The sequence below is a fragment of the Mastigoproctus giganteus genome, chromosome 14, assembly GCF_048544385.1.
Source record: "Mastigoproctus giganteus isolate SK-2022 chromosome 14, ASM4854438v1, whole genome shotgun sequence".
NCBI lineage: Eukaryota > Metazoa > Arthropoda > Arachnida > Uropygi > Thelyphonidae > Mastigoproctus > Mastigoproctus giganteus.
Window position 1 is genome coordinate 57,627,071 of NC_143588.1, and position 288,358 is coordinate 57,915,428.

The 288,358-nt window shown below is 37.7% G+C and overlaps 1 protein-coding gene across 4 annotated transcripts; it reads left to right on the forward strand.

The window, feature by feature from the left end:
• Positions 1-24,883: 24,883 nt before the first annotated feature.
• Positions 24,884-235,225, forward strand: LOC150075148 (uncharacterized). Of its 4 annotated transcripts, none has more exons than XM_090389120.1 (10): positions 24,884-25,274; positions 75,894-76,019; positions 125,369-125,542; positions 221,426-223,221; positions 223,345-223,412; positions 228,687-228,847; positions 230,096-230,226; positions 233,543-233,719; positions 233,927-233,945; positions 234,898-235,017. In XM_090389120.1, the coding sequence occupies exons 1-9, from the start codon at positions 25,139-25,141 to the stop codon at positions 233,933-233,935; spliced, it is 2,778 nt and encodes a 925-aa protein (XP_090245246.1). In that variant the 5' UTR covers positions 24,884-25,138; the 3' UTR covers positions 233,936-233,945; positions 234,898-235,017. The 4 variants fall into 4 exon arrangements, with proteins under 4 accessions (XP_090245246.1, XP_090245247.1, XP_090245245.1 ...); XM_090389121.1 differs by having other exon boundaries at positions 233,930-233,945; XM_090389119.1 differs by lacking the exon at positions 233,927-233,945 and having other exon boundaries at positions 234,898-235,225.
• The last annotated feature ends 53,133 nt before the right edge of the window (positions 235,226-288,358 follow it).

Consider the following 288,358-nt stretch of genomic DNA (forward strand, 5'->3'; position numbering starts at 1 on the left):
CGACGTTGGAGCTGAATACCTGCCGCCCCTTTGGCATTGTAAGATTCTGCCCTCTTCTCAATCTGCAGCTATCACCACGATAATCTCTTGATTTTGGAAGAAATAGGTTGTCTTTAGTTGTATTTCTCCATATGCATTACAAGATTGTTACTCCAGAAATTTTATATTTTCGTTTATGTATTCCTAAGCAATCCTGCCTCACCCCGACCAACTGATTTAATTTGCAACATTCTTACTTTGAACCAAAATACTTCCAGTGTTTTACGTACATGAGGATAATTTGTATATCTCAGATACCATAAATATAGGTTCGCTTGAATAAGTATTTTTTTTCTGCTTAATGAATATATTAATAAGCTAATTACCTTTGTTTACCTCCTAGTAAACAGAGGCGGTCCTTACAATTCAACCTTTTTATATATTTTATTTATTTATTTCTCAATTTTAATAGAAAAGAGCTGAATGAGAGAATATGCTATTTATTTGAAGTAGTTTAATATAAAGGCATCTCAGTACACAGGCTAAGTCAGTTTAGGAAGGTCTGGGTTTAAATCGCGCTATTCATTGGAGGAATATCTGATTGCCCATTCACTCGGATTTTAACTACTCATTTTTAAAATGGAGGAATGAGGGTTCTCGCTGTGAATTCCAATATTTCTTCTTCTTCTCCTCAAACTGACTTGGAATGATTCCTTGCGCAATGTCGAGTCACGGAAGTGAAGTAAAAAAGGAAGAAACAGATTTTTTTTTTTAAATGAAAACTCCAAGCACGAGAGGTATTAGAACTTATATACTTAGTACCGTGCAAGGATTGAAGGTTGAGAAGATACTTGTTGACATTAGAGTTGAATTTCTGTAGATTGCAATTTTCAGGAAATACGTATGAAATTCCTGAAAATTAATGAAGGGAGGTTGCTCCAGAAAACCGAAATTGGAGGAATAAATGAGGAAGAAGAAAAGCTGGTTCTGTGAGTTTGAAGTTGGACAGTAAAAGAATGCTGAATGGTTGCGGCACGTGTTAGAACTGATTTGGAAAGGAGAGCCGAAATTACAGAAGTCGATTCAGAAGAGCAGTGCCCATGGAAGTCTGTAGAAAACACATGCAGCAAATTACTTTTGTCTGCAATTATTTCTGCCCTTGAAAATAATTGCAAAGAAATCATTCCAAAGAAAAGACAGAATATTATTGTCGGAGTTGGGAAGGCGAGATTTTATTGATCACCATGAAAGCAATGTAATTTGCCGTTTACCATTCCACAGTACTTATGAAAGATCATCTACTACAGGAATTGTAGTAGACGAATGGTTCAATGGGTTCCTGACATACATTCGGTTTTAGCTACTTTTGCCAGAAGAGTAAAAGCGAGTATGAACATTATTCATTAGTTCGATACCGTTTATTGAAATTCTGGCCCAAGTGTTCAAATACAAACTGGAAATACTCTTAAAGATTGTTCCATCGTTTACGGGATCATATTTCAAAGTAGTGCAGTCTCCTGTGACAAACGAGGAGACAGAACCAGTCGCCAAAGAAAAGACTTAGAGAGCTGTTCAGATTGATGGCTGAAGTGATAATAAGAAATGTTATATGCTAGAGCTTAAAGGCTAACGGTTCACGAGGCTTTACCAGAACATCAATGAAACCAAAAAATCAAAAGGAGGAAATTCTTTCTTTCGACCAATGGTTTTTATATAAAAATAAAGGGGAGAACTTTTAGTTCATCGAAAAGTAATGTTCCACCATGAGAGCAGAAATTGGTGACTTTTTGCCGTATCTGCACAGTAAGTAGACTTCGAAAAGACGAGGTCACCTACAGTAGCAAAACGAAGGTATCATTTATAGAGGGAATTTTACAAACAAGATTTTCTGCAGAAAGTATCTATCACAACACGTGGCCCCAAACACAACGAGAGAAAAGGTTAAGGTGAACACATTTTCACATATCAGGTGAGAAATCAAACGAACGCGACTAGAACTCATAAATAAAACAACTGAAAGTGTAATTCTTCAAACAGGCCTCTGAGGTTGGGTATATTCATACTGTAGTTTTTAGTGTTTTGCACCAACCTTGCGTAGAAATAAAAATAAAAACACCAAGGAAACTGAACTTTTGATAACTGTGTTTATAATAAATTACAATAACCTGTATTTACAATAAATTTATTGTAAATTTATTGTAAATACAGGTTATTGTAATTTATTATAAACACAGTTATCAAAAGTTCAGTTTCCTTGGTGTTTTTATTTTTATTTCTACGCAAGGTTGGTGCAAAACACTAAAAACTACAGTATGTACAACTGAAAGTGTATTTCGCTGTTTTGTTAGATATAACTTTATTACATGATTTTGGAAGCTGTTTAAGTAGTTTTAGATTCTTATTGTAAGTAATTTACAATTTATGATTTTAACAGGTTATAAATCGTGATATACAAACGCAACCAGTACGCTAATTGTCCAATGGTTTTAGTAATTCGTTTTTTAGCATATAGAAAAGAAGAAAAAAACGAAGATCACAATTTATGAGTGAGTCATACACTGCCGAGTATATGACCCACTCAGCAGGGTGGTGAAAGGTGAGGTGAAGAAATTCTCAGCCCGCTGGCACTCAAATTTATTGTGAAAATATTTTAATTAATAACAAATACAGAGTAAGGTTAGTCACCGGGTCCCGTATGGATGAAATAAAAACCAAATTTACATGCATATGGATCCTCGAACGTCTTAACAAATATACATTATCTCGATCCGCCACCTTGTTTTAAAATGGCGAATAATTAAATTATAAGCACCACTTGTTGAGAATTTGTATTTACAGTCCAATACAAGCAAAGAGTACATGCCAGAGGGGTTTGAAGATATACGAGGGCTGCTCAATAAACAATGGTCATATTTCTTTTCACAACATACTTTTATTTTGATGGGCCTTTTTATAGCCCCAATTTGATGAAATGTTCTTACTACAACATTTCTACCATTCTTCAAAAACATGGCATTCTATGACAGTATGAGCAATGTGAGGTCTCACATTGTCGTGATGCAGCATCTCCGACACTTTCGTGCAGTTGTGGTCGTTTTGGACGAATTGATCCAGCAAAGTGTGCAGTACAGTTCTGTAGTAAGGTCCCGTAACGGTTGTATGACGTGGCACAACATGCTGGTAAACCATTCCTTGAATGTCAAAAAAAAAAAAAAAAAAAAAAAAAGAGATGACCATAATCTTTCCTGCAGAAGATACAATTTTTTTCTTTTTTCGGCGTTGGCGATGACGTAGGCTTCTAAACAGAGTTTAGTTTTGTTGCTTACTCTCTGGATCGAAATGATAAAACCGTCTCATCCGCCGTTACCATCTTTGTGCAGAACCTTACCATCTTTGTGCAGAACCTTACCATCTTCAGTAACCATCCGTTGCGGCTCCTAAAAATCTCCATGCGAACTTGGTGTTGCTCAGGTATGAGCAGTCTTGGAACCCAGCGTGCACAAACACGTGTCATATGAAAATGGTCATGGAGAATACCGTGCGTGCTTTCTATTGATATTCTCAACATCTGTGCTAGTTGTCTTTTATGAAAATCTTCTCTCACGATTACAGAAGCAGTGTTTATGGTTTCTGTGGTGTAAGCAGTAGTTGGAGCTCCAGGACCGCGGAATTTTGTGATTGAATCACGTCCATCTTTAAACATTCTAAACCACCTGCGAGCTGGGCTACATGAAGTAATATTTGACATAAAGATCGTACGAGTAATCTTTGACATTGGAAAGCAAATTTTAATTAAATGATTGGCCCAGTTTTCATTAAATAATAATCATTCTTTATTAAACAGCCCTCGTAGTATTAAGTCTGGATCCTTTTATTTCGATCGAACATCCTGAAGCAAGACTGAAATGGGCTCCATTCTTCAACGCGTTGAAAAATGGAGCCCATTTCAGTGTAATAGTTTCAGAAGTAATAGACAATACGTTTCTTTAGTTGAACTTGTTTATATGTTAAATTGCTTCTGTTCCAGAGATAGTTATTAATTTATTCAACGTAGGGAAAGGTCCTAATATTATTAGTCATCATTCTGTTTTTCTTATTTGAAGCCTCGGAACAAGAGACTTATTTAAACGGCGAATTTCTGTTTTATCGATTAATTAACAAGGGCTGCTTTGTAGTAATAATTATGACAAAGTTTTGTTCTTTCCAGTCAAGAACAAAACTGCTATTAATATCCTTTGTTTTGGATTTTTAAGGAACAGGACCGACCTTTAATGACGGGTCTATTCTTTCTGAATCTCTGCTGGCTACATGACTCAGTGATAATGTTGCTGCAACAAAATTAGGTATCGCTTTATTCACTAAGACAAAACTGTAGTTTCATTTGTAGAGTAAAGAAGGTAGAGTTATCTTCGACAGCTCTACCTTCTTTAATCTATCCCGTTGGCATCTACAATCTGAAAGGCGAACTTTTGTAAAACGGCACTAATTCGGCATAGATATGCTTCAAGACGCAAATAGAAAGTGATTCACCGTTTCTTTTTGTATTCTGCTGATAAGTTATTAGCGAACTCAAACCATTTTGCAGATTCTTTGGCATGCATATTCTTACCATCAAGCCTTCAAAGCCGCTTTAAGAACTGGATAGGGTTTGCCACCTCATTCAAGAAGCCGATACCCAAGTAACCATTCTTTATTGAATCTACAAATACTCCAAAATATCTCTTACAGTGATCTGCCTAGTCAACCTATATTGCACCAGTCTAATTTAGGTTCTAATAAACAAATCTAGGAAACACGGCCATTTTAGTTTGAATCAGATTTAATACTTTCAAAATGGCCGTGATTCGTTTATTAGAATTAGGGTCCTTTCTTCTATCAGAAGAACACGACACTTGACTTAACATGGAGTTGGAGTACCGGAATCTAATAATTTGAAGCAATTTAGAAAGTTTTCTTGATCGTTTTTGGAGTAAGTTATGAGACAATCACAGGTTAACTGTTATTTTTGAAACTAAGCGATGTTCACCAAGCTCCAGAATGGAAGGCAATCATCATGTTCTGTTTCCCTGGTTTTAATGGATTTTATGTAATTACATGCTTTCAAAATCTTTAAAGGATATTTATGTAAACCTCATGGTTTAAGATTCTTGAAAACCGTGTCTTCAAAATATTAAAGATCGTACGCTTACTCTTTGACATAAAGGTTGTACGAGTAATCTTTGATATTTAATGGAAAGCAAATTTTAATTAGAGATTGACCTCTTTTTCATTAAATAAAATTTTAATTCAGTTTTAAAATTTTAATCGACTTGAAGCTCCGAAGAAGTATTTTTTTTATAGGTGACTATTTTTATGTAACCAAAAGCCCAAATTATCTTTACATGACTTGAAAATCCAAACTTGAAACTCAGTTTGCCGACGGGAAAAAAACCATTAAGGGGTAACTACAAAGATGGTACTTTGTAATTTTTATAATTTTTATTTCTTAAGTATCGAAAAATCGATAAGCGAAAAAGAAAGTCTAATCATGGTGTTAAAAAGAAGTTCGCACTTGATGTACACACTTTTAATGACATATTATTAAAGTCATCTAGACCGTGATGTGTTCATACTAGACATGGTTGAGAAAAGCACTTCAAACAAGGAACAATATTTCAATAAGAAAGATAGAATTAATAAGTCGGGTCTAATACCACGAATCAACATCATGGAAGCTATGAATATTAGTCTTCCTTATTAATGATCTGATCGAAAAGGGCGTATTCCTTGACTCTCATAGCGTATTTATTAAGAGGTCGACGGAAGCTCTCTATGGAACAAACATATAAAGTTTTCAAGTTAATAAAGAATAACCCAGGGCATTTTTAAGCTTGTGAAATCACGAAAGACTTCATGCATACATCCTGACCTCTCAGAGAGTTCACATTTCCTATGATCGATCGGAGAAGTAACTGAAAAGTTAACAAAAAATATTAATTAGCCCACTGGAGGAAAAAATCTAGATAAAAAGGGGTAAGTCGATTTAAAAACTAAAAAAAGAAAAAGAACATTTGAAAGTTCTTTGAAATCCCAAGAATTTAGTTTAGGTGAAACATATTCAATTGTATTTGAATCGATCCGTTCTTTCAAAGAACATTTGTAAGAAGGGCGGTTTCATTAAGAAAACTACACTACGAAAGGGAGGAAGGGAGGGAGGATTACTTTCGAAGGTTCTAAAGACTTTTAAGCGTTTGGTAATAGCTGTCCTTCAACGCTTTAATAAAGATGAGAGCTTGGGGGCTAGTTCAGCAAAAATAACTGCGGCCGTTATTACCGTATTTTGGAGAACGATACCAGAAGATTAGGAGGAGCCGCGCCGACAGGTAAGAAAATATCATCCGTGCGGAACATTTTCCCCCTTTCCCCACTCTTCGGAATGAAATGAAAAGAGGCATTAGAAGTGATGGTCGGTGTCTGATGGATAAAGAAGAACACAAACGGCGTTGGTATGGAGAGAAGCGATTCGACTTAAATTATGTCTTCAAGACGTCATTCGCCAGAGAATAAGAAGTCATCTTGAGCTCCTTCCCAGAGTCTTATTTTGAGAAATTCCTTCGTCTTCACAGAATCCATGAAAGGAGAAGAAATTACCTCTTTAGTAGCAATATCAGCAAAATAGCTGCTGAATGTCATGATGGTACGAAGTTTAATTCATTTCTCACAACGACCGACGGAATTTGTTCTCGCTTACGGAATATTTTCATGGAAATATCTGAAGAACTCTTCCTTTGTCTTCATCCCCACCTTCGGAGGCAGCTCTGGAAATCCAAAATAATCTAATAGGCTTTCGCAATGTTGTTTTCCCTTGTAAGAAATTTATCTCAGCTGGCTTTTTAATAAAGTCGTCCTTATTGTAACAGTGAGAATGACTAAAAAAAGTCCAGCAAATAAAATTCTTTCCAGTATGGCAAGCCTACTGTCAAATTTGAGAACGATAAAATCGTTTTTGGTTTGTAGCATGAAAAGGAGCCAACGGGCAACACATTTTCAAGTTGCTATGCAACCTTGAAGCATGACATTCTCTATACTCCTAGTGTACAAATTACCCTTAATTTCCTATCATTCAGTATACTTTCTTAACATGCCCGTTTTAAGTTAGACACGTTTCGTATGCGCAACAGAAAAGATGACAAAAGATGACAAAAAAGACAAAAAAGACCTCAGCTCGAGTTCCATCGATGACGTGATCAATTTTTATGGGCCCTTTTCACAACGTGGCTGAGTTAGTTGGTCTCAGGGCAAGAGTAGCATGTTTTTTCTCCTGGAAACTCAGGATTTTCATCCAGCAAACAGAAAAGATGACACCACAAATATCTGATTCACGTGTACGGATGATGTCACTAGCGATTCTAATTTAAGAACTTGTGTTTCGATGTTCATAATTTAATAATAAAAGTGGCATTAATGCGTCGTTGATGAAACAATTAAATTCAAATAATATCGCCAGCGGCGAAATTACGACAAGGGCGAACCTATTAGCCAGCGTTATTGTGTGTGGGTCCGCGCGGAGAAACTTTGGCGTATACTTAATAGTTGCACTTAATTACGGTGGCAGAGAAAAGCAATGGCGTTATCGATCAGAAGCCAATAAACGCAGAGTGAAATCAGTTTTTAGAACTATTCAAAGGGAAGATAAAAGAAATGAGAGAGAGACAAGTATTCTTATATCTAGCTTATAGAAGTGAATAGCGTACCAGGTGGGCTCTATAGGGATGAAAATTAACCAATAAGGGCACTGACTGAAGATATCTCATCATTCCAAGTCACGTGGGATTAAAACGGTACAGGAACACGCCGTTTCCAACCTGGAAAAATGTATCATTTAACTTCACAACAATTCTCTCTTTCCAACTGTTATTATACTGTACTTTTATGTTCGTGGATTTATTGGTACACAAGTAACAGCGCTTGGCAGCATGCCAAAAACTCGGGGCATTAGGTCAGGCCATTTTAAAAAAAATATATACAGGACTCACAGCTGATGGCAACGTTTTTTTTTATTAGAAAATTATGTTAATTGTCTAAGTCCATATGGGCATCATATCAGCAGGATAATAATATTTTCATCACTAGTGAATATGCATCACATTAGTGATAACAGTTGGTAGAATCGCCGTCTACCCCACACCTGGTGGAAAAGAAAAGACCTCAGCTCGAGTTCCATCGATGACGTGATCAATTTTTATGGGCCCTTTTCACAACGTGGCTGAGTTAGTTGGTCTCAGGGCAAGAGTAGCATGTTTTTTCTCCTGGAAACTCAGGATTTTCATCCAGCAAACAGAAAATCAACCATAGAACACACGGAATTTACAGACAGTATATATGTAGCAATACGGCCTTACTCGCTGATGCCCCTAAAACCCTACAAAAACTATAATTGGTGATAATACTGTATTCATTAATCGTACATAAGATACATAAGATAATGACTAATTTAAAGCTGTCAAGGAGCAGCAGTGCGTAGCACACGCTTCTTGATTATATTGGGGTTCGAGCCCGTCACCACCAAATACGGAGGACACGGAAAGGTGAAGGGAATGACCACCATATATTCTCGGAGCAATATGGCCTTAGTTGCTAATGTTCCTAAAAACCAAATAACAAACAACAATATTTCAGAATAAGTAACAAGACAGCTACGGACATGAGGTGTGGTAGACAGTGGAGTCATATAAACTAGACTAACTGCTAGGAGTTTAATTTAAAGTAATTATTTCGTGAGCAGTCAGAAGACAAGAATTATAATGAACTTGTTAAGTAAATATTTCTGTTTTATGTCATAAATTCAATATACAATATGTTATCAAAATATACAATATGCTACTCATATACAATATGTTATCAAAAGCATCAGGACAGCAAGCCCTAGTGGGTAGCACAGTTGGTAGGATCGCAGTCCACCCCACAACGGGTGGAAAAGATCTGGGTTCGAGTCGCATCGATGACGAGAGGAATTTTATGGACATTTTACGCAATTTACATTACATAGAGCAACATGGCCTTAGTTAACGATGCTCCTAAAACCCAATAATAACAAAAATAAGGTCGATTTTCTGTTTTGCTGGACGAATAACCTGCGTTAAAGCCATGCTGTCCTCGCCTGAGACCGAGTAATGCAGCCACGTTGTGTAAAAGGTCCATAAAAATTCCTCTTCATCGAGTACCATCGATGATGAGACTGGTCTTTTCACCCGGTGTGAGGAGGACGGCGATTCTACAAACTGGGTTACCCACGAGGACTATGGTAGTGAGCACTGTCCGTTTATAACATTGTATGGCTCTTCACTGCAAAGTTCCTTCAGAGTAGAAAGTGCAGTATTGGATTACTGTAGGACAATCCACTCACCGAACTGTTTACAAAATCCAGTCAACGCCACATCATTTTCATTTATTTTTTTCAGTTTAAATATATATACATGTCCTACGACAGCAACATGCTAGATCAAACCAGTTTCAAACATTTAATGTTAACAAAAGTTCCGCTTTAAAAATAAATACAAAATCAAATCTAAGGGTATTAAAGGAATTAGAAATGTAGACAATTGCAAAGGTACAAGTGAATACAAGCAAATGCATCTTCAACTATCTGTTTCCTGTATTTCATTTGCGTTCAAAATATGAGTGGATCGATTCGCAGACTATTAAATATGTCTATAGTGTTATATGGATCATCGAGTTAATGTTTTGCAATTTGCTTTGATATTCGATCCTTCTGAAATTAAGTCTTTTACTTGGATTGAAGAAGGCCGAAAGGACATCGATTCTATATAAAAGAAACTTATTTATCATTAATATAATGATGGGGTTCCAAAGTTTGACTTGTAAAGCAGCATGAAAAACAGATCTGGATATTGTAGAGGGGTTATAAGCTTTCCAGGTAATCCACCTCATGAGGCAGTATTCACATCCGAAGATCCGTTTCTTGTACGAAGGAAAAGAGGAGACTAGATAACCGATGCATAAAACATCAATGGCTTAATGTATCTAGCAGCATAAACAAGGATGTTCTGATCTGAAATTCCGATGAGTTGTTGCTTCATGTTTCATATTAAAGAGAAGTATTTAACCCTAAGATCATGAAAGCCCATTCCCACACCACCTCATTTCGAACACTACTGTACTTCCAGTTGGTACGTGTAGTCAATGCAGGAGGGTTCTTCTCGAAATCGCCACAAACAGCCAAGCGTAAGAATTACTCTAATGGTCTCTCTTATATGCATGAGAGTCTCCAGAGCGATTTTTTACAGATATAATGGCAATTTAGTTTGGTAAAATATATGACCGTTCTGAGGTTCCCTTCTCTCAAAATACGCAGCTGGTCGATTCAACCTTCGTATGCCCTTTCGAGTTCCACTTCGTATGATATTCCATTAAGTTAACCGTGAGAACTTCAATCTCAGAAATCCATATAAGTCCTACAATACGGAGAAACTCGGGTTTTTCATCCAGAAAATCGACCAGAGAACATATGCAATTTACAGACATATATATATATATATATTTTTTTTTTTTATGTAAACCCCAAACACGAGAGGTATTAGAACCTATAGTACTCAGTAACGTGCTTGGGTTGGAGGTTGAGAAGACAAAAGAAGATATTTGTTGACATTGGACTTGAACTTCTGTAGACCGGAATTTTCAGGAAATACGTGTGAAGGAAAGTTGTTCCAGAAAAGCAGTTGAATGAATAAACGAGGAAGATGAAAAGTTGGTTCTATGAGTTTGAAGTTGGACAGTAAATGGAAGTTGGTTGGTGGCGGCACGCGTTCGGACTGTTTTGAAAGAGAAAGCGGGAATTATAGAAGCCGATTCAGAAGAATGTAGATGCCCATGGTATCTGTATAAAGGCATGCAGAAGAAACAGTACGTCTATGAAACTGTTATTTGGTTTTTAGGAGCATTAGCAACTAAAGCCATATTGCTTCGGGATATGCGGTGGTCATTCCCTGACCTTTCCGCTTCCTCCGTATTTGGTGGCGACGGGCTCGAACCCCGGTCTAATCAAGAAGCGTGTGCTACGCACTGCTGCTCCTTCCTACCTAGCTACGGAGGCGCCGTCTATGAAACAGCGAGTAGAAGGACTCTGTTAGAGATGAATCATTAATTAACCTAACTGCCCTCTTCTGAACGGAATCAAGAAGCCTGAGAGAGGTTTTGCGGGCATCACCCCAAATGTGGGAACAATATTCCATTGTAGGGCGGATTTGCGATTTGTACAGAGTGAGCAGCTGTTTGGAAGAAAAGTAACGCCGAGAGCGAAAGAGAAAACCAAGTTTTTTAGATGCAGAGGAAGCAATATTTGTAATGTGCTTGTGCCGAGAGAGATTAGAAGTCAGGGTAATGACTAAAGGAGATATACAACTTGTCTAGAAATAGGAGTGTCATCAAATATAAGCATAGGAGCAGAAGAATCCTTTTTGCGAGATATAAGACAAGACTGAGTTTTAGAAGGATTGAAATCAACTAAGTTGTCTTTGCCCCACTGGAGAATTGCCTGGAGATTGGCATTTAAGGAATTGGTAGCAGATATTCGAGAAGTTGAAGCTGATTGAGCAGGGAAAGTTTCGCAAAACGGAAAGTGGAATGTAATGTTCTATCATCGGCAAAACTATGGATTGGATTTCCAGTCAATGGAAGAAGGTCAATATACAAGAGGAAAAGACTGAGGGAAAGAACTGAATCTTGGGGGACACCGGCAGTAGTGAAGAAGTTAGAAGACAGAGAGCTATCTATCATCGCCCTTAGTGAGCGATCAGAGAGAAAACTGGATAACCAATTACAAAAACCAGTTGGCAAACCATAAGATGGAAGCTTTATATCCCAAAGAATTAGAGAAAAATCTTAATCAGTTATACAGAGTTAGTAAGGATTTTGGACTAAAGATGAATATGGCTAAAACAAAGGTAATCATGAACAAGAATGCCACAGAAAGGGATATAATGATTGAAGGAGCAGTAATTGAAAAGGTGGAGTCATATACTTATCTGGGAAAGTCATTAGCTGTAATAATGATAAATGGATGGAAGTCAAGAGAAGAATAAATTTTGGATGGATAGCATTCAGGAAATATAGTCACATACTGAGGAGCAATATCCCAATTTGTCTGAAACGTAAGGAAGCTTGTTTAGAAGACCTTTATGCCAAACATGATCGAAAGCATTTGAGATGTCAAGAGCAACTGCTTGTGTTTCACCGAACCTTTCCATTGAATTAGTCCATAAATGGGTAACATAAGCCAGGATATCACCAGTGGATCGACACTGACGGAATCCATACTGGTGATCGTTGATCAGACGGAAGGTTTCTATGTAGTTTAAGAGTTGGCGGTTAATTGATTTCTCCATTACTTTAGAAAGAGTAAAAGTAATTGCAATGGGACGATAATTGGATGGGAGGGATTTGTCACCCTTTTTAGGAATTGGCTGGATATGAGCAAATTTCCAAGCAGAAGAAAAAACACATTTGGAGTAAGAAAGTGAAAAAAGGCGGCAACGAACAAGAGTAAGTTGAGGAGCACAGGTTTTGAGAACAAGTGGAGAAATACCATCAGGACCTGGAGCACCTTAGCATTTCTTAGCATCAAGATTCTTCAAAATCCTTCTGACATCCTTTTGACGGATAACCACAGGAGGCACTGAATGGAGCGTGTTGGAAATGGTGAGAGGTATTTTAACAAGATCATTAATACATGAGTTGGAAGAAAAATGGGATGCTAGCAGGTCAGCTTTATCCGTGGCTGAAGTGACAACCGAACCATCTGGTTTGGATAGAGGTGGGAGCAGAGGTGGGAGCAGAGATGGGCAAAAATTGCGGCCAATAGCTTTGACAAGAGACCAAAATGCTCGGCTACCATTAGGGCAAGAAGCAAGTTTTCTATTCTTAGTCTGTTCAAACTCTAGTTTGGACTGATTAATAACTGCTTTAAAATTGTTGCGAGCTTTGGAGTAGGCAGAAAATGAAACTGAAGAATTAGAAACAAGCCAATTACGATATGCAACGTTCTTCTCTTGAACAGCCTCAGCACATTTATTGGAAAACAAAGGTTTAGATAAAGGACGAGATTTTAAAGTGGAGTGTGAGATAAAGAATTCCATTCCTGCAAGAATAATTTCACTGAGCAAACGTTGACATCAGAAGTTAACAGTAATCCGACCAAGGAAAAGAAGAAAAGAAATCTCGCAGGTCATCCCATTTTGCATTCTTCTTTCTGAGGTGCCTAAAGGACCTCTCACTTCAACCGTGTACTTAGAAGGGTTGTTTGTGAGAAAAAGATCAAGCGTTTTGGCTGTACGGTTAGGATTGTCCGGTATTCTTGTAGGTAAATGAACAATCTGTGCAAGGTCATTAGTAATTGAAACCCTCAGCATCTCGACCAGCTGGGTCGGAGTGACTAGAAAACGGAAGCCAGCTGGAGTTGTGAACATTAAAATCACCAAGGAAAATTACCTCACTGTTAGGAAAGTTGGGAAAAGTCAAGTTGCAAAGGTAGAAAGTCAAAGAGCTCCAAGTGATTAGTGGAGTTGGGAGAACGATAGAGACAACAGATGAATTTGATACAATGAGGTAGAGAGATTTTAAGCCAGAGGAGATCGAAAAGAGGAGATTCCAAATTACCAAGTCTCTGACAGGGAATATCGGAACGCACATATGCGCAAGTACCACCTTTGAGACGAAAGGAGCGGCATTCCTCCATGTGGTGTGGGCGCCACACCTCGACCCCTGCTTACGTTGATTCACAGCTGGGTGGTCACCCACCGTGTGCTTGTGCATGGAGGGTATACCCAGGATTACTAACAATCCCACCATCGTGAAGGTGCAAGCAGAAGATTTGGCCGTCACAGACCGTCCGGACCTCGCCGAAATTGGGTCCACTTGACTTGAGTGTCACCTGAATATCAGTTCCATCAGCGTTTTAGACTCCCAGGTAGCAAGTACAGCCTGACTGGTATATCTGAGCAATATTGCCTAAGTTGCTGATTCACCTAAAACCATACAACAAAAGACACGTATTCTGTACTATAACGCCCTTTACATCATCATTAGCCTAGTCTATATTTTACACATCATATAATTATCCTATGTTGTCCCAGTACTTTTGATAATATAGTGTAATACTCTATGTTTTCTTTCGCAACAACGGACCTTGGACTATTACACAGCAACAAGCAGCGCATTACCATTAAATTAGAGGTGCTAATGAAACGCATTTTCTGGAGAAACGTGCTAGACAGCATCTTGCTTTTATAACGTGCTTAGAGAAAATTGAAAACGACATCATAATGTTCTACCTGAAATTTTGACTCCTTCCATAAAAGGATTGTAACGTCGTAATGCAAACTGGAACAGGCACAAAGATTTTAATCCTTTATTACGACCCTATAAAAGCCAATGGACAATAAACTCTTACGTAGCACTAGCTTCCAGAAACTAGGAGTGTCATTTATGCGAATTCAGATGTGCTGTAATGATGTTGTATTGTAACAAGGAGGAAACATTAGGACTAATACAATTTCAGAACTGAAAACTAAACCGAAAACTAATTTAAGATGATAAACTCTCTCTCTCTCTCTCTCTCTCTCTCTCTCTCTCTCTCTCTCTCTCTCTCTCTCTCTCTCTCTCTCTCTTTGGAATTGCGGCATCCAATTATCAGAACTCATTCGAAAGTTGCTAACATTTTCCCCGTCAAGGTTCTACAAACATTTTAAGAACGCACATAACGAATTATGCAAATTCACTGAGCTAGCTCTTTGCTTCATGGCACTCTAAGCAGAACATTTCTTTAAAAAACAAAACAGATTTACATCCTTACTGCAAACTGGATGGTTACCACAGACGTGTATTCTCATCAGATATATTTTCGGAAGGCTGCACAAACAAATATCCCTAACATCCACAATATTAAAATGTGTACAGTTTAAGACAATATTTCTGCACCTACATACGCATAATAAATGAAAACAGCGATTTGCTTACCTTTAATTTAGGACTATTCCAACAGTTCTGTCATGTAGCTACAGAATCGAATCCAGCAGGGTTTGATCCAAGTATTGACCGACACATAGGTACAGACCATCTCTCTAAGAAAACATTATCATTACTCACAGTTGATGAATCTGAAATCATGAGACACCCTGAAACTAATTTCTCTCGAGCAAACTGTTCTCTCAAATGAGTTTCGCCTATAATATCAAACGGAGCAAATTAACTTGCTCATTAATACTGTGAGAATTCCCGTATAACAAACACTGCATAATGATATAAATTTAAGAACGCATCAAGCTTAATATCATTTAATTTTTTTCGGCTTTCCAAAAATGTAAGATCTCGATACACGGTTCCTGACAGCCTTTTTTAAAGAAAGCTTGCCAGATTGTCATTGAATGAGTGATCCAATGGAAATGTAAGGTTTCAGATTCGCGCTATCGTAAATCCACTACCCGACTCTCAACATCCGGATACTGCATATCAACAAATAACGTGGCACACTCTCTACCAGCTTTCTGCAAATGCCCTTCGATATTTGTCACCATTCGGACTTAAAAGTAGAGACAAGTTCGGCCTTTTTTTTTTTTTTTTGGGAAGTCTCTCCTCACAAGCACTCGACGATCCACGTCATCCCAGAGTTCTCTATAAGATTGAGGTCAGGGCTCTGAACTGCCCAGCGTAACTCTTCAACGCTCATGTCCTCAAACCGGTCTGGCACAAGCATAACATGGTGTGGTCCTGTTGATTGAGGTATGGTTTTTCCCGACGTGCTGCCACAATGTACGTAACACATTATTGTCCAGGACATTATATATGTATATTATGATATTTGGTCCCCCGTAAATGATTACATCTACCCATATATTTATTTGTCTGTAAATTGCGTGTGTTCTCTGGTCAATTTACCTGTTTGCTGGACGAAAAAATCCCAATTTCTGGAGAAAAAACCTTGCTATCTACGCCTGAGACCGACTAACTCAGCCACGGAGTGATAAAAGCCTACTAAAGTTCCTCTCGTCATTGACGGGATTCGAACCGGGCCTTTTCCAGCCGATGGGGGAAGGACGTTGACGATACCACTGTGCTACCAGCGCAGTATTGTCCAGGACAGTTAGACATGTGTGTATGTTAAGGGCGGCTCCTAGAACGTCAGTTCAACTCCGCCTCGTATCTCTGTGAAGAATAGTACCACACTATAAAGGACCAGAAATGTGAATGACGTAGGTGCGTGTATTATATGTGTGTTCTGTTGTTCTGTTCTTGCCGCTTGGCTACTCAGAAGCATCAGTCACCTGGACAGATGATTCTCGGTACTCGTCCACACCACGGGAAGGTGGGCCAGTCCATGTAAATCACGTACTGTCTCAAAAGAGACCCTGGCCCACCTGGTGTTGCCAGAAGGTAGGACAGGATCCTCTGGGGGCCATTCCAAGCTAGAGTTCATATACCTTGCCAGAGACGAAATACAACGACAGCACAGCTAGACAGGATTCATGGTTTTTATCAAATCAACCAACGGACCCAGGTCACACCATGAAAAACAGCCCCAGATCACGCTGCCTCCGCCAAACTTCATTGTCGGGTCAATACTACCAGCATCATCACTATCCTAACACCTACTTGTACCTGCGCTTCCTGAGAAATAAGCATATCCACGCTTTATTCCTCTAGCTTATCAATTTTAATCTTTTGATCCTTGGTCATATCCTCCGTATGATAAATCAAACACTGAGGATATGTTACCGCCCCTGCCCCTAAGCTACTATTCTCACAACAAATTCCATACCTCCAACGAGAATAAAAGGACATGGTCTACAACTCTGTGACTGACCGAACCCTGAATCTGAAAAAGGGCCACACGGACCTATACCACGCAGCTTCGCTGCCATCAAGCCTCGTTGTGGATCAGAATCGAATCAGGTGCTCGAACCTCCCCCCCTTTCCTCTCTGGTGAGGCATGGGCATGCCTCACTGACCAACTGGGACCACCTCCTCTATCGCTGCCATACTTCTATCTTTACCCCACAGTCTTCTGTCTCCCCTCCTACTCTATCTATATACAACGCGAACGTCCCACACACTAAACTTAACAACACTCAAAATAATCTTCGCCCAGTCTCGGCCTATCCATATACGTAATATCAAACCCTCCAGCGGTGTGTACGGGTATACAACGTATGCTGTATGCAGACAAGCGAAATGAGTATATACATGTGTATAAACACATATTATGATTTTTTTTAAGGTCCTAGCCGCCGAAATCTCAGGAAACTAAGCGGAAGGACCTGCCAGAGTGACTAATTCTACTGGGTTCCTGGTTTGCCTCCACGGGGCGAAGGTGGGGCAACGTTGGGCTCCAGCGGCTAAATGATCAGATGAACAACGGTACATGACATTACACATGTACAATACCCACACACTTTTAAACCTCTGGCATTCCCATCAAACTGGTAAACCCACAATGAAAGCAACGCGGAGATGGGAGAAACCCCTGGTGCCGCATGACATCAATATACTTTACACTGCCTGCCCCGAAGAGGCGGATCTCCACTATCTAGAAAAACTTTAAACTTCAAAAGGCAAACCTCTATAAATTGTGATTCTTGTTCCAGGCTAATGAAAAACTCTAAACAATAAAATTCGGAAATATATTTTTGTATTTTGCATTTTATAATTTTTTCAACATTTCCTTTTTATACAACAATAAATTATAAAATTAATAAATTACAATTCCAACTAAATCTCAACTCCATAAAAACACTATTTACATATATACAAATGTTTACAATTGTCTAATCCTGCTTACTTCTCTAGTGAACTCAGCAAAAGCTTCATTCCATTCTCTATTCTTAAACAAGTCACTCCAGGTATATGAGTCGGAGCCAATCTGCCTAATTAACATATTCCTTGGTATATCATATCTTACGCATTGCCGTAAAATATGTTATGAATCCTCAACCATCCCACAAATACGCATTGGATTTTCTTCTACACCAAGCTCTACCCATGTCCAGTTATTAACATCGATTGGAACATTCCTAGACCAGGCCAAGATGAAATTCCTTTCACAGTTTTCACCCCAGGCAGAAAGGCAAAGGTAACACGCAGAACCGCTCCATCTTTCCTACCATACACAGTCTATATCTTGCTGTAACATTTTCTTTTCTACTTTCAAATCGTGTCTTCCATACTCACTTCCCTACAAGGTTTTCACTAGTTCTATTCTCTTATTATTCTTAATCGCATATTCCATTGTCCTTTTAAGTAAAATCAGATTCACTAGTTCCTTTCCTGCAATAACTTGCAGAGCATCATTTGAAACGGTTCTGCAGGAACCGTTTCAAACTATGTCCCTAAGCCCAACATGCATATGTCACAATCTGTAGAAATATACATTTATAGAGGTCTAAGGGCTTGTATTTCACTCCCCATTCTACCCTTGTGACTAATTTTTAAATAAATCATCCTCACCTTATCTCTTAATTTCTGCACGTGAAGCAAAAAGAACATCCTTTCATCCATATAAACTCCTAGGTACTTGACGAAGGGGGCATATGCTATCGACGTACGAAATATTTTTGCAGTCGGCCTTCTTTCACTGAGCAGAACCACGTGAGTTTTATTCATCGATATCTCCATTTTATGGACCTCAGCCCATTTCTCCATTGTCCCATAGCTCTCTTAATTCTTTCCCACCACCATTATTAACAAGTCATCAGCATATGCTACCGATTCACATCCTACCCACTCCTGAACCAGTAGCTCATCCAATACAATATTCTAACTAAAGGGACCTATGATTGAACCTTGTGGAGCACCTCTTGTTACTTCATGAGTAACTTTCCCATATTTCGTTACAATCGTAACTTTCCTATCTTTAAAATAATCTTTTAAAACTCCACAGAACTGCCCAGTACACTTCATTTTTCTCATTCTTGCTAGAAAGCTCGGCCACCACATACGATCAAATGTCTCTTTAAAGTCAATAAATATACCCAGGACATAATTCTCTGAAGTCTCTTGCATATATGACATCATTTTAACCACAGCATCTTCAGCAGATCTGCCCCTCTGAAAGCAAACTGCTCGTTCCACTGCTCTCGTAAAGTCCCTCCAATCTATTCATCAACACTCTTTCAAAAACCTTTGCAATAATCGGCAGTAATGCCAGTGGTCTATATGATCCAGGATCCATCCTCTCTTTTTCTCTATTCTTTAATAATATTTTAATATATGCTTCCTTCCAGCAGGTAGCTTTCTTCGGCCATCTGTCACACCCGAGCATGACCATCAGACTGGTAGTCATGTATCATGACTCGTCACTGCAAAGCACGCTTTCCATCGGTCTGTGGTCCAAGAACGTCGGGCCTCACACCAACCCAGACAGCGTCTGGCATTAGTTAGGATGATTAGTGGCTTGTGGGTGATTACACGACCGTGGAAATCTGTATCATGCAGCGTCCTGCTCACTGTGCTGGCGCTGACATGTGTTCCAATCATCTCACTGAGGGCCTGTGTGTGCCGCAACAAAATCGGCCTGCATTCCGAATGGACGATTCTTTGCAGAACTTTTCTGTCATATTCCGTCAGCTTCGGGGGTTTTCCGGGTCATTTCATGACGGTTTCAGCACTAGTCCGCTTCCATTTGCAGACCACATCACCAATCAATGCGCCCTCGGGATCATCAGTATTGTTGAAATGTCACGTACAGATTGACTGCTTATGTGGAACCCTATTATTATTCCGCGCTGGAAGTCTGTTAACTCCGTCGATTACGGTATTTTGCATTCACAATCGTACTACGGCTTCTCAAGGGATTATGAGCATATTTATAGTTGTGTCTGGTGCTTAGGTTGGACGTGACCAACTATCAAAGGAGCGTCTGGATATTAATGATAAAGCAGTGTATGTTAGCAATTTTAATTCAGTCGAGGCCATGGGATTCACGTTTCTCCTGTTCACTTTAAATACAAAAACCTCTCAAATGTCCCTTATGAAAATCCTAGATGCTCCTCTCAACATGAAAATTATCCCATAAGTGGTCGATTTGATTTTGGTATAAATTCTTAATAGCATCGATAGTTAAAACTATTAAAAGACTAACACTAAGTAAAACTACTACATTATGATACAGGCTTGCTATCACAAGCCCTTAATTAGCGTCTAAATAAATCATACTGAAAAAGGTTTTTGAGATGAAACTTGAAACATAACATTATGAAAACACGTAACATTTATATACTAACTTGGTCCTGATAAAATTGTTTTGCTTAGTGAAAGTTATTTTTATTTAGTAAATAATGCACATTAATTAACTAAAAAATACTCAATCAGAACAGCGAATCGGATCCAACATAATAAGACTGTAATAATTACAGATAACACGGTTTTCATCATTCACATGAAAAACAAACCGAACTATAAAAAATAGCTAACTGCTACACACAATTATATTATCGAAACGGCAACTCTAATTTTTGGTAGTTTAATAATAATTAGTTGTTTGACAATCATAATGGACTTGAGATATAACTAGAAAGATGACAGCAAAATTAATGGCAAATTTCTGTGGCCAGCAGCGTTGTTTAGAAAATTACACGCTTATCTATTATACGCTTGATGTAGTGGACAGTTGGCCACCAACAACCAGAGCAAATGTTCATCATTTCAGCTAGTTCTAGGAAACCATTAGCTAGTTTGTAATTAAATGTGTCATCAGCAAGCAACCTTCACGTAATACAATATCTGAGAGGGACACCAGTTTCGATGAATCACTGAATACTGTAGTTATGGGAATAGAAAACAAAACCAGAATATAACCCAAACACAAACTGATGCGTTTATGCACAGACTGATTAATTATTATCAACTTTTATGAGTGCCATTAATTTTAAAATCCTCTATCAGTCGATCACAAACTTTGATCGACCAATAGCCGAATTTTAGCACTTTGTTTTAAACACGTTAGAAAGATTAGGCGGTTACAAAGAAAGTCAGCTATTATCAATATATTAAAATGATTTTCTATTGATAAATACCCGTTTTTGATGTAGTAATAGGATTTCAGGAGCGTCAGCGACTAAGGCTATATTGCTCCCTGTATATTGTTTGTAAATTGCGTGTTCTATGGTCTATTTTCTGTTTTCTGGATGAAGAACCCGAATTTCCGGGGTGAAAACCATGCTACCTCGCCTGAGACCGACTAACAGGCACGGTGTGAAAAAGAACCATAAAAATTCCTCGCATCATTAAGGATTCGAACTTAGGTCTTTTCCACCTGGTGTAGGGAGGATGGCAACGATACCAAATGTGTTGCTCATGAGGGCGAAGACACCAGATGACGTATTGAACGATCCTGTTGGGTACCGACATTACAGCTGTTGGTAGATGTGGAATAGTGTTATGTGGCATGTTTGTCTAACAACCCTTAGTTACCTCCACCCCTCTCCGGGGGGCACAATAAACGCCAGAGCATATTTGAACATCATTAAGGATCAGGTACACCCGGCAATGTTGCACGTTTACCCTGTAGACTGGAGTAATTTCAAGGTCTCAATACAACTACGCCTCATAAGCAAAAGAATGATTTGAGGAACACAAGGAAGGCTTCATTCATCCTCTCTGGTCAGCCCCATTAGTCGAATCTCAACCCCACTGAGATCTAAGGGATTGGATCGAATCTCAATTCCACTGACTTGATATTACTCTTGTTGAAGTAGTGACTCGAGCCAAAAGCCGTCTCCAACGCACTATTATCATACTGAACGCCAATTATGTTCCTATAATAGGCAGAGGTTTTCTAAAGGAGGGCAACCACCAAGACATCTGTTTCGATAATAATACCATTTCGTCAGCGAGTGGATGGACATCTATCAGTGAACGCCTGGGATGGACTGTTTTAGATTATGTCAAGGCAGTTAATGCCCCGAGGGGTTAGTATATTATATCTTTAACGAGTGTATTCTACGGTAAGCTTTTTTTTTTCTATGAAATGAAAATCCCGAGTTATAGAGAGCCAAAAGGTTAACCCTCGATCGTTGAAGCATCCCATTTCATACTTTTTTCCGCTTAATCCCCAAAAACAGACGTTCACAGCACTGCGCGTGAGCGAGACCGAACACGCGCAGTGCAGTGAACATCTGTTTGCGACAATATTTATTATTAATTTCAGCACATATTGCTAATTGAGATTTCTTTGTGACGTCACACGTTCCTGCTGCCATTTCTCATTGTTAATAACGTTCACGAGCGGCTCTCACTCGTTCATTTAGAAAGGAAATGAGCTAATATGGAAGCATACAGGGGCATAAAACCCAACGATTCTCTTATGGAACAAAGAACTTCGTCCCTATTAACAGCTTTGTAATGGATTAAAGTTGGATGAAATCCGGTCTGGCAGATCGAATGGTCCATAAAGCAGTCACGTGACCGCAGTGTTATTGGTTGTTTGTACATAGCGTCACTGCCAACAGCTGTTTTCGCCGAAGCCATTTTGTATCCATTCTTTAACTGCACGTTTTATATGAGAACACAGTTTTGAATAGAATTTAGATAATGAAGCAAATCCGTACGCATCATAAGCGGACTTGAAGGCTGTCAGCGGTAAGAAAGTGAGTGATTGCGCTTTGGCAGATCGATATGAGCAAAGCATTCGTCGTACTTAGCCAACAAATTACTTTAAAAAGCGAACGAAAGTATTCATAGAATTTCCTGTGTGTAATACGTGCAACAAGGGAAAAAAACAAGAAAAGAAAACATAATTTAATTGTGAGGAATGTTTCCGTATTTTAATTTTATGTACTTTGGGAATGTTCATCGCAAATGACTCAAATTACTGTGTGACCTAATGTACAACTCCCTCACACTTTCCACTTCAGCGAACCAACGCGAGTGTCGGCTAATAAATCCGTAATGACTGTCCGGGTATTCTTGTCAAGGTTGCTATGGAGTTTAACACAACAAACACTTGGCAGCGCGAACCGCTTCTAAACAGTTCCTAAGCAATCCCTATTTTCCAAGAGACACGCGAATAGTATTGTTGGCACATAAACTGCCAACAATACTATTGTGAATTTCCAAAGCATCTCCAACAATTAAACTCTCCACATTAGCCACGTGAATTTATTGTTGCTTTCAGCAATGGTTTAACAATTTGGAGCTACTCATGACGTATTTGCGTACTCTGACGATTAGAAACGTTTTATCGAATTAATGATTCTGTTATTACTGCAAATTTCTAAGGAAAGCACAAAATGACGCTGTGAGAGGCATAAACTACGTAAACAGCATCGACAGCATATTAATAGCCTTCCTATATCTCTTTTCCAGTCCGATAATGTTGCAGCTTCCCTTTATGGAAAGATAGTAAGCTTCACTCCACCAATCAAGTACTTTGCCGAAGGGTCTAATCAATCAATATGTAATATATCAAAGTGCCACGCTGATCCGATGCTTCTCTCAATTTTTTTTCTTCTCAAGAATTATTCCGTGGAATTATTCTTGAGGAATTACTTACCAACGAAACCTCTATAATGAGGCTGTACAGCAAGAATACAACAGTAGATTTCCAAATGAATCTAGACGAATTATGTTAAATATTATTAATAGATTTATAATTAATTAGACGAATAATAATTAACCTGCTTTTTTAAATACTTTAAACTGCGATTTGATATAATTAGAAGTAATGTGTGTACTTTGGATATTACAAAGTAATTTTAAGACCGGATGTAGCCTTAAGAGAATTAAAGTATATTTTGTATTACAAGTTTTAATGAGCTAAACATTGCTTTTGTGCTGGAGGAGAAGCATAGTCCGATGATCCCAAGCAGGGGGATTTCTAATGCTGACACTTTGTCTATCTAATAGTGAAATAGGCTGCACCTTTAGTCCTCAGAACAGCTTGGATTCATCGTAAGCTCAACAAGGTGTCGAAATAATGTCAAATAGATACTGGAATATGTTGATTCAAATACTTTCCACAGTTGTTTAAAACTGGATGGTTGCTCCCTACTCCAAAGAACTGATTCCACCTCAGGTTCCCAAATGGACTCAGATTCGGCTGGTGGCCGAATTCACTCTCATTTTTCTGGAATCACTGGCCTTATGAGATTATCTTGTTGGAAGAACCAATTAGCAATTGCTAGAAGAATCATCTAGCAATTGTTTCCAATTGCTAGATGATCTGTGGCACCTGAATGTTGCTCCACTTGTATCAAAGGCTCAATATGCACAACAAAAACATTCCTAGTACCATTAAATCACCACACCAGCCTGTACTGTGGAGACCTTAAGGTTGGGTCCATGGATACAGGGTTTTCGCAGTAATCTGGTCCTCCAGTCAGCGTAAAACAGCAAGAATCGAGATACGCCAGAGCAGCTGCTATAACCGTACCTTCTTGATTTTTGCTGAGAGGAATGGAATCCAGTTTAGTCGTCCGTTATTTTGACCCGTAGTCAAAAAAAAACATCAACAATTAAAAACAAAGAGATTACCGTATAAATAGACATCGTAAATACTACATGAATACGATGTCCCATTGGCTATATCTTTCTAAAAAAAAAAGAAAAAAGAAAAGATATTACTTTACGAAGTATTTATAACTTAGGGGAGTTGCCGGGAGCGTGTTTTCCCTGCATACACATGCACGTGCGGGAATGTGGGGCAGAACCTTACATGCTGTTGATGGCGAGTACCACCTGTACGGCGCGGGAAGATCCGTATCAACATTACGTCAGGCGGTCACATGACCGCTAAACGGCACAAGCGATCGCCCGACCAATGGCAGCAGGCTAAGTCCCGGCTTACGCAACAATCGATCGAAACGCTCGGTAGCACGTGGTTTACTCCGAATGGTGTAGAGTTGTCGGGGAACGTGGAACGGCCAATTTTCAAGCTGCATGCCGCGGTGCCCGCGTATTTTTCTCTCTCTCCGTGCATGCTGATATTTCTTTTATCGGACAGAGCAATTCTGTATTGCGGAAGGGTGCACGCGCCTTATCTGTTGTTCTAAAGTTTTCCTCTCCGACTGTGTGGTCACATCACTTGTACACTTTAAGCGCATTCAGTCGCATTTTGCAGTCGACGTGGATATTGAGCTCTGCGGCTTGTTGATCATTCGGACACCACGCTGAAATGGCCAGTCGTTTCTTGCGGAGCGGCAGCAGTAGCACTAGATGGCATGCTGGCGCCACTGGAAGTAGTATTGCAAGCGGAATTTATCAGATGTGTGTGCTGGTTTACTTCATCAGAGGATGTCTGACTACAAATGGTATGTTTATCTCTACCTTCTTCTATACACGCTGCAACATTAAAAAATTTGACTTTTTTTTGTTTTTCTTTGTTGAATAATATGTAATTTTAATTAAACCATGTGAAGTTACAACACTGAAAAAAAAATGTCTACTTTCGATCTTTCGGAAGTAGAGATCGTAATCCGCCCATTTTCCTACATTAAAAAAGTTCCCGATATATTTTATAATTCTTACCACCCTCATCACTTGGAGATGAAGGGAGACGAGAAAGCACTGTGTTGTTCAATACCTTCATCTAGTATTAAATCCATATGGACAGTGTTGTTATTCTCGGAAACTCTGGTTTTTCATCCCACATATAAGACCAATAAACCACAACAGACACGCAATTTACAGATACATGATACTGTGGTAACGTAGATAGATCATGATGCTAACGAAGTACAAGCTACAGTGAAGAAAGCATTAAATACGCGCAGAAAAAGGCGTCTCCGTAGCTAGGTGGGCAGGAGCAGCAGTGCGTAGCACACGCTTCTTGATTAGACCGGGGTTCGAGCCCGTGCTAACCAAATATGGAGGATGCGGAAAGGTCAGGGAATGACCAGCGCATATCTCCGGAGCAATATGGCCTTAGTTGCTAATGCTCCTAAAAACCAAATAACAAACAAACAACAAACGCGCAGAAAAATTAATTCTTTGTTTGTTTCTAACAACTTAACGATCGCTGAAAAAAAATCTGTTGTTTCTCAACACTAATTTGAAAGAAATGTTGTTTAAAAGGAGGCACTCACTCATTCTTGTAAAACAAATACATTCAGAGAACTTTGTATGTATTATGTCCGCAAATGTATGTCCATTCCCGCTAGATATCTGCTTCAATGCTTTATCTTATTCAGTGAATCAGCTAATTATTTCTTAGAAATAGCAAAACCTTTCCCAAAATAGGATAAGGGGGCATTCCTGGGCATAAAAACTTCGTTTAGTTTAACAGAGAGGAAGACTCGTAACTACAGAAAATCATTTGATGTATTAGATTAAACAGAACATGAGAATTAGGATTTCCAAGCAACAATTAAGCATATACATAGTGAGTTTTATAAAAATAATTAATATTTAGAGGTTGTAGATAAAAAAAAGTATAAAAAATGTGCTAAACGTGGGCGAATAATATGATGAAAACATTCCGGTCAAAAAGTCTATGATATAAGACTTCCATAAGAACACAGCACACACACATACGTGGAAGATACACAGAGAAGCGCGATTTACAGGGGTAACAAAGCGCTTTTCCGCAAGAAAGTCTGCATGCCTTTTATTTTTTATTAAGTTTTGCACGCCGGGGAAATGAAATCATGGACAGGCACGGGTACACAAACCAGTGATCATTGACTACTGATAAAGATGGCTGTACCGCCTTTTACGACTACAACGGAATATCTTCAGAATCAATGATTTCGAGAGACACCACGAATTCGCGGAAATTCCATTCCAGTCTGTTCAAGGCCCCCCATCCCCGAGAAGCCCTAAACAACAAAAAAAACTTCAGCCTCAAAATAAACCGAACAGTAACAAATTCACTAAGACAAGTCCACTTGCTACAAACGAAGCCTGAATAGTTGAATATCTAGAAGACAAGAACCTTTTCATAGGTCTCTTCTTTGTCACAAGAGATTATTGATCCGCCTTCTTCGGCTGTTTGTGAATATCCCGCAGCACTTCTGCAACGCATTTATAAACATTTCCCTGTAGAATCTTAAGTAAAATAGCTGTCTTCTTCATAAGTTTCTTGTAATTTTGGGACAGATACCCCAGTATTAACAGACCAATTATATAACTAATCAATAACCTCTCAAATCATCCAGAAGAATTTAGAAATGTATGTAAGAAATATTTAGCTTAGTTTTCTAAGCCAACTTTTCTAGGTTATACGATATACCAGTTTCCCTTACCAAGAAGGAAAGGTATCCTCGCTGTTTATCATCAGCAAAACGAAAATGGCACCTTTAAGTAGCAGGTAGCGAGTGCTTAATTTTATTAGAAACAAGAAATTGATTGAAAGAAGATAAAAGCTGAAAATTCTCTTCCGCGAAGTCAAATATCATTTAATTATATACATTAAGTACGCTAAAAGAGATGCTAATCTTTTGAAAGACTCATATGTTTGTTTTAATATTTAAGCCGAGGGAATTAAGACCATGAGGTGTTAGCATATCATGTCGTTAAATTGCGTTTTATTTTGTGTGTACCATGAGGTGAATAATGAAGTTTTCGAATTTTTCTTCATGGACCAGTGTGCAGACTGGAGGGGAAAAAAGGAAACCGTCAAACTGAGACTGACTAACTCAACTCTGAGTGCAAAGGCCGTTAAATGTTTCTCCGGTCACAAATAAAGACAAACAGGCTGTTTAAAATGGATGCCACTACACTGGCAAAGAAGCAATTAAAATTGACAAGAAAACAGTAATATTAGTTATAAAACGTAAAGTTATTTTATGTAGCTGTTGTTTGTTTGGGGATTTATTAGACGCATCGGCATCTGTGGCCATAGTACGCCAATTTTATGCAATGAACAAATGACAGTTATTTTGGTGCTTTAACTAACCTCGATATAAGTTATCTTCTTTATTTCAGGCTACCTTAAATAAAGAATGGGACACGTTCTGACTATAAAACAATGTATTTAGCAATACATACTAATGTAGACGCTAACTGACACGTATATCATTAATCTATTTAGCAACAGCACTGATAAATAGAATGCAGAACTTGTAATTTTCGATTTACAGGAAGATACTGGTTGTTGTAACCATTCACTGCACCCTAATGGGTAAAGCTAAAGCTGAAAACTAACGTGCGTGATTCAGATAGCGTGCCAGTGGAGAATATCTCTTGTTATGAGGAAAGCATTCCATTAACATGTGTGCTACAGAAATAGCCATCATTTAAACTATACGACAGCATGCACCACTAGTTAGGTACCAGTTTTTATAAGTTCTTTGGTCACACAACCTATAGAATGCTTCTGATGGCACACAAATTTAATACAGTTTTATTATAGCCATTATGAAAGATTTAGTTTTTATTATAAATACTGAGAAATATTAAAATAACGAGCATTCTTCAGAATTTTCTGTTTCTTCTGTATTATATTGTTATTTTCAGCATTTATTCCGTATTTCTTTCTGAATTTCTGATTTATTCGCAACTGTCCATTGGATTTTGCTTAATTTTGAATACTGTCGATTTTTTCTGCCGGAAGTTAAGATGGGATTTTTTTTATATTTGAAATCAATAACTGGAAAGAAGGCAAAGAATGTAGTCCATTAAGTTTACTAATGGGAATATGTCGGAGTCAGCAATTCCTTGTCTCTGTGGCATCGAAGATCTTTTTCGATAAAAGATTTTTTTTTAGAAAGAGAAAAAATACATTTTTATCTTCGTAACAGGCTTTCAAAATCAGCAAAATGATAATCAGGGTCGTTTGATGCTCGGAATATTTTCTTATCTGAAATTGGTAATTTAAAATAAGAAAGTATGTCTTGCTATTGGAAATTCGAATTATTTTATTTTATTTTTTTATTCCGCTACTGCATTTCTGAAGATTCTTACGAGCAGTGAAGATCTTCAGGATCATTATAAGGAATATTTCTCACATCGCTGTCCTCTGTATATCAGCGAAAGAGAAGGGTCAGACAAAGGATCCTATTCAGTGTTTACAGAAGTCTTTAACGTCATTCCTGGAATCGAAAAGGCTAATTTTCAAAGGAATATGTGAACCGTGTTGCTGATAAAAACCGTTTCAAATTTTCCAAATCGTTACCCAACAAGATGTCCAACCAAACCAGATCGAAGAAGCTTTTTCAGAGGAAAAAGCTGATGTGATTTATTTACAAAGTACAAAACTTCTTACTAACCTATTCTACTCAAACTGCGGAAGATTCATTGAGGCAGAAGATGAAATCTATTACACACCATACCTAGAAAAATAAATTATAAACTCTCTCTCTCTATCTCTCTCTCTCTCTCTCACAATAAGTATTAGTACAGGTGGGCTACCACCATAGCTATGTAGGGCGTGTGTATAAATGACTCATTTTATAACTTAAATAAAAACCTTAAACAAGATAAACGTGTGTTTTATGCGGGTGCCTGCGTTCTCGTTTTGTTTTATAGCGATTAATTTTCCGCACGTGTCACGTAACCTGGCCGACCAAAGACTTCGGTTCGGAATCGATCATAAGAATTATAAGAATTCGACAACTTTTTTTTCCCCTTTGAATGATCCCAAACTCGTTTTGGGCATTCAGTACGAGCTACTCGAGGTCCGCCACATTACAGGCGTAGTTGTGGCCCACCTCCCTGTATTGTAGACGGACATTGGGCAGGCTTTCCAGGTGACAAAGAGGCCAGAGACAACTAAACAACACAAACATAACAATACACACATTTCTGGTCTGTTACAGTGATCTGTAACTATCACAGTGTACAAAGGCGGAGTTGAACTCAAGTTCAGGTGCCATCCCACATAAGATACTATACATGTTTACAACTAGTTAAGAGAGTCTTACAATTAGCATAATCATATACACTTTAATATGACTCTAAAAAGAAACTAAGGAGTTTCTATAACTTTATACAATCTTTAGAAATAATAATGCGCAGTTATATCACAATAATGTATTATTGCGCATTATTCCGAAAATTGAGAGCAGATTTTATGGTTGGATTTACTCTTTTGTGAGATCAATTATCCGATTTCCGGAGAATCGCGCTACTCATTTCAGAGATCAACTCACTCTGGTTCTTCGAAGGACGAGAGGATTTGAACCCAGGTCTTTTCCAAACATTGATGAGAGAAAAGCGCCACTTCACCAATAACCATACATTAATATGTATTTACGTACAGTCTAGTTTCATATAGTAAAAGCATTTTCAGTTAAGTTAACTTTTACGAGGTATTTATGAACTTTTTTCAGGCGAGTATGTTTTTATGGCATCTATGAGGGCAAAGTCTCCGAATCCCTTATCAGTTTCCCGATCATTTCATGTAGGTTAATACATCATTTCAAGCCACTTTATGAGTTCATTCTCGCTTTTAAAGCAGTGAATGTGACCACATCTTAAAAGTTTTATGGTAAAGAGGAAGGAGGTCGTCCCACAGAAAGGGCTCTAAAATCTCTGGGAACACTAAGGATTCTCTTAAAGCAAGAGAATATTGCTCAGAAGCGCAGTGAATATGTAAATGAAAGTATAGAAGCATAGAAAAAAATTAAGCGTGTGCCGACCGCGCGTGAAGTCGGTTCTTCTGAGACAGAGGACTGTTAATTGCATCACACACGCGTTGTTTTTAACTCTTACGATTTCTGCGTTCATTTTTACAACGGCCGAAGCTTCTTCCCAATTGGTCCTGTTGTTTAATCATTTGAACATCTCGTGTACTCATCCGATTGCTGATTTGTATGCGCTTCCGATCATTTCTTCTTGGCGCTGCGATTCCAATGGCACGGAGTGTATGATACTAATTTTTAAGATGACACAGTTTAAGTAATAAGACGGGTATCAAAAAGTTTGACCCTTACCTAGAAATAATAGCCCTAGAAAGTTTAAACTTCACAGGAACTTCAATGTTTTTCTATATACTCTCCATGTATAGTAACACATTTCTCCCATCTATGGATCAGTTGTTTAATGCCTTGATCATAGAAGTCCGCATGTTTTGCCTGAAACCACAATTCCACTTCATTGATGACTTCCTGAGACGAATTAAAGCGGCGTCCATGCAATGGTTTCTTCACTGTACACCCAGCATTCGTCATTTGTCACCAACCGATCAAAAAAGTTCTCAATATCCGCATTACATAAATGCAATGCGAAAACATTGCATTCGGCATTGCTTCTGCAAAGGCGTCAACAATCTTGGAACCCATCGTGCAGAGACCTTAGACATGTGCAGATGGTCATGTAAAATGCTGTGGGCAGACCCATAACTAATTACCACTGCATTTGCGATTAAATTAATTGTCACACGTCTGTCACTCATCACCAGCTGCTCAACCTTTGCAACCGTCTCACTGTCTGTGGATGTTGATGGCCTTCCTTCTCTTGGCTCGTCAAAGACACTTGTACGACCGCACTGGAAAACCCGTTTCCATTTTTTTGTAGTGTCATAGGATGGAAAATTCTGCCCATACAGAGCTTTCATCTCTTCGTCAATTTCTTGAGCTTTCTTGCCCTGCAAAATGCAGGAACTTGATCACTGCTCGATACTCCACTTTGTCAACCATAGCGCCCTTCCTCAGATTCCTGATTCCACTACTGGAGTACGATCACCTACGGGAATGAAATTTTACATGCCAGTTACTGAATATGTAGACAACTTATATTAAAAACGGCATCTTCTTACTGATATTTTATCTAGGTCAGGGTACGAACTTTTCGATATCCCCTCGTATTACTTAAACTCGATAATTATTATTTTTAACGCAAAGCAGTGGAGCAGATACAATAAACCTTGATGTGTCTGATTTATTAGGGAAAACAAATGCCTTCAATCAAAGAAAAAAAACGTAATTTATAGAATAAACTATAGAGACGTAGAAACTGTTATGCGAATAACCTGGCTGGTGAAATCTATATTTATCCATTCTGAGAGAGAGAGAGACAAACCGCCTGATATCAACATGATTTCCTTTTTTTTTTCCGAATAAGAAACTAAGTTAATTTGTACTGAGGAAATGATCACGTTTTTTATAATAATGAAATAAATTCAGTAAAACCTGTACAGATGAAAGGATAGTAGGAAAACCAGCACCAAAGGAGAAAGGCAGAATACAAGCAGATGCTTCCTCTAAAAATCGCAAAGCACATTGAAGAAGTAATCTAATACAAATTTTGCTATCTGTCATGCGGAAAATCTCTAATGACTTGTTTTATTCATGAGTTTCCGATTCAATGAGTAGTTCCGAATACGCCATGGAAAGTCTTTGTTATAAAGAAAATAGAAAATGTCGAAGTGATAACGCATTTTGTAACCAAAAATAAACAAATACTTTTTAATATACATAGGTGTCAAAGTCTTACGTCACCAGTACGCCCTCTACTGTTCTTTAAACGCATTTTTACTGTTTCATATAAAAGGGTATGAATATTATATAGTACTGTACATTTTATGAATTTTTATATATCTAATATTTAAAATAACCATACGGCAAGAGAAGCATTAGAAAAGTCGTTTTATGGCAGCCACACGCTGAGCCCAGTGAATAACGGCGCCATTTTTTTTGTGACGTCGTATACGTTTGAACAAGCAGCGTGCAAGCTTCGAACACGCGTGTTACCACACATCCGTGGCGTACATCTAGAAGCATTTCCAATCTTTTATTAATACGAAAATGAAAATTCACTACAGATGAACAATAAATGCTTTAGTACCATCAACTTTTGTGGTCAGTCCGATGAAACGAGCTGCTTTACTGCAATAACGGCAGCATCTAGCTCGCGACTTCCTGAGTACGTTGACTGGATGTGTCTTTATGTGTTTCTTCCCCCTCATCCCGTCTTAAATAATGCTTAGTCATCACCAAAATGATAACCTTTCAGAATGAAGTAGGACATTAAGTGCCGTTTCTTTCAAGTACAATGTACAACATAAAGAATGAGTCTCGCGTTGTAAAAAGTGCAGTCTGTTTATCAGGGGACAATAGTATTGCGAAGACTGTCTCTGTATTTATAACTTAGCACTTTACTGAATATTAGTCGGTAGGGAACGTTCATTCCACGTGCTGCACATTAAATTGATTGGAGTAAAATACACAATGATCAGAAGAGTAGTAAAGAGAAAAACCGTTATGACATTGTTAATGAAACAGACTGGGAGAACTAAAAGATGTTTATTAACAAAGCTGCAATTTTATTAAGTACGGCCGTCCATCAGGGAACAAATGAAACATAAAATTACAGTTAACACGTGATGTATTCGAAATGTGGGCTTCATAACGAGGGCATTGTTGCGACTGTATATGGAGAGAGAGAGAGAAGGATAAATAGATAGATAGACAGAGAGGGAATAGAACGAAATAGGATATAAATAGACGGATCGAGAGAGAGAGAGAGAGAGAATAGGGCGGACAGAGAGGGAGAGAATAAGGATAAATAGAAAGATCGAGAGAGAGAGAGAGAGAGAGAAAAACAGACAAAGAGAACAGACATATGAGAGAATGATAAACAGACAGATCGAGAGAAAGAAACAGACAGATGTGTGTGTGAGAGAGAGAGAGAGAGAGAGAGAGAGAGAGAGACAGACAGACAGACAGACAGAGACAGAAAGAGAGAGCGAAAGATAAATAGACAGATTTAGTCTATTATTTAGTCTACAGATTAAACAGAGAGAGGACAAGGATAAATACACAGTTCGAGAGCGAGAAAGGATAAACAGACAGATCGAGAGAAAGGGCAAAGGATAAATAGACAGATGAAGTAAGGATAAAAAGAGAGAGAGTGAGAAAGAGAGAGGGAATAAATAGAGAGAGAGGAGGGGACACTATTAGTCAAATAATGCAGGGAAGCCACAGGCTTTTGATGCATGGGCAAAAAAAAAGAAAAGAAACAAATTATGCACTTCCCTCCTCAAGAAGGTAACTATCCAGTTGACCCTTTACTTTCTTCACTCTGTCAGCCTTAACTACATGCGGAGGCAATTTGTTCCAATAATCAACGACTCGCTTACTAAAGAAAACTTCCTACAATCTAGTCTAAACTTCTTCCTCTTAATATGAATTTATGGCCCCTAGTTCTGGAATTCTTTATAACAGTGAAAATTTCATTCATTCGTGATCTCACGAGCTGCCCGTTTTTGTACCCTTTCAAAAAGTTAAATGTCTTTTGTCAGATGAGGTCTCCATGCCTGAACACAGTATTCCAAATGCGGTCTTACAATTGCCTTATACAGTGGGATTATAACCTCTCTATCTCTATAGAATAACGTTCAATAAACCATCGATAGGACATCATGGGCTTACCTGGTCGCATGTTTACGCTACACGGAAAACTTCATATCTGCTCGCATTGTAACTCCCAGCTCCCTTTGTTCCTTTAATGTTTTTAATTCAACCCCACCAAGTATAGAAATTAATTTGCAGTTGCTATTTCCGAAGTATAAGAATTTGCATTTTCTGTATTAAAACATAACTGCCATTTTTCTGACCATGCTTTTCAAGTCATCCTCAAGGGGATGACTTGAACAGCACTGATTCTTAGCACTGATCATTAACGTCTCTACTAATCTTTACGTCGTCTGCAAATATTGACATCACGCCCTCTATCCCTTCGTCGATATCGTTTATAATAATGGGAAACGACAGTGGTCGAAGAACCGATTCTTACGGGACCCCACTTCTGACGTTACATCAACCTGAACAATATCCATTAATCAAAACCCTCTGCCTTCTACCCTGCAGCCACCCATCTTAGAATCTTTCCAGTAATCCCAAAGTATTCCACCTTATATAGTAACCTCTCATGAGGAACTGAGTCAAATGCTTTGCTAAAATCCAAATAAACTGTGTCGAAATTGTTCCCTACATCCAGCTCAAAAGTAACTTTGTCAAAATAGCTTACTAGGTTAGTTAAACACGATTTTGCCTTAACAAAACTATGTTGTTTGTCCTTCAGAATGCCAGTTCTATTTAACCGTCCCTGGATTGCACTTTTAATCATTGCCTCTAAGATTTTCCCTACCAATGAAGTGATACTATCGGTCTATAGTTACCGACTTCACTCTTAGAACTGCTTTTATGTATTGGCGACATGTTGCCTCTTCTCCAGTCTAAAGGAACCTATCCCTAGTCCAAGTATGCCCTCATAATAATTAACCTCAATGGTTCAATACACTCTCCGACGGCTGACTATCAGTGAGCACTGTCATAGCGAGATAAAAAGGAGTTTTTTTTATTAATGTTTTTATTTATATATTTTGATCTTTTATTTTTATAGAGTGGTTCACTTAATTAATGACATTTTCTGAGCGAGTCACTTAATTAATGACAGACGCTTAATCTAAATTTTCTTAAAAAATTAATCATTAGAATGATACTTAGAATAAGTCCTGCGCTGATGTGGGATGATTCGTATGCGTTATCGAACAGGCGAGGGGATAGCAGGAAAAAAAGGTTCAAGGGGATATGGAATTCACCTTACTTCTTAAAGATTTCTTTAAGAATTACAAAGATGCTCCTTTGGGATTCTGGGAAGTCTTTATTGTACGAGGTCTTTCACTTCTTGTGAAGCATTGTCTGGAGAGGTTCGCGGAAACTCGATGCCACCTGCTCGAATCACAGGCTGTATACTGGGGAGCTTAAAGTGCTGGCTACACTTCGGGGTCACGTGAGAAACCTTGATGGATGGTGAATTTAATGTTATTTCTTTTCGCGCTTCGGAAAACTAACAGAAGTACCAGATATTTGGGGCACTCCGAGAGGATATTTACTTTTAAGTTGAGATCGGGGATGATGCCTACTGGAAGCTTGCAATCAGTTAAGATAAGAGCTAATTAACTGAAGAACTTATTTAATGAAAAAAAAAATATACGAATATAATTTACAAACATAAGAAACATAATTTTATAAAATAAGTAAATTTTAAAATTTTATTATTATGAAATAAATAAAAGGAAAAAATAATTAACATCATGAAAATTGTTTTGTTTGTTTTGTTTTTATTTGGTTTTTAGGAGCATTAGCAACTAAGGCCATATTTCTCCGATGAAAATTATAAAAAATACTTCAAAAACAAAAACTGAGCATATGAAAATACGATGCATTCCCATCTATTGTTTACGAATAATAGTCAAAGTATTTACTTCATATTCTTTCACAATAGTTGTGCATTATTAAGACATCCACGCATCATCTTAATTATCTTCCATGAAAAAGATTTTTTCAAACCTGACATTCCTTACACCTGAGTATTTATGTCATGGCTGGCGTAAGATTTAAAAAATGCGTCCAAGCCGGGAATCCGCTTAATCTCCTGCTGGTAGCTAATAGCACTTTAATCCATATAAAAGAATAGCTTTGATAAATATTTCTTTCCGTCAAGCCTCTGCTTCTTATAAACGCAAATAGCCTTCGACAGCTAATTGAATCTGTTAAAGGTTAATTAAAAAGACTGTGTTAATTACTTGTCGGTGTAATTCATCTCTTTGAAACACTCTAGTCTGTCTCCGTCTTTCTTACTATCCCCAAGTACTCTCGATCATTATTATTAAAGAGAAGAGCCCATCGAAATGGCCATCAGTTTATCAATGCTTACATCCTCACCCAGTTTTATCCCTTTTTAACAGCAACAAGTTTTATTTTTAAATCATAGTATTAAGGTTTTTTAAATGTATTTAGTAAACTGATAACAAAAAACGGGGGCAACACAACGCCTTTTCCGGCCTTGATTCTTATTATTGCCAATACTACTTTTGAATTATAAATAAATTTTTATAGTAATTATCTGCTTTTACTCTGATTTTAGTGTTCCAGTATCAAATATACAATATTTTGGCTCTTGGGCAATCCAACAATATGAATAAGGCATAAACATACTTCCAATTCTCTGTTAAAAAGAAAAAAAAAAAAAAAAAACTACATCACAGTAAAAACGATACATTATTAAGTTTTGAAATTTTAAATGGGTCACGTGCTGCACGAATCACAACAGATGACAAGCAAATAAATTAAGTGTCCGCTCTACTATCCATAATATCAGAGAAAATTAGGAATTTTATAGATAATTGCATAAAAGAATCTAAAATACATCTTTAAATTAAAATTTTAACGTGAAAAGTAGAGTGAAGGAATTCTTCCATTCAACGGTGATCGAAGTACCTTCTAGTACATAAATTATGCAACACCCAATGCATTTTTAAGATGATAAAAACTTTTAAGGAGGTGTCTTGTATATAATTTAAAGAATAATGTAACTTAAGAGAAAGATACTTACTAATTTTCATCATCCCTAAAATTCATCGTTGTCATAACGTATTAGGTGAGCAAACAACTTGAGAACTCTAAATTTAGAATAATTTAACGAACTTGTAAGTTGGAGAACCAACTTCAACACTTCCCTAAGGCTGAGAGCAGATAAAGTAATCAAAACACAAACACTTTCTATAGTTTGACCTCGCGGAAGGCTTAGACATTAAATATATTCCCGGTAGTTTTGATAAATTGGCCTAGTCAATACAGAAATTTTAGAACAGAGTATTATCAAACACGCAGATGAGGGATTCTAAATGCGTCATACGAATTGAATAAATCTTGAAATTAGAAACCATTTTCAATGTCCAAAAACATTTACAATCGATGCAAGAGAATCGAAACCAAATTCTTTGTAATTTTGCGTATTACTTTGGATTTTTAATTTTTTCCCGATTTTTGATTTTTATTGGTCTCCAGGCCGTAGAGATTATAAACGGAAATTCATAAAATATAAGGGGAAAATTTTATTATTCATTTTTTATATATTTAAAAAGTACCAAATTAAATCCATTTTTCATAAAACAGTTACCAGTGACACCTGAAGACACTTGGATAACCTCCACGTCTAAGAAGCTAAACTTTCTTATCTGGCAAACCCCTCTGCTTCCGTCAAAGGATAGAAGGAAGGATGTCTGAAGAAGGTGGAAAGACAAGACATTTATGGTACACCCATTTCCCCGATCCATTTGATTTATGATCATGGCATGTAGCCAAAAGTGGAAGATAGAATCCGCGCATGTATACAATCCTGTTGTCCGCCTCGGTGCGTTTATTTCCGAAATGGACCACTTTTTTTTTTTTTTTTCATTTCGCCAAGAAAAGAGAAAAGTCGAGTTGGAGAGAGATAGTTGAGGGTTCACGACAGATGTCGTTAGTCCGACAATGAAGAGGAGGAAAGTTCTGGAAAAGTTTTGCTATTGACAAGAAATCGATAGATCGAAGAAAATCAGAGGAAACAAGGGGGGGGGGGGATAATGTCACTGTTTTATTTTCCCTTATTGTTTAGTGTATTAGAAAGGCGCATAGGAATGAAGCGGCAAATTAAACATATCTCCAATTTCCTGTTTAAAATTTCCTGTGCACACGCCATAATACGTCACAGTGAAGATAATATGTTGTTGCTTAAAAGTTGCACACGCCATAATACGTCACAGTGAAGATAATATACTATTGCTTAAAGTTGCACACGTCACAGTGAAGATAATATACTATTGCTTAAAGCTGCACACGTCACAGTGAAGATAATATACTATTGCTTAAAGTTGCACACGTCACAGTGAAGATAATATACTATTGCTTAAAGTTGCACACGTCACAGTGAAGATAATATACTATTGCTTAAAGTTGCACACGTCACAGTGAAGATAATATACTATTGCTTAAAGTTGCACACGTCAGTGAAGATAATATACTATTGCTTAAAGTTGCACACGTCACAGTGAAGATAATATACTATTGCTTAAAGTTGCACACGTCACAGTGAAGATAATATACCATTGCTTAAAGTTGCACACGTCACAGTGAAGATAATATACTATTTCTTAAAGTTGCACACGTCACAGTGAAGATAATATACTATTGCTTAAAGTTGCACACGTCACAGTGAAGATAATATACTATTGCTTAAAGTTGCACACGTCACAGTGAAGATAATATGTTGTTGCTTAAAAAGTTGTACACGTCATATACGTACAGTGAAAATAATATGGTCATCAGTTATATACATCAATATGTTAGTGAAGATAATGTTGTTGCACGCGTCATAATAAATCACAGTGGAGCCAACGTTGCACACGTCACAATACGTCACAGTGTAGAAAATACTGTTGTTGCCCTGCGGAAGTGGTCCTCACGCGGCACGAGAATGGAAGCAGCTAATAAATTGAAAGGTCGATAATGGAAAATTTTATAAGATGGACATTAAACTATAACAAAGGTGAGATTTTAACAGTCAAATTCGCTGCATCCTTTGGGTTTTTTATTTTTTTTTGTTGTTGTTGTTGATTAATATAATAGAACAGGTAAAGTTCTGTTTATACACATGGAAATTAAATTAAAAGAATTTTTGCCATTAAGTTCTCTCTTCCTAACGTGAATTCTTTGTACATGTTTCTCTTTATTGAGAAGGACGAGACGATTTTAATGAAAGAAACGCAAGGGACCACTGTGTTGTTACGTTTTATTTTTAAACTTGTGATGTTTTTAAACGTCCGCACTTTTAACTGCTCTTAAAGTTATGCTTTTCTTTTACTTTTGTGCGGGTACCTTATGAAGGACTGCAATGCGAAACATTCTTTGTAATTAACTTTTTTCCGAGCTGATTTAGCGAATATCCCACTTAGAAATGAATGTAAACTAAGAGATGTTAAAATTCTGGGATCTGCATACAAATTGATATTTAGCCCTGCAGCAGTTCAATACTCTTAATCAGAAGACAGGAGTTTCATTCAACGTACGAGCTTTATTCAGTGCACGAATTATAATTACTGACGCGTTTTAAAAATTTTATGTTTATTTTAGCGCACGTTTCGCACTACACTAATTGGAAACCACTAAAATTAAAATTGGAATGAATGGTTTTCAATACACAAACCAAAAAAAGTTCTTGTGCAATCTTAAGGATAACAATGATTTCTTAAGAATCAAGGGGTACACGGGAAAAAAACTAAGCGGTTACTTGTAGGCTGTAGCAATGAATGAGCGCCAGGCAATGAAGGACACGAGGCGTTTAGTGTAGTTTTTCGTACAGCTCTGAAACAAAGTCTAAACTAGAGGCCTAGGTGCAAGAATGTACTTAGTAGTATTAGGATAAATACGGCCATTTTCTTTTAACATTTCAGATCTCTGCCAAGAGAAGAAGGCGTCTCCGTAGCCAGGTGGGAAGGAGCAGCAGTGCGTACCACACGCTTCTTGATTAGACCGGGGTTCGAGCCCGTCACCACCAAATATGGAGGATGCGGAAAGGTCAGGGAATGACCACCGCATATTCCGGAGCAATATGGCCTTAGTTGCTAATGCTCCTAAAAACCAAACAACAACAACCAAGAGAAGAAAAAAATATAAAAGTCATGCCTAATGATCTCATTCGCTCCCATTGAAGTTTAGCCTTATTTTAGTAATGAAAAGCATGAAATAAACCGCACATCAGGAAAAATAAATAGCTATTGTTTAATAAAAAGGAAGGTGTCCTCGCTCTGGCGGCTGTTTCAACGGTATTGCTGTTTTGTTGGGCAAATAGATAACGTTTAGTCAAAAATTGATTAAATAGTTAAAATGTACTCTTTCATTCCGAATTCGGTTTTTCCATATGGAGTGGAAAAGCCAGAAGCGATGTTTATAAATTGCATGAGAGAGAGAGAGAGAGAGAGAGAGAGAGAAGAATAAAAAAATTATAGCGCCAATATATACAACGAGAAACTAAAAACACAAACAGGAAGATAAAATTCTTACTCGGAAGATAGCGATATTGGTGTTCTTTTCGTCTAGAATTCAACAGAACCCATCCTGTTGATCTTTGGTTGCTTGCAATATTGATTATCTTTCCTGCTTGATTCACGTTTGTGTACAGAGTTTAAGTCGAGTAGATTGTCTCTGAGGATCGCTGGCATAGATAACAAAGCCCATAGGGATGTCAGGGATCTGTTACTATTGTTTAAATTTGAATGAGGACGCAATCTACTTACCTTACCTCAATTAAAATTTTATTTCAAGCGGAAAAGAAACCTTATTTTGGCTTAAGGAACTGGATACCTTTAATGTGCATATTAGAATTGTCCAGGGATCGTCCCTCTTGCAAAGTATCTTTTTCAGAAAATGATATTAGCTGGGAAGACGCTTGGTTGCATGGAGTAGCTTTTTAAAGGTTTAATTCGTCGCTGGTTCAGCGGAAGGTCTTTTGAATAAAATTTTTAAACTTGAAATGAAAAAATATGTAACCGACACTTGGAGTAAAAAAATGAACGCGATCTTAGCAACAAATCCAGTGGTGGGAAAATACCTTCAGGGTTAATTAGTGGGAAAAGCTGGAAGAAATCGCACGTTCATCCATGATGCACTATGTTTGAGTAGATACGAAAATTTTCTAAAGCATTTTAAAATAGAAGAGAGTAAACCTCTAAATAAAATTTATCCTAGGAAAAAATTAGCATATCCCCTGTATTAGAAAAAAAAAAATAAACAAAAATAAAATAAAACTTCCATTTTTTTTTTTTTTTTTTTAAAGAAAAATTCTGATGCGCATAACTCCGGAAGGTGAGCTATCAAGTGACTGTAACAATAAACGGATATTGATTTTAGTGTCCCCTACTCCACCCTAACAAATGCCTTTCCATTAAAAACGCATTGAAAGAATGGTTGCTAGGAGACGAACGCAAATATTCGAATATTTGAAATCACCCAAACAATTAACGAATTTTGTTTAAGAAACCGTACTGAGTGGTATCTAATTTGCTTTAGACTACTTCTTTTCCATATAAATTATTCAGTTCGCAGAGACTGAAGTCATTATCGTAAGCAAAAGGTAATTAGAAGCAGCTCGCGAAAGAAACAAAAACAATTAAACTTTTATTTTCCTCTTTAGTACCTGTACTAGTTTCGTTTGTGGATAACAATTCTTCGAAATAAAAGAAACGTTTCGTTTATGCAAGTTTCTGACACAGAAAAAAACTCCTTTCATAATCCATTGTTTCGTAGCTAAGGGACCAAAAGATACCAAAAGATAAAAGCGACCTCCATGGAAAATGTAATTACTGTACCTAGCTAAAGATCCTTGCCAATGTTTGCTTGGTGTAACTAATTTTAACTTCCCTAGATGCCGCTCATGTAGTCCTTTTGCTTTAATAAGTCCGGCTTCCTCACAGAAAATCATACAGCCCAAGGGGATAACGCGAACAGCATCACCAAATATGTAGCTCATACTCTCCTGTTGACTGCATCGCTGAAGAGCTGTTTTTATTTTTCGCACATCTCCTGATTCATCACTAAGGAAAGCAAGAAGGAGATGTTCATGAAATAAATATCTCGGAAGGTTAATATTAATAAACCATCCTCGTTCTTGGAAATTAATATGAAGCCATTTTAAAAAATAATTATTATCAGCTAATTTGGCTAATAGAATCATTTTTATGTAATAGAATTGTTTTTAATTATTAAGCAATTACTTTTACAGCGCAGTCTCGATTATCCGAACTTGAAAAATCTTATTAGTTCGGATAATCGAGGTCGCACTAGTTTAATAACAAAATTAACTTGTATATTTTTGATTGCATATTGGCATTTTCCTTTACTGGTCTCAAATCTAGTATCAAAATCCTCAAAAGCTGAAAGAAATAAACACAGAAAATAAGTTTACACACAAAGGAACACACGCGTACCACGAGAAATAAACCAGAATGAAAAAATAATAGAAATCGTACGACTTTCAGCCGTCTCTTAACATCCATAGGGCATAACTCACAAAAACAATGAGCAGCATATATTTCTGGACCCCTTCCATATACCGTACCTTGGGGGCATGAAAACTATACTTCAAAACGAAAAAGCGAACTTCTAAAGTCTGGGGGCAAGCATTCAATCAAAAGTTGAAAAGTTAAGAGAATAAAAAGAAACCTAAAAAAAAGGGGGGTAATAAGAAGTCGAGTGCCATCGGAAGTTTTAATAATACGGTGATTTTAAATATTAAATTTGTGTTTAAAACGGCATTTGAATCTAAAAGAACACCAATACAGGAAGTATTTCGAAAATTTATCCTGGGCTGGTGTGTATATCTCTTTCTGATGCTGAAAAGGACTTCGGTGTTTTCTTGTTTCTTAAATAAATGTACCGCGAACTATGGTCGACTCTGCAGCCCAAGAGACAACTAATATAGACAAGGAAAAGTGGAATAACTGTTTTTGTTGACAGCACGTTTTACTTTTATTTCCCAGAGAGCTTACAATACCTTGGAACACTCCCAAACCATCCAGAGATGTGATGGAAGTTCCAGTGGTTGGTCCCGAAAGATTCGAAACAAGTACGTGTACAGATTCTTATTTTCATACTTCGCACATATCTTTGAAAAAAGTTATTCAAAAGCGTTAAAAATGACGGTTGTTTTAATACAGCAGAAAATTTAGATGTCAAAAAATAATTCCTTATAATATATTAGAAAAATATCTATACATTATACGGATAAATGGAAAGTTGAACACCTTTAAAACCGTATTTATTTTTAAATTTTCTATTCACGGCAAAACTCAGTATAGCTCCTTCTACCTGGATACTTTATCTTTACCATTCGGCACGTTTGTTGAGGCCTGTCACTAGTGGCGTTCATCTAGTAAATGTTAAAATGGCAACTTTCAAAGATGTGGAAATAGCTGTGTGTGTATTTTGGTTTAAAAAGAAATCAAATGAACGATATCAGAGGGATCTAAATTTAGGAAAAATTCAATATTGTTGTATCGGTTTTACAGGTTTTCTGGTTGAAAAACTAGAATTTTCAGAAGAAGAAGAAAACAGTCCAATCGCCTGAGATCGAATAACTCCGGCACGGTGGAAAACATACAAACGTTCTTCTCACTTTAATGAGAATCCTCCCATTTCCAGAGGGTGTAAAAGTTATTTTCTTTTGTTTTCTCCTTTTTGTAAAATCGCTGTTACGAGTACTGTGTACCTCGAGATGTCTGAGATCTTTCTGCTTCACCAAACTCACGAGGAATAAGTAGAGAAGATTTATACATTCCAACAAGATGAAGCGCTGGTAATTTCTAGTAAAATGTGGAGATTGTTCGAAGGCTTTCCGGATCCGCAACAATTTACCAACTCATCAACTGGTCGGTGGCCTGTATTAGCGAATGTATATCGAAATGAATAATGAATTTTGTCTAAGTGAAAAACCACGCGATGTACAGACACGGAAGTAAAACTTCTATTTAAACACATGACAAGTGTCGGTAACCCCAGAAATAAGCGCAGAATATGCCATCTTTCACCTAGAAATGTTATTTGTGTCTTAAGTCCTAGATGAGTAAGCAAAATGTCACTATGATCGAAAATCGAACGCAGTAATGCGCGTCAAATTTATCTTGTTTGTTGTACTGCAAAGATATATCCTCTTGCCATCCTATAGTACTCCACTATACAGCAGCGTTTTCCAACCTTTTGAAGATACGGACCATTTTTATACTTCAGGTGGGAACCACTTTTATATTTGAAGCAAAGTCCACGAACCATAAAAATATTAAACTATAGTAGTAGTAGTAGTAGTAGTAGTAATGGAGGCATGTGATGCAAGAAAGCAAGTGTATGAGCTTATGTAGCGTCAGCCAAAAAAACAGTTCCACACATCCATTCCCTCTAAACGTTTGTCCAGTTCCTCCTTGAATTCATTTAAGCTATCAACTTCCACAACGGCAGATGAAAGTTTGTTCCAGCAATTAACCACCGCTGGCTTAAGGGAAATTTCCGCACATCGATTCTACAACTGTCTTTCCTCAATTTGAATTTATGCCTCCTCAGGTTTGTAATCTGAGCAAGAGGAAGAATCCCGTCAGAATTCAGCGTGCTCAACCCAATCAAAGACTAATACACCTCAATCAGATCACCTCGTAGGTTCTCTGCATTATTGTGAAGTCCTGAGCACCACAGGTTGGGTAACACTGTTCTCCAAACTGTAATCCTCCGACAGCAACCTTTCATCCTAAAGAAAGGAAGCTGTAGAAGGAGAATAACTTTCGTTCGCATCCCAGCGAAAGCCAACATATCCATTCCCCATAATTCTGCTCACAACCAAAGTTAAATTAAAATTTTTATTTTAGAGACACTGGAGCTTATCGCTTATATCCATACTGTGTATCTATCTGTAGTGTGTTTAGAGGTCGATTTGCATGTTGTGCGGGCTGAAAAACCAGGAGTAATTCACAGGGAAAACCATATTCTTTCTGCCCTGAGATCAGCTAACTACGACCCCGATTGAAGAGGCCTACAAAAATTCATCCAGTCATCAATGAAATCAGGCCTTTTGAAACTAGGCCTGGATCCTAATGTCTTCACTCCTCGGGTACACATTATCACGAGGCGCATTATTCAAGCATACCTTCCCAAAATTTGCAGAACCTAAAGCACCCTCATTCCCACACCGCCTAGATGGAAAATCGCAAAGAGACATTAGCGACAGACCTTTTGCAATTGCCTCTATAGTCCAAAAAATTATTGAAAAAGCTCTACTTTCGCACCTAAAAAGTTTGATTAATAACAGTGGTTTCATCAACTTTAATATTGGTCCATCAGATATGTCCACTACTACCAATCCAGCTGACAGACTTATTTAATTACAAATCACCATTCCAAGAAAAATTCGTTCGATATTCTCTATCTGGATATTAAATTTGCTTTGACCCTTAACACACACCACCATCTTCTGCTTCTTTCATACTGAAAGAAGAGGAAGATGGTGGTATGTGTTAAACGCCAAAATAACTAATGCTTTTGGGAGTCAGTATATTGTGTCTGTATTCTTCAGCAGGTTTACATGCTAACCACGAGAACCATGAAAGGAGAGAAATACTTAATCACTTCCAGATAAACATAACAATAGCCTTCTCTCTTTTGTATAGCTAAACCAATCTCCCCGTAATATCAACTAACTCCAAAGGATACAAAATCTACGATGTTCCACAGATACTATGTCCTCAGATACTCTTATCTCAAGCAGTACTTTCTACGGTCATCTATGACTATAACTATTACTTCAAATCGCACCCAACATAGTCTCATAAGCAGATCTAAAATTATTCAGTGGTGATATTTAATTGGAATGCCAATGACGTAGTGGCAACCCTTGTACAGCACCTCCAAATCCTCGGGCTGACTGTCAGTTCAAGAAACTGGCGTAAATCATCTAAGGTCTCCAGAAAGATGCCAATCCAGTTGATTGCATTCAAGGCAATCCAGTGGTATTTTTTGGTAGTGGAATGTCTTTAATACCAAAAGGTATTCCAGTACTAAAATTAGACACTACAAAGAGCTTGGCTTAATCTTCAATAAAACCTCTTCTTTACTGTCACTATGCAATGCAATTTGCATAATTCAAAAATCCAAATTGATAATCAACCAAAAAAACAGTTAATATACGAGGACACAATCCAGCTGTCATTACTAAAACAAATACAACGATGAATCCACACGGAAACTTTCTCACTCTAATTGATTGCAGAATTTATACATACTTATATTCATTATCTTCGGTAGTCCGAAGGCTGCATCTTCGTAATAAACGATATTTATTTATGTTGAAGCCAGTGCTGATGAAAGCAGTCCACACAGACATGACAGGCAACACCATGTGGGCGTCAACTAAAAACCCAACTATTTCTGTGTATCACGCTGTGAAATCGGCATAGTGCCAATCAATTTCACAACGCGATACACAGAAATAGTTGGATATTTCGCAGCTAAAACTAAAAAGAGTTTACAGGTCATATTTTGACAGTGTTGGATTTCGCTAGATATGCAATGCAGTTCGCAGACTTCATGAAACACTTCAATTCCGCCAACATCAGAACCGTATTTAATTAGGCAGGCATAACGGCTTCCATGGACAAACTACGAACGCAGAGTTTCTCGACATAAAATCTCAGACTTAGATCAGAGGTTCCCAACGCTTCCCCAGTGGGGAAGACTGTTGTTACCTATTCTTGGAAACTCCAGACACCATCATCCTCTTTAATCATAAGTAACGCTTCACCAAAGGAGAAGACTGGTATCCGCTGAGAATAAGTAACAATAGTCTTCTCCTTTGGTGAAACGTTACTTATTCGAAGTAGTGTAATATCATGGCAACTCGTTGTGAAGGCATTTACAATATGCAAAAATTTGCTAATTCAGAGTTTAGCTGTGTACTAATACGATGCATTTGCACTAACTTGTACGTAGTCTAATTCTCTAGCAGCCTGAGGCTTAAGCCCTTAATGAATCTTAGTCTATATACTTATATAATACTTTTATTCTTTATATAGAGGTAGTAAATAAACACCAATTATAGATCACTACAAAATTAAAAAGATACGGTACAATGGATACTGTACACCTTTTTATAATTAAATAAATATATAAATAAAAAAAATCTTAAGTAACGTAAACCCAAATTACATGGCACCCCCTGGAATGTTGTTGCAGTACCCTAGTGTGCCGCGGCACTCCGATTGAAAACCACTGGACTAGAGCGATGTTCCACACAGAGCGAGCTTACGTTAAGATGCTTCTTAGCCGTAATACGCTAAGTGTTGCTCTGTGGCATGCCACCAAGTGACACTCAATTATGAATAACTTCTCTACCCTCGTTAATTTCACTTATAGCTCTATACTACCGCAATCTTCTCTGCAATATTTGCATAAAATATATCTATTCTTTAGTTCCCCTGTAGTTTTGGTAACGTAGTGTACACCAGAATACGATTTCTGTATTTTGCCTTCGGCTGGCATATTTTAACACATATAGGCTTTATGAAATCCTATTGTGTGCTGATTTATGCCTTTCATAACTGATTATACACACGGAAGTGCGAGCCATGCCACTCAACTTCCCGTCTCAGCAGTGGCACCTTCCAAATATGATAATGACGCCCTTATTGATTCAAATGCAATTCAAGATCGTCAATTCCTCTACTTAAACGCTAGTCCTACGATAGTTTCGAATGGAGCCATTAGTTCAACACTTTACAGCTTCTCGATAATAACATTGCGAGATGCCCTTTAATAGATTGCAAATCGATTGAAATCGATTAAAGGGAAAATCGATTTCGCGCCATTAAAATATCTCTAACATGCTAATTTGGTGGAATATCGACCACACTGGAATGAAAGTGAAATTATGAGAGTTCTCGTCAAATCATTTGGCACCTTAAGACACGATTGTGTAATTTTAATCCCATCTTTTCATAGATAACCAGCCACAGATGTCTCTGAGAAAAGAAAGATTCCAAATGCTCGAGCTACTTCTCCGAAGAGTGAATACGTTGGAATTGACAGTTGTGATAGATCATGGTGCCAGTTCTAAAAGAAAGTCGATGTGGTTAAGGGTGATTCATTGTAGAACAGGGGAAGGAGTCGGAAGAGCTTCTGTCAATGGCGTTCGGTGACATGATATGTGGAGCCACTTCCGTAATGTAGAACAGCCTACTCGTGGTTCCAAAGCAGGAGAGAAGCGCTTTTCTTTGAGAAATAAACAAGAGAGGCAGCGAATGAATTTGATGGCGAATTCTGCACAGTCCAGAAAGAAGGACACTGAGCAAAGGTAACACACGCGCAGAGGCTGCAGTATATCGTGCATGTAAATCGTGTATTTTAATGCAACTTTTCCTGTTATCGGGATGGAAAATCCCACTTATACAGAGTTTGTTATTGGGTTTTAGGAGCATCGGCAGCTCAAAAAACCAGTTTCTGGGAGAAAAAACCATGATACCCTCGCCTGAGACCAACTAACTCGGCCACGTTGTGAAAAAGACACATAAAAATTCCTCCCGCCATCAATGGCATTCGAACTCAGGTCTTCTCCACCCGGTGTAGGGAGGGCGGCGATCCTACCTATGAGGGCTTATACAGAGGCAGGGGCTTCAGAAGTGGAAGAGTATTACCCTCCCACTTCAAAAGAAAGGTATTTGACCACGAAAAGTCTTCAATACACCTCAACTGTTTTCTTAAAGGAAAATAAGCGCATGTGACGATATATATTAGATTCCATGTAGATCAATAAATGGTAAAGAACAAAATCATCTGTACCACGATGCAAGCGAGAAACAGATAGCAGCAACAGACACACAGCACGATGGAAAGACAAGTACAGAAAGCGTCAGAAGTATAGACATTAATATGCATGTATATAATGAGGAATTATATACGTCACGCGCATTTCGAAACGACACAGTTGTTTATATTAGCGGCGTCAACTCTCCACGACATTCCCTGGAAGGGTATGGAACGCGAGATGTCAGAATGTATAGTAGCCATTGGCGTGTGAAATTGAAGCAGTGACAAGTGGGCTTCGCAGAGCACCGCTCTACCCTATTCACGCACCGTGGCTTTCTCAGATAGTGACATATGTTCTGGTGTTCACTTGCATAGCATATTTATGTGCCTTGTTTTGAAACTTGTCTGCAAGGGCTGACTGAACAGCAAATGCTACGCCAGGTGATACTAGAATAAGAAAAAATCGATTTTATGGACTTTGCAGGCACAGTGGGTGGTAATAACGTTGAAAATAGTCACTCTGATTGCTAAGATGTATGTGTGTTTCTTTTATGGAATAAATTGAAATTATATTGAAAATATTACAAAGATAATTGAACATCCTCCAATAAAAAGAAAATGTTTCCCTTCGCCAGAGCGTTTTTTTATTGAAAATAAACAAAAACAAATGTAAAACCAATAAATGTGTATGATAACATAAATATATAAGGCGGTATAATAAAGAATAAAAATTAATATGGGATAAAAAGATATATATGAAGCAGTAAAGATGGCTCAGTATTGTTTAGTGCGGGGGTGGGCAACCTCCGGCCCGCGGGCCAACTCTGGCCCACGAATGTGCTTCCAAATAATGACAGAATATTCAGCCCACGAATGAGCATATAATCCGGCCAGCAGTCGTTTTCAAAATATATATCATAAACGGCCAGCCGAAGAAAATTAAATTTTTGAATTATCTGAACACGAATTTCATAAAAATTTGAATCGAGAAGAATTTCCACAGGTGATAGAGAGTGCAAAGAAAATTCTGTCATTATTTGGAAGCACATACAAATTTGAACTTTTTTTTTTTTTTTTTCAAAAATTACATTTATAAAATCCAAGTACAGCTCCTGAATTTCTGATGTAAATTTAGAAAATACTCCGCTATTTGTCACATTGCTACTATAAATATCGATCCACTAATAAAATAAACAGTATCAAATCGCTCATTAAATATTATAAAAATAAAATATTACAATTTTTATTACCTGAATTATATTTGTATTTTTATCTTGAATTTGTATTTCGTTTTTCTTATTAATAAAATTAATTATATGTACGAGTACGTATAAATATTAAAATAAATAACATAAAACTGTTCATGACAATTTTTCAATTATACAATCATTTTAAGAATCTTAAAAATAATCCTAAAAATCGTGGAAAGCTAGAAAAAAAATTTGGCCCGCATGTACCTCACAGACATTTTATTTGGTCAGCCATTCAAAAAGGTTGCCCTCCCCTGGTTTAGGGTAAATGCTTTCTAGAAAAAAATAAATTAATTAAAATAAAAATTAAAAAAGAAAAAAAGATTATTACAGATACGAGTCTTTTATCTTTGAGTCGAAGAGAGCGCAGGGGTATAAAATAGTAAGCTGTAAAAAAATAGTGTTTAACAAATAAATTAAAAGCCCTTCAGGAAAGTACAGTGGCTACAACTGCTGGTTTCCAAAATTGTGTGAAAAAGGCGCCTAGGTGGATTTTCATTAGAAAGGGAGGAAACAGGTTTTTTCCTATTTTTTTTTTTTTTTTCACTCGGTAGCTAAGTTACTGTTTCGTCCGCATTATTCACTTTTTTTTTTTTTTACCCAAAAATACATTGCCTCGTGAGATGACATGCGTGTCCACAGTAGTATCTACTGATCACTCATCTTTCTGATAATTATTATTCGGATTTTTCATTGTTAAAATTATAGAAAAACATGATGTAACAGTATATAGCCAACAGTTCACGTGCAACTATTTTTCATTGTTAATATTATAGAAAAACACGTAACGGTATATAGCCAACAGTTCACGTGCAACTATTTTTAATTGTTAAATTTATAGTGTTATTGTTAAAGTTCCCATTGTTAAAGTGACAATAGGAAATTGTGGGAGCAAAGTTGAAAAATATGTAATTAATGATATTGAAATTTCGCAAGCTTATTTAATAAAAAAAAAAAACACTTTCGAGCCTACAGGCCAGTAAGGCTCCTGGAGTTGATGGAATATATCCTATAATCTTAATGGAGGCGGCAAGTCAGTGCATTGAACCATTCAGGCTAATTATGCAGCATCACTAGACTCTGGGGAGATTCCGTTGGATTGGAAAAGTGCCAATGTATCTCCCATACATAAGGGTGACTCTAAGAGTGAAGTGGGAAATTATCGACCTGTCAGTCTGACTTCAGTGGTAGGGAAAATTCCTGGAGGCAATGATCAAGGGTGGAATTCAGGATCATTTGGATAGAATTGAAATTCTCAAGGATACTCAGCATGGTTTTGTAAAGGGAAAATCATGTTTAACAAATCTAGTTCGCTATTTTGAGAGGATCACTCATGAGCTGGATTTAAGGAATAATTTCGAGTCAATTTTTTTTTCGACTCAGTCCCAAATGAGCGGTTGCTTTATATGCTGGAACAGGTTGGAATCACTGGGAATATCCTTAGATGGATAGCAGGATGGCTTTAGGGCAGGAGGCAGAGGGTTGTGATAAATGGCTATTCCTCAGATTGGGTTGATGTAAGAAATGGGGTTCCCCAAGGATCAGTATTAGGACCACTGTTGTTTTTAATTTTCATAAACGACATCGATGAAGGGATAGAGGGCATGATGTCTAAATTTGCAGATGATGTTAAAATTGGTAAAGTAGTTAATGATCACTGTCAAGCTGAGCTTCTTCAGAGAGACCTAGATAGACTTCAGGAATGGTCCGAAAAATGGCAGCTATGCTTTAATCCAACAAAGTGTAAGGTATTACACCTGGGAAACAGTAATCCCAAAATAACTTATTCACTTGGTGGAATTCAACTAAACCCAGTACTGGAGGAAAGGGACTTGGGTGTTACGATATGGTCAGACATGAAATTCTCTGAGCATTATAAACAGGTTGCAAGGAAGGCCCATGGTGTCCTATCGATGATCTATCGAACTTTTGCAAGTAGAGATAGGGACGTGATAATCCCATGTATAAGGCTTTGTTAGACCACACTTGGAATACTGTGTTCAAGTATGGAGACCCGACCTAAAGAAAGACATCGGGCTTCTTGAAAGGGTGCAAAGACGGGTAACTCGCCTGGTGAGACAGGCAAAAGGGCGTCCTTATGAAGAAAGACTTCGAATATGTGGGTTGCAGAGTTTGGAAACTAGACACCTTAGAGGAGATTTGATTGTGGTGTTTAAGGCTCTGAGAGGCATCAATAAAATGAATGAGGAGAAAATTTCAAGATTATAAATGATGCTAGAACTAGGGCACATAAATTCATGTCGGGGGGGGGAGATGTTTAGATTTGACTGCAGGAAGTTTTATTTTAGCCAGCGAGTTATAAATTACTGGAATAAGTTACCTACATGGGTGGTAGAGGTTGACAGTTTGGGGAAATTCAAAGGTCATCTGGATAGTACCTTCGGGTGAGGGAAACGCATAGGATGATAGGTTTAATTTCCTTTTCTTTTATTATTTCATTGTTTTATTCGGTATTTTTTTTTTTTTTTTTGGCTGGTGCAGCATAAGCCATAGGCTTTCTTGCACTATGCGGCCATTACTAATACTAAAGAAAAACATAATGTAACAGTATATAGCCAACGGTTCACGTTCAACTATTTTTCATTGTTAAAATTATAGAAAAACATGATGTAACCAAATATAGCCAACAGTTCACATTGAACTATTTTCAATGAAACAGCAGATTTTTTCAATCTTACATATCCACAGTCTAATTAGCATATTAAAATGAAAAGCATCTGTTTAAGCTATCAGCAAATGCCGCATCAGCAAAGCGAAAATATGAAATTGGCAACGCAAAGTATGTTCCGACAGATGTTACAAAAAATACCTTGATGGCGCTTAATAATACATTAACATTAATTTCCTGCAGAGAGCAAGCTAAGTTTATACTTCTCATGAGAATTCGGCCCGCAGAGACATATGTGGCCGAGTTCATGTGCATATAAAATGTCGTAATTAACAAATGAAGCTGTATTAAAATTGCAGAGGAGGTTCAGCCATGCGGGCTTCAACAAAATGACGTTACAATGGTGTGGTTGTGAAAATAAGATGGGTTTTAGAATGTTGGGTTTTTTTTTTTTAAAAAGGCCGAAGAGAAATAGAGCCTGATAACAAAACTCTTACGATGATGTGGGGAAAAAAAAAACGAGTTAAAAGAGAAAAGTATTAATCAAGACTTCCGGCTGTTCAGTGGAACACTATCAGCGATGATCGTATCTGGATTAAAGAAAGAACTAAGGGGATCAAGTATCGCAGAAGACAACGCGAGTCGTAATTACCACCTGAGTACAATGGATTATTCCCGGAATCTATTGTAGTGGCAAGTTCTAGCGGGTAGCGTTAGTATTTGCATGAAGAAAGGTAAATTACTCTTGTCAATATTAATTTGTCTTTCATCTCTCACGCTGCTCTGCACATTGTCGTATGCGAGGATAATACCCGTGCTGTTTGCCACGTTTCGCCTTTGTTGTTTTGCAGGCAATTGTTTCCGGAAACGTTCGATTTACATTATCTACTGTTTGTAATCATCGCCTGTTTGTTACACTACCAGAAAGGATAAAAGGTGACTATTTATTCAATAAAAGGGTATTTAATTTCTTTTTTATGAATAATTAAAAAAATAAGAAAACAAAAATTATATTCTTTTAAATTTAGATTCTAATCTAAATTCTTTTCAACTTTTTTTTAAAATTTAACGAAGGTAATTTAATATTAAATACACGGACCAAGAATGCGCACAATTTACAGACACATCATATCGACATCTCACAGTCAGATTCCTCTACACCGATTCCAGACAACCAACTGCACACAATGCCTTTTCTAATTTCTATTGTTTAAAAATTATCTTTCCGTGTTTTCTTCACCGGAAACATAATTATTAAGGCAATCGATTGAGGGGTTTTTTTGATGGAGAACTCTTTTATAACTAGCCCACTCTATGATCGGGTCCATTATACTTATTATTATTATTATTAAATCCGTTTATTATTACAGCAAGTGATTGCTTTCATCCCTTTAACACAGCCGATCGGCTAGAAAGGTGTACAAAAATGCAGGAATGGCAATTTTTACAATACACTATTTACAAAAGTGCGAATCATTTACAGTATTATTTACACAATGTAATTATCGACGACATTAGAAGAGGTAATTATTCACAATATCATATATTGTCCAACAGTTATTTTATATTTTGGTCATTCCATCCTATTTATAAAGTTAAAGTTTCTAGCTTCTTTCTAGTTCAAGCTTCTTTATACTTCTATAGTTCAAGCAAGCTGTAAGCTTTAGAGAGGCTCTTCACTCTGTACTGCTTGCCTTCACAGTATTTCACAGGGTCTATTGCCAATGAATTGAAAAAGGTGACTGCATTGTTCGGAAAGAAGTTCTTCAGACAACACAGGTTGGACAGTGTAGAATGCAACAGTAAGCAGGGATTGTCATTACTGCGTCCAGCACGTGGAGTAGTGATAGCTCCATGAAGATTGAAGGCGTCAATCACACCGGTAAGCATATGATACAGAAGAAGAATATTCCTGGATGCTATGTGAACTCTCCAGGGAGTGATCTTTAGATTGGTATATAAAACAGCTCTGGAGATGGCGAAGGCGTTGCCCGTGATCCTGTTCATCCATTGCATTACCCAGAACTCGATTTCCAGGAATCTGTTTATGTACTAAGTCGGGGCAGAAGACCAGATTGGTGATGCATATAGTGCGATAGGTTGCAGGCACCGCTGGACGTATCATCCGAATACATCGACGTTGAATAATCCCGTCAGCTCTTGTCGAATTGCCCACATCGCCGAGTAAGTCTTCGTTTTCATAGTCGAAAAATGGTTCTGAAAAGTGAGGCCCTCGTCGAGGTCGGCGTGAGACTTCACTTTCCTTATCTGCACTCCTTTGTAAATTAGTGTCCCTTGCGAGGAAAGGTTCAAGGGCCGCGGCGAACAACAAACCGAACAGGACACCTCCCTGCGGTACTCCCCGCGTTATAACACGCTCCTGTTGGAAGGATTTATGGCTGATGATGAGTTGTCTTGACGTAAGGATTAGGTTGATAGTTTTGAACAGGCTTCCTGTAATGCCAAAGTATTTTTCCAGAATGCAGATAAGAGCGGGAATTAAGAGCTTATCATAAGCAGATGAAATATCAAGGAAGATGACGCCCAAATGAGATTTACTGTTGAGAGCAGTTTGAATTTTAAATAGGGTGTCTAGTAGGTTTGTATATGTAGATATTTTGTGGATCACAGTATGAAGATGTTTAGGTCTATGTGAGAAGCATTGGTCGATCAGTGCTGAAAAGATAGATTTTTCAAACACTTCTCATGTGTGGTATGTGTATTGGAAACTGCGCGTGCTTTGCAGTTGGTGTATCTATTTCCCATTCAAACCAGTTTCCAGAGGAAAATAGTCGGTGCATCTCTCGCTTCAACTGAGAAGTCAACCCCAATAAAAAATCCTACCATTCCTGGCAGAAGTATTTTAAATCTATTTGGCGAAAGAAATCGGAACCAAATTTTTATTTTGTTATGGAAAAACACGTCCTAACCATTGCTCTAGCCACCTGGGCTTGTTTTAATATCACTCCGAGAAGAAAATCAGAAATGCGAAACAGCTACCAGAAAAACAGGCTATTTAGGAAAATGAAGCCAACGTATTCAAGATCATCAGCGGGCATTCAACAACTGAAAATTAATTGTACAGCAAGCCATGCACAAAGCAGATTTGGTGAACTTTGTCGGTTCCTACATACTCAACGTTTAATCCATAAATAAACAGTACGTAAACAATGCACGTATTACTGTATCCCTTATACTTCTTCCTCCAACGCGGAACATTTTCATTCAATCTTGAGAATTATCCCTCCATTTTTGGAGGGAGAAATCTAAAGAGTTGAGTCTATTATCTGGACTCAATTCTTTGATACTTGTGCAATACCCAAACCCTAAATCACCATGATATACATTCGTCAGAGTGCGTCATTCCTAATGATTCATGTGTCAAGGGATACATGGATCATTAGGAATGACGTACTCTGGCCAAAGAAATTGATTCTTCAAAACGCCATAGTCGACCAACCTTGGTTTCATTTTGTGTTTGCTTGTTTGTGTAACATACACAAACAAACAAACTAGAACGTCGCTAAATCGCCACTTCTGGCTGTTCAGTGGAACACTATCGTCCAGCAGCTTAAAACATTGTTTCAGTTTTAAGCTGCTGGACGATAAAAGGAATTTGGCTTTCCTCCACTGGATGAAAGCCGAATTCCTCAGTGGTTGAACAAATCCTGTCTTTAACAAATATGATTTGTTAAGGACAGGGTTTGTAAAAAAGAAACAAATTGTGTGTGTGTGTGTGTGTGTGTGTGTGTGTGTGTGTGTGTGTGTGTGTGTGTGTGTGTGTGTGTGTGAGAGAGAGAGAGAGAGAGAGAGAGAGAGAGAGAGAGAGAGAGAGAGAGAGAGAGAGAGAGAGAGAGATCCAATGGTAGATATGATTATAACACACAATGCAAATATGATTCACATTCTTTTATCGTAGTATTAAGCCCCTTATACTGGAATATCGACAAAACTGAAGGAGAAGACAACTTTGAGGCGCTGCCAGAGTAACCGAATGAACTGAAAACTGGGATACGGTAATCGATATATTTGCTTTCAAGTAGTTACAAATGTCCTAAATTCAAAATCATCATTCACATGGACGACGTTACCATAGTAATTCTAGCAAAACAAAGGCTAGCCCAAAGAACATACATCGGCCAAGTATAGCGCTGCCTTTAATGGTAACTAGGAGTAGAAAATAGGTTTTAGCATATTGCAAATCAATAAGCTTCCTGATGTGTGACGTAGAATGGGACAGTCGGACACACCAACAAGGGAGAGGAATGAAGAAAGAGAAGAAACTGATGTTGGAAACTGGTTGAGAATGACATACACAAAAATGGTTTTCGCTATTCTTTCAGTTTAGAAAAATGATATGTTCAGCCACCCCAAATTTTATTGAAAATAAACAATGAAAAGTGAGCTTATTAAAAATTTAGGAACCGTCAGATGGTCACCAAATTTTCAGCGTATGTTTCATTAGTCCCTGGGAAGCTTTTGAACCAATTATGAGTCAATATTTCCCCTCCCAAAAATCTGTATGCATACTACAAATGAAAGTATGTTTCAGGCATTATTCAAGAAGGAAAAGTCTGATCAACACCAAATTTTCCGTACATTTCCTTGGTCCCCCGGAATGGTTTTAGGCCCAATTTCATGCCCCCCGTAGAAATAAGCCGATAAATCTGTAATAGCCACTCTGATCCTTTTCATAATGTCAACAGTTATTTAGAATATTCATCTGGACCTTCGTGCCAAATTTAATGTAGTTTCTCCCCACCAAAAGCCGCTACAGAAATCTCGTCTCTAGGATACTCATTGCTTCTTGAATACAGCATGAGTGGGTTAACACAAAGCCCAAATTACCATCCTGTGTTCCTCTTGGACCTTACTGAATAAACCTTTTAGTTATGTGCGCTTAGCTGTTTATGAATACTAAATCAGTCGTGAAGTTTTTTCAGTTAGTATTCGTTTCCGCAAGTTATCATATGTTATTACAGATGAGTTCTCTTTTAAAATCTTTATACAGATGCCGAATTCTCGTTTCAAATCTTCATCATATATCTATATCGCTGATGATGGGAAAATCATCGTAAAAAAAAAAAAAAGATAAGACTCATATTTTTCTTTTTTATACTTTTCAACAAAAATACAACAGCTGTAAATTATAATCTCAAAAAGAATAAAAAATATGATTCCTAAATGTACATTGCACAAGGATAAGGCTAAATAACAAAGATGAAAAATGCCTCGCATTATTTTCGACTACAGCTCAACCAAGGGGCAGATTAATACACTTCATCAGCTTGTGGGAACTCACATCTGTAAAAGAAAATCCAATTGCTGGCTTATGTTAGCATTTTGCAATATTCTTCCTGTTCACAATGCACTTTTCTGTGGAAAAATTAAATCCAAAATGGATCAAGCGTAAGCTAAATGAAATAAAAATATTTTGAAGGAACTTGGAAAGTCGCTTATTACCCTAAATTCTATCAAAGAAACAAATCACGAAATAAAATACCTGTTCCATTATAAATAAGATACAAGAAAGAACTGTTCATGAATTGAACAGTTCTTTCTTGTATCTTATTTGCCCAAACTGCAAAAATATGATACTGACATAATACGAATACCTTTAAAGTTTGAATTTGATGCAGTTTTGTAGGAATTTGAAGTAGAGAAGCACGTGCTTTTTTCCATTTTATAACTATTATCGACATTTTACTTTATTTTGCAGAAAACTTGTACTGAAAGTAAATAACTGAATTTTTGTTTGTTTATTAGCCGTTGTTTAAATAAAAATTAATATTAGGAAACACAATAAAAGTTGATAAACATTTGTCATGTATCTCGATTTATTATTTAACAACCTACCTTTAAATATTGAGTCATACTGACCTGAACATCAGAAGTATAGCAAATCTGAACAGAAAAGAACAGAGTTAAATAATAATTACGTATATTTACAGTATATACCAGGATCAGTGTTCTTTATTAGAGCGTGGATGCCCATGCTAAAAACCTTTTGTAAAAATTGCATCTTTCCATAATCTTAACTAAAGCTTTTATTTAACTAAATGAAGGATTTCATAAACGTTTGAAAAGGAAGAGTGGACATCCATAATCTCTAACAAAGGATTGATATCTTCAGTTATTTGTTTTTATTTATTCTAGGAGTGTTGAAAATTTATGCGGACTTGAGTACTAGTTCTCATCATCATCATTATAATTTTTCTGTATAAGTAGAGGAGTGAGACAATATCCCTGTCTTACCCCTCTACTTATTGTGGCGCCTCCGTAGCCAGGTGGGAAGGAGCAGCAGTGCGTAGCACACGCTTCTTGATTAGACCGGGGTTCGAGCCCGACACCACCAAATACGGAGGATGCGGAAAGGTGAGGGAATGACCACCGCATATCCCGGAGCAATATGGCCTTAGTTGCCAATGCTCCTAAAAACCAAACAACAACAACCTCTACTTATTTCCATTTCCCTAGTATTACCCACATCGATTCTCAATGTAATCTTCTCATCCCAATACAATTCCTCTTTCAATTTTCCATCTCTCGCCCAATTCCTATATCCTTCGGTATCTCCTTTCTAAACTATTTCTTTCCAGAAAATTCATTCTCATTATTTCTATCGCGCCTCCTCCATTCCTCACCCTCTCCAGAACTCATACTGTACCTTTCCTATTACTTCCTCCATTCTTTCTCTCAATCTTCTGTTCATTATCTCATCTATTGCCTCTAAGAAGATTTAAAATAACGACTCACAGGATATCCGGAGTTAGTCAGATATCCTTCCTCGTAAACGACAGATAAAACCCTAGAATGACTTCCGCCTAAATCAGTTGTGGTCAACTTTTCCTGAAGGTGCCACACATTATGTTGTAAATGTATCGTGTGCCAACTATCGGCGAAATCGGCAGCCATTGTCACTCAGAAAATCGAATTAAAAAATAATAATCACAGACTACACAGCAATTAAGAATTCGTTACCACTTCCTATATAAAAAAACTATAAAAAATAAATATTTTAAGATTGGGCTCTTAATGGGATCAACAGTCCCTTACCCCTAATAATTGCACACATGGCACCCTTAACTTTTTGCTAATACGTAAAGAAGTGTTATACTCAACACTTAAAATAATAAAAGGATAAAAACAATTTTTACGTTTATAAAATAAATTTAATATCAAGTATAAAAATATTCGTAATTAGAGAATTGATGTTAAAAGAAATTTACTGTTTACACTGTGGGACGAAGAGATGTTAGATCAGTTCACAACATATAATACTAGAAACAGCGCCGTATTTAGCAGTCAAGCGAGCTTGAACCACGGTCACTAAGAGCGCGTGTGCCTATGCACCCTTGCGCTCTTCACTCGGCTACAACCGTCTTAAGAAGGCTCACTAGTGCTTCTACCTACTTGAGCCTAACTAACACTAAAAGATAGTAAATATGAAGCCACAGATTGTACGAATCCCAGAACATATCTGGCTATCTTATTATTATAAAACAGACAAATCGGTAAACCGACATCTAGACACTGCTCAGAAGGTGGAAGTCTATTATCAAGAGTAGCATTCTTCCTCTGTCTCTCTCTCTCTCTCTCTACATAAGTTTTCACCCCTCTAGCAAACAAGACCCACCGGTCAACGGTCCGGTCTAGTCTTTCAATGCACCAGACTCCAGACTAGACGACGCTAGGATGCATGGAATGATAAATAGCTAAGGCTGTTTAGATAAACAAGCAAAGAACCGATATTTATCTAAGTATCGTTATGTAATGGGCATTAATAAAGATGTTTGCCAATAAAGTTCTCTTTATTATAGCGAGAGATCTGACATTTTCATACGCACCTGTCTGATTTTCAATCCCCCCCCACTTCAGTTGGGGCATTTCGTTCTCACGCCGCGTGGGCCACACATACACTCTGAATTACTAATTATCAAGTCCAATTTTCGCTGAATTCTCCAGAATTTACTCGGAATGCTCATATATCGTGTCCGACAAAGTAATCTACAAAGTTAATGAGTTTTGCATCTGTTTCTTTTCTGTAAAGTCTTGCTGTTTTAAGCAAAATTGTTCGTTGTATTAATTCTCTGTTATGTATGTTCTGCATGCAGTGTGGTATGCAATAAAAAATTCCAATAGGAATTCTTCATTGCTTTTCATTTACGACATTCCTAAAACACATTTTTCAATAAGGTTCTCGAATTACAAACGAAAGGCAACAATTTTATAGACCAGAGTATTACCAGATGAATGAAAATGAACTCTTTTTTTTTTTTTTTTTTTTTTTTTTTACCACGAGCATACGTGCACAGAAAGAAAATCTTTATGTTACTCCAAAATAGTCTAGTGTAATTTATTGGACAAACCATCCATTTAATGCCTTTTACACCTAGCTATTGCACGTCAAAAGGGCGAAGAGAAGATATATAGGCGCACTCTGATGGGTTTCAATTACTTCGTGTCCAAAAAGTGCTGAATTATTTACAATCCCTTAAAATCGACGTGTCTTCTAACTGAGGGAAGTGCCTGTCACATAACAACAGCCTCACACGCACAGTTATAAACATTTAAGTCTGATGGGTTGGATTTCTGTCTTGTACCATCCAAATCTGATTTCATTCAGAACCTCGAGAGCACAACTGTCTCGTTCTAAAGAACGATCCTCTGCAAAAACTAAGTTGTATGTATCATAACTGAAACCATTTCTGCAATAAAAATACGTAGTTTTTAAAGTCACAGGGTTTTCTCTATTGCTTGACAGAAGATGAACTTGGATACCCAATTCAATTTATAATTATTAGTTAATCATAGTCTACATTTGTATAAATTTAGCCGAATCACTCTTTCTTTCCCCCCGTCTTTTCCTTCTTCTTTCAAACATCTTGACACCACATTCATATCCACAATTAGTAACAAGATTCTGACGTCGATAACTTAATATAAGAAAACATTAAGAAAATAAGAAATAGCACTTAATATAAGCAAATATTAAGAAAATAAGAAATAGAACTTAATATAAGAAAATATTAAGATACATTTCTTATTTTCTTATATTAAGTTATATTTCTTATATTCAGTTATAATTCTTATTTTTAAAATATTTCTTATATTCAGTTAAAATTCTTATTTTTTTTATTTTATTATTTTTTAATGAAAACCCGAAACACGAGAGGTATTGGAACCTATAGTACTTAGTACCGTGCTTGGGTTGGAGGTTGAGAAGACGAAAGAAGACATTTGTTGACATTGGACTTGAAATTCTGTAGACTGTAATTTTCAGGAAATACGTATGAAGGAAGGTTGTTCCAGAGAACAGCACTTGAATGAATAAACGAGGAAGATGAAAAGTTGGTTCTGTGAGTTTGAAGTTGGACAGTAAATGGAAGTTGGCTGGTGGCGGCACGCGTTCGGACTGTTTTGAAAGAGAGAGCGGGAATTATAGAAGCCAATTCAGAAGAACAGTGTCCATGGAAGTATCTGTAGAAGAGGCATGCAGCAGAAACAGTACGTCTATGAAACAGCGAGTGGTGAGACTCTGTTAGAGATGAGTCATTAATTAACCTAACTGCCCTCTTCTGAATGTAATCTAGAAGTCTGAGAGAGGTTTTGGGGCACCGCCCCAGATGTGGGAACAATATTCCATGGTAGGGCGGATTTGCAATTTGTACAGAGTGAACAACTGTTCGGAAGAAAAGTAATGCCGAGAGCGAAAGAGATAACCAAGTTTTTTAGATGCAGAGGAAGCAATATTTGTAATGTGCTTGTGCCAAGGGAGATTAGAAGTCAGGGTAATCCCCAAAAGAGATATATCAAATTGCCTAGAAATCGGAGTGTCACCAAAGATAAGCATAGCAGCAGAAGAATCCTTTTTGCGAGATATAAGACAAGACTGAGTTTTAGAAGGATTGAAATCAACTAAGTTGTCTTTGCCCCACTGGAGAATTACCTGAAGATCGACATTTAAGGAATTGGTAGCAGACTTTCGAGAAGTTGAAGCTGATTGAGCAGGGCAAGGTTTCTCAAAATGGAAAGTGGAATGCAGCGTGCTATCATCGACAAAACTATGGATAGGATTTCCAGTCAACGGAAGAAGGTCATTAATATACAAGAGGAAAAGAGTGGGGGAAAGAACTCAATTTTGGGGGATACCAGCACTAGCGGAGAAGTTAGAAGACAGAGAGCCATCTACCCTCACTGAACGATCAGAGAGAAAACTGATAACCAATTACAAACCATAAGATGGAAGCTTGTTTAGAAGACCTTTATGTCAAACACGATCGAAAGCCTTTGAGATGTCAAGAGCAACTGCTTGTGTTTCACCGAACTTTTTCATTGAATTTGTCCATAAATGGGTAACATTAGCCAGAATATCACCAGTGGATCGACACTGACGGAATCCATACTGGCAATCGTTGATCAGACGGAAGGTTTCTAGGTAGTTTAAGAGTTGGCAGTTAATTGATTTCTCCATTACTTTAGAAAGAGTAGAAGTAATTGCAATGGGACGATAATAGGATGGGAGGGATTTTTCATCCTTTTTAGGAACTGGCTGGATATGAGCAAATTTCCAAGCAGAAGGAAAAACACTTTTTGGAATAAGAAAGTGAAAAAAAGGCGGAAAAGAATAGTAGTAAGTTCAGGAGCACAGGTTTTGAGAAAAAGTGGAGAAATACTATCAGGATCTGGAGCTTTCTTAGCAACAAGATTCGTCAAAATCCTTCTGACATCCTTTTGACGGAAGACCACAGGAGGCATTGGATGGAGCGTGTTGGGAATGGGGGAGGTGTTTTACTAAAATATTACTTATATTCAGTTATTTATTATTTTTGAATATTTTCTTATACTCAGTTATATTTCTTAATTTTTCTTATATATTCTCAGTATTCCTTAGAACTCAAATTCTACCTAAAAAAAGCCTTTCGCGAAATTGTCCATCGCCCAACTCAAAGTCTCTGCTGGTGCAGTATCTATCGAATACGATCGCAGCATATTTCATTGAGCTTCCGACAGAAGATTGCCGTTAATGGACCGACTGTCGTTCTCGATACGCTTGTGCTCCAATAGTACGCATGCGTGAAACTTATGGCTTTATCATTGTATGTTGCCCCAATGTATTATTAATGCTGAAATATTCCTTTAGATATTGTCATCCACATATCGAATCCTGTATAAGGTGTAGTTATTAACTATAAACGAACAGGTGCTCGTTTTATTTTTGTTCACGTTTATTTAAAAGATTTGCCAAGCGCTTTAGTAGACAGATTGCTTCGTGTTAAACTTTTTTTTGTTGTTGTTTATTATTTAAATTTGAATTTTACGCATCACAGAGAACGTAAGCGCATCTACCCCTTTGAATGTAGTTTCACCGCTGGGTTCAGAAGTAAGAATGGAATGGAGAATCGACAGGGAGGGAAAGGATAATGGTTAACGGTTTATGCTTGCTTTTGCGTGCTTATTATATAGTTTAAGGCATGCATATTTCTAAGTACATTTTAAGTTACCAACTCAGCAGTAGTAAAAGTATAAACTAAAACTATTAATGCGTGTGCATCGAGATCAGAAAGGCTAAACAGAATTATGACTTTATTCTAGCTAATGCTTAAATACAGTTTGCTCACGATCACGGTAATGATCCGGTATCATTGTCTGTTATATCCTAATAGATAAAGACAACTCCAGAAAACATAATGTGGTCCTACAGTGTGCGACTCTATTATAAATAGCGTTTTCGCGCAGGCAAATCTTTTGGAAAATTGTTTTTGGAAATCCATTTCTAAGAAACGCTAAGAGACTTTTGAAATACCAATAAAACTATGACTGAAGTTAGAATGCGAAGATAATTTGAAGACTTATTAGGGCTGCTTTTTACCGTTTATTTTCTGCAGCTCTATGCAGATAATTATACTAATCAACTGATAAACCAAATGGAGGAAACGCGAAAAAGGATTTTACATCTTGAAAATCAACAGAAAGAAGAAAGGATTACTCTAGCTTTCTAGACAAATTTATCATACTGCAGTTATTGGCACACTAGTCACAGCATAAGGTAATCGACGTATAAGGTGGATCTGTATGAATCCTGCTTATTGATATTCCATATAATTTCAGAAATTTAGTCCTTCCATTACATTATTTTAAATTATATAAACATTGTAATAAAATAACCTGCAATAATGTAAATTTCTATTTACACTACTCTACCAAAATATTAAAGAACGAGCTGTAGAATGAGCCTAAATTCATTGTTTTTAGAGAATTGCTTTCAGATCGGTCGGCCACATTTGTTTGGTAAAGATACGGGAAGTCACGTGACAGAAATCTAGAACCCTCGTAACGTCAATCGAGAATATGTGGGATCACTCTAAACAGTGATTCATGGATTCATGAGTGCCATCACAGATTCTCGACTGGACTCAGGTTACTGTATTGGCCGAGGCAGATGCTGATTCTCTGCTTTCTGAATTTTTCTTACATGGGGTAGGGGAAGATATTTGTGGTGAGGTCCTCTGGCAGAAGGGCATCTTCTTCCACCAATGGTCGACAGTAACCGCTGATTAAAGGTCCTAGAAGCTGCATCGATACTTTAGCAAACTCTTCTATTGCCCTTAACCTATGATGATGATGACGATACGTAATGTTAAATGCCTTTCCTATGATATCCTTAATGACTCAACCGAGATGCTGCAACTGTTTTTACAGATCTGTTGTGAGAGGCATGCAGATATCGGAGCGCTACATTTTCTAATATATTTGTGGGGGTAGTGTATACGGTTAAATAATATTTATTTCTTATAAAGACTGAGAAACTGCAACAATTTGGAAGGTATTTGAGCTTAGCATTATCTAATTTTGCTACTCACTTAACTGAATTCTCGGGAAGGGATTTTGCAATCACAGCTGTTCATTCAAATAGACTGGCACGATAAGAATGACACAAATTTCATGCTTAGCCAAACGCGTGGCATAAGCTCATCTTTTATCACTAATAATAACCACATTGGTTTCCAGGTTAAGTGGACCAAATATAATCAGAATAACACGCGCATATGCGTTTAGTGAGCCTGAAATACTTATAGATCATGTTTGAAGGTATTTATTGATTTTGAAGCTGGAAAGGCAGCGGACATTACGTTCTATACAACAATTTGATATTTAATCTAAACTTGATGTTTACCAAAGAATCTGAATTTCCCCTAATTGAAAACAGATGCTTGCGGTACCCGAACTCAGCAAATGCGAGTTTGTGTTTGTATGGCGTGATATTCCTAGAAAAGCAGATTTAAATCACACTAGATCTTAAATTCTAATACACTACCTTACGAAAATATTAGATAATGCAAATAATAAAAAGAATAGTTTTTATTTGGTTCCCCATCAAACAAATTATCGTTAATAACTGTCCTTCTATAATTAAACCTATTCGACTCTCATCAACTTATTGTGCGGATTATTTATTGCAGGCATTTACTAAATAGCTGGTTAGAGAGAGAAAATTAAAATCAATGGAAAATGTATATAGCACAGAGAATAACTCCCAACCAAGAAAGATATTAGAACCTATAGTTAGTACCGTGCATGGGTTGAAGGTTGAGAGTTAGAGTATAAACAGAATGGTGTCTGTTTATAAAATAGCTGCATGTTTGAAACTGCTAAATATTTTCTACGATAAGCCGATGTTTATTTTCTGGAATAAATGGAGCGAGCATCCCTTTTGCGCGCTCTGTCTTTTCTACACATATTTGAAAGTATACACCATCAGGACTCAGTATTTATCATGGAAGAAAATAGGTTCTCTCTCGCTTTTCTTCAAAACAAATGGCTCCGATTAAAGCAATAGTTGATGTTGCGTGAAAAAGATCGCGCACGTTGCTACTTAAAGATAGACGCAATCCTTTTCTTACATTATTCTTAAGCCATATCGGTACGCTGTTTCAGGGCATGTTTTATTTACGTGTCTACTCAGTGTATAATAGCCATTTATTTAACTATTTAAGTAGATAATACTAATTAAAAACTTCGTATCCATTTATTTGATTTCTGAATATAAAACATTTTCTATCTTTGTAGCTCTTCAATTAACCGTGCTTTCTTTAACCTTTTTAAGGGGTCATTCTTTCGTTTTCCTGTAGTGCGTACCCCACGCTGTGGGTAGCTTTCGTTACAAATGTAATTACGTCTAAAAGGAAGTGATTTATTTCTTTCATCGCTAGCGGGTCCTTGCTGGCTGTTCTTAATTGATATATCATAGACTTCCAGCTGTCTAATGGGATCAGAACGTCTGTCCTCTTCTGTAAGGTCCATTGGAGGTCGGATAACGCCAAATACTTCTACTTCGTGTGGCACTGGTTGTGTTTCCATCATTTCTAGCTAGCCAAGTACACATAGAAATGATTGGTCCATTACATTTACAGATGGAAAGCCGGGAGTGACATCGTGGATAAAACAGATAAAGAGAGAACAGGAAATGAGATTTCAGGAAGCCATCTTTCGCTTTTTTCCCCTTTCTTTTCGTACTAAGATGAAGAAACACCACGTACACTGGTTTACGACAACATTTAACAAACCTAACCAACAAAACCGTATTGGGATAAAGGGCTTCTCTATTAAGTTCTAATTTAATAAGTTCCCTTGTTCTTGATGGTGGCTCCATCTGCAGTTAGTTTTTTCCTATCTTAAGAACTGGAAGTTGAAAGAAACAGTGGAAGTCTCCATCACACTTATGATAATTAAAAGTGAATCGATTTCTTTTAGAATCTCGTTGTGTTATACACCTATCTTCAACGTGCATGAGTTTCAATTAGCGGCAGTCACTGAATCAGAAAAATAATTACTTTTCCTAAAGAGAAGTTTTACTTAAATGGATTATGTAAGTAAGCTTTCTTGGTGGAATTTGATTATTTTATTGTGGCCGTTCAATGAAGCAGAGACGAGAAGGAAGGGGAGAGGAAGAAACCCGCGACACTAAGTAACCATTTTATGATAATGGGCAGATATTAATGAGTACAAAGATGGAATGTTTAATGATTCCTCAGTCGACAGCAGTATCAAAAAGGCCTTTCAGATAATCCTTCACCGTTTACGGTGTAATAGATACAGTTTTCAGATTGAATTTCATTCTTAGTGATGGTAATTTGGCGTCTTTCTTTACTACTCATTACTGCCCGAAGGTATGAGGATGTATACAAATAAAAAAATACGAGTGTAAAAGCGAGCCATTACACCGAAATAATTCGACACAATCTGGCATCGCTAGATTCCTCGGCCATTATTAAGGAACGCTATATGGCTCTTTTAATTATACCTTTATCTTCATGAATGTCTTAAACAAACTTGCGTATCTTTTCGCCTGCTTGTTTTCAAGATGCCCTAATGAAAGTGCTAAGCGACACCATAACTTAAGTGACAAAGTTGTCTGCGTGTTGAATCTATGATTATATCTCTGGCCATGCAGTTATTTTACATCGTGATAATTACTCTTTAAATTATAATTATACATTCGGAATGGTTCGTTTCTTTGCTTCGTGTTGTCTTTTTCATATTATTTCTTTGTTTGGGTATTTTCTTTTAACAACATTTATCTAATATACATTCAACATTAGGATGTAGAGGGAAATTAAAGAGTAACAATAATTATATATGTGAATCCCTTGTATACTTAAGGTATATTAGTAGTTCACATATATAAGTATGCAGATTATTAGGCATCATCTTTATTGGTGGCGCACCTTTCGTACTAGCCGAACTGTTATCCTATTAAGTTATAATTTAGATTCTATTAAGTAAGATTTTTAAAATGAATTGAAAATTGAAAAGAAAAATCTTATTTTTTATTCTTAGCCCACTGCTCCTGACCTATACTCAAACTTATATATATATATATATTTTTTATTTTATATTATGAGGGCTGTTTGTAAAGTAAGGTAACATGTTTTTGTCAAAATACATCAGAAAAACGATACTAAGACATTTCCTAGTAAATTTCGAAAGTCACCCACCATATTCAGCTACTGTTCCAATCGTAAAATTCATTTTGTGAGTACCTGTCCTGCGGGATGCCCTATTTGAATAAATAGTGCAACATCCCTCATGACAATTCTGTTATATTTGGTTCTTGTGTATTACGTTGGACCTTACGAATTTCGCAATTCATGAATTTCTCAGGGACCATTCCTTTGGCATACAGAGATCGGATAAGCGCATGAGCTTCTTCATTTGTCCACCTTTCAAGCAGGGCAGACATTTTGACATTTTGGTTCAATTATCTAATGTCAACAAGGTGTACAGCGTACTCCCAAGAATAAAAGAATTGACATAATATTATTCATGCGCCTATTTACAATAGGAGACGGCAGAGTCTTCTACCCAAACGTATTTACTACATTACTTTCAAACAGCCTTCGTATTTCGGAGAATTATTGTTTTGTATATTTTATACTTTTTATATTTATATAAATTTTAAAAATTTTTAAAATTTATTAATTCTAATAAATATTTGGAATTAATTGATTAATATTAAAATTTCAATATTAATTTTAAAAAGCGTATTATAAAGTAATACACTTAGTGCTTTTTGATATTATGTAATATTAATCGTTTTAACTATCGAAAACAAGATAAAAAGATTTATCAGTGTTATGGTGAGGAACAATATATGCAATTTGTAAGCTAGAACTTTTTTTGAACGGTTAATTTTTTTTCTATATTTCATCCTTGAAATATGTAGATGATTTCGAGTTAAATGACTGCTAAAATTAGCTTGAAGTTTATCTCCTAGTCAAACGAGATGTATTTGGTAGCATAAAGGCACAAAAATACCGAGAAAATGCGGTATCTCAAAGAATTATCTTGATACAGATATTGTCACTTGGCCCTGCAATAAATACATTTCCATTAGATTTCATCTCTGCGTTTCTCGGAATGCTTGTGACTTATGTACGTTTTCTAATAAGTTTTCCCAGTTACTACAGAAGCTGTAGCAGCTTGTGTAGTAACTGAGACATCAAGGATGCGCATTTTTACAGACAGAAACATACAGAGCTATCTTTTGAAGAATTTCCATCTCAATGTAAATGCAGAAATGAAATTCAATGACGATGTCCCCACTCCCTTAAAGCTTAGCTTGCAGAAAGTAATAATCAATATAATAACTTCGTTCAATAAAATGGATTATTTGTTAATTTAACTTTCATTTCGGAAGATAAACATGCTAATGCCACATTTTGTATGAGATGGGTAGAAGATGGAACGCAAACACGGATTCTTTTACTTGATCAAATAGTTCCATGAATTTTAAGGGGGGCTTTAATGCCTATTTTGCATTTCGAAAGGCACCAGGAGTCTTTACTGTAGAAGCAGAGAGCTCCTTTCAAATTTGTTTCGTGCGTGATATTTAGGATTCTTTACAGCAATGCATAAATAAATGAACAGATGGCGAATTTAAGTCAAAGCGTTCTGACTCTGAACAGTTGTAAATCCTTGTTCAGAAAAAGAGTATTCAAGTCAAATATTGAAAGGATATATTGTAGAAATAAACGTTAATGGTTCATTAACGTACTTATACAATTTTAAAATGCATTAAAATAAATATTGTTTAATAAAAATTTAACAAAATTTTAAATGTTAAGACTTTTTGAAGATTAACTCAGTATTATAAATTTGAGGGTAATTTATGTGAAATTTTATGAAAGATGCTTATATTAATATCTCGTATATCAGAGGGAAACACTTTCGTACAGTTCAAAATTTTTTCTCTAATTAAAAAAAAAACACAATAAAGGTTACCTTTGCGCATTTGAACGCATGTCATAATGAGAAAGGCATATTACTGTTTTTGCATACACTGAATAATGAAATATAAGTTGAGTTACGGGCCTCGTGGGTAGCATAGTTGGTAGAATCAGTATCCTCCCTCCACCGAGAGGAAAAGACTCTAGTTCGAGTCCCATCGATGAAGTGAGGAATTTTTATGGGCCTTTTTCACAACAAGCTGTGTTAGTCGGTCTCAAGCGAAGGTGGAATGGTTTTTCCTCCGGGAAACTCGGGTTTTTCGTCCAGCAAACAAAAAATCAACCACAGAACACATGCAATTTACAACACTATACATGGAGCAATATGGCCTTAGTCGCTGATGTTCCTAAAACCCTACTACAACAACAAGTTGAGTTATTTATAACAAGGCGAAAAATTATTTATATATGTAATTCCTTATATCAGAGGCGAGATCGGTTAACAGTCAACATATTCAGGAACTCCAAATTAAATGTAGTATTTCTCACTTCCCGTTTACTGTCAGGCCAGGCCTGATATAGCCGAGTAGCCAGTAAGGGGGAATAAACACGAATTTGAGTTGAAAGTAGTTCGAACTCAAGTTACTGTTAGACTACTATACAAATTGGAGCAGAATGGTTATTAAGGGTAAGTTGCTACAATGGATAAAAGGGTAGTTAAGTGGGAGAGGACAGAGGGTGCTAATCAATGGACGCTGCTCTTCGTGGACTAATGTTATTAGTGGAGTCCCACAGGGTTCGGTGTTGGGCCCACTGTTGTTTTTTATATTTATCAATGATATTGATGAAGTATATCAGGCTTAGTGTCGAAGTTTAGAGATGATACAAAAGTTGGCAGAGTTGTTAATGACAGTAATGGCAGTGTGCTACTGCAACAGGATCTAGAAAATTTGGGCAGATAGGATGAGAAGTAGCAACTGAAGTTTAACATTGACAAATGCAATGTATTGCATATGGGTAGAAGTAACCCCAGAGGAACGTACCAACTATGTAGTACTACACTTACGGTGGTAGAAAATGAAAAAGACCTGGGAGTAATTGTGCATTCAGATATGAAGTTTTCTGAGCAATGCAGACAGGCTGCAAGAGCAGGTCATGGGGTTTTGTCAATGATTATACAGGAATCTTGATAGCAGGGAAAAGGAGGTGATTATCCCTCTGAATAAGGCAATGATCAGGCCACGCCTTGAGTACAGGTCTGGAGGCCTCATTTTAGGAAGGATGTAGAGTTGCTCGAGCGTGTACAGAGAAGGGCAACAAGATTGGTGAGCGGAATGAAGGGATCCACTTACCAAGAGAGGTTTAAGTTCTGCAAATTGCAGCAGCTGGAGACTAGGCACCTGCGAGGTGATTGATTGAGGTGTATAAGGCCTTGAATGGGTTGAGCACGTTGAATTATGATGGGATTCTTCAACTTGCTCAGATTACGAACCTAAGAGGACATAAATTCAAATTGAGGAAAGACAGTTATAGAATAGATGTGCGGAAATATGCCTTTAGCCAGCGGATGGTTAATTGCTGGAACAACCTTCCATCTGTAGTTGTGGAAGATGATAGCTTAAATAAATTCGAGGAGGAACTGGACAAACTTTTAGAGGAAATGGTTGTGATTTTTATTTTTTTTTTGGTTTGTTTGTTATTTGGTTTTTTAGGAGCATTAGCAACTAATGTCATATTGCTCCTGGGATATGCGGTGGACATTCCCTGACATTTTTGCATCCTCCGTATTTGGTGGTCACGGGCTTGAACCCCGGTCTAATCAAGAAGCGTGTGCTACGCACTGCTGCTCCTGCCCACCTGGCTACGGAGGCGCCATTTTTTTTTTTTTTTTTTTTTTTTGGCTGATGTCACATAAGTTCATACGCTTGCTGTTTTGCATCACATGCCTCTATTACTATTAATGATTAAACTCTTCTCATGACTATTTGATTGATTTTTTATTATTTGTAATGAATATATTCCTCTTTTTCAACGAAAATGGAGCCCCAACCTTTTCAAATGTGTGCCAAGTAACATGCCATTGTATTAACGTTTAGGTGTCCTTGTTTTGCTAACAAACGTTTTCACTTTTAAGACAGAACGAATCTTAATTAAACCACAGGTCATGTGACCTGAAAATATTCTGAAAAGGCAGTATGCAGGCTAGCTAGAATTTACTATCTTGAAATCTGCAGAACGTAGAGCAGATTAAAACCTCGATACCAATGCAGTCTTAGCCAGTGTTTAAGTATATTTTTAATGGAGTTACCACAGTATTCGGCATTGCTGCAGAGTCGATTAGGCAGCGTGGTATTGCCCAGACTAGCAATGCACGTACCATTCTCTCACGGCTCATTTGCATACTACAATAGAAATTTAATTACACCCGGGCAGCACAAGGCTTCAATAGCTCGCGTTTGCCTTTACACAGTGTGACATCATAGTTAACAAGCAAGTGTGGAGCTCTTCACCTAACAGGGGAGGATAGAAAGCAAGAGCGTACTTGGAGGGGTTATCGTATTAGCGTAGCTTCACAGAAGCCTATAGGGGGATGCTAGCATGTAGTCTTAATTAGTTACATACATATGTATTTGGAGAGCCGCTGCATAACTTTTAATAGTGTTTGTAGTCCCAAGAAAGTTTTCAAAAAGGTTTTATGACGTCACCGTGATTTTACTGGCTTACCTGGTTGAAGCAGGGGTTTAAAGAGCTCGACAGTATTCATTATTTTATGAATTTCATTTATTATTCCCGATGCATAAATAAATAATTCATAGAAAACAAAACTAATCTAGTCCCATACGATCTCAGTTCTTTAATTCAAATATTTAGACATTTTTTAATTAGATGTCTTAAGTGAAATAATCATATAAATTATATGTCCACCAGAACGGACATAAGAATTTTAAAGCGCGAATATATATAAAGACAAAATACATCTTGAAGTATTTCTCTATTGAATTGAAATGGTTCATAGCAAAGAATTCAAGTTTCTGTTCATCCCATTAGTTTACTGTATTCGCAGGAGAAGTTGTCCGAAACTTTTCTACCGATTTTTCATCTATATTCCATTATTCATGTTTTTGTCTCTAAATATTTCATTCTGTCTACTGGAAAAACACCAACAAAGATATGATCGGTGATTTTTGTTACAATAAAAATTACGAAATCTTTACGGTTAGAGCTAAACAGTGCTAAAACAAAGCAAAAATTGATTTCTCAAGATTCTTCTGCAGTGTTTCAGAAATAAGGAATCGAAGTTTTACAAAAAACACTTCTCGGAACTACGGGAATGAAAAATAAGTTTTACCATTACAGTTTATTTTATGCATGTATTCTATCTCGTGTTGATTCTTCATATTTCTAACGATTTATACTGTATATCATTTGAAATTTCACTACTATTTCAAGATAAAGTGGGACAGGTCCAAGAACTAAGTAAGAATAATTTAACTTAAATCATCGTTGTGAAGTTCGATGAGCAAACAAGACGGACACAATCCTTATCCTTCGAGAATTCAACAATATTGAACTGAAAACCAAGTAAAAATAATTCCTCCATTGTGATGGAAATGTTTCTGAAAAGTTCAGCATACAGCAGATATAACTTAATTCTTAAGTAAAGGTGAAGATTGCGTCTGAGGCTAGTACTGTACAGAATTATTCAATTAAAATACAAAGCAGTTTGCGATACACACTTAAAACTGTTACACGGTGTTCTGGAAGCTGGACTGCTGTTTGAAGAGTATGGAGTCAATTTCTCCGGGAAACCCATATTACACGCCGTACCAATATATGCTGTAAAACTCCTCAAGTACCACTGCTGTTACAATGAAACTGTCTTCTGCCACCGGTCTAAAATATCTCAATCCATATCCAATACTACCATGTACATTGTTGCCAATTATCTCGGTGCACACCAATAACACCAATAACTCTCGAAGTAATGTAAAATGATATATTTTTTAAATATTTTTGCATATTTTAAAAAGAAATTGTTCGTGTCTTAACCTCGATCAGAACGCCTTAAAAAACTAACTAATATTAGCTCACTGTTAATGCAACGTTTATTACCGAAGGGATTAGCTCTCTACTATAATTGGGACCACAAATTCTGGCTATTGCGATGAACGCGAGTTCGCGACAACACAAAAACCTTAACATGTCGCCCGTCGTATCTTTCAAAAAGAAAAAGAAACACCCCTTTCTAAAGCCATTTACAGATCCCCTTTAACTTCTCTATTCCTGATCCTCCCATACAGGTTTTTGTCGGCATCCATCAAGGTAAGAAGACATCTCATTAGCCAAGGGCTTTATTGAAATTTTCTCAATATTAATAGGAACTGTTGCGCCTTCAGCGGACAACGCATTAGGAGAAGGTGCATCGAGGCTTGATGCGTACTCCCGCACGTGGAAAAAAATCGATACTGTTGAGAGGACGGCGAAATAAGGCAATTTACACTTTAAAGACAAGGACTTGATGGTCTTAAGTTAGTTTGTTCGCCATTCTGGTGAGTGATGTCTGTATAATGAGTTTAAGCAACCGTAATAATGAATTTAAGCAACCGTATAACTCAATACACTAAGTATAATACCATTAGGTCCTCTTAATTGTTCTCTAATAATAATGGAATTTATTATATTACAGTTCTAGCATCTATTCTTCAAACTGAACAGGATGAAGTGTTCATAAAAAATTAAATCCAAAGCTTCATTCAATAGGACTTGAAGCTGCCATAGTTATTGGGTGTTTTTGATCAGTTTGTTTTACATAACTGTGTTGTATACTTATTCCTAACGTGCTTAAAGTTTAATAGAGATAAAACTGATTTAATTCTGTGAACGATGCGTAAAATTTATTGAGAAAAAAATCGTTACACAAAGCACATTTGTGTTCACTTTTCTCAATAGCAAAAATTCCTAGAAACAACTTAATTGCATTATCTGTGTGTTTATACCCTCGTGGACAATTTATCAGGCACGACCTTGTGAAATAAAAAAAAATGAATGACACTTAACTGTACTTTAATAACATAAACATAATCTTATTAGTTTATATTATATAACGTATCAAGAATAGTTATATATTTCCATCATCGGAGAATTGTGCATTGTAAAAAATTGTTTTATTACTAGATCTTCGTTATATTTGATCATGATTATAAATTCAACAGCACAATATATATTAGTAACAAGATGGACTGATATATGACACGTACTTATTAATATTTTACGTTTACAGAAACCGATGGAATCAGAAACCTCACAAGCAATCCAATCACGTCGAATATTAGCGATGATATCACGCAAGAATATTTTGAAAGATTCACCGTCCAAACACCGATGCATATCTCACAGGATTCATCAGGTAATAAACAAATCTGGTTTCATTTAACTAAAGTTTTAACATTTTTTAAAATAATTTTAGACATCCAATTAACACGCTTCTCGTCAGAAACATGTTAATGTGATGTTACTGAACTTAGAAATCATAATATTACGAATGTTGAGGAGGGGTGGATGACAGCTGGAAAAATAATCGGAGAGAGAGTTCAAAATACACTCGTCAAAATAATTAAGTGATCACAACACGGGCAAACGAAGTTTGTCTAAACAATGGCATATACCTTATGATGTGGCTGAGCCTAAATTCAGATCAGTATATCTAAAACGTTCAAAGGAACTAATAGATTGTGCAGTGATCTCTTAATTTATTTTGATGAGTGTTTTCACGTGAGGTGTATTAACCACAGTTTCATAACAGCATACACAGATAATTTTGGCAAAATGCATTAAAGATACACAACATTTATAAATATATGTTTAAACAGAGTAGCCATTTTATGAGGTATACACGCAGTTTTCATGAAATGAGACAATTTCACAATAACAGCACCACATATTTGTACCAGGTGATATAAAGCAAATGGGCATATACTTAGGAATGCAGTATGCGTGAAATAAGAAAGAGATTAAAATTAAATTAAAACAAGATGAAAGATTAAAATTACTTTGAAACGTGACATGGTAGTCGGTGCAAGACGTCCCAGTAACAGCGATCCTGGTGTCGTAAATAGCTCCCTGGTGCGAGTAACAGAATTACAGTCAGTAAAATAACAACTAAATACTAGAGTGGTAACCAAAGAAGCATTTAAGAACGCATAACTCTTGTAACTTGTCACGGATGGGATATCGCAGCCAAAGACCGAACCGGGTTCCACTCCAATCAACAAAAAACAAGAAAGAACGGTTACAGTGGGCTCAGGAACACCAACACTGGGCAGTGGAGGATTGAAAGAACGTTGCCTGATCTAACGAATCCTGGTTCTTGCTGTTTCACGCTGATAGGAGTACCAGAATATCAAAAACGGCATGAATCTATTGACCCATTCTAATTTAGGAGGGCTTTCTTTAAAAATTTAGAAGATACGGGTTATCTGGAAATTTTTTTCGACCAGGCGAATCCGTTCTTGGCTGCAGTGTGTCCTTCTGCGAAGGAGTTCTTCCTGTAATGCACACCATTTAAAGATGCAGAACTGTATAGAACTGGTTCCAAGAATACGAGAGTGAATCCAGTCTACTGCAGTGGCTTCCCCAGTCTCCAAATCTCAATCCAAATGAGCACTTGAAGGATGAGGTAAAACGAGTTGTTCTGAGTAGAGATCTGCAACAATCCAATTTCCAACAATTGTGGGAAGCAATTCAGTCAAAATGTACTGCTTGGTTTGTATTTATTGACTTTTTGAATGATACAAATAATTGATAAATTTTTTACAGTTCACAATAAATGTTGGAGACCCCACCGCCAACCTCAATGCACTTTGCAAATCTTGTGGTAATATCAAGTGTTGTTCTTCTGAGGTCGTCTTGGCGATCCTTTATGAGGGCAGCAGTATCCAAAATGCGAGAGAGCAATTCGTCTCTTGTATTCACATTTTCTTTGTATACTGCGCTTTTCATCCAGCCCCACAAATAAAAATCTAATGGAGTGAGGTCTGGAGACCTTGACAGCCAATGAATGGGACCACTGCGATCGATCCATCGTTCAGGGAAAGTTCGATTTAGATATTGTATCACCAGATGGGTATAATGTGCAGGAGCCCCGTCATGTTGAAAGTACATACCAATCCTTGTAGCCATTCCCCAATAGTAGTGGAAGTTCGTTTTGCAGAAGTTCTAGGTAAGTGGGCCTTGTAAGACGATTTTGTAACACAACAGCTGATTGTCGATGATACCGCACCGCAGAGAACCGATGTTGAAAATTTGTTTCTACAGTGGCATGCGGATTTTCGTCTGACCACCTATGAGAGTTACGGGTTGTTGATACCGTCACGGGTGAAAGTAGCTTCATTGCTGAACAGTATTAATGGAATTAGTCGGAGATTAGCAGTTACCCACAGACAAAATTCTAATCGTCTCCTGGTTGAAGGTGTTGCACCCGCTGTATGTGAAATGGATACAAGCCGTGCTCACGTAATGTTCGCCATACTCTTTCCGTGGAATACCGATACGCATAGAAATTTTTCGTGCGCTAATAGTAGGACTATGTTCTACTGACTGAAGGATGTGTTCTATTTCATCCACATTTTGTTCATTTGCACGTTTAGAAGAAATATGAGCGCTGGGAATTGTACCAGTCTCACGCAGTTTGGTGTAAACGCTCTAGAACCCAGTATTCTGCGGTTAGGAAACCGTCGACGGTATTCTCTACAAGCAGCAGTAGCACTTCCACCACAAAAACCGTAGACAAACAAACCATATCGGCATATTGAGCATGTGTGAAGATGTGCGGCATTCTTAACAACACTTCTAACACTAAACAGCGTCAGGTTATAATTGCTTCTTGGTCACATCTGATTCAGGGAGCTGTACGAGCCAGTTTCAAACAGCTGTATCTCCGTATCCATTGAGAATTGTACACATGTTTATAAGAACGTTTTTACTCAGAATAATCGATACTATAATCTCTCAAAATATTTACTATTCCTCCTGAATCACCCTGTATACAAAAAACAGAATAGCCAGTGAAAACAACATACCTAATTCTTGCCAAAAATATGCCAAATAAAGTTCAACCCATGGACTACCTCAAAGGACTCTACATGGTTCTTAGATGCTACAGGTTATCTGGAAATTGTTTTCGATCAGACGAATCCGTTCATGGCGGCTCTTGGTTATGATTAGAACACCCGAGTGCGGAATCTGGTTGCAGGTTGAATGGAGACTCGCCGAGAAGAGTATGGTGACACAGTACTCTGGAACTCAAGACATGTTGGTAGTATTAAGAATGGCGATCTTATGAGTACAAGCGAAATATAAACCCCCGAAATATATACATCTACTGATTATACATAGTGGCATAGTATTTAGGGTTAGGCGCCACCGGTGGTTTCCCACATCTGCGCGGCATGTACTCTGTGAAATAATGCAGAACTAACGCAAAAGCCAGAAAAAAAAAGTGTCGTGTCGTGTCGTGTCTGGTATATGTAGTATTGTGTTTTGTTCTGTTGTTATGTCTCTGGCTGCTTGGCCCCTAGTGGGATCCTACGTTACCCGCCACCACCAGGGTCGTCTGCAGGAGTGGGCAGAGCCCCCCTAACCAAAATTTTGATATTAAAGAAACAGAACGCAGGAGCAGTTATAAAAAAAAAAACACTCAAAAGCCTGGTCGCCATGCCCCCTTCCTTATGATGTTACTTGGACCTGGTTGCCATGCCCCCCTTACGATGATACCTGGATACGTCACTGGTCGTCTGAGCTACCTGACAGAGTCACACCAGTGTTTTCCTCGACAATATCCTTCCTGCGACCACAGACAGTCCCAGAACAAACAGATGTGCTCATCTTATCGCTTTGTCATAAATTAAGACACCGTTCGTCACTGGTTAAGATTACTTCAGGACTTCCTGTTCCTGGACTCTAGACAACGGATTCCGTCTATTGAAATTACTTGTAAATCATCAGCATCACCTTTGATACATCCAATTATTTTGATACCTCCGTTTGAGACGATCCATTTTCAAATCTTCGCACAGGGGACGGAGCCTTCATCTTAATCCTTACGAAACCTGTATTAAATACTCTTTCAAGAAAAATAACGGACTGCTCTATAGTGCCTATAAATTCGAATAACTCAGAGATCCGAACACGTATAAACTAAAAAAAAAAAAAACGTTTTTCCTTCGACTAAACTTTGTTGCTTATAACAAATGCACAAATGAAGCAAACTCTGTCCTATCACGTTCCCCTTGGAAGAATAAAAAAAAAAAAAAAGAAGCAAACACGGTGCCACTGCAATTATTAGCAAGTGAACTCACTTCAAACGAAAATGCTTTTAATTTTGCGTCTGTTTGTGCATAAATTCATTTAGCCTTCCTTAAACTGAAGTCATTCCTCATTCAGCCTGGCGCAACAGTACTTTACTCTTTATATAAACCCTTTTTGCAGATGCGAGAGAGAGAGCTATTCATTGGGGACGAATGAGAAAGAAATGATGCGAGATCTCCAGTTTTTCTAAGACTCCCTTGGCAATAAAGCACTCAATCAAATACCGCCAATAAAACGTTCGGTGATGACGTCACTGAGTAGTAAAGTCGGTGACAGCCGGTACGGCATTCCCTATGGATGTGTATCTTTTTCAGGAGTTTAACAATGTAATAAGTTGGAGTGCCTAAGTAAGAAGTCTTACTCGATTTTGGCTCCCCACATATTACAGACTTCTGTTAAGCGGTACTTCCCAATGGCTGTGCTATTTTTATTCTGTTTTTATCAGCACTCTCAGCTGTTTCGGTTAATATAATAATGATAGGAGTTTTGCAGATACTTTTATCACAAAATTGTAATTATACATCTGCGTGTGGAGTTGCGAAACTTTGACTTGTAAAATAAAAATGGAGATAATAGGAAGTATCCATTTTCTTCTTTCAGAGAATATCAAACATCTGTCATTTACAGTCCGTATCGGCTAGCATATACGTATGATCTGCGATGTGAAAAAGGCCGGAATGCTAGTGTTGTCATGATGCAATGAACGAGGGTTGTTCTCACCGTGGCTGAGTTAGTCTGTCTCCAGCGACAGTTGTACGGTTCTTCTACATCGTCCTCTTTATAATTCAGCAAAACAACCATAAAATGACAATTAATTTCAAAGATTGCATGCATGTCAAGGAATGTAGGACCATGATGCAACGCGTGGCAGCTGATCTATCTGATTGCTTCCATCTACAACGTAATCTGCGAATCGTAAGATAATGAATAAGCAGTGATCTGCAAGTTTTGGATCATTTGGTTAAAAGAATTAACCGAAGAAGGCCTGAATTTTGAGAAAAAGGGAGTTTGTTCCTGTTACCCGACAAACCTGGGCTGTATTTTGCGCTGATATTAAGGAGATTTTGACAAAACGTGCGATTGAAGAGTAATCACTGCCTTATTCCCCCTGATTTATCTCCTCTGGACTATCTGTTCTCCAAAATTAAATCTCCGCTGAAAGGATGGCAATTTAACGGTGTAGAGGACATTAAAATAAATGTGACAAAAGGGGGTCAGTTCAAATGCGTTTAAAATAGGTTTAAACCACTCCACAAGCGATCTCAGAAGCATGTAGCCACTCAAGACAATTACTTCGAAAAATATTAGTCCTCAAGAGTAGCACAGTGGTTAAAATTACCATCCTCCCTTCCCCAGTATGGACTTTTTGACCCCGTGGCTGAGTTAGTCAGTCTCAGGCGAGGATAACAAGGTTTTTTCTTCCAGAAACTGGGGTTTTTCATCCACCAAAGCAGGCAAATCGAATGAAGACCACCCCAATTTATGGACATAATACACATGGGTGGATGAGGTTCTTTTCTGATACCCCTAATATGATAATTATTTTGAAAAATATTAAAAGCTTTTTTTTTTTTATTCAGTCTAGACTCAATCCTAGAACATAATTGTCAATCTGACATTTTTCTGAAATTTTAGTAGCAGCCTCGACGAAAAATCCATATTTATTCTTATAATTACTCTTAAATTCTACTATTCGAAATTACTTTTTCGTTTCTCTCTCTCGTACACTAATAATTCAGACTCATCCAAACTAATTACTTTGAGAGTAATAAAGACAACCTTTTCGCACATTGTGAGTTCTTGAGCAACTGCTACTGACGGATAATAATGTTGGGATTAACGAATTTATCTAGGACTTACTACTGACACGAACACCTGGATTTCTATTTTAGTTGTTCGTTTGTTCTTACAGTTACATACCACTTTTATAGATTGGCTGGAGAAATCTGGTCGTTAAATTCACCCCTCTCCTCTCCTCTCCTCTTCTCTCTCTCTCGAGCTTCATTCTCGGAAGGATATGTACTTCGACTCTTTAAGCGTAGCACCACGTTCAGGTAAAAGGATTAAGTTTACTTCCAAGAGTTTCAAGATGAGACTGGTATCGATTACCCAGAAAATAGGCATCACATCCTAGTTAGTTACAGACATAAAAAACATGTTTTTTATCATCCTGTTTTAACTTTGTGCCATAATACCCACGTGCGCCAAAGCTCGCCCGAAACGAAATCTTATATATCAAGTGTTAGCAAAACTTGCAAACTCTTAATTAAGGCGAACAACTTACGCTACTTACAAGTAAATTAGCCAATTAGCTTGAACAAAGTTTGCCTTTGCATAAAATATTGCCATGTTAAGATCACCACCAAAGCTTTATGGTAGCAGTACAGTGGTCTGCCTCGTTCTTTGAAAAGGTCCGGGTTCAAATACCTGGATTAATTTATAAAGGCTTTTCACTTGGCTCAGATAGCTCCATTTAAGCAAAGGTGCAGGGCGGATTTTCTTAAACCTGAATTTATTCCCAATTTCTACAAATTGGGTAACTTGATCCATGCACAGTCGCAATCACAAATATTACCCACATAACTTACGTAAATAGCTGTAAATAATATTTGTATATTGTACACAAATATTATAAAACATTTGTACACACATTCCAGCACATCATGGAGCTGTAAAGTTATCGTAACCACGCACTGGGTAGGTGTTCTTAATACAGGGTTAACTCGGTGTACACATCTGTAGAAAAAGGGTCAAGTAAGAAATGAAAGTTTACGGCTTCCCTGTCGAGTAACCTAATATTAAACAATTTCGCATATTTTCTCCGTTTTGAATTTTTTATAACTAAAAAGGCGATTCAATTTTTATAGGGTGGAACTGCAGAAGCATACTAAAAAGAACAAACAGTATATATGCGAGTGTTCTGGTAAAAAAAAAAAAAACACAATAATAATAAGCATTAGTATATTTAAATACACAAGTATTAAAAGCCATAAAAGTATGCGTCATGCTGTGAAGTTGGCTCTGTGCCAACTGTTTGCAATAAAAAGAACTTGGCTAACGTTCTGTCTGTTATAGTATAAACATGAGGTTATGGTATGACGTCATTCGAAGAGTGCGGAGCCTTGGTAAATTGGGTTGGTTGCAATATAGATTGAAATGATTTCATTATCGGTATAGTGAGAATGAACGGCTATTTGTTATAATTATTTCAAAGCATTAGCGAATATATATACTGTATATATATATTAAGTCACAATTCAGAAATCACAGAAACCCTCTGTATACAACCTGGAAGCACGATAGCTTGAGGCAGACTGAGACTGAAACAAAGCGAGTCGGTAGACCTGCAGTTTAATGTCCCGAATCACGTTCAGCTCGGGACCGCCTTCAAGTCACCGCCTGCTCTTATCTGTTATCTATAATCTGGGAAAGCAGCTATTTGAACACGTTTTCAGAAAGAATAAAAAACAATTTCCTGAATTTCATTATAAAAATAAAAGTAGGTAATTATCAAAACAATAATGGAAATAGGTAATTATTAATTTTTAATTAATAATAACACTGTTTTGTTTTGTATAACCTAAAAAAAATAATATGGTCGAGATTAATATGTATATTACTGTATTATTATTTTCCGGTTCGTTAAATCCGAAATCCGTTATATCGGGTCCGTTAAATCGAGGGTTTACTGTATATATATGTTTGAATGTTCGTAGTCAAATAATTTTCGGTATATTTTCACTTTATTGGTAACTATAGGTGCGTTTGGCTATTCACCTTCAGGTATTGTTCAGAATATATTTACAGTTCGTTTATTCATTTTTTCCCCTTTTGAATACAATTTTATATGATAATACGATATCAGCATCAAGGTCTGAACAGCTGACAATGCCAAACATAAAAATTTAGAGAAAATATAACTTAAAATAGCACCATACCATTTGCTCTTGCAGTGGATATGAAGGTTATATGACAAAGCATATCCAAAAGTAAAACTTATAAAAACAAATTTTCTGTTCATATTAGAGGACAGAATCTCTAAAGTTAGAAGAATTTGAAAGATACATCAAAGAAGAATCTAGTAAAAAAAATCCATGGCAGGGCAAACTTACTTTTCACATCACTTGTGAAAAGGTATACATTAATTAAAAACGCAATAATAATTAATAATAATTACGCACAAAAATTTTCTGACAATAAAAGAGAAATAATCATTAGAAATAATATTTACCAGTTTGTGTGTATACTACATACATAAAATATTAGTGTCTTTTCTTAAACTATCGTCCCATTTTTGACCTAATGGATGGATTCAGCGGTAAGATGGATTATATAAATTTTTAAGTGATGTCTTTTAAATTAAAGCTTGACTATTTACATATATGATAAAAATCCCAATCCTGCAACGGAAATATCCCTTTTTATGCGTTTTATTCTGAATTAAACAAAGAAATGTTTTAAGTCAGCAGACTTGTCTATTCGAATGTTTAAAAACAAAAGGTCATTTCTTTTTTCTTTTGTGCACTTCGATTAACCCATTTTCCAGTTCTCCCGTTTCACTTAATTGACTTGCTTGCGATCGAACATGGAGACTGAATACGATTTTACATGGCCTTCTGTATTTCCTGTATTTCTGCAATGACTTGGGCTTTATAACCAAGCAACGATGAAAAATTACTTTGGGTAGCAGGCTGTTCTGAGGGAGGACCATGCTATTTTGTGCAGTGTTATGAAGGAAAAGTGCGCGCAAGTCTGATAAACCATATTCTTGGCATGTAGGAAGGAAACAAGATTTGAACTACAATAAATTTCGTGTTCTTGTCAGATAGGGTGGATGCTGACACGAGTCTAATAAATTAACTATTGTCTAACACTGACAGATACAAAGTAGCAGGAGGGATTATGTCTGGATAAATCTACTGATATGTCCTCTTTCGTCAACACTTACAAATAACTGAGATAGAATTTTTGGTATTTTTTTCCTGTGACCTCTGGGGAAAAGGATTTACAAAACAGGAAACCAAGTAGTACTCGAAGTTTTGCAAGATCTTAAAAGGGTATACGATGGAGTATCTAGAGATATGACTTACTAAAGAAAGAAAGAAAAAAAACAGACATGGAATAGCGTGATAGCATAATGGACAGGAGGGTGGGATGTCTTTAGAAGAGATGAACCAATCTAAAAGCTATGGAAATGAAACGAAAATACCCACAGGAAATCCTCGAATATAGTGAGAAGGAAAATGCTGAGGTTAGATAGATGCGGAAAGGATCTGTGTGAGCAGCACGACACAGCGTGGTCCGAAATTCAACAATCTGGAAGGAGAAAAAGAAAATAAGAAATCAAGAAAGTTTGTAAGAGAAACGTAAATCAATTGGAAAACCGTCATTATTTTCATGCCTCTGATTTGAATGAAAATATACATTAATGAACAAAAGTAAAGGAACAAAATACAATTGTGCAGTAATTTGGAAAATAGATAATAACAGATCTATCAAAGTTAGTACGCTGGCATCATAATATTATATTATGATGCCAGCGTACACTACGTGCTGCACTTATCGAAATCACGGAAATCATGGAAGCAATTATCAAGAATGCAATACCAGGTCATTGAAAGAGAAATAGAAATCTGAAGGATGTGCAATACGGTTTTGTTAAGGGAAATCATGTTTAACTAACTTGGTCAGCTATTATGTGGTTACTCATCAACTGGATGTAGGAAATAATTTCAACATTGTTTTGGATTTCTTAACGCACTTGACACAGTCACCAGAGAATTTACTGAATAAGCTCCACCACGATGGGAGCTCAGGGAAAATCCTTAGAAGCTTCGATCGCAGTGTAGCTACAGGGCAAAAAGCTGAGGGTTTGTAATTAATGGTTACTATTCAGATCGGGCTAACGCAAGAAGCGGTCTCAGAACCGATCCTTGTCTCCCAAGGATCAGGCATGGGATCACTATCACATCCGATTTTCTAAAATGACATCGACGAAGTGATACAAGAAGTGATGTCGAAGTTTTCAGATGATCTCAATCAAGATGATGTTTTAATGGCCAACGCCAAGCAGTACTTCTTCGGAACCCTCGTGGGCAGCACAGTTGGTAGAATCGCCGTCCTCCCCACAGCGGGTGGAAAATATCTGAGTTAAGAGTCCCGTCGATGACTGAAGGAATCTTTATGGGCTTTTTTCACAACGTGGTTGAATTAGTCTGTCTCAAGGGAGGGTAGCATGGTTATTTTCTCTCGTAAACCCCGGTTTTTAGTCCAGCAAACAAAAAATCCACCACAGAACACGCTCAATTTACGGACAGTATATATGGAGAATATACTGACTGAGGCACAGTCGCTGATGCTCGTAAAACCCTACAACAACGTCTTCAGAACGACTTAGACCTCAGAGATGGCAGAAAAGTGGCAGCTAAGTTTTAACACAGCAAAATGCAAGGTATTATAATAAGAACAGCAATCCAAAAATAACCGATACACACATTTGGGGGGGGGGGTTGAAATAAAAACAGTAGAGGAAGAAACAGATTTGGGAGTTACGAAACTGGCGGACGCGACGTTCGAGCATTGTAGATAGACAAAAAAGGAAGGCCCATGGTGTCCTATCGATGATCTATCAAACTTTTGTTTTGTGGAGGTCATCCTACTGTAATCCTACTTACAAGGCAATTGTAAGACTGCACTTGGAATACTATGCAGAGCGTTGTTAATCAATGGAATAAGTTGACACCATGATGTTGAGGAAATCCAAAGGTCAGCCGGATAAGTGCGTACGTGAGAAGGGAATCACTTATGGTTTATTTTATTTTTTTGCTGGTGCAGCAAAAGCCTTGGTTTCCTTGCACTGTATGGCTACTAATATATGCTGGGTGCAAAAAAAAAAAAAAAAAAAAACTTTGGTTTTTATAATTAGGAAGAAAATATCCGTGACAGCGTCAACGAAAGCCTAATTTTAGTCAATCAGCAATACAAACACGGAACCTTTGTCCGGTATTTCCGAAATCTGTATCCCAAAATTACATGGGCAACAAGAATTAGACACAAAAAACAGAATGACATGATGATGACTGTTATATTAGACTATCTTAGAGAGTTTTGCTCTCTGGGACAGTCTAAGAGGGTAAAACTAGGAAAATTTTTAAAAAAATGGCTAACGCTTCTAAGGCCGTATGGCAGCAGCACAGTCGGATATGAACCTAATCCAATTACGACCACAATCTGAAGACCAGAATTAATGAAGGCAAGGTTGCGGCAGCGGAATGGGGGAATTTTCTTAGCTTAATCCAATAACAGCTTGACTGTTGCAAAATGTTATTCTTCCAGACGGGGTAGGCTGTATCGTGGCGTGCACTAGTAAACGATCACCAAATGGCTGAGGGACGTTGTGCCTAGTAAACTAATGGGGAATTAACTCCCTTCGTTTAGAGGGAAATGCAGTTTTATTCTAGGAGTAGCTGTAGGGGTTGAGCAAATTGAGAGATAAGAACTTTAAGTAGTTGTTAAAGGCACTCGGCATTCATTTGTTCTTTGAGGTCCCCGGTGAATTTAGAAAAGAAACGTCTTAAGGAAATGCGCGTGCACTTTCTTTCTAGTAACAGAATCTTTCGAATTTAAGACGATCTCTCGTGTGCCACATCTCTCTCCTGCTACGTCTATCCTTCTTTTTAAAGGTTAGAATATGGACATAGCATCTCACTGATATTTAATAATGTATATGTGACTTTAACACCATTATACGAAGAGCAGTAATCAGATTACATAAAAACAAAGGTTATTTCCATTTGATGTGCCCACATAAGAATGCTTGCCACGATCTTATATTACAATAATGAAGTTATTGCAACCTCACATAGGCCAAAATCGATCAAATTAATTTGGGCTTTACTGTTTGCTATGTGACACTGCGAAGGCGGGCGCCTCCGTAGCCAGGTGGGAAGGAGCAACAGTGCGTAGCACACGCTTCTTGATTAGACCGGGGTTCGAGCCCGTCACCACCAAATACGGAGGATGCGGAAAGGTCAGCGAATGACCACCGCATATTCCCGGAGCAATATGGCCTTAGTTGCTAATGCTCCTAAAAACCAAACAACAAACAAACAAACTGCGAAGGCGTGTTGTTTTCCCAGAAGACAAAGAATAAAGAACAGAATTCAATTTAGCTACTTCAATATATTCCATGACAAAGAGCTTATAAAAAACAAAAAAAGAAAAGTATGGAAATAAAAATGTCCACAATGAAGCTCAATTCTTGCAGTGGCATTGAGATAAAAAAAAAAAAAACTTCTTGTGCATGAAAAACTACTAAACAGTGGAATTTATTATTTTTTCTTTTTTTAAATACTCACGTGAAGTTTTAATTCTATCTTAGAAGAAAATAAAGGGGTTTAAATAACTCGGGTAAAAGTGAATAACAAGAAATTGTTTTTAAAATATCCAAATTACGGTTAAAATCGATTTTATTTATTTTTATAATTAATGTGTTACAAATAATAAAATTTCATGAAATAAAATTTAATTTTTATCGAATTTGAAAATTTTAATAATAAAAGTATTAAATTTTCATTTGAAAAAAACTGAATAACGTTCCTCAATTTTTATCGTTTATCTCTTAATTATTTAAAGTATTTATATTAATTAAAATATAAATATAGTTATTTAAAATTATTTTAATTATGGAATATTCATAAATAATAAATATTTGATATTTAATCTGGTAACGGGCTAACACAATGGTTATAATCGCCTTTATAATACTGGATTCCAGCTCTCTCTGGCAGAAGGAACTTTTAATTAGCTTTTTTCACATCGTGGCCGAGTTAGTCGATCACAGGAGAGGAACGGAATGATATTTTCCTTAAAATGCAGGCTTTTACAGGATGTAATATCGATGAAATATACATATATTAAAAAGTTCAAATATCTCGATGAATAAATGGGAAATTTTTCATCCAACTTTGGTTTAAATGCTGCATTACTCGACCACCGGTGTTTCCTGCCATGAGAGGTTCTTGACGTTCAGTAAACACAAACCGTGTCCGCTGTTGCTACTTTGGGAATGTGAAAGGCTTTCGTGCACTACCACTACTCGTGGATGCTGCGTACTTTAGCACTCTAAGGCGAGAGAAAATAAAATAAAATAAATGGCAGAAAGTGTTTGTCCAGATGTATTGATCGGGCAGTGACCACGAGCCCATGAAACCCCATCCGCCCCATTAATGGACTGTTGCGAGAAGTCATTGTCACATTAAGAAAGGAACCAGTATGGAGCAAGATTTTATTCTCATGATAACAGATAGAAAGAGGCAGATAAAGGGAAGCAATCTACCTACCTAAATGACGGAATTGCAAGATTTCGTAAAGATTTAAAAAGGAAGTTTTAAGATACTTAAGACCTCGTTTTTAAAATCATCGAATAGTAAAATTAAAGGTCACTTTGCAAAATGAACCAATCGAAATTTGAATTTCTGTAAACTATTTCCCTGAGAGAATAAAAAAATACAAAACTTTATAAACTGGCAAAACAAGTCAGCGTAAAACTTTGATAAAACGCTAAAAGTTAAAATACCTATAGAAGCACTCCCAACGAGGGTCTCGTTAGGGCCAGGTCTCCCAACAACTATAATATCGTATTTTAAACGGCCCCCTGCAGACCAAATGAAATTTATTACCTCTCTTTTTTCCAACGTAACTCAATTAATCAAGTTGATGAATGGCGCGTGCAAGACGGTTGAAAAGTGTGAACGCGGCATAAAGAGACACCCTGAAAGGGCACATACCGGTGTCATTAGGAGAAGAAAAAAGAATTTCGTTTTCCTTCTTTAAGTATCGATGTAATGCCAATTTTACTTAAACGGTGGACAAATGTGATAATTTTTCAGAGTTATCAATATTGATTCACCATTTTTGAAGGTAACCCACACTACCCATAGAGTTAATAAGCCCAACAGATTGTATTTACACCCGTCATTTGGTCATAAGAAAATACGATATCCACATCACATTCCCAAACATCTATTCTATATATACACTGAGTGACCACTATATTAATGACACCTACCTAACTGCGAGTAGGTTCTCCTTTACCACCTGAGAACAGTCCGGATTCGTCATGATATAGACTCAACGAAGTGTTGAAGGGGTGCTATAGGGATTCTGATCCATGATGACAACTGTTTCTCACAATTTTGGGATGGATGGTTGCAGTTCCCTAGAGGCTTCCCTAATAGGATGAATTCAGTCTCATGTTCCTCTAACTAGTTCTGTATGTAATGTGTATATAATTCTGACCTTGTAACGGTGCATTATCCTGTTGGAAGAACCCATTTGCAGACGGATACACTGCAGCTACAAGCCTGCTCAGAAATAGTTTCGAGCAAACCTCTGCCATCCAAATGTTTCTAGTATCAAGGTTCATCGTGCACCACGAAATTCCCACGCAATCACACAGCCGCCGCTAGCCTGCCCTCTTGACACCTGGTAGGATGGGTCATTGGACTCGTGCTGATTTTGCAATATTCTGGTCCTCCCATCAGCGTGAAGCAGCAAGAACCGGGATTTGTCGAACCAGCAACGTTTTTTTCCAAATCTCCTCTGTCTATTGTTGGTGTTTCACATGCCACTGTAATTGTAGCTTGATTTTTGCTGGATAGAGTGGAACCCGTTTAGATTGTCAGCTGTGACACCCCCATCCTTGGCAAGGTACGACGAGCTATGCGTTCTGAAATTCCTCTACAATAACCACCGCTGTATTGGGTTATTATTTGACTGAATGGAATCTTTTTGTACGCTTTTCAAGCCTTGGTTGACCACTCTCATCAACGAGAGAGGCCAACCGAGTTGTTTTTGACCACAGAAAGCCATTGGCTGGATGTTACTTGGTTATCGGAACAATACTTGGACTGGACGCGGTCGCACGTGCAAACCTCAGCAAGGTTGCAGTTTTCTAGATAATCATACTGATGCTTCTGGGGCTAACGTCACGTAAATCTTCTTCTTTTCTTGCCCATTCTCCCACTAAACTGCACACGCAGAGCCTCCCTTGAGTCTTCCTACCTGCTTTATATCACATGGTGCGAATATGTGATGCTATTTCTGAAGGAGTGCTCCATTTCATAAACAGAGTAGGTGTTCCTAACAAAGTATCCATCCAGTGTATTAACTACTATCCTTTCATTCCCTGATCGCGTTTCCAATGCAGCTAAACCATTCACAGTAAATACTACTATCTTCTTTTGTAAACTGGGAAGCATTTTTTCTGAGTGATTGAGTTAAAAAAAAAAAAAAAATCGCAAATAAATTATTTTTATTGTAGTAAATAAAAGATATGAGTTATTAATAAATTCTCAGAAATGTAGAAAAGTGAAATAGAATACACGAAACAACACCGTATTCAGAAGTCACGAGTTTAAACCCAAATCCCTCAAAGCGCGTGTACTAATGCACCCCCAACCACTCGGCTTTCTTACTGCATAATACAGAGCCAATATCATTCTGGTGTCACCGTTTGGAACTTTTTTATACCTTTAAATTTCGCATAGTCTAACGAATTTTAATTACAACCACCCTGTACAACCGGAAATTGGTCAGTTTCCAGTAACGTGAGAGGGAGGGGGGGGGAGTGATATTTCATTACTAACTCCTTCAGCGTGAGTTGAATTTTAACGTCCATTTAAGTTTTAAAAAAAGCAGCCATGGACCTTCTTTTGACCGCTGCTTAAAGTAAATAGAAAAAGACAAATGAAGGCTGAAAAAGAAATTTAATTCACCCACAGGGGAAAGAGAACATTAACCGCGTTGAACATTGGGAAGCCAGCAGCAAATGGAATCCAAATAAAGCAACACTCTTGGCATCGTCTACACTTGGCTGACTGAATATTAAAAATCCTTCGTTTTTCGAAAGCAGCATCGCATTGTGGAGGACGCGCGCAAAATACTTCAGCTTGATCACGTGAACAGTGCGTGATGAATGCTAGTTAAGTTTGATAATATGGCTGCGCAATTTATTGTGAAGTGGAAGTATTTGCCCATTTCCTCATTTTAAGCAGGCGTTTGAATATTATTTCCAAAAACGCCAGCTCGCTTCGGCACGCAGTGGATTCTGGTATAATGAGCGGAATAGTTGAAACAGCGGAGATAATGATGGCTTTCTTGCCTTCATTATTCAGGCGATTAGTGGTAACTTTTTTTGCGATGTTTCAAGGGGAGATAGAGACGGCTAGAAGAAAGGAGCTATTTTAAGTAGGTTTTTCATTATCGTTAGGTCCACACAACATTATAATTTACAGAGTACATTAACAAAAGAAGCCACGGTGTTCGAGTTAATTATTCAAAATCAAATCACGAAGTTGTAAATTTACTTAAGGGCTTTCATTGTACACATAGAAGGGCAGATTTGAAGAGGATGCGATATTCTTTAAGACAGAAATCCGCCAAACTTTTTCTTTGTTTGTTTACATTCTTTTAAAGAATCGGAATCCACCTTTTGATAAGAACAAAGCGGTACTTCTAATAAATTAATGTGGACGCCTTTTGAACTTAAAACGGGAGATGATACGTTGGCATCATTTCCGAAAGCAAGTTTATTGCACTTTAAGAATGGATTAAAGACAGAAGTAAACCAAAACTGTTACGTACCCTGAAGATCATAGGGAGTAAATACGGGACTTAGTTAGCATCTTTGTCCATTTTCTTATTGTCTTCATCTAAAACTGTTCTCTTGCTCTTACTGACATTTTGATCTGCGCAAAAATAGCCTGGCAGAAGTTGTAAACAGGAGCAAGTAATATGATGTAACCAGATGACATTAATGACCTGAGAACAAGTAATCGCGGTGAGCAGAAATTTCAAGGAACCCCAAATTACACTTGATTACCATTAAGTACGGTAATTGTATCTTTCCTAGCGACCTTGGGTGTATATTTTTACCTTTAATACGAGCAATTTTCATCCTACGTAGCAGTTACAGTAGACACCGTTGGATCAGTTATAAATCCTCGCGGTTAAGGCGTAGAAATTTATAGTTCGGAGAACACTTCCGTTGGTAAATTGTTCCGCCGGGTGAATTTTACACCCTACTTACCAGAGAACAATGAGAGCTGATGACCGACTGTGATAGCAGTGATTTACCGAGAAAATAGTCATTTATCATCCAGGTACTCCGCTAAGTTTATGAAAATATTTACATTTTAGTGGAAATGTAAAGCATCCAAAAAGTAATTCCTTGTTAATTCAAGGAATGAAATCTACGCTCAGATTACTCAAATAGGACCAAAGCGAAGTTGCCCTGACCCTCTCGTTCACGTGATTTCGACCACGTTTTTATAACTATATTTAAGGTTTAATTCCAGTCAGATAAAATTACAGCTTCCTAAAAATTGGGCTTGTAATTCATTCAACGGGTTTTAACAAAGGCTACTGTGGAAAGTTATTAAAATCGATCAATTTTCCGATAAATTTAAGTGGACAGCCAGGAAAGTCTCCCGAGACATTTCACTATGAACTATTAGCTATAGATGACAAGAAATTTCTCTTCTTGTGATGAAAGAAGGGCCATCGCTGTGCTACCGCTTTCGTAGCATGGACAACATAGCGCGCATGACAAGAAGATGTCGGGGTAGTCTGTCAGATCAGATGACAAGGAAATGGGGGAGGGATAAAATCAGTCAGAAACCGTTTGGTGCGTCAATCAGATGGTAATTGGGTGAGCAGAAGTCTGTAGATAAAGTACAGATAGCTGTAAGGATGGATATGTCAGCGTTTTCATCTCTCTCGCAACGTCAGGAGCTACCCCACTTCAATTTTACGGGCATTCAGTTTGCTATTGGGCGTGTAACAGGATTTTCCTACATCTGGGCGAAGGGATGTAGCGGCCAGCATTAGAACTAACCATTATTGTTCAATGATAAAAATTTTATGTTGTTGTTATTTGGTTTTTAGGAGCATTAGAAACTAAGGCCATATTTCTCCGAGGATATGCGGTGGTCATTCCCTGACCTTTCCGCATCCTCCGTATTTGGTGGCCACGGACTCGAACCCCGGTCTAATCAAGAAACATGTGTTACGCATTGCCGCTCCTGCCCACCTGGCTACGGAGGCGCCTAAAAATTTTATAAAAGAGAAATTTTATAAAACAGGAAAGATGCTGTGATTATTTAAACTCCTTAATTATTCAATAAACGTTAACTACTCTAATATTCCTGTTTCAGGCATTTCCTTAACCGATATACAGTTAACACTACAGTCAGGGTCGGACCAAGGTATTTTGGTGCCTCGGGCAGAGAAATGTTTGGCGCCCATTTATTCAGGATATATATTTTTTTGTTTCGTTGTTCTTTTTTATTGACGCCCATTAAAGAATGGCGTCCTGGGCAAGAGCCCTGCTAGACCGTACCTTAATCCGGCTCTGACTACAGTAGATAGGAAAATGTTTTTTTTTTTTTTCCCTTATCCCCAATACCACCCCGTTTATCCATTTCGGTACCGAACATCGTTGATGTACTATGCCTTGGGCCTGTAGATACACTATCTATATTACTGCTTCACTGAGCTTGCGCAGTAGCTAACAACGTGAGATACATTTCACGCGATCCATAACACGCTTTTTCTAAGAGAGATACTGCGTGGTTGCTGTCACAGATAAATTTTATGTCATACTTTGTCATATCAACGCCGGTGGTGCATGACACACACTTGGGACTTCCAACAGGTTTCTAATGTTGGATGGATTACAAATAGATGACATGAGGTGACATTTTTCTTTTTTTTATTTTAGCAAAGAATGCTATTCCGACATATAGGTACTGTAGGGTAGGTAATCAGCGAACTTGAGACACGTTTTGAGCTCTAAAAGTAATACCTGGCTAGGCTATTTTATATTCCATGACAATAAACGTGGGTGTACTGTATGTTTCAATTATGTTTATTAAAAAAAAAAAACTAAATACGGCCATCTTTCATTATTTAAAGTCGGATAAAACAGACTCTGGTTATGTTTTATTAATAATTTATTTTTATTTTTAAATTTATTTCTTTTTATTATTTAAAATTTATGTACTTTTAGTTTTTAATTTTTTTAATTTTTAAATTTTTAATTTTTTTTATTTATTTAAATTTTTTATTTTAATTTTTATCGAAATTTACTTTCATTTTTACTGTAATTTGTAAAAATTCGGTTAATAGAGAGCTCACTCAAAGAAGAAATTAACAAAAATATATTTTTTTTAAATTTCATTAAAATTGTTAAAGCGAAACAAAGTTAAATTAAATAAATGATTACTAAAAATAAACTTATATTTACCCAATTTAGATACTTTTTTTTAAAATTTTACATTGCAAATTCAGTTAACAGCAAACTTTGTTTAAACACGTTCATTCCATTCTAGTTGTTGCCAACCTTTCGTCCTTGACAAAGCAATGTAGCTAAGAACTCAAACAGAACAAAAATCTGTCATCTATTCTCTACACGCTCAGTTAAACAGACTCCCATCCCACAACCAAATGTTTTCCTAAGCGTTTAATCTCTATCTTATATCGCACGAAAACAATGTAATATTTTTCTTCATCGAAGTTTGCTTAAATGTACCTTCTTCACCGTGAATTTTATTGCCTGTTATCTCGAAAATACCATAATTTATTTTAGGCTTAATGCGTTGTCTTCTGCGAGTACTTTAATGCGAAACTCATTGGAACAGCTGTCTTTGTCATAATTATGAGCACTTTTAGTTTAATAATTATCCCTCGTTATTGCACAGTTTCGAATATCTTATGCACGTGGCTCGCTTTCTCGTTGCTGACGCCATCAACTGCTGGATGGCTAATGAAATTTAAATGTACCAAAATGGAACAGAATTAGTGGCTATTAAAAGTGGAAGCACAGCTTGGGTATAAAACAATGTACGGCAAAAGACATTGACGAAGGGGGCATTAAAAGTTCCCGAACTGAGTGTATTAAAGTTAAAAAGACGAGTGTCTCAAAGACAGCAGTGAATTCCGCGATCGAACAAATAATGGAAGGCCGAAGTAGATGAACGAGTGACCTTGATCTGGAATCGTGGCGATCAATGTGAGTAGAACACAAAGAGCGAGATTAAGAGAGCACAGGAGGAAATAGGATATGCAAATTTAAAAGAGTGGTTGATCATAAAAATGCACGTAAAAAATTCACAGTTTTTTTGTGGTGCAGACAATGCATTCTATTGCGATTTCAGCAGCGGTACATTCACTGTTTAAAATTAAATATTTATGTCAAGCCATTAGATATTATTACCTATTTATTATTTAGGTTCCCTTTTCCTGTACATTAATCTCTTGGAATACAATAATTTTCCCTTTTCCTGTACATTAATCTCTTAGAATACAATAATTTTCCCTTAATGCGATTTCGCATTACGTGTTTCCATTAAAAATAGGGGCTTTAATGCAGAACGCTTCCGGTATTACACGATCGACGTTGAACTACTCTAGGGGGGGGGATGTCTGGAACAGGTGAACCTGACTTTTTCTTCCTGAAACCAAGTGTTTTCTCCGCCGATTCGTCACTTGGCATGTCAGTAAAAAGAAAAAGAAACAAGTTAGTTAGCGAACCCAACACATTAGCAAATATTAACGATTCATGATTTATAAAAAAGAAAAAAGGAACAAAAAAGCACCAACTTTTATGCACGAACCGAGAAAATTTCTTTTTTTTCCCATTCACAACAAACTTGTAAACAAATAATATCGAATTGTTTAGCTACAATACTGTATATGAATATCCTATGTGATGAAGGAGTGTATTTATGCATGGGATGGGTAATGCACGCACATCATTTCTACTACCAAAGGTAGTTTTAATGCAACGTTTTAATTTTATCTCATATTCTAAATAGGGGCACCTCCGTAGCCAGGTGGGAAGGAGCAGCAGTGCGTAGCACATGCTTCTTGATTAGACCGGGGTTCGAGCCCGTCACCACCGAATACGGAGTATGCGGAAAGGTCAAGGAATGACCACCGCATATCCCGGAGCAATATGGCCTTAGTTGCTAATGCTCCTAAAAACCAAATAACAAACAAACATATTCTAAATACCTTCAAAACGAGTTGCCATAGTATTGCACTACATCGAATAAGTATAACGTTTCACCTATGGAGAAGACTATTGTTACTTATTCTCGGCAGATACCACCACCCAGACAGCACCGTTTCAAGGCATTTTGGCCCCCCATTTGCAATACCATGCCAACTCGTTGTGAAGGTATTCACAATATGAGATATAATTAAAACGATACATTAAAACTACCTTGGTAGTAGAAATGACGTGTGTGCTTTACCCGTGCCTAAACAAACTCCTTCATACTCTTAGGCATTTAGCCAAGAAATATATTTTAGATTAAACCACGCACACCATCAGGCATCTCTCATATTGTGGAGTTATACTTCATAACTGGGTTGTCACTATTGCAACAACAAGGTACCTATCCACCGAAGAGGGGAAAAACCTGCCCACCGATGATAGGCCAATAAATCTTGAACCGGCCACCAGGGGGGATACCTGATGCTGCCCGGAGTTTCCGAGAATAGGTAACAACAGCCATTCCTACTGGGGAAGCGTTGTCTATTCGAGGAATTTATGAGTGGTGTGAGTTGAAGGAGTTACTGTCCCTTTAATTCTTCTACACAATTTCTTTTCTTCTTCCTCTCCTACTATTGCTTTCATCTACTTTTTGCTTTCTAAGTCTAATAATGTAACAAGTTGATAATAAAGCTATTATCCCACACAAATACAGGGTGGCCATAATTAAAGTATCCCTGTTCAGAGCTCTCTGTAGCTCTAAGTAATACGCGGAATGCCACTAAAATTAGTAAGTAAACTATTCAAGGCATGGGGAGAAGGATCCTGTGAAAAAAAAAATAGTTCAAAAATATGTCGATAGGGGATAATTGGCGCTGTACAAGAGGAAAAACATGACAAAGTACCAACAAATACATAACTAAGACAAACCTTAATGAAATTACATATTTGTGCTCTTTGCAAAAAACAAACAGAAAGAAACTGAATTGCACTAAAGTTTTAAATCCAAACTAAAAAATAAAACACCTAAGAGAGCAGGAAATTTGCATAAATCTGAGTTAATTTAATTTTCCCAGCAGCAGAGCGCTATAAAGGCACATCGCAAGCGTATTCTATAAGTTTACTGTTAACAGTGAGTCTCACTCTGCCTGATCGCGCTTTAATTGCGAAGTTCTTCTACGTTAATGGGTGCAATGCAGCAGCCGCTCTGCGTGAATTTAGACGCTGTAAGAACTTACGTCAAGGTCCTTTATCAGCTGCGGCAATTAGAAGGATGATTAACAAATTTGAGGAAACTGGGTTCTTTATTGTTAAGCCTGGAAGAGGAAGGAAGCCTGTTTCACCTCAGGTAGCAGAGAAAGTTGCAATGGCTATCGTCGACCGATCCATAGATACAGCTGCTGGAACTAGTAACAGCGCACGGGGAGTAGCGAGGCAATTGGATGTCCCATATTCCACTGTGTGGAAAATTCTTCGGGAACTAATCCACTATTATCTATATAAGATCAGTAGCCAGCAGCGGCTGCAAAGAGATGATCCTGAAAAACGAATGGCATTTGCTCTAACGTTTTTGGCCAGAATGGAAGTAGACGATGCCTGGCCATGGAACATTCTTTGGGGGGGGTTGAGCCCATTTTTATCTCGATGGGATTGTCAGCACTCAAAACTGGCGAATATGGGCTTCAGAAGCACCGCATGCTATTCAGAAAATCCAACTGCACTTTCCGAAAGTGGTGTGGTATGACTTCAAATTTCATTCTAGGGCCATACTTTTTTGAGAAATTGCACCCAGCAGGAGCAGCCACCTGTTCCGTTACATCAGAATGATATCATCACATGCTGGGCAGTTTCATTATTCCTGAACTGCAGCAAAGAGGATGCATTGATGAGACAATTTTTATGCAAGATGGGGGCTGGACAACGTAACTCAGCATGTGCGGAGCATTACTCCAAGAGATGTTGCATCCTGCAGTTGAGCAAACTGTGCAGCGAATGCAATTTCTGGTCCAGAACAATGGTAAACACATTGAAAATCAACTCCAACATCATCGACCATCAGGAGTAAACTGTGAGTGAGTTTGGAGCTCTGAAACCATTTCCTCTGACAGTTTAGTTCTGTTTTATACAAAAAGCACAAATAAAAATTTGTAATTTCGTTAAGGTTGGTCTTAGCTATTTATTTGTTGGTACTTTTTCATGTCTTTCCTCTGTACAGCGCCATATCATCCCCTATCGGCAAATTTTTGAACTTTTTCTTTTTTTTTCACGGGATCCTTCTCCCCATGCCTTGAATAGTTTACTTACTAATTTTGGTGGCATTTCGCTTATTACTTAGAGCTACAGAGAGCTCTGAATAGGGATACTTTAATTATGGCCACCTTGTACAAAAAAGCCTTCAAACGGTGCTGTCTGGGTAGTAATCCGTCGAGAATAAGTAACAATAGTCTTCTCCATAGGCTAAGCGTTACTTATTCGAGGTAGTGCAATACCATGGCAACTCGTTGTGAAGGTATTCACAATATGAGATATACAGTATTAAAACGATGCATTCAAACTCTCTTGGTAGTAGAAATTATGTGTGTGCATTACCTATGCATAAATAAACTCCTTCATACGTTTAGGCATTTAACCAAGAAATATCGTTTAGATTCTCTGTGATATTCATATAAAAAGAACAAATAATAATTGCCGGATTTATATTGATCAGATTTTAATGATGAAAGAGTTGTTTATGCATGGGTACTGCTTAACGATTTCAATGATATTTGGAGTAGTTCAACAGATCTTTTTAAAAGGCAAATACATAAAATTTCATGAATATGCATCTACTGAGAGTCGAGCTCATATAGACAGGGCAAAGATAATACACGCATTATGCATATGATAACGCACCTAAAAATCGAAAACCCAATATTTACGTCTATGCTCATTTCAATATCATATCATTTAAGAGTCGATTTTAAAATTAGTGAAATATTTTTATTAGTCATTGTTACTCCCAAAACACAGCAGATTTAAAACATTCACTTCATTTTTGGACGGCACGAGCGTGTGCGCTGTGCCCGCCACATATGTACATGATAAATTATCATAGTTTTCCCCGGCTCTGTTTTCTAGTACTACAGAAAACAAAAGTGTCGCATTTATTTTCCTATTCAGTCGCCCGTCAAAGACAGTGGTTAGCAATCTTTTTCCGAGTGGTGATCTCTAGCTTAAACGACCCATTCGTTGGAACTGCTTTCTATTCCTATAAGCCAATTTGATTTGATTTTTTCCCTTATGCACGATGAGGATAAGGAAGAGTGATGACAGTTTAGTCGGCGTCTATATATTTGAAATAAAACGATCTGTGTATATATTATATATTCAATTATATGTTACAAAAAACCGATCAACCCAAATTAAAACAAAATAAACTCGAGTTAATATTCATCCCATCAATAATGAAAGAGCTTTTTCTTTGATTTTTGGACAGTAAATTTCCGAAAATAAACTTAAATTTAATTATTACCATTATTTTTTTTTGGATTTTACGTATTGTTATCAAACTGAATAAAAATAGACCACATTTTTCTTATATTATTATTATTATTTGGATCTTACGTATTGTTATCAAACTTCATAAAAATAGGCTACTTTTTTTCTTAGACCACAGCGGGAAGACAATTCCCAAGAAAGAGCACTTATAATGATAGCAGCTTAGATCAACAAAATTATCGATTAGAATTTTCAAAGGTGAGGAGAGTCAATCAACAACTAGCCGTCTATCTAAACTTCTTCGAAGAAAAGTAGATAAGATTCGCCAAAAAGGGAGGATTTCTTTTTCTTTTATACTCTTTTCTAGGGATCTTCACATAAGTCTCCAAGACTGTAGGATCAATAACGAAAAAAAGGGTCAATGAATCAGTAGGACTCTAACAGTGCACGCGAGACTCTGTGACGCACCAGATGCGTGCAAAGGGATATTCACGCATCACGAGAATCATCTTCATCCAGTGAGCTCAAAGATCACAACCGGTACTTTTCCTCCATTGTTTTTGTTTTAGATTTTTAATGCGTGTCTGCCGCAGTCGCTCGTTTACACTTGAATGCCAAACAGTGGTAGAGTGTCAGCCCGAGTCTTATCAGAACTGAATCGACAGAACTATTTCATTATTCCCTTTATAACCAATTATAGCCCGAGGCCTGTAATAGGTCTCGATCTTATCTCCCGTCCAAAACCAACCAGCCTTGGAACACACACACGGAAGATTAGTGCAAACTGAAATTCAAAAGTGGTTACCAACTAGCAGAGCATGCGCAAATCTTTCCTATTCGCAATTAAGTATCGCCTCTACTGCAAAAATATATCGACACAAGCTCTGTTCGCAAATACAATCTACAAGAGTAAACTTAAAGCGTTAAAAAACAAATTACAAAGGATTACATGAAATAACCCATTTATGATTCTCGTGCCACTTTTCAGCAGTTTGCAGATGGCGCAAACAAAACAAATGAGATTACTCTTGCTGAGCTTGACTGAAGAGAGTACTCGTCGACTGAGTAAATATATCGAGGTCGTGGGGAAAGGAAATGAAGCGCTAAGAATTACAGTCGTCTGGATCACGCATTACTTTAAAACTACCACAATGAGACTCATAAAGACTGTTTCCTTATACATAGCATCGTAATCAAATCGTTTTTATAATGGAAATGTTTAAATGAATATTTGTATAGGAAATGATTGCTTTCATAGCAAACGTATGTATAACTGTTAATTATATGAAAGAAAAAGAAGTTAAATCCGTAACAGAATGTATCGGAAGAACATTGAATCGACAGTAATGAAAAATAATGCATATTCATATTGAACAAAGCATTTTTGATAGGCGTAGAGGCAAGTTATTTTACAACTGTGGCTGAGTTAGTCAGTCACGAGCAAGGGTTGTATTGCATAGTTTCCCCTCCTTAAAACTCAGGTGTTCGTCCAAAAAATAGCGGTTTATAGACAAAATACACTGGTTCATCGAGCAGCAACAAAGCTTTTAAAGATAATGATAAAATTCAGTTAAAAAATATAAACTGAATATTAATTTGTTTATAGTACAACCAAATTTGCCTTTTGCTCTGATATACATTAACTTATCTGAATATAGTTTCTGATGTGATTCCGCCCACAGAAACTAGTTTAGGTGAACAGAGCGTGCAACAGGAAATGCTTGCGCATTACTGGACTAAGAGAAAGAGACTTGTTCCGCTTTGTACAAGTGTGAAAGTAGAATAGCCTATTTAGTTTCACTTTAAATAAATATTAATAATTCGTAATTTATGAAACTGTGCCAACACTTCATCGTGTACTGTACTATCACCGTTTTTAAATCCAATTTTTTGCAACCTCTTTATTGAGAGAAACAAAATCCGCAATCCTCCCATCGGTGGTCATGGTACCATGTTTTGTGCTCTGTTTGTAATACATTATAGTATGTTTCGTACGGGTTCTCGCCCCTTTCCCCAGAATATCTATCAAACCCCCGGTTCAAACTTATTCGTCCATTATTAACGTAATGATATCAAGCTGATGAAAACTTGAAGGTTGTACTAAGGTCAGCACCTATGAGTCACAAAGTATGCGTGATTTTTTTTTAAAATAAACTTCTGTTTACATATTATATGCCATTCAACACGTTGCTGATTATAAGTTTTTCCATTTGTGTACATGGAGATTGCAGCTTTATTGTTACGGCAGCCAATATAACAGCGCACAGTTAATAACGGGCAGTGCATGTTTTGAGACAAGGCATGGGTTCTCGTGTGCAAACATGCGTACCGTTCAACACGAATACTACCCCAAGACCATATTTCTTAATATTTTCTTAATTTGTTGCATTTCATAAGTTCTAGTAGTCTGATATTTACCCTTTTAGAAAAGAAGCTGGATATCATAATAAAATGTGCTTTTTTCATATCTTATCATGTGATGAGGCAATCTTTCATACTTCTGTCGTATCTAACCCCACTGTTAATATGAACTGAAGTCGTTTAAGACGAGTTTCATCGACTATCCGTAATATGTTGTGAAGTTTTTTGTGCCATAATTTCTTTCCGTGGTTGGTTCATTATTCGCAATCCTATAACCACCACAAACGACTTCAGACTCTTATTGTGTTTTACTGCTTTTTCAATTACTCTAATCCATTCCCAATACTTACCTTAGTCTTGTTTCTTTCCTTCAATTGTACTTTGTTCTTTATCTGCTCAAGAAAAACTGTAATTTGAGAGATTTTTTATTGATCGTCAGTTGTTTTTTACCCTCCAAACGGAACAACGAGCGTTTACTAATACCAAATAATTTTTTACCCTTAAATCCCTGAAATATGTTCGGATTCTTTCGCTCTCTTATGGCTTTACAATTTTTGCAATTGCCATCTGGGATTTCAATCGAACAGCGAAGACAGCTGTGTTTTTTTAGCAAGGCATTTATTGACATTCAGTTAGGTTTTGTACACAGCCTGGTTTAACGAGTTTTGAACTACCGATGCTTTCATTCTGCACTGATAATAAAACATATCTTTTTCATATTTTATGGACTCATCAGAAATCTTTTATATATATATAAGATATGAACATGAGGTACATACAGCTAAAATTAAGGAAAATACTTACCGCAATCCATATCTTCTGAAAGAAACTTTCATTCTAACTTATACAAAATTAATTCAAGAGGATTCAATTAATTTCAAGAGGTTTCTAACTCGTCTTCTTCAGGAGCATCTGAAAAAAATTATACATAGTAAAAACAGGAAAATATGAATAAAACAAAATTAATTTCACTAAAAGATCAACAGAGAATTAGAAGGATCATGGCTACCGGAATATGCAACTTAATGAACGGTGTATCTTGATTTAGAACTCGAATGAGGGTGGGGGACTTCCCTAATTTTAGTGTGATTGGACTCATAACAGAGGCAATTCTGCAGCGACTTAGACATATTGCGGCATATATATTATGTTTGTAAACTGCATATGTTCTGTGGTCGATTTGCCTGTTTGCTGGACGAAAAATCCGAGTTTCCAGGAGAAAACCCATGTGACACTAGTCAGTGACTGACTAACTCAGCCACCTTGTGAAAAAGCCCCATCTTCGCGTCAGTGACAGGATTCGAAATCAGGCCTTTTCCACCTGATATGGGGGGGGGGCAGCGATTATAACCGCTGCTACCCTGGACAGTTGCAACTCCCACATGAGTAAAAGGTTGCTGTTGCTTGATTCGAATTGAGCTTCTGATTGGAGATCCACAGATATACGAATGGAAGATTTCTATGGTGATGACACAGTGTTCATGTCCTACAACCAAGGAAATTTCATTTGCGGACCACTGACGAAATTAAGAGAGTGTTTTCCAGTTTTTCTTTCACACAGAAATAGTTCTAGAGGTAAGGAAATCTTTTTTTTTGAATATATAGGGAAAACTTTCTTCTTTATGTATCCTCTGTAAGGCTGAGTAGATGTTTTATACCATAAAATAAATACTATAACAATCTTTTGAACATACAGAATTTGTTACCCTTGCTGTTTATTAGCAACAAAACAAGATGGCGTTGAAGCAGCCAGCAGTTCCTTAAACAATTTAATGCTCTGTGATGTATGGAGAGAGCGATAAAATTAAATGCCAGTTTACTCGATTCCATTCGGACCTTTGGTGTCCCTGGAGCACAAGTCAATAAATTTCTACGAGAAGAAAAGGAACGCAGAATATCATACGACGAAGATTCAAAGTTTGTTTTAATGTCTTGGCTCATAAACAGTTGTTGGAATAATTTATCCCAAGAAAACGAGTTCCCTGTCCTTTTTTTGGGTCTTCGCAAAAAGTACCAACAAAAAGGGAGGATATTACAAAATCGCGTGCAACTCGACCTCCCGTAATGTGCACTAATGACTGCCGTTTGACGGTAGTGTTAACATGGTGAATTTATTGCTTGTGACATCCGCTGGCGACAGCCATTGCAGATATCGATATTTTATAAAGCCTTTGCAGTCTCTGTCAAAAATCTTTTCTGCTGAATACCAAGCAAGAAATGTAGGGCAGATTTCTGCCCTGATCCCTGGCGTGCAGTCTGAATAATATTTGCTGTAATGGAAAGGTTTAAGGGGTGGGATTTGTTTCAGTTCCGTAACTTGTAAAGGGGAAAAAACACTGCATATCTGAATACCAAAATTTGAACTAAAAAATTAAAATGGAAACGATCTGTTGATAAGAAATACAGAAGAATTTAGAGAGAGAGAAAGATGGTTGGATAAGAATGAGTTGAATTCTGTATGCTGTAACAGAACGAGAGAAGAGACTGAAATAACAGAAGGAAAACAAGTTAAGTGAAAGTTGGAGTTTTGATTTAATTTTTGAATTTATTCAACCACGTAGACTTGTACCCTGATCCATGTACGCTTTACCATACTGAACCAACATTCTACGATAAGCTTCGGCCTTATTTACCCGTGTCCTGTGCTCTAAAAGCGAATTACAGATCGCATCCCAAAATACATATATAACTGTATTGGATCTGCCATCTTGTAAACTCTCAAGGAAATGACATCAGCGAAATGAGCAGTGCATGCACTCAATGTTTCCAGCAGACTCTAAGGAAAGAACTTGCCACCAGCATTTCATTATCTTCTGCATTTAATATATGGGAAGTTAGGGTGATTCAACTTCGTATACACCAGAAACAGTTCACTCCATTATACTGTAACTTATCATTCATTTAGAATCATGTTGAAGGCTCTAAGCAACCATTGGCCTTGTAAAGTTGTTCGATATCCTCTGCAGGTCCAAAGGTGATATTTTTTTGAGTATCACATTGCTTATATTTTTTATTTCGAGTTATTGCTGTTTCTTTGATCGATGCTGATTGATTTCCTTTTCTTTTCTGTTTGCTTGCTGACTTCTCATATAGCTCCTTGTCTAGTAAAGAGATATTTCTTACAGAAAGATCCTTCCAGATGCACGCGACTTAAAGGCCCCTCTTTATCAGACACCCATGCCTTTGGGTACCTTGTCTTATTCCCTCTATCAACTGTTCTTCCTTTCACGGCTGACACGAGGGTGGTCTACGCTACCAGAAAAGGATGTATCACGCGACAATCGATTTTCAGGGGAGGGTGTTGTAGAACTGGGTAGTTCTCCCTGCTTGGGAGTGTCTTTCACGATTGATTCCCTCTGGGACATTCAGATCACACAGTACGTATCTAAGAGTGACAAAGAAAACTTAAGACTATTATCGCAGAGATGGAAGAAGACAAACTAGGGACATCTGTCCTTTTTCACCAGTGGATAGCACCCATCAGCTCTTCAAAGAAGAAAATGCATATTAGAAAAACCCAAGCAGCCTCTCCTTGCCTTAAAGTACTTCCTATCTTTGTTTCTATTTCTTTCTGCTCTTTCCTGTCCTTGCTTTTCTAAGCTTTCTGTACAAATATAATACGAAAAGGATTCATGTATCGCTATCAATACTGCATACCCACGTTGTTGGAATGAATATTAATTAAACGTTTAGTCTATTTACAGAGAATATTAAGTGAAATGATAAAGAACCCTTCTTAAGCTGACAATGCAAATATGATGGCGTCATTTAGAGAACTCGTTTAAAACAGGCCCCATTTGCACTTCAATATATGTTTACTGGAAGCGCCTAAGTATTTCATCTGTATAAAGAACCACGATTGGAAGTGACGTCAAAATCAGAAGTTCCAGTTCCACCCACATGAGTTATTTGCCGCCTTTTTCAAGAAGGCACACCCGTGGGTGGACGAGGTCAGCTACCTCTTTTGTTTAACCCCTGCTTTTGTTCGGGAGGCACCGCATCCTCCTAGTAGTTAGGCAGTGAAAATATATCCATTTTATTCTCAGTTTTTATTTTAACTACAGTTAAAATTTTGGACACTACCTTTAAGCACAAAATACATGCATCACAGCTGTTATTAGACTTTGATAAACCACATTCGGAGACAAACTTATAGTGAATTTCGAATGAAGAGCTCGCACTTCTTATATTCTCAACATCGCAACGTCACTTCCTTTTCTTTTCTCTTCTTTTCTCTGTCTCTCAGAACTTTATTCTAATAGTAAGACATGATTCTGACTCTATTTATTAGAATATCTTGAAGATGGTGAACACTCTTCCATATCGACATACCACTAGTAGCTTCAGAAAGAGCCATTTCGCCTCTTTGGCGTCTGCCTGTCGACATTCTCCACCGTCTTGTCGATGCAGAACGGCGCATCGAATGCCAGAATTGCCGCAAATGGATCTCTAACACAGACATTTTAACCTTGGAGTTCCCGGATCACTGACCCTTGATCGTGTGTTTTCGCTTGACTTCTATGCAACGCAAAATTGGGAACAATTTTCGCTTCCCAAGCACGAAGGTACTGCAATCCTCTCTCCAGTATGTGTATGTGAATGCGCGAGCTTTGTGTAAGTGCTGTGTAGGAAAAGTTATATTCTTAGAAAGTACAGCCAAATAAAATAATTCAGTATATTAAAATAATTACTACTTATCTCAGTACATAATACAAGGTGTCACAAAAGTCCCTAATGAATTCATTGACAGTTTATATTAAATTTACGTTTCAGATATTCGAAATGCAAGCCTTTTAAGTTTTGACACATGTCTGTTCGTCCCTCTCAGATAAGAGTTACTCTGCGAAGTATTTCTTTTCCCATTTTCTGTAGCCTGTTGCGACATTATCTTTCAATTGATGGATTGTTAAGGGATGGAAAATCAGATAAAATACACTGAATACCAAAATTTGAACTAAAAAAATTAAAATTTGGCACTTAACACACAAAAAATAACCTAACCTCTCAGCTAACAGAGAGGTTACTATCATTGTTCTTCCACAAAAGACCTCTATTCGTGAGACAAGTTAACTGATTTTGACTGAGAGTGTATCGATTATCTCTTGGAAAGTGGGATCTTTCATCCTGGAAAATGGCCAAACCTACCTCACCATATGCACAATTTAGACACTCAATACATTGACGCCTCCTCACCTTAGCTGCCTCTGCAGAAAATCCCAAGTACACACGACCCTCGTGGGTAGCACAGTGGATATAATCACCATCGTCCCCATATTGGGTGGAAACGACCTGACTTTGAACTCTGTTAATGACGTGAGGAATTATGGGCCTTTTTCACAACGTGGCTGAATTAGCCGGTCTCAGGCGAGGATTGTATCGCTTTTTTTCTCTCGGAAACTAGAGTTTTTCCCAACATTCGCAGATGCATTTTGAATTTATATAACAAAGAACATTTATGTACTTGGGAATGCCAGATGTCACTATGAACCTGCTCAATGTCCAATGAGCTTCTCTCAACCAGAGGGAAAAAATGCTCAGATTTCTTCAGAACACAGATCGTAGAATACTATAATTGTCAGACTCTCTCTCTTTTTCAAACAAGCCAAGATTTATTGAATAATTCTCAAGGAGTCGAAGTTTTTCGAAAAGCAAATGACAAAGAACTGTTCACCGCACTGTGCATGTGGAAAAAGCAAATTGCATGGTCTGACAGGAGAGCAAAATTAATTGCACAAGTAGAGAATTGAAGACAGATGACAGTTACTTGGTGGTCCAGCGGGGAATTTCAACGCAAACACATGAAAATAGTGATAATGATGCTTTCCAAAGATAGTTTTATAATCCCTTCTCTCTCTTTGGAGTGATTTACGACGGAAGGTCGGTACACCGTTCGCTCCATCATTGCTTTTCTAACAATAGACAAAAAGATGCTGTAAATTTTATGAAAATGGCTGGGTGGTAATCACCAGGACCTTCTTCTCATTGCGTATCAGGCCACAAATCATGTCGTTATTTACGTGTGTGACACTATAAATAGTGAGCGAAGCGTTCGAAGGACATTTTCTACAATCTCCTATTTTGCAACTTTCTTTTGTAATCTATTACAAGTCAGAGACCAATTCAAAACTTTCTCCGATGTTTAAGACTACGAAAATGAACACTGATTTTTTTTCTCTTTTTCACCACGGGTTGTTTTTCATTTTTCTGTACAGAAACAGAAATTCTAATGCGTAACTTTACCTATAGTCTTCTTATAAATAATAAGACCTACACTCGCGAAAAAATTAAGAATTCTATGCTCGCAGAAACATGAATTATATTAGCACATTTTGTATTGATAATTTAGATCATAACATTTTTCCTACTACTTTCAATTTTGAAGTCTTAGATGATTCTCGATGTAATAAACAAATAAACGGCAATAGAAATGCTAAACTTTAGATATTAGTATGACAAAAAACTAATTTTTGTGCAATATCTGGTAACATTGGGAACAGTAAATGTTTTATTTAAGCAGGGTATTGTTTCTTGTCAAAAAATGGGTAATCAATGGTTAGACCAGAGCAGGGTATTGTAAGGTTAGACCAGTTCAGGGTATTGTTAAGCAGGGTATTGTTTCTTGTCAAAAAATGGGTAATCAATGGTTAGACCAGAGAATTAATGTTAAAAGTTTAGTGCAACTGTAGAAAAATTCCACAGACATTTTGTAAATGTCTGTGGAGACAGAACATTGTGGAAGACAAGTTTTGTGTCGGTTCAAGAAAGAAGGAAAAGTGTTAAGAATAACAAATGAGTCGGCAGTCCGACTTCTCAAATTAAAATGTGCAAAAGTTGCATCAAATAATTGGAATGGATTGGATTGTTTAGAATTTGTGCGAACGCAACTAAGGCTATGAGTTATAGGTGTATTATGGCTGTAAATTGCGTGTGTGCTGTGATCGATTTGCCTATTTGTTGGAGAAAAAAACTGAAGTTTCCAGGAAAGGAACCATGCAACCCTTGCCGTGAAAAATTCCAACTGACAGCAGCAGTAGTAAATGTAACCAACAGAAGTGCGACACAGCCAACCTGTAATTCTAAAGAATGGTAATATTCAGATAAACTGTTTAGCTGTACTCCCTGCTAACTAATTTTTGTAAAGGTGCGAAACAGGGCTAGCTCAATAATAATAATTGATTTTTCACAAAAACTATACATGTGTATATATGAAGAAAGCTGTTTCTTTCAAAGCAAATACTTTTTGGAAGAAATGGACCGTTTAGCAAAAAATTTCGACTGGGCAGAAACAAAACGCCACAGGGTCTTCCAGAACAAAGGAATGCTTCCTTCCATGTTTAAGGATATCGAGGGAGAAGGGGGAATCAAATCCACCTATCGATGTTCCTAACTTTCCTGGAGCCCCAGACATCCTGTAGAGGAACCCGAACCCTTGCCATAAATTATTTAAAAGAGGCATGGAAGGAGAAAGTCTTACGTGGAAAGACTGTTTTCCTCGGGGAAGGGAGCCATACTGAGTCTCAGCGAGCCCATGGCAACATCGAAAGTCAAACCATGCTGACCTCGTTTTTTGATATCAAATGAATTGTCCATTACGAATTTCTTCCTCCCCAGTAAAGAATCAACCAAGAATTCAAGTTTATGAAAGCGTCAAAAAAGAATTATTGGCCGGATAATCGGAATTTGCGAAATAGCAGTGTTGGAATATCCACTATGCCCTTCTGATCCTGCCTCATGCAACTTGTTCATGTTAGCAAGGAAAATCTCGAAAAGAATTCTTTCTTTGAACCCACTAAAGTTCAAAGCAATCATGACATCACTCCTAAAAGGGCTTAAAAATGATTTCCAACAATGTTTCTAAAAACGGCAAAGACTGAAAAATGTACATATAAAGTCAAAAGGGAACCACACCCACTAAAGGTTAGTGATAAAATAGTTTCTCTTTTTTTTTTAATGTTTTATAGAACTAGTCTGGCTATTCTATTTTCAGATCTCATCCATTCCGGACGATAGTGCTAAACGTATGTTTTCACACGAAGAGCATATTATTTTAATGCCAGTTTATATTAATATTTTAACCCATCCTCTATTTTACTTTTTAAGTTATATCATTCACGCGAGAAACGAATTTCTATTGTAAAAGGTGGGCAATTTTTCCAAAGAAAGTTTCAAAAAGAGAGATGGCGTACCACAAAAATGCATATCGATTATTCAGAACGACACACCTCGCAAGGAAGTACAGCCATCCCCAACGGTAAGTTTAATTCGAATGCTCGTTATAACAATAGTTATTTGATCACATAACATAAAAAAGTTAACGAACTTAGAGAAAATAAACGGTTTTCACGATCTGCAGAATGGCCCAACATTCAGTGAAATATGATACAGTGCGAGTCATAAAAGAAAAGAGCCTTTTTAACCTGCTTAGATAACGTCCCATAAAATCTCCCTCTCTCTCTCTCTCTTTCTCGATATATATTCAAGGCCAGGCTGGCCTTGGCCTTACACAACTTTGTGACGTCGATTTTCGCCATCATCTACACCGTTGCTATGGCACCGAATTCCAAACAAACTCAATCTAATGAGAAGAGGGAACAAAATATTATTCACTTGTCTAACTGGTTCTTATTACTTTACTTTAAGAGCCCAGTAGATAAATGAGATTTACTTCTGAATGATTCAGGAGTTGTCAAGGCAGTTCTGGGTGTACATTTGAAGTTTTCTTTTTATGCACTCCGCGGAATTTCATCACAAACTACGTAACTTTTATAATCCCTTCTCTATACTACTACTCAGCACTGAAGTCCGATTTTTCCATTTTCCTAAAAGGAATGATTTGCATCGTTCATAAAGAACATAAGCTACTTTCTATAATGCAATTTCTTGTTTCCCATAAGTGCCAAAATAGTATGCCGGATTAAGATGCAAAGGTTTGGTGTGTTGTATTTGTTGGCACAATAAAAATATAAAATGTTTCGGCTACCTGTAATTGATTTTTATTTAACAAAAAACAACAAAATACTGCTTTAACAAAATATCAGAGAAATTACTTGTCGAGTAACAGAGACGTAGAGTTTGGCTAAGTTCAAACCGGAATTTAATGGTTTTTTTTTGGCGATGAGGAAAGTATGGGTGATATATATATATAAATTTTGTCAGATACAGAAAAAGTTCCTTTCTTGCATTTATTTAGGTAATTGTAATACGATGTGATCATTTTAAATGAGAACCCATGAAAATGCCAATAACTTCAAATAAAAATCGCTAGAATTAATAAATTTACAGGTAACATTCTTTATTCGCAGATGTTATATATGCTAATTTGCCATAGAAATGTTGAAAATGATCATCACTGCGATTGCGGCATAAGTGAGTACGATGAAATACGTGTGAAAACACCGACTGCAGTGCGTTGGGACTGACATTGGAAATGATATTGGATATGTTACTTTTCATTTCATACAGAGTCCGTAGATTGTTTTGTAGGCACTGTCTTTGAAATCGAAATTGCCTATGAAAATCACGTTAAGTAGTTTTAACGGACTCTATGAGGTAGTCTGTGATGACATTACCTCATATGTCAATGGCTGTACCTCATAGCGTCTCACAACAGAGATGCTGTGAGAAAGTCCGTGAAATCCATACTCATTTACTATATTTTGCAAGTAATAAGTTTAGTAGTTTTACAGTTATCTACAGACGGCGACACCATACACAGAACAGAGAATGTTACTTGTAAATTTCGTGTCTCTAGCACTCTTTTACTCGAAGTTATTTGCATTTTCATGGGTTCTGATTTAAAATGAGAACTAATACTGTATTAAATTAGTACTAATATTAAATGTTTGTAAAGGATGATTAAATTTTAGATACGTAAATCTTTAATAAAATTTAATACGGGGTCTCTAATATTATATATTTTTACATTTAATTTTTTCCCCGTAGACTATCATGTTAAAAGACCTTCGCGTCAGTGTAGCTGCTTAGTCACTTAGCACCTGTTTGGGAAGTTCTCGGTTCGTGTTACGTCTTGGACCTGAGGAATATCTGACGAACTTTTCGCTCGGGTTTGTCGAGTGAAATCAAATTGAAATGTATAATAGATTATACACACATGCATATAAAATTATATTCAATACACACAACTATATTACTGCATAAAAATTATACTGTAACAGTGTTAAATTAATAAAAGCCGTTACAGTATGCAAGAAAACGGCAGTGATTATTTTTAACTTAGGTTACACTTTGGTTTTATGAAAGGTTATGAAGGTGCTATCCCGCATAAGCAATGGATTAAATTTTAATCACTCAAAGCTTGTCAAAGAATAAAAATATTAATAAAAGTGGTTCTACTTCTAAGTGACAGCGTAAAGTTATAGTATTAGATTCTAAGATTATTATATATCTATATTAAATAGTATAAATAGTGCTCCTTCATTTGAATGTATGGTGTTTACGAATTAAGTATCGGTTTTTAGCAAAAAGGCCTAAAATAGTGAGTTGCATAACAGAGTCATGCACAAATTATACGTATGCTTTATAGATTTATATCGATTACTTTTCCAAAGCTATCAAACTGTGTGCAAAGTTTAACAATATGACACTTTATTGGAAATGCATACGATTTTGTGGTGTTGTGTTTGTTCTCCTGCAAATGTATGCTAGAATGAATGATTCAAGTTGAATCTGTTCCAACACTTTGATACACTATGGGTCAGCGAGCGTTACTCTTCACAACTCTGAAAAAAGAAGTACTCGAAAGATAGTTTTCAAGCGTTAGTAAACGAAAATTATGTTCCTCTTCAACAAGGTATCTCATATAGTTTCTATAGGCAGCCACGAAGCTGGGAAGTTTTCAGCGTAAGGATTACTGTCTCGCAGGTTAACCAAGGTCAGTCACTTTACTGTTTTTGTCTGATTATTGCCCGCAAGGTCACCTGTCATTGTTCCTACAAAGAGGACCGTGCCTTTCAAAAGACTACTGATTAATCTGTAGTGGTGTGACCTTGAGTACTACGTGTAGTTCAAATTAGGACTGTTCTAAGCTTATCTCAGGAATCGCACTTAAATCTTTGAATGTATTTTAAAGAATTCTAAAGTATTTCAACTAATTCTCTAATTAGTTTACTGTAAAATTAGTTCAAATAGCAATAATATTGTTTCGAATATTGCATATTGTATATTTTGCATTTAATTTTTCATTTTAACTTTCACATTAAATTTTCATCTTAATATAAAAAAAGAAATTTATTGTTTTCACACTGTTAATTACAATGGCTCCGCAAGTGCAAATTATTTGCCATATGTGTAAAAAGAAATGCAAAGACTTCCTCCAATGCAATGCGGAATGCGGTCTTGTGTACTGTATAAAATGCATAGATTTGTCAACCGTAAACTGGAAAAAGATGTCGCAGGCAGCTATCGACTCGTGGAAAGGTCCCTGTTGCATAAATTACAGGCAGACGAAGAAAAAACAGACGAAAAATGAAAATAACTCAGGATCAACCCCAACGGATCTTTTAAGTTTTTCCGACGGTGAATCTCAGAGTTTCACCTCATTGTCAAATGGCACTCAACATAGTGGGCCATCTGAGGACATACCTCATGACGTGGTATCAGAGCAGACAAGTTGCTCCTTCTCTCACCTTCTTAACCACGAAGTCTCACAAGTTGAAAAGCCAAATGAGATGACCACGAAAATGATTTTTCAAATCCTGGACACTCAAAAATCCTTGATGGCCTCTCTTCTTGACGAAACTAAAAAAATGAGGTCAGAAAACGCCCAACTTCGCGAAATAAATTATAGCTTACTACAAAAAATTTTGGATTTAACAAATCTTATTCAAAACTCCAGTAGATCCGTCAGTCCTACAAGAAACTTGGCGAAATCTATAGAAAATCCCACATTTCAACCGACTCCTATAGCAGAAGCCACTTATGCATCTATTGTAAGGCAACCTCCACATCCTCCAGTATATGCTCCAGTTACTAGTCAATCTCAGAAAGCGTGTAAATATCGCAATAGATCTGTCAATCCACTCCTAGAAGATGTCATTTTCTCCAGGAAGCAGGCAGATCACATCAAAGGACAACGGAATCAATCTGCCTCTAATCAGACAGGAAGACATCGACACATCCCTGCTGTTGTGGGAACAGCTACCAACTCATCAATCAGAGCAGTCCCTAGAACTAAAAGTTCAACCAAGGGTATTTTCGTCTCGCGACTCGAACCCCAACTGGGCGGTACAGAAGTACAGCAGCATATCCGAACTCAACTGCAGATAGAAGTAAATGTAATAAAAATGAATTCCAAACACGATTCGTACAGCTCTTTCTATATTCAGTGTCAACAAACGGATTTTGATCTATTACTAAAGGATCACTGCTGGCCTGAGGGAGCCATCATTCGGCCTTTCTATGGACGCCCCCCTCTTGCTCGTACTGGGTCATCAGCCAGTGACTCAGCTATCGAAACTAGTCAACGGGATTGACAATTCGAGCATTTTTCAGATATTCTGGAATCTCAACTGGAAAGGACTTCGATAAATGATTCATCAATCTCTTCATCCTACCAGAATTTGAATGACTCTAACTCTTGTGAAAATACCTTTCTGCCATGTCACTTGCCAACAATTAAACCAAATAACTTATGCCTTACTACAGCATCAAAAGATGCAATTACTGTATTCTATATGAACGCACGCAGTCTTGTAAAACATAATGATGAAATCCTCGCTCAACTGACATCGTGGAATCTCCATCCAGACCTGATGGTTTTTACTGAGACCTGGTTCTCTCCTGAAGTTTCAGTCCGATTTCAAGACTATGCTCTCTTTCACAGCTGCAGATGTGATTCTAAAGGGGGTGGAGTTGCTATTTACGTTCACAATCATCTGCGATGCTCTGCCTTTCCTATCACAAATCTGCCTGATCAAGCTTGTGAAATCACTTTTATCCGCATTGCTTCTCTGGTGATTGGGTGTCTATATCGACCTCCCTCAGCTTCAGTCAACAGTTTCTTTGTAACTCTTGACAATATTCTATCTCACTTCACAAGCAAATCCCTTAGTCTTCTGCTGATGGGAGACTTTAATATTAACATACTTCAAAGCTCTTCCTCTCAAGTGCAAGACCTCCTAGATGTCATTTCTTCCAATGGTTTTTCTCTTCTGACTGACGGAATTATCCCGACTAGAATGGGAGAGTCCCACAATTCCCTTCTTGACTTCGCAATTGGGGAATGCTCACTAACCTACGCAGTACTGGATGCAACCATTTCTGATCATCGTCCCATCTTAATGGTAATTGAAAATGAAGAAATTGTGGAAGAGATCATGCACAATTACAGATCTGTGACTCCAGGCTCTCTCAATCAGCTCTGTTATGATCTCCAGCAGTCTTCGTGGGATGGGGTGATTAGCACAGATGATCCTGAAATTGCGACGAACTTCTTCTTTGAGCATATCCTAAATAGTTACGAAAAATGCGCGTCATACATCAGGATCCCAGGGATTAAAAAGACCACTAGGCCAAGACGGAAATTATGCCCATTTATGTCAAACAAAATTTGTAACATGCTAAAGAAAAGGGACAAACTTGCAAGAATTGCTAGAGAAACAGGAAAGGAGGCGGATAAAAACAAATACACAACGTACAGAAACAAAGTCACCGACACTATTAGGTCGGAGAAAAGGAATTATTATAGTTCCCAACTTAAAGGCGTCATCACAAGCAAGGAAAAGTGGACAGTCTTGGACAAGCTACTACCTGGAAGGAAAACGAAATCACAGAGCTACGTTGGAGATGTAGTTGAGAACGAGGTACTCATTTCGGATGACCAGGAAAAAGCCGCAGCCTTCCGTAATCACTTCATCTCAAGTGTGAATAACCTTTTTAAAGACGAAATTGACTCTAGAGATAATGCAACGAGTGAATCTGTCAAGCACTCAATGAGGAGCTCTTTTTTCCTCGCTCCACTCTCAGATCAAGATATTTTAGAAGCAGGACATCAACTAAAAGAAAAGGGAGCCCCTGGCTTTGATGAAATATCTCCTGCTCTGCTGAAAAAGGTCCTTAACTCAATTCTAACACCACTGAAGTATATTTACAATCTTTCCTTTCAATCTGGTAAATTCCCGTCTCAATTCAAAAAAGCAGTCATTGTTCCTGTTCCTAAGGGAAAAAATTGTAACTCTATCACCAAGTTTCGTCCAATAGCTCTTCTCTCAGTTTTTGCAAAATTATTCGAAAAAATTCTTCACGGCAGACTCATGGGCTTCCTGGAAGTCAATCAGCTTATCCATCAACAACAGTACGCTTATCGTTCAAAAAGATCAACTGACCTGGCAATTGTTGACTTCTGCTCTAGGATCACGGACTGTCTTGAAAAGGGTCACTATGCAATAGCACTGTTTCTAGACCTATCAAAAGCTTTTGACTGCATAAATCACAATATCCTACTCAACAAGCTCAACAATCTTGGCTTGAGAGGAAAAATTAACCTTCTCATTGAAGACTACCTTACTGATAGGCCATTTGTCGTCAAAACAAACCAGTCCTTTTCAGACATTTCTTATTTCTCCAGGGGAGTACCTCAAGGCTCACTTCTCGGACCTATCCTATTTGTTCTTTACATTAATGAATTTCTCTCTCATCTTCCATCTTCCCACCTAGTAGCGTATGCCGATGACATCTCTATTCTAATCACTGATAAAGACCCTAACCAACTTCAATGCAAGATCTCTGCCCTGCTCTCTGAAATGCATAGTTGGCTTCAAAAGAATCAGCTGATACTAAACCCAGAAAAATCCAAATATATGGTGTTTAGGACGAAAAATAAACCATTAAATATTGATTTCGAAATAACATACAAAGGAAAACAACTGGAAAGGGTGAATGATACCAAGTTTCTAGGAATCTGGCTAGATGACAAGCTGAGTTGGGATAAACAAATGATCACCTTACGAAAGAAGACTTCGTCACTAGCAGGAATACTCGCCCGAGCCTCTGCCTGGGTACCTCCTTCCCTTCTCAGACTAGTATTCCTTTCCTTAATACAGCCTCACGTCACATATGGAATCATCTCATGGGGTACGACCAGTCAACATAACCTTAGGAGAATCAATTCAATCGTCAATCGATGTGTTCGTTCAATTTTGGGCCTTCCCTGGAATGCATCCCTGACTTCGAGATATAAGGAAGCGAGACTCTTAAGCATCTACCAACTGATACAAAAAGCTGAGGCGGTCTTTGTCTACAATGCTTTGAAAACACCAAACTTTCCTCCTCTCTTCAGATCCTTTTTTATAACAATAGAAGAAGAAGGAATAAGATATAATTTAAGAAATGAAGCGAACCTGAAGGTTCCGCTTTTTAGAAAAGCCATAGGTCAAAAAAATATAAAATACAGAGGCGCAAAAACCTGGAATAATCTTCCTGAAAACATCAAAAATGCCATTTCACCAAACAGGTTCAAGAAGCTCCTAACTGAACACATCACCAGGAATGTCTGATCTAAATCACCTTCCACTGAACTCCTGAACTTTCCACAATGCATACCAGTTTGGAAATTATGTAAACAAGTTGAAGGAATAGCTGTCAAAAAGCTTGTAACTCTATACGCAATTATTTCATAATTTTTTTTCTTTCATACTTGTTATTGTAAAAGTACTCACAATGTAATTATAAGTACTGTTGTTAACCACGCGACATGTGTGGTTGGTTTACGAAGTCTCTGTACTGGAATGTAGAAATATGTCCGATTCATGGTGTATCTGGTTTGATTGTTATCTTTTTCAAAGGGAACACCCCCTAAAAAGCCTCTGGCTTATGTGTTCTCCCTCCCTTCTTGCTGTTAACTCCCAACAATTGTAACACAAAATAGGGATAAATAAATTATCAATTATCAATTTTAGCAGCTAATGTGACTAATAAAATCATAATTTTAGAAAGGAAATCCGATTTAAGGTTCGCTTATCCTTATATTACTTTTAAATTTTAATTCCTATCAAATTGTCCTCATATCAAACATCTATTATCTCTGGCATATAAATTGCCTCTAATGGTTGTACATCCAAATAATTCTTCAAAATTTTAATGCTTAAAAGACGTTTAGCTCAAAGTGTCTGGGAAAAGCGGAGATCTAAGTAAATCAATTTCAATTTTTAAAATTATAGAAAATTATATGCTAAAAGTTTCGAGTAATTAGATTTCTCCCTTGATTCACTTTGCTCCTTCTCATCTCCTACTTAGGAGATGAGAAGGAGCAAAATATAATTTTATTACACTGTTGATTACTATTATCGAACCAGGAAGGTATGGACTCAGTAATTTTCCTTGGGTATAATAATATCAATATTTTTAAAATAGAGTAAAACTGCACGATCTGCTCTTTTGAATTCTGGTACACAAAAAAAAAAAGAAAAAAAAAGAGAAATGCCCAGAGAGAGAGAGAGAGGAGGACAGCCGGGGATTGGGGGGGGAATATATTCCTCATATGCCCTTGTTTAAAAATGGAAAAGTGAATTAATCGTTAATGCGCCTTTGTTTAAAAATCAGTGTGCTCGCAAGGCCGATTCGAGAGTTTAAAGAACACGAGCACAAGAATTCACATTTGATCCAACTGCTCCTCCTTGACGGAAGTGAGAGGGATCCATTGTTGGGATTTGACGCCCATTTCAATTGGAGGATCAGATGCGTTGTGCCTGCTCACCTGCCTAAGGACCGGCCCTGTGTGCGTGCGCGTATGCAGGGTGAGTGCGTATACAATTTGATTACACACTTCGGTACAGAGTTACTTTTTATTATATACTAATATTTGCATTTCATGTATTCGAATTGGAGCGAGGCGATAAAGAGATCGTGCCCATTATTTGGCACGTGATAAATGTGTATTCGTTAAATAAGAGTACTTTCATTATAACAATTTATTTTATTTGATAAAGCCGAATTTTTTTGCCATGTTATATTTCTAACCATTTTACCTTTCGATACTTTTATTAGCTTATTATAGCTCTTGTTTTGTCATCAGTTCAAACGGTACGTATTGCAATACACTATACAGTACTTCATTAAAAACATTTTGTTTTAGACTATCGGATGCATGTTCAGCGGTAGATTATTTCACAGTTATAATTTAGTACACTATTATTAAGTTCTTTGGCATTTTTCACTTTTCTGTTATAGTTTTCATGGTTGATTATGTCGAATCAAATAGTTAAAATGACAAATCATATTTACATTATTATTTTTTGCCATTTAAAATTCCACTGTCATTTATTAATTCAAACAGCCATAACTGTAACGGTTCAGAATCGGACACACATTTATACTACTCTTCTCACTTTTAAACTCTAGAATACGTTCGAAATTTTTGCATGTACTTTTAAAAAACCCTGTATTTACTTCAATTTCACACTTTTCTTGACTTTATCATTCTTAAACTTATTTCTCATTTACCCACTTTTTAAGAATAGCCGTGTGTAAAGCTTGGGGATGGCATACTGGTTTATATAACAATTTTGACTCAAAATCACCTATATTTCGCAGAACATCTTGCTTATATATGCAGGCCACATTATTATTATTTTTATTAATGTGAGCATTTTTAACTGTACAATTTGATTATTCTCGAAGGTATTGTTTTCCAGATTCAGAATTCTAGATGTTATGAACAAAGCCCGAGGAACAGATATCTCGCAATCTGTCTAGACAAAGGGCGCATTGTCTAGACCTAATATTAAATTTTCTATGATTTCAGAATTTGTTCGACAAAAGTTGGGCAACCCTTAGAGTGACGATATGACAACGTTCACTGCATGCTTACTGTGTACATATAACTGCAGGAACCAATATAAGTTGCTAATGATTACAGTTTCCAGCATAAAAAATCAGTAGAACAGGGAAGATTATCATAAATTTAAGCTCGGAGAAAATTTGTTTTCGGTCTATATAATCATTAATAAAAATAAGATTATTTGGATTACTTCGTTTTCTATTGCGCTGTTTTGGAACTCTAGCAATGTGTAATCAGAAATATAGCTAATATATTCAGTGACCGTGGTTCAAGCCACATGATTACAAAATAAGGTAAAATGTTTTGTATTCTTTCTATCTTGTGAACTCCTCTGACCTTATGGGGTCGTCCTGGAGCATAAACAGAAAATTTAATTATTCATAGGCAAGCGACTCAAATTGTAACGTCTAACAACATTCCAACAAGCTCACCTGGTAAAGCAGCAGGCCCTTTCCCTGATCAGAAACTTGCAACCTAGAAGCCAGTCTACAACATACGGTCTGAGACTTAACCTCTCCAAATATAACAATGCTGCCACTACTTTACCACAGCCCTCGTAAATTATACTGTAGACTGATTCGTGTCAACTTTATTGGTTGTTGTGGCCCTTTAATAGCATATAATTTTAACTGTTTCTCACCTGTTAGTGCATTAAAAACTACTGTCCACACGATTTTTACAGTGTTAAGAAATTAGCATATTTAGGAGTTGATCAATGACATGCATTTAAAAACACCCCTTGTAGAATAATAAGAGATCACATTACGGAATAATAATAACCGAGTCGGGAATTTTCCACTGAAGGAAAATCAACAGAAATGGGTCTTAGAATGAGAAAAATTCAGCGAACGCTAACTACTGATGCGTCCTTACAACCTGCCTTCGTTTATATCGTTGTCGTTAGCTGATCCCTAGCGAATAAGTAACTATTCCAGTGAACATCAGCCTTACGTGGTAGCACGAGAATGATAATGCACACAGAAAACTAGCCTAATATCTTCTTTTAGTATCCACAGCAACAGCCACACTTGGGTATTGTTGTCATTATTCTCCAGGTCTCCGGAAAGTTCTTTTTAATGCGCGATACTGGTAAAGTTAAAACCTTTCAAGGATCTTAAATAGCGGATCTAATACGAATAGATTACACGAAAAAATTCTTTAATATAATAAGGATAAACGCTAAGCAGTTTTGCCTCCAACAATTACGTAAAATGAAGCAATCTGTGCAGGTCCTACCACCTGCTGGACAATAATTCTTTACACGTATGTTGCTTAGCAGTTAAACTTAACTTAAAAGTACTAGCTTAGATAAAAATAAAAGGCGCCTGAATGAATTTGTGTTTGCTAGTCATTAATATTACCAAAGCGGATAAAAAATTTATACAATACACTTAAATTTCATTATTTAAAACTTTTTATAATAAACATTGTAGTATTCTCTGTCTCATGGCCATTCACTGGAAAATACAGGTAACCTTATAACGAAAACAAGAATACATCTTTAATTTATTATTTAAACAAATATCCACTTTTTCCATTTTTTCCCTTTTCTCTTTTTTAATACTAGTGAATAAACACTACAAATCTACGACGTTTGCGTACAAAACCTGAGATGTACCACACGAGCGCGTTCAATTTAACAACCCTCTGAAAACATGTCGAAGTGGCAAGAAATCAAAGGACATTTGCATGTCAGCAGTGATTATCGCCAGACTGCTGAGGTAAAAACTGAGCGGCCAAGTCCATTTACTGTCACTGATGTTATACGAATGGAGCTAAAGTAGTCATTATGGCAAAGAAAGTTTAGCGATCAATTTTCAAATAACATTTTTCTTCTGTTTTCTCTGGTCGACTCTCTCTTAGTAGAAAAGACATTTCTGGAATCTTTTCTCTCCGTGTGACACATGAGATGTTTCACACGAAATAATGATGTCAAGAAGTCAGTTGATAACATCGTTATTCGAGTTCTCTGCACAATAAAAAGAACCAGAGTAAAGGCGACTTTGCATTACAAAATAATTAACAATAATTTACATAATCACATTATAGTCAGATAATTTCTTAATTCCATAATGGGATATGTCAGGTTGTACCATAAATATGTTACAAAAAGCAACTGAGCACCGAATATGTGGAGATTTAACTATGGTTACATCCCTATGCCTGCTGCCACTTCACAGTTATTAAATTACACATTGATACAGAAGATTTGTAAACTGACAGCTTAAGTTAAATTCTTATTTCCTCTTTACCTCAAAAGAGTGTTCTGCAGGTAATTTTGGGCGACTCCAATGTTCGATTTTCGAAGTTTCTTTACCCAGAATGCAATTGATCATCTGCTATGAATTTTCGGATGACTAAACAATTTCTTCATTCGCCTCTAGCACGAAAACTTTAACAAACCGACACGCCCAAGTCATGTAATCGCTAACTCAGCTCCAACATCTTACCAATGTTGAGTTTCAACTTTAATCACGACAAACTAATTAAGATGTTCAGTATGTTCCTTAAAGATAACAATGATAAGAAGCACGTCTTGTTTGCCGCTATTGTCTCTTGAACGCTCTTCAAAACAACCATGCGCTGTATCAAAAAGGTTTATTATTAATTATTTCGTGGATTATTAATAATAAATAGAGGAATAAGTCAGATCACAGCAAGGCACTACTATAGCCCGATACTACTAGCTGAGCGCACACATGCTCAAATTTAAAGCCAAATAAATATAAATTTAACAGTTGATAAAAGAAATATAAAGAAGAATAGATTAATCAATTTCACTTAAAATAAAAAATCTTCATGATTAGTTCGCCGTATGCATATTTTCGAACAAACTGCTTACAGTTAAATTTTAAAAAGTGCTTTAAAAAATAAAAGGTGTCTAAAGAAATGTTCATTTATTAGTCATTAAAATTATAAAAGTTAATATTAAATTCATAAAAGTAAATTTAAAGTTAATTTTTAAATTTTTTTAAAAATAAAAATCATCACAAATGACAGTTTCGTTATGAGAGACCTTCTTACATTAATTTTCAATAATTTAAACATTAACCGCCAGATGGCGATAGTTTAACCAACTATTATTGATGTTGTTGTTGTTGTCAAACAAGTATAATTATCATGGATGATCTTAGAACATGTACTCATTGACACAAATCATCTCCAGAAAGTATTTTAATAACTGTTAAGTATTCAGCAGGAATATAAAGCGTATCCACTACCTGTTTACTGAACCCATTAGGGACGTTTGTCGATGTTGTAGCTAACACAGAGAATTAGATCTCGATTTATAATTAGCTTCAAAAACCCTAATGTACTTGATTAAAGACTATTAATGGAAATTAAAATACTAATACAAAAGATCTTTAGCATTAAATTCATTAATTATTTGTCGCCAAATGTTTTGTCACCAACAAAAAACGCTGAGGTTTCGAATGGTTGCAGTTTTACAACATACTTTATAAGATAAAAATACTTTATAAGGTTTTAATGGAATTGTTTCATTTAAAATCACTTCTTCTATAGAAGGAGGGGGAGGAGAAGACATATTTTACACATCTTCAACGCCAAAAGTGCAGGGCAATTATGAGAAACCGATAGTTAACAAGACAACGACTTTAACTGCTTGTTTCTTTTCTTTTTGAATATATATACGCTGACTTTAATCTTTTCCATTAGTGATTATACTTGATATCTCACTTGATATCACATATTTTGTTTCATGGCATCAGAAACGTGCTCCAGGAAAGTATAATATCAATGTAGTTTACAAAACGAATTTCTGCGAAAGAAAAGCAGCACAACTTATTCCGCCTCACATATTTTGCAAATTGCATTTCACCCAATAATGCACTCAGTAGCAAAATTAATCACCCCCTTGTTAGGCGCTCTGATTTCTAACATAACAATCTTTATTGTTAAATAACATCCTGGTATCAACCTGAATTAGAATAATAAAAGAATGGACCTTCTTTCGCAATATGAAAGAAAGATGGCTATTAGTCATGCTTCACGCAGATGCACATTTAAAAACCATCTACGTTTAATATTACAGTAACATGCAATGAAATTACGTGCAAAACACAACGTAAACAATAATGGCTATAAAATACACTATGAATTACTTTATGCTAAGTACATTGCAAAATAATGGAAATAGGATATGCAATGAATAAATAAGGTATGCCGCTTATTAAAGTCTGCATTAATTTTTTTGTAAAAATATACACTCTATTTCCAAAAGTAACTGGACCTTTTAGTGATACAATATAACGTGTCAAGCCACCTCTGATCTTAATTACACACTCTTTCCTCATTGGTGGCCTGGGATCAATTTTTAATAACATGAAGTGGGCATTTTGGTACATTCATCTTTAAAAAAACAAGGGACAATACTGATTGTGGGTGTATTTGCCTGGCCGGAAGCTCACATTCCAGTTCATTCCAAAGGTGTTCAATACAGTTAACGTCGGGATTTTTAGCAGGCTAATGAAGCTGTGGAAGGCCATTCTCTTCAAGCCAAGTCACTACAAGCTGTGCAGTATGACACGGAAGACTCTCATGATGAAACAGAAAAGGTCCTCTCCATCTGTCATACTGTCCTAATACTGTACTTTTAGCGATACAGTGTAGTAGTAAATCTCAAATATTGCTAATTATTGTCTTTTTTACCTCTAATGTTTTCTTATATTTATTTCAGTATGTTGTTACAATACAACCGAAGTTTTATTGAACCTGACAATATCAACAGAGTCAACCTTTATTCAGATGGCAACCCCAACCACCACTACCATCAGCGATGGAACAAGGGTGCCTGTTAAAACAGCCGTCCGTGAAGATATTGAGGTCATCCGTGAAGAAACTGAAAATCAAGGTATTTATTTAAATTACATTGAAAGTGCGAACGTCTAATATACATATTCATAAAGATTCCATGTTTTTAGGTTAGGGGCGTGTTAGGTACCAAAGCGACTAAGGCTATGAGGCGTCAGTATATTCTGTCTGTAATCGCGTGTATTCTTTGGTCGGTTGCTGTTTTCTGAACGAAAAACCAGAGTTTTCAACCTTCAAGACCGACTAACTCAGCCATGTTGTGTGTGTGTGAGGAGGATGGGGGGAGGAACGAACCCATAAAAATTCCTCACGTCATTCAAGGGATTGGAACTCAGGCGTTTTCCATCCGGTGTGGGAGGAGGTTGATTGAAATCGCTGTAGGTTTTAATCACTGTCGCGAGGACCTTAAATAATTTTATATGTATGTATAGTGGAAAAATACTGTATCAAGAAGCTTAAGTCGTCATCTGGTGGATATTAAAATTAAAAAAAAAAAGGTTTAACTCGTCCAAATAATGCCTTTATCTGTTGGCACTCGTAATACGAAAAATGAGAAGCGCTCATCTTAAATATCCAGAATAACCTGTAATGCTCTTAAGATTTATCAAAACTGACAAGCTAATGCTGAAAAATTACTCTAATTAGCCGCCTTCTCTAAAAACGAGTTTTTATTCCGTTTTTTGCAGCTTTGCGTAATTATTCCGTCCAGAAGTAAGAACAACTAGATGGAATATCTACTTCTTCTGTCCTCTGATATGCTGGAGGATAATAATGAAGGCAAAACTAATTCCTATATTAATTTCACTGCAACACTATTGTGACGTGTAGCTAATGAAATTATCGATCACTGCCAGGGTTGCATGCTTATCAAAGCGCAAGGAAGGCAGGTTTGTATAGGTATGCGTGTTTGAGTTCTGGGATTATTCAAAGTTGCAAATCCGTTCCTTTTTAATTGTTCGGGTCGCACTGTTTTCGTCTTGGGCAAAAATTATCCAAATCTGTAATTATCCGTAAAAAAATTCGAAAAATGTCTCTCTCCATCTTTTTCTGACATTCCTAAATTTGTTTTGTTTTTTTTTAACTCTTTTGATATGGCTGGTTCTCTCTGTGTTCTTTTTGATTTATAAATCATGAGAGAACTACACCCGTAACGTGTCATTCTCTACTGTAGTAAGTTTGTGAACATCTTTTTTATAGTTATATACTTGCTAAGCCTAAATAGGAACAGAAGATAGCCAGCTGCAAAGTTATATTCTAATAACGTGTTTTGTGGAAATATATATCATTTAAATGAAAACTAATAGTAATTTTAGGGGATATATTTGCTTCCTGATTGAATAGTTAAGCAATGTTAGAGTTAGGCTGTTTTTGGAGTGGTTTTTAATATGAATTGTGATCGTTATTAATAAATGCCCACTGCTGAATAATTTATACATACTGCCCGATCATTAATATAGGCACACTTGCATATCTACAAATAACCTTTATTTACAGGAAAGATAATAAAGTGTGCTGAATCCTTTAGCCTTCTCCACTAATTTTTTTGTAAATGTCTTCCAATATTTTCAGCCATTCAGCCTGCTTAGTTTTTTTGGGCACTCCTCACACGCACCCGACAATCTAATTTGTCCGCTAGGTTTTCCATAGGAGTCAGGTCAGTGTTCTGGGCTGGCCATTCCAAATTTTCGACGCCCATATCCTCAAACCAGTCCGTCACAACTCGAGCAGTACGGGATGATGCGTTGTCCTTCTAATACAGGTATAGGCTTTCCCAACGTACTGCCACAAAATAGGTAACGCATTATTGTTCAGGACGTCTAAATAGACTTCAGAACTCATAATTTTGTCCAAAACAACTAAAGGTCCCAGTCCAAACCATGAAAAACAGCCTCAGACCATCACGCTGCCTCCGCCAAAAATTTTCGGGATGATATAGTACGCAGGGAGCTTTAATTTTTTTTCATGGCATTCCCTACACCCAACCACGACCGTCAGACTGGTAGAACATGTACCGTAATTCATCCCTCCAAAACACAGCTTTCGAACTAATATACGGTCCACGAACGGCTTTACGCTGTCTCACATTAGTCGGGGTGATTAATGGCTTGCGGACGGCTGCACGACCGTGGTGACCTATATCATACAACGACCTGCGCACTGTATTGTCGCTGACATGTATCCCAATAGTCTCACTGAGAGCTTGGCATGCTGCAACAACGTCGACCTGAGTTTCGAGCAGACGATTCTTTGCAGGACTGTCTATACAAATCCCTCAGATTCGGAAGTTCTCCAGATTGTTTCATGACGGTTTCAGCACTCCACTTCCATTTCCAGATCGCATTACCCAATCGTTGATCTAGAGATCTTCAGTGCCATTGAAATGTAACGATTAGACCGATTGTTTATGTGGCACCGTTTATCATTCTGAGCTGGAAGTTTGTTAACTCCGTCGATCGTGGCATCTTGCATTCACAATCGTAATGTTTCCTCGAATGCCTACGAGCATACGTATAGTTGTATCTAACATGTAGTGCTTGGGTAGGACGTGACCAACTATCAACGGAGGGTTTTTTTTTTTTTTTGGTAGTTATTGGCGCATAGGCTTCTGTGGCCATAATGCACCTCCCAAGGTTTTTGCAGTACTTTGATCCAAGCCCGAGGCGGGAATCGAACCCGCAACCTTTGGGTTGCCAGGCAGGCACTTTACCCACCCGGCTAGTCCGGTCGGAAACGGAGGGTTGTCCGGATATTGATGGTAGGGCAGTGTATGCTAATCCTAGCTGCTTGGTTGCGTAAAGGATGCATACCAGTTGTTGTTGCTGTAGTGTTTAAGGAGCATCAGCGACTAAGGCCATATTGCTCCATATATACTGTCTGTAAATTGCGTGTGTTCCGTGGTCGATTTTCTGTTTGCTGAACGAAAACCTGAATTTCCAGGAGAAAAATACCGTGCTACACTCGCCTGAATCCGACTAACTCAGCTACGTTGTGAAAAGGCCTGTAAAATTCATCACGTCATCGGCGGACTCAAACTCAAGTCTTTTTCACCCAGCATGGAAGACGACGAATCTACAAACTGTACTACCCAAGAGGGCTCTGAAGAAGCACTGCTTGGCGCTGATCATTAACACCCCACCTTGAGGTCATCTGAAAACTTTGACATCACTTCTTGTATCCCTTCGTCGATGTCATTTAAGAAAATCGGATATCACAGAAGTCCCAGGCTCGATCCTTGGGATACACAGGGATCGGTTCTGAGACCACTTCATGCGTTAGCCCATTCTGAAGAGTAACCCTTAATTAGAACCCTCCGCTTTTTTTGTCCTGCAGCTACTCTGTGATCCATCTAAGGATTTTTCCTGAGATCTCAACACGGTGGAGCTTATTCAGTAACCTCTTGTGCGACTTAGTCAAATGCGTTACTAAAATCCAAATAAATAATGTCGAAATTATTTCCTACATCCAGTTGATGAGTAGCCATGTCAGAATAGCTAACCAGGTTAGTTAAACATGATTTTCCCTTAACAAAACCGTGTTGCATGTACTTCAGATTTCTATTTCTATCTTGATGACCCGGTATTGCATATCTTGATAACTGCTTCATTGAGTTTCCTTACCTCTGAAGTCAGATTGACCGGTTGGCAGTTACGCACTTCGTTCTTAGAGCCGCCTTTATGTAATGGCGATACGTTGGCACTTCTCCAGAAAAAGGAATCTTTCCTGAGTACGATGCCCTCATAATTAATCTTATTGGTCATTTTTCGCTTCCCTGAGAAAATTTAACTAAATGCACCGCAAACCCCTTTCGGGGTAGGATAAACTAGTACCTCTTCCAGGAAGTACGATACACTGTAAACCCCTTCCGGGGTAGGATTAACTACGACCTTGCTGACACCAGGTGTGGGATGTTTATTCACTTACATACCGTAAGGTGGGCCAGGTGCTGTGACACCGGGTTTTGGATGACTTTGCACCTGTATACTGGAAGGTGAGTCAAGTGCTACTGACGCCTTCAGGTGTGAAATACCATATTGCGCCCCTTTGCAGAGTAATTCTAACCCTGAAAACTCTCTTTCTCTGGCCCTGGATGAGTGAGTTCCCCAGACCAGGGATCTCCAACCTTCGTCCTCTCCCTCATCTGGAGGACGCCTCCTTTCCACATCCTTTCTTACTCCTTCCCACTTTAACTATCCCCCTCGCTTTCTTCCCTTTTTTTAGTCTCTGTCAGAAAGCTCAGGCGACTCTGGCTGTAGAGCCCCAACCCAGAAAAACAACAGGATATAACACTACTCTAACATAAAACGACACAATACACTCACTTCTGGAATTTACAGAGTTATGTTTAGTTCACATGAATACATACATGTATGGCGCAGTTGTGGGAAACCGTCGGTGGCGCCCCTCTACAAACACTATGCCCTCAAAATTTCTGAATATACGCCATAAACTCCGGTAGACTTTTCAACCATTCACACTCCTTTTGTTCTTCACATGCCCAGAATTCTGTCCTATTCGTTTAACTCTACGTTCATCGGGAGGGGAATGCATGACTGACAATTCATGACAGGCTTTTCTACTCCTATCTACATTGACTCCCAAATAAAATACGAACCTTTTTTATACATTTATTTGTGTCTGGAGGGATCCGGCAATAGTTCCTTCAGACGGAAAGGGGGAAAATAATAAATAAAAACATGACTACACTACTCCAGACTTCCATATTTCAAGTAATCTTTCTGTCTGGTATTTTCATGTATGCTATTCTCCTCAAACCATCATTCCTGATCGGTATTTATCTACGGGCTTCTATATCGATCCTATGCTGCATATGATGGGTCGTAGTAATAAATAGTGCAAGCAAGGACATCTTTTGTTGTGTGTGTGACATGCAAAATGTCATTGCAATACGTTATCTTAACGATAGGGGCCAACAGAAGTCGTGGCTTCAGTTGTACAACTATAAACATCATAAATTACAAAAGCATGTAGAAAAAATCACTTTCATAATTTGTTGTTCGTTTTAGAGAAAGTATTAAGCTTCTGTCTCAAAAACAGTTTGTGATGGATAAGATATTCCTATAGAAAACCTGGTATTTTCTTATTTTAGACACTTTCTGAAAAAATACAGAAGAAATTTTGGCCAATTTTCTTGGAATTAAGTGGCCAATGCTCTGTCTAGTAGAGAATGTTATTTGGTTTTTAGGAGCATTAGCAACTAAGGCCATATTGCTCCGGGAATATGCGGTGGTCATTCCCTAACCTTTCCGCATTCTCCGTATTTGGTGGTGACGGGCTCGAACCCCGGTCTAATCAAGAAGCGTGTGCTATGCACTGCTGCTGCTCCTTCCCACCTGGCTATGGAGGCGCCTTAGTAGAGAAAAAGAAAACTAATATGACAATTTTATTGATATACATAGGGTGTTTCAATTTAAAGTACTGGGATCCATCTCGCTTCTTTGTTTAAGTTTAGGTTATTTGTTTGTTGTTTGGGCATTTTTTGTCTTCTTTGGCTGAAATTTTTGAACTTGATGTTGAAATCGAACTAAATGTTACCGTTTAGATTTCACGATTTATAAATTTAAAATTTGCCTAATCAACTGCGTTTTTTTTTTTTTTTTTTTCAATGGAAAGTTGTCAACGTCATCGGTGTACTTCAGAAACGAACGTAAACCGATATTACTTGAAGTAAAAAAAAAAAAAAAAAAGCAAGCACACGGTTTGATGCAATTCGCCTTTCAATACGCGCGTTTAAAACAGCTTACAACTTTTAAAACTGTATAGAACAGCTCACCTTGCACAAGAGCTGTGTGACTCAATAATAATCCATATTGTACTTCTTTCGGTGAGGAGACTCCTCAGTACTGTTTCTTAATCTTATTCACCCACTCATAGACTTTCCATTTACTCATGCACTCTTCAACATGCGGAGCCAAAGAAATAACACCAGATATGTATAAAAATCCGAAGCATTTTTATTTTTCCGTTTTTAATGTAATTTGCGGTGTTTCGACAAATCTTTCTGAAAGTGCGAAATCTGAAATTTCATCAAGACCAGTCACTGGGAGTCGAGTGGATGGAAATATAGACATGTGTAGACTTTTTGCATTTTGGGAACGCGCATAAGAATGACTTATGAATTATATATGAAATAATTTTTAAACGTTGACTGTAAATTAGTTTTATGGATTTTAAAAGTAATAATAATACTCGTATATACAAAAGTCATTCAAGCAAAACAAACGTAAAATACATTTTGCAAAAACGGACAATAGTTTTTGTCAGATTATTGATCGACGTCTCACTGAACACCTACATGACACCATCTGCTGATAATATTTGGAAACGGTGAATTTTCAAGATGGCGGCACCCTTGCAGTCATGCAGCAAGATTAGAATTGCAATCTGTAATTCGATTTATGAATTCAGAAGGAATAAAATATGATAAAAACCATGAGTTTCTTAGAAATGAAATTTGGAACAGACATTGTCTAAACTATGTGCACGTAAAACAAAAAATATTTCCAAAAAAAGTAACAACAGAGCATGTAGCGTTTTGCGCTACATGCTATCGTTATTCAAAATCAATCTAATGGCATGACAATTCCTTACAATTTTCCTCCGACCACTCTGCGCTTTCAAAGGAAGTTGCTCTTCGAAGACAGACTGCCGATCAGAACAGTGGCACACATCAGGGTAATGAATCGAATTTGATATTTTCCACAAAATATATTAAATGCGAGTCATCTTGCAATGCTTAGCGCAATACAACTTTATATAAGATGTCCACTGAAGAAGCCATAGACGAGATTTCGCGGTTACTCTTGCATATTGCCCGTCTAGGAGCAGCGAAAGTATTAAAGATCTTCGACAGAGCGAACTCTTGGTTCATTCCACAAGTTAAAGTTATGTTTAAAAAGAAGCAAAAGCTCTACCGAAAGTGGAAAAGAACTGGGCATCCGACTGATCGGACTATGTATAAATGCGAAAGGGCAAAGTTCATTCGACTGAAAAGACGAAAAGCATACTTTGAGGTTATGAAGGAAAAATTTAAAAAAGAGAAAGAGAATAGTAAGCAAGAAAAACAACAAAAAAGAAATGACGGACCACCTTTTTAGAGAGTGGACAGAAGTCACATTTGGAAAGCCTCTGAATGAAAAGCAGAAAAATTGTAAAGAAAACAGCCGCGAGATGCAGAAAATGATTGAAAAACTGATGGATCCCACTGGCACTAACCAAACTAGAGCTAGAAACATATTACGTGAAATTAATATCAGCAGGGAAAACTTAAAGGAAGCTATTAACTCACTCCCCAGTAAAGCAACGATCGGGCCGGACCAGTTCCCGCTATTCATGATAAAAATTGACAATTTATTTATCCCTATTTTGTGTTACAATTTTTGGGAGATAACAGCAAGAAGGGAGGGAGAACACATAAGCCAGAGGCCTTTTAGGGGTGTTCCCTTTGAAAAAGATAACAATAAAACAAAACCTGAAATTACACAGGTGTTATGTAACAGATACATCAAAAATCAGACATGTTTCTTCATTCCATTACAGAGACTTCGTAAACCAACCACACATGTCGCGTGGTTAATAACAGTACTTACATTGTGAGTACTTTTACAATAACAAGTATGAAATAAAAAAAATTATGAAATAATTGCGTAGAGTGTTACAAGCTTTTTTACAGCTATTCCTTCAACTTTTTTACATAATTTCCAACCTGGTATGCATTGTGGAAAGTTCAGGAGTTGAGTGGAAGGTGATTTAGATCAGCCATCCCTGATGATGTGTTCAGTTAGGAACTTCTTGAACCTGTTTAGTGAAATGGCATTTTGATATTTTCAGGAAGATTATTCCAGGTTTTTGCGCCTCTGTATTTTATATTTTTCTGACCTATGGCTTTTCTAAAAAGCGGAACCTTCAGGTTCGCTTCATTTTTTAAATTATAAAAAAGGATCTGAAGAGAGGAAGAAAGTTTGGTGCTTTCAAAGCATTGTAGACAAAGACCGCCTCAGCTTTTTGTATCAGTTGGTAGATGCTCAAGAGTCTCGCTTCCTTATATTTCGAAGTCACCGATGCATTCCAGGGAAGGCCCAAAATTGAACGAACACATCAACTGACAATTGAATTGATTCTCGCAAGGTTATCTTGACTGGTCGTACCCCATGAGATGATTCCATATATGAGGTCAGGCTGTATTAAGGAAACGAATACTAGTCTGAGAAGGGAAGGAGGTACCCAGGCAGAAGCTCGGGCAAGTATTCCTGCTAGTGACGAAGTCTTCTTTCGTAAGGTGATCATTTGTTTATCCCAACTCAGCTTGTCATCTAGCCAGATTCCTAGAAACTTGGTATTATTCACCCTTTCGAGTTGTTTTCCTTTGTATGTTATTTCTAAATCAATATTTAATGGTTGATTTTTCGTCCTAAACACCATATATTTGGATTTTTCTGGGTTTAGTATAAGCTGATTCTTTTGTAGCCAACTATGCATTTCAGAGAGCAGGGCAGAGATCTTGCATTGAAGCTGGTTAGGGTCTTTATCAGTGATTAGAATAGAAATGTCATTGGCATACGCTACTAGGTGGGAAAGTGGAAGATGAGAGAGAAATTCATTAATGTAAAGAACAAATAGGATAGATCCGAGAAGTGAGCCTTGAGGTACTCCCCTGGAGAAATAAGAAATGTCTGAAAAAGACTGGTTTGTTTTAACGACAAATGGCCTATTAGTAAGGTAGTCTTCAAGGAGAAGGTTAATTTTTCCTCTCAAGCCAAGATTGTTGAGCTTGTTGAGTAGGATTTTATGTTTTATGCAGTCAAAAGCTTTTGAGAGGTCTAGAAACAGTGCGTGCTATTGCATAGTGACCCTTTTCAAGACAGTCCGTGATCCTAGAGAAGAAGCCAACAATTGCCAGGTCAGTGGATCTATTCGAACGATAAGCGTACTGTTGTTGATGGATACGTTGATTGACTTCCAGGAAGTCCATGAGTCTGCCGTGAAGAATTTTTTCGAATAATTTTACAAAAACTGAGAGTAGAGGTATTGGACGAAAATTGTTGATAGAATTGCAATGTTTCCCCTTAGGAACAGGAACAATGACTGCTTTTTTGAATTGAGACAGGAATTTACCAGATTGAAAGGAAAGATTGTAAATATACTTCAGTGGTGTTAGAATTGAGTTAAGGACCTTTTTTCAGCAGAGCAGGAGATATTTCATCAAAGCCAGGGGCTCCCTTTACTTTTAATTGATGCCCTGCTTCTAAAATCTCTTGATCTGAGAGCGGAGCGAGAAAAAAAGAGCTCCTCATTGAGTGCTTGACAGATTCTCTCGTTGCATTATCTCTAGAGTCAACTTCCTCTTTAAAAAGGTTATTCACACTTGAGATAAAATGATTACAGAAGGCTGCGGCTTTTTCCTGGTCATCTGAAATGAGTACCTCGTTCTCAACTACATCTCCAACGTAGCTCTGTGATTTCGTTTTCCTTCCAGGTAGTAGCTTGTCCAAGACTGTCCACTTTTCCTTGCTTGTAATGACGCCTTTAAGTTGGGAACTATAATATTTCCTTTTCTCCGACAGAATACTGTCAGTGACTTAGTTTCTGTACGTTGTGTATCTGTTTTTATCCGCCTCCTTTCGTGTTTCTCTAGCAATTCTTGCAAGTTTGTCCCTTTTCTTTAGCATGTTACAAATTTTGTTTGAGATAAAAGGACATAATTTCCGTCTTGGCCTAGTGGTCTTTTTATTCCCTGGAATCCTGATGTATGACGCGCATTTTTCGTAACTATTTAGGATTTGCTCAAAGAAGAAGTTCATCGCAAGTTAAGGATCATCTGTAGCAATCACCCCATCCCACGAAGACTGCTGGAGGTCATAACAGAGCTGACTGAGAGAGCCTGGAGTGACAGATCTGTAAGTGTGCATGATCTCTTCCACAATTTCTTCATTTTCAATTACCATTAAGATGGGACGATGATCAGAAATGGTTGCATCCAGTACTGCATAGGTTAGTGAGCATTCTCCAATTGCGAAGTCAAGAAGGGAATTGTGGGACTCTCCCATTCTAGTCGGGATAATTCCGTCAGTCAGAAGAGAAAAACCATTGGAAGAAATTACACCTAGGAGTTCTTGCACTTGAGAGGAAGAGCTTTGAAGCATGTTAATATTGAAGTCTCCCATCAGCAGAAGACTAAGAGATTTGCTTGTGAATTGAGATAAAATATTGTCAAGAGTTACAAAGAAACTGTTGACTGAAGCTGAGGGAGGTCGGTATAGACACCCAATCACCAGAGAGGCAAAGCGGATAAAAGTGATTTCACAAGCTTGATCAGGCAGATTTGTGATAGGAAAGGCAGAGCATCGCAGATGATTGTGAACGTAAATAGCAACTCCACCCCCTTTAGAATCACGTCTGCAACTGTGAAAGACAGTCTTGAAATCGGATTGAAACTTTAGGAAAGAACCAGGTCTCAGTAAAAACCATCAGGTCTGGATGGAGATTCCATGATGTCAGTTGAGCGAGGATTTCATCATTATGTTTTACAAGACTGCGAGCGTTCATATAGAATACAGTAATTGCATCTTTTGATGTTGTAGTAAGGCATAAGTTATTTGGTTTAATTGTTGGCAAGTGACATGGCAGAAAGGTATTTTCACAAGAGTTAGAGTGATTCAAATTCTGGTAGGATGAAGAGATAGATGAATCATTTATAGAGGTTCTTCCCAGTTGAGATTCCAGAATATCTGAAAAATGCTCGAATTGTCATTCCCATTGACTAGTTTCGATAGCTAAGTCACTGGCTGATGACCTACTACCAGGAAGAGGGAGGTGTCCATAGAAAGGCCGAATAATGGCTCCCTCAGGCCAACAGTGATGCTTTAGTAAGAGATCAAAATCCGTGTGTTGACAATGAATATAGAAAGCGTTGTACGAATCGTGTTTGGAATTCATTTTTATTACGTTTACTTCTATATGCAGTTGAGTTCTGATATGCTGCTCTACTTCTGTACCGCACATTTGAGGTTCGAGTCGCAAGACAAAAATACCCTTGGTCGAACTTTTAGTTCTAGGGACTGCTCTGATTGAAGAGTTGGTAGCTGTTCCCACAAAAGCAGGGGTGTGTCGATGTCTTCCTGTCTGATTAGAGGCAGATTGATTCCGTTGTCCTCTGATGTGATCTGCATGCCTCCTGGAGGAAATGACATCTTCTAGGAGTGGATTGGCAGATCTATTGCCATATTTACAAGTTTTCTGATTGACTAGTAACTGGAGCATATACTGAGGATGTGTGTGTGTGTGTGTGTGTGTGTGTGTGTGTGTGTGTGTGTATACTGTGTCGGGGTGGTTCCCAGGCATATGCCCATCTCCACCTAATTCTTTAAATAAAACAGATAACTGTAAAGTGGGCCTGAAACATAGCTAAGAAATTGAATATTCAAAACAAGAGCATTTTTAGATATAAATTACACTAATTATATCTAAAGAAAAATAGTCAAATTTTGTATAGGAAAGGTTAAACTTGTATTAAAGAAATGTTTATGAACTTAGTATGTTGTTTATGTCAGGTCACTCTGCCATCAGGAAACAGCTGATATCTTCAGCTGTAGGCTGATGCCCGACCCTGGGCACGTGGAGCCGGACCTGTCTCTACTATTGTATACTGAAGTGCAAGGCACTAACCTGCACCCAACAGAGGAAGTGCAATACTGTTGGGTGCCAACATCCCTGGTCTCAGGCCGCCCAAACCCGAGAACCAAGGAAAAAAAAAAAAAAAAAAAAAAAACCACCGTAGTGGTACATGTTCAGGAGCCACAGACCGGACAAATAGCTTCCCAGACTGAAGCACCCGAACCCAGATGCAATCATGCATGATTCACATATGCTGCCAACTCTAGATCTGAAAAGTTCCTTATGATTGTTCTTCTGGCAAACACAGCGGCAGCAAATCTCTGCAGAGCCCGGAAGCTAGATGCATCTTGTAAAAGGATCTCCACGTTATCCTCAGTAAAGGGAGAAACCTCGTCGAAAAGTCGACGACGCTCTGATCCATAAAAAGGACAAACAAACAACACGTGCGTCCAAGTTTCTGCATCACCACAAGAACACCACGGATCAGGCTCCAATCCTTTTGAAAATAGTTTGTCACGAAAAGATCCGTGTCCGGTCAATATATAACTTGTAAACATCGTAGGACAAAACCAAGAAGACACTGTCTTTGACATAGCAAAATCCGCCGCTGGAATAATTCTTCTTGTTGTCTCGCCAAATGCAGAAGAGCTCCATCGAATCCTCCACATGGCAATGAGGGAGTTCCAAATTCTGACTTTTTCCTCTTTAATGTTGGCAGTCAGGTCAATAGAGATGCCCAGGCACTGAGCCGAAATTCCTTTTCTTAGTGCATATAACATACCACGGTACAATACATATAAATCAACTGGAAGAGCACCTGCGATCACCTGCAGTGCAACCGTCGAGACAGTCCGAGGAGCATACAGCAATGCTAGCAACATAGATCTCTGCAGCGACATAAGTTGATTTTTAATTTTGACCTTGATCACAGCATTCATCCAAACTCCCGCAGCATATGCGACAATCGGCAAGAAAATGGTCTTGTAGTATAATAGCATCGTGCGTTTATTAAGACCCCACTCTTTCCTGGAAATACGCATCACGAAAGAAGTAAATTTCTTTAGTTTATCCCTCAAATGTGACACGTGCAGATGAAAACCCAGCCGGTCATCCAAAATCAAACCCAAATGCTTAATACTAGACACAAAAGGAACCTGCCTTCCATTCAACAGTACTCTGGGCGGGCGCTTGTAATCAAAGTGCTTTTTAAATACCATCATCCTGGTTTTCTTAGATGAGATCTTTAATTTGTTCAACACAGCCCACTCTGAGAGATTGTTCAAAATTTCCTGAATTTTCAGCTCCAATATGGCTCTAGAATCCCCAGCAACTCCCAGAACCAAGTCATCCGCATAAGCCACCTGCAAACACTGAGGAACCTGATTGACTAGTAACTGGAGCATATACTGGATTGGCAGATCTATTGCCATATTTACAAGTTTTCTGATTGACTAGTAACTGGAGCATATACTGAGGATGTGGCGGTTGCTTTACAATAGATGCGTAAGTGGCTTCTGCTATAGGAGTAGGAGTCGCTTGAAATGTGGGATTTTCCATAGATTTCGCCAAAGTACTTGTAGGACTGAAAGATCTACTGGAGTTTTGATTAAGATTTGTTAAATCCAAATTTTTTTGTAGTAAGATATAATTTATTTCGCGAAGTTGGGCGTTTTCTGACCTGATTTTTTTAGTTTTGTCAAGTAGAGAGGCCATCATGGATTTTTGAGTGTCCAGGATTTGAAAAATCATTTTCGTGGTCATTTCATTTGACTTTTTAACTTGTGAGACTTCGTGGTTAAGAAGGTGAGAGAAGGAGCAATTTGTCTGCTCTGATACCACGTCATGAGGTATGTCCTCGGATGGCCCACTCTGTTGAGTGCCATTTGACGATGAGGTGAAACACTGAGATTCGCCGTCGGAAAGACTTAAAAGATCTGTTGGGGTTGATCCTGAGTTATATTCATTTTTCGTCTGTTTTTTCTTCGTTCGCCTGTAATTTAGGCAACAGGGACCTTTCCACGAGTCGATAGCTGCCTGTGACATCTTTTTCCAGTTTACGGTTGACAAATCTATGCATTTTATACAGTACACAATATGTAGTGCTTACATAATCGACCCGCTCCACCACCTCTTCCAACGAATACTAAGTGAGGGGGTTATCCCGCAAATATTGAAGAGATATTACGTAAAACCAGTTCAAAAAATAAACAATCCTAAAACCAGTAAAGATTTCATGCCCATCGCAATCGGATGCTATCCGCAAAAAATATTTGAAAAAGCAACCCTAAACACCGTCAATCAGCACTGCTTTGGGGACAGGCCAGAATACTTGCATTCTGTGCTTCCTCGAAGGTCGACTATTAGAAATTGAATGGAGACTCTACTACGGATACAGCTAGCATTAAATAATAAACAACAGTTGGACATCGTTTTCCTGGATGTAGCAGCAGCCTTCGACAACGTCTCAATCCCAGCTATAACAGTAATCCTCAAGGAGCATTTCCTCATTTCAGGCAGCACTTTAAGCATTCTGACTAACACCCTTCAAGAAAGACAAATTATCGCAATAAATCATTTCGGTCATTTCGGGTAGATCAACAATAACAAACTTACTGGAAACCCTTTTTCGCGTGCAGAAAGCACTAAATGAGAAAAAGCAAATCGATATTATTTTTTTGGATATCTCCGCAGCCTACGACAACGTCTCAATTCCAGCGCTCATTGCGATTTTAAGGAATTATTTTAATGTAAGAGGAAATTTGTTAACTATAATAACCAGCCTGCTAGAACATAGAAAACTTACTGTTAAGCACCAAAAGCTACAATCTTGCTTTACCATCTCGCGAGGAGTGCCACAAGGGGGAGTTCTTTCGGCTACTCTCTTCGCGGCCGCCCTGGAGCCGTTTCTTGCACGGTACTACAATTTTATAACATATGCTGACGATGTAAAATTCTTCATCACTTCCAAAGACCATGAATCAGCAGAAGGTATTTGTCAGATGGCAAATAGCACAATCAGAGAATTTGAGAGCTACCTGGATTGCATCGGGCTCCGTATTAATGCGCAGACGTCTGCCCAAATGACCATAACTTGCAAGCAGAATAAAAATGACATCTCGATCTCTGTGAACGGGTCTAATGTGGTAAAAGTGCACTCTCACCTGGACCTGGGTCTTAAGTGGGATGACAGACTCACCTTTGCTCAACACTTCGCCCATATGAAGACAAAAATATTCGCCGCTTTATGGGCTACCAGGCAGGAACTGGTAGGAATTAGGGATCCTCAGCTAGCGACCAAGTACATTTTAATGTGTGTCCTGCCAATTGCAATGTATGCCTCGCAAATCTGGTCTTCAGCTCCAGATTCACATTATAAGTCCGTCCTTGGGATCGAGTACTGGTTCTTGCGATGGCTTAACAGAGTTGCTGGCCACCCTTTTACTATCTCAAGGGCCATTCTCTACTCAAACCTTAACATCACACCCTGGATGCAGCGGACAATTAACAGGAACATACACACTCTCGCACAAATGCTCACAGGCAGAGTGGATGCCCCAGTCCTGGATAATATTCTAGTCAAATCGCGTGCCACTGCTAGACGTTGCGGAGAAGTAAATAATCCACTGCGTTCAGTCCTGAACAATCTTAGTAGCCTGCAAAGATTCTTCCCATCAAATGCAGCGAAAATATTTAACTCACTACACATAGATGCCGAAAAACTGTGTGAGGATGCAACATACCGGAAAGAGATCTTCCAGGATTCGTACAGACTTACCGAAATATGAATCGGCTGCAAAGTACCAAAGAATTTAGAGTAAAAGAGAAACTTTCTGCTTTAAGAACAATAATAATTTGTTGACTGTAAAAATATACCTTCTGTAACAGTTATGTTAATATGTTATTTATAGATGGAATTATTAGTGAATTGTAAATATATCAGTTGTATAATGTATGTACAGAATCATCAATGTGTAAATACTATATATATTAAACATAAAATGTGTATATAATATTTCGGGACGAGACTACGTGTTCAGTATATGTAACCCACTGCACGTAGTATCTCGTACCCTGATATGTACTTAGCACCCTCCTGGCACTTTGCCGTCCCGGGGTGGTTTCCTTATGGAAATAAACGGATAATAATAATAATAATAATAAAAAACGGGAAACAAACAGCAACTTACTGTATCTCCAGGGGAGTACCTCAAAGGGGCGTATTGTCCGCCACCTTCTTCGCAATAGCACTAGCCCCATTTTTAGCTCAAAACTGTGAACAATTTATTACATATGCTGACGATTTGAAATTTTTTGTAACCTCTAAAGAACAAGAAACTGCACCCCACATATCAGAGGAAGCAAACAAGGCAATCAGGAAGCTAGAAGAATATCTGCACTACAGGCCTGAAACTTAATGAAAAGAAAACTGCCCAAATGACTTTCACCAACAAAAAGAAGAAAAATGAAATTACGATTTTTGTGAACAATATTGGAGCCCAAAAATCCCCCGCACATGTCGACCTTGGCCTTAAGTGGGATGAAGGATTAAAGTTCATACCTCACTTCGAAAACTTTAGGAAAAACACATATGCAGCACCCTGGAGCACTAGACAAGAACTCACCGGTCTCTGAAATCCTCATCTTATGACTCAATACATCCTTAAATGCGTTACACCGATTCCGTTGTACGCATCGACTATTTGGTCATCGGCCCCCAAGAACCACATCAAGGCCTTCTTAGGAGTAGAATATTGGCTCCTGAGATGGCTAAATAAGATCGCCGGGAAACCGTTTACCATTTCAAGAGCGGTCTTGTTTGCCAATCTGGATATCACACCCTGAAAGTATATAATCATAACCAGAAACATCTTAACTCTGGCAAAGCTACTAACGGAGAGAATAGATGCGCTGAAAGTGGGAAACGTGATCACTCGCCCTCGGATGATACGACCGAGAATAAACAGGGAAGATCCAAGTCTCAAGTGCTAATTGATTCAATTGGACTCTCTGGGGAGATTTTTCCCAGAAAATACTGTGAATGATTTTAATAATTTAAATATAGATCCAGAGAAACTATGTACAGACAAAATGTATAGGACAGAAATCTTTGGTAATGTGTACCGGCAGGTATAAATATAATAAGAAGACTAACTTAATAATTTATATAATAATATTTAACATTTAACAATCATTTAGTAATTAATTAAACCAACTTAACAATTAATTCATTAACCACATACTCTGTGTTTTAGGAAAAACTGTCATTTCATCTCCAAATTTTGTTTTTTCATCTCCAAATTTTGTAAATAAGTTCATGTAATGGGTGTCTTGAAAGAGAAATAAACAGATAATAATAGTGATGCACATGTCTCAGCTTCATGCGAGCAAATTAAGCATATGTCAACACGGTACTATAAATTAGCAAACATTTAACCAATTAGCCAATCACAGCATGAGTTTGTTAAGAGGGGGGATCCTTTCTAAACAACTTGATTAGCTACTATGGAGCTATAACAATGGAACTGGATGCAAATAATAATTTTAGCATTATATATACTGTATTCAGATTTCAGAAGAGCTTTTGACACTGGTCCACATGAAAGGCTGCTGTACAAATTGGAGCAGTATGACATTGTGGGCAAGCTACTGCAATGGATAAAGGGATAGTTCAGTGGCAGAAGACACAGGTGGTTATAGATAGGCACTGCTCTTCTTGGACTAATGAGAGTGGAGTCCGTCATGGTTCAGTGCGTTAATAAATACTGTAAACTTACTCTTTACAGTATTTATTAACGATATTGATGAAGGTATATGAAACTTATTGTCTAAATTTGCAGATGGCACAAAGGACTGACAGAGTAGTTAATGACAGGGATCAAGGTATACTACTGTAGAAAGACTTAGAAAAATCAGGCAATTAGGCTGAAAAGTGGCAAATGAGGTTCACATTGGTAAATGCAAGATGCTGCATGTAGGCAGCAGTAATTCCAAAATAACATACCAATTGGGCGATACCACACTCGAAGAGGTGGAAAATGAGAGAGTTCTATGGTAATTATACAGTCTGACATAAGGTTTTCTGAGCAGTGCAGAAAAGCAACTAGAACAGCTCATGGGATTTTGCCAATGATATTCAGGAGCTTTGCCAGTAGGGACAAAGAGGTGATTATCCTACCCTATAAGGCAATGGTTAAGCCACATCTTGGGTATTGCTTAAAAGTCTGGAAGCCTCGTTTTAATCTGTTGGAACAGGTGCAGAGAAGAGCACAAGGTTAGTCAGGGACACGAAAGGGTACTGTAAGATGTAAAATCTTACAAATATATTATTTTATAGAAAAGTGAGATTAATTTAAAGTAAAACTTATAATAAAGCAATATGGGGGAGCGAAACCTTACAAGTCAAGAATATTACTAAGATCACTCGCAAGGGATTAAATTAGACAACGTCTATACAAGGGGAGCGGTAAGCTGAATGGCTATTAGCAACCTGGGTACACTTCGACTCCCAGCACACAGACAAACTAAAACAATAGAAACGAGTAGCAACTGCTGTTAGTAATAGGTGTTAACTCTGGAAAACAATGGTGCGGTGGACCATGGTACTGTCGGGACATTTCTTTGATCGGTGACACCTGGAGAAGAGATAGGAAGTAAATACGGGACAAATGCTGGAATTACAGTTAAGACTGGCGTCTGGCTGTCGGTGATGGCAAGTTTTGTAGATCGTGTGAAATTAGTCTGCTAAAGTATAACTATAAGTGGCTGACTTCAAAGGTACAGACAGCCTGAGAAATTTTACAAATTTCTTAAAATAAGAAGTTAGATCGAGCAATAAGGAGTCAGCTTGAGAAAATAAAACGGGCAAATAAGAACAGAGTGAAAGTTGATAAAATGAGAAAGATTGGTTAAGACTCAGAACAAGGACAGGCCTGACACTTAGGGGCGGTACGTAATGCAGATGAAAAAGGTGAGTGAAAGGGGGGAGAAAGATGACAAAGTTGAGATTCTTGTCGGTGATTCTGAAAATGGGATAGTCAAAAACACAGTTGAGATTTGTGGGTGTTTATGGAGATGAGCTAGAAAAAAAAAGACAGTTGAGAATTTTGTCTGTGTTTGTGGAAATGAGTTAAAACACAGAACCCCGAGTTGAGTTTATGTGGGTGTTTATGGAAATGAGTTAGGGGCACACAGTTGAGATTTTGTTAGTGTTTGGTGAAAATGGGTTAACACAGAACCCCGAGTTGAGTTTATGTGGGTGTTTATGGAAATGAGTTAGGAAGAGACAAAGTTGAGATTCTTGTCGGTGTTTCTGAAAATGGGACAGTAAATGACAGTTGAGATTTTGTCGGGGTTAGTGGAAATGAGTTAAAATAGACACACAGTTGAGTTTTTTCGTCGGTGTAAGTAAAAATGAGTAAGTAAGACAAGAATTGAGTTTTGTTGGTGTTTTTAATGTGAGTTAGAAAATATGACAGTTGAGATTTTTGTCGGTGTTTGTGGAAATGGGTTAAAATAGTCACGGAGTTGAGTTTATGTGGGTGTTTATGGAAATGAGTTAGGGTAGACACAATTGAGGTTTTTTCGTCGGTGTAAGTAAAAATGAGTTAGTAACATGGACAGTTGAGTGTTTGGTCGTGGTAGAAAATATGAGTTGGTAATAGTTGACAGTTGAGTTTTTTGTCGTGTTAGAAATTATGGAGTGTAAAGAGAATAAGCCTGTCCATCATTGGAAGGCAAGAGCAGTGGCTGTATGCTATAGTCTAATCCACATCGGAAGAAAGGCAAGGGTAGTGACCCGAATGCAATGAGCGCTGTGAAATATTTCTTAATTTAATAAGAAGTTCTTAATAGGTGGGGCGAAGTAGCGAGGGTGGCACCCTATGAACTATCTCCTTGTGGATGAGCTGTAAAAAGTGGAGTAGAGAAGGAGTTAGTGTGAGATGCCCTGTGAGTTTTCTTTTTGTGAATAAGTTTTAATAAGGTGGAGAAAGGACGCCAGTCCCATGCAGCCAAGAGTTCCGGAGAATTATCTGTAGCAGATTCAGGTGAAGCAGATGAAGGAGATCCTCAGAGAGCCAAAAATGGAAGCTTGAAACCGCCCAGGAAAGGAAAGGAAGGAAAAAAGATAGAAGTAGGTGAGATATTATCAAGTACTGTAAGTTAACAAGGACTGTTAGTGAAACAGTATAGTAATTAATTAAAAAAAAAGGGTAGCACTAGAAGTAAAATGATAGATAAATTTTCTCTGAAGTAAATTATATATACAAACACAGTTTAATTAATAAAAAAAGGTTATTGTAAAATGCAAGGGAAACGAAGGATGAGTAATAGATTAAATTGTTGTTCAAATGATTATAATGTGTTAGAAGGGTAGTGAGGTTTATATGAGAAATTTTGATTATGTTTTTAAGGATAGATAATTGAATATAGTGTTTGTATTGATGAAGAATTGTTGGTTCATCTGAAAGACTAATAACAAATAGAGACTTTAGGAAAGTTAAGATTGGTCTTCAGTGTATTGTAACAGAATGGTGAGAACACAGAGTATAATGATGAAAGTAGCATATTGAATTAATATAAGAAACACAATTGTATCCAGGAGTAAGTGAAATAGATATGGTGAATGTGTATAAGTGTTGGGAGTTAGTTAGGGCAAGAAGAATGAATCAAGTGTTTTCATATAATGGTCAATTCAGATTAGCTAGTGAAGGGAAACAGGAATAGGAATAATATATGCAAGGTATCCTTGATTTAACTTTGTATGCATATTACATGTTTTTTAATTCAATTGTATATTATGTTGTATATATATATATGTAAATAAACTTTGTTGTTTATTAATTTGTGAGTTTGTTCACTCAGCTTTGTTCACTGAACACTCAGCTTTTCTGAAGGGAATTATACATAATTGAGAAGTTCCCTTGAATCTGGAATTCTCCTGTGAAGCAAAGTCAGATGTGTACGTGGGGGTGTAAGAAATAGAGGTCTATATAGTTATAAGGGAACAGAACAAATAAGGAATATTTAATAAAGAATTATTATTATACATATACGAAATAAAATTAAAGAAGAGTAAACACATACGTATATTTATTAAGGACCATCATTTCCCCCCACCACAGTACGCTTACCCCGAAAGACTTTTGTTCTGGAAACTGTAGCGCTTGGAGACTATGCATATGCAAGGAGCCTTGATTGAAGTGTTTAAGGCTTTAAACGGACTGAGATATACTGTAATTAATGTGCTTGATGATTGCTGTTCTTGTCATTTTCGTAACTTAAAATTATTAGGTTAGGTTAGCTCATCATCAGAGGCTACTTACAATCAGGTAATAAAATATGGGTTATAACTTCTAACTTGGTTCTTTACAATCCCCATCTTTTATAATATGACTACATACGGATTTCCTTGTAGAATGAAATTTGTAGTTAGGATTTTTAAAGTTATTTTAACGTGTAACTAAATAAATTAAAAAATAAAATATCGGAATCACTGGGGAAAATCTCTCTACACGATTCTTAGGTGTATGCATTTTGCGACGATGGGGACTGTGTTATTTTGTTGCACGACGAAACGTTAGTTCCATTTCTTTATCTCGGTTTATTTATAAACCTGGACAGTTATTTGATCGATGGTAAATGTACACTCTCAGATCGAATCTGAAAGTACCGTTTTTGCTGGAAAGTAATTTCAAACAGCATAGAATCAATATTTCTAATCCATTCGCTCTCTTTCTGACGTCTTATATATCCCTCGAAGTTGTTTATTCAAAGTGTGCGAACCCTTCTTTCTGAGGGATTTCAGAAATGGTAACCTGACTATAATGTGCACGAAGACGGAAGCTAAACTACTCTTAATCTTCAAAAGAACAGAAAAATACACCAAAAATGCAACTTGAGGCAAAGCCACGGAAAAGAAATCAGAGTGGAAAAATATCTTAAATAGCGCATTAAATAACGTTTCACGTTATTAATATTGAAATACGAAACATAAAAGCAAAACTGTCGCCATGATTATAACCAAAGAAAAAAAAAACTGAATTTTTTGTTAATGTTTACTTTTAACTTTCTTTTAAAATTTTCTTTTAAGAGGAAGTTGAAATAAATAAAATTTTATTTGGATACTTTTTCTTTTTATCTAAGACATGTTTTAGATATAGTTGCAGCATAATTAACGCAAATGTAGGAGTTATGGGCTAATTATCAAACAAAGCAAAGCAATATCACCGAATATCTAAAAAAATAGTAAGAAATCCGTTGAAAAATAGCATTTAGTATCTGGCCATTAAGTCATGCAGCTTCTGTAGTGGCAGAAATTTAGTTTGCGTATTTGCACGTCATTATTATTAAATTAGTTTGAAAAACTTCTAAGCTTTCTACAGCAATCAATAATGTATTATAGGTGGAAACTATAGGGCGTTAGTTTATTTCAAGTGTGCAATTACCTTCTTATAGAGGGTTCACGGAGTTCCACCCTCTTGGCTATAGCTACTTAGCACTGGTCAGAGTGCGGGTACTATACGTCCTATATATTCTACGTATTCACCATATTTTCTTACCCGTTCCACATTAAACATACTTTCGTTTTCCCAGTAAAATTTCGTAGAAAGTCTTCCCAAGTCCTTTGCCCATCTTTATCTCAAGGTTCTTTACGTTGAAGCAGGCGCACTGTTGTCTCCCTGTACAGAAACCGTAACTATTCACTCTCCTGAATCCATTAATTCTAGCTCTCGTGGGTAGCATAGTTGGTAGAATCACCATCCTCCCCCAACCACGTGGGTAAGACCTGAGTTAGAGTCAGGTGACGTCAGGAATTTTTATGGACCTTTTTCACAATGTGGATGAGTTAGTCGGTCTCAGGCGAGAGTAGCATGGTTTTTTTTTTACTCTCGGAAACTCGGGTTTTTCATCCAGCAAACAGAAAATCGACCTCAGAACACACGCAATTTACGAATATGCATAACAGAATCACCTAATGGGTGATGCTGATACTGTATACACTCATGATCCAAACATTATGACCCCTAACTAACAGCGTGTTGGGTAGCCTTTCGCAGTGATAACCGGTTGCACCCAGCGTGGCATCGAACCTACGATACCACGGAATGTGTCCTCAAGTATCCTAGACTAGCTGGATAGAAGGACCTCCCGGAGTTCGGAAATGGAGCGAGGCACTGGAGTGGACTAGCGAATGCTGCATTCCACCCGTCCCACAATTGTTTGATGGGATTGATGTTGGACGAATTTGGCGGCGAAGAGAGCACACGAAATGCTTGGACGTTATCCTAGGACCATTCCTGCAGAATGCGGACCTTTTGACACGGGGCGGTGTTTTGTTGAAGTGCTATCTGGTTATACGGTCACCATGTATGTCAAAACTGAATTCTCATCTGCATTTAATAACAAACTAAATATAGTTGGTCATATACTCAATACACACCCCCTAAACTCCGGGCCAAGTTAAATGAATCAACAAATATTAAAGTGACATCTGAGAGCGACCATTAGCTTCGAAATGGGGACGGGCACTCACTCCCCCATCACGAGGAGGTTGGTGACTATTATCTTTGCTCTCAATTTCTATCAGACATTCCCATGTGGGAGTCAAAACCATACACATTTCATGACCAGCAACAACCAATGGTCATAAACATAAAATAAATAATGTAGGCTAAAAGAGCCACCAAACACTGATCACAAAATCTGTTAATACAGCAGAGTCATCCATCTACTGCGATAAAATATAAATATCGATACATTGTTGAGGTCCGCTTTTAACCCACTACTGGTTAAAATTCACTAGCAAAAGGGGCCCACCACTGGTTTTGAACCAATAGTGGGCCCCTTTTGCTAGTGAATAGTGCTAAAGGAACCCATTACTGGTTTAAAACCACCAGTAATGCTGAGGTAGTAAAAGGTGGTAAAAGTGTGTCCAATGGGGATGAGGAGACTCGGTGATGTCCTTGGAAACATTCCCAAACCATGATACCACAGCCGCCGGATTTTTTTTCTTTCAAGTCTATGCGGATAGCACAGTGGTATCGTCACTGTCCTCCCCACACCCCAGGGGCTCACATCTGGTGAGTATGGGCTTGGCACACCCAGAGTCCTGAGCTGGATATCATCATTCTTCTATTTCTTTGTGATTCCCTTCTACTTTTGATTCTCTCTCTCTCTCTCTCTCTCTCTCTCTCTCAGGGTAACTCGGAAATTTTTTTTTTGCCTGATGTAGCATAAGCCTCAGGCTTCCTTGCACCATATGGCTAATAATAATAATAATAAATCTCACACAGGGTGGAAAAGGCCCGAGTTCGAATCCTGTCGATGATTCGAGGAACTTTTGGGGGCTTTTTTTCACTCCGTGGCTGAGTTAGTCGGTCTCAGGCGTAGACAGAAAGGTTTCCCCCCCCCGGAAAAATTGGGAGTTTTCGTCCAGCAAAATAGGCAAATCGGCCAGAGAACACACACACAATGCACAAGGGTAGTTAAAATGACTTTCTAGTGAAACTAATATAATAGTTTAGTTCAGTTTTTGTTTTCTTCCAACCGTGCAGTCTGACTGCAGCTTTTTACGTGCTCGCCATCGAACACGTACCCGTCCATCGACATGATAGAGCTGAAACCTTGATTCATCAGGCTAAGCCACTCTTTTCTAGTTTGTTTGTTTGTTATTTGGTTTTTAGGAGCATTAGCAACTAAGGCCATATTGCTCCGGGGATATGCGGTGGACATTCCCTGACCTTTCCGCATCCTCCGTATTTGATGGTCACGGGCTCGAACCCCGGTCTAATCAAGAAGCGTGTGCTACGCACTGCCGCTCCTGCCCACCTGGCTACGGAGGCGCCTCTTTTCTAGTCATACAATAGCCAGAAACGATGCTCCTGGATATTGGACGTGGATCCGTTACCAGAATTGGCACACGAACAGGTCGCCTACTCCGTAGGCCTATCCACAAGAACGTCCGCTGTTGGTGTTCTTGGAAACGTTTCTCTGTGCTTTCTGGTTGTAGTCTGCCGTTAAGTGAGGGATCGTGAGCTGTCTGTTGTTCAGGACAGCATATGGCAATCTCCGTTCACCTATACTATCAACCAGTGGTGATCTCCCAATCTCGGCATGTTGGATTTTGCGTCTTCCTCTTTGGACCATTTCCGCTACATCTCCACTACGGTGGCCCTCGAACAGCCGACAATGTCTACTGTTACTGGGATGTTAGTTTCCGCCTAACTAGAGCCGCTTTGAATCAGTCCTCGTTGCACAAGGTGGCTCAGCGGCCCCGTAACCGACGAAACTTGCTATGCGAGGCAGAGCTACCCAAAGAAAAGTAGAAGGGATATGCATGGATTGTACAGGAGGACAGAAAGCATTGAAAATCAGAAACAGAAGACAAGAAAAGAATTGAATTTGGGGGAAAACATATCAGAACGAATTGCAAAACTACAAGACAATCAAATAATATGTGAATTTCAAGCCCAGCCGCGAACTGTCTGTTTGCAGCAGGACCTCGCAAGCAATAGTACCAAACCCAGTGAAACTTTAGGGGCAGCACAAGGAAATGGCTCCACACATTCCACTAGGAAAAGTCGAAACCAAAATAAATAAGTCTCAGAAATATTAGGACAACAGGAATCAACTGAAATGATTGGGGCATGCATGTATTCCAAGAGTACGAACGCCAGAGTTACATCTTCCCCTTCAGATCATGTTCCTGCAAACCCACTCACTTATGCGCACATCACTATGCTACCTAAAAAGCATAACACTTTTGAGGGTAGAAAAACCCGCCCATCCCAAAATTTCATGCCTACTCTCGCCGAGGACGGCCGACGACGTAATCCAGTTCACAGAGAAAGTATTAACGTGTCTTCCTGTAACACACCTGAAACAAACAAACGGTTTCTGAAATCTACAACATTACTTCCGTTGCAACCAGAGAGCAAATTTTTGTATCAAGGCTGGCGCCCACAACACAGCCCAGAAACATTAAAGCCATGTGTGAGGGCGAACATGGGATAACTGTGGAAGTAAAGCAAGTGAAAACACGACACCTAGCTTACTCCTCCTTTATAATCTCTTGTCCACCAGATAAAGCAACTCGCCTACAAGACGTAAGCGCCTGGCCAGTAGGTACCTTAGTCAAGCTCTACAGAGACAGATGGGCCAGACCACTGGTTAAAAATGATGCAAGGAATCGGGCTCAATAGCAATCAAAAAAACTACCCCCAGCTGGGGATGCAGAACATCACATCCACCTGTTTGCACAAAACGTGAGGAGCATCTCAAATAAGCTCCACACCCTACAAACGATGATGATGTACGAGGACCTGGATTTCATTTGCCTAATCGAAACCTGGTTGGGAAATGGAAAACAGTTAGATCGGCTAACTGCGGCAACAAACTGCAAATGTGTGGGAACCGGAAGAACAGATAGGCGAGGAGGAGGAGGAGTTATTATTTGCTATAAAAATAAATACCAGCCTATAAGAGAACGAACAACCAATTCAAATAATTTTGAAGGTATCATATATCTGAGCACACAAAGGAGACAAGAAACGAACTCTATGCTTGGCTTGTTGCAAATCTAAAGCCATCAGTCGACACAATAATAGCGGGAGATTTTAATTTGCCTCTTCCGAAACACAGGGAGGCCAAGAAAGAGCTGGATGCTACATTGGGTGCATTGCACTTAACGCAGCTTCCGACACCAGTGACAAGGGGAATACAGCAACTTGACCTGTTGTATCATAGTTCCTTAGACATAAGGCTAGCGCAAAACTGCATAAAATTTAAGTCGGACCACAATCCCATTGAAATAGAAGCAGCACTGAAGATACACAAATACATGCAGGGTAACCACACGAACTGGGAAAAGCAAAGTAAGTATCTTTTCTCCGTGAAGTATATTAATGCAGAGGTCATTCTCGGTCACCTGACTAGTTACAACTGGAATGACCTGCAAGAAAAGCCAGTAGACGAAGCTTTAGAAATGATCACTAAAAAGCTATACCAAACAGCATTGGAAGGAGCAGCAAAAGAAATCAAAATATCTGAGAGAACAAAAGAATGGTTTAATCCACAACTGAAAGCAAGTTTCCTCAGGAAGCAAAAACTGTATAGAAAATGGCAAAGAACGGGTCATCCCTTCGATCACATTCGTTATAAGAAGGAAAGAGCACATTTTATCAAAGCAAAACGACAGGCACACTGCAGTGTCATTCATAACAAACTAAAACGAGCAAAAAGAATTACTAGCAATAGAAATAGCACAGAGAATATGACCGAATGCATTTTCATGGAATGGGCTAATAACACTTTTAGTAACCTGCATGGACTGAATCAAATTGAGAACACTGATAATGGTAACAAAATTTTGGAATTCCTGAAAGATTTAAACAAGCGAAACTATTCTGCAAGAGAGGAACCAACAAGACCTCCTTTGAGTGAAATACAAATCACCAAAGAGAGCGTAATGAAAGCAATCAACGATCTGCCCAATAAGGCCACTGTTGGACCAGACAAATTTCCAATGTTCATCCTTAAAATAAGTAGCCCATTTATAATAGATCTATTACTGCACATCTATCAGGAAATCATCAGGTCAGGAGCTTTCCCGCAAGCTTGGAAAAATTACATTGTAACCCCAATACCAAAGATTAAACACCCAAAATTGGCTAAGGATTACAGACCAATTTCTGTTAGTTGCACCCTACAGAAGGTATTCGAAAAGCACTGCTTCCCACCATCAATCAATACTGCTTCAGCCATAGACCACCACATTTGCACTCAGTTATTTCGGGTAGATCAACAATAACAAACTTACTGGAAACCCTTTTTCGCGTGCAGAAAGCACTAAATGAGAAAAAGCAAATTGATATTATTTTTTTGGATATCTCCGCAACCTACGACAACGTCTCAATTCCAGCGCTCATTGCGATTTTAAGGAATTATTTTAATGTAAGAGGAAATTTGTTAACTATAATAACCAGCCTGCTAGAACATAGAAAACTTACTGTTAAGCACCAAAAGCTACAATCTTGCTTTACCATCTCGCAAGGAGTGCCACAAGGGGGAGTTCTTTCGGCTACCCTCTTCGCGGCCGCCCTGGAGCCGTTTCTTGCACGGTACTACAATTTTATAACATATGCTGACGATGTAAAATTCTTCATCACTTCCAAAGACTATGAATCAGCAGAAGGTATTTGTCAGATGGCAAATAGCACTATCCGAGAATTTGAGAGCTACCTGGATTGCATCGGGCTCCGTATTAATGCACAGAAGTCTGCCCAAATGACCATAACTTACAAGCAGAATAAAAATGACATCTCGATCACTGTGAACGGGTCTAGTGTGGAAAAAGTGCACTCTCACCTGGACCTGGGTCTTAAGTGGGATGACAGACTCACCTTTGCTCAACACTTCGCCCATATGAAGACAAAAATATTCGCCGCTTTATGGGCTACTTAGACAGGAACTGGTAGGAATTAGGGATCCTCAGCTAGCGACCAAGTACATTTTGATGTGTGTCCTGCCAATTGCAATGTATGCCTCGCAAATCTGGTCTTCAGCTCCAGATTCACATTATAAGTCCGTCCTTGGGATCGAGTACTGGTTCTTGCGATGGCTTAACAGAGTTGCTGGCCACCCTTTTACTATCTCAAGGGCCATTCTCTACTCAAACCTTAACATCACACCCTGGATGCAGCGGACAATTAACAGGAACATACACACTCTCGCACAAATGCTCACAGGCAGAGTGGATGCTCCAGTCTTGGATAATATTCTAGTCAAACCGCGTGCCACTGCTAGACGTTGCGGAGAAGTAAATAATCCATTGCGTTCAGTCCGGAACAATCTTAGTAGCCTGCAAAGATTCTTCCCATCAAATGCAGCGAAAATATTTAACTCACTACACATAGATGCCGAAAAACTGTGTGAGGATGCAGCATACCGGAAAGAGATCTTTCAGAATTCGTACAGACTTACCGAAATATGAATAGGCTGCAAAGTACCAAAGAATTGTGAATAAAAGTGAAACTTTCTTCTTTAAGAACAATAATAATTTGTTGACTGGAAAAATATACCTTCTGTAACAGTTATGTAAATATGTAAGTTACAGATGGAATTATTAGTGAATTGTAAATATATGAGTTGTAGAATGTTTGTACAGAATGATTAATGTGTAAATACTGTATATATTAAACATAAAATGTGTATATAATATTTCGGGACGAGACTACGTGTTCAGTATATGTAACCCACTGCATGTAGTATCTCGTACCCTGATGTGTACTTAGCACCCTCCTGGCACTTTGCCGTCCCGAGGTGGTTTCCTTATGGAAATAAACAGATAATAATAATAATAATAATAATAATAATAAAATCATTCCCCGTTCAAACCTTCCCTATCTACTCTATATTTCTATCTATCTTCCCCCAGTTTTCGGCCTCCCTCCGACTCTACCTGATAGCAACATGAACGCCCGACACAATCAAAAGTTAACGATATAAATTAATTTCGCCCATTATTTTCGGCCTTCCCCTAGCGCTTCCCACTCGCGATCATATATATATATATATATTTTTTTTTAATTTTATTTATTTATTATTATTATTTTATATTTTTTTTAGGTCCTAACCACGGAAATCCCAGGAAATCAGGTGGCAGGACTTGCTAGAATACTTATCTAAAAATACTGATGTGCCTGGTCTGCCTCCACGGGGCGAAATTGGGGAATCGCCGGGCCTCAGCAGGGGTCTGGCGATTAAAGGGCCAGAATAACAACGGTACATGGCATCACACATATACAAAGTCCACACACTTTTAAATCTCTGGATTTTCCACTTAACTGGTTCACCCACAATGTAAACTACGCAGAGATAGGGGGAACCCCTGGCGCCGTCTGACCCTAAACACACTTTACACGTCAGGATCTCCGTGGCGCATGTCAGTACTGGAGACACTACCTGTGTCGTCACAATATATGCTTCGTCGGTAGGTAACATCACTCCTAAGTGCTGTGGGTTGCGTCCACTGGTGGAGACAGGGCGGTCATAACATTTTGCCTCATGGATGTATGTTGTTGTTGTTATGGGTTTTAAGCGCATCAGTGACTTAAACCATATTGAACTGTGGATAAGGGTATTTGTCTCTGAGTTGAACATAAGACCAAGCTTAATCGACAGTTGATGTCTTGAATATTGGCTAATGAGGTAGATGAACAGGGTGGCAAGAAAACATTTACAATATTTAGGACCATCCTGTTCTCCAAACTTAATCTAATCTCCTGGAGAGTGAAGATCACCTAAAAGAACATCAGTGGGCTAGCTGAAATGATCACAAAGATCACAGATGCACCACCTCTTGAAAACATCATTCATGGCCCATGGGGAGAAATGAGAAGATAAGTGAACTCATGCCTGCTTCTGAGGACTTCTTTGACAAACATGGAGCAACTCAACAGAACGTGCCTATTAAATCATTGGATATATATTGGATTTTTAATAAATTAAATATTACTGCATAGAAATTCAGAAATTACATAACTTACAGAAACAAATAATAGCAGAGACATACCATCATATCCCTGTACGACATCAATGGTGAAGAAAGAATATACTATGAAAGATATAATAACAAACATATAAAAGTATATAACACTCGTAATGCCATCCATCTGGATGAACAACTGGAGCCACGAACTGAAGTGATTGTTCCTTGAAAACAAGTGACGTATAGTGCTATGGTATCACGTTTGTCTATATTGTATAGTAGTTATTAATGTGCACCCATCGGTATTGCACTATCTCCGGTGGGTGCGGGATTTTTGCATTATAGCATTCAGAGAATAGTAGACCGCGACCTGGCTCATCCTGCCTAGGGACGGGCACCAGGCAGCAGCTACCCAGGTGTTGGCTGCTCCCTGGTGGCGAAGTGGCCTGACACACACACACTAATACTTTTATCAGGCCCGTTTCGCACAGAGATTCTGCGCCATCACAGATGAACTAGGCGGAGATGGGCTTATGCAGAGGAGCCATCCCAAAACAAGGACACACACACAAAAAAAAGTAGTTCTTTAATGTAATGGAATGTGTATACAATCTTAAATACGTAATTCTTAGCAACAAACAATCTTGTATTTTTGACATCATCAACCAAGCAGAGCTTTCAAACACTGAAGCGGGCGGATACTTTCCCAAGTGGTTTCTTTCAAGGACTTCAACTATCGCAGATTTGGAGGGAGTGGATGAATTAGACTTGCTTATTGGACCTGTTTCTGGGTGTTGTAAGGCAAGTAACGTCTGCCAAATGCACAATGTATGGAATTCGTGTCATTTACCCCCCCCCTCCTTCTCCTCCAATGTGCTATGATGTTCATTAACAAATTCCTAGTCATCCTTATACTGCGCATGCCTGGCCAACTGGTTCGTGCAGTCACTTTCACGTATTTATCTCGTGCACCAAGATTAAAGTTACTACAGCAAACAAGAATTAAGGCATGTAGTGATATTACAACATGAAAATAATGAAATGCGTCTTGAGGATTAAATAGATTTAATGGAGTGTATATAATAATAAAAATAAATAATCGCCTTGGCTTCATTATCTGTTATGTAATTTTAAATTATTCCGGTAGATGGCATTTATTATTAAGGATGAAATTTAATCTAAACTTAACGTTCTATATGTAAGCGCTATCTAAAACGAAGAGAATATATGTAAAATAAAACCATTCAATGTGTAATGCTTAAAAAAGGATACGACTTAAATGAATGTAATTACATAAAAATTTATAGTTGTTTTTCTTACTGAGCAAACTAAGCTTGCTACTCAGTGCACTAATCTCATATTGTGGAGACACCTTCGCCACGAGTTGCCTCGGTATTGCAGCACTCTAAATAAAACGCACTGTTCCAGTGGGAAAAAAACGTATACTGCTCTTTTATTTACAGTCTGCCAGTACAGTATCAATGCCAATAAAAATTCAGTATGTTTCAAATGTTTGGGCATTGCTCTACAAGGAAAAGTCAGGTTGACACAACTTGAAAAACAATAAAACAGATCTAATGCTTAATGCAGAAAAAATGACAGGTAAATTGGAGAAAAAAAATTTAAATAACAAAATTTCCATGAAAAACTATTATTTATGGTAACTCTCATTAAAAAATTGAATTTTTAAATTAAGTTTATTACATTAAGTTATTAAATGAAAGTTTATTTAGACTCCGTTTTATTTTTATCCAAGATGCCACTTTTAAGATCTAACTGAAAGTGATGGTTGATGTAATAACAGAACAAATATAAATTACAATTTTTTTTAAAATAGCTACTCCATTTTGTTTAAGGTTTACCTTATTTTCTCGAGTATTTTTCTTCTTCATATTCGTTTCTGCAATAGAATTTAAAAATCGCTATTCATTTTTCGCAATAACCAAGTCTTGAAAGTGTACTTTATTTTTCTTTACGATTCAAGCTTTGATCTTTAACGGAAATATAAAAATACAGTTTTCCCTTTGAAGATTGACTAAAACCTTTGGAAATTTCCTGTCTTTTCTTATGGGAGAAAATTCCCGGTTTGATAAATATCTGTGGCCAGATGTTTCTTAAGGCTTAAATATATTGTATTTTTTTATTTGTATCTTTCACGCAAAAGTGAAAATCAATAACTACAAAATACCGTGGTTTTCTCGAAATATATGGAAACTATTCAAACAGAATCTTTTTTCATCCTCATTTTATGTTAACAATTCACAAAGATATTAAATGCATAGACCAACTCTGTAAATAATAAATACTTCGCTGAATCACTAGATATTATGACTTTCTTTAAGAAATTCTCACTGATTAGTTCCCTTATATGATTCGATTACTGTTTGCTGCTTACACCCCGAGGTCCCCACTAGACAGTAGTTATACTCTACAATGAAGTACTATTACATTTTACAGTGCCAGCCGGTAGACTCGAAATTCCAGGCTCATTACTGCACCTTTCTTACCACACGACTACAAACATTTATGTGTATTTTCAAATATAATAAAATCTGTAGTGAAAGACATAAAACACCTTTATATGAAAAAGTCCTCCATAAAGGAAAATGATTTTATAAAGGAAATTGTGTCTCTCAACCAACTTCGCTCAAACAACATTTTGTCGATACTTAATTTACATAAAAATCGATTTTCATAGAGGGATATTTACCTAGTCATATGAACTTTATTGTGCAAATGTAGGTAATGAATTTTAATGAGGCGGATGTCTGCAAAAGGTGTCACTTTTTCGATTATTTGCAATTCATTTCTATTAGCCGATTTTGTTCTGCACTGCCTTGTCAGAATTAAAATGAATGCAACTCCCTCCCAGCTCAGGAGAAATCTTCCAATGCTTATGGATACACGAAGGACCGGTAGCGTCTTGTAAAAGTAAATGGCATTATTGTTCGTTCACTATTGTCGTAATTCAACTGGTGATGAGACATCCTCATACTAAGGAATATTTATTTCTGATCTGTACATGCTTCTACTGTATAAACATTGAAAAAATTATTATTATTATTATTATGTATTATTTCTCCATGATGTGGAGGGTTCCATCACGTGACAGTTACTGGTACCAAGTGCACAGGATGGTTGTTAAGTCCGGCTGTTATTACTGTTGGTCGACATGTGTCATTTGTCACAACATCCTACAGGCGTTTAGGATTGCGACTTTCTAAAGTTCCTTGTAGCTGTTCTCTTTATTATTGGTATTATCCTGGATGGCGAGCATGAACCCTTCAGTCTCGGGGAAGAGCGTTCCGATCGTGATCCATGCATTGGAAGCCATTTTATCTATATGGTCTTGATGGTGGTCATTGTAGTGTCTACTATGGATTGTCTTCTTTGCACATCGTTCTAGTTTCATTTGTTCCGTCCGGGCGGGAGGAGTCTCCTCGCTTTCGTTGAGTGGGGTATGCCGCTTGTCCATCTTCCTTATGAACTGAAAGAAACGGTGGTGCTGCCTTCCTTCTCTTTCCTCCTTCTTTCCAAGCTATTGTCAGTGTCTCCACGGCCGATTTTGGGTGGTGTTGGCGGCTCTTGGTCGTCATCATTTCCCTTGTCTTTCTCATGATCTACTACAGCTCGGTGTTGGCCCATTCTACGATTCCGAAAGACTGGGACTGCATAGTTATTTATGACTTTAACTGTGGTCCCTCCATTCAGCTTTGATTTGAGCAGTCTTCTGAGTCTATGATGGTATTTTTCAGCCAGGCAAGCCTTAATCTCCTTGTGCTATAACTGCTGATCCTGCATCATCCCCAAGTATTTGTAGGTCTCTCCCTCTGTCATGGCTTCGATCCCTTTACCAGTCTGCAGCTGGTAGTTTTGGCCGAATAATTTCCCCTGATGCAATCCGTGTGTTTTGCATTTGTCTAGGCCAAATTCCATCCTGATTATTATTATTGTTATTATCTATTAAAATCAGTTTTTTGAACCAATAAATATGGTGTTCACCCCTTACAGAGAATGGGTTGTTCCGAAGCAACCATATCTGAGTATTATACAATTATATTACATAATAAATTATAACTATAAAAATAGCAGTGAAATCACCATAATTTATCAGAAAGAGACTACGAAAGTAGTATGAATGGCATCAATTTAATTGTATCTCATATTGTGACTATACCTTCATAAAGAGTTACCATGAGATACAATTAAATTGATGCCATTCATACTACTTTTGTAGTTTATTTCGGATAAATTATGGTGATTTCACTGCTATTTTTATAGTGTATTACCAGTCCGAAAAATATTATGCCTTGTAGCGTTTAGTTTATTAATACTATTACTATATACACCAACTGGCATCTCTTATATTGTGGAATTATAGTTCACAACTGGGTTGACATAATTGCAACACTGGGATACCTACTCACCCACTGACGACAGGCTAATTAGCCTTGAACTGCCCACCCACCGATGAAAGGCCAACAAGCCTTGAAACAGTCACCAGGGGAGCCTAATACTCACGGAGTTTCCGAGAGTAGGTAACAACAGTCTTCTCTACTGGGGAATCGTTGTCTATTCGAGAAGTTTTTGAGTAGTGTGAGTTGAAGAAGTTACTGTCCCTTTCATTCTTCTACACCGTTTCTTTTCTTCTTCCACTCCTACTATAACTTTCCCTCTACTTTTTGCTTTTCTAAGTCTAATAGGGACAAGTGGATAGTAGCGTTTAGTTTAAAATTTTACATTCAAAGGAGATAAACACTATCTTGAAATCTTTTTAAATACAGTTTTCTTGTTGTTTGGTTTTTAGGAGCATTAGCAACTAAGGCCATAGTGCTTCAGGAGATATGCGGTGGTCATTCCCTGACCTTTCCGCATCCTCCGTATGTGGTGGTCATGGGCTCGAACCCCGAGTCTAATCAAGAAGCGTGTGCTACGCACTGCTGCTCCTGCCCACCTGGCTACGGAGGCCCCTTAAATTCGGTAATGTTAACTTGACTGAACGGTTTTCCAATAGAGCGCAGTAAAGGTTAAAAAGTTAAAGGCGTTAATTTGGTCCTAAAATATTATATTTTATAGTGAATTATTTTGTTTTCAATTAAAACATTTAAATATTAAACATTTTCGTTATGAACTAGTTTGAATTAAAATTGTTCGAATAATTTCTCACATAATTACTATATAATATGAATTTTTTATTTATCTGTCTTTCTTGTGACATTCCTGGTTATTTGCCTTTCTTGTGACATTTCAGGTTAGCCGAAATATAGAGCCAATGACAGTGAACAAACGGATTTTTATCTATTCATAATAATTAATATCCTTAAACAAAATGGTCTTAGTATATCTAAATAATATTTCTACAGAAATATTATTTAGATATACTTCTGCGCTACGCTATTGCGCTTCTAAGTACATGATTATCTATGAAAATCGCGTAGATTAGGGAAAATAAAAGTTGTTAATAGGAACTTGAATATTTGCGTGGTGAGAAATAATAAATGAATGTTATTTACGAAAAAAAAAAAAAAAAACAGAAAGAAAAAAGAAGAAGTAAATAACCAGAAAGAAAGAAAGGGTAGAAATATATAAATATTTATGTACTAAATATTCATGAAGATAAATATAAACTATGCGTCCCACATTGTATGTGAACTGACTATAAAGTGTTTTCGTCCCATGTTTAAAACCAATGATGGATGTCAGGGGACATCCACATTGTCTACATTACATTCGACATGGAATAATAGTAAGGAGTCGTGCTTTTAGCGTGCACAAATTGTTTTTCGGATGGAACTAAACTGGAGAAAAATATTTGAAGAAGGCCAACAGACATACAAGCACGTCTGATAGGTACATGACATTAAGATCAATTAGATGAAACTTCTGTGGATAGGGAGGCTAATTATTCTGATGATAATGTTCCCATTGTTTTTATTTTGGTTGATTGAGACCGTGCTTAAAACGGTATCGACTAAGCTCAAGCAAGAACATTCCTTTACGGTGACAGAGATCACCGTTAGCACACGACTTCAACCAACCGTTATAGGATTGTTTACAGGACATAATTTCCCTTCCGTAGCGTAGCATACGAGGAATTCAACTGAACCGCTCAGTTCCTGCCCTCGTCATTTCTTTCCCCTCACAGGTCAGCAGTATAAGAGGAAACAATTACGTTTAGGGCCGCAAACCATTCATCTGACTCATAGGGCTTTTCGAGTAGGCCGATCGATCTCTAGCTTTTCTTTACATGCCATACCTACCCGCGATCAGCGAGTTCACTTGAAAGCAAGGGAAGACAACACTTCGCAGGTTTGTTTTCCCAAGTCATCCTCTGTGTACTTAGTGATTAGACAGGGTGTTCGCTTCATGATCGCCCTCTGCTCGTCCTTAACGCTTGGATTGTGAACTTTCCGCATTTACGTCGTGCGGTCACACCTGAAGCCGTGTGTCAAAAGTTTAGACTCAGAATTACAGCACACGGCAGCTTAACCAAGCAGCTACCGACATTCCACATTAATATTCATGTCAAAGTTTTTCAAGGAGCTCTGAAAATTAAAGATACGTGACCGTATCTTTAACTTATCCAAGGAATTCCTACTAAAGGGGTAACGATGCATATTCCCTAAGACTGCTTTAGTCCTTAGGAAACAGTGCTCTTCGGTGCGCTAGAGAAATTCTTAACAAACTAATAATTTGCTAACTCAGTTCTATGCAAGGAAATCAACAGGGAAGATGCCATTTTCACCGTTAATGTTTTATATTCCGTCTGAAATATAAAACATTAACATAAAGTCTGTTGTATACATAAAGTCTGAAATATAAAAACATAAAGTCTGTTGTTATAGTATAGGGGTCCTTAATGAACTGAGAACTTGCAAACTTGATTTTTACAGTTTCCTGTAAAAATAAGAAGGCATCCATTCCCATTTTTGATTGTTTTATATTCGAGTTTATTGACCGGATTGTTGTTTTTATTCGATCTTATATTCTCGCATTTTTTAACAAATTAATCTTCAGGAGGTTTGTACAATGTCAAGATGGATAACTCAAGTTTTAGCAATAACAAGATAAAGAAAATGACGGCAATAATTCTAGCCACCAGCGGAGACGATCACGTAATGAATAAATAAAAACCCACAGTACATATTACACAACAAACAACACTATCAAGGTATGAAGTAATTCTATATTCAGCTTCAAAGAAAGAAAGCATATTTTATAGAGCTCAGAGTACAAAACACAGGATGTTATATTGCGCGCGCAATTACTTTTTTTTTTTTCACGAATGGTCGCTATCCATTAAGGGGAACATCGAGGAAATAGGGGTGCATACGTGCTAAATACCTCGTGGCAAAAGTAGCGCTCAGACAGCTGTAAAGGCAACACTTGTGGCGTCCACTGAAAGCCCTGGGAGTCGTAGATAGCTTGCCGAAATACGTGCACGGGCGCAGAAAGAGTTCTTAGATTGCGGTGAATACCCCAGAGAAAGGTTGGCCATAACCTGAATGGCTACTTTAAGTGGTATTTGGGGGCGTTTCGTTCCTACCACTAGGGAATATATTTAGTCTCGTATGGCTGATTCCTAGCTTCTATATTGAAGCCAGGTGTGGCGTTTCCTTATTTAAGCGTGAATGATGGATATCGTCCTTTGGTATTGGCTCGATCTCTAAATAGTCTGGTGGTAACTGTACTGCAGGAGAAAGCAATAATGGCAGGTCAAAATTCTTTAGCTAAGTAGAGAAACAAACTCCATTGTTTATTCCAGTAGTTCTCAACCTTTTTTGCTCGATGCACCCTTTTCACCATATGTCAGAATGTCATTCTTCCCCCTCCAAGATTGTCTGACTCAAAAGGTGCATTCCAAAAAGATAAAAAAGGGAAATATTCATCTTTATTTTTAATTTAATATGCGACATCCATTTAAGTGTGATGTCCTGTCGATTATGTACATTCTGTAGAATTGTAGTTTATAGAAAGATCAATATTCCAACAGTTTGAGTCTGTCAATCCGTGGTTCCAATTCTCTCCCTGAAACCCTAAAATCCCCCCCCCCCTGGTTGAGAAACCCTGGTTTATTCGGTTATTAAGGCATTAAGAGCGGATATTTCCTACAACTGCAAGTACCCTGCATTCTTTTAATCAATTTTAGTTGCTTCTTATAAGTATATTAATGTCGAAAAATTCGTTTTTCACGTGTTTTATTTGATATGTAAGGTGGTAGATGACTTTCATCAACCGGTGAAATACCACCACTTTGCTTATTGGAGGCTTGAAGTGGTGAAACCCATGTTTAGTCTCTAGAGCAAAGTTTCCGGCATCCCCTTACCCCATACTTCTCCTTCAACCCATGCACGGTACTAAGTGCTATAGGTTTTGATGCCTTTCGTGTTTGGGGTTTTCATTAAAAAAAAAAAAAAAAAAAATTTCTTACAGAGGCCAAAGACGACTTTTCATCAACTTCATTCTTAACTCCTTTGAATACTTTGGTAGTGTTTTTAACTCTGCCAATGTAAACTCGATCCTAACCATAACTTAAGGGGCAGGACATCAGAATGTGAAAGTTTAATCGAAATCAAAGTAGGAAACTTCCAGCTGCAAATTATTTTTTTTTTTTTAATTTAAAAGCATTCTTCCTATGAAATTCAATAGATGACAGGTAAAACTCACCCAAAAATCCAAATATCTAACCGAGATTAAAGATGACTAGTTCCTCGTGCCAACATGTACACGACCTTTCACCTCGCGAAACGTGAAAGGTTGACAAGACGACAGAACCGGTTGCATGACCTGTGCTGCTCACATCTCCTGACCCCAGATTGTAAAACTTGACTTATGACTACACTCTTTAAACCTCCCGATAAGATTTCTCTAAGTGCTGTTCTATTGCACAATTTTATTTTTTTTTTTTTTGTGCTTTCTAATAAAAATATGTTTTCGTTCAAGATTCCGTTTGCAACGTGAGTTAAAGCATGCTGAATAATCTGCAATCTGCGAGAGTGTAATGGCACATATTGAAATAAACATATCAAAATTATGGAATGAACCAGTTTATGCAAAAGTTCTTTAAAACAAGCAGAATAGGTGACCATATAAATCCGCTTTTGAAATTTACTTTTTTCATTTCGCCTTCGGAGCATAATCAACGCAGGGATGGTAAAGTGGGGAAGAGTGGTATTGCGTGTACAGATCATTTCCTCGTTTGGACAAAGCGTGACTTCGGAAAAACCACAATTTTGAATCACAGCGAAGTATTTTTCCGAATTCATCGTATAATAGGCAAAAAAATTCTGTCACACATTATCAAACGTCACACGGAGATGTCATTAGTTATTTTCCATTGTTTCCTTTGGATTGTGTGGTCTCTAGTAATAACTGCAGAGACTGTTAATGAAGTCTCCAAAATGAAAAACAACTTTGATGGACCAAACAATGATTCTTTAAGAGGTTTTGCCAGTCTTCTGCCATCAAAGCATAATTTCGACAAACCCCATCCTTCAATCCATCCAACAGATACAGTTCCTGGATGGTATTGTTTAGATAGTTTCCACTTTAGTTTTTTTTTAACAATTTTCTTCACAGAAAGATAAGTCCACTCAGTTTCACGCCCGCACATACTTAGAACTCCGTAAAAAAGTGCCTTATACTGTCTTAATAATCTATCAGCGATATATCCTGTTGTCATTGGTTTTGGTGATAACCTTAATGGTTTAAGGATTCAGTATTGTCTTCTTCCTCGTTTAGTTCGCTACAATCTCTGAACAGCCATTACTGACTCCCATACTTCATATCAGTAATAGATCAAAGCATCCATTCCAGACATTCCAGGCATTACAGCATGCCTGTAATGTCTGGAATGTCCTGGAATGCCTCCTGTGGTCTTCCGTCAAAAGGATATCAGAAGGATTTTGATGAATCTTGATGCTAAGAAAGCTCCAGGTCCCGATGGTATTTCTCCACTTGTTCTCAAAACCTGTGCTCCTGAACTTACTCCTATTCTTTGCCGCCTTTTTTCACTCTTTTATTCCAAAGGTGCTTTCCTTCTGCTTGGAAATTTGCTCATATCCAGCCAGTCCCAAAAAAGGGTGACAAATCCCTCCCATCCAATTATCGTCCCACTGCAATTACTTCTACTCTTTCTAAAATAATGGAGAAATCAATTAACCGCCAACTCTTAAACTACCTAGAAACCTTCCGTCTGATCAACGATCGCCAGTATGGATTCCGTCAGTGTCGATCCACTGGTGATATTCTGGCTTATGTTACCCATTTATGGACTAATTTAATGGAAAGGTTCGGTGAAACACAAGTAGTTACTCTTGACATCTCAAAGGCTTTTGATCGTGTTTGGCATAAAGGTCTTCTAAACAAGCTTCCATCTTATGGTTTGCCAACTGTTTTTAGTAATTGGTTATCCAGTTTTCTCTCTGATCGCTCACTGAGGGTGATGGTAGATGGCTCTGTCTTCTAACTTCTCCACTAATGCCGGTGTCCCCCAAGGTTCAGTTCTTTCCCCCACTCTTTTTCTCTTGTATATTACTGACCTTCTTCCATTGACTGGAAATCCTATCCATAGTTTTGCTGATGATAGCACATTGCATTCCACTTTCCATTTAGAGAAACCTTGTCCTTCTCAATCAGCTTCAACTTCTCGAAAATCTGCTACCAATTCCTTAAATGCCGATCTTCAGGTAATTCTCCAGTGGGGCAAAGACAACTTAGTTGATTTCAACCCTTCTGAAACTCAGTCTTGTCTAATATCTTGCAAAAAGGATTCTTCTGCTCCTATGCTTATCTTTAGTGACACTACGATTTCTAGGGAAAATGATATATCTCTTTTGGGGATTACCCTGACTTCTAATCTTTCTTGGCACAAGCACATTACAAATATTGCTTCCTCTGCATCTAAAAACTTGGTTTTCTCTTTCGCTCTCAGCGTTACTTTTCTTCCAAACAGCTGCTCACTCTGTATAAATCGCAAATCTGCCCTGCCATGGAATATTGTTCCCACATCTGGGGTGGTGCCCCCAAAACCTCTCTCAGGCTTCTAGATTCCATTCAGAAGAGGGCAGTTAGGTTAATTAATGACTCATCTCTAACAGAGTCTCTCTCCACTCGCTTTCTCATAGACGTACTGTTTCTGCTGCATGCCTCTCTACACATACTTCCATTGGCACTATTCTTCCGAATTGGCTTCTATAATTCCCGCTCTCTCTTTCAAAACAGTCCGAACACGTGCCGCCACCAGCCAACAACCATTTACTGTCCAACTTCAAACCCACAGAACCAACTTTTCATCTTCCTCATTTATTCATTCAACTGCCGTTTTCTGGAACAACCTTCCTTCATACGTATTTCCTGAATATTACAATCTACAGAAGTTCAAGTCCAATGTCAACAAATGTCTTCTTTCGTCTTCTCATCCTCCAACCCAAAAGCACGGTACCAAGTACTATAGGTTCTAATACCTCTTGTGTTTGGGGTTCACATAAAAAAAAAAAAAAAAAGATACATTGCAGTTCTTATCACTACCATACATAACTTCAAGAAATTCTTATTCTACCTTTGAGACTACTGCCTTTATCATGAATTAATAACGTACGGCTCAAACAGAAGCAGGTGTCACGTCAGGAAGAAATGATTAAATTTTCATGTCAAAATAAGCTCATACGCGCAACATCCATATTTCTTATGGCTCTCACAGGAAATGCAGTCCATTATGTGACGTTTAGCGAGTGAGAAAGGTGGCGAATGTCATCTTGGGACACAGCTCTTCACGCTCGCCGTACCTTTGCTCTAAGGTAGGCTACAGTGAGCTAGGGAAGTACATATCAATATCACGAAGCCACCGTTCGAATATCTGTACCGCAAGTGAGCACAAACTGTCTAGACTGAATGAATTGCAAACTCAATGATGAGGACCATGTCAGGTATGACGTTATTATGGTTTAAATCTGGCGGATAGCCACGGATCTTTGCCCTGCAGTCAATCAGTAGCCAGATCTACGTTTGATCCCACTGTGACTGTCGATTATCTTGAAAAGTAAGTCGTATAAGTGAGTGGCCACTTAATTAGGCACACTTATCTTTATCATGAAATGGAACACTCGTTCAATAACAGCATCGCTCGTTCCTACCGTGCATTATAAAGCAGGTGGGCAGAGATGCAATATGTATACAGTTCAGTGCGAGAATGGACAAGACGAAAGATTTAAGAGTTTTAACGCGGAATGGTAGTTGGCATAAGACTACCATGCCACGCAACACTGTTGGGGCTTCTATGTACGGAATTTCGATGCACCCCAGAAACAGTCTCGGCTGAATTGAGATTGATACAATAATCAAATAACGATCAGACAATGGCGATCCTGTGGTCGAAAACGACTCTTGATTCAAGAGGCAAAAGGTGGCTAACAAAGCTTCTGCAGCGTGACAAAAAGGCTACAGTCAGACATATAACAAATTCTGTACAAAAGTGATGACCAATGGCGCATTTCAGAACGCACAACCCATTATACCTTGTCGTCACCGATGGGGTATCGCAGCCGATTACCTAACCGGATTTCACTCCCGTCAGCGGGGGCAAAAAAAAACGTGCCTGGTCTGACAAATTCCAAGTTTTGTGGTGAAGTAAAATTTGTATTTGTCTGCGAATGGGCTCTTCCAATAGGATAATGTATAATTTCAATGTCAGAATTGTACAGAACTGGTTTCAGAAACATGAGAGTGAATTCAGCCTTCTGCGATGGCCACCCCAATCACCAGATCTTAATCCAATTGAGCACCTAATGAGGCGAATCGAGTTATTCGCAGTAGAGATCCGCAACCATCCAATTTGCAATATCTGTGGGAAGCAGTTAAGTCAAGATGGACCAGTATCCCTGTGACACAGTTTCTACACCTCACTGCATCCATGTCACGGCGAATCCAAGTTTTACTGACAGGTAAAGGGAGACCTACTCGCTCTTAGTTTGATTCAGGTTTAAATACATACACTCAGTGTATGTATTTAAACGATCTTTCCACTGAGTGTATGTATTTAAACCTGAACAATATGCGTGCAAATTTTCTAAGATCTGTGCATTCCTTGCAGGCTGACAATTTCATTGGCGAACAGTCTATTAAATTAAAATGGGCGTAGTTTGAGATATTCAATTTTTCGAGCTTTATGAGGCATTACTTGTCACTTTATAAGTCCACACTAACAAAGTTAGTGTGGACTTTTAAACGAGTGCTACATCTACTCTTAGATGTAGCACTCGTTTACATTACATGTGTCAGCCACCCATATAGTATGTGGAGATTTCAACCTTCTACCGCAGCTCAATAACTTGCTGGACACCATGTTAAATAGGCTGCAGCCATGCGCCATCTCTCTCTTATCAACGACCAACCCACAGGTGAAAATAGACTTGACTTAATTCTGTCTTCTTGTAAATGTATAACTGATGTACTGTCCGAAACGTTCTTTCGGTGCGATCATAGTCCAATTGCAATCCTCATAATGCTACCAAATTATGGACTTCAATGTCAAGGACAAAACTAAGAGCCAGCTTGTGACTTCGCCAGCTTTTCTGGACTCGAATAAATGCGTATTTTCTGCCAGATGTATCCCGTGAGAATGTCTACTCACATGTGATGCCTTACTTGCAACAACTCTCTTAATCAGTTGGATCAACTGTATTGTAGAATTTGCGGCTTTCAAACTAGGAAGGATCTCATTAAGATCGAAAGCCTGGTGGAATTTTAGCCTAACCGCTTTGTTTAAACTAAAGCAAACTCTGCACAGAAAATGGCAACTGTCAAATGACACACAAAACAATTAACCACTAAAGGGCCAGGGTAAGATTTAATAGGGAAAAATCTAGTGAAATCAACCGATACATGAAAGACACACTTGACAGGGGAAAGCTACCTCGTTGCAGACATAAACCACAATGAGCTGAACAGACTCCAAGTCACTGACAATGAGTTAGTGGACATAGTGTTTTTTGTTATGCGGTTCCCATGGTTTCCCACAAATCCGCGTTAAATACTCTGTTAACATAGCAAAGCCAGTCAGTGTGGGTTATGTGTGAGTAGTGTTTTGTTTGTGTTGTTTGACTGGCCTCTTCGTTACTGGGAGGCGCGATCACCAGGAAGGAGCCTCCCAGCATCCGTCCACTGGCACGAGGAGCCGGACCAGGGAGTAAAAGACATCTGACGGGCCGTCCACACTCTTGCAGGAGCGAGAGTGGGGAAGGCCAAGGAAAGAGCAGAGAAGAGACAGGAAAGTGGAAGACACAAGATAGCGAGGATGACAGAGCGTAGGCATCCTCCCAGGCGAAACGGAACAGGAAGAGTGCTAGGTGCAGTTGTGGGAGTCCTGGAGAAAGACTGTGGGTAGGAAGAAGAGAATAGGTAAAGTTCAAATTAAAGAGTCCAGGATCATCACAATGGAGAATCACGGAGCGGCGTCGACAGGGCTGGCCGCCATTTGCAGTTTCATGTCTGGAAGTTTCCGGTGCTGGTTATCAGTTGCTGTCTAGAGGAGGTTCTGCTGATATAAAATGCTTTCATATGCTGATATAAAAACAGCCTCTGAATGTACATGCCCTACTACATCTGCCACAATGCGCCTTCCAAATAAAAATAAATTTGCTGAAGTTCGTACAGGCCCTACTTACTTGTCTGTCCATTTATTTCCATACAGATAATCAGATCCACCAACGCCAACTCCATGCAGGAGTTCCACAAGGTGGAGTGTTATCCGACTCCTCTTTACCGCCATGATGATCCCATTCTGCAAGGATAGGGATGATGTATACACTTACGCAGACGATATTAAAATCCTAACGACCATCCAACCGTCCATTACCAATAGTGCATTGTGTGACCAGATTAATTATAAGTTTCTGGAGTTATTCATGTACTTAGTTAAATTTGGCTTGGCCCTAAATTCGCAGAAGACTGTAATGGTGGTGTACTCTCTGAAAAAATCGCCTACGATTGTACAACCAAAACTAAATGGCATACCTATCCCAGTTGTCGAGACACATAGATCTTGGAGTAACATTTGATACTAAACTTACGTTCACGTCGCATATTGACCTGATTGTGAAGAAAATGAATTACGTTGGGCAACCAAACAGCACCTCCTGCACGTGAAGCGAACTACAACAACCGTGTGATATTTAAGAACCACTGTGTATTCGGCCATATTGTATGATGCCGAATTGTTGGCGTCAGCCACCTATACCCATATTAGTAGAATATATGCTACTGAATTGTGGCTGTTGAAGTGGGCAACCAATAAACACTACTCCCCAATGAGTTAAGACCATGCAGCTTGCTGAACGGCTTAAACTACAACGTTTACCAGACAACATTGCCTGGAAACGATTTATAACTACAATAAAGGTGATGACTAGCATGATATAATCACCATGCTTCTGACAGCTTTTTGAGTGGCATATCCCGTATTCTACCTTAAGAGGCACGGAATCCCTTAGGATGAAAGCCAACAGACTGAAAATGGCTGATAGATTTAAACCAGCCAGGGGGTTGGAGTCGATTAAGAGCTTAGCACGTATTCGAATTGACCTTGAAAGACTTATAGAAGATCCGAACTATAGGAAACATACCGCGCTGTGGTTCGCTCAGTTGTGTATGTCTATGTGAACAATTATGTGTATTCATTTGTGTTTGCTTATGTGAACAAGTATATATAATGTATATAGTGTATTTCAGTGGCCGTGTAGTTATACTGAACAGTTTGTACAACAACTGTGAGGACTCTAGACAGAAATGTAGTGTTAATCGATTCACAACATATTTTTAGCCCTATTAAACTTAGTAACCGTTTTTCAGGTTGAACTGTATTCTTTGTTGTTTAACTTTAGGACACCAGTGTACACACAAATATTATCATGAAGGGAGACATCTGCATATACATGTAATCAGGTAAAGTTATTAAGGGTTTGGCTGCAAATGCCCATTGCATAAACTAATTAATCACGTGACAACTCGTCAACTTTCCGCTGAACATGGAAATATAGTAGCACTGTACATATTAGAGCGAATATTAATATGCCTTACACAAAATTATAAACAAATCCTCTAATTCGACCATCATTAACAAATAACTCAAACTGCTTTCTAACATTTCTCTTCTGTTAAAATAAGTAAGTCTCAGTATAATGAATAATTATGAACAGTTAAATAGCTGCCCTTACCCGATGGTGAGCGGTCAAGCGCGAGAGCGCATCAGCACAAGCATTTGAGTAGACTGCAGTTCAAGCTCGTGTAACTGCTAACTAGGATTAACGATTGTATTCAACATTGAAATGATCAACTGAAAACTTCATGGACTTAGTGGTTGCGCTGGAGTACGAACAGAACGTTTCAATTTCATGATTAATTCTGGAGCCGTTTTCCGACACCTACCACCACCATTTAACATTAATGCGCATGAATTCGAATACTCGGCATAAACCTCTTACATAATCTTACATGTACAAGAATCTGTAATCTGCACATTTATAGTACATTTCAGTTCTTTATGCACGGTATATTTAGTTCCATTTCAACTCAGAGAAACAGTTTACGTCCACTTGCTTGAGTCGTTCTTAGCGGATTATTTAAAAGAGCATGAAAGGCTTAATGTAGTTTCCAAGGCTTTCGGCTTCACGGATGTTAAATTTCTCGGATTCCGTCTCTTCCAGCTCCCTGAGGATTACATCTCCACCTTGTGTCCCTCGTTATGCTAGTCACTGATTTCTCACATGAAATGGTCCCTATCACATTTCCATGCAACCAATCGCGTGACGGCTGACTGATGTGAGCTTAACCTCATTTGATATGTACATATACACGCTGTCTAAAATACATTTGATTAACTAGCTATAATGATGATGCGAAGATACCGTATACGGTATCTTCTCTTTTCCATTATTTTCTCCCTGTCGTTTACGATATTTGGATGGGTCTGATCATCAACCTAACAAGCGAAAGGCTGTGGTTGTCAGGATGTTAATGGAAGAAACCAGATTTGAGACGAATATTATGATCGTCACCCGCTCTAAGTGAATGAGCCAAAACAAATGAGGCGGAATAGCATTAGTATAAATATTATAATTTCTAAATGATGCAAGGAAAAAAAATTGCCAAACTCGCCGCCCTGGCCACTTTCGCAGACAATTTATTCGAATGATCTAACAACACAACTTCTGTTACTCCCCAAATTTTATATTTTTGCCAACTGGTTCTTCTTCCTTTAACCAGCGAAAATACACTGCCCTACCATTAATATCCGGATACCCCTCCATGGACGGGGAAGCAGGTCCTATGCATGCAACACGTCACAGAATCTGTTATAAATATGCACACCGGGCTTCGAACAGACAATTGCAAAAGTGGGCATGCAAGATGGCACGTTCAACAGAATTATCCCAACAGTTCAACAGAATTGATCACAACAAATAGTAGACGCCGATTAACATGGTGTAAGGAGTACGAATCCTGGACTGCAGAGCAGTGGAAAACAGTCCTATGGACAGACGAGTTGAGGTTCGCATTCTACCAGTCTGATGGCCGTTCCTGGGTGTGGCGAATGCCAGGGGAACAGTTCCTTCCTGATTGTATCCTCCCAACAATGAAGTTTGGTGGAGGCAGTGTCATGGTATGAGGCTCCTTTCATGGTTTGGCTTGGGCCCATTAGTCGTTATCGACAAAACCATGAATGCTGTGCAATACTAGGACAGTCTGGACAATTATGCGCTTCCAACATTATGGCAATACTTCGGGGCCCATACCTGTATCAGCAAGACAACGCGCCATGCCATACTGCTCGGGTCGTAAAATTATGGTTTAAGGACATGGGTGTGAAAAAGTTGAATTGGCCAGCCCAGAGTTCTAATCTGAACCCTAGCGAGCATCTTGGGGATGTATTGGATCGCCCAAAGAACAAGGCCGAACTGGTGGCTGCGTTAATGGCCGGGTGGAGGAACATATCACATGACATTTATAAAAAGTTGGTTGAGCGTATGCAGCTAAGATTGAAGGCCGTCATAAAAGCAAAACGATCCAGCAAAATATTAAATGACACAATAAAAGCTGTTTATTTTGTCTAAATGCAGGTGTCCAGATATTAATGGTAAGGCAGAGTATATCACTCCTCCCTTTGTTCATTTTAATTATTCTCTTTAGGGCCTTATATCCCTCAATCAGATTTCCTCTAAGATGTCCAGTTGGCAAGCTTTGCAGTTCTCACATTTCAAGCCGTTCTTCATTACAGACATCGATTACCATCCACTTACCAATCTAGTAGCCTTTCTTTGAACCCCTTCTAGAAACTCTATATCTTTTTTCAAATGTAGTCTCCAGACATGAACACAACTTCTAAATGAGGTCTGACCATCGTCTTATACAAATAAGGCAATGGCATTTTTCTCCCCAATTTTGAAGGTAAATATCATAGACAAGATAACTATGTGCCTTACTAGCCGCGTGTTTTTGCATGGAAAATTTTACGCCTGACTAAACTGAAACTTCTAAGTCTTTTTCGTCCTGATCCACTTTTAACTCCACTTCTCCTAGCTTATAAGTAGCTCCTGGATTTCGGTTTCCTAGGCGCGAAACCTTACATTTAGAAACATTAATCAGTTGCCATTTTTAAGACCATATGTCCCAATGTCCAACCGATCCAGTCATTTTGAAGCAAAATGGTTCAAAATTCTTAATTCTTGTCGCTAGCCACCCTTCTTGCAATTAAATCACCAGAAAACTTTGACAACTTCCCCTACACTCCCTCAACAATGTCATTAAGGAAGATGAGAAATAGAAGTGGTCCCAACTGATCCCCGAAAATCTCCAATTGCTGCACTGATCCACCCTAAGGAACGACTGTTTATGACTATTCTTTGTCTTCTTTCTTTTAGCCAGCCTTTGATCCAATGAACGATCTTGCCATTAATTACAATTTTTCCCAATTTATGGACCTTTTGTGAGAAACGTATCAAAATCTTTACTGGAGTCAAGGTAAATAATTTCAAAGTTATTTCTTGCATCCAACTATTTCATAACTTCGTCATAATAATTAATTATACTGGTCAGGGGGAGACTTCCTTTTCTCGAATCCATGCTGTGATCAATAAACATAGATACCATTTCTAAAATGACGGTTCTGTATTGTATCCTTAACCACAGACTCCGTGACTTTTTCCACCACTTGACTATTGACCCCGGTGAGTTGGACTCGTTTTTTTTTTTTTTGGGTAGTTGTTGGCGCATAGGCTTCTGTAGCCATAATGCACCTCCCAAGGTTTTTGCAGTACTTTGATCCAAGCCCGAGGCGGAAATCGAACCCGCGACCTTTGGGTTGCTAGGCAGGCACTTTACCCACCCGGCTAGCCCGGTCGGCTATAAAAAAAAAAAAAAAAAAAAAAAGAGTTGGACTCACCGGTCAATAATCGTCCATCATATCTTTCTTGTTTATACTCCGGCACGACCACCAGATCAGTGGAGTTTACAATAAATCATCGATACAAATGTTAATCGTATTTATCAGTCACAGGCTTGAACCCCGTCCACTCAAAGAGCGCATGCTACTGAACTCACGCTCCTGACCACTTGGCTACGTCCTTTCGCACTTCCTTTATGGAATGGAAAGGTATTGGAGCTTCTTCATCCAAGAGAGATAGTCCCGGGGCCTAATCATGAACTCCTTAACATCCCTAACGGGACAGTGCAATCACAAGCAGCCTTTTTTTTTTTTTAGTATAACAGGATGTATACTGCCTACCCCTGCAGCCTTACCTTTGCTCCCTTAACAGTTGAAATAATGGTCTTTCAACTGTGAAGATCGTTGCAAAGTACCTATTCAGCTTCGTCTATCACTTCTGATGGGCTTTCTATAAATTTTCCATTTCGATCAAGTAAAAGGTCTATCTGATTAACTCTTATTTTTTGTATTCATATAGCTACGAAAAGAATTCTTTGTCAGCATTTTAGCTTTCTTTGGTAGCGACTTCTTTACCCTGCTTTCGGATATCTTACCCCATCGGTGGTTTTGTTTACACTGGAAGCTACAAATGCATTTGTAGTTTCCAGGTCAAATCCCATGAATTCTTCCATAATGAACTGTTATTGAACAGCTTATAGTTGTCACTCCATTTAAAAGGGCACACGAAATACTTCAGTCCAGTATACTCTTGAAATTGGATTGATGTGATGGATGTTTGTATACAACATTGGTCTACTTCGTTCGCTCGGGAAATAATAGAGGATGTCAGTATCAGAATAGTTATGATGGATCGGCCTTGACTAACGCTGTCAGCTGCATTCACACAGGTTGTGTGAATGCATTTACAAAGCTGCATTCATACAGGTTACAAAATATAGGACTACAACTCGATCAGTGCTGCCATCCAACGCGTACCCAACCCAGTAATTAAAATTTATTAATTATTTTACTATCAGATTATGTAATCAAGTAATTATACTAACTATAATGATAATAAGTAATTATAAAAATTATAATAAATGTTATTAAATTCAAGTATATTCCATTAATTGTATTCTCGAAGAAGAGAGGTCTAATCACTCAACGAAGTGAAAGGGCATACCATACCCCAGTTTTTTTAGAATATATGGGCGTTTCATAAAAACAAGGGATGTTTACTTATTCCCTATCCTGCTGTTTTGACTATTTGACGTAAGCACCCAAGTGCAATCAAGCTTTTTTATCACTGAAGAAAAATGGCTGCCAATTTCATTCGAATCAGTAAAGGCGCGGAAACCAGAGACAATAATGACATCTTTTGTCTTTGTCAAGTTCTCTAAGTTCCCTCATTACATGAATACGATAGGGATGGAGCCCTTTGTGTAGTTGAATTAGGCAACCTCGTTTGAGATGCAAGTCTTCTCAATGATTTTGGCGCAATAACAATGTTTTTCTTCACTTAGAAATAAAAGGGCATCCAGTTTTGTTGTTTTTGTTGTTGTTGTTATAAACTAATTGCAAAATTGTTGATTTATTTGATACTTGTGAATCGGACATTTATCTCAATTCGGTTCGGATGTACACATATTATTTTTAACAAAAGCATTGCTTGACTATAAACACACATTCAGACAAGGAATATATCCATCCTGATGGCTTCGTGACGAATAAACCGGTATGAATGAGTTTACTTAAACATAATCTACACCACTATTCTGCATGCGAAGGTATGTTGCCCCTGATGTGATTTTGTGAGAATTGCCTATGGTTAACAAATTGACAGAAATTAAGTGTTACATTTTGGACTGCGCGAATTTTAAACCACTCTGTGGGTATGCAGTAAACTTCCATTATACTCCAGCTAATAGTACTCCTGAAACAAAAAAAAATTCCTTTTAACATTCCGATTTTCTGATCTCATGATCACTCCTATGAAGTGCCATTCATTTTTTAACGTCTGTAGCTCTCTTGTTTAAACTGTTTTCCTGCTTATGTCGCTTTTCTCAAGGCCCCAAGAAGGAATAAACCTGGATATAACCCTCCTTCCTCTTGAAAGGAGAGTTATATCCGGATTTTTGACTTTTCGGAATTTTGCCTTTGGGAAAGGCATAACAGGGGCTAAATACCAGAATCTAAACTGACAGAAAATAATTAAGTTTGTTTATTTCGTTTTGTTTACTATTTAAGTTTGTTTGCCTCATAAAAATCGTTCCGGTGCACATAACATCTATTCACTTCATATTTAACTTTAATTCATATCATATTTAACTCGAAACATATTTAACTTATAATTCACTTCATATTTAACTGAAAACATTTCATATTTAACTCGAAGGTAGAAAGGTCGCTATTTACAACCCAGTGTTCCCCATTTATCGGTGCATTTGCAGACGCTCTTCAGCTTTTTTTTTTTTTTTTTTTTTTATATGAAACATCTTTGGCGGCACCAATTATATTTTCCGGACTGAAGTAAAACGGATTGGTAACGAAAATGACGCAAATAACGTCACTTCCTAATTGATACTAACTTTGCTAACCTTAAGGGGCAGGATTCGCTAGTCTCCAGTTTATTAGAGACAGGCTTTTAAACTGCTTGTAGCCAGATTTGGGGTTCCTGGGTACGGGAACTGCTGGCATCCATTGCTATTACACTTTATGCAGTGGATGCGGGATTCCTTGTGGTATTCACCACCGTACGTGATTAAAGGAGACTGCTCCACTCATAAGACTTGCGCTTATTCCTATGGGATCTTGAAATATTACATTTAGTTTAGTACGTGTATAGTTGGGCCCGCCTCCTCGTGGCGTGGACGGGTACTGTACTGGGAAGCAGCCTTCCTGGTGATCGCTGCTTCCTGGTAGCAAAACAGCCGGAAACAGCTAAACAACACACACACACTACGCAAACATAACACTACACTCATTTCTGGCCATTGTATAGAGTCTTGTATATCATCACAGAGAACCATGGCAGAGATAAACTAACGTTTAGGGGCCGCCTTGCGTAAGACACAACACATGTCCACATAATTGATACTAACTGATTTTTTTTCTTTTCTTTTTTTCTACTTTATGCTATCCTCGTCTGCTGCATGGGGTTCTTTTGAATGGCTCCAAACTATCTTTGGACCTTTAGTGCATGACTGTTGAGGTTGGCCATGGTATATGCATAGTTGTGCCCTACCTCCCTGTGGTGTAGACGGACACTGGGCAGGCTTTCCAGGTGATCGCCTGCCTGGTGACAAAACAGCCAGACACAACTAAACAACACAACAACACACACTGCACGAACATAATACAGTACATGTATTACAAACATTTGTGGCCTGTTACAGTGCTCTGTAACCATCACAGTGTACAAAGGCGGAGTTGAACTTTCGTTCAGGTGCTGTCCTACATAAGATACTTTCATGTCTACATGTCTAATTGCTGCTAACTAATACAGGCAAATCGACTAGAGAACACACGCAATTTACAGACAAAATAAATATATGGGTAAATATAATCGTTTCCAGGGGACCCTAATATCACAATTTTAATTGATGCTAACTCAGTCACTAACGTTGATTCGGTAGAGTAAGTAGCGAGCGTGAACATAAAACTTTACATAGTTCATAACTTCGATTCTAGCAGTTCGATTCTAAAAATGTAAATGTTTTGATTTCGTCAAAGATGTTTACACCAAACTTGAGATTATGATTCATAAGATCCCCAGAAATAACATGAAAAAATAAAAATAGTTTCAAAAACGAACAGTGGTCGACAACGGACAAACAATTATTGAATACGAGATTACCAAACACTATAATTTATTTATTTTATTAACTATGCACGAAATCTCACGAACTGTTTCTACACGTACCGAAATGCCCCTGATATTACACAAAACATAACGAAATATCAGTTCGTTATTAATAATTAAATCTAATAAATGGAGTTCACAAGGATTAATCGGTGTATTGAAGTGAAGTCTTCTCTTCAGGTTGAACGATTTGCTATTTAAAATCGACATGTAGTTTCTTTGTACACCACGAAGCAATCAAGATGACAGATATAGAAAGACAACTCAATGGAGAGTGAAAGCACCCGCGCACACACACACGTGGAATCTCTTATTGTGTGCCACATGCATGACAAGTTTCCGGGCCATTATCCGAAGATAAATTGCTCCACGAATTCGGAACAAAATCCTGTACAATTTTCAGAGTGTAATTTTGAGTTCACGAAGCGGATAAAGGAACAAGGCCCACGTGCGAATTGAAGATGACATTTACCCCCCTCTGTTCATCGTGATTAGATGCGCACCGATACGAATCATCCGGGTATGAAGGATCGTGAAACAATGGACAGTGCAATGCTGCCTTGTAACTGTATTTTTATATTGTAAAATCTAAGAGCCAAAACTCCTACCATCCACGCCAAATGATCTGGTCAGCAGCAGCAGTGGCCATAACGGATATAATCCAACGCTCCGAGGACTTGAAGAAAGAGGACAATGCACTAATCAATGTTGGTATTATTCCTAGACATCCGAAGTTTTACCACAATCCCATTTTTTTCCCTTTTAAGAACCTCTAGAAAGTCCATAAAGTATGTCTCTGCAGTGAACAAAAATAAAACTTATCTTGGAGTAACCGGTAACGTGTACAGGACTGCACTTCGGAGAATTGAAAATGCGTTTCGTAATGTTCGAAAAATTCGCCTATAGTTTCGAAATAAAAAATTACTTTTCTTCATCTCGCGTTTCCCGTCAGAACATATTAGGGTGGGCGCGTGCTAGTTGATAGGCGGAGAAGTTTAGAAGAGGGTAATAACATTACGGCAACATGACATTATGGAGAAAGTAGCTACACCCAAAAACAGCATCAGGAGTCAACAATGGGTTCGTGCCAACAGTGGCATTGTGTTTTTATTCTGGACTGTTTCAGCTCAGTGATTTTAGCACGACATGGTTAAGTGTCTGGATGTATTGTTTTAACTAGTGCATATAGTGTATAAAAAACACATTTCCTTTCGGCGGTGGACATAAAAGCGTAGGATATTTCGTTACAGACAAACAAAAGAAACAAAAATAATTAAATACGCTTTTGAATATATACCTACATGTATATATTCAAAAATCAGCTAAACAAGAAACAGCTAAACAACACAACAACACCCACATACATAACACTTAACATAACACTGCACTCATTTCTGGCCATTGTATAGAACCTTGTATATCATCACAGAGAACCATGGCGGAGATAAACTAACGTTTAGGGGCCGCCTTGCGTAAGACACAACACATGTCCACATGTATAAATGTTTCAAATCAATTTAAAAATATATAAAATTCAGAAATTTGGTTTATTAACAGAAGGCGACGTATGGCTTCGTCTATTTCGGGAAAATCTGAATTCCATTATGATCGTCAAACTAGAGCAGATTACTTCCTATTGAAGAACTTCTAAATGTCTTTTCACACGGTGGCCAAATTACCCAACTCAAGGAGAAATACAGTTATTTTGAAGCGTGTGTCGGAAGCAATACATGCTTAAAACGAACTGTAATGTGAATTTTACTGTCACTTGTGCACAATTTTTATACGTGGAAAGAATGTAGTATACATTACAACTGGAATGCGTGTGGCCCATTTAATGGTTTGTCACAGACATTTCTTCTATCTGTGATAGTTAGGACTACAAGGGGGTTTAAAACGCAAATGAGCTGACATCCAGGTATAATGGAGGTAACACCAGTTGATTCCCACCAAAATGGGAACCAACTATAATAGGGGTGGCATTCACATCATACAGAGGAATAGCCAACGCGCTGTCACCAGGCAGTTCTAGGTAGTAGATGGACTCTCATGATCTGGTGCAATACTACCACTTTGCTTTGCCCCTAAATAAATAAAAACAAAAGTTTTCTTTGTAAAAGTGTAAGCATGACAGGTGTGCAGTTGGGGCGAGTGTATGCAGAGATGCTGAGTATGCGATGTCCTGGCAGACCCCCGATCTTGACAGCAGTGGGGCTAGCCATTAGGAAGCCCTTCTCCTGCCCTGCTGACATCATTCCCTCCATATGGCATGGCGTGGATTAGTTGACACCGCCTGGTCAACTTGTTAGTTGGTCTGGCCGGTGTGGGATAACAAAACAGAGAAACGCCTTCTACAGTGCGTTCTTCCCACCCTGCGAGGGTATCCAAAAGCAATAACCGCAACAAACAGCAGAAAGTTAGAAACTACGCAACGATATATTCTGCTCACTATATCCAGAGTCTGCAACACAGTTAGCACCCACGCACTCCAGGTCCTCATGGGCGCCCTCCCTCTGGACATGGAAGTCGTTCGATGCGGACTCCTTTACCATCTCTCCAAAGGACAAACTGCTACTTGCCAGAACTTTACGATTGACCTCCTCACAAATGACACCAAAACAGAAAAAAGTAGAATTACCCTGCACTTTCAACAAACTTGGCAAACGGGCTGGGAAAATTCACCAAAAGGCGCAATCACCCGAAAATTCGTGCCAAAAGTATACTCTGTATATCCAATTTATCCGCACTGGCTCTCACCAGGACTACTGACCACTTATTTGCTCACTGGCCATGGTGCCATCAGACAGAAACTAGCAGACTTTGGACTAAGCGATACACCCCTTTGCCACTGTGGACAAACAGAAACGTGGGAGCACCTGATGCACCACTGATCTATATGACGACCTACGCTGCTGTTTAATTACAAAAACCCAGTACACACTACTAAATCAGGAGGACCATGTATTGGAAGAGGAACACAGCTACAGGGCCTTAGCCAATTTTGCGCAAGACCTCTTCAGCGGAAGAAGGACCTTACCTGTGCCGCAACCACGGTAACAGCAAATAACGTAACCACCGTTTCCTCATCGGACCTAGGGAGCATATTGCTCACACGAATTTAAGACTCAACGACCAGAACTGACCACACCCCAGGAAAACTAGAACACTGAGGAGACAAACCCAAAGAGAAAACTCTCCTGAACTTGAATTTCACGGGGCAGATAGCTGGCAAAGATACTACATGGACACCTGGAAATGACAACCACCCAGGAATGAGCAGCTCCCTAGACGTTGCCTAAAAGTTGACCTGACATCATGAGACCAAAAGTGATCACCAGCACCGAACATGAAGGCGCATCATCCCACTTGTGGTACAACAGTGAAAGACACCACGTTTTAGTGACTGAATCTGCCGGGATATCACCACCTATGACATGACAAACAGTAGACATGCTGCTAAATAGCCTTATTGACGATCTGAGTCGGCTCTCTTCTTCGGTATTTCCTTCACCCCCTCGCTGCCCCTCTCTTCCCTCTGGTGAGACATGGGGCATGCCCCACTGACATCCACCTGGGGTCGTCTTCCCTATTGGCCCCAGTTTCTTCCTTTCTTCTGCCCCAGTCTTCACGCTTTCCCCCTCTCTATCTACAACTTAGAGTACATCCCACATACCAAAATTTAACCTTATCAAAAACTTTTCGCCCACTTTTCGGCCTCTCGCCTTTCAAGCACTGTTCCCTTGCAATCGAACTTTGAATTATCCATTTTTTTTTTTTATAGGTCATAGACACAGAAATCTCAGGAAATTAAGTGGCAGGACCTGCCAGAGTACTTATTTAAAATACTGGTGTACCTGGTCTGCCTCCACGGGGCGAAAGTGGGACAACGTCAGGCCTCAGCAGGGGTCTGGCGGCTAAATGGTCAGAAGAACAACGATGCACGACACCACATATGTCAAGATCCATACACTTTGGCGCCTCCGTAGCCAGGAACAGCAGTGGTAGCACACGCTTCTTGATTAGACCGGGGTTCGAGCCCGTGACCACCAAATACGGAGGATGCGGAAAGGTCAGGGAATGACCCCTGAATATCCCCGGAGAAATATGGCCTTAGTTGCTAATGCTCCTAAAAACCAAATAACAAACAACAATCCATACACTTTTAAATATCTGGCCTTTATAGCGAACTGTATCACCGCACAATGTAAACAACGCGAAGATGGGGGGAAACCCCTGGTGCCGTTTGACCCTAAATACACTTTACACTTTACACCACCACCACCAGGGCCTCTCGCTCTATGACTTTTCTGCCGTACGATCCCAGATTTACATCCGTTACCTCCCATGTTGTTGTTTGTTTGTTTGTTATTTGGATTTTAGGAGCATTAGCAACTAAGGCCATATTGCTCCGGGATATGCGGTGGTCATTCCCTGACCTTTCCGCATCCTCCGTATTTGGTGGTGACGGGCTCGAACCCCGGTCTAATCAAGAAGCGTGTGCTACGCACTGCTGCTCCTTCCCACCTGGCTACGGAGGTGCCCTTACCTCCCATCCCAGCTTCCTCCTTAGTGGTCTCTACCACCACAAACCTACTGCTCTAGACAGTACCCCTTGGGGCGGGTGGGCTCTCTCCACAAGGGTACCCCCGTACCTCCTCTATCACTTTAACTTCTAATTTCTAGGTGGATAATCTTCCTATCATCCATCCCTTTCTTTCCCAAACACTTGAACTGTCACTCTGCACTCCCCTTCCAATAAAAAAAAGAAGTCCACCTCTTTTTTTGGAGAGCCCTCCCTGGTAAGCTCAGGCTATGCCTACTTCCTGCCATACGCGGCTGCTTCCTCGTGGGGTGGACAGGCAACGTGGGGTACGACTAGGAGCCCACGGCTAAATCCCTCAGCACTATTCGTGTGGCTTTTTTGCCCTCCTTGGAGTTATCCCGCTTCCCCCTTTTCGCCTGGTGAAGCAAACGCTCTACTGTCAACTTAGGGATGACTTCATCTACATCTCCTCATCCTTACTTTCACCTCCTTCCTCCGTACACACTGTACTACCGCATTCTACTTTTACTTTTTTTTTTTTTTTTTTACTTTGCCTTCCTTTGCCAACAAAAGCTTAGTTGTTGTTGATGATGGGGTTTTCAGTGCAATAGCTACTTAGGCCATATTGCACTAGGAAGCTCAGGCAACCCTGAGGGGAAGTTAATCAAAACCATGTTTTGATTAACTATAAGCCACTTAGTTAAAAAAAAAAAAAAACACTAGTCTCAACACTATTCAAAATTAAATTGATATCATTTACGTTTCAAGAATTATTATAATCTTTATCATCAGAATGGATTTTCTAAACACAAATATATCCTGCGATTACAATAAAAAATACTTGATCATCCTATGTATGTATAATCAGCATTTCTTTATGCTTGCAACTTTCATGTTTTCAGGAAAACTAAAGGTGACCTTACGAAAAGTCGAATCCAGAAATCTCCAATTCTGTTATTTCTTGCTCCTTTCTTCCTCCGTCTAAAAATATTCCATTCTTTTCATTTTTTTTTTTTTTTCAATATTTGAAATTCTTTCATTCAATTTTTCATTCTTTGTCCGCCTCTCCCTGTATAATTTCCATCTCCTCTAGTACATTCATTCGCGTTCCCGTCTATCTACTTATCTGGCTCCAAAGGAAATTGATGGGCTATCCTGGACAGAAAGTAAGAAGAGATTATATTTCTTAGCTGATTACGTTCCGTATTAGTCAAGATGTCTCAATAGTTTTATTGATGAGAACGATATGAGGAAAAGACTATTCATATTGCTACACACACAAAAACGAAACCCAAGGTTCTACGTTAAGAAGAAATCTGCTTAATGGAAGTAAACCCATTCAAAATGAACTCGACAGCAGAAATAATTACGGCGAATTTGTACGCGTGCAAAGAAGATTGGAATGTCAGGTGGGAATGGAATGCACGAGCAGGTGGTAGATGAAATAAAGACGCCTCCGACATAGTAGTATTAAGAGCAAGGTGTAGGCGCAACCAACAACAAAGTGCCGTCCACCATTTTTGACAATGATCACTATCTCGTGTGGTGTGCTAATAAAAGTGTGGAACTAGATTTTCTTAATAAATGGAAATAAACAAATTAAACCGCGGATGTCTACATAAATTTTATCCCAGATTCTGTGTGATGGCGTTTCATCACTATGTGATTAATAGGAAAACTGAAATATATATAAAAAAAAAAAAAAAAAAAAATCTTGTTTTTTTTTTTGGCGTTCTCTAGTTCGCCGCTCCTGCTGATATACACTAAGTGGCCACTTTATTAAATACACCTACCTAAGAGTGAGTATGTCCTTTTTAGCCCTCAGAACAGCCTAGATTAGTCACTGCATGGACTCAACGAAGTGCCAAAAACGTGCCACAGGAATGCTGGTCGATTTTGACTCAATTGCTTCACACAATTGTTACAAATTAGATGGCTGCGATCTCTACCTCGAAGAGCTCGTTCCATCTCATCCCACAGGTTGTATTCACTCACATATTCCTGGAATCAGTTCTCTGCAATTCTGGCCTTGGGACATGTCGCATTATCTTGTTGGAAAAACCCATTTGCAGATGGATACACTGCAGCCATGATGGGATGCGCCTAGTCAGACAAAATTCGCTGGTGTCAAGACGCTCAATATGCACCAAGAGAATATTCCTCACACCAGTATACTGCCTCCACTAGTTTGCATTTTGACACCTGTAAGGATGGGCCCATGGACTCATACTGATTTCGGCATGTTCCACTCCTCCGATCAACATGAAATAGTAGGAAGTAGGATTCGTCAGATCAAAGTTTTTCCAATCCTCCACTCTCAACTGTTGTTTTCTTTAGCCCACTGCCAACCAAGTTCAGTCATGCCACTTTGGTTACCACCGTTGTACTGGGATGGTATTTGATTCCATTTATATCCTTGCTGTTACCGTACAGAAGTCTTGCCCGCTTCCGTTAACTTCTCGTATCAACGGGCTGTTTCCGATCTCAGGATAGCCGTTGGCTTGACCTTTGGGCTAATCTCGATACGAAGACACAGTTGCACGTGAAAATCACAACAGAATTGCACTTTCAGATATACTCATGGTAGTCTGCGCCAGACGCGCCAACTAGTATGCCACTTTTCGAAGTCAAAGCGACACGTGATTTATACGAACGTGTTAGTATAGAAAAGCTTAAACTGATGTGTGGTCAAGTGGTTTGTCTTTGATTTTGCGCAGAAAAATTAAGCACGTGAGTCTAAATACGTTGTATTTGTAAACTATTCGTTCGTTGGTTTTTTCCTGTTTTACTGGATGAAAAACAAGCTGGGTTTTTTTGTTTGTTTCTTTTTCTTCTCTTTTTTTTTTTTTTTTTTTTTTTCTTGGAGAAAATAGCCACGCAATATTGGCTCCATACCGTATAACACGGCCAGGATTTGAAACAGTTCATAAATATTTAACAACCACTAATCGAATATTTGGCCGATATTAGTGAAGTCAAGAGTATACCGAAACTGGCACTATTTAAAAATGCCGTTAGATCAGTGCAAAATGTTCTTGTTGTAGTAAGGTTTTAGGAGAATTAGCAATATATACCATCATATATTGCTCCGTGTAAATGTCTATAAATTGGGTGTTCTGTGGTCGTTTTTCTGTTTTCTGGAAAAAAAAAACCCCGAGTTTTCGGAAAAAAATACCATGCTACCTTCGCCTGAGATCGACTAACTCAGACACGTTGTGAAAAAGGCCCATAAAAATTCCTCACGTCATCGACGGGACTCGAACTCTTTTCCACCCGGTGCGGGGAAGATGGACGCAAGGCTAAGAGTCTGAACTATACAGATGATACTTGAGTTGGGGACAGCACCGTTGCACTAGATTGGACGGACCCATCACTGTGAATGCCATATTCTTTCCGCTGCTTCGTATCACTCGCTACACATATATGACATTCGGCGCACGTTATTGTTCAGTTGACGTTTAGAACTCGTTCCTAATTTATATCGATGGCGAAGCCTAACTTTAATTTATGTAAGCGAAATCTCGTTTTTATTTGACTTCTCAGCCTCGTAATTAAGAAGAATTTTCAAAATACGAATGTTAAAGCTGCTAAACACAAGTCCCCACTTTCACTGAGAAAATTCAAGATCCTAAAACCAACCGTCCCAGCCATTATTTCAACAAACCTATCTCGAATTTAACAAGCACCGGTTGTAAAATAGCACGTCATGCCAGAAGTTAAAAACAACATACAAGTGAAAACAAGAAAATCGGCTTAAACTCTTCTCAGTGGCCACTCAAACTTCTTACGCGAATTTTACAGAGCACGCTAGGAAGGCACTGACCGTGATGTACGCAACTGTCGTTCTCAGACGTCAAACATGGATGATTTAGCCAGTGATGTGCAAAACGTGATCGCGGGCCACATTAAGTCTGTCTAGCATTCCAATGTGGTCCGCACTCATAAATTCAGAAAACAAAAAATATATTAAAGTCGACGAATAATTATTAAATTCGTATAAAATATTATTAAATAATTTTACCTTGCATTAACGATAATATAACTACTGTATTAATACTAATACTATTAATACTAAATATACTTTTAATACTAAAATATAAATAAAAAAAAGTTTCGCCTATCATAAAAATAACTTTTAAAAAATAATATTATTTATAATGCGACAACAAATATATTTTCCTCCTGAATTGGCCCTCATGCCAAAGTTTACCACTGATTTAAACTCACAATTTACAGATCTGTATCGTTATATGAAGTGATCCAAAATCTGACAGACTCAATGCCATAAAGTATGTGGAATAAAACCAATTCTATAATTAGCGGTGTTCATTTTATACGTATTTATTATTTATTTATTTTGCATTCTTGAAGAATACAAATTATCTTAGTTCTACTGTGATGGATCTATTCCAGTCGATAAAAACTTACCCTGAAAATTATATACTGTATCTTAATTTTCTTTAATAATGGTTATTCCTTTTAATTAACTTGCTATATTTATTGAAACCCAACGTGATGGTGATAAAATTTACAAATTTAAAACACAAATTCAAAAACAGAAAAAATATTGCAGAATTGTATTTTATTATTGAACTACAGTACATCTACGCGCAAAATATCGAAATTAATCCACAGCACGAGACTAGCAAAAGCAATCTGAGCTCGTGTTCATTCATAAAGCTGTGTAATGGCAAACATTCTGAAACAGCAAAGATCGTGAAGTATTAATATTTCACTATTGGCAGACCACAAAAAAAAAAAAAAAAAAAAAAAGAAGAACAAACTATATATCATTTATAACATGCTGGCAAGATAAAAAAAAATATATATATATATATAAGCAGAAGCCATATGTTAAATTAATAAGTGTCACTGGCCTCTGAAGTTAAAAGCAGTAAACAACTTTCCATCATATATCCAACCCACCCTCCGAACTCTGCCCTCCCTCGGGCAATTCCACCAAGACTCACATCGCCAAGTGGGTGATGGTTGCCACCGTCACCAGTTTCTTCCCTCTTCATCTCGTCCAAGACGGAGAAAGTTTTTACAGTGTTCGCGTGTAACAGTGTTTCCTAAACGCGCGCGCCAGCACCGCGGTGTTTATATTCCAGGCAAAGCTAACATCTTGTCCAATAGCTCGCATTATTTAAACAGCAGGTGAGGCTGGCGGCAACCAACCAATCCGCTGCCAGATTACGCAACGGAGAGCGATCGATTGCTGCCACGGCCATGTGCTCTGACCACCCCACTCAGTCGACCGGACGCCGACGCGTCACGAGAAACAGCGCGTTGCGTTGGAAAAAGGAAGCCGACTCTTGCACAATGGAAACCGTGGCTTTTTGAAAGGTAAAATTCTAGTCCTTTGTTGTCATGGTTTCCTGAAGTGTGACATTTTCCGTTCACGCAGAAAGACGGGAATCCGACGTGCCGGAAGATGTCGGGAATCCCTATTCTACTCATGCGCCCTTAAAGGAGAAATGACTCGATGGTCAAGAGTTAATGGTATTATTCATGCACCATCTAGGATGTGTATAATGTTGCTATTAATAGTAGCGCTCTTAGCCAGTCTAACTTTGGGTAAGTAAGTTCCAATTAGCTGATTACACCAATTGTTCAAGTCCTATAACTTGGTAATTAGCATGTTGACTAAACTGATATTGTGCAAATGATGTAATGTTGTCTGCAAGCGTGTGTTTGAAATACTTAGATTTGGATTCCGAATAAGTGTTTATCATTTAGAGGCAGTCTATAATTTTGTCTGTTTTTTATCGTTTTGTTCGCTATGTTCTTGAGACATCATTTTTGGCCTGCGCGTTCTGCTTTTGCTGAGAGAATTGGTAGGTTTTTGACTAGAATGCTACTAGCAATTAAATCTCGATATTAATTTAATGAATTTGTAACTATTCGCAATATACTAGGCGAAGATGGCAAACTTAGTTTGTTTTGGAGTTTGTTGACTCATGAATGATATTTGATAGTATCCCATTCTGTAGAAACAGATTTTGAGTTGAATTGAATCAGTAAAGTTAAAATTATTGATATCTCGTAGGAGAAGCCAAAAACAATAAATTTTTAAAGGAAACAATTTTTAGGAAACAATTTTATTTCTGCGATGTAGCAGTTCCCTGCAGTTAGGCTACGCTCAATGTGTGTGCTGGGGAAAAGAAATCAATAGTATAAATATCTTCCAAAATTTGGGAGGGGGGGGGGGTAAATAATAATAAACATTATTATACTTTCATTTCCCCCTTTCAATCAAATTTTTGGGTACGCTCCTGATAACAAGAAAATAAACTGGTAATGTGATGGCTAATACGCTCATGGGGAGGGATATAAATTCCTTAGAAAAGCGGATATTTATTTTTGTTGATTTTTTAATTTTTTTATTATTTTTAGGTCGACTCGGTGTATTACGAAATTGAGAGAAGGCCCATACCAACAGATGGCAGCTTTCTAGTGGAGCAGAGGTTAACTGAAGGAAAACATCACGAAAATAGATCAATTCCCCCCTCCCCTCGGTTTTATTCTATAAGATTAAGTGAGCATGTATTAACTTAACAGAAAAGAAATGGGATTGTTTCGAGGACATAATGGAAAAAAAAAAAGATAATTTAAAAACCTAAGTGGGGGGAAGGGGAAAAGGAAAGAGTTCACAAAAAGGGGGGGGAGGGGCAAAGAAGATGAATGATTTGATGAAAACGTACACTCAGAAGTAATCGATTTGTATGCAACAGTATCGTATTTAAATATCCAACTTTTGCAGACAAAGAAATTAAAAAGAAGCCAGGGAAATATTAAACGAAAGGGACAGCAGAAGAATGGTGCCGAGAGATAGAGAAGGAAAGTAGGAGAGTCTTATGTAAATTTGATATCCCAAGAAGCGCGCATTGTAATCCAGTTGTGTATGTGTAACATTTCCAAGGTCACTGGAATACCTGAGGACGTGCTTTCAGTAACGTGATATCTGGATGTCAGGGAATTCTTTTGAAACTGTTTACGAAACACTAGTAATAACCTCCTCCTCTGCATATTTGAGTTTCAATGGTTGAGCCAGTACCCTGCCAGATATAATCAAAGCCTGTGCAAACAATATTACATTCCATTTCCAAGTAAAGAATGATTTTTTTCTCAGTCTGGGTGGAGAAATACTTATATTTCATAAGAGGCAGTGTTAAAAGACTCCCTGAGCACAGTCTCAGACCCCCGACAGAAAATAGGTAACCAAGAAACTTTTGCTAAGACTGGTATGGTATGGTACTGATACTGGAGGGGTTTCCTTTATGACCATCTGAATGCAGCAAATTCCACCATCAGCTCAGCGGGATTTTGCACCATTATACCAAAGCAACTTTAGAAGGTGGCGCCACCTATCACGCAATTAGAATCATAAGATGCTGCAAAAGACAACGGGGCCTTCAACTTCTTTCCTGGCAGCACAGTTACCAAAGAATTCTAAGCAGCTGGCGGCTAAATCGTTGATCTACAACTAAAAGCTGAAGGTCATTCATTCCACGGCAAAATTGAAGTCTTATGAGCGCGGTGAATACCTCCCCACTAAAAGTAAAATAGCATTCCATCGGAGCTGAAATGATTTATCACTCATCACCGGCTTTGAAAGGACCTCAATTCGAATCTCATCCACGATGAGAGGAATTTACTGAAGCTATTTCAACTTGCATTAAATAAGTCCCTCTCAAGTGGAAGTGCAGGGTTCTTTCCGGATGCACCCTGATTTTTACATCCCACAAACAGAAAAAAAAACCTTACACACAGTTCACTAATACCTCATGAACTTGGTTACCTAGTATAAATGCTAAGGCACCTAAGGTCATAAGTGTCAGTATATCTAACCTGCAAACTGTTTATATTCAAGTGGGTTGTATATTTTCGGGGATTGAAAAATCGGCTGGGAAAAAAAATATGCTCTCATTGTCCGGAACCGACTAACTCAGCTACAGTATGGAGAAAAATTACCGTCGAGATGGGATCCTAACCATCAATCTTCCCCTTTGAAAATCACTCCGCAGTCTGGTGTTCATTCAATGTAAATGAAAATATAAATAAATAAAATAATTTCTGTTTATACTCCGGGACGACTGCACGGGAGATTAAAAGACACAGAGAACACGAAAACAGTGTTGTATATAGCAATCACGTGTGCTAGAACCACAATTAACTCAAACGCTTGTACTATTCTACCTTCAAGTTGGATCACTCTGCTATGGCGGGTATGCAATAAATGAAACCAGTTCACTTCCAAACTTATAGGAAATAAACTAATTTAATAAATAAATCTGTCCACAGAAACGTTCTCTACGGGAGAAAGGAGTTGTTTTTGATCGCCAGTGTATGTAGAACGGTAATAAATTTGGAGTACTAAAACTGATTTAGAAAACCTTTTATTTTATGTAGCTAGCACAAAGTTTGGTACTCCGATGAGTTCGTTCGGTTGGATATTTTGGTTACTAAACCACACAAGGTAGCAGCAGACTGCGGGTGCCACTGTTTCGTTGTATTCTGGCAAAGTCACCTTCAGCAGTGAATGTCGACGGGCTAAACGAATTACGGTATTGATGAAAAATGTTCCCAGTTAAATTTCTTAGTTAAGTCTGTTCGGTTTTCTCCCTCACACAGACAGAGAAAGTTGTTCCAAAGTCGCGTTATCTACCCCCCCCCCCCAGTTTCATCTCCCTCCTTTCTCCCCTCGTCCTCCGGAATAAAGCGCTGAAGGGAGGACCAGAAGATTCCGGTGTCCCATTTTCCCAGATTCTTGTTGACCCTGTTTTACGGGAAGACGGTTAGCACGCGCACACATTCCTAAATTTATACTGGTTTGACTGGAAATAATCTACGATCAGCCAGCCCTTCATTTGAGTCCTTGGGATAATAAATAAGAGGAATGAAATAGAAAGAACAACGAAGGAAAAAAAGTAAAAGTTGGATGGGGAAAGAGAAGCGAAAGCTAATTTTTCAACTGCGTTTGTGAGCTACAAATAGAGCGAAACGTAAAATGGTATTAGAAAAGAAATGTACTTTATTATATTTTAAGTCCCGGTTGTATTTGATTCTGAATTTCGTGGGCACGTTGCGTTATTCTGTTGTTTACTGTTTGGCTGATTATTGTTTGACCATCTTACAGTAGTGCCTTTTATCCTTTTTTTGGCCGCTGAATTCATTTTCAAACCCAAAAAACTTTAAAAAGACTATATGCATGTACAAATTAACTGAAAAAAAAAATTACGGAACAGTTTCAGAACCTCTGCAACCTCTCTGCGGAACTTTAAGGTTCCGCTGAACACAGGATGTAAACTACTGCTTTGCAGTATACGGTACTGTACAGCACGGTCCGGCAACCCTTCTCATCATAAGGATTACTTCTCAAGATAGACCATTCACAATTTTTTTAAAAGCGATCCCTGCCTTAAATAAAATCTGCTGGCTGTAGAATTACTTTATTTTTTTTAAGAAGGGCGTTTGAAAAGTTCGTGGACTGCATAAGAAGGCTTTATTTGAGAAAACATGTTACTTTTCGCCAAAGTCCCTTTTGGAGTCAATACACTTTTTCAACAGATGCTGCAATATGTTGATTCCAGCTACAAAGAATGTTTTCTCTTGGGCCTTCCGGAATGCATTCATTGCAGCAGTGACATCGCCATCGGTGGGAAAATGGATGCCAGCCAGGTATTTTTTTTCAAATTAGGAAATTTGCAAAAATCTGATTGTGGTAGATCTCGTAAATATGGGGGATGGTCCAAGATTTCAAAGCCGCACTTGTACAGTGAGAAACTTTTGTGCAAGCGCGTTGCCCTAGTGGAATGAGACTCCTTTGCTCAGTTTTCTTTGGCGTTTGTCTTTGATATTTTCAAGTAAATGCGTCACAAAGTCTGGATAATATATCCATGCGACTCTTTGGCCTTTCTGAAGATACTCCACTAGCAACACTTCATTAGCATCCCAAAAAGCCAATGCTATCTCCGTCCCAGCAGATGGAATCAACTTGGCTTTCTTTGGAGGGGAAGAAAGCTATGTTTCCACCGATTGGGCTGCTCCTTGCACCTTGGCTGTGCCGTGAGTGTGCGCAGAATGACTCCTACGCGCACCGCCTCAGTAAGTGTCAGTAAGATGGCCGTGCAACATAAATCACCAAAATCGATAATCATTCAAAAATTTGAAAATTAAATATTTCTTCAGGGGCTAACGTAAAACAGCCAAAACTAGTCCTTGACAAGCACATAAATAAATAATCTTTATTAAATATATTATACTCTAAGAATTGCAAATGAAAGATACATTCGCTCAAGGGGCCATAGAAATTCACCATGGTGAGATAGGCATAAATAATAAGATTATATTAAGATAACGAAATTATAAAACGTATTTTAGATACTTGGATCTATATGCTCGCCTTCATTGGCAATCCCTAAGCTGTCTTAGAGCATTTTGTTGATACTTCTATCAGTTATTTAACCGGATAATTTCAAAGTTTCTATTGCTTTGTAATATAAATATTTTTCAGTCTGTTCAATCTAAGCTATCTTTGCTGTTGTTTCCATATTTAATGATGTATATGACTTAAAATTATAGTTATCATGGGTGATCGGAACGCAAAAGTCGGAGTGGAGAGACAAGGACTAGAATACGTTATGGGTTCGCATGGTTGGGGACCTAGGAATGATGATAGTGACAGGCTGTTGGATTTCTGTTTATGCAACAGCTTGGTCATAGGAAACACCTGGTTCAAGAAGAGAAAGAGTCACAAAGCAAAAAGATACGGTTGGGCGGGTCAACAGGAATCCCTCCTTGACTATATACTCGTAGATAAACAGCGACACAGAAGACTAGTGGACGTCAAAGTCATTCCTAGTGTCTCCTTGGGTAGTGATCACAGGTTAGTTGTTGGAATTTTAAGATTCCCTAAATTGAAGGGGATCAAAATAACAAGAGAAAGAAAACTACGGGTGTGGAAGTTGAAAGAAGAGGGAAAAGGGGGATGTTCAGGAAGGTTGTACCTAAAACAGTGGTGAACAGCGTGGAATCAGAATGGAAAGCATTCAAAGACTGTATAGCAGAACTGACAGAGCAGGTTTGTGGAAAGACAAACAATAGAAGGAGATGGAAATAAACCCCATGGTGGAATGATAGGACGAGAGAGGCTGTGAAAATCAAGAATAATGCATTCAGGACCTACTTTCAGAACAGAAATGATGAGAATAAAGAGAGATATGAAACCATGAAGAGAGAGAGGCTAAGAGGATAGTTAACGAGGAGAAGAATGTGGTTGGAAGAATGGAGTGAAACTCTACGACAAGGTATCGACGGTAATAAAAAGACGCTGTATGGTATGATGAGGAATAGAGGAAGAGATGGTGAACAGAGCAAATACTTGATGGATGAGAATGAGAACCTAATAACCAAGGATGAAGAGATAAGAGAAATATGGAATAAGTATTTTGAAAATCTGTTGAACGTGCAGGGCAGCCAGCAAAAGGGACAACGGCAGGTTGATCATAGAATAAGGGATGGAAGAGAAGATAACGGAGAGAGAGAGAGAGAGAGAGAGAGAGCAGACAGACTTGACGTGGAATGAAGTAGTGCAGGCTTGGAAATACATCAAGACAGGTAAGTCTGATGGTATGGATGAGATAAATGGAGAGATGCTACAGGCGAAACAGGGATATCGTAGACATACAGACTGTTCCGTAAGATCTGGGATGAGAGACAGGTGCCGAAGGACTGGAAAGAAGGTTTGATCATCCCGTTGTTCAAGAAGGGGAAACAGGAAAAAGTGTTCCAATTATAGAGGCATCACACTGACATCACATGTGAGTAAGCTGTATGAGCGAGTGTTAGAGAGGAAGATAAGAGGAACGATTGAAAATAGGATGGCCGAGGAACAGTATGGCTTTAGACCTGACAGATCGACGATGGATCTAATTTTCTGCATCAGGCAACTGATGGAAAAGTGTTATGAACACAATAAAGAATTATGGATGGCATTTTTGGATATAAAAAAGCGTTCGAAGCCGTAAAGAGAGAGAAAGTGTGGGAGGTTTTGAGAAACTTGGGGCTAGAGGAGCGTCTTGTGGAGAGAATTCAGAATATGTACACCAATAAGTGAGCAAAGTAAAAACAGTGAGGGAGTTGACGGAGAGCTTTGAAATAACATCAGGTTTGAGGCAAGGAGACGTCCTACACAACTGCTATTCACAGCTGTCATGAATTATGTGCAAGGTAGAGTGGTGGAACAACTTGGACAGGACCAGATGAAAATCATGCTCTTCGCAGATGACCTCTGCATATGGGGAGAGAGCAGGGAACAAGTGTAACGGCAAGTTGATATATGGGCTAGTATGGCCAGTGAATTTGGACTGGTTTTCAATCAGAAGAGTGAAGTAATGGTTCTGATACATTACAATGGAAGGGAAAGAGCTAAAAATGGTTAACAACTTCAAGTTTCTAGGAAGCACCATTACAAAGACTGGAGTGATAGACGAAGAAATAAGTAGAAGGATACAAGCGGGCGGAAATTTCTATAGGCAGACAAGAGATCTGATCTGGAACAGGAACATACTGGGGGAGGGGGGGGACAGATCAATTATTTCCTCGTTTTTTTTATTCTTATTTATATTCCTAGCTTATTTCTTTCCCCCTTTACCTTGGAACCACAAAGGCTGTTGCTTTAATTTCTTTCCCTTTAGAAAGAGGGGGAGGGGGTTCTCACTTCCCTTCCAAGGCCCATATGCTACCTGCTGTATAATATATTATTTCCATTAATTTTAGCTCGTTTGTTCATCAGAAGATCCAAGTACTGAGGACTTTATTTTATTATTTTTTCTCTTTATACTAGCTTCCCTAGCTTGGATAGTTCGTACTACTAATTATAGCTCTGAGTTGTCAGTCTATTAAGACGGAACAAGGGGTATTAACATAACAAGGATTTATTTACAATTTGTACAACAATTATTTACACATTCTAAATTATTCATGATATCAAAATCTTACAACACAGTAATTATTATTATACATGAAATGGTGTTCTCTCTTAATCACTCTTCTTAAACAATTCATAAACTTCCACTAGGTTTTCAATACAAAATCTGACAACACAGTAATTATTATTATACATGAAATGGTGTCCTCCTTTAATCACTATTCTTAAACAATTCATAAACTTCCGCTAGGTTTTCAATACAAAATCTTAAATATTCTATCCTCTACACTTTTTATATGGTCATATATATATATATCCTTTCCAACATATACTGAATAACTTCAATAATTTTTCACTCTCTCTTACATTCTCTATGGAGGAAATTTCTACTGAATACAATTCACTCCGTTAATAGCAATTAGACAATTCCTGATATCAACCCTTTTACTTTTAACACATTTCTTTAAGTTCCTAACCAATACCTCAAATCACAGATGAGTAACGTACTCACTCACTCTCTTTCTCTCTCTATATTTCTATTATATCCTAATCCTATCCTTACAATATAGTAGTCATCATGTTACAATACTTCTCAAACTGTCCTGTCCAATTTTCTCCCATGGATTTCTTTATAACACCGTTCCCGTTAGTAAAATTCACTAAACTGACTTACTTGGTATCTTTTTACCCTCTACCTGGAAGAGTAGTTGATTTTCGGTCCTTCCGGTCTTTCACAGGTGCGTCCTCTCCGATTTCTTCTCTGATCCGCACGGTTAAGCTCTTTTCTGCCTCCACGTCGATCTTCCCACACTCAGGACTTCTCCAGGTAATTCTGCCTTTCGCTATTATCTTTACCTACTAAACTATCATGATCGGACTTTCCGTACGCGTTGCCCGCACTCCCAAAATATCTTTCCACCACTCTCATGCGCCTCTCCCCGGGATTCTCCTCCGGATCCTCTCCTTTCAGATTTCGGACGGGAGCCCAAGACTCTGACTCTTGGGTTCCCGTCTCCTCTCTGCATCACCTTTTTGTTTCAAACTCTCTTCCGTATTTTTCGTCCAATCATTTGGTAGTCCTCCATCTCTCCTTAATTTCATTCGCTCATTTCTTTTTTCTACGTCGTCCCGATCCGCGTCTGGTAGGTCGAGCTCCCTTCTTTGTGTCGAGAACATCCGGGCGCTACATCATCACTAGAATTTTATCTGGGATCCCCGCTACCACTTACCTCTTCTGTCACGCTTCCTTTCATGTTACCGCCCTTGAAATTATTGAGTACCTTCCGTGTCGGCCTGTTGTACTTTGTTTACCGCTCGAACATGGTGTGCTCTCTGATCTGGAGTCTTCCTTTTCTGATGGAGTCCGAAACCGCTATAGGATGTGGGCGTTCTTTTGTCCCTTGCTCCCGTAAGTTCGGTACAGCCCTACATACTGTAAACAAAAGCCGCATCAAAACTGGCCTACCCATTGTATTTACAGTTCGGTCAGCGCCCCTCCTGCTGCTACGCTAATCCGGTCCCTTTTGAATGTACACAGCGCAAGCAAATCTGCTGAGTGCTTGTCTGTTTTAAACATTAAATATTTTTCAAAAAAATGGTAAATTTTAAAATCCTAATATATATATGTAAGAATAGTTCTTACAATACCACTGAAGTGTAAGAAGGCTATATATATGACCCATTATGTACCAATTCTCAACGGTACATGACACCACACATATACAATGTCCATACACTTTTTTAAATCTCTGGAATTTCCAGTCAACTGGTACACCCACAATGAAAGCAACGCCGAGATGGGGGAAACCCCTGGTGCAGAATGACAACAACACACTTTACACTTTTATGTACCAATTCTGACGTATGCATCTGAAACTTGGACAATGAGGAAAAAGGATGAAAGCAGAATTCAGGGGCAGAAATGAGATTTGTGAGGCGCATAGCCGGAAAGACAAGACGCGACAAAATCAGGAATGAAGTGATTAGGAAGAGAATTCAGGTTGAAAAACTCCAGAATAGAACTGAAAGGTCCCGTTTGAAATGGTTTGGACATGGCAAGAGTATGAACGAGAGGCGTTTGCCAAGAAGAATGTTTGATTTACAATTAAGGGACAAAAGACCAAGGGGAGACCAAGAATGAGATTGCAAGACATGATAAAGACCGTTGTCATTAAGAGAGAAGAAAACTGGAGTGAAATCAACGACGGAGAGAAGTACACGGACAGGGCATGGTGGTGAGGCTTCATACGTCGACCCGTGGAACAGCGGAATGATGACAGATGATGATGACTTAAAATTAGCAATAACTGAATGAATTAATTCATCAGAATAAATGGTATTTAACCAAAGAAAAGAGAGGCGCAAAGTCCGATTGCTTCGAAATGAATTCACCTCCTTATAGGCTACGGCATTGACATGTTGTATTGTCGATACATTACACTTTCGGCAATACAGCACAACTCGCATTCAGCCAACGGTATGTTGAATATTTTGCAAGAGAAGCCTTCGACACCGGCTAACAGAATTCTAGCATTCAAAGCAGCGAATATCGAGACCATCTCTAGTCTCGACTATCCTCTAATCTCGGTCCCAAGGGACCATTTCCTATGGGGATATATAAAGGACAAAGTCTTCGTGCGAAATCCTCTGAAAGCCTTCACCGAAAGCGAGATCTACCCGATTTCCCAGGATACCCTGCGAGCGTGGTGTAGAATTATACCATTCGTCTATGGCAAATGTCATTTTATTCTATCACCCAGAATACAACTACGTCATTGACAGAATCTACACAATAATTCTAGATATATCTCTTCTATTGAAAATTGTGAATATTGATTAATTTCTTCAATGATTTGAAGAGAAATTAACCTTGTTGCCCAGTTCGTTATTCAAAAATCTGGTTGCTGCTCGAGGCGACATATCTGGTGATAGAGCATATCCGTTCTTTAATCGCTCATGCGAACAAAAATGAATAGAGGAAGAGATGGTAAAACTTCAGAATCTCTTAATTAGAATTTAGTTTAAAAGCAATAAATTGGCACTGTGCCAGAATGCGAAAGTATTGGCGTGCATATTTAGTGGATTGCATTCCAACCACGCTGCTATTATAATTATCGAAGTAAGCACATTCCTACAACGAAGTACTTTCTGTTCGCTACTAGACATTAAAATCTGTAATAAAGTTTGAACACAATGGACATTAACGTTATTCCCTAATTTTATTACTGGGTTTATAATGTCCGTAACACCCTTACATCTGGACCGGATATTTCGTTGGTAATACGCATACATAACTTCTTGGAGACAACTATAAGCATGTCGTTGTGGTCAGTGCTCACGAGGCTTATTTGTTACGTCTAACTGGCTTATCCTGTTTCGTTACGAAAAAGAAGTGACAGCTTGCCTTGGCTCGTGAATCTTTTGGCATCGGGGTCGATGGGCCAGTAGAACTAAAATGTAGAGAAAACACAACCTAACTCGTTTTTCGAGTTGTGCTTGCACAGCTGGATGACAGGCCACTTGCTTCGTGAACGATCATCACACACAAGGCTAACGAATATTTCCAGCTCTGAGCACAGCTGTTTGGAAACCAAAAGTCCTTGCCAAGTGGATTTAGTGTAGGCTTCTTTAAAGAAAAGAAAAAAAGACACTATTCTACTTATTACTTCTTACATGTCAATATTATCGATCGTCCGATAGATAATAAATAAATATTAATAAATTATTCAGAGGATGTACCGTGCTGCTATCCGCAGTTAGAATGGTAAGCTTTCTGATGATTCTTTCGGTTTAGTATGTTGTTTTCCAAAACCAAGTCCTGCGCCTCCTCCCCCCACTTCTCCCCCGATCGTCACTTATTATTTATGGAAATTTTCCAGCTTCGAACTCCGAAATGTAAAACTGAAATTAAAAAATGCATGGCTTAGTAGTGAACGAAAATGATTGCACGAATCAAAGTATAATTGGACACCACTGTCAAAGTTTCAAATGGACATAAATTTAGAAAACGTCCTGCTATTTATCCAGTTAATTAAACAGGTTTGTTCGTTACAAGAGAATAATTTACAGTTGGTAACATCTGTTTCATCTACGGTCACAGCTTTTCGTAGATGAAACAGATTTTATCCCTAATAAGACCACTCATTGTACATCTTTTGCTCCTTACCAGCTGTTTACACCAGGAAAGAACACACTTTAGTGTTAACGAGTCTGTCTGTAGACGCGAGACACAATGCCAGTGTCCCTCGTGGTACGTGCCAGGACGCTATGATCGATGGTAACATCTCCCCACCTACGTCGCAGCAGTTGTCACTCTGGTTCCCTTGTATGCAGCATTGAGATAAGTTTACAGAAGATTCTTAATTGCATTCTTACTTAAGCAGAGGGAGGAGATTAAATTGCTTATTGATTTTCGTTGTAACTAGTTGCCTAAAAAATCGATAGGGGTATCGTATGGCAAAAAAAGTTGACTATAATCGCATTCCTGTATTGAAAAAGGTCTGGGTTTGAATCCCATTGGAATTCTTATTGTTTATTTATTTATATATTTTTTACACTGTGGTCCAGTTATTCAATCTCGCTTGCATGGTTTCCCATCCCGCAAACGCCTAATTTTCATTCCAAAAAACATGCAATCCAGCCATAAATAAACATTTCTCAGACATGATAAGCTGAAACCTCATGGCATTAGTTGCTTTGGCAAATGTTTATACTATCCTTATAATAAAAATATAACAAACTTTTGTCGAAAAATATAATGTCGCCTCCAAAGATATAGGAAATACTAGGCATATATAAGCTGGACAACAAACGTCAAAAATATCATCCAACAGGCAACTTGACTGTTAGTTTTGAATTATTAGTACACTGCACTAATTTAGGATCCAAATTTGAAAATTATATGAAATACAGGCCATGTTTCAAATATAAGTATATAGGGGGGAAAATAGGACAATAGAAGTATTCGATGTCTGTAAAAATACTAAGAAATTTTCACGGTTTACAGAATATGCATTCATCTTATGTACGGTTATTCTAATTATGACTGCTTTTCGAAAAGATTGTAAACAAATAAAAAAAATCCAGCCTTCACGTTTGTTTGGGAAGAGGGGAGGAACCGTAGGAAAATTGTCCTGTTTATGGATAAGACAGAAACAGAAAACATAGAAGAAGGTGCTTCTGGAATAATCTTAGGGACAGTTTCATTACAACAGCAAGCAAACAAGGATTTGAATATCATTTTTAACTCTTTCTTTTGGTATTCTTTATTTGAGCTGATTTTGAATTCATATACAGACCGATTGTTTCAAGATATTTCTCTAGTCCCAGTATATGATTAGAAGCCTGGAGATTTATATAATGGTTCTGAAGAGGATTATTTGGTCTCCGAAACTGCTAGAAAAAGGATCGCTGGACGCACACTCCCCTGCGGGATGCCTCTTGATGTCAATGGTTGCCTGGAAGTTGTTGTTGTGGAAAACAAACAGATGTCTTGAAAGTAAGACTGACTCCAAAATTTGCGGTATGGTATCTGACAAGCTGAAATAGTGTTTGGGTATGGCAAAAAAAGATCTAGCAGGTATACTCTGTCATATATTTAATATCCAGGAAATAATGTCAGTCTGGGATCTATTGCTGAGAGCCTCTTGTACTCTGAATAGGATATCTAGAAGACTAGTAGTTGTTAATCTTTTATGTATGATGGTATGAAAGTACTCGGGTCTGTGTCCAAAGCAGTGCTGGACATTTGCTGTCTGAATCACTCTTTCAAAGAACAGCTGATGTTCGCAGATCTTCAAGAGATTTTAGCTTCTTCATCTTTGGAATAGGCTTGACGTGATTAAGATCTCCAAATTGTTGGGTTGATTCCAGATTATAGTATTTATTTGAAGATGTGAAGGAGAAGGTCTACTATGTATGTACTGCATATTTCAATAATGAAAAGGTTGAATCCATCTGGACCCGCGGTAGGTTTGTTTTAGTAATCTGTTTATGACATCAAAAAGCTCTCTCTCTCTAAATATTTCGATATTATCCGTCTGAGGCTTAAGTACCCAACCCTCCTGTGAGAAAGATTATTTTGGGCCATGTAAGCCAGCTATAAAATCACTTTCGGCAACTGTGGCACAAATTCAAAATAAGGCCATGCGCATACCTTTACACTTTAAATAAAGCTTGCAAATACGTTTCATGCGTGCACTTTCAAAAAAATAATAAAATAAATAAAGAAAATAAAAACACCTGCAAAGGTTATACACAGTAAGCAGTGTGTCCTGAAAAATTATTTAACAGATGAAGCTCGAATTATTTTTATTCTGTTTGGACAGGAAACTATGGATCATTTCCCTCCCTTTGTATTCATCTGTAAATACGTTTTTCTTATTGCTATCGCTCTCTCTCCACCTGTGTTTACTAGAAGTCAACCCGTCATCACATGCAGCTTAACTACACGCATTGTTTCTTAGAAGTTACAACTCTCCAAGGACTGTGAATCTATCACTGTCTCGGAGAGAGTTTAGAAGATGCAGCGTTCACTGAAAAGCATAAAAGGCTGGTCGTCATGGAAACGATACTTTTTCAAGAGACAACAGGTCTATTTCGCAATAATAGCCATCTAGTGGGACGCTGGATCATATCTTGAAGCTCTTGTCACATCACGTCTTCTTCCTTTGGTTCCACTCTTGGGAATCCTTCGCCGCCCCCCCCATGCCCATTTCCCCGCCTCCTTTAGTCTTCTTTAGCGCCGTTACGAAATTTTTCTTTCTGGTGAAGTATTATTGAAAGCAAAGCAAATGATTTCTTTAAGCCAAGAAATACGTAGTAAAAATAATCTATATACTGTGTCTTTTTTTTTTTTTTTTTTTCATTCAGTGTATTCCGCTGTATAAGCTTTAAGGTATTTCATCCCCGATTTCTCAACCGCCCTTCCCCAGTCTCTCTACGGTCACACATGGCACAAATGTTGAATGAATTAGCGCACTCCAACGCTATCAACAATCCACTAACGCAAGACACGATGCTTACGGAATTCTTGATGAGGAATGTTCCTAGTCTGGTGATTGTCAAAGCCAATTAGACTGAGAATTTTTTTTTTTTGTCTGTGTCTATCCTGAGATGTTTTGTAATGTCGCTGTTGTCTGTTCCTTAATGTTGTCGATCCATCTTCTTTTGGGTAGACCTCGACATCTCTTGTCTTCCAACATATTTAAAACCATGGCTTTAAAATTCCAGATTCGTTCGTTCTGCATCTTCCTCAATTATTTTCTAAACTTCGCTAACCATTTGCTATTACTAAGTAAACCAAGAACAGAGGACAATACATGGTCCCCATATTTACATCTAACATTAATATTACGTTTAAGTAAACGTAAACTGTAAATATACCTTTGATCATTGAACAAAAATTAAACACTGTTTTGAAAACTGCGTAATTAGTGACAAGAAACTGTCCTTGCGATCCGTGACTCGCTGTCTGCGAATATAAATGTGGACCATGACCTTCAGAATTTTATCCGTTTTGGCCCTCTAACCAAAAAAGCATAGCCGACCCTGCATTAGGATGTCTTTGACTATTCTCCCTTGGTCATCTTTGTAGTCATTCTGCAGACCTACAAAATGAAGAAATCATGAAAATTATAAAGTAAAGGTGTCCGCCATCTTACTGATTTTATACCCGTCTTTTGCCTTTAGAATTCCAATCACCCACCTTTCTGACCGTTCATAAGAAAATACCCGTGTCCTCAACTTTATTCGAAGTACGCCTGTATCATATTTCTATTGAAAAGATTTCCTTTAAACCGGACTATGAGCAGTCTTGATCCAATTGAGTTATATCCGATCATTTCCTCCCTTGTTCTTTCACTCAACAGTAATCCAACTTCTTTTTTCTTGTATATCTTCTTTTCTCCAGAAAAGAATCATCCCATCAGCTATCTATCCCTTACCAGTCCATCTAATCACCGCAATTCCCAAAGCGGCATACTCGTGTCTCTCTAATTCCCTCCCCAGAAGCACTTCCTACCAGCTTTCCTATGTTTCTACGGTACATTTTGACTGTGATTGTTTCCTTAATTGGTTTAATAGGTCTTGCACTATATTGTTGATCGCAGCTCATCCAACATTCATCTTCCTCAAACGACTTTGAATGTGCACCATAGCTTCGTTAATTCAGGTTAGAGCGGCCTGCCCTAGTTAAGCATGCCTATTCTCCCATCTCAGATGAAGAACTTTCCTCGAAAACCTTCCTTCAATTAGAAAGAAGAGACTAAACAGGTTCTTTTTGCTATATCTCAAATATGCAAACTGATCGTCTACAAAACCAGTGCTGTATGTTTAGTGAACGCTTCACCCATCTCTCGCTATTACAACCAAATATTTATTTCTCTCTTGTCTGTTTTATTTTCACTTTACCCCAGTAAATCTGGATCTCTCTCGATCCTTCTCTCCCTATTTTCTTCTCATTTAATGCAATCACTTCAAGTAATGAACACCAGTGCGTTCCATCTTCAAATCAGAAGTACAGCACTACCAACGTATACAATTTCAAATGGCATGCTATGTTAATTTAATTAAATTGATATAATAGGAAGGTAATTTAACCATTAGTTTATATATAAAAAAAACTCAGCTGAACTTTACAAATCATTATCCAACCGGACTACGCAAAGTCAAGTCAAGGCTGAGATTACTAATTATCTCTTTAATTAAATGAATGTGGCAATCAAAAGACTAGTTTCTACTATCGGTTAATACCAGTCAATGGTAAAATGCTCAGGCGCACATAACCTGCAAGGTTTTGTCATGTGACACTCGGAAGCGTACCGTGTAACCAGGACTTGTATTCGCTTTCACCTTGTAATTATTCGAATCTTTGCAATTTCGCCGGAATATTTAATTACAGGATACACGATATCTGCGGAATTCAAATTACGAAGTGTAAAATGTCAAAGGTTAACTGCACAAAGTCCGGGATTACATGCCATTCCGATGATTTCCTTTTCTTGTGTTCACACCTGAATACTAGTATAAAATTTCAACTTGGGTTTCCCTAAGAATTCTCACGCTGATATCCAACAGAGTGCAAGAGTTTCGGTCATTATGCAATCCAAATTTAAGGACGATCCAGGCGCAGCAATGCACTGAATTTTAAAGGCAGATTCCCGATGGTGTTAATAGTCTATAGGCTAAGGAGTGCATGACATTGAAAAGCAAAATAAAGAAAGCTTTCTCGGGAACTGCTTGGATTAAACCTGCTTACCGTGCCGTGAGAAACTGGTTTGCCTTGGTAGGTTGGAGAGCGCACGACAACGAACTCCGCCTTGCTTTGTTTTCAAGGTCGTCTAGAACATGCTTTGAGTTCCACCACCCGATGTGAAACAGAAGATCCCAAGGAGATAGATGGAACGATAAGATGAGCGTAATTTTCGGATGTACATGCGTGTGTTTGCTCTTCACTTGCCAACTGTTGCGAGTCGGCGAAGGTCAGTTACGCGACATGACAGTTGTCTGACCTGCGTTCTCTGACCCATAAGTTGCAGCATTGTCTGTCTACTCCACAAATATAGCACACTGTGTTGAAAAAGTATATTTGGATTTAGGGGTCGCAAGATGAACTGAGTTCATGACATTCTTTGTCTTTATTCATGTACCTTGGATGTGTGGATAGGATTAAGATGATTGATTTAAATCGTACAATCGGTAGCTGTCCTGTCCTGTAATATCCCAGATTGCGTAGAGACCTTGACAACCCTCGTTGCAAAAATAAAGAAATGGGAGCTTGCCCTAGAGACAAATAAGGAACCACCTGAAAACATTTGGCCTACGATATTGATATTATATCCTCTAGAAGAACTGACCACTGATTTTTTTTTAACATCAATGTTTCCTTTGGACAACTACTGCTAACAATAATTATGAAAAATAAAAAGTTTTATTTCTGATTAATTTATCTTATTGGGCAAGCACTTGCTTCTATATTTCAGAAAACAAGATTTTAAATCTGGAATAATCTTTGTACAATTTCAAATGTGTCCAAACTAACTTGATCTTTCAAAGTTAATTAAATTTACGCATGCGCCGTTTAATTGCATGGCCAGTGCTTTCTCTTAAGTGCTGCATTGTGCCGCCATTGGTACCAGACGGAGCGAAAATGGTCAGCCCACATCTCCACCGCTTTCACTTTCCATTTTTCACGAGTGGATACCCCAGGGAGGAGTTAATGTTTCGTGTCTCAGTTGCTTTTGACTTGGCATATTTCATGGCTGGGTACTCTTCAGAGAGGTCAGTGCCACTATTGCCTTTGATTCCTCGTTCTTTAAGGCTGGATAATGTACAGAGAGCATTAGTATTCCGGCTACAGTTCATTTAGATTTATTTTTTTACTTTTTTTTTTTTTTTATTCTTTCTGCTCATCGCCAGAACTGTGGACATCCGAATAACCAAAGTGGGTTTTTTGAGGTAAAGTTATAATGTGGAAACATCTCCAACAATTGTAAGTTTTTGTTGAAAAAAATCTGCACTACCAGGCTAAAATATAAGAAACTCTGTCTATCTGTATTCAACACGTTCAGAGGATATATATGAATATCACGGACTTGTCTAATAGGTCAAAAACTAACCTCGATGCCTTAAACACCATCGTCACAGTCATCAACCAAAAGTCAACGTCCAGATAACAAAAACGAGGATATAACCGAATTCCCAATAATGATAATCGAATCAAGATTATCCAAGGTTACAATATCCAGAATTTATAAGAATGGGCAGAAGACGAGGAATTTCAGGCACCTACAGATCCTACAAGACACTGCGGTTCTGTTTCTAATATCTTGGCTGTATATATACAAACCATCAATGTAGAATTTCAGATAAATGAATATATAAGCCTTTATCAAATAGAGAAGTAACGCCAGTGCATTAGTAAAGGTCAAATTTATGATTAAATAAAAATGGAAAGGTGAAATAAGTACCTCATATTTCATACACGATTCGAACAGTTTTTTCCCCCCACTTCTTTCTTACTACGAAATTTGATCAAAATGAAGCTAGAGTGGCTCTGTTATATTACGCTAGAAATCATGAAGCTAATGGGCACTTACTACATTGCCGGGAAAGGGACCTAAAAAGCCTCACGTTGGTAATAAAGAACAGAACGTAATGTAATTGAGGAGAAAGTCCCTTTTCTTAATTACTAGCAAAAATATACTGCACTCAGCCAGAAGACTGTAATGTCTCTTGGTATAATTTCCGAAAATGAGCGAGTCGGCTACTATTAAACCAAAGCGAAGTAGTTGATAATTGCATCAACTAAGGTTTCTGTGAGGTAACTCTGAAGTGGACAAAGTAGCCTTAGCTATTTTCTGATTGAAGCCAATAAGAACAGAAACGTATCAGGCAAGCTGATAGGATTTCCAACTACAGCTTCCACTGGATGACTTTATTGTTATTACTTTCAATTAGTATTTAACATGGATGGCAAAATGATGCAGCCGTCAAGAAATAAATAATCAAAATAAAATAAATAAATAAAATAAAACGTGGACTTAGTTTTACATTTTATCTATTTCCAAATATTTATGTAGCCCTTTAAATCTACATAACATATCTTACTCTATTAAGTCTAGATGGTAGCTTATTCCAATAGTTGATTTATTCTTTATCTAAAGGCAATTTTCTTTAAGTCCACTTTACAATTATCTTTTGTTTAGTTTGGATCTGTGTCCCCCAGCTTAAACAAATAGCAATATACTTCTCCATTGTACACTGGTGTGCAAAACGTAAGGACCAACACTATTTCTGAAGGTTACAACTACAAAACCTTTACTTAAGGGTACTCTTTACTGATGAGAGTAGATTGTCTCAGCAGCGATTCTGGACGTCAGCTAATCTGGCGAGAGGTTGGCACACGGTATCACCCTGCAAACATCACTGAAAGGGATCGATATGGCGGTCGAGGTGTTCTCGTCTGGGAAGGCGTTATCTTGGATGGACGTACACAACTCCAGATACCGGAAGGCGGTACTGTAACCGGTGCACGCTACTGTACTGAGGTAATCCTTCCCCACGTGCGTCTGTTCCGAGGTGCAATTGGCCCCGGGTTCGTGTTTATGGATGATAACACCCCATCGCACTGCAACTGTTGATATGCTTTTGGAAAGTGAGAACATTGTTCGTATGGATTGGCCCGCCCGTTCTACGATCTAAATTCCATCGAACATATATGGGACGCTCTGGCGAGACTCCTAGCGGCACGTCCACACCCACCAGAAAATGTTCACCAGCTGAAGATGGCGCTGACAGAGAAATGGACGATGTTACCGCAAGAACTTATCAACAACATTGTTCTAAGTATGGACAGGTGGTGCAAAGCCTGTATCGACATTAGGGGTGGCCATATATCCCACTGACGACCACCTCTTCCCTTTTTTCCATCTTTGGCAGTGATGTATCTGTATCATGGTAGCCAGTACTATGTTGCCAATTTTGAATAAAGACCCTCTGTACCGTTCTGTTTCCGTTGTTGTGTCGGTGTTGTTTCCTTCATCATCTCTGTACCTCACGAGGTTCCTTTGGTATGCTTTTCCCATATCCAGGCCACTCCTATGAGAAGCTACATGTGAAAACCTGACTGTTCCTTAAATTTTGCACACCAGTGTAGTAGGGCGTTTGATTTAAAATGCGTAGTATAATACCGAGGCAACTCATGGCGAAGTGCCTCCACAATTTGAGATTGATGCGCTCGTTAGCAAACTGTTTGTCAATGCAACACGCAAACTGAGGGTATGTTCTACCTGTGTTTCCCTTTTGTCTGAACGGGTAGCACAGTGGTATCTTTACCCTCCTTCCCACACCGGGTGGAAAAGGCCCGGGTTCGAATCCAGTCGATGACGTGAGGAACTTTAATGAGCTTTTTCACTCCGTGGCTGAGTTAGTCGGTCTCAGGCGTAGATATCAAGGTTTTTCCCCCCAGAAAATGGAGTTTTTTCGTCCAGCAAAACAAACAAATCGACCACAGAACACACGCAATTAACAGACATAAGACAAACAGCACGACAGATGAATTTAATTATTCGGGTGACCTAAAAATAATAGTTTGAATAGTTTTTGTGTTTCCCTTTTGCATCATCCTAGAAAGAAAAAATGTCCCGGCATTAATCTTGCTCAAACTTTCGAAACTTTGAAGCTTACAGAAAAGGAGTCTGTTTCTCTATGAGTATCTCTTCGCATGCACAACTTTTGCTGCCCACCTTTGTACCTCTTCAAGCAAATCGGAATATTTCCTGAAATAAAACTTCTGCACTTGTATACAGCATTCAAGGTTGGGATATGACCAATAATAATCTGAACAAAAAGATAATTATCTCTTTATCTCTACTTGCAAATTCTTGTATTTCATTAACAGTACCCCTTACACTGTACTAATAACCTTACTAAACTGCCGAGACCTTCATATCGGAATGTATTACAATCTCGGGTCCTAATATTCAAAAGTATTGGGTGTGCTATCCTCCTAGTTGATAATTTAACTTGAGTTACTGTGATCCGCATTTGGATGCTTGCATTTACCAGCCTTAAACCTTCTAAATTATGCCTATAAAAGGTCTTAGTGGTGCAGATTTTGAGAGAACTTTTGCCATCCTGCAGAATACTGTCCTGTAGGCTAATAGGTGGAATTCCACGTGAATAGTGGACAGACAATCTGCCTTGCAGTCTACATTGATTTGTCTCAAGGGTGGTGCGACGTTTACATTACTAGCTCGTCGACCTTTAGAATTTTAGAATTTTCTTGTTTAGAATAAATAAGGCAATAACTAATTATTGACACATTTAAACACTCGCTGTTGATCGATTATTAAATATTTTTGAAGTATTGAAAGGCAGTTTTTCTCGGGAAGAAAATCTGTCAAAATTTATTGTAAAATTTGTTCAAGTTCTTTAAAATTGTAAATGATCACAAATGCAAGGTGAAGAAATTAACTCATTTAAAAATCAAATATATACATAAAGCTAATTAAATTAAATAAATTTAATATTTAATTTAATATAAATTAAAATTAAAATAAATTAAAAATTGTAAATTATAAAATATTAAATTAAAAATTAAATATATACATAAAGATACATAGATAAAGCGACTCATAAATATCTAGAACAATGGTCCGAACTCTTCAATAAATTCAAATTTATGGAATGGATATTTTTAAAAATTACATCGGTTTGGGAGGAAGTACCAAATATGTGTAAAAGTATTATTTGTATGTCGTATTATTCAAAATTATGATTGGCTACATCTCAGCTGTGCCACACCGATATTGAGTTCTCTAATTATAATCGAATTCTTAAATTATATTTGAGAAAAATCTATAATTAATTTAAAAGAGTTTTTTGTAATTTATAATCTACTGTCAATAACACTAAATACTATTTATATTTTCGCGAAAAATTTATTTTCTTAAAATATAACGCACTAAGGCCGAGAGAAGTTCAGTAAAATATGATCGAGCAAAGCCTGTGGTTCCTGATTTAATATATTGCAATACTGTTTAGTTATTCCTCAAAATATGAAAGTAATTATTTTTTGATATATTAAACCATATTTTCGCTTTTTTATATATATATATATATATATATATATATATATATATTTTTTTTTTTTTTTTATTTTTAGAGCGCGTTTTACCGAAGTTCTCACTGTCCCATTTGTTTATTTTTTAATGTTCTCGGATTTTAGGCTTTAAAACTCATTTTTGGCGAGTTGCCTTCGGCAACTGCCCACCCACGTAGAATGTGGGTTTACAGTACGATGGAATGAGAGAACTTGGTCGTTCCTGGATACCTTCCTTCCAGCAACTGCTCTTCTCGTCTATCCAAGCTACTGGTCGTATATTGTGAATGTTCGAGCAATAACCACACAGAGAAATATCCGATGTTGTAATAATCCTCGCTTTGCACCAGATGGAACGATTTCTCCTATGTTCTGAAGAGCTGTTACATTCAGGCCGAGCTAATGCAACGACTCTTTTGGGTAACTTTGTGTGCGACGGTGATGTTAGCCACAGTTCAATACAGTCACTTTGATTAGTCTAGTCACGTATTTGGCTTGCGGCCAACTAAAGGTTATGCGATTTCTGTCAGGAAGATGAGAGAATAGATATTTTTATCTTTTTAACTATTGTTAACTCGTAAAGAAATCCTTACACACGATGTCAAATATGACACGCTTTGGTCGTGAAAATCTGCAAGAGTATACCGAATCGCCTGGAAGGTAGGGTATGCCAGCAGGAACGTGAAAATCATCGATAATCTTCAAATTCTTCTGAACAGTTTCCGCGAAATGGTTCTCATGTTCTTAGAAAAACATATAAGTCACATGGAAGAAAGAAATGTTCATATAAAATAGTAAAAGCGAAATTTTTGTTTCACAACTTTCGCTTAATTGAATTCAGTAGGTAATTTACAAAGATATACAGTGCTTAACATATTATTAAGATCGTTTTTACTGCAATGTTATCAGCAGGCACAAAAAATAATCCTAATTTATGTAAGGTGTGAATTAAGGCTAAGTAGACGTGATCTACATAGCTAAAACTTCTAAATTAATTTCTTTTTCGGTCATTTTTAGGGATTTCATTTAAGCCTATCACCGGGCCGCACGACAATTGTTTGCACCCCTAGTTTAATTTTATTGGAATTTCCTCTATCTGTTTTTGAAACTTCTCTACGGATTACGCAAATTTTTAGCCTCCTGTCAATGGCAGCAGCTGCAGTTTTATAAATTCTTCCCTTCAGTCTGCAGAGAACGCTTCATTTACAAGTTTAATTTGGGGAATGTTCTGTGGCGAGGGGTTCTTCAGATGCACTTTCACCGACTTAATTAAAAGTATAATTGATTCTGTCGTTTCTCCTTACGATAAAGAGAGATTTCCAGGTCACGTGTTTTTATTATATTTCTTTTTTAATCTTTTCGTTCGGAATGGAAACTCCTCAGCAGAAGAATTATCGTAGCATCTTACGCATCACCCGACTACTTTTCATGGACGATTTTAGCCAACACTTGTTTTACTCGAAAATTTTTTCTTATTAATTTTGAATTAGATTGCCTGCATGAATTAACAACGCGCTGTGTGTGTGTGTGTATATATATATATATATATATATATATATGGTAGCACGTTCCACCATACAAGTGTACATATTAGACTTATTTGAAAGATGAATGAAGAAATGCGTTGTAACAGGTTGTGCACGGCTTTGTTTATGGGAGAAAAAAAAAACAAAAAACATACACTCTATTTTTATTTGAATTCGCGATTTTGTGTTTATTCCTTAGCTTTTGGGCACACAGCCTAGTGTAAGTTCGTCAATATTTTAATTATCACAATAAATCAGAAAATGGATATGCATTACTATATTAGGAATATCCAATCAAATTAGCCTATATGTGTAACTGCCATAATTTTGTCTTTAGATCAATTCCAGTCAATGTCGGTCAAAACTCCGAAAGTCTTCATTTTATATGCAGAGATTCCATTTAAGAGAGAGAGAAAAGAAGTTTGACGAATTGCTATTTGTCCAATTTTAATTAAATTTGGGATCGCTCGAAAAATCTTTCTAAAAGACTCGTAAGTGAAACACTCATGAAAAGCCGTCTACTAGAAGAACTTGGTTCTTCCTGACAGACGGACATACATCCATCTTGAAAATAAAAGTCGTTATGATCGTTTATAAAAAATTTAAAAAATATCTGATTAATTAATTGTTAAAATTATACAAAAAGTACAAGTCCCCATACGAATGAAATTAATATATCATAATATTAATTAGAGTTAAAAAATTACATGGAGTTTTTGATGAGAGAGAGTTAATTTACTTCAGTAGATTATTGCAGAACCACACAGGAAATAATAACCGGAAATATGAAGTGCGTAAAACTTAAAAAAAAAAAAAAAAAAAAAGTTTTCTTTTCTGTTTAAAACGTAAATTTATTCTCAAGTTTTTCGTTCCTTAAACTATACAACAATTATACATTCAGTTATATCACTACTATACTATTTATATAATTCTTTAGATTCATTTCCACCTTGAAATCTAAAATCCAATATCGAAAAAAGAAAGCTTTTGTTATCACCGACCGAATGTTGACAACACATATCTCCCAACTTCTACTGCAGACCACTTAAATTCGCTATTATCTTTATTGCTTAATTAACTTAATTATAAAATCGATTGCACTAGGGAATTTACAGTGCAAACCGATTGCCTCTTTGCTGAGAAACCCACTCTTGCAATGAATACAGAACATGAACATGAAAAAGTAAAGCCTGAAAAAGACTCAAAAATATACACAATAAAATTAGAGAAATATTTCTAATTTATGTAAGCTGGATGCCGTTTAAAGAATTCAAATTTAAATTTATACACATATATTCTGACAAATGCAAACGTTACGTTAGTTGCTTTCCTTGGGTTTCTGTAACGGGAAAAAAAATGCAGGTTATTAAAAGGTGTCCGCACTTTAATTTTATATATTATATTTGAACTTAAAATGATATCTCGATTATAAAATGTCAACTGCAAGGAGTTGGGTTTTCAACAGCAAATTTAAGCAGTTTCATATGCTGGCAAAATGCCAACATATGAAATTTCTTCGCAAGCAATTGATCTTTTGCGGTCTTTTTTTAAAGATAAGTTTAAACTCCTAGAATTTTGTACGAGCAGCCTATAAGGAAATATTGCGTAATGTGGAGTTACCATACTCCAAAAAATAAGATGTTGTCAATTTAGTAGCTAACTGTAACTTTAACCTCAGATTTATTTTAATTCCTCTAATGAAGTGTAGAAAAACGTGGCACACGTGATGGAACACTATTTGCTAAATGACACGTAGCGTGAGTCACGCATTTTTAGCTAAAACTGCCACGTTCTAATTTCTGTACAAGCATAATTTACTTCCCAAATAAAAACATATTTTTGTCATTCACCGCGTGGACTGTGAAATGTTTGATTTGTTTGTCATTGTTTGCGTAATTTTTCACGCGGGACGAAGCATGCGTCAGTGTGTCACTGCACGCATACTCCACAATTTACTTTTATTTATTTTATAAGCAATTGAGAAAATATTGTTATTCGTCGCACGGTCTGTGGGACACAGATTTCATTCTTAAATATTTTCTCTAACTTTTTACTCGCGGGGAAATCGAATTAATGAAAGTGATACGCGTGCTTATTCTCGTGGAACGATTCTAGGTGAAATTGCGTAAATTACAAGCTTACGATCGAACACTGATAGACCCTACTAACTTAGCCGAAGTTATTTATTACTAGGCATTGCCATGACCCAGATTGCTGGATCATCGGGTTCTGTCTAATGGAAATCGGCAAAGATGTTTCTAAATGATAGGTAAAATAGGTCAATGTATTTAAGCAGCCTTTTAATGAATGCTGCAACAGGCTTTTTTTATGTGTTGTTAATTGAATAACTTGGTAAAGATGCGGTAGTGAGGAGTTTTCTTACTTTCCATTAGCTTTTTTTGATTATATCAGAATATCAAAAGTTAGTTCCTGAATAGATGTGCTGAAATTTGCTTTCAGAGGATAACTGATTGTTAGAGCAAACTTTTATTTATTTTATAAGCAACTGAGTTAAAATAAAAATTTTATTATTTTTTCTGATTTTGTATACGCTTGCTTCCTTGCAACGTTTTGCCACAGTTAACTGAAAAGAAGAACCCTGTAACATGCAGAACATTTCGGACGTTCTACATATTACCCAGTTTCTCATCAGTGGATTAAATGCTATAAACAAATATAGTATATTTTTCCCTTCTTTCTGTAATGTGAAGTCAACTTTTAAAACTAATTTAACAGAAAATTCTTGATTGAAAAATTAAATAAATAAATAAAAATATATATCATTGAATATAATTCAAATGAACTCGGAAACCGATATTAAAATTCCATTTTGATAATAAAAAAAATTATAGCAAAAAAATAACTATCTGTAAGTTAAATTTTAAAAAAAAATTATTTTTTTACTTAACTTGCAGATAAAATGTCGACCCTCCTCCCCCTTCCACACAATAGTCCAGTGGTCAGTGTAATTGCTCTGTAGCCGCATGGGTAAAAGGTCTCGGGTAACGTCTGCATGGTTTTCATCCCATAAAAACAGGATAACCGAACTGATCACCCAAATTACGGACAACTTAAACTATATCTCATGGCCTTAGGTACCAGAAAAGAAACTGCTACACTGTTTTTGCGGGAAAAATTCATGTGACTAAAGTTTTGTCCCTGATACAGAGATTTAATTCGTAACGTTTAGTATTAAGAGGAAGGAAAGTATCCAGTTTTCTTAAAATTGATTATAAATAGAGATAAAAGTTGATTGGCATCAAGGGCATCTGACCAAAGGTGGAGCCCTAACATAAACCGTATCTGATAAATATGGAAGAACCAGTCCTTTTATTTAAAAAATAGGAAATAAGTTTAGCCTAGCGCTCTGATTTTTTTTTTTTTTTTTTTGCACTAAATCTATATAAGTTACATAAAAATAAAGGATCTGGACACCGAAAATGGACACCCATCAATCTGGAGAGTATTTGGACGAGGGTATAAGATCAGTGTGAGAAAAAAAAAAAGGGGGGGGGGGGGCAGGAAACGCTTTAGACTAGTTGTATAGGCAGCAGAAATACCCCGATCCGGCTCCGAATCTGGACACCATGTCAAACAAGTTAGTGAATGTACGCAGTGTATTACATTTCAGGCGCGTTAGCAGATAGTAATGATATATATATATAATAATTGTCGGATTTCTATTGGTCCAAATTTTAATGAATTTTGGGAAGGCTCGTTAAATCATGATAAACAAGCCAAACATAACATTTCATGAAAATCCATCCACTGGAAGTCGAATTATTACACATGGACGGACAGAAAAAGAAACAACAATTGCCAGATTTCTATTGGTTTGATATTAAATGAAATTTCAGATGGCTCGACAAACTTTTCTAACTAAGCCGAATAAACATTTTATGAAAATCTATGCACACGAATCATAGGATGTCTGCAATAGCTTTACTCTCTTCAACTATAATTATTGTAAGATTTTATAATTAATGCTTTTGTGTTCTATTTTATTAATGCCTTTGTTAATTAATGTACTTCTTGTTAGCAAATACAAGGTACTACTGTATGGCAACAATTCATCTGATTATGTTGTATTTCGGTAGAGGATATACTGTAATATGAATTCTTATTTGGAAAGTTGAATAAGGGATCAGTAACAGATTTTTTTTTTTTTTTTTTTTTTGTGTTGAAGCCATCTGTAAAATATGCGAAGATGTTACCATATCTCGCAACGTTGACTATTAATGCTGACTTAAAATTATTCACCCTTCCCACTCATTATGTTAGGCAGACATCTGTCTATGGAGGTAGCCAGTAATACCTCGTGTGGGTTGAGTACGTTTCCTATTGTGTAATGATTATGTAATGGTTCAACGGAAGATGTGGGTAGGTTTGAGAAACAGATTGTGGGAGCACTTTATTATTCTGTGTGTGTGTTTTGCCAGGTGTTTGACCATTTTAATTCCAACATAGGAAGAGACTGAAACAGAACCACGTTTGTTTGCATCCCCATTCGCATCCATTTTCTGCTTCAGTTAATTATAATTTTAATTTATTAATTTCTCTTGAAGAAAGTTGTTTTAGTCCAAAACGTTTCACTTTAATCTAAAATAATATAGCTTTCATTTTTCGTGCTATTTATAAAAAAATAAAAAAATCACTTGTTTTAACTGCCTGGAAGCAGGCTTAAGCTGCTCGAGGTACTTCAGAAGTTTCCTGTTTGCACAGCCGTCGTTCAAAGAGTTGAGACGTGTACCAGGTAGCAGCGATCAGCGATTAGACATCTCGTGCGTCGCTATCAAGACATGCAAGTCCGTTAATTTCCATTTGCACTGTACTTCACGTGCTTCTGGTGGGTGCGGCTGGATTTCTGCGGGTTCTATAAAAAAGGGTGTGGTCGTTTCCCCTTCAATGTCGCCCATCAATAAAACCATTATTATATTGCCAAATGCGGTAAAAAAAAAGTGCTGCCACTGTCGTAATTTTGATTGCAGGCTCCTCCAGAGGCAGAGCGCATATACGTGCGAACCTGTGGTTTACTGTGTGTGTAACTGCACTCGACGAAAAAGCAATAATATTCATACGCCTTTAACACTCGGTGAACTGTACTTAACCACCTTGAACTTGTGTCTTGATCTACTTCCCCGCTTGCGTCTGTTGTCTCCATCTTACTTGCTTTTTTGCTAACTAATATGTTTAGTAACCTACATTAAGCTTAAAGGGAACAAGATTTAAGAGATAAAATTTAGAAGCAGCGAGGACAAGGCAGAAAGGCGTATAAAGTCTCAGCGGAGGTGTGGGGGGGGGGGGTTTCCTTGCGATTTTTTCCCGATTTGTTTTTTAATATAACAAACAGCTTCAGTTTATATTTATGCCCCCACCCCACGCCCAAAGAAAGTTTTGTCTCCCCGCCAGCGAGAATCTATCCTTTGTTCATTTCCGGTCAACTGGGCGAAATACATAATCTTTCTGATCATTGGATGAAAAGATGCAGGAATGCAATCATTCCTTACTTGGGTCGCGAGTTACGTGCAGTTGACGCCACGAAGAAAGAGTGCTATTGTTGCTTTACGTGAAGAAGGATGTTCTTCCCATCATAATGCTTATAGAGTGTCTTGTAATCAGCCGACAGTGAGTAGATTTCTTTTCAAACTCCAGAATACCGGTTCTGCTGATAGGAAAAAAGGAACCAAACGAGTCTCTATGCCAAAACAGGACCACGTTTTGAAGCGCTTATGCCTTAAAAACCGTAAAGCTTCTTCGTCTGAGCTGAAAAGAGTATGGGAAGAACATACAGGAGTGGTAGCAAGGGCAGTAACAGTCAGAAGATGCCTCTTCAAAAATGGACTTGTAGCCCATTGTCTTAAGAAGCTTCCTCCTCACACAAAAAATGAAAAAGGCCCGATTAATTTGGTGTAAGAAGCATGTCAAATGGACCCCCGAGCAGTGGAAGTCAGTTATTTTCTCGGATGAGAAGAAATTCAACCTGCATGGCTCTGATGGGAGACAAACGATTCGCCGTAGATGTGGTGAAGAATACCATCCAGTGTATGGTTTCTACAGTGAATGAAATTCCCTACCAGCCAAATGATATAGGGATGCATTTCGTATCACCTGCAGTTTATAAAAGGTTCCGTAAATGACAATGGATACCTGGCTATATTGGAGGGCAAATTGCTGCCAACCATCAGAGACCATTTCAACCTGCCAAGTAACTGCATCTTTCAGGACGACTCTGCTCCTTGTTATCATTTCTGTAGTTACTTTAGCTTCATTTCTGCATTAGAGGTTCGACAGTAATGTGTTTACATTTGTTACAGGTGAAAAAATGGTTGGGAGAATGGCCCATTACAACTGTTAGCTGGCCGGGAAATAGCCCGGACCTGAATCCTATACAGAACTGTTGGCACGCATCGTGTGGAATGTGCAGTGGCCAGAAAGAAACCGAAGACCCTTCGTGAACTTGAGGAAGCCATAATTCGTGTTCGGAACCACGAACTATCAGTTGATTATCCTCAGAAATTGATCTTGTCAATGTCTCTACGGTGTGCTGCTGTCTGCTATTAGGGCCAGAGGCGGTTCAACTAAATATTAGTTTGCACCTGGTGAACTTTTCATTTTGTTTTCCGTTTAAAATGATAAACTGAAGCAAATTTAGGGCTTCTGATAACATTTCAGCCATAATTTTTGTGTTTACCAAACCTGTTGTATAAAGGTTGCAAATGCTCATTTTGGAATATTTTGAGAGCACCTGTCAAATATTACTTAGCTTTTCCTTAACTATTAATAAATATCTTTTGTTTATATTTCTATTTGTGATGCTAGTCATTAATGTAACATACCATCGCGAAAAAGGGTTAGAAATGTGAAATTCCTAGGTGCAGTTTCTTTGAACACCAGTGTATATGAACCATACTAGTACAATACACTATCGCTCCCTCATCAACTATTCTCAATTTACAAATTATTAACATCAATTATTACCCAATCATTCTCTTCCATTACCAATTTTTATCACTTACATCAGTAAGACTCATTTCAACTCTTATTACTCTTTTTATATATTTTTTCTAACCTTTAATGCATGAAGTGTATTGCAATTGATGTCCTCTTACCTAAGTAATGATCACTATAAATCACTCATTCTACCTTAGTCTCTAGTTACCATCTCAGTCATCCCACTTTACTCATGAGGTTTCTCTATTAATAAAATCTTTCTCTTTACACCTCATCTGGTTTGTTATCTTGTGTTGGCACCTGGCCTAAATTAATGATATAGGTTAACATATCCCCATATTCCTACAGTACTATCCCTATAAATATAATTTCTTTACTAATTCCTTTATACTATTACTTTCCCTTTATTTACCCTTGTACCACCTTTTCGTTACCCATGAGCAATAACATTTATTACCAATTTTCTCAACTTCAGTAACTAACTTGCCTAACACAACAGGAATGTTCTTTTTTAAAAGGACTATCACTCAGTTCCTTACAGAGCTAGATTATGAGTCCTTGAGTTCAGGATTCGAGAAAAAAAAAACAGGAACAGACTTGCTTTCCGAAATGGCCGCTACTTCCAATTTCCTTGCATTCAGGCTTCCTTCGTGGCAGAAAGGCTTTCTTTCATTTCTTGGGAACTCTGATTTTTTTTCCCCTTCCGATGCCGGACAAACTTTCTTTCTTTTCTTGGTTCACATATCTGCACAACTGGCCATTTCTCAACGGGCCGGACCCTAGACACAAGTGTAGTCTCTTACACGACATAACTTCGGATGTACAGCTTGCGATTACGTTGCCAGGAACGCCGATCATTCTATCACCGCCTTCCGATGCTGGAAGGCTTTCTTTCTCTTCGTGGCTCACAAATTTGCACATGTTTCCCACTCTTCCATACCTCCAAAAAAAAAAAAAAAAACATAATCTCTTTCAGTCTGCACGTACTCGCATCCTCTACGCCTCATTACCCCTTTCTCTCGCCCATTTTTTTTTTTCTTCATCTTCCTACCACGAGATGTGAACTCCGATCACCAAAAAAATCTACTTCCACTTCAACCTGCAAACTCACGACTTTCTCTCCTTAGACCACAGTGAAGTCAGATACAGAATGCACACTTGCTCAATTACTCCCCCCGAACTTTTCTTTTTCCCTCAAGTTTGGAACACCTCCCCCAAGGACTCTCAATCAATCCCCCATACTCTGTTTAATTTTCCATTCCTTTCTATTTGCTAAAACGCCTCACCACAGCCATCTTCCTAGCGCACAAACCAACCCTTCTCTAGAAATTTCTTATTTTTTTTCACACCGCAGTATGGCCCTTTCATGTTTGCCGGTCACCTCCAAAACACTCAGTTTCGTGTTCACACCTTCTGTGCTAAATATATCGAACTTAGCCAAATATCAACCACCCTGACGAAGTTTTCTTTTTATGCGAACACTGGATGTCCACTCATTTCCTGTTTACTTCCTAACGGTGGCTTAGATCAAAAGAGACGCCTCATAATCCAGTTTCATGGTCCTATTGTTCTTGCCCTTAGCAACCCTTTCTCGCCTGTACGTAAATGGCACCCCCTCCCTAGTGCTGACCGCTGTCCCTGTTTGCCCTCTTATATTATACTCGAAATTACTTGTTTCCATTTAGCCGCTATTTAAACACATACGTCTATAACTTTCCCATCCCCAAATCCAGTGTTTCTTCAAACTTTAACCTTATTTACATTAAAATAAATATCCATTCTTAATACTTACTACCTTTAGCTTAATACTCGGACATTAAGGCTAATTCGCACTTTCCATTGCCCTTACTGGATTAATTCTAGCTAAATATTTCTATTATATATTGTAAAATCTACTTCTTACATTGTATAGTGAAATCTGAAAAAGAAACATATTTTACGATTGTATGTGAATATTTTCTTTTCCTTTTCAGGATCTACAGTTGGTGACGATGTACTTAGCACTCCTAGTACAAATGTGTCGCAAGGGAAAACTAATCAGTCTGACAAAGAAATTACTTCTACGATCATATTTCTCGAATTGAATCCAAGGAATGAAACTCATACGGTCTCCAGTACTCAAACAGATCATTTGTTCATTCCAGATCATTCCAGAGCCGCCTTCAGGACAAATGATACCAGTTCAGTGAGCAGTGTTGAGAACCAATATCCTATCACAAATACGAGCAACGTATCCAATGACACAAACGAGAGCTTACAATCCCTCCCGAACAAGATTCCTGGTGATATCCGTACAGACGCTTCCAGTGCCGAAATAGATTATCAAAAATATATTCCTGAACAGGAAAACAAAGTCCCTGATGTTGAGAATATAACAGCGGAAAATATCACACTTGACTCGTATCTCAATGATACAAGTAACACTAGTCTCGATCCCAACGTCACAAAAGAAAGGACAGAACAGATATCAGATTTTTCTGACACAGGTCAGAACAAGACGAATGTATCTTCTGAAGTCACTACCATAGTATCGCTGTCCAGTGAATCACGATCCCAGGATTTGAATGGTAGCCAATACAATCAGGACACGCTGTCTGACTTAGCTACAGCGGACAGCACAAACATTATTGAATGGACAACAAGTAAACCCCCAGAGCATGCTCTACAAGAATCCTCTTCAACGACTTCGGTGCCACCTGTCCCTGTCCGTAAATACCAAGTGTTACCTCCTCGGATTCGCCAGCCTAATGCACAAGTTACTATTAGAAATAAAACTTCTTTATCTTCCTTCCAATCGCATGTTGCCCTCAGCAGGACCACAACAAGAAATCCACGTAAGAAAATGGTCAGACTGTTCAATACTCTCAATAAAATTGGATCAAGTTCAGCTTCAAATTCAACTTCAAGTAATCAATCTACAGAAATTTTGGATGATTGGAATACAACAAACATCGAGAATTCCGAGGAGGATTCTGAGAACTATAATATCTCTGAGGAAAAACCTGAATTACCACCTCCCGTGCCCCACTCAGTGACAGAAAATAAAAACATCACCAGCAACGTAGGAAACATAACGGGGATTGGCATCAAGGCCACTGTATCAGTCTCTCTGAACGTCACGCACTCTAAAAACAAAACAGATGAAAATTCCACCTTTCACCAGTTAGAAAACAACGGGATTGTGGAAGAAAAGCCAAAGAGTCAGAATATTAGAGGGTCTAAGAGTTTGGAAACAAGTGGCAAGAATTCCTTTGGAGATTCTGAAAATTCTCTAAGAGATCGAAACGGTACAGAGAACTTAAGGAGCAGCGATCTCTTCGATTTTAATGGTTCTTTGACGGAAGAAACCGTGTCAACTGGACGTCCCATAGTGCCAATCGTCTACAGTTCGAAGCCCTCTCAAATTTTTAACACGGCCAGCTTTAGCACTACGCCTAACATTCAGCCTCTGAGGATACGATCAACAACATCCCAGAGTATCCACAAAGAACACAAAAGTCCTCCAACAGCAGTGCCATCTCAAACTCACGAGATGTTTCCCGTTGAGAGTTTGTTACCTCACGATAGTGACAGATCAGGAGGATCCTCTTTTCCAAGTACAGAAGAGGTTCCTGCATCCGAGGAAATTTTTGATCCAATTGTTAGTGACGGTAGTCGGATCAGAGTGCTTGGTGTTATGGGGATTACTTCTGGTTTGGAGTGGATACCACAGTTAGAATATCGGCATTCTCCAGAGACAAAAGAGACGGAAAAAATAGTCAAAGAAATGGTAATTTTAGAACATTATTTCATTATAGTCAAATAAGAAATTATGCAAATTACTGCGTTGATATATATTTGTAAATACAGGAATCTTTTTAACTTGTAATTCTTTCTTTATTTTACTGTTTAGTTGGAAAATCTCTTCAAGAGAACGCCAATTGCTTACAGATTGCAGAGCATCGAGATCGACGGATTCTCGTAAGAATTTAAAATTGATAGCATTATTTTAATCAACTGAATTATTATAATGAAATCCCAAACTGTTACGTATAATAGAGAGAATGTTTACAGGGGGGTTAAGTCTTTCCACCCCTTCTCATCAATAACTGTTGATCTAAGAAATGTACTGCTTACGTATGAAGAAAGTCCATTAATTATATGGATGAAAAGTATAGGGAATGAGAGGAGGGCAGCTAACGAATGACCGTGAATCGCCTATAGAATTTCTCTGTACTGTAATATTTATTTCTTCTTGATTAATTTCCAAACTATGAATATTTTTCAAATCATTTATATTCTGAATATAAATCGTTTGATTCCTCTGAAACATGGGATTTTCATACAGCAAAACACAAAACATACTGAAATTACAGACAAAATACATATGCCTCAAAACAGAGAATAAGAAAGAAAAAAAAAAAAACAATTCTTGAACTAACAGACTACTGATGTTATTAAGAAACCCCAAAACGAGCATCAGTTTCATTATTCCGAATTTCTTCTTGGACTTCTTTGGAATTCTCTTCACAACAATTGAAAAAGCCGGTTTCAGAAGATGCTTGGCTTATTAATATATCCTTAGAGTAAGATTCTCTATGTTGCTTGCTATCACCAGGGTAACAGCCACGTGACTGCCGTTTATTGAGTCTATTTTCTTTTTTTTTCGCGAACTATCAGAAGTTGCAATATGTAGTCTGGATGGAAGGAAAACATGCAGGGCAGGTGATTGCGACATATGTTAGGGGCTGTCGCATTCAATTAAGTGTACTATATAAGAGACCACTCAGAAGTCACTAACCCAAACTCCCATTTCTCAGTAAACTTCATATATGCCTCCTAATTCAATAAGATGGATATTCTCTTTGTTGCATCACTTTTGACTTGCATGCTTCGTGGGATATGCTTTAAGGGACCTTATAATAAAAGTTACGTGCATTAACGGATTCTTTAGGTATGAAAGACTTCCGAGCGCTTTACCTAAAAGCAGTGGTTCAGAACCGATGAGCTACAAACGCCAGGGACCCTGTAGGATATTTGCGACGTACCGTAATAATTAAAGATATAAAATTACTACGACCAGTAGGGAAGTTTCCGAATGTTTAGATTTTATTTCACTTAAAAAGGAGTCGGCTGAATAAATACATATCTTCTTTATAGGCACCTTAACATATATGTATAATGCGCTTATTGGCTTCACTACGTCCGTCTGCATGGAATAACTCAATAACCCCCAATAGCTGGATTTTCTTAAAATTTTATATTTATCTTTTTTAGAAAAAAAATGTTCAGCTATCCCAAATTTCGTTAAAATCGGGCCAATAGAAATCCGGCAATTATTTCTTTGTCCGTCCGTGCGCAAGTAATAACTCGACTCTCAGTGAATATTTTTTTTTGGTGAAATTTTATATTTGGCTCATTTGAAACGACTTATTGAAGTTAAAGAGCAGAGTTTCTTTTCGAGAAGTTATTAAAATTTTTCATCTCTCGAGAAAGTAATTTTTGTTTTTTGCAAGTTTTTTTTTTTTTTTTTTTTTTTAATTTTAGAAAACTGTCTATAAGAAAATTATTCAGATTTTGTGGTGTTTGTTTCTTTTGTTTTATATAGAGTGGTTAGAAAGTTTTTTTTTCTCACTTCAATTTTTTTTTTTTAATTCGAAAAACTATAGATCCACCAAAGAATTGTTATTTTCGCTGATCCCGTACTCTAAGGTCACAAAAATAATTAGTTTTGAAATTGCCAACAGGTGGCGACGAGCAGTTCGGTTGTTATCTCTCGCACCTGATAGTTGCTATTATCTGTGTGGTAGCAAGATGTCTGTGTTAGCTGATGAGTTCTGCATACAGGACTCATCAACGGTTGACATACAGTAAAATCTTCGCTTCAATAACTGGAAGTGTACAGGTTTCTCTATTACGATTAATATTGGAACCCCACATCAAGATATAGACAACTTCAAGCCACGTACGGATCCATAAGTTACGGGAACGATCCACTATCTCTACATTACGAGGATTATTTATTTATTTGTGCATTTGAAGTTACAAACTTTCCCTTGAACAGCAGTAGCTGACCACGCAACTAGTACCGGTACCGTAGTGTTCTGATTGAAAATTAGCAGTATCAGTGGCCTCGTTATGTTCAAACAAACGATCTTTTAATCTTCAAAGGGAGGGAAAAAGTTATCAACAATCAATTGTGCGATGTGTGGATAGGAGAATCCAAGCGGAAGAAAATGAACAAGTAGAAACCATGTCCAGCATTTGCTAACCAAGGACGGACCTTGACTAGTTGCCAGCAACGGGTGTCTTAGGCAAATCGGCGCTGCCCTCTCCTAAACATCAACAGAACACAGAACTAGGTTGTTGATATACAGTACTGGAAAACATTTTTCTGAGTGGGTCATCTTGACCTCCATGTCACAACAAAAGAACTTCGATAAAATATTATTTATTTTTGCAGTAAATAAAAGATTGCATATTAATAAATTATAATTTATACTTCTCCGTATCTTTTTTAACAAGAATTTGGTTCCTATATAGACGACCCTGCCCTGTGCTAACAGCTTTCGCCTTACCTGAATTCTAGAAGTATTGTTCATAGATACTAATGAGTAAGGTTACATAAATTTTCATATCAGATTAAACATCTCCCTAAATTGAAAACACTACTATGTGATCTAATGTTTCCAACTTTGTAATTGTGCAAGACGGACGAGTAACAAGGTTGGAGTTTGGTTATCTGTGGACGGATGACACTAGCTTTCATCAAAATGGTTCTATAGTAAGGGCGAAATGGTACCCAAGGAGAAATTCCTCACGAAAGCATCGAAGAAATTTACTCAGTTTGGGCAACTGTGTGGTGAAGTTTTACATCAATCTTTATTATCAGACCGTTTCCATTGAAAAAGGAATGCAAGAAAATGTTGAAAACATGCGGGATTAAGAAATATTTTAGCTTTTTTACAAATAATAATCTCACATTAAGAAAATGTGCTTCTCTTTGATAACAAATATTAATTTATGCAAGGAAAGTGTTACACCTCAAATTCAAAACAATGCGAAGGCCTTTCTGTGCGAGCACATTACCAGAACAGATTACTACTCGATATTATTTGTCCTTGTCCTATCAGATCTCTGTGGACTTTCGGCAAAGGGTTTTAAGGGTCTATACAGATTTCCCAACTTCCATAAAAGATCTAAAGTAGGCAACCAATTAAAATCCAACATCGGCCTACTTGGCGTTCTCCGCCCATAAGAACTAACAATACTATCTGTGCATTATTTCGTTTATCAGTCTTAGGCACAGTTCATGGTAAAATTTACTTCTGAGTATTCCAATTTTTCCTCAAAAGACAAACCAATTTTGGCAGACTATCCGCAGTTACATGAGCGTGTATAAGAGGAAAGATAAAAATTGTATTGAGATATGCAGCGAACTAGGGTTAAATTTTGAAATCCTTGACAGAGTTTTTAATAATATCGAGTTACATCTTTTATCCTTCTGCATGCCAAAAATATATATGAAAACTTGCTCGGAGTCGAATAAAAATGAGGCTATGAACCAATTCAGCTCGAACTTTAGAATAAAAGAGAGAAACTTCTTGCAGTTGGGTATCATTTGCATTCAATTACGTTGGTAAGTAGCATTTTAAGGTGGGTTAGCAAGCAGTCTAAATGAAGTTGTTTTTATGCTAAGTGCGCTGCAGAGAAAACATTTAGCTTCATTCTGCCCTGTTTAATGGCGCGATTCTTCCAACGCATTACCCTACGGCTTGCGGCGTTGCAGCCATTAACATAACTTAGCTCCACATCTGAAGAGGACTGGCGTTCGAGGTTCCAGCGCTTTTCTCAAAAACTGCCGCTATTACTATCAGTTTCCGTCACCTGCACGGCTATAACTATAATTCCTGCAAAACAAATTGGAACACAACATAAGAAATCCCAGGGTAATTCATTATTTCACACTGGTTTCTTTCGTAGAGTGCTCCCAGAGGGCGTTTGCATCTTGGAACATTTCCTATTGAAACTTCGTTGATTTTCAGTCATATACAAAAGATTACTGTTTACGAAAGATTTTTATGAAGCCCCTTGGGGGCTCATGAAAAAAAAATTGGTAATAGTCGATTTTTCAGATAGCCCTATATTTTAGAGTTTACATTGGCCATCAATATTGATGGTCAATGTAAACATTGGCCATCCAATGTAAGTTATCATTTTATATGGCAGTATAATATTTTATTCCACAGCAGTAATGAAATAGTTATTAACGAAGAATACAGGTATCCGCGGATATTTTTGAAGGCAAGGTATTTGTACAAATTAATGTATTATTTATTATTAAATTGTAATATTAATTTGGCACAGTGGAAAGATAACAACCCTAACATCCAATTGCCAGATTTAGCATAAACCATTTTAAATGTTTTCGGTTTTAAAGATTTACACGAGCGATCGCTATATAAAGGCAACTGTTAGGTCAACCTTTATCTGAGCTTACTTCGAGGACATTTTCCAAACATTTTAAACATGAATTCTAAGTCAGTTTTTAACCTGTGGGAAATGAGTCTGCCACGATTACTGACCCACCGTAAAGGTATGCGAGCTCTGTGTTATATAGAGGCCTCATACTGTTCAGATCAAACATCGGGAACATTTCTCGTGCGCCTTCCGAAAATCTCTCAAGCATGTGCGCATAATATTTCGATCACGGGCACGCCTTTCTAAGCATTCTGATTGTAAGTGCATTTTGCTTTTCCCCGTATACAACTAAAATAAATAAAATAAATTTTCTGTTTATACTCCGGGACGACCAAACGGTCAGAGGAGTTCACAAGATAGACAGAATACGAGAAACGGCACCGTATTTAGCAGTCACGGGCTTAACTCCGGTCACTCAAGGCACGTGTACTTATGCACCCGCACGCGCTTGACCACTCGGCAACTACGCGGTATAAAAGGACTCATTCGAATTCAAGACTTTGATTGAGCAATTACTTCTTTATTTTATTCAGATTTTTATCTCTAAACAGCTTTAGAGATAAAGCTGTTTATCGCTCATAACACACCAAATATGACAATAATAAGGGTTATTGTCATATTTGGTGTGTTATGAGCGATATAAAAGAGAAATTTTTTGCACAGTTTTCTTCTGTTAGCTTTTACTGATTAACGTACGAAATAATATTCTCCTCATCTAATACACTAATAATAATAGGTACAAATTATGTTCTTATACTTTTTTTTTTTCTTCAGCAACAATGTAAGTACGCTCGTAGACTATTCCTTATATCTGATGAAGGCAGACGACGACATGGATATTGAATATCGACTAACCAAAATGTTTAACGATCAACTGGGAAAAGATCATACATTTGGAGGATACACAATGGACCCACTGACAACCGAATTTGCAGGTGAGAGCTTAAATACGTCTATATTCATTATACAAATACCTAATTATTTTTTAGGCGGGATGCAATCAACACATAAGAATATTTTTGTTCTTTAATAGGAGAATGGACAATGAATTCCTTAATTTCACTTATATTATCTCGTTCTCAATGTTTTACACTATTCCACCCAACCCTGCCCATCTTGTTATTTCGGCCCCCCTCGCAAATGATTTTCCGTCTTAATCTTAAGAAAAGTATTCTATGTGTCACTCCAGAAGACAAACACATCGATTCGCACTCCCAAAGGCTATTGCAACACATTGTGTACCGCGTGAATAAGAAAACGTGACCAGGATCAACATTCTACGTTATCCATTAGAGCACACATTACCACAAATGGAGCTGCCAACACCCCCACTAGAGTGAGCGAAGAAACACACCTGCGGATGTCATCACAATTTCCTCTTGTCACATACATGCGTGTCGATCTAAAAGGTGAAGCAATAACCTTTTCATGAATCCGTCTGTCTCCCACAGGTGTGAGCAGGTGGATGGCAGGCAAAAAGCTTATTCTGGTAGACAGCATTTATGTATAAAGAAATTCTCGTTATCTCATACAAAAGGAAACGTCTGTCCATAATAAACTTAATAGTCATCAGCAATGTCAGCGTTTTATTATTAATTATAGTTGTCTTTACCCTACCACCCTTTGTGGGATCCACCCACCGCTTGGTTATTCTGCTGTTTCAAGGTATCATACAATTAGTTTTAGTTCCATGTAATTTTAGTTTTTTTAATATATAATAAATATCTCTGTGTCACGTGGCTAATTTCCACCACTTTACCATTTTATGGCCGCCCAAGAAATATCTTTCGAACTCTGAATTAATCAATAGTACAACAAAAGACAAGATTGTTAACAGGCATACGATACAAATCCCTAGTCACGTCTGTATTGCCTTTCTCTACTTTTAATTCACACTCCGTGATGACGTCATCAAATAGTTAAAGGGAAAAAAAACACAAGCGATATGCCTTACAGTAATTTTAACCGTTTATTCCGTAGAGGCAGACGATAATATATTATTATTTCATATGAAGTATTTATTAAACTAACTGTAACCTGACTATTGTCTAGACCAGCTCTAATCGTCTGCGTCATAGCAAAAGGTAAACAAGTAAAGAGAAAATTCTGAGCATTCGATTGAATTTCTATCTACCGTATTCACAATCTTGGTATAACTTTTTTTTTTTTTTTTTCTTTTTCAGTGAAAGAAGAAAACAGCGAAACACCAACCCTGTTGACCAATGCGGAACCTCCAATTCCTCAATGGGCCATTGCTGTTATTGTGATTGGGGCAGCATCGCTTATTTTTATTATTCTGTTTGGAGCTGTTACGGTAAGTTCAACAAAATGACCATGGCATTTAAGAATACAAAGTAGAGTCCAATTTTTTGAACCCTGCTACAAATAGGAAGATGCACAGTGATTCTGCACATCTTTCTGCCTGCGTATGCGACGACATATACATACATGTCTATATACACAGTCAGCGATTTTTCAGGGCAGGGGCACTCGGTCGGTTTATGAAAGATGAAAAAGTATACAGATGCGTGCGCGCATTTAATTACAAGAATTTAAGTTCTATTTAGTAGCTAACAATGTTAAATAAGTCTATGGCAAAAGCCTCAAGCTGTGAAACTATAAAATTCATCATACACGTTGGCCATAGCCTCATTCTGTACGTAGCTGTGGGGGAAACTGGACTCTCTGCTTAGCCCACCCATCTCATATTGTGGAGGCACTTCGCCACGAATTGCCTTGACATTGCACTACTCTAAATAAAAGACACTACTCCAATGGAAAAGAATATTTCTTTATATTGCCTACTTGCCCACCGAGGAACCCCTGGCTGGAGTCTCCTCGGTGCGCAAGTAGGCACTGTGAAAACCTGAACAACACCCAGTGATTAAATATATCCACAATACGATATTAGTGTATACACCAATATGTTAAATAAATTATAACACTGTTAAATAATTTAATACACGATTAAATAAATTATTAATTAATTATTACTATTACCGTAAGTAAACAGTAGTATATTTCTCCACTGGAGAAATATTTTTTATTTAGAGTAGTTCAATACCAAGGTGACTCGTGGCGAAGTGCCTCCACAATATGAGATGAAAGTCGGTGGTTTCAACATGTTTTTAATAACGGCACCCCTAAGTCATTTATTTTATTTTGGAACACCCCCCATACTCAATTTTCTGCCAGGTAGATCCGATTCTCTCTCTCTCTTTCTCTCTCTATGTATATATATACATATATATATATATATATATATATATATATATATATATATATATATATATATATAATGTTAAAAAAAATATATAGAGGTACAAATTAAACATCAATTATAGATTACCACAAAATAAAAAAGACACTGTACACCTTTTTATAATGAAATAAACATATACATTTAAAAAAAAATAATAAGTTTAAGTAACGTAAACCAAATTACGTGGTACCCCTGGAATGTTGTTGCGACACCCCGGTTGAAAACTACTGCACTAAGTAGTAAACTCAGTTTTCTCACAGCTAAGTATAGGAAGAGTTTAAGCCCGACATGTACAATGACTTTTTATGCTAACTTAATTTAATGTTTGGCTTAATACAGAATATTAATCAAAACACTGAATTAAATATTAAATATAAAATTTATTAATATGTTTAATGAGTTTTCAGATATTGCAATAGCTGAATTTTTAAAGTTCACCTAAAACGTCTTTCATTATCGCATTTAATAAATATCAAATGAAACACAGCAAATGTGAATATTTATTTTTTCAATTAATGTTTCATTCTGAAAGTTTATTCAGCTTTTGTGGTACACGAATTTTGTCTGTTCAGTGTTATATACTTCCAACTTATTTTGACCTATCAATTAATCATTTTAGTTAAATTTCACAAAGAGATAAGAAGCAAGTATTGATAACGTAATTTATGATCCCTCGGGCGATTAAATTGGGCAAGAGGAAAAGTCCAATTAGCATTGAGCCTGCTCAAACCATTCAAAGCCTTATACACTTCAATCAGATCACCTCGCAGGTCATCTTAAATAAAAGTTCTGCAAATTGCAGCGTCTGGAGACCTAGCCTCCAGACATTGCAATTTGCAGAACTTTATTTAAGCCTTTCTTCGACAGAGCAACCTTTTGTTCCACTCACCAATCTCGTTCCCCCCCCCCCTCTGTACTCGTTCCAGCAGCTCTACATCCTTCTTGAAATGAGACCTCCAGACCTGTACAGTACTGAAGGTGTGGCCTGACCATTGCTTTATACAAGGGGATAATCACCTCCGTATCCCTGCTAGCAAAATTCCTGTATATCATTGACAAGACTCTTGCAGACTGTCTGTACTGCTCAGAAAACTTCATATCTCACTGCACAATTACCCCCAGGTATTTTTCATTCTCTACTACCCTGAGTGTAGTACCACACAGTTGATACGTTACTCTGGGGTTACTGCTACCCATACAGAGTACTTTGCATTTGTCAACGTTAAATTTTAGTTGCCACCTCAATCCAACTTTTCTAGATCCTGTTGCAGTAGCGTACTGTCATTAGTGTCATTAACAATTCTGCTAACCTTCGTATGGTCTGCAAACTTGGACATTAAGCCTGATATACCTTCATCAATACCACTGATAAATATACAAAACAACAATGGGCCTAACACCGAATCCTGGGGAACTCCACTAATAACATTAATCCACGAAGAGCGGTGTCCAATGATTGCCACTCTCTGTCTTCTCCCACTCACCGTCCCTTCATCCATAGCAACAACTTGCCCTTAATACAATACTGCTCCAATTAGTGCAGCAGTCTTCCATGTGCAACAGTATCAGAAGTTCCCAAAATCCAAGTACATGATATCAAAATTACTTTTTTCCTCCAGTTTCATTGTGACCACATCAGAGTATCCAACAAATTGGTCAGACAAGACTCTCCTTAACAAACCCATGCTGTGTCCGAGCTATAACTGAAGTTTTGTCTAGATGATCCTGCAATGCTTCTTTAACCAGTGCCTCCATTAATTTCCCCGGAATAGAAGTTAAACCAACGGGTCTGTAATTACTTGTGTCGCCCTTTGATCCCCTTAGTGAATTGGGTTTATATCTGCACATCTCTAGTTCATGGGGACCTCCCCTGAATCCATGGTAGCTCTCTTAATTATGGCTAAGATTTTGCTTACTTCCTTTGCTGCCTCCTTTAATATAACTAGGTAGATCTCATTCACCCTTGGTGCCTTTCTTTTGTTTAACTTCAACAATTTTTCCTCCACTTTGCTCTTCGTTATTACAAAATAATTAGCTCCCTGCCAGAGTTTGATAAACTTCTGGCACTCTGCTTCCTGAATAACTTCGTTCTGGTCTATAGATTTTTCATAATTTTGATATTCAAGTGTTTTAATCAAACGAACTCAATTTCGATACGCACTGAATAATTTTGAATACCTTTCATCCAATTAAACACAGGAAGTTCGTGACGTCATGAGTGTAACATGGCGGGGAGTTTTGAATAAGTTTCTTCTCATGCCTCCTTACTCCAAGAATACTGTATGAATATTTTTTAACAGTAATTTTCACTGATAGTGTACCTACGCCATCCTTTCTATTCTTAGTCTCTTTTTTTTTTTTGTCACAGGTTTACGGACAGCATCACGGTCGTAGAAAATATAATACCCGTTTGCACGATGAGGAAGGGGAAAGAGCCATGGATTCCAGTTCGAACGAATGGGAAAGCAAGCTGTCGGCGGCGTACGAAAATCTAGCAGCAGATGGTATCTACGACATGGATAGCGTGGCACTGGAAAAGAATAGGGTAAGCGAAAGAGACATTAGTCTCCGTGATTGTGAAACGTTGGAATACTTCTGCTATCCTAAAGATAATGCTGGTGTTTCAGCCGTATTCTATTAATTACAATGAAAAAGCTTCCCAGTTCTAACTTTTCTTAAAGCTCTTTTTTATAGTACTCTAATCCTGTAAAAACAAACTAAAACAATCCTATTTTTCTATTCAATTTGCAAGCAGGCCTAGAAGGTTTCAGGTACGTTGACTTTTATTATTCATGCGGTGCATTAATATTTAATTTTAGATTTTAATGTAGTTTGCAATTAAGTTTTTTCAATTTTCTAATCTTTAAGATCTTAAGATAAAACGTTTTCATATGAACGTAACTCTATAGAGCTGCTGCTCCTTCCCATCCTAATTAACGAAAATAATAATCTTCCATTAGCTGTAAATCGTAGAGGTAAAAATGCCTTCCACTTTAACTTATTTAAAACGAAAATCCGAAATAAGACTAAATGTAAAAAAAAAAAAAAATTAACAATAGAAGTAAAGAGATTATCATTAATTAAATTGGGTATATAACTTTTAAAAAAAAATTTCGTTCTAATTGCCAAAATTAAACAGCACAATGAATTGAAGAGGAAAACTCATTATGGAGACATATATATGAAAGCATAATTTGGTTCACAATAATTTTATTCTTATTGCGTTAAATGGATTTTTGTGAACAATTAAACACAAGCAGTTTATGCTTGTAGTTAATTGATGACGTCATGAGTAGTTACATTTTATGGCGTTTATCTGCAGTCTCTTTCATGCACGCTTACCTCGAGAGTATTGTATGAATGTTTTAAAAAAAACAAACAAACTTGAAAATCGAAAAAAAGGTGGAACATTTTGCGGCTGCCATTTATAAAGGTCATCTCAGGGAAAAAAAAAAGTATTTGAATAAATTTACATTTGGTATCTATTCACATTAATAAAATAAAGTTATATTTCATTTTTCGCAATTAACTTAAAGTATGCAAACCGTTTCTATATAAAAAATCGTAATTAGGGATAACTCTGACTAAAAACAAACCAACGTCAGCAGATTTTTTTTAAAAAAAACAGTACAACAGTTACTTACATAAATCTGACAGTGAATGAATTAAATAACAGAAATGTAGTAAGTGTTCACTCATCTTTCCATAATTCTTCTTTTTTAGAAGAACTCGTCCAGCAGCAGCAGTAGCCAAAAGCCGAAGACCAAGAAAAATCAATGTGACAGTTGGAGAACAGACTGGACTGGTCAGCCAACCAAACGTATTCGTTTGTCCATAGTGAACACTACCTTTTAAGTCGTGTCGTTCGATACACAATGAACTTCTTTATTGTCATACTTTGCACCAGTGCATTGCACTAGCACGCAAGCGCTCATGCACCAGCACCCCCCTACGCGTCATCGGACGGTGTACGACCACTTCTGGACTAATAACGATCAGTACCCGCCAAGTATTGGATACGGGGAAGTGAAAATGGAGGTGCTTTGTACCATTTGTAATGAGTGTCAGGACAGAGGTCAAGAAAACAGAGTTCGGTTATTATCAGGTGTTAAAGTTGAGAAAATTTAGTGACTTGTGGAGTGTTTATTTCATTATTCTGCGGATATACCAGAAAGGGAAGGTGGCTTTGGGGCATGCGCAGAACTGTATGGGAACAAGATACATAAGTCATGCTTCCCTAGCCTTTTAAATGTCGAGAAATCGCTATTGACAAGACGATATTTATCAAATAAGATAAAAAATTAATTAATTCTAATTATTAATTCAAATTTAAGTATACATAAATTATATTTAAATGTTTGGAAAGTTTTTTAATATTTAAGAACACGAACTTTAGTAAGTTATTAGAGTGAAATATAAACATATGTAAATATAATAAATATTTCTGATATACTAATTTAATATACAGTATTTTTTTCGACTATAAGACGTACAATGATTTTGAAAGGCAAATTTATAAAAAAAAAAAAAAAAAATTATACCGCTAACTGCAATTGCATGATAGATAGGATTCCTAGTAAACGTGAACAAAAGCCGGAGTAGCAGAGTAGGTCAGGCACGAGGGTGCAGAAACACATGCGGTTTGAATGTACCGTAGTTCAAGCTCGCGTGACTGCTAAATATAGTTAATGATTATATTCATTGTCAAAATGATTGATGTACACTCTTCTGACCTAGTGGTCGTATCGGATGATAAACAAGAGCATAAATTAAATATACACTAGCCACGTGACACAGTTTTAGAACATATAGCTATAGTGGCAAAATATTCAAAATCGTTGTATAACCCACCAATGAAGAGGTAGTTTTTTTGTTTTTTTTTAAATTTTCTTTTCTTCTATCATTACCAAAACACAAGAGTGCTTTTCAGTACCACTGAAAAGGGAATAGAAGGGTGTGTTCTGATAAAGCATATATATATTTTTTCCAGAAAGAAGAGTACGTCTTATAGTTAAAAAATACGGTGTCACTTTGATCAAAGTTAAATATAAAGTTATTTCATTCAAATATTAATTAAATAAACCTAGGAAATATTAACTCTGAATTATATTTAATATAAGAAGGTAAGTATTTTAAATAAAAATAATTTGGGTAAAACCGGAAAAGTAAATTAATTTCCTAACAATATTACCGATGTAACCTAAGTGAAAGGAACTTGATCCCATGCAAACTTTAACCACCCATCCCGCTATCAAATAAGAAAAGTTGACATTCCCATATTATGGAGAATCAGTGTAGGTGCTATATAATATTAGCATAGGTGCTATATAATTCTTCTATATTTGTAACCATGGCAACTCACGAGACTCGAGTTTGTTTCCAACATGGAATTTGAAAAGCTTTAATGTTTTTACGTTGAATGATATTGTAAAACATTGTCTGTGATTATTTAATATAACTGTTGGAATCACTCACGTGACAACTACGATGTCAAGTGTCTGTTTTACTACTGGCACGCGGAAGATTATAAATAATCAAATACAGTTGAATATATACATATATATTGTATAATAACACGTAAAGAAATCTACTGTTCTCTGTTATGGTATATTTATATTAGTACAGGCCTGAGAGACTTATTTTTTAAGTGATCCTTTGCAAATCTGCCTTAAGAAAGCACCTCAAAGGAAGCACGAAGAGAAAGTGGAAAATATTCGAAGCCTAACGGATTTATTTACCAAGTATAATTAAATACAGCGGAAACAGTTATTTTTACAAGACGTTATCAGTATTTCGCCATACATGTATAGTTTTCCAGTGACATCACATAAATCAAATAAGAAAACAGAAAATCACTGGTTAATAAGTTGAAGTTTCGATGTTATTGGAATCATCTTCAGGTGTTTTGAAATTAAAAATATGAAACTTCATTCATAAACGTTAAAATAGCTGAAATTATAAACAAATGAAACTAGTCATTCACAATTGGCATTAAACGAAATGTATACTGATAAATGAAAAACTCAACGATAGTCACGTGTTAATGGTAAATGAACGGATTTACATATAGAAGGAGTGATCAGTTTGTATTTTGTGGTCCATGCTGTCTGTTTAAGGTAGGGGAGAAGAAACGTCAAGGGACCACTGCTATTTCTCTTTCGCATGACTATCACCATGTGATCGCTAACTGTATGCACCCTCCTACAATTTTTTTAGGATTTTCTTTTTTTATTCTACTTAGCGTCTCTTAGTCTATTTATTCTGAAAGATGAACGCGTATCATCTTATAGTACTAGCGATCTCCACTATTTTGCACCTAAGATTTCATCTTTAGAATTAAATTTAAATGGAGCTCTTTTGGATGCTACGTGAATAATCTTCTCAAGTCTGTTCCAAATACAGAAATTCTATACAGCCAAATTATCTGTTCCTGTTTGAAAGTATGTACTATGTGTAAATTTGTATATTTTATTCGTTTTTTTGCTAAGAATTACCTTTGAAGTTGTAGAGAACGTTTCATACAGCTAGGAAACAATCTCCAATCTTTCATAGACGCCACATCGTAACATTCTAACAATAATGAATGAGATGGTCTTGTGGCCCCATCTCTCGGACAGTCGAAGCACTAAATGTTCAAAATAAAAAAAAAATTAAATCAGAAGTTGGAAATTAATGATTTCTTTCGTAGTTTCTTCTTCTTCCTTTTTTTTTTTTTTTAATACTCTCATTTATCAGTTTTAAAACAGGTGCCTTAAATATATTTTCCATAATAATACGGATAAAGGCATTAGTTGTTAGAATCGTTTACGATTCTAACAAACAACTGACTTTAAAATAATAATTTAAAATTAAAATAATTTTTAGTCCATGGTTTTTGGTTATTAATTATGTATTTTAATAAATGTGGGAAAAAATTACTTCTACATTCTCAAAAAAAAAAAAAAAAAATCGGTATTGAACAAAGTAACTGTGCTTTATCATAGACGCACGCACATCCTACACCACTTCCACACACTATGCCTTCTGTTTTCGAGAACAGACCAAACACTTCTCATTTGTGTAGTTCATTTTATGGAACTATCAGTTCCGAGTCCTAGTCACATTTTAGTCCTCACACTCAGGTCTACTGCGTTATACATCTTTTCTATCAAGTCAGCGGCCACTTTATAGGCACTGCTGAATTTTCTTCGGCTTTGGCCACCTAGAACTACGAAATATTGTGAGAAATGGAAATAAAAACCTTCTTCGTACTTAGAGATATTTCTACTGTATTATATTTGATAAGTAACGCAGTCTACTGTCTGTACTATAGAAACCTTTGACATGAGCAGTTTTAACATTGGAATTATTTATTTAACAGTTGTCAGTATAAACTTCAACAATACTCTAATCGGTTGAAGCCAATTTTAAAAATCACATTTACTAGTAAGAATAAGAGAAAAAATATTCTACTTTTATGACGTGTTAAATGTTGTTCTTAGTTATTTTTTAGTTCTGTTTATCCTTCGCTGCTCATTGTGTAACGTTATGTGAATGTATTTTCTTCGATTATAATAAAGATGCACTTTGTGTTTAAGATGTTGAAGTCGTTTATTCATTTGTGTGTGTTTTTGGGGGAGGTGACTATATAGTGGTGAGGGGTTACGGAAGAAAGTTCAGAATGAGTTCTTTAAACTAAAATCTATTTTTGATAAATTCGAAAACTGAATGTAAAAGACATCCCAAAGTACTCATAAAAGTTTGGTCATGAAGATTATATTGTGTGCAAGTTAGTTCGTTGTATTTTGGGGCGGGGTTGGGGGAAAGGCATTTAGAATATAAATTACTTTGGTCACAATACGCTGACGATCTTTATCAGGTATTATGTCTGTTCAAATTCACGCGCCGATTTACTCATTAAAAAAGCATTCCAGTTGAATCAATTTAAAATTACTCCAGCCTCAGATAGTATTCTGACCCAGAACTATCCAAATAAGAGATAAGCGGGGCACCCGCTATGTTAGGGACATTAATGTGTGTATTATTCAGTTTGTTTTCCCATGCAACCCTCGTCCGAAACTGATGTATTCGCTTTACAGTGCGAAAGGAGATCATCAACTAATTAAAACAATGGAAAAGGCCAGGGTTCGAATCCCCCTTTCGGAACGGGAGGGAGGTGTCCGCCGGAATAGTACAGTAGCTTTGCTACTTGTCATTCGTTTGGAGAGATCTGGGTTCTAATCCGTCGGAAAGTGGAAAACTCCTTAAAGCCCTCTTCATTCGGCTGTGCTTATAGGCACATGATGACCAAAGTAGTTGATGCGCTAGGTATCACTGAACAACAGTAACGGGCAAACTGCAAGTGAGACCTAACATGAGTCTTTTTATTACGTACCCAGTGCATCTGGAAATTGGGGCGCCTCCGTAGCCAGGTGGGAAGGAGCAGCAGTGTGTAGCACACGCTTCTTGATTAGACCGGGGTTCGAGCCCGTCACCACCAGATGCGGAAAGGTCAGGGAATGACCACCGCATATCTCGGAGCAATATGGCCTTAGCTGCTAATGCTCCTAAAAACCAAATAACAAACAAACAAACAACAAACATCTGAAAATTATTAAGGCAAAAATTCAGGAAAAAAAAGACAGAGTTCAGAAAATGAATTTATTATGAAAATCGGCCCCACAGGACTCTAGACACTTAAGCCGGAGCAATATCTGTGGAATGGTTTATCTCAATAATCCCTTTTTGAGGAAAAAAAAAAAAAAAAAAGTCTTGGAAAAAATAACAAATTAACGCGGAATGAGCAGGTGCATTGTCATGCAACAAAAACCTTTTCTGTTTTTCTAAAAGTGTAGTCTGACCAGTCGAATTCTTTGGAACAACCACTTACTTCTAAATACGAGCTCCAGCTCTCTGTCTTCTAAATTCTCCACTAATGCCGGTGTACCCAAAGTTCAATTATTTCGCCTATTCTTTTCCTCTTGTATAACAATAACCTTCTTCCATCGAATCGGTATCCTAAGCATAGTTTTCCTAATAATAGCACATTACTTCCAGTTTGAGAAACCTTGCCCTGCATAAACAGCATCGACTTCTCGAAAATTCACCACCAATTCTTTAAATGCTGATCAGAAAGTTATTCTCCAACGGGATGAAGAAAACTTGGTTAACTTCAATCCTTCTAAAACTCAGTCCTCTTATTCCTCGCAAAAAAGAGTCTACTGCTCCTAAGCTTGTCTTCGATGGTGCTCAAATCTCTACACAAGATTAAATATCTCTATTAGGGATTACCTTGACTTCTAATCTGTCTTGAGAGATTATTCTGACTTCTAAACAATAAAGGTCCAAAATCTATTATAATTTTCCTGTACCTTTCCACACAAAAAATAAAAGTGCACCTAGACGTTTGGTAGGTCTAGATCACATTCTTAAACTGTGAAAGAAGAAAGGTAGGATCACCTTAAATCATGGATGAGTTTCCAATCACATTTTTAATTCATTTAAAATAAACGCTGAGTAAAAACGCCATCATTTTGCCATTCCAAGAAGAGACAATCCAAATGAAATCCATGTTAAGACGACTGAGGATTGATATTTAACTTCCATTAGTTTCAAACACCAAAAAAATGCAATCGTGAGTAGCATAGTTAGCATAATCCATCCTTGCCCACACCAGGTGGAAAAGACCTGAGTTCAAGTCCCGTCGATGACGTGAGGAATTTCTGTGAGTCTTTTTCGCAACTTGGCTGAAGTTAGTCAGTCTGAGGCAGAAACGTGTTTTTTTTTTTTTAATCCCAGAAACTGGGGTTTTTCGGCCAGCAAAAAGATTAAAGAGCAAATCGACCACAGAACACACGCAATTTACAAATATATAATATACAGCGAAATATTGCGTAAGTTGCTGATGTGCCTAAAATCCTACATCTAAAAAGTATCCAGAACTTTAAAAAACATCAGACAGATATGCATAGTATTAAAGTATAAAGTTTTCTTGCTAAATTTTCAAAATAAAATCTTTTCTAAACAAAAAAATGTCTCCTTAATTAAACTATGTTTCTTATCTTAATTATAGTATCTATGCAGATGCTTTCCTCTGTAATGCACCAAAACCGTTACGATCACGTAGCAAGAGAAATGTTAAAAATGTCACTTTGACAGCCACCGCTCACGGTGCCCAGTTAAGGAAATATTTGTGTGACGTCGTGCTTGTTCAAACACGCACTGCTCTGCACGGCCGGTCTACACTGTATCGTCAAATACCATTACAATACCGCGTGTAATAATTTTTAATCCTTAAACGGTATTGGATATGGTATATGATAAGTGAAATCTTAAATTTAGCATTTAATGAGGCATGTCTGTCTGGCGTTTTATTAGTCTGTTATTAAGAAAATATTAACGAAAACGCTTGTTAAACAAACTAATTCTAATAAAATTTTTGCATTACCGGTGATGTCAAAAAACAGCTAAGATATAAAATATTTATTGGTGCATTATGAAAGAAATAAGTACTGGTGTGTATGGGATACGCAGTCACTTAATTGAGGATCAGAAATGACACAAGATATATATGAAGATGAAAGCACAGCAACAAAGATAAGATCACACTGCTCAAAGAAAATATACGATACAGGCGCTGAAGGTAATTAGCTGAGAGTGGATCCAAAACAAACCCCTTCCAATTTAGAAATGATCGAAGAGCAATTTGTTCCCGAGGTATTATGTTCATAAAAAGAAAGAAAGAAAGAAAGAAAAAAAAAAGACAGAATGCAGAAAACAGATCCTTACGCTTTACGAGAAAAATCATTGACTGGCTGGCACTTGAAAACCTAGTAGCAGGTTGGTTTCTACAGATCAATGACTGCATCTGACTTTCTTTTGTGGATAACCGTAATTAGACTATAGTACGAATCAATACGACTACGATAATAGCACCAGCTATTTAAATGTCGAACGCTAACTTTTTACGGATCATAACACGGCTAATTTAATCTCCCGTTAAGCGAACCGTTGAAAGCACACTGCGCTGGATTACTCTCCCAAACTGCCCCGATGTGGATAAATAATTCACGATTCATAAGAGGCACCACAAAGGCAAATAACAGGAATTCAGCAGAGGAGAGTGCCGCTACTTAGACAACCACAGTTGAGTGGTTAGCACAGGAGTAACTGAGGTCGCGTGTTCGATATAACAAACAGAAAAATTATTTATTTAATCATCAAAAAACCGTTCGAAGTCACAGCATATAATTCTACTATACATAGCATGTGATTGTATGTGGCTCCATCTGGTGGACGATCAAACGCTTAATTTATTATATATTATATATATATATATATATATATATATATAATATAAAAATATATATATCTTTTTTTAGCTGAATAAACAACTGTAACAGGGGAATACAGGTGTCCCCTTGACAAAAAGCAGACATTCCCTGGTGGGATATCTTTTTTATAAGGTATATAAAGTATTTATAAGGAAAAAAATGTTATATTTTCTTGAAGGTAAGCTGCTCTCTTACGAATTTAGTAAAATTTTACAGCAACAACAGCGAAATTAGATTTCAGTAAAACTGTAAGCAAAATTCTTCGAAGCCTGCAATATGACATTTTATACTTGAAGTATTTCTTTTTTTTTTTTTCTGTCTCTCTCTCTCTCTCTCTCTCTCTCTCTCTCTCTCTTTGTGGCCATCAGATAATCAAAACCAAATTATATTTTAAAAAGATTAAATAAAAAAAGTACAAAGTCAACATGAAGAAAACATAAAAGCTGACTACCATTTTAATGCGGTAATTTTGTGCAATTACACTACGCGAATAAAGATAAAGTTTGAAGGGATCATTGAATGGACAACTGTAGCAGTCATTGAGATGCACATCCTCAACATAAAACTAACAATTTAATAATATTTTAAAATTACCAACTCCAGTTAAGAAATTTAGTTCCACAAAATGGCATTATTGTTTTGTGAGAGTATGAAATACCTCTTACGTGTTTTCAAAAGACAATAGATAAGCAACACCAACTAAAACAGAGGTATTAGTATTCTGAAAGTTAAGAGACCAAAATCCAAACTAATTCTCCTTTCCTTAGTCACTATTTGAACTTGTGGCGCTATCTATCGTACACTATTTAATTAACAACTTAAAGACGAATCATTTTGGTAACGGCAAGAAAAACCACCTTAGTAGAGGAAAGGGGAGGAGGAGGTTCTTCTAATGCGGATATCACTGGAAATTGCATCTATGAAATCCGAGTATTGATCAGCCCTTTGACTTTTACCTGAAGATAAGATTAAAAAGGAAAGTCTAATCGGTCAGTCCCTGATAGCAAATGATTAACAAGAAGTAACAATAGCTGAACTTGCTGATAAATTCAAAGAAAACATGAAATACCGTATAAACCCTCAGATCGGACGTTATCAAGACCGGTAGTTGGTCGGTTAATCGAAAAAGTCAGTTAAAGCGGAGAATTGTGTACCACACCTAAAGCATGTACATTCATTTACATAAAATCTGTAATTTTCTTCTGTTTAGATCAGCGGTTCCTAACCGGTGATCTAAATCGGTCTGAAATTAAAAGACCGGTTTAGATCGCCGGTTAGCAACAGCATTGTTCTTCCATTTTTATTTTTTTTATAAATGTCACATCGTTGACCGTTGAATCCTGATTTTGTTCAGTAAAACGTAAAGAAGTACTTAAGGCGGTTATGGCTGCTGCATGAGAAATTTTATTCAATCTCTTCTTCATATAAATTTAGAACCATCTATTTCCATCGAGGTGGATATGATTTCGGCAACGTCCATAATTTAATTTTCCAACAAATCGTCACCGACTTCTTGGAAAACATCATTGAATCCATTTTTCTACTTCTTGCTGTAAATCTTTTGAATCTTCAATTTTCCTGAAATTAGTTAATAAAATATGTTCCTCATTATCTTGTAATTCAAGACTTTTATTAGTGTCAACCTCGAGCCAAAATTTTCTCCAAAATTTAGTAAATATTAAACTTAGAATTTCGTTCCACGGTATCGTTCCTAGTATCTTGTATTTTTTAACAAAGTCAAACTCAAAAATTTTCGTCTATGTCCTTTCTTTAGACATTCAGAACCATACTGATCCATAGGCTGAATCAAGAATGTCACATGCGGTGGTAAAAACCTGACCTTTATGGCCACTTCTTTAAGTTTGTAATGTACTCTGTATTTAAAATATATATATTTGTACACCCTCCTAGCCCATTGGCTGTTCGGGTGGTGAACCTAAGGTTAATAAACAGATGATAATAATAAGTTTCTCCAGTTGGGATGTGAAGGAGTTATCCAGCAAGAGAATAGCCTTTTCTGGTAAGATTTCAAGTGTTCTATTACAAGAAGGTATACAAGCAGCTGAAGCATAGTTTTCATCAGCTTGTATACAAGAAGGTATACAAGCTGATGAAAACTATGCTTTGAATAATACAGAGTCCATGCATGCTGATTTTTGTGAGGGGTAGTGAACTGATAAAGATGAATAATTCATATTTTTAAAAGTTCTAGGATTGCTTGATTTATAAACAATAAAAGCAGCAATTTGTAGGTTCCAGTTGCATCGTTGCAGATGGCTACCGTGGATCACTCTTTGCAATTTTTGTATCCTGGTGCAACAGAGGGTCCGCTTTTATGAACATTTTAAAAATTTAGACCTGTTTCTTTCATACTATAGGGTTTTTCTCCAATCAATTTTTCTCTATATATGACGTTAAATCTTGGGTAAATTTTTTAGCACCAGGCTGATCAGCGTATATCTCCCCACTAATATTTCTTACATGGATATAATGACACTTTTTCTAACGTCCAAGCCATCCGTCACTTGCTATAAAACTTTCTGCATCATCAATCTTTTGATCGACGACCAAGGCCTTTTCTTTGATGTTGCTTTTTTTGAGTCCGCTGATTGGAATTTCGTATTGCCTTTCTTGCATAAATAGCCATAATTTATTATCTACTATCTGTAATTTTGGTTTCTTTAAAGTGGTACAAGAACTTAACTACCTTCGTAAAACAAAATGAATGCGAATAATTCTAGATTTTTTTTATTTTTCTTTCCAATCTTTTACAGTTGATTCGCTCACACCTAATTCCCACCTAACAGCAACTTTCTTTTTAAGACACTTTATCGAGTTTTTCAAGAGCATCCAACTCAGTTTTCATAAAAACATCAACTTTGTTTCTTTTCTTGTCCATATTTCACTAGTTTACATAAAATTTACTTAAATTACGTACTGTAATTACAATAAGAAATAATTTTACTTGTGCAAATACCACAACAGTCTATTAGCTGAAAGCATACTGAACTAGTGTCCACGGCAAGTCTGCAGAATTATGAAAAGAAATAATGGGAAGAAAACTTCATAAATCTTAAAATTCCCTTAAAAATATGAGTCGAGGAGGTATTTCTGCAACTGGAAACTATTTAGAAGTCTCCCACTTCCCCAACCAACTTATAGTAATTTGTCAATATGCTAAAATCTTTCAATTGACGCGGGTGTCTGGATCACAACACCTGGCACTGTCAACAACGATCCTAAAAATTAGAGAAGTGAAATAGCATACGTATTCCTGAAGAAGGACTATAACCTTCAAAACGTTTGTCACTAATACACGCTCATTAATAATAAAATTCGCTTGTCCAAATCAAAATACCGAAAATAACGGAATAAATTTTCAGAACGCCGTAATGTTTATGCACATGTAATTAGTATGGATTTATGTTAAGGAAAATATATAAGCTTATACAGTATATACACTAACTTATGAAAATAGAGAACTAGACATCTCAATATGCCTCCTACTGAATATAAATGGAACAGCCATTCATATTCCATAGTTCATTTAGTATTGTACGAAAGTAATCTCGGCTAGAGTCCCGCAAGGGATAGTACTATCTGGCCTCCTCTTCGCCGCCCTCACTGCTCCGCTGGTAATCCGAGAGTTGAATTCCCTAATATATGCCAACCCTAAAAATACTCACGTAAGGCAAACCAAGACCCTCACCAAATCTCGGAAGATCTAACATCTACTCTCTCAGCAATATCTACCTATCTCAAGCAATTTGGTCTACGCATCAATCCAGAGAAATCAGAAACCATGGTTTTCTCGCTAAAACAAAACCCAACAAAAATCTATTCAACCCTCAATGGAGCTTCTATCCCGCTTGTTCAAAATCACACTGACCTAGGGATCAGATTCGACCCAAAGCTTCTGTTTGGCCAACATGTAGACATGCTTCTCATAAAAGCCGCTAGACTAAGATGGTTATGCAAGCAGTATCTTCAAGATACATTTCAACAATTCTCTATCCTCCACTTCTCTAAGCTACAGAGATCTGGGCATCCACATCTCCCTCTACTATCGAACCAGTGTTCTCCTCCGAGTATTAGCTCCTCAAATGGGCTTGCCACAAGCTCAGTCTACCTCTATGGGATGAAGTTGGCAATATATGTATATGTAAGTAAACATCATTGCTGACCAGGTACACCCTTTCATGGCAAATTCTTCCCCTCTGGCGGTGCCGTCTTTTAGCAGGATAATGCGCCATGCCACACCTCCCGGATTGTTCGAGACTGGTTCGCGGAATATGAGGAAGACTTCTAGGTATTGCCCTGGCCTCCAAATTCCCCAGACCTCAATCCCATCGAGCATCTGTGGTTTGTGTTGGAATAGCAACTCCGATCTGCGGCGTCTCAACCACGGACCTTACAGGAGTTAGGGGTTACTTGTTGGTACCAGATACCACAAGCTGGTTACGTGTTGGTACCAGATACCACAAGACACATTTAGAAATCTTGTAGCCTCCATGCCTCGCCGGATACGAGCTGTTTTGGCTACACGTGGAGGACCAGTCTGCGCAGTAGCACAGTGGTATCGTCACCGTCCTCCCCGCACCGGGTGGAAAAGGCGCGGTTTCGAATCCCGTCGATGATGCGAGGAAATTTAGTGGGCTTTTTTCATTCCGTGGCTGAGTTAGTCGGTCTCAGGCGTAGATAGCAAGGTTTTCCCTACAGAAACTGGGGTTTTTTTCGTCCAGCAAAACAGGCAAATCGACCAGAGAACACACGCAATTTACAGTCATAATACATATATGGGTATATGTAAGAGATTACGGGTGACCCTACTATTTGAATTTGAATTTTTTTTTTTTTTGTATAGTATCTTATGTAGGACGGCACCTGAACGAAAGTTCATCTCCGTCTTTGTACACTGTGATGGTTACAGAAAGCACTGTAACAGGCCAGAAATGTGTGTAACGTTATGTTCGTGCAGTGTGTGTGTTGTTGTGTTGTTTAGTTGTTTCTGGCCGTTTTGTCACCAGGCAGGCGATCACCTGGAAAGCCTGCCCAGTGTCCGTCTACACCACGGGGAGGTAGGCCACAACTGCGCAAGAACCATGGCCAACCTCAACAGTCACGTACTGAATGTCCAAAGAGGATTTGGAGCCATTCAAAAGAACCCCGCGCCAGCAAGCCGGCAACAGCGCGCGCACGCACACACACACACACACACACACACACACACACACACACACACACACACACACACACACACACACACACACACACACACACACTCCCAGGAGAAAGGACAGCAGAAGACGAAGAAATAAGGATGAGAATAGCATAAAGTAAAAAAAAAAAAAAAATAAAAATAAAATCTTTATCCATTTCTTGCCCACATCTGTATGCAGTGCTGCCCAAAGTGGTCCACAAAGAGAAAAGGTGTATTGTCAAACAGAAGTTGTAATGTCATTCAATCATGATCGGCAGGAACAAGTTCTAGATATAATTCTGAATTCTGTTAATCTGGAGTGGTGTCAGAAGTCTCTGGTAGATGACGGTATCACTGAGCAGAGGTTTAGTTGAAGAGAGTCTTGATAAAGGATGAGTCAGAGAAGTGCAGCATCTGTCAAAATCTTTGTGTGTTCTTGAAAGCCACAACAATTTTGTATATGACGTCATCAGGACGACGAGGCAGCGCACAGTTGTATTATGATTTATGATGCATTTTCAGTTTCATTTCTTGAATTAACATTGAGGTTGAGAGCCTTCCTGCGATTAAAAGCAGCATTGCAGAAGGTTTGAAGGGCCTGGAAATTGTTGACAGAAATGAGTATCTTCTCACCTCCGGGACACAAGTTTGGTACTGTTGCCTTAAGAGCCGATCTTAGATCATCGTAAATGGAGCATTCAAAAAGTACATGAGGAGAGTCTTCCGGTAGCCCACATCGACAGGAGACTGTATTGGAAAGTCTGAATTGGTAGAGTTTTGCGTTAAGCGAACCATGCCCAGTTAGTATGTAGGAGGTAAACAGTGAGGGTGAAAACCATTTTCTGGTGGATGATGCAAGTAGTGCAGTTACGTCGGGAACGAAGTTTTTGGTGATAGCTCCTTTTTCGGTAGAATTCCATCTATTCTGCCAGGTATTCACTAACAAATTGAATTTGAATTTGCACGTGGAGGACCAACATCATATCAGGTAGGTGGTCATAATTACAATCTCAAGAGCCATTTTATATGCCAACTTGGATGTCACGCCTGGGTCTCACATAATTGTCACCAAGAACATCCTCACGCTTACAAAACTGCTGACCGGAAGACTCGACTCGCCGAAAACTGACTACCTGCTGACTCCGCCCCGTATTACGCAAAGGTGGGCGAATAGGACACCGTCCCCTCCACTCAGTAGCGCGCTCACACAGCTGGGAAGCCTTCAGCGATTTTTTCCTTTTAACACCATTAAGATCTACAACGATCTTCAAGCAGACCCAGAAAAGCTTTGCACAGAGAAGAGGTACAGGACTGAAACGTTTCAAAATGCATTACTCCACCTATAAATGTTGAGTGAAGCCCACAGATGAAAACAAAACAGAATGCAGGAAATGAAGATTGAACTGGTCGGGACTGTTTATGCTCCTGTTATGTTTACATTATACATCTTATCTTTCTGTGAACTCGCTGTAAATAGAGGTATAGATGTGAGCATTCTCTAATTCCTTGTAAAATTGCAAATTATGTTTATGCTCTCTTTCTATCTGCCCGTCATGTAAAATAAGGCAATGATATGTATATTATAATTAATTACATAATGTATTATTTGTATAATTTATTAAGACAATGATATATATAAATTTTAAATGGATTTTAAATGAAATTATGTATATAACTTATATTTGTATATATGAATGTGCACCTCTGGTTAACAGCCGTAAGCGGGTGTCTCTTAGGAGAAAATAAAGATAATAATAATAAAAATAATAATGTTTTGGCTCATCGGTGTATAAGCAGTGCAGAATTGGAATTTTGGGAGTACAATGTGTACAGAAAGGATAGACAGGGGATAGGAATGGAGGAAGGATTATGCTATTAGTTAAGAAACACATAAAATCTAAGGAAGTGAGCCAATCTAAGCCAGTTGACATGGTGGACAGTGCAATGTTGAGTCAGTTTGGTGTGATATAAGCACTGGGAAAGCAAAATTGAGAGTAGGAATGTAAGTGGGATTTACTCGGAGAGGTAACAACCATCAGGGGTAAAAGGAAGGGTTTTTGCTTTCGTAAAGGCCACTACAGTGGCCTCAGAGATTTTTTAAATTCTATACAGTGGGACCAACTGATGATGTTACCAACAGCAAATTCTAAATGGGAAGCATTCAAAGAATTAATCTTAGAAGCTACTGGGCTTTTCATACCAACTAAGAAATATTGTTCAAAGTTTAGGCCCAAATGGATGTCAGATGAACTAATGTAACTCGTGTCAGAGAAGATAAATGAATGGGATGCATATAAATTAACAGGCGACAAACTATTATTTTTAGGCCACCCCAATAATTAAATTCATCTGCCGTGCTGTGTGTCATATGTCTCTTAATTGCGTGTCTGTGGTCGATTTGTCTGTTTTGCCGGAAGAAAAACCCCAGATTCTGGGGTAAAAACCTTGCTACCTATGCCTGAGACCGACTAATTCAGCCACGGAGTGAAAAAAGTCCATTAAAGTTCCTCGCATCATCGACGGGATTCGAACCCGGGCCTTTTCCACCCGGTGTGGGGAGGACAGTGACGATACCACTGTGCTACTCGCGCAGAATTAACAGGCGACAGAGAAGCCTAGGCTACATATAAGCTGGTCTGTAATCAAGTCCCAAAGAAGGTTGGCAGGCAAAGGCGGCTAACATACTAAATGAATATTTTGCATCTACGTTCACACATGAGACGTTATTCAGGGAGGGGAATGCCAGAGGTGTATTAAACTCTGGAAATGAGCTGAATGATTTCGTAATAACTGAGAGCAAATGGAGCAGAAATTGTTGAAGATAAACATAAGAAAGGCACCTGGTGTGGCGTGAATGGGATCTATCCAGTTATATTAAAGGAGGCAACAAAGGAAGTACGCAAACCCTTAGACATAATTATGAGAGCTTCCTTGGTCTCAGGAGGGGTACCCATGGACTGGAGATGTTCAAATATGACCCCAATTCACAAAGGAGGATCAAATGGTGACACAATTAATTACTATTAATTACATTAATTACAGACCTGTTAGTTTAACTTCTATTCCGGAGAAATTAATGGGGGCACTGGATAAAGAAGCACTGCAGGATCATCTAGACAAGACTTCAGTTATAGTTCGGTCACAGCATGGGTTTGTTAAGGGGACGTCTTGTCTGACCAATTTGATTGGTACTACAACGTGGCCTCAAAGGAACTGGATGCAAAAAATAATTTTGATATCATATAAGTGGATCTTAGGAAGGCTTTTGATACTGTTGCACCTGGAAGGCTGCTGCACAGTGTGGCATTGGACGGAAATTGCTGCTATTGATAAAAGGATGGTTGAGTGGGAGAAGACAGAGAGTGGTAATCAATGGACACTGCTCTTCGTGGACTAATGTTATTAGCGGAGTCCCCCAGGGTTCAGTCAGTTTTGGGTCCATTGTTGTTTTCTGTATTTATTAATGATATTGATGATGGTATATCAGACTTAATGTCTAAATTTGCGGGCGATACGAAGGTTGGCAGGCTTGTTAATGAACTAATGACAGTACGCTACTGCAACAAGATCTAAAAAAGGTTCAGCAGATGGGCTGAGAGGTGGTAACTGAAATTTAACATTGACAAATGTAAAGTACTGCATATGGGTAGCAGTAATCCCAGAGTAACGTATCAACTGTGTGATAGTACACTCAGGGTGGTAGAGAATGAAAAAAATAATAATAAAAAAACCCTGGGGGTAACTGTGCTGTGAGATATGAAGTTTTCTGAGCAGTGTAGACGATCTACAAGAGTAGCTGAAGGTGGCTTGTCAATGATATACAGGAATTTTTCTAGCAGGGATAAGGAGGAGATTATCCCCCTGTATAACGCAATGGTCAGGCCATACCTTGAGTACTGCATACAGGCCTGCATACATGGAGGCCTCATTTTAGGAAGAATTGTAGTGCTGCTGGAACGAGTACAGAGAAGGGCAACAAGATTAGTGAATGGAACAAAGGGTTGCTCTTACGAAGAAAGGCTTAAGTTTTGCAAATTACAGTTTCTAGAGACTAGGCACCTGCGAGATGATCTGATTGAGGTGTATAAGGCTTTGAATGGTTCGAGCATGCCCAATGCTGATGGAATTCTTCCTGTTACCCAGATTAATCACCTGAGGGGACATAAATTCAAATTGAGGAAATATAGTTGTAGAAGAGATGTGCCGTAGTTTGCCTTTAGCCAGCGTGTGGCTGATTGCACGAACAAATTCCATCTGTCGTTGTAGAAGTTGAGAGCTGTGTATGTGTAAAGTGCTTTAGCATCATAGCTCTTTAGCTCTAGCCCTAAATGCGCCTTAGCCTTAGAAGTTGACAGCTTAAATAAATTCAAGGCAGAACTAGACAAACATTTGGAGCTAATGGATGGATGAAATGGGAAGTTTTTTTTTTTTTTTTTGCTGATGTTATATAAGCTTGCTTTCCTGCATCATATGCCTCTAATAATGCTAATGCCGGCTCTTAGTCGTCAATTTAACTATATAATATCAGTGAAGATACACCATAGTTTACCCATAAATTTGAACTATGTATGTAGTGTAAAGGCATCGTTTTAATTGTATCTCATATTGTGGGTGCCTTCATAACGAGATAGCTGGTATTGTACTATTTCAAATAAATAACGCTTCTCTAGTAGACAAGATTACTGTTATTTATTTTCAGTGGATACCACCACCCATACTATCGTTTCGAAGCTAGTGTCGTTGTGAAGGCACCCACAATATGAGATACAATTAAAACGATGCCTTCACACTATATACGTAGTTCAAATTTATGGGTAAACTCATAAGAAATTATGCCTTGTGCATTTCGTCTTCTAATACATTATTAATGCCTACACTATTTGGCATTTCTCATATTGTGGAAATAACTTCGCAACTGTGATGGCATGTTGCATTACCAGGATACATGCCCACCCACCGATTATGAAGCCAACTAGCTTCGAATTGGTGCCGTCAGGGTGTGCTTTATGCTGCCCGGAGTTTCCGAGAATAGGTAACAACAGTCTTCCCCACTGGGGCAGGGTCGCCTATTCGAGGAGTCTATGAGTGGTGTGAGTTTAAGGAGTTAGTCCCTTTCATTCTTCTGCACCCTTTCTTTTCTTCTTCCTCTCCTACTATAACTTTCCCTCTACTTTTTTGCTTTTCTAAGTCTAATAGGGACAAGTGGATAGTAGAGTTATTATCCTACACAGCTTCGAAACCATCGTCTGGGTGGTGGTATCCACTGAAAATAAATAACACTAGTCGTCTTTACTAGAGAAGTGTTATTTATTTGAAGTAGTGCAATACCAGCTATCTCGTTGTGAAGGCACCCACAATATGAGATACAATTAAAACGATAAGTTCAAATTTATGGGTAAACTATGGTGTATCTTCACCGATATTATATAGTTAATTACCTAAACCCATAAGAAATTATGCCTTGCGCATTTCGTCTTCTAATAGTCGTCTATAAACCGATCGCCACTGTAACACTATATCTTGCTGAGATTTGGGCACGCTCCTAGATGTTTAAGATGTCTTCTTTTGTGCTAAAGCAACTAAAGTTATGATGAGGCATCAATATATTCTGTCTATAAATTGCACATACGCTATCGATTTTCCTGCTTTGCTGGATGAAAAACCGGAGTTTCCAAGAGCAAACCTTGCATCCCTCGACTGATACCGACTAACTCATCCACCGTGTGAAAAAAAAAGCTAAAAAATGGTAATTATTCTGTTTCACATCAGTGGCAGTCTACTGTTATATCTCTTTTGTTTCAGGAATTGTCTAATAAAAATAGGAAGTTATTTATCAGACGACGCCCTAAACATATATAACAATACTGCATCACCTTTTGTCCACCCCATATTGAGTACCTATCGGAGTATTGCTAAAGCCGAGATAACTTCTCTTCGATAACAATGCCATAAATTAGTCCAGAAAATGCAAGAAGAATAGATAAAGTGTTCCTACAATAGATAAAGCACAGACACACACACACACATACATACTACTTCCTATCGCAAGGGGCGTTGTTGGAGGATTATACAGCAGTCGGCATTAGCCCGTCTGAAAGTGTTCACCTGAGTGAAATTAAAAATGGAACAGTTAAGTTACTGGATTGTACTGATTTCTTTGGCGAGGACATGTTTCTCAGAAACACGTAAGTAAATTTGTCCTTGTTGTATGCATACTCGCATTGTATGTTTCCGCATTAGTCGGCCACTGAAACCCAGAGAAAATCATCTAAAATTTTGAAGCTCGACTTATACGCCTAGAATAAAACCCAACCTGAAACAGGTTCCTACTTAACCTTGAATTAACAGAACGTGGTTAGGGTTAGAAAAAATTAGGTTAGGGTTACATGAATTAATACCTACTAATAGATTATAATTTATTATTATACTATAACGTATATATCGTTATTCAAATATTCATCATTTCTTGCCTTTTAAAAACTCAAGTATTTGCTCACTTTCATTTATTTCATGGAATTCATCGGGTTATATTTTGGGATTTCCTTTACGAGCTCTCGATAAGTAAACTTTCGGGATTGTTAGTTTATTACAGAAAACAAGCTTCCATATTGATGCATTGTTCACAGATAAACCAATCTATACTACAGTGCTAACGAACAGCCCAAGGAATCTCTTGTTTCTTGTCCACATCTCTCATCCGCATACAGCATCAATGAGAGCGATGTCACCTATGCCATAAGATGTTAGTTTCCTGATCTTCTACATAAGACAGTAAATAAATAAATACATTTTCCGCTTAAACTCTAGGACGATCACACAGTCAAAGGAGTTCACAAGATAGAGAGAATACAAGAAACAGCACCGTATTTCGTAGTCACGCAGGCTTGAACCCTGGTCACTCAAAGCATGTGTACTTATGTACCCTCGCGCTGACCACTTGGCTATATACGCTTACTGCATTCTTTATCCCCAAGCTTAGTTCCCTTCTTCCTTTGAGACTTTCTTTTATATTTTAATTTAGTTTTGTGTGTCATGATCAGTCTGCGGGGGGGGTAGCACAGTGATATCGTCACCGTCCTCCCCAAACTGGGTGGAAAAGGGCCGGGTTCGAATCCCGTCGATGACGCGAGGAACTTTAATGGGTTTTTTTCACTCCGTGGCTGAGTTAGTCGGTCTCAGGCGTAGATAGCAAGGTTTTTCCCCAGAAACTGGTTTTTCGGCAAGCAAAACAGACAAATCGACCATAAAACACACACGCTTAACAGACATAAGATACACAGCACAGCAGATGAATTTAATTATTCGGGTGGCCTACAAATAATAGTTTGTTTTTTTGTGTCATGATCAGTCCCGGTTGTAGTGGCCCACTAATGACGACTATTAGTGACAAAAATTAAAACAGCGGGACAAACACGCCTGGCGATTTCGTTTTAAACTGAGGTTTATCAATATGATAGCTATCTGCATTGGTTACACGCTTGATCAACCCTACTTGGAAAATAAGCATTTACATGTTATAGCTTTTTTCACTCCGTGACTGATATAGTCGGTCTCAGGTGTGGACAGCAAGGTCCTACCAAGGGGATTGTTAGTCTTTTGTCTGGACGACAATCAAGTAAACTTGATTGTCGTCCAGAAAAACACGCAAATCGATTAAACACACCAATTTATGCACATAATACACATAGGCATACAAGTTACACTGCCCTACAATTAATATCCGGATACCCCTCCATGGATGGGGAAACAGGTCCTATGCATGCAACACGTCACAGAACCCGCTATAAATATGCATACTGGGCTTCGAACAGACAATTGCAAAAGTGGGTATGCAAGATGACACGTTCAAAAGAATTACCTCAACAGTTCAACAGAATTGATCACTTCAACAAATGCTAGACGCCGATTAACATGGTGTAAGGAGCGCGAATCCTGGACCGTAGAGTAGTGGAAAAGAAGTCCTATGGACAGACAAGTCGAGGTTCGCACTCTACCAGTCTGATGGCCGTTCCTGTGTGGCAACTGCCAGGGGAACAGTTCTTTCCTGATTGTATCCTCACAACAATGAAGTTGGGTGGAGGCAGTGTAGTTGTTGGGTGGCCCTATTATGGTTTTTTAAACATATTATAGAACGTAACCTCTAAAAAATTTAACAACTCGTTTTAGGATTCAGTTTACTATTAACTCTCAGCTGAGAACCTTCGCTTCAGCTAATCCATCAAACTTCTGACCCATCCTTTTAATTCTAACAAAGAAACGAAACTTTATGGAAGAAATAACTAAAATTGGCTGAGGTCTCAATAAGTCTACTGCTCAAAAGAAATCAAAAATCTTCCTCAGCTCTGACTATTGCCGCTTTTTGAATTGAAAATCTCTACGTAAAAGTGCGATAATAATCCCTGCACACAAATAAATTTTTTGGTCAGTCCAATCATTTTGGGCATTTGTTTGGAAGGGTGGAAGGATTGAATATATAAAGTTTAAATATTTAGAAAGTTCACTGTAGAGCGATGGCTTGGAACAGTTAGGAAAGAAGTGTATGAAATGAATATTAAGAATGGAATATCGTAGAAATAATGATACAGGGTAGCAGAAACAAGGGAAAAAAAGAGCACTGAACATGTGGAAGGCAAGTCAAATAAGACGTATAGGAATCTTGAAGAAAATGGACCAATTTGAAAAGATTTAGAAATTGAAATTACGAAATACTTCTTGGAAAAGACCTAAGGACTATTCGTGAAAAGTGATTTAAAAAAATACTGTCATATTAGTCCACTCGAAAAAATTGTCATATATCCATGTGTATTATGTATGTAAATTGCGTGTGTTCGCTGGTCTATTTGACTGTTTTGTTGGACAAAAAACTCCACTTTTTTGGAGCTGGGAAGCATGCTTGAGACCGACTCACTCGGCCACGGGAAGAAAAAGCCCATAAAAATTCCTCGTGTCATTGGCAAGATTCCACTGTGCAACCCTTGAAAAGTGATAAGAAATAATGCCCAAAAAATGCTGGATTTGGAAAGATGCTATATCATATGACAGCCGTTGTTTGAATTTGTGCCACAATTGATACCACAGTGGTTTATGGCATTGTCTTATCTTACAATGCCATAAAGCGTCATGATATCATAGCTGTATATTGCGTGTGTATTCTATGTCAGGTTTATCTGCTTCTTGAATGAAAAATCGGTGTTTCCGAAGGGAAAAATATGTAACTGTCATCATCATCATCATCAGCCATATTCAATTCACTGCAGGATGAAAGCCTCTCCAGCAACTTTCCAGTTCCTTCTGTTTTGTGCAATCGCCATCCATTTACTACCCACAAACTCATTAATTTCATCTATCCATCTCCGCTGTTGTCTTCCAGATTTTCTTTTAGCTCATCTTGGGTACCATTCTGTTATTTTCTTAGTCCATCTGTCATCATGTCTTCGAGCTATGTGTCCTGCCCAAGACCATTTTAGTTCTTTAGTTTTGATAAGAATGTCCTTTATAATTCGATAAATGTCCCAATATAATTCGTTCCATTCTTCGCTGTGTAGTTCTCAGCTTCTCTTCCATTATTTTGGTGAGTGCCCAAGTTTCATTTCCATAAGTCATGGTGGGGAGTGTACATTGGTTCATCATTTTACGTTTCAAACAAGCTGGGATATTGCTTTTCAGTATGTGACTATATTTCCTGAATGCTATCCATCCAAAATTTATTCTTCTCTTGACTTCCAGCCATTTATCATTATTACAGCTAATAACTTGTCCCAGATAAGTATGACTCCACCTTTTCAATTACTGCTCCTTCAATCATTATTTCCCTTTCTGTGGCATACTTGTTCATCATTACTTTTGTTTTAGCCATATTCATCTTTAGTCCAAAATCCTTACTAACTGTGCATAACTGATTAAGATTTTCCTCTAATTCTTTGGGATCGTGGCTTATGACCACAATGTCATCTGCAAATTGTAAATGGTTTATGTACTCTCCATTCACATTGATTCCTTTCTGCGACCAGTCTAATCTTCTGAAAGTTTCCTCAAGGGTAGCAGTAAACAGCTTCAGAGATATTGTGTCTCCTTGTCGAACTCCTTTCTCGATTTTAAATTTGCTACTGTCTTTGTCTAGTTTAATAAAGGAGGTAGCACTCTCATATATTTTCTTCAAAATCATAATATATGGGGTATCAATGCCTTGTCTTTCCAGTGCCCAAAACATTGCCTTATGCTGCATGGAGTCAAATGCCTTTTCATAATCCACAAATGCCAGGTATAATGGTGTTTTATATTCATTTTCTTTCTCCATTAGCTGTGATATTACGTGAAGGTGATCCATAGTTGAGAATCCTGTCCTAAAGCCAGCTTGCTCTTTCGGTTGATTCTCATCAAGTATTCTTTCTAATCTGTTAGTAATGACCATTGTGAACAACTTGTAGATGTGGGATAACAAGCTAATTGGTCTATAATTTCCAATTTCTGATTTATCTCCTTTCTTTTGCAGCAAACCTATGATTGCATTATTCCACTGCTTAGGCATCACACCTTTTCTAATGCACTTTGTGAAGAGTCTTGCCAGTTTTTGTGTTATATCTCTTCCTCCCTGTCTGCGCGGTAGCACAGTGGTATCGTCACCGTCCTCCCCACACCGGGTGGAAAAGGCCTGGGTTCGAATCCTGTCGATGACGCGAGGAACTTTAATGGGCTTTTTTCACTCCGTGGCTGAGTTAGTTGGTCTCAGGCGTAGATAGCAAGGTTTTTCTCCCCAGTAACTGGGGTTTTTTCGTCCAGCAAAACAGGCAAATCAACCATAGACCATACGCAATTTACAGACACAAATACGGGTTAATGTATTTAATTACGGGCAACCCTAAAAAATAATAATAAAAATAAAAAAATATCTCTTCCTCCCAATTTTAACAACTCTACAGTAACATCATCTTCCCCCAGGGCTTTCTGATTCTTCATTTTCTTCAACGCATGTTCTACCTCATCAAGAAGAATATCGGGTATGTCGTATGTGTTCTGATTTGCGATCCATCTTCCCGACATACGGGTATGTCGTATGTGTTGCTGATTTGCGATCCATCTGCTGGCATCATTCCCTCGCTCCTTGTATAATTCTCTATAGTAGTCTTCTGCTATTTGAATTATGCCTTCTCTGCTATTTATAAGTACACCATCGCTGTTCTTCAGTTTCAGTATCATTTGTCTTTCTGTATTACTGCTCATGGCTGCTGATTTAAGTCCTTCGTTTTCCCTTAATGCTTGTTCTACTTTTCTTGTGTTAAATCTTCTTATGTCCTCTCTGAGTCTCTTTCTAATGGCTTTGAATAACTCAGTATACTCAATTTTCTCCTGGTCACTGTTTATCTTGCTCTTCATTTGTCGCCTTCGATTCATCATAACAAGTGTTTCTTGACTATTTTTTTCTTCTTTGGATTTCTTTTTCCCTATAGGTTTCTTGGGCTTTATCATTTTCAGAAAGTTGTAATATTCTTCGTCGATATCTTGGTCCTGAACAGTCTGCAGAAGCTCAAACTTGTTCTTAAGTTCCAGTACATACTGCTTTTTCTCTTCTTCTGTTATCTCAAAGATTTTTGTATTATTTATTCGAGTCAGTTTTTTCCTTTCCTTTCCTACATCTATATCAAGTGTACATCTTACCATTCTGTGATCACTTTCAACAATTACCTTATTCAGGACAGTAACATCATTCACGATATATCTTCTGTTAGTGAGGATGAAGTCGATTTCATTAGTTGTTAATCCATTTGGACTCTTCAATGTCCACTTTCTGTTCACCCTTTTCTTGAAAAAAATGTTCATTACTGACAATCCTTGAGATTCTGCAAATTCCACAAGTCTTTCACCTCTTTCATTTCTTTCACCAATTCCAAAATTTCCTATAGTTCCCCTTTGTGTGCTGCTTTGTCTTTTTCCAACCTTAGCATTAAAATCCCCCATAATGATAGTGTAGTGGGTTTTCTGCTCATCCAGAAGACTCTCAATTTCAGTGTATATTTCTTCAACCTCTTCATCATCATGGCTCAATGTTGGTGCATAAATCATTATAACCCTTTAGCTTGTACCTCTTAGAAATCCTAGTATTGGTCTTGACACCCTTGGTGATGTACTTTTGAATTCCAAAATGTTGTTTTTTATACCTTTGTGACCAGAAACCCAACTCTGCCTTCGCTCCTTTCACTGTTTCCATTGGTGTACAGCAGATTTCCACTTGATAAACTTATAAGTGATTAATTTCTTCTTCTTCTTCTTCTTGTTTCAGCCAAACCGATGATATTCCAATTCACATTTTCTAATTCTTTTTCCAGCTCTAATATCCTGTCTTCACCGATGAGCGATCTTACGTTGTAACAGGCCAAGTTCAGTTTCTGTGCATGGCAGCCTAGTCGTACCCCGAGATTCTTAGCACCCTCTGCTTCCACTCTGATCCTCTCGCTGCCGTAAGAGGGGGAGTGAAAGCCGCTAGGGACTGAGGGCCATTTGTTTCGTCGTGCTGTCATATGATGGAGGGTTTGGTCTTTTCCTCTTCACGCTGACCAGGCATCTTGAAGAGAACCACTCTACACGTTCGTTGCGACCTAAGTGACGTAACCGGGCTTACTATTGAGGTGTGCATGAGTGGATTTTAGGGAGGCAGGCCAACCGGACTTCTCCTAAATCTTCTGTAATAGAAAGATACTAGATCCATCAGTGTTTTAGACTGAGTATCTGTAACTGTCACCGGAGGCTAACTAACTCAGCCATGGTGTGAAAAGAAAAAAGGTCCGCAGAAATTGCTCCAGTGAAGATGGGAGATGGGACTCCAATGGAGGCTTTTTGCACACAGTACGGAAAGATGGCCTTCATAACCACTTAGCTGACAGGGACTCCGACTAAGCTTTATATCATATCGCTTAAGAGAGTGCACGTATGTACATGGGAATACGAAAAAGATTTCATTTATGCTTGTAATCTGTGATTATTTTTGGTCAGTAAATTATTTTTTGTTACTAATATGTAAACATTAATTTATTTGCTGAAGCTGCAAGGATTTTGCCAGCTTTATTCTTCATGAATGAAATTTTGGGAGTGAAGTGTCTGTTCCTATTTTCACTCACCTTATTCAAGAATGAAAGCGGTTTAACGTCTTGGTAGAAGCAATTTGCACTTTTTTATATATTTTTTATTAAATCATTAATTAAACAATATTTTTATTATTATTATAATTGCAACTATTCAACTATGTTGATAAAGCAATTCTATAACCAAAATGCACTTCATGAATCTGAATAATGGAGCTAATCTGATGTGAATCAAAACAGGCTTGAACTAGACTGATACGCTATAGCTTAACGTTCACGATGTCTACAGGGTGTCTCAAAAATATTGGTACAAACGTTTAGGAGAGGTAGGTAACATCAAAGGAATGTGAATCGCATAGGAACCCATAACCGGAAACGTCACCGTAAGTCGGTAGACGGCGCTGTTCATAAGTTCCCAAGAGGGAAAATTTCTGGTTTACTCATTCAAGCAGTAGTCGTAGCACGAAGAGCATGCATCGATATACGAACTGTGAGCTGGCAGGCATGCACCTAGTGTATGGATTAGCAGAGGGCAATGGACGAGCCGCTCAACGAATTAATGGAGAACTCTTCGCAGACAGACATGTACCGGACCACCGTTTGTTTGCGAGTGTGCATCAAAATTTGTGCGAATATGGGTCATTTAGAGGTAACAGGAGTAGTGCGGGCAGACCACGTTCGACGCTAACTCCCGCCATGGAAGAAAGTGTGTTGAATGCCGTCCAGAATAATCCTACTACCAGCACACGTGCCGTTGCTTCTGCCTTAGGAGTATCTCGTTGCAGTGTACAGCGTGTCTGGCACGACGATTCCTTACACTCCTTTCATCTCCAAAGGGTTCAGTTACTGCTCCCCCATCATCCTGAACGTGTGGCTTTTGCGCAGTGGTTTCTCCAAGAAAGTGTTCAAGATTTCAATTTTACAGCCTACGTTTTGTTCAAGGATGAGGCATATTTCACTCGGGAAGGCTTATTCAATCAGCACAATGCTCATGTGTGGGCTCACGACAATCCACACGGTGTGCGCCCCCATGAAGCACAACATCGCTTCGCAATAAATGTGTGGGCAGGTATGGTCGGTGACTGCTTAGTCGGCCCATACCTGTTACCATCCCGCATGAACTCCGCTAAATATCGGATCTTTCTTGAACAAGTTCTACCAGGGTTACTTGACGATGTTCCAGCAAATGTGAGATGCAACATTTGGTTTCAACATGACGGGACGCCTGCCCGTTATGGAAAGTGTTTTCGTGACCATTTGAACAGGTGTTTTGGGCGTCGATGGATGCCGTGGTGGAGCCGATGCCTGGCCCCCACGCTCACCTGATTTATCGAGCCTTGATTTCTTTCTGTGGGGGGGGGCTGAAATCTATCGTGTATGAATCGCCTGTGGAGACTGAAATGGATCTCGTGGCGAGACTCGTCTGCGCTGCTGCTACTGTCAAAGAAACTCCAGGTGTGTTCGACCGTGTCCGCCAATCCATGCTGCGTCGGTGTCAGGCATGCATCGCGTCTCATGGTGGAACCTTCGAGCATCACAATTGCCAGGACTCTAGACAGAAATGTAGTGAAGAGTAATGTAGTTTAAATGTCATCTTTTCGTGTATATTTAACCTTTCTTGTATATTTTAGACATTCTTTTATTCGCATTTTATGGTAATCCCCTGGCATTTTCTGCCGTGAAGGGAATTTGTCACTTACCAATGTACACCTATATTTTAAATTTGATAGGACAAATAAAGATTTATTTATCATGAAATGCATCCATCTCGTACTCCATTGTTAATATTATGTAAAATAAATGTTTGCCACTAATTACTGTCTTGTGTCATTTCTGCTTCTTGTGTCTCTGCTACTACTTTCCCGTGACGTTTCCGGTTATGGGTTCCTATGTGATTCACATTCCTTTAGATGTTACCTACCAATATTTTTGAGACACCCTGTATAAGAAATGTTATGTTAAAATGAATGGAAACCCTACTGAATCTTGTGAATTATATTTAAGTAGATTTGTGTTAAAACGAGTTATAGATGACACGAGGAACTTTAATGAGCTTTTTTCACTGAGTTAGTGGCTGAGTTAGGTCTCAGGCGTAAATGGCAAGGTTGTTTCTCCAGAAACTGGGTTTTTGTTTTTTTTCGTCCTGCAAAACAGGCAAATCGACCGGAGAACACACGCAATTTACAGGCACAAATACGAATAGTTGTATTAAATTACGGGTGACTCTAATATAATAATTTTATTCAGGTGATGCTATATAATTTTAAAAGATATTAGCAAATTAAGCAGAACCATGGATAAAGATATGTGTTTCTAAGTTGAACATAATCCCTCAAGCCTCTTCTCGCAAGTACCTCGTTTCCAGTCGATGGAATTTGTAGAACTCAGTATTTCTACAAAAGAATACTCCATTGTGGCCTTGACTAATCTTGCTGCCATTTTCTGCACTCGTTTCAACAGATCCACATCCTTCCTAAAATAAGGCTTTCAAATGAGTATGCAATACTCAAGATTCGGCCTAATCATTGCCTTATATATTATCACCTTTGTCCCTGTTGGCAAAATTCCCGACCGTCATTGACAGAACCCCAAGAGCTGATCCAGCAGCCTATCTGCATTGCTGTCAGAACTGCCTGTTGGATTGTCAATTATTTCTAGGTATTCTTCATTTTCCACTAACTTGAGTGTGATTGAAAACAGTAAGGGAGCCCAATACTAAATTCTGAAGTACTCCACTAATAACATTAGTCCATGAAAAGCAGTGGCCATTAACACCCACTGTCTGCGTCTCCTGCCACTCTGCCATTCCTTTATCCTTAATAGTAACTTCCTCCTAATGCTACACTGCTTCAATTTGTACAGCAGTCTTTCACTTGGAACAGTATCAAGCACTATCCTTACTCTGGTCTTTAGATGACACACATAAGAAGCATAAATTGGAAAAGGATGGTTGCAGGATAGATGTCCGAAAAATTTGCTCTCAGACTGAGTAACTTATTGTGTGGAATAAACTTCCATCTGGCGTTATGTACGTGGCGTTATGTAAGTCTGAATAAAAGTAAGGAAAAATTAATAAGAAGGGACGGACAGACGAGGTAGTTAGGATTTTTTTTTTTTTTGGCTCATGCTGTATAAGTTTAATTCCACAATTTATAATCAGATACCTCGGTCCATTCATTTTATATCTTACTGAACATCTTGATTACAGCTATTCACCAGAACTTACCTCACCAATGGAAAGTATGTACAGCGCGAAACCTATACCTAAGAATTTGTCTCCACCGCAAGTCAGTGGCCCATTTCACGTGTCTCAAGTCTACTTAAGGTTCTTGGAAAACCTTGCTACTTATTCTCACTAAACAGCTTCTGCCAGACAGACCTCTGCAAATCCACCACGCAATACGAAATAGCTCTACTACGACAACCTCCACTCGGTTACGACTACAATTCTCAATGCATTCTTAGACAATTCCAAAACTGCTGTCACCTATCTCGACTTAAAATCTGCGTTTGACTCCATTGATGTATCAGCACTCTTTCTACTATGTCAGAGGCACTTCCACATTTCTGAGAACATGCTCTCATTCTTCAGATCTTTACTCTACAAACGGACGCTCCGCCTAAAATGGAGAAATCAGACCGTCCTCCGCCATATAAGCACATGTGTTGCCACAAGATGGAACACTGTCGGGCCCATTATTTATCGCTCTGCTAGTTCCTGTGGTACACAGGAGACGAGATATAACTTGCTATGGATGATATCAAGATAATTATGCTTATTAGCTCTATCAGTAACATAAATCTTATCGCAGCGTATCTGTCTGACAAACTGCTGTTCTTGGGTTTTTTAGGCACATCAGCAACTTAGGCCATATTGCATCGTATATAATGTCTGTAAATTGTGTGTTCTGTGATCGATTTGCTTTCCGGGTAGTATGGTCTCCCCCCTCCCCAGAGTTTCCGAGGGAGGGGGACCATACTACCTTCGCCTGAGATCAACTGCCGCCAAACTGAATGATGTTTCAGCATATTTACATCAATTTGGACTGTCTCAACTCAATAAAATGACCTTTTTTCTGAAGCGAGCACCGTCCGTGATTCCACTGCTGCACTATGGCAGTCGGATCCATTCCTAATGTATTCATTCATACTGACCTTGGAGTCGTTTTTGACCTTAAGTTGAGCTTTCATAATCATCTAGATCAGGGGCATCCAGTCTTTTTGGGCTAGGATTCAAAACAGTTAAAACTGCTGAAGGTCGCAGGCAGTATTGGTTTTCGAGGCAGGGGAGTGGCGGGCCACAACACCAGTTCCTTGCCATTAATTTTGCATTTTTCGACATAAAATTTTATTTTTATCTACGTTTGTATTTTCAGTTTAAATATATATACGAGTATAGATAATACTAATAACATTCCTATTCGATGTTTATAATAATATTTCTAAATTCTTCCGAGGAAGGTACATAAAACATGAGAAAGCAATATAGAAAAATCGAACATTATTAAAAAAGGATATATTCAAAAGTCAATATGAAACTATATTTTATGACACCCTGGTTTGAACTCGTTAGAAGGCAGCCTACATGGCCGCCGGCCGCACAATGCGAAGTGGTGGACAGACGGGTTGGACACCCCTGATCTAGATGTTCTTCGCCAACATGGCTTAGACAGCAAACTAAACAGCACCTCCTCTAGACCAAGGACATTAGTATTACGAGGAAGTACAACATAAATTGTCTATTCAGCAGTCCTGTATGCAGTGCAAACATTGAAGGTTTAAAATAATAATAATAATAATAATAATAAAAACATTTATGAAATATATTATGTCTACAGCATTTATTTTGGATTATATTAATTCGCAATGACTCGTTGACCAAGTTTTTGATTATGCAGTGACTACTGCGACTGGATAATTGTTATTCGACTTAGTCGGTCATTATTGTTCCAATTTTCTTCACGAAATAACTCTAACCAACTATATACTAACCCTATTAATCCCTGACGGGGAGATTACTAGAAAAAAAAACCAAACTATTATATTTAGGCCACCCGAATAATTAAATTCATCTGCCATGGATTGTGTATTATGTCTGTAAATTGCGTGTGTTCTATGGTCTGTTTTGATGGACGAAAACCCCAGTTTCTGGGTGAAAAATCTTGCTATCTACGGCTGAGACCGACTAACTCAGCCACGGAGTGAAAAAGCCCACTAAAGTTCCTCGCGTCATCGACGGGATTCGAACCCGGACCTTTTCCACTGGTGTGGGGAGGACGGTGACAATACCACTGTGCAGACGACAGGGAGGATACTGGATATCTCGATGTCAGCAAACAGAAAATCGATATCAGAACACATACAATTTACAGCCAGTATACACGGAGCAACCAATAGTCGCTGATGCTCCTAAAACCCTACTACAACAGAGGGTAGCATGGTTTTTTCTCCCGGAAACTCGGGTTTTTTGTCCAGCAAATAAACCACAGAATAGACGAAATTTGCATATTATATACGGTGCAATACGGCCTAAGTTGCTGATGTGCTTAAAAAGAAAAAACCTACAACTATAAGTTTGGTATTCGGTGATCAAAAATTTTTAGGCTGAAGTTTTAGAATAAAATTAAAACATACGTAAAAAAAAGGAACAAATATATTTTATTGTACACATTTAGCCAGAGGGTAGACGCTCGCAATGGACAATACCAACTGTATTCGTCCGGACGCGCAGAAAAATCTGCTGGTCAAATGGGGAATTCGATGTGGGCAACACAGGCTTACAGGATGATAGCCAATGATGTGAACTTTTGGTGTTGTTATACATAAGTCATTTTTCGTCGCACGTCAACAATCCGTTCGAAAATGGCTCATTAATGTGATGCAAAAGCGAACTGGTAGTCTCTGCTCATTAATGTGATGCAAAAGCGAACTGGTAGTCTCTGCTCATTAATGTGATGCAACAAGCGAACTGGTAGTCTCTGTTGGTTTTGTCGATTGTGAGTCTAGGTTGAACAAAGTTGCTCAGTTTATACACCGTTTCCATGAAAATGCAAACGAATGGTTTAATCTCTCACATTATGAATGTGAATCAGCATGTTTGGCTTTAATTCGACTCAATGGTGGTGTCGTCGTTCTTTGTCATACATTGGCAAAGTGACTTATCCTCTGATTTAAGTTTTTTGAACCATTTTTGGGCTCTATGTTTACTCATTGTGACTTCTCCGATTGCTCTGCATATTAAGATATTAATATGCTTAGGGATTTCTTTGCAGCGTATGTTCCCAGTTTATACTGAGAGAGCAAACATGGTCGAATAACTGTAACTGGATCAGTCCTTCTTCGTCACTAGACATCGACCGACTCGGTACCACTTGTACTTTCGAAGTGTATCGACTGACAATGGTCATCTGCAATATCTTCCATTCAATTTACATACTATGGACAGCAACCATTTTGAACGTTTTTGGTTACCTGATATCTTTTACAATAACTTCTCAGAATACTTCCCATTTAGCATCTGCATTTGTTAACATCAAGTCCCACTAAAAAAAAAAGAATTTAAGAGCTGTACAAGACTATTGAAATACCAGTTAATGCAAAATTCCATCCATTCACGAGTGACAGTGATTATACCTTTAAATAAGTAGCTATATCTTTTTCTGGATGTTCCGGGAAAAAAAAATTTGGAACCTTTCGTTAGGAATCTCAGAAACTGCAAATACATTCTTAGGCTTAGCTGCAGAGAAAATCGTGAAACAAAATTTTCGCCTATTGCCGGTCTTCACGAATTACTGCAGAACACGATAAGGATCTCTATCATTCAATCAGGCATATTTATGCCAGGCCTGCATTTATCTTAAACTATTAGATCCATATTTTATTAGTAATATCAAATTTGATGTTAAGTGATGAAAATATATTCACCTTTGAATCACCAGTAAGTTCGATAATCTTCAGAAAAATAATAAAAACATTTCCAGAATCTCATAAGCGATTTTAAGCAACCAGTTTTAAAGTGCTTTTGTGAGAATTGCTTACTACATTTACTTCAGGCTTTGATTTTTTAATAATCAGTTCTTAATTCATCTTTTTTTTTCAGCACTACCTCCGGTGATTGAAGGAAGTTTCACAGCAAAAGGAGAAATAGTGACAGGGAATGAGATTATCGTAGGTGATACAGTACAACTCGCTTTCGAAGAAAACTATGATTCTGAATGGCCAAGAACTTCCTTCTCTTTGACTTTATTTGGCAACAGTAGACACTTCATTGATGACATAAAGATGAATGAAACGTTTGACTTTAATAAAGACTGTAAGCATAATCTCCGATCTCATTAATTAATATACATTATTATTCCTCTTGGAAAAAGGTAAAATTAAAATTAAACAAATAATGAAACAGGTTAAATAAAAAGTTTATAATGCCAGTCTATTGCTGCTTCAATAACCCGAAATAATTCAGGGGAAAAAAGCATCAAGCTCTAGAAAATGTACGTTACTATTGATAGTGCACAGCATCATTTTTGTACATAGTTTGTGTATAATTTGTTCGAATAGGTATGTAAAAATATGATTACTCTGCACTATCTGAATTGAAGCCTTAATTGAAGCCTCCTAACCCAAATTGTTACCGATTCTACAACTACACCTTTTGGCATCTCTCATACTGTGTACTTAAGTTAGAACTCGGTTGTCAGCTCTTTTACTTGAAGCATCTGCTCACCCATCAGTGAGGAGACAACTATCTCTGAAACGATCGCGTTAGCGGAATAAGTAACACTTCACCTAAAGGAAGTGTTACTTATTTCAGTTTAAGACTAAGGCAACTCGTTGTGAAGTGATTCACATTATGAGATGTAATATAACGATGCCGCATATGCAAAGTTTTCTCTGCTTTTAATTGTAGAACTATGTACAAAAAATGATGTTGTACACTACTGTACAATATTTGTTTAACTAAACTGAAATAACGGATTATTTTTTAAAAACTTAGTTTTGTTTTAATAAAATTTTAAGGCGTGGTTTAATTTTTAGTCCTTTAAGAGTTTTTAAGTTCTTTAAGACTAAAGTCGACTCCTAATTTAATTTTTATGGTTATTTACATTTTATTTATTAAATTCCGTTTTTTACTCGAAACATTAATTTAATTTAAATTTAAATTATTAATTAATTATTCTTATTTTTAATTTTCACTTATTATTTTATTCATATTAATTTTAGAGTAATTTAATTTTGCTAATTTTAAAGTCAAATTAATTTTGTTATAACGAAAATTTAAAGTGAACGTAAATTATTTATTCATCAATAAAACTGACTTAAATTGGTTTGAAGAAACCTCAGACGACCGGGCTAGCCGGGTGGGTAAAGTACCTGCCTGACAACCCAAAGGTCAGGGGTTCGAATCCCGCCTCGGGCTTGGATCAAAGTACTGCAAAAACCTTGGGAGGTGCATTATGGCCACAGAAGCCGATGCACCAACGACCACCACAAAAAAAAAAAAAACCTCATGATAAATTAAAGGCAGCGAGAACCACATTAATTAACTAAATTTATTTTAAATAAAATAAATTTAGTTTATTTATTTAGTAATAAATTTATTTTAAATAAAATAAATTTTATTAAAATAAATTTATTTTAAATAAAATAAATTTTATTAAAATAAAAAAATTAAATTAAATTTTAAATAAAATAAATTTAGTGAAATGTTATTTCTTTTCAATACAAATACATTGAGTGTTAATTTATTAGCTGTAAATTATTCGGCCAACCTAATAAAAAAATTAATATAAAGAAATAAAAACTCAGCAAATTACTACTAGAAGGGATCAGTAATATTTTTGTTTTTAAAATAAATTAAAATGATAACGTTTTTCTTTAATTTGTTCTTATATAGCTTGTGAAAAAATGACTTTAACCAGCTGGGTAACTGAAGAGGTCCCTCCAGACCTCGAGTTACTGGAAAAAGCAAAGGTCAAAGGACACATTTATTTCCCAATAAAGCAAATGTTGTTGCTGGACAGCGCAAACATTACCGTACACAACGAGGAAGAATTCAGAGGAATGAAGGCAGATGTATGGCAATACAAGCTTGAAAAACCAGCAACCGAAAACACAGGACCAGAGGAATACATAGTATCAACTTACTGGACAAGTACGTGCATAATATAATTATAAAAACATATAATATATACAAAATATTTCCAGTTTATATAATAAAACTGAGCGTACTTCAAGGCCTTCAGAATCAGTCATTCATTACAGAATATTGGAAGACCTTCACGCTATTCAGAAAGCATGTTCTGTGGACTCCGTATGGAACATCGTACAGAAATGGAGAACAAAAGGATATGCGAAATTGAATCGCGAAGCATCCGACCGCGTATTTTGACAATGGAATAACTGACGGGGAAAGAAACCTTACTCCCTCCACCTGACAGTGGATAACTACAACCTCAATAGAATAGGATATGGGATATTCCCCTAGTCATCGACGAGAATCGAATTCTAGCCTCTCTGAACGACTGGCACACGGCGAGATATCATGCTGACTAAGTTGACACGCAGGATCCACTACATATTCAACATAAATCATTCGGAAGTGGAACACAACTGGGGATAGTTTTCATGGGAAGCTACAGTGCTTAAACCCATAATCACAAAGATTATGGTTACAGTTATGCTCCGTTATGGTTACAGTTATGCTCCGTTATGGTTACAGTTATGCTCCGTTATGGTTACAGATGTGTCGTGCTTGCAGAAATTGACCATCGTCGAAGGAGCAGAAATGCGCCTTCAGAATCGCAGAATACGCTGTTTTTATGTGATGGAAGAATTTGGCGACCTTCCGATCTCTGAAGAAAGGGGTAAATGCGCCTTCCTTAGAAAACTTTACGTTGGTACTCCGAGGGTCCACAGGGTGTGCGTGTAAGAACACAAAGAAGTAGCACTGCACAGTCATAAGATCAGAAGATTGAGTATGGATGTAGAGAATTCATGGGACTGTCATCTATAGCAGTGCACTGTCCCAAGGAAAGCGGATTCATAGCATACAGCTGCTTTTTGTGATTCGGATTCGGACCGTTGGTTATAGTGCAGAAAACTCTCAATACAAGTCGTACACCCATGGACGATTCTGTAGTATCCACGCTGGCAGTTCAGAAATGGCTCTGCAAGTTCCAACGCCCTCGCGGGTAGCAGTTGGTAGAAAAGCCGTGCTCTCCACACCGGATGGAAATGACCTGAATTCGAGTCCGTCGATGACGTGAGGAACTTTTATGGACCTTTTTCACAATGTGGCAGAGTGAGTTGATCTCAGGCGAGGGTAGGTTTTTTCCTCCGGGAAAGTCGGGTTTTTTGTCCAGCAAAACAAAAAATTGACTCCAGAACACAATTTACAGACAATATACACGGAGCAATATGGCCTTAGTCGCAGATGCTCCTAAAATCCTACTACTACTAAAACAGCAAGTTCCAATATCATAAGGCTCCATCCCATACAGAGAGCAGTGTAAAAAGTTGATTTGATGAAAAAGAAGCCAACAGTGCTTGTTACTCCGTCGCAGAGTCCAGACCTGAATCGGATCCAATACCTCTGGAATGAACTGGCGGTGTCAATACACCCCTCTCCTACAGTAGAATTGGAGATGCAATGAAAAAATAATGGATACAAATCCCTGCTGCCTGCTACAAGGAACGAAACTATCAGATGGATAAAAACAGTCATGTTTTATCCAAACCTGATTACCTTTGGTAGATCAACATATAAAACGTTGACAGCAGAGATACAGTGTTTATAGCATTATCTTCAAAAAATCCATAATGAAGTTTGCTTTAATGAAGTGTGAAGTACAGTTGGATGAATCTGGGGGGGGGGGGGGTATCCCAACTCAAACCCCAATTGAGTCTAGTGTGCTTGCATTCTGTCTGCACTGCGTGTTTATTCTATGGTTGATTTGCCTGTTTGCTGAAAAAATCTGTTTCCAGGAAATGAAACCACACGAAATCCCCCTCGATAATTCAGCTACATTATGTTATGAAAAAAAAATTATAAATAAATAAAATAAAAAAGCCAATGAAAGTTCCTCCCATCAAGACGGATTAGAACCCAGGAGTTTTTTCTGCGCAGTGTGGAAGAAAGAAGATCAAAAACAATGGGCTGGGCTAACTATTTGGGTATCCTTCCAGGATTTCTTCAATAATACTTTGGCAACCTTTAGACCCATATCCAGTTGGAACTTTCAACGAAGTCTCTTTTGCATAGCCTGAATAAAACTGCCTCTCAAATAATGTTTCTTCAATGGATGGAATTTCTCTGTAGGCATCTAGGAGTAAGCTCAGATTATTATGGCCACCTTCATTCTTATATGAACTGCTTATTTACCACTTAATTATTACACTAATAAATTTGTTTACACTAATAAATATGGTTTAAATGCTATTTTAATAAATGATATGATTCTTAAGCAAAATTATTAATATTAATAATTTTATTATTATAATTATAAATGTTTTAATGCCTTGCTCCTAACTTATTTCTTTCTAACTAGGAGCCGACTGGAATACCGCATCGAGCACCAAACGAGTCCCACTTGGTATGCAAATTGCCAAATTTCACATAAATGAGACTACCAACGAACCAACTGACATGGTTATACAGATTGTTAGCATCTTTGAGTTTCTGGAAGGAACCTATAACAGAAAGAGCATGAAGGTCAGCTAGGTTTGATTCCATAAGCTAGTAGACAGTTGAATTCTTATTTAATACTTCTTTTTCTCTTTCATTTTATCTTCTATATGATGGTTGTTCAAAGAGTAGTTAACCGTTTGATTCCACTGAAACTACAACTGGTTTTGTTGAAGGGTGGCGGAGTGATCTCTGAGTGGGTTTTCCATCTTTTGAATGAATCAGTCACAAGGACTCAGGTTCAAAGAACAGAGAGGTCTCAAAGGAGTCCCCACTGCCACCGCTGTTGTCATGCCTTCGCATCCCCAATCACATGACACCTTAAATTGTCGTGTAAGAAGCTTGGTGCTTCTCCACAAAATAATGGAGATGTCATCACATTATTGGAAGTAAATTGTTCTCAAGGAATGAGTGATATGCGTGGCATTTAGTGTTGTTTATGGAGCACAACGCAGAAGGATCCCATCCTGGCATTACGTAATAATAGCATCACTTTCACATTCCTGGTTCTTGTTTGATTTTTTTCTCCTTTGGCAGGGCATGCAGGAAGCATGTCTGTCCCGTTCTTTTTCCAGTGAACCAACTTTCCCGTTCATATGAACCCATGCAACTGCTGCAACTGTATGACTCTCCTGTCTCCTTTTTTATATAATAGCGCGTGCAACACGATTTTTTCTCAAAACGCGCATATGCATGGTAATGTTGCTAATACTTTTTGAACAGTTCTCTTGCTTGCAGTTGTGATATAAACGTAACTACACCTGCAAAACGATAAGGAGGCTAGAGGTATAAGTACAGGATAATCACTGCGAGGTGGATACGGTAGTCATAGCTTGGATAGTGTGAAGAAACTGCGGGCACAATTTCTGAGTGCAGAAGATGAATAATCAGTGAAAATTTATCGCCGTATGGTAGCCGTCTACGACAGACTGCTGATATGGAAGTTCACACAGAGATAGCCTTCTACACAAAAGCTGCGCAAAACAGCGCTAAATGACACTGTTTTGGCGCAGATTCTGTAAAGTTGGCTATCCTCGCACAGTCCATGGCATCCAGGCTCAGCTGCTGCAATATAGATGAGAAGTGATGTATGCAGCACTAATCTAACCTTCCGTGCGACTAGCACGTATTCGGTCCCGCAACGAAATCACTCAAAGGTCGCCGCTTCCACTCGAATGAGGGAAATAATCATCACACATTGGTTTTACTAAAATGGTTAAATGGTTGTATTGCTTGGTAACAGAATGGGACCACTGTTTCGAAACTGGGATTGCTTACTTTGAACTGTATGCATTTATAAACTGCTTATTCCGAAGTCTTTGTACCATTTAAACGATCCTTTATCATTATTCCCTGAAATTATTAGACACCCCCCTTATTCTTAGAAATGACTTTTTAAATATCAAAAAAAAAAAAAACTTAATAACATAAAGAACAATACTAATGAAACTACGCGGGTTTATATAAACTTTATTTTTTGAAAACAGGATAGATTTAGTAAACTAAGGCTATCATACAATAAAATTACTTACAATTGGAACGTTTCTGGAATCGGTGTTGAGTTCTGTCAACAAGCACAATCAGAAAAGAAGCCAGTTTTCTTTCCCGTAGATATTTTTTAAGGTTTTTATTGATTTATTTATTTATTATTTTTATTGTATATTTTTTATTTTATTTTATTTATTTTTTACTGTTTCCCGGGGTGTTCCTCAAGGTTCACCCTTGGGTCCACATTTCTTATTTGTTAATATTAATGATCTTTATTGTTTACATTAATGAACTTTATTTCAGTTCGTTAATGTTGAGTGGAAACTCTATGCGGATGATATTAAACTTTACAAAATTATCTATCAACTCACAGTGGTTAACTCCAGTCCTGCCTTGATTCCCTCCCACTCTGGCTCAATAAAAATAATTTGTTTATGCCCTCGTGGAAAGCTCAGTTGGTGGGATTGCTGTCCTCCCCACACCGAGTGAAAAGGACCTCAGTTTGAATCCCGTCGATGACGGGAGGAATTTTTATGGATCTTTTTCACAAAGTGGCTGAGTTAGTCAGTCTCAGGCGAGGGTAGCATGGTTTTACCTCTCGGAAACTCGGGGTATTCGTCCAGAAAAAGAGAAAATCGATCTCAGAACACACGCAATTTACAGAGAATAAACACGGAGCAACGTGGCCTTAGTTTTTTTTTTTTTTTTTTTTTGGCTCATGCTTTATAAGCTTGCTTTCTTGCATCATCTACCACTACTAATATGTCGCCAATTTTAATTTCCTGGGAATTTTCGCTTACTAATTGTAACTGTTCTCCACAACATAATTCATTTCATAACAACTCGCATGGTTTAATTAGTTACATTATTTTTTACACTAATTTTTCAAGAATATGAAAACGAAAGTAAATGAAAATGGCGAAAAAGGTAAGGAGAGAATTCACAACATCAATAAAAAAAAATTGCACTCTTAAAATTGTGTTTTACCATCTCTGACCATCGCTCATTTTAAGACAGATATAGATAATAGTATGATTAAGATCAGAGCCGAGGTGAAGTATGCGAAAACGCTGCAGATATGTCGGATCTTGTAGTTCCATGGATCCTCGAGCAATTTTTACTTCTACTGATCTGGCGCCTCCGTAGCCAGGTGGGAAGGAGCAGCAGTGCGTAGCACAGGCTTCTTGATTAGACCGGGGTTCGAGCCCGTCACCACCAAATACGGAGGATGCGGAAAGGTCAGGGAATGACCACCGCATATCCCGGAGCAATATGGCCTTAGTTGCTAATGCTCCTAAAAACCAAATAACTAACTAACTTCTACTGACATAATTCCTTTCTCTCTCTAAGACATCATGCTATATAAAAATTCCAGAATACCTCACTTATCAATTAATAAGATAGTAAGGTCTAATGTTCTGGGGAGAGGAGGAACCAGCCCTTCATAATATAATAATGTCACTGAATTTATTTTTTTCCTTCTCCAGTCTCGACGGAAAGAACTTTTATGACTTTTTCACACTGTAACTTAGTCGGTATCAGAAGACAGATTGCCCCTCCTACAAACGAGTTTTTCATCCCACAAAACAGATAATCTGACTATTGAATAACTGCAATTTACAGTCGCAATACGTTGGCGCCTCATAGCCTTTGATGTCCCGGAATTTATTTTAACTAACTCGACCCTTACACTAGTTGAAGTGTTGGGATAGAAGACACACAACTAAGTCAGTTCAATATAATAAATAATAAAAATAATCAACATAAGGAATAATAAATTAATAAATAAAATTATAATAATTACTGATAGACTAGGAAGAAACTTGCTAAAACTAATGGGCGTTATAATCCAGAAATTAATGGATTATAACGCACTTTTTCATTAAAATGGTCAGTTGAGACCATTTTTATGAAAAAAATAAATGTTTTAATAATAAAGTCAGTTATAGGCGTTCCATTAAAAAATTATCATCATGACTTGCTATAGACAGAAGGTGGGAAAGATTATATTCTGCGTAATTACAAAGCAAAACACCATATCTTATCACATATTCAAGGCCGAAAATCACAGTAGGGTTATGGACTTACTGTATAACAGACACTCTTAGAATAGTGCTGATTAGTAACTGCGAAATCAAATGGAACTTACTTGTTCGATAGTGAAAGGATTATAATTTGAGTAATTCGAGTACAGATTGCGGTCATATTATGACCGCAATCTGTACTCGAATAGGTTTAGAAAATAGAAATAATAATTACGAATAATGATTCGGCAATGTAGAAATCTTTTGTCCTTTCCAGAAATTGTTCTGGAAAAACAGCAGTTTCATTTTTTTCCATCCTATTAAGTTTTATTTATATCTTAATATACCTCAAATACAGTATATCTTCTTTATATCTTGATTTCGGTCTTTATTACCTCGAAGCTAATTAGACCACAACCTTTGTGACAAATGCTCCGTTTTTATTTGAATTTTAAGCAGGAGAACCTTCATATGCTTTAATTGCCTCTTTCTCAGCAAAATCTAAATCTTACTCCAAAAAAAAAAAAAAAAAACACACACAGAATATAAAAAAAAAAAAAAAAATTATGTCGCACAACAGTCCTGAACAATACGCTTTTATTATATCGATCGCTAACAACTTTGCAACTATGACAGAGACATCTGGTGTAAAGGCAAAGCATAAAAATAGAAAATAAACTGAAATATTTGGATATTACGAAAGTAAATTCAAATGATTATTGTATTATATGCGGACAGCAGATTCTTTCAAACAACATATTTATTGAAATCACTATAGAGATAAAATAAGTGCCTTCTTATTTACGGATCTTTAACTTCATTATATTTAACTTTCTGTCTGTATGTTAATTAAGATACTAGAATATCGTATGATACTAGAATATCGTCTAATGTAAATTAGACGATATTCTAGTATCCTCTATTTGAAGATCAAACAGTCGAAGCACGAACAAGATGGGGATTTTGCTGGTATTATATTTGCAGTGACCATATTAATCTTTAATCTGTCTTCTTTATAGGCATACTCCGGAGTTTTCTGCGAAGACAGAAAAGCTACAGTTCCATTTCCTACATTCAAAAATATTACGGCATTTTCGTTCCATGCAGATTTTGTGTTCCCCTCTCTAAAAGAATTCAAGAGTGTTGACGTAAGTTTTGGGATTATTTCAATAAATCTTTGAACTTATATCACTTTTTTAGATATAATTTGTAAAGTTCTTTCAATTTCTAAATAAAATAAAAGTATTAATAAATACAATTATAACTTTTCATTGCATTAACTTAGCTGATAGGATGTTTTCTGATTTATTCAACAGTTGTCTGCTTAAATCGATATTCACATTTGGAAATTTTATTAATAGCGATTCAAACATTTATAATAAGATGCAGAGCTAAAAATTTTATTTACAAATATGTTTTTTAATATAAACATCTACTTCGTGGGTGATATTAAATCTAGTTCACGTGGACACTACACGGGTGGATATTAAAATACATTATTGCCACACATCGAATAACGGATTCAAGCCGTTATTCGATGTGTGCCATAATTTCCTCCTCCCTGGATTTCACCAGGGAGGAGAAAATTATGGCATGTATCACGAAATTACAAAACGCGCCTGGAGATTGGTACATCATGCGTCCTACAGCGTCAAACAACTGCACAAATGTGGCCTGTGGTAGATCCACAATTTGTACAGCCCGTTAGCTCTCCTTTCGCAGATGCTTAATGCCATTGAGATCTGTGAAGCTGGGGCAAAGGAAAAGTGAAGTCTTCAGAAGGTTCACCTATCACCTCTTTCGCACGATTTTTATATATATAGTATATAGATTTCTTCGCGCTTATTTTTGGATTCGGTGCTCGGAAAAGTGAAGATTACCAAAATACCGAGAGTGAGCTAAAGTCAAACGCTTCTTTCGTGAATATATACATATATATACTTAAAGGAATTCATTCAAAGTTTGTATTTTTCCATTCTATCTAGACATGGTACGATTCCGAAAGCGCCCTCTTACGTGTCGATCTAGATCTTCTCCAGCAATCTCAATCAGTTGCTCTTGCAGGAAGGACGGCCTCATCTCTGATAGTCAGTGGAGAACAAGGTAAGAATGGTGTAATATGAATATCTTAAGGGAACAAAAGAAACCGTACTGTGCTTAATAAAGATCAACAGCACTCTCTGCAGACAATAGACGGAATAAATAACGTTCTTCTAAAAGAGTTCTTTGCCCAATGACAGTCGTGTCTCTGATAAAGTTCTTGCTACAACTGATCTCGAATTTTAATTTGAAAAGACAAAGATACCCACGGAATGGAATTCATTACTGCATAATCAATAACGTACAACAGAGGGAAATGAGTAGCGATATCCTTAAAGCACAATGTAACTTACCGGTATATGTATACATCATAAAATTTTATAAAACAAATATTCTTATTTCCCCCAAACACACACACTTTTTCTCTGAGACACAAAGGGACTGTTGTTAACTGATTACCTTGCATCTAAACCATAATAACAGGGGAATATTATGACAACGTTAAAAGCTGCAATTCATTAAAAAAAAAAAAAAGGCGAGGAAAGTTGATTCGTCTGGTTTTGCTTCTCCATGACAATGCACCCGCGCACACAGACGAGTTGCACAGGCTAAAATTCATGAATGTAGATTTGAATAATTAAACTAACCCCAGTACAGCCAGATGACTATTATTAGTTACCCAAGTGACTATTATTTGTTCAGAAACTTCAAGTCTCATCATCGTGGATCTCATTTTAAAGATCATGGACAGCTAAAAGCAACTGCAAAAAAACTCATCTGATGGCCAACCCGAAGATTTTTTTTTTTTTTTTTTTTTTGCAAGATTAAACTCTTTGCAGATTAAATAAAATATGTTTGAATTTCGGGGTGAACATATTGAAAAAAAAAAAATAGAACTCTGTAACTGTCTTTTATACTCCGTTCTCAGGACATTGTTTATTTTCAAAGTACAAATTTGTACCTCATATAACAAAAAAAAAACGGGAACGGATGCTAGACCCCGATATAAAACATTTGCGGTGCATGATATAGATATTAAATTGTTTCGAAATTATATGCATTCCAGAAAAAGCATATATTGCACTGATAATTTAAAGCTATCAGAAACACAGCGACTACTTAGTACTTCATCATAATATTACAAAAATAATCAGTAAATTAGTTGAACGAAAAATATGAATGATTACAGTATTTTTTTCTATTATAATAACCTTATACAGTCCACAAAAAGTTTTATAATGACGGCGACCAGATCCTGGTTTTTAATGATTTGTCTCGGTGTCTCGCAAAACCAAATTCAATGCGTATACACATCCCTGTTTTCTGATATTTTAAATACACAGTAATGGTTTATCCAATAGTTTTTACCATCTCGCTCGCAGAAATTTAAGTCTCAAAGTGGATCTGCCAAGTACTACTTCATAAAGGGTATTTGCATTTCTGGAAAACAAGTTATGTAGAGTGTGTTTAGTGTCAAACGGCACCAGGGGTTTCCCCCATCTCCGCATAGTATACATTGTGAGTGCGTGAAACTGACCACTGCCAATGCCAGAGGTTTAAAGGTGTACTGATTTTGTACAAGTGTAGTGTCGTGTACAAACAAATTATGTGTGTAAGATCACCAATGGATGATTCTAAGAAATAAAACAATAATAATAATAATAACTAGAGGGCTCTGCCCCCCTGATCATCAACCCCCGCTGATGAGTCTACATCAGTCCTTTTCACTATTTTAGCTCGTTCCATCAACGATTCTCAGTCGTCATAAATGTAGATTTGGCGAATTTTGGAACGTCTGTAACGGGCATTAAACTCGTCGTTCCTTTCACCGTGGCACCTTCTCGTATTCGCATCGTATAAGGGCCGCCGCCACCTTGAAAGTCCGTGTTTTCGGCATTAAAAGATGCGAAGGCGTAAAGATTGTTGTAGACTCGAACGTTTTCTTGGAAGTGTCTCCCTCTTTCCGTGATGTCAAAAAACAAAGTCTTTAAAGTGTCTGGATAGGAATCTGCCATCGGCAAGCATACCTTCCCTCCGTGACAACACGAATATGCGGCGCTCCCGAGTTCGCGGTGAAAAGGTAATCCGCTGCAATGTTGAAATTCATCTACGATATCACCTAATTCGCAATATGATACTTCAGTGGTTTCTTCGTTATAAGGATCTTGTGAAGATCTTAACATTACGTCTGAGCCGTTAACGGTTCGCTGAGTTTCGGCCTGTTCTTCGTACATATTAGCTATCCGCTTCCTGTAGCGTTGCTTTTCCACTTTCTCTGTCGTCATTGAACTTATTCTATGATTAGTTCGTAACCTTCCAGCATGTTTCTCTCTATATTTCAGTGAACACTCATGACGGCGTCGTTTTCTCTCGGAATTAGTGATTTCCAACTAGGTCGTGCCATTGTGTTAATTACTAGGTCAGTACGTATAATTAGCAAATCAAACGTCACGGTTCCAGACAAATCTGTCGAAACGCACTGGTCAATATCTAATCAGGAAATGACCTATGTTATGCATGAGCAATATTGTTGCATCCGAAAGAGCAGGACTAAAATATTTACAAACTATACAAATATTTAAAATATTTACAAAATACTAAACTATTTACAAATATACAAACTATATTGACTCCCTTCATCAGCTAATATTACAATGGAACATCAAACAATGCCAGGCATGGTCATGTATTAGACAGTGAACTACGTGCACGAGACAGTTGGTGAACGTTATGATGAACAATTATGGTTCGAATAAGTGACGTAATTGCCCCGCCCTCTTCTCCCATTGACTCTAATAAATATCACTAGGAGGAAAACTTTTTAATGTATAAAGAGATAATAAATAAAATAAATAATAAAGATAACAGTTGGGCATATATTTCCCATCTTCCTACCTACAGGAGGTCTTAGCAGTGCAGATTTTGAGTACAAAAGCTACGCATTCCTGAAAAGCACTTACCTGTTTGATAAATGTCGGAATTTCATGCATCGAAAATATTCGTAGAATTAATTGGAGCTCAGGTAAAATTTTAGTTTTACGATCTCCAATACAATGGACAATATGCCTTGTTTTGGTGAGTAAATCCGTTCCATTCAAGACCAGGCAATCAACACCAGGAGCTATAGAAAATACATCGCCAAGGAGCCCGGAGTGTCAGATGATATAGGTCGACGTTGCCACCTGGCCTCAGAAACGACCCAACACATCACTGCAGGGTGAAGGGTGAAAGGTGAAAGGACCAGGTAGCCAGGATAATACCTCAGAAGCTAGTGAGCAAATACCAGTTGATCAAAGAAAGTGTACCGTATTACAAGTACGATCCTCAGGCCGTACTAAAGACCCCAACCCACAAGCTGTAACCGCATAACGGACAAGATAATCCTGTACAACAGACCGGACATAATCCTTGTCGGCAAGAAGGAAAAGACTACCTTTCTGATTGACATAGCGGTGCCCAACACTGGTAACCTCCAGAAAACACACAAGGAAAGATCAGGAAGTACACGGGCCTAAGACAGGAGATCAAACAGATGTGTGATATGCAACAAGTGACGACCATCTCGATTATCGTGTCAACCATCAGTATGGTGCCAAAAACCCTACATAACAGTCTAGCAGGAACAGGTCTCCCAGAGAACACATACAAGAAACTCCAGAAAGCCGAAATCCTGAACAACTGTACGATAGTCGGAGAGAGTTTCTCGACCAACTGTAACACCAAACATAACAACAACCACCCTATGTACTTGGTAGCAATACCCGTCAAGGGTGGAATCAGGAAATAAATAAATCATAATAAAATAAAATACAATAAATAAATCATAATAAATAAATGTTAATAAAATAAAACATAATAAATAAATGGTAATAAAATAAAACAAATAAATCATAAAAAATAAAACATAATAAATAAATGGTAATAAAATAAAACAAATAAATCATAAAAAATAAAACAAATAAATCATAATAAAATAAATAGATAGATACACAATTTCTCGTGCATACTGCATTCTCATGTAACATGCACTACAAAATGAGATTATTTGCGATCAGTTTCGATTTGCGATCTTATTATTTGCGATCTTATCAGTTTCTTACTGTATATTAAAATGCAGTACATTTATAATGCAACTGAATATGCTTAGTTTGGATACTGCATCCATTAATTTGTCTTTATAAGAAAAGGCGTAAATAAATATTAAAATGTAAGCTTAATTAAGCACATCAATCACAATGGGCATTTTTATCTATAACTCATAATGCACAAAGAGCTATCAGCATCGGAAGAAAAATATAAATACAGTAAACTGTACAATATTCACTTTTAGTATTTCTAAATTCATTTGTTTTATGTTTAGCAAAGAAATCATTCATAAGAAAATTTATGGTTATTTTTCACTTATTTACTACATATAGCATAAATAGTACAGTTTCTGTTATAGTTACTAGTCAATTTATTAAAACTAAAGCTTTTTCTTTTATTAATAAAGGAGTTGTTTATGAAGTCAATCGCACACGAAAAGGCTCAATAACCTGTAAACTTCAAAAGGTAGAAGATTTTCCGTATGATCCCCAACTACTTATCGATATTTGGAGTCTCAAAGATTTTTCATTACAATCATTCTTTAATCGTGCTGTGAATTACATATATATCGGAGAGGTAAGGTATTTTTAACTTGAAAACCAATTTATAAAATTCTCTAATAAATAACAACATGCATATTATATCTCACCTTGCAACCTTTTTATATAAAATGGCTATTTATTAAATATTGACACAGTTCACGTGATTTTTTTATTATTATTTCAATTATTTGTGATTCTCTTCAAGACAAATAATGATCATTATTTGTTATTCTTCTCGATATTAACTTTGATAATAAAGACCATTTTTAAATGAGAAAAAACAATCTGCTCCCTGAAAATATCTTTGTTTTAATAACACGTACAACATCCTTAAGATAAATATTTTATTTAAAATAAAGCTGTTCATAACCATGTTTAATAAAATTAAACAGAATGGGAGTCTAAAATTGCAGAACTTACCTCCTGATTAATGTTGTTAATGAATTAAAAGTTTTCTGCAATTTTAGGTTCCCATTCTTATTAATGTCTGTTAGTTACGGAACTTTAGGTAAACCATAACATTAATATAGCCATATTTAATAACTAAATATTTCATACCTTCTTTCAGAGGATGGAGCGCGGCATTCCATGCAATCTGTGGCAAGGTAAAGTAGACAACTGGCCTCCAGATAAACCAGTAGAAAGTTTATGGGAATGGTGTTTTATAAATGTCACCAATGTAAGTATTCCACTGTATTCCTTGGCTAGAGAAAATATTTTAGTTGTCAAACCGTAAAAAATATATTTATAAATATTTTTAACGTTAAACTCCGCAACTACATTAAACTGAAAAGAGACTTCGGCGATATCGTCTGCTACTTCTTCTTCCAGATGATATCACTAGCGAGCGTGCGCTCCCTGGTATTTAGTCACATGAAATTATAAGAAAAAATACAAACGGAACTATTTGTAAAAAAATAGAATATTAAATTCTACAAACATATAATTTTAAATAATGCAAATAATACATTTATTTATATATACACAAGCGCTGATAAGTCATTATTATTACTGAATACTATACAACATAATTAAACTGCTCTAATTTTAATCGATAAACAAAAATCACAATAATAACGAAAGTCGGAGTTTCGTGATATCGTTTGCTAATTATCACACACGTGAAATATCGCAGTTCATTGAGCTCGTGTGTTCCCTGGTGTTTCTTTCTGAAATAATAAAAAGACAGAATAACATTACATTTAAAATAAAGAAACAAATACAAAAAAAAGTATTAGGTTGAGAAAATAATCATATTTTAAATTCTATTAAATAATAAATAATAACGCTATACGTCATACATAACTAAAAACTCATTATTCATACTAGTTACAAATATCATTAAAATGATCATGGTGATTAAAATTATCATATAATGATTACACTTCACTTGAATCCAAAATTTAAAGAGCAAAAACAATTGCAAAAATTGTATTATAATAGCTCAAATATACTCAGATTTTCACAGCAATATCTCTACACGTATTTGCATAGTAGGCAGCAATCGCGTGCAAATTAGAAACAACAGAATTTGGATTTTTTTTTGAAAAAAAAACTCCTAAAACAATACAAACCTACTTTTTATGAAATGTGTTGTCACAGCGAAAGTATGCAGGTACCTAATAAAGTCGTTAATCGCATACACTGAGTGGCCACTTTATTAAGTACATAACCCTTTTCATGAAATGGAGAGCTCTTTCAGTAACAGAAGCATGTATTCATAGCATGCGATGTCAAATAGGTACGAAGATATATAGGAAAGCTGTACATTTGCAATTCAGTGCAAGCATGGCCAAAACAAAAGACTTGAGTGACTTTGAATGTGAAATAGTAGTCGGCACCATTTGAGTCGGTATGAGTACCTCGTAATCTACACCTGCATGTACCGGTGAACCTTACAATAAAGATCCTATTTATTTATTTATTTACTGGAGGTTTCACATATAATTGTGTCTTAGGTGTACCAAATAACATCCAGCCAAAGTCGATCCTGTGACCAGAAACAGCTCGTTGATGCGAGAGGCCATCGAAGGTTTACAGTATTGTGCAAGGCATTAGAAAGGCTACAGTTAATCAGACTGCAGCCCAGTATAACAATAGTAACCAAACTGGCACTTCAGAAAGCACAACTCGTCATACTTGATCACGAATGGAGTACTGTGGCCGACAAATGAATTGGGTACCACTCCTGTCAGCGAAAAAGCAAAAAGGTACAGTGGTTTCAAGAACACTAACATCGGACAATGAAGGATTGGAAACACGTTACTTGCTCTGACTGAAGAACCCTTCCTCCTGCTGTTTCACGCTGTTTTGAAAACCTGAAAATAGCGAAAACAGCCCATGGACCCATCTTTCCAAATATCCATTTTCCTAACTGCCAGACAACAATGTGTAGGATGGTTCCGACGGTGTGGAATCTGTTTTTGTAGTGCACATTGGATATTTCGATACCAATAGAGAAACATTTCGATGCCACAGGTTATCTCAAATTTTTTCCGTCCAGGCGTCTTGATTGCAGTTCATCCATTTGCAAATGGGTTCTTCCAAAAAGTCATTAACCATGTCACAAGGTCAATATTGTACAGAACTAATTCCAAGAACACGAGAGTGAATTCAGCCTACTGCTGTTGCATTCCAAATCACTAGAACTCAGTCCAATTTAGCACCTGTGGGATGAGGTAAAATGAGCTATTCGCAGTAGAAAGAGATCCACAACCATCCAATTTATAGAAACTGTGTGAAGTGAATTAACATGGACCAGCATCCCCGTAGCACTTGACAACACCTCGTCGAGTCCCGGAGACGACAAATAACGGCTATTCTAAGAGCTAAATGGAGACCTTCTCCCTGTTAGGTAGGTGGATGCTAACATCGGAAATGCCGTTCATGATTTTAGTTCCAACGTTTTGTCTGAGCAGCAGTCCTCCACCACTTGGGGAAAAGAGAGGTAATAAAGGAATGTCCCAGTTTGACCTGTACCAAACTTTTCAGTCATTTTTTTAATAAAAACCCTAAACACGAGAGATATTAGAACCTATAGTACTTATTATTGTGCATGGGTTGGAGGTTGAGAAGATTAAAAAAGATATTTGTTGACATTAGACTTGAACTTCTGTAGACTGTAATTTTCAAGAAATACGTATGAAGGAAGGTTGTTCCAGAAAGCAGCAGTTGAATGAGTAAACGAAGAAGATAAAAAGTTGGTTCTGTCAGTTTAAAGTCGGACAGTAAATGGATGTTGGCTGGTGGCGGCACGTGTTCGGACTGTTTCGAAAGAGAGGGAGCGGGAATTATAGAAGCCAATTCAGAAAAACAGTACCCATGGAAGTAGCTGTAGAAAATGCACCCAGCAGCAACAGAATATCTAAATGACAGAGAGTGGACAGACTCTGTTAGACATGAGTAATTAATTAACCTAACTGCCCTCTTCTGAATGGAATCTAGAAGCCTCAGAGAGGTTTTGTGGGCACGGCCTCAGACGTGGGAACAATATTCCACGGTAGAGCGGATTTGCGATTTGTACAGAGTGAACAGTTGTTTTGGAAGAAAAGTAACGTCGAGAACGAAAGAGAAAACCAAGTTTTTTAGATGCACAGGAAGCAATATTTGTAATGTGCCTGTGCCAAGAGAGATCAGAAGTCAGGGTAATCCACAAAAGAGATATATTATCTTGCCTAGAAATCGGAGTGTTACCAAAAATAAGCATAGGAGCAGAGGAATCTTTTTTGCGAGATATAAGACAGGACTGAATTTTAGAAGTATTGAAATCAAATAAGTTGTATTTGCCCCACTGTAGAATTACTTGGAGATCGCATTTAAGGAATTGATAGCGGATATTCGAGAAGTTGAAGCTGATTTCCTGTTCTAGGTTTCTTGAACCGGACAGTGGAATGCAATCAGCCATCATTATCAAAACTATGGATAGGATTTCCGGTCAATGGAAGGAGGTCATTAATATACAAGAGGAAAAGAGTGGAGGAAAGAATTGAACCTCAGGGGGACACCAGCATTAGTGGAGAAGTTATAAGACAGAGAGCCATCTATCATCGCCCACAGTGAGCGGTCAGGAAGAATACTGGATAACCAATTACAAAAAACAGTTGGCAAACCATAAGACGGAAGCTTGTTTAGAAAACCTATATGCCAAACATGATTGAAAGCCTTTGAGATGTCATGAGAAACTGCTTTTGTTTCAACGAACTTTTCCATTGAATTTATCCATAAATGTGTAACCTAAGCCAGAATATCACCAGTGGATCGACACTGACGGAATCCATACTGGCGATCGTTGATCAGACAGAAGGTTTCTAGATAGATTAAGAGTTGGCAGTTAATTTCTCCATTACTTTAGAAAGAGTAGGTGTAATCGCAATGGGATGATAATTGGATGGGAGGGATTATTCATCCTTTTTAGGAACCGGCTGGATATGAATAAATTTCCAAGCAGAGGGAAAAACACATTTGAAACAAGAAAGTGAAAAAAAAGGCGGCAAAGAACAGGAGTAAGTTCACGAGCGCAGGTTATGTGAACAAGTGGAGAAATACCATCAGGACCTGGAGCTTTTTTTGCATCAAGATTCGTCAAAATCCTTCTGACATCCTTTTGACGGAAGACCATAGGAGGCATTGAATGGAGCGTGTTGGGAATGGTGGGAGGTGTTTTACCAAGATCATTAATACATGAGTTGGAAGAAAAATGGGATGCCAGCAGGTCAGCTTTATCTTTGGCTGAAGTGACAATAGGTGGGAGCAGAGATGGGAAAAAGTTAAGGCTAGAATGCATGTCTAGAAGGAAGTTTTTTACTCTTAGCCTATTCAAAATCTAGTTTGGCCTGTTTAATAACTGCTTTACAATTGTTGCGAGCTCTGGTGTAGGCAGAAAATGAAACTGAAGAATTGGAAACAAGCCAATTACGATATGCAACATTCTTCTCTTGAACAGCCTCAGCACATTTATTGGAAAACCAAGATTTAGATAAAGGACAAGATTTTAAGGTGGAGTGTGGAATAAAAGATTTCATTCCTACAAGAATAAGATGTAAGATGTAAGGTGTATTTAGTGTCAGACAGCACCAGGGGTTTTCCCCATCGCGTAATTTTCATTGTGGGTATACCAGTTCACTGGAAATGGCAGAGATTTAAAGCGTGTGGATATTGTACATGTGTAGTGTCGTGTACCGGTGTTCATCTGGTCGTTTAGCCGCTGGACTCCTGCTGTGGCCCAACGTTGTCCCACCTTCGCCCCCTGGAGGCAGACCAGGAACCCAGTAGTTTTAATTTCACTCTGGCGGTCCTGCCACCTTAAAAATAAATAAATAAATAAAAATAAAATAAAATAAAATAAAATAAATAAATAAATAAATAAAATAAATAAAAATAAATAAATTAATTAAATAAAAATTCCCTACAAGAATAATTTCACTGACACAACCTAAGCAAACGTTGACATCAGAAGTTTTGAACAGTAATCCGACCAAAGAAAAGAAATCTCGCAGGTCATCTCATTTTGCATTCTTGTAATTCCAAACACACGAGGTTGGGAATAACCATGAGATAAAGGCTCCACTGGAGAAGAGACAATCACCAAGTTTTGATCTGAAGTGCCTAAAGGACCACTCACTTCGACCGTGCAATTAGAAGGGTTGTTTGTGAGAAAAAGATCAAGGGTGTTGGCCGTATGGTTAGGATTGTCCGGTATTCTTGTAGGTAAATGAACAATCTGTGCAAGGTCAT

Bases quoted from the DNA above. Each gene is read 5' to 3' on its own strand.
- LOC150075148 (XM_090389119.1), top strand. From the start codon at position 25,139: ATGGCCAGTCGTTTCTTGCGGAGCGGCAGCAGTAGCACTAGATGGCAT. The intron at 25,275-75,893 runs GTATGTTTATCT...TTACGTTTACAG, and splicing joins AGGATGTCTGACTACAAATG to AAACCGATGGAATCAGAAAC. The intron at 228,848-230,095 runs GTGAGAGCTTAA...TTTCTTTTTCAG, and splicing joins ACTGACAACCGAATTTGCAG to TGAAAGAAGAAAACAGCGAA.